The sequence below is a fragment of the Streptopelia decaocto genome (genome assembly GCF_964273445.1).
Source record: "Streptopelia decaocto genome assembly, chromosome: Z".
NCBI lineage: Eukaryota > Metazoa > Chordata > Aves > Columbiformes > Columbidae > Streptopelia > Streptopelia decaocto.
The window spans coordinates 7,063,549-7,329,350 of NC_138657.1; the positions used below are offsets into that span (position 1 = coordinate 7,063,549).

The following is a 265,802-nucleotide window of genomic DNA, read 5'->3' on the forward strand; positions in this document are numbered from 1 at the left end:
CTTGGAAATCACACAGTTCTGCAGCAACGCACTATGCAAACTACAGAAAATCACTCAGCAAGCAGAAAAGGATTTTTTAAAACTTGCATTTGCCAGTAAAGGGAGAGTGCAGTTAAGTCAAAGACTTGTAAGGCCGCAGGTTGGTTTTAGGCTTGGTTTGAAGACAGCTTGTTCACTGACTGGACTTTCTGGCCTACTTTAAACAATTATGTTTTGCAATATTTCCCACTGTCTTTCCTACATGGAGAATTTAGAAATAATAATAATTATTTAAAAGACACACTTTTAATTAGTTTGACACATAGTGATTGGATCCAGGCTAAAACTTTGCTCAGGATTTGTACTCGGACACATTGTATAAATGGAGTGAAGGTCAGACTAGGTATTTATGTCCCCAAGTTTCAGAGGTGTTAGTCAGACTCCTTCTTGGATTTTAATTAAATTGCCCTGAGAAATTTCAGGGAGGGGGGTGGGAGGCACTATTTAAAGAGCCGGTTTAATCTGTGTTTCCAAGGCATTCTCTATCCTAGCCCAGTCTCATGCAGAGATAAAACCACTGAATTGCTAAATCAAATATTTGTGGGCTTTTAAGATTCTTTGCTTTTTTTACCCCAAACCTAACAGGAGAGAAAGCTAAGCAATGAGTTTGCAAGATTTTCTTTTTTTTTCCTTTCTCTTTTTTCACTGTAAAAAATGTAAAGACTCATCTGTAAGCATCTACCCACAAAAAATGTTTCTGAAAACCAGATATGAGTGAGTCATCCAGAAAAATTACTCCTAACACCGAAATTAGGTAGCTGAGTTCCACAACATCCACGTCCCCTAACCCAAATTTATTTCCCTTCAGCCCATTTCCCACCATGTCCCTCCACATTCCCCTGAGCCACCAAAGTTTTCACTGCAGCTGCATGAGAACATCCCCTCCTAAGGGAAACATTAAAGCCTCTAGGAACCATCACAGCAGATCTAATGTCTTCCTCACCCTTTTCCAACATAATAATAAGAAAAGCAATCATTCACAGATCATCATTGCCCATGGTCATCCTTATTCATGATGGTCAGCAAAAAGTCAGATATAAGAGAAAACAGCTCCGGGGGCTTTGACTTCCACCCAAGACTGGGTTTGTCCTTGCCTTGCATAAGGGAAAACGTAAGCATGGTTTAAAGCACCATTCAGCTGGGCTCAAGAGCTGGCTAGTGGCTCTGTTGGGGTTGTGTGGGGGCAGCAAAGAGTCTACACCAGGGAGCCTGCAGGCTCCTCTGCTCCGAAGCTCCTCAGGGGGTAACCAGAGCAAGCGTGAGGAGCAGATCTCACTTCCTACGTGCCAATTAGCAGTGGCCTCTCTGCTGCAAGGAGCACAGCCCTCTCACTGCACAGAAAGGCAATTTCTTGCCAAACATGTTAAATTTATCCATTCTTGTGACATTTTGCTGCTTTTTACAGAAATTGCCTTCCAGACACTAAAATAAAGGCCACGTAAATTCTTCCTCATATCACTTGTTGGCTTTGCTAGCAATGTCAGCTGATTGTACATTAACACTCAAGTCCGGGGCACAGTCAGTTTTCTTGAGATATGTGTCTGCTAACAGGGATTCAGTGTGATCATGTAGCACCATGTGGGGAAAGGGCACATTAGGATGCTGTTGGACCATGTAATTTCTGTACAATCTCAGTGCACAGGGAAAGTTTCACATGTAAATATAATTTCATGATCATTAAATACCTGGAAATCAAGCAGGTTTCTTCAGTGTCATCCTTCAGGTCTGGTTCCTACCTCCGTTTACTCAGAACAGGTCCCTGCTGTTTGTTCAGAGAAGGTTCATAAGTCCATCTTTGACAATGCTACACCCACTTCATAAAATCCTGTTCCCCAAAGCCCCTTTTGGCTTTCTCAACTCACTGACAGCATCTTCCAATGCAGATCCAGCTGCCAACTTAAACTCCATAAAAACAAGCACTGATCTTTTCCTCTCCAGCCTTTCTATTAGCTCAATATCCTCCATCATTGTGGGTGATTCTTCCACCTTTCCATCGAACACTCAAGCCTATAATCTGAGCACAATCGCCAGTCCACATTCTGCAAGTTAAGCCCTTCAGCTGTCACCTTCAGTTTCAGAACATTTGAAGATTTAATCTTTCTTCCTTAGGTCTTATTTAAGACTATATCATCTTGGGGAATGTCTACACAAAGGGGTAGTGTTAGGCAAGTATTGACTATCCAAGGCAGATGGGCACAAGCCAGAAGTAATCTGAAAACCACGCAGTGGAATTAAAGGGATGCTATGCCCAAGATAACATGACCTCCTGAGGGGACTGAGAAACACATTATCCCCTGCCCAAACACAGTTTTTCCTCTGGCCTTAACACTGGTTGCGTCGCTGTAACTCACACGACTCACCTCCACTCAGTGACCCCCTAGAAAGCTGTTAAACTGAAGTTTCTGAGCCTTCTTAGGTTAAGAAGTTCAGTAGACCATCTCAGTAACCAGCACGGAAATGAAAACCAATGGGAATTTTCAGTAGCCCCTTCATTTTCTTTTTGAAGGATTAATGGCAACTGCTGTATTTGCTTATGAAGGGCTCCCACGTCTCTCAAAATGGGTAAGAGTAGAGTTTCTTTTTCTTACCCACATCTCCCTTCCTTTCCTAGCAAGCGCTTGCACACACCGGGCTTAGCAAGGGGCTATCGTTGGATCTGATTTGCAGGATCAAGTTGCAGTGAGTTTGCAGCTTGGCTTCAAGTTCAAGCTGGAACCAGATGACTTGCTTCACTACAGTTTCTCATGACATCTCAATAATTAATGTCCCAGATCTCACTCCATCTCCTCTCTGAGGAGAGCAGCTCTTATTTAATTGCCTCATAACGTACACTCAAAATGAATACTTGCCTAATTGCCCCTAGACAGATGCTTGGATGAAAGCCTGTGAGAAAGCGTATAGGCTGTAATACTAAATTAAGGCCCACAAAGCACATTAAAGCAAAAATTTATAATTCTTTGTTACTCTATAATCCCATCAAAACAATACATCTGTTTTTTAAGATACTCAAGTAATACATTCAAAATAAAAGTTTGCTGTATGCTCTGTTTCCTCATCCCTTCAGCTATATAAAGTTAGATCTTTAGGCAGATTTCCTTAATGCAACAGCTTAAACAGGAAGAGATAAATTTTCAAAGCAATGTGATGCTTGAGCTGCACTACTGCAGTTTGTGGGACAGCATTGTCATTTAGAGGTTTTAACAAGCCAGTTAAAGAGCAAAAGCTCTAGGTGAGGTGAGTTATGAGAGATTTGATATCTGTAGCAACAGTGATATTTTATTAATCATCTGCAGCCATTGTACCACCAGTGTGGCTACAATGTGCAAATAAAGAATACACTTGTATAAATCACACTATAAATGAAAACCTTGTGAATACAGAAGGTTACATTTAATTATTCAGTATTCAGTAGGTTTAAAAATTATTACAAAGTGTGCTTGAAATCACTAGTTCTAAGCATTACCCAGGCTCAAAGATTCAAGACATTTCTCTTCCTCCAATCAAGAGGAGCATCAGGTTTACAAGATTAGTTATTTCTAGCTATCTTAATTTGTTCAAATTGCTCATGTTGCTTCCACTGTTTCTATGCTACAAATGTTCCTTCTAAACTGACTTATTTTTCTGCCTTAAGATAGGAGTTTCTGTCAAATCTACACAAAACATGAACCCAAGTCCATCCTTGCCCCTATTGTGTTATGTCTGCAGTTTTGGGCAGAAATTTGTGTTACAGCTCGTAATTTAGAATGCAAGGTCAGGCTAAAGGCCATGATTAATTGTTGGTTAATGTTTTCAGCCAAGTAAGAAAAAGAATAATTCTTTGAATACTTATTTCCTAATAGAACAACTGAATTAGTAATTTTAAAATAATTCCTTGCTTGCTTACTGTTTGTGGGGGTAGAGGGAGGCACATTAAGTATCAATAAAACTGACGTTTAAGCTAAAACAAAATCTGACTTTCCATTTCATTTGAAATATTCAGATATACCCAGGCCAACTCAGCCCATCCCCAAACAAAAATTGTGTTTGCAGCTTCTCAGTCGAGCTGCAGAAACGAAAGTCAACCATTCTCACAGTCCTTCACAGCAGAACTGAGCCTGAATTGATGTCCCATGTCACAGCCATGTGTCACATTAAGACTGCAGGGCACACAGAACATTAAAAGATTGTCCTAGATGATCGCCTCAAATCATTAGATGGATGATGTAGCTCAGCACAGCAGATGCTGAACCATAGAAATGGCCACGGTTTGGTTTTAGTTCTTGAAGAGAAGTGCACTCAGTAGAAAACCCCAGATTCAGCGCAAAGATTGATTTTGACTCTTTGCTCACTTGTAGGCTCTGCTCAAGTTGAGACCTGGCATGTCAAGGTACAGAACCTTTGGGTGTTGCTATGGTGCAGAAATCAGACTCCTTCAAACTGAATTTGCCCTGATGAGACCACATCTGGAATATTGTGTCCAGTTCTGGCCCCTCAGTTCCAGCAGGACAGGGAACTGCTGCAGAGAGTCCAGCGCAGCCACCAAGATGCTGAAGGGAGTGGAGCATCTCCCGTGTGAGGAAAGGCTGAGGGAGCTGGAGTTCTGGAGCTTGGAGAAGAGGAGCTTGAGGGGTGACCTTCTTAATGTTTACAACTATATAAAGGGTGAGTGTCAGGAGGATGGAGCCAGGCTCTTCTCGGTGACAACCAATGATAGGACAAGGGGTAATGGGTTCAAACTGGAACACAAATGGTTCCACTTCAATTGGAGAAGAAACTTCTTCTCAGTGAGCGTGCCAGAGCCTGGACCAGGCTGCCCAGGGAGGTTGTGGAGTCTCCTACTCTGGAAAAATTCAAAACCCGCCTGGACACCTTCCTGTGTAACCTCATCTGGGTGTTCCTGCTCCAGCAGGGGGATTGGACTGGATGAGTTTTCGAGGTCCCTTCCAATCCCTGACATTCTGTGATTCTGTGATTCTGTGAATTCATTACAAATGTCTCGTAATATTCTATATACTAACAGGTTTGTTATTCTTTTTGTGTTTAAACTGTGTGAAAATCTTATGAATTTCCATATCATACAGTTGAAATAAATCTGCTAAAAGGTGAGGTTTTTTAGCATGTCCTTGGTAACATTTCAAGGCATAAAGTCTGTGCATAATATTTAACAAGAAAACAAAACTACTTGGCCAAGCACTCTTAAAAATGAAGTAAAACTCATAAATTAAAAGATTTGTTGGTAATTCAAATGGCAGAAATATTATCCTGTCTGCAGTCTTTTATGAGATATTACATATGTTGTGTTAGGAGTCAAACAAATTTAAAGAACAGAGCATGTAACTTCATTTACTTCAAAATGCAGTTCATATAGAGTACACATGTAACGCGCACTTACTGTAATGTTAAATGCTAGAAATGAGCTGTTGCTGTAATCTGGAAAGGTGTGAGGGGGTTCTTGTCCCCCAGAAAATGAGGATTTTGGCAGACATTTCTCTTATAGTTGTTTCTGCATATGCTGAGAGCTCACAAGAAAAGTCCAACCATTCTTTCAACATGGAATTCAAAACAATATGTGATTACCTAAACTCTACTTCTTAAATATTAACATCCCGATGTGAACAAAAATATGTTGAGCGACATGGACAGAAGAACACAGTATTTTTATTTCTGAATATGGAAGATATATTTGACTGTGACTCCATAACACTGCTCTGCCTCAATACTACCTTCACTCCAGCATCAGATTATCACCTCATCAAAAAATTGTTATTGAAAGGTTTTTAAAATAAAATGACATGACCTTGGAAGAGGCCCTTCCAGGTCAAGCCAGTCTAGATGTTCTTTCGTCTCTGGAATAGTTTAGTTTTAGAGCTTTCTCTGAAAAGTCAATTCCCTATAGGAATTTCCTATAGGAAAAGTTATCTTGCATTGTAAAGCACTAGAATGATGTGGAGTGAGAAAACTTCAGATGCCTATATTGACAGTTTGTCAATGAAGATATTGCTAGCAATCACCGCACACGCACACACACAAAATTGAAATTGAAAAGAAGTAATGAAACCTTGGCTCTGCTGAAATGCATGGAAAGTTGCACGCGGTGTCCCAGAATGATACCTTAGATCACCACAAAGACACATTAAATTTTTATGTCTCTTTCCTGAACAATAATTATTATTTTAATTTTGATGTAACTAAAATTTAGTATAAGAATTTTAATTACTCAAAGAATAAAATACCTCAAGTCAGCTGTCAACACTTCAAGAAACACAGAAAATGGAATTTTTACTCTCTTATCATGTAGCAACAATTGTAGTGTTGTTTACATTGAAAAAATAATGCTGTATTGTAAATATTGCTACAAGTGTACTAACCTTGTGAGTTACAAAATAAAAGTGTCTTCTAGGATAAAGAAGAGGGATTTTACAAAGATTCTGGCTTTTGGTCTACATCAGAACTGGGCTTCTTGGTCTTCTCTGCTGCTATTCTTATTACAGAGGTGTGGTGGAGGGTTATGTTTTATTTAGTTGCCTGGAAGTGGATAATGTAAAATATCTAAATTCCAGTTTAGACTTCAATTCGACGTAACCATTCTGAAGTTATCTAAAATAACTTAAATTATTACATTAAAGGCTTTTAATTTAAACGACAACTTAATTATGCTGACCTTTCTAACTCTCTCTCTCTCCCTAAGCATGTAGCTTCTGACAGCTTTCTCCTCCACAGCAAGAACTCCTTCTCCCTTTTATTTCATATGTGCTACTGAAATCAGTTAACTGTTAGGGACGCAGTTGAGTTCTGCACTCAGACCATCAAATAAATCAGGAGAAATTCCACCACTGTTATTTGAGATGCAATTCCAGTAGAAAACCAGCAAGACAGTCCGGGAGTTGGGGGACTTCTGTAATACATCACAAGGTAAAATAAATGTGACTGGATCCTGAGGCAGTTTCAGCTCTCTGAAGAGGCTGGAACTGGAGACATTAAAATTGCAGTTGTTCTGGCACCACTTCTCTGTTAAACTAAACTACTTGCAGTACACAGTAGTAAGCTGCAGACATTACAGATCCCTAAAGATCTTTCTTAAAATAAAACTCCATGGCAAACATGAATCATTTGTTTCACAGCACACGCTCCAACACACTTTAATCTGGAACATTCTACAATTTTTCTTTATTTTCCACTTTAAAACACCCAGTTTGGAAATTCTTGCAGTCTTTCCCTGTTTCCTTCCTCATTCAGCTCTGATTTTTACATGTGTTTGAGGAAACCTATCTCTTGCCAGTAATCCATACATTCTGTCAAATGCAAATGCCTTGTGACCCTGACATGCAGAGACTTTGCAACCAGCCTTTCTATGGGCCACTGTGGCCAACCAGGCTTTATAGGAGCCACCAATACACTACTAAACCCACACACCAATCCCTTCCAGACATGATGGGTTTTCATCACTACAGAGCTTTGAATTAAGCCTACCTAAAATAACTCTACCTCTTTTTCACACTACACTGAAAGTTAATGTTTCATTCTTCTGTCTTCGAAAATCATGTTGAATATACCACAGCTTTCTGATGGACACCAATACTGATGGCATAAAATGAACTAATACTTTGAGCAAAATTATTATCCTAAATTTTCTATGCTATATATACTTAATGCTTCAATAAACACTTTTTCACAGGGAATAGTGGACAAGGTCCAGGAATAACTATGAGAGAAGCAGACATTATGCTGCAAATACACTATATTTGGCAGTAAAGAGCTTTTCAAGAACATCTTTGAAGAAGAAACTAAAGAATGGTAGAAAGAGTCAGAAGAAGAGGAAAAAACAATAATAAATAGAGGGAAAACTATTTCAATTTATTGAGATGAGAGAAGAATTTTGGAGGATTTGTAAAAGTTATACATCAACCTGGCAGATGAAAGACATACAAAACAATATGTATTGCAAGAAATAATTTCTTCTACAGCAAGAAAACCATCCACAAAATGTTCTGGTGACACTATGGATAGATCTATGCAAGTATCTTTTTAAATGTCCAGGAATAGATGTCGGTTTTTAAGGATATATAAAGCATATGTGCATAAAGTAATACCAAAGGGATTATGGAGTCACTCAGTAAATCAGTGGCGTACTCGTCTGCAACTCTGGCTACTGTAAAAGACATGCTGCAACAATAGAAGGGTCTCAAAAGAATGGCATAATAACAAGAAAAAGGCTTCCATAAGAAAAGAAACTGGAAATATCTGACAAATTTATTTCACAGAGGATACTCAGAAGAAATGATGAGACATTCCAAGAATACAGTGACTAAGAAAGTCATTGGTTTGCAATTTCTTAAAATAATTATAAAAATGAGACTATTCAATGACCTGATAGCATCTAATTAAAGGCTTAAATACATTATTTTATATGAGATAATTATAAAGCTGTGAAACTCATTATCACAGGCCAAAGCACACCACAGGTCCAAAGTGCATAGGATTTCCTGTAAATAAAACAATAAGCTCAGCTGATAAGCCTTTAAGCCACTGGCTCCACAAAGACCCTACACCATCATAAGCAGCTTGAGTTAACTGAAGAAAAAACACCATTTCTGAAATTTCCTGTGGTTCTTTAGAATCACCTGAGAGTGACCACCATCAACAACAGCAGAGACATATGAGCTGCCACCACCCAGCTGATTTATGCTTGATGACACAGACAAACCCATGATATTAAACCTACAAAGCTGCAAATTGGCTTCTCACAATGTTCTCCCTGTCTTCACTTTTACAAGGAAAACCATCAACTGGTGCCACGTGAGACCATTGAGCGGAGGCTGATCCACAACATCTTTCTCCAGCTCTGCCCAGCCACAGCCCACACCACACTACAGGCACAGGTCAGGACAACTGCTCTTTCCTATCCCTCCTTCCCAATAAGTTGCAAGTTTTAAATTAAAACTTAAATATTTTCACCATCTACATCCTTACTCCTGAAGCTAAAACTCACAAACCACTTTTACAACATTCTTAATTTGGCACATAGCTAATTGTGTATCCCTACATGAACAGTATAAGCACTTAAGGTTAGATGGATGGTCAAGGACACAGATAAACCCAGTTCTTCTTCATTATAAAATTCCAAGAAAAATATAATATTTTTATTACACTTAAGAATGAATATTATAATGAAAATATCTGACTTCTGAGTTGGAATTAAAGACAATAAGTGTTGATGCTCTACATTCACCATAGCCAAGTGAATAATTTATGAGTGCTATTTGTGGAAAGGAATTTGAGTAATAAAATTGTTAGATTAATCAATTTATATTCATTTTGTGTATATGAATTAGAAAGTGCCCAGATCTTTAGATCTACAATTATATAATTAATCATGATTACGCTTTCTTTTTTCTTTTTTTTTTTAATATTGAAATGAAGATTGTTTGCAAGCATTCTATGTGACTTTTTGGAAAATCAGTATCAAAATCTAAGTTAAATTTATTTTACTGGACCTGCATATCGCATGGTATTACATGTGTTTACAATGAAAAATTATGTTAAAAGTATATCGCAGGAATTTGGCCCTAGAAAACTCTTCTTTTATATTAAAATGTTACTTTATATTAATGTTCTTATAAACAGATTTCAGATTCATTGGTTTGGCAAGATTACTTGCCAATGTATTTATTCAGCAGAAAAGTTGTGCAAATGTGTGCAATATATTCTCAATGGAAATTCATTTTCCACTAAAGCAAACACACCGGAGAAAACGCTGCAGTAGTCACCCACATGATATCAAGCTGTCACCAAGATTGTGTAATTGTACTAAGTCTTGCCCAAGTGACCTCCCATTGGGAAATGCATCTTTCCATACTAATGAAGTTCAACACAAAGTGTAACTTAGGCATTTGCATGTTAATGGCGCTTTGTACACGAGACTGTTTATTCAGCATGCGAGAAATACTGAAAAGAAGGTGTTAACAGAAACCTTTAGCCAGAATAAGACTGGGTTAATTAGGACATATGGAATGGGATCTGGGTAACAAGAGACATTAAAATTAACCCTGTTTATCCAGCTGTAGCAGGACAAGGGAGGGGATGGGGTAAATCCCTTCTTTGACTCACACAAAGGCCTTTTCTGCTATAGGATTCAAGGGCAATATTTTCCCACTGGCACATCTCCACCTGTGGCTGGGACATTTGCATGGATAAGGCAATGTACATCCATCAGTCTTTTCATCCCTTGTCTAACTCCTCCCAAAAACTTAGAGAGCGTTGAAATGTCTCTGCTGGGCAGAAACGCTCCTGGCAAGGTGAAACAACTGTATCTATAAAAGTAGCAGCGAGATATTTTTGGCAGAACGGCATGAGGTTCAGGCCAAATCTATCAATATACACCCTGATCTGCACATTTGACGGACATGTTTAATGTTAAAGGCACTTCAGTAGACCTCGTGAAGATTCAGTAGCTGTAGTTAAGAGTCTGCATCCATGCATGGGCCTTCCAGGAGATTAAGGACAAGATAGTTGGAAGTCTTTTATGATTATGACTTAATGCAAAAGTGAGAGGAAATGGCAAGATAAAATGAAGAAGAGTAAGTCTGAGTCAATAACTCTATATGTGCATTTCATTCTTTATGGTATACTTTTGTTTCAGGATAGCATGTAAAAAGATATTTTTCTTTCCTTTTAAATAGATCATGTGTCCTGGTTTTGTTAAAAACAAGTTTCTCTTTTAGTGAATTTGCCTGTCAGCTAAAGCTTCATATTAGCTGCATTTTCCTGGAGAACCAGACACATGTTTTGGTAAACCTAGCAATGGAATGCAAACTTATTGATAAGCATGGATGGACATCTCGCGAGAGGGGCAACAAGAAACCGGTGACCAAGAAACTGACCAACTGTGTATAACATTGCATTCACATGAATACTTCATACAAAAGTGGGATATCACGAGGATCTCGTCCGTTTTGCCTTTTTGCCTTTTCCCTTCCGTTTATGGCCGATATTAGGAGAGGACCTTGCTAGTCGTCCCTGCGAACTGAGGCCTAGTGAGAGACTGAATCCAGTTCCGGTTGGCTGCAGAGTCTAATCTAGGACTTCAGGTGCCGGCTCTGCAGTTGCTGAGACTTTCAAGATTGGTTTTGTATATTTTGTATTATTTTCTCTATTCTTATTAGTAGCATTAGTAAAACATCTTTAATTTTTTCCAACTCTCTTCTCTCTGTCCTTCTTTCCCTCCCGATCACCTGTCCTGAGTGGGAAGGGGGGAGAGGGAGGGGCAAAATGGGGAACTGGGGGGAAGAGGAGGTTCACAATACATCTGCCAGGGTTTTATTGTCACCCCGCAATCTAAACCCTCGACACCATGCTTGGTGACTTTTTTCTTATTTGACTTTTTTTCCTAAGTATTTTAAATATATTACTCCTCACTAATTTCTGTGGACAACAATTTCAGCCCAGCATCACAGAAGGAAAATTTGACCAGTATTTCTGCTAGCTCACTTCTCAGATATTGTTGTCGTCTTTTCTCACAAATAGATAATGAATTACTATAATCAAGACAAGAACAGAGGATTTGGTTTCTCCTTAGTTTGGTATTTCATACTCTCATTTCAGACCTGGAAAAGGTTTTTTTCATGCCCTAAAGCTCATTTCTTTTAATACTCTACAAGCTGGTGTAACAAAGACCATAGCTACTCCCTATAAACTTTTAATTTCTAATCCTAGACCTTCACAACCACAACAACACTATTGTTTCCATATTGCAAAGCAGATTTTTAAAAGGCAGGTTAAGCTCCTGTTTCTAACAGAATGGATGCTTTGCTTATCACTCTGTGCATTTGAAAAGGCTGTGTTTTTCAAAAATTCTGTTTTATTTTCTCTTGCCTTTTTGTTCTCATATGTACCAATAAACATGTAGTTCACTCAGTGTAAGCAGAACTGCATTTGGTCAATTGATACGATGATACTGCTTGCTCAGCAGCAATGTGTCTGTCATCCTGAGCGAAGTAAAAAGACAGAAGTGACAGCCAGCACATAGGACAAGAATATAAAGAGAGCTGCTGTCTTCCTTGAGCATAGTGCCACTGGAACGTAAAAGCAAAAAAATTCAAAAAGTTCAAAAATTAAAAATTCTTCAATGCAGCAGCAAACTCTTGTAAAGAACGAACAAAGCAGTGAACACGTTGCTCCTGACACTGGGTTGCACAAAGAAAGGTGGCAAGACGCTGGACTGTGATACAAGAACTGACTGCACTGCTGTCCATCAGGAAGATTGCTATTACCACTGCACGGAATATTTTCTGGGTTCAGGTTTATTAAAACTTAACTGTGCTGGATCAACTGGAATCACATTTACACTGGAGAAATCTACATGACAATGAGTTACTACCATGTTGTTATTATGACTGTTGTATCAGTGTAGAGAATCAGTGGTTAAACTGTGGAAAAAAGTCTCTCTGTTACTGAAAATTGCCTGTCTTTCATGGTGGGTAGGATGAAAGAGACAGAAATGGGATTGAATATCTAAAAGGAATAGTGTTCAGCAGCCAAACTCCCACGTATGCACCGCCGCTTATGCAAAACAGACCCAAAGCTGCCTTCAGCCCTGCTCTACCTACAATACCAGCCGCTATTTACACTGCAACTACTTCAGAGGAACCAGAAGTCCCACTCTTTTTTAGAAAACCTTCTGTTCTTCTAAGAACGAAAGGCATCTGTCATATGCTTCTCATGATGGTGGGTGCCTCAGCTTATTACCAGAAGGAGAACAAAGGAGGCATTTTGCCCCAAGAATGAAGCAACAATAAACTTGCTCCCATTTCTCCCCCTGTGAGGGGGCATGTTTCTTTTTGATCTAACGAGCATAACACCAACATGAGCGAACGTTGTTCAAAACTTTTGCAACCCTAAGGCGTGTGACTACTTGAACATCAAGAATTATAGCAACATTTGCGGGGAGCTCATAACTTTAGGACTGCGGTGATTTATTGGCAGCACTGACAGTTGCCTGGGTTGCTTGCCATGATACAGGCCAGTTGTGTTCATGATAGATTGAGGTCACTGAGGGGGAGTGGAATAGGTCTTGTCATATATCCTTCATCAAGTTTTCATTTGTCTGTGAGTTAGGGTTGTGGTAGCAGTGGGAAAAGGGTCTCATCTGAATGTTTATTTTTCTAGCCTGAAGGGCTCTGTTCATTAAACGTGCATGTGTTTGATACCTGAAAAGGAGACATCAGCGTGAGGGATTTGTAACTCAACTCACTGACCTGTACTGCCAGTCAAATTTCAAAAGTGAAATTTAGAGCTTGGAAGTTTAAGAAAAAAAAAAGTTACTAGATAGAGCACTACATGTCTTTGAACAGTCACATGGACGAGCCTTTCAAATCTGAGTGCCCACCACATGTGTACATTGCCACACATAGCGTATTTCTCCCAGCCCGCTGTTGAGTCTCTGTATTTTGTTCAGCAGCACAAAAACAGCTCAAAGTCCTACAAAGAACAGATCCAGATTACACCTCCACAGAAAAAGTCAGCAATGTAACTCAGAATTTGCAAAACTGGGTCCTTCACCTCATGGTCCTGGTGAATGGATTAATTTCCTCCTCTTCCTTGCAGTCACACACAAATACATACAAATAGGTACCAAGGTCCTCTAAGTCAAACAAGTTGAATGCAAAATTGTGCTCAAAACTCAGGACTCTTGATTTCTAAAATACCATTCCCTCTATTCCTAACTAAATAAATTTTGTCATCTAAAGAGCGTTTTCTGAAAACAGATAACCTCAAAAGTTGTAACCTTCTAACTCATTCAGCCAATCTGCCATCCCAGAAATGCATAAAGAACATGTGAAAATGGTACTTTTAGGTCTATATTCTCTAAAACAGCATGGAAAAAACAAATAAATTTAGGAATTGCTCAAATGGCGTGCAATCACAACGGGCTCCCGCACTGCAGCCCAGGATTTGGAAACCAGACGTAGATGAGAAAGGTTTCACACCAGTAGGCAGCACGGATTTTGCATTTCACACATGAATTAATGTGTGTGTGCATATACATGTGTGTGATGAAGTTTCAGCAATGAGAGACAGTGGAGAGGTGTTGTTATCTCCTGATGAGCGGCACGCCATTGTTTTTGCTAAGACAAACCCTCAGTCGTCAATAAGTGAGTGAAACCCTTCTGATAGAACATAGAACAGGAGAATAATTGTTAAAATATCAGCACACATCTAACATTTATCTATGTGGCTTTGTTTTTAGTTGGGTTTCTGTCAGGATAACAGGAACTCTTTAAAGTCAGTCCCTATTCCACACATCTCTATTAGCAACCTGGTGTAGAGGGGATGTTGATCTCCCATTAGCACTATCTGATGCAGATGTGAGTTGGTGAAGCTACTCTTTGTAGTATACAAACTTCCCTGTGCTTTCTGCGATGAGATGGCTGTTTTCCTCAAAGGAGGAGATGGCTGTTTTCCTCACAGGCCATTGCTGTTGCTACTATGTTAGTGGCATTCCCCCAAAATCTTACTGAGACATGAGAGCCGACGAGGAGCAGGATGTCTCCTCTGGCCTACATGGAGGCAAAGCTAGAGCATCTCTGCTGAAATCAGTTGAGCTTCAGCTGTGCCAGTGGAGACGTGACCTGTTTACATCCCAGCGCAGGGGTTTCTTTTTGCTGCATTATTAGGCAACCAGGGAAATATGAAAACAAAAGCAGTCAGGTATAAGTAGAAATTCTGTAGGTGTTGAAGGAGCTAATAAGGCCTAAATCTGCTCTCATTTGAATTTTATCAGATAAACAAAATGGGGGAAAAAAAATGACACACAGCTTAAACATATGTTTTCAATTTTCTGAGAAGTAGTAAATGGAAAATACTGCCCTGTCATTAACCATTTTCATATTTATTCTGCAGTATTTAAGGTTAGAGGTGGGTCAAGTTTCTGTGGCAACTATTGTGGAAACAAAAATTAATTGTGCCATAGTCTTATGTTAATTAAATCCACAGGAAAAAAAATAATATTTACATACTTTTTTAGGTATTTACTTCAAATTCAGAATTGTGTCAGTCACCCAAGTCAACTGTAATCTGCAATGCAAGAGAAAGACAAATAAGGAGTCCCTCAAAGCAAGTTAACCTCTCTTAGTTTCCCTATTACATGAGAAATATGAGTTACAAGACTCTCTTGTATTTATAACTTTGCTATTAACCACAGTGGATTTCCAAGGCTTACCGTGCGAGGCTTCAAGTTTATTGCTTGATACATAAAGAAATTTACTTATGACAATGTATTCACAAATATGTTGCCCTTTATTTTAGAAAAATTAGAGTTGCTCTTAAGGAGTCTATTTTCTTTCAGCTTAATGGTTTAGGTTTTTTCTTTCTGTTTTGAAACAAATGAAAATCACATGCTACAATGCAAAATCACTGCACTTTATCCAACATGTCGAACATTTTATGCCTTTCAACTGGTGGCCCAGTTTCCAGATGTCAAACACCCACACTTCTCAGCTCACTCTCCAGCTAATTCTGTTGCCTACTCACCTGCTCTCAAAGTCATACTGTCCACATCTCCACTTTTAAAACTTGCTGGATGACAGATTTAAGCCTGATGTAACTTTATGGACTGCACCATAATGGATGCCAGAAATATCAATGACAACAGAGCTGGGAGAATCTGACAGTAATTAAAGCTTGCATTTAAGGATCTTTCCTGTTTCATTTTTACAAACATATCCATTAAAACAGATGAAATTCTATTGAAAACTTTATTTTTGCATATTTTTGAGAATTTAGTACTCACAACAGATACATGTGAGCCTTGTTGCTCTCTTACACAAATTCCTTACTATTAATTTGCTGTGCTAAAGAATTCTGGAAGGTATTCTAGTTGATAGTTATGGAGGGCTGTATGATTTAATGTCTGTAAGTCACGTTAGTCTAATCCTCATGCAATGATTTCAGCAGTTATTATACTAGCTTTAATAATTTTCATAGAGATGGGTTTAAGAAGCCTCTTCTTGATTTAGTTGTCAGAGCAAGGAGAACTTTGGCTTGAGACTTTCCTGAGGAAAGAGCTACACCCTGCTAGGGAAAAGTTTAATATGTCCTTTGAATTTTCACATAAACCTAAGAAAGACATGAGCTTTTGTGGATAAAACAGCAGCCTAATTTTTAATATCTACCTAATTTTTAGCTCTCAATGCCACTTGATTTTTTCTTTGATCTGCTCTTCTTGGGGATCTTTTCCCTTTCTTTTGAAAATCTCCTTTGAGACAAGGAGATACATTATATATCAGTTACCGAACAGTAAATTCAGTAGTGATGTCACCCAGGAAAAATCCAAACATCAACTGGCAGTTAGGTACCAGGATCTACCCACTTTGCAATGTCAGACAGGGAGATGTCCACGTGTGGTTGCTTTGCATTGGATATTTCTTGTATGTCTTATTTCCTAAAGTAGGTGATCATCAGTTTTCAATGGCTTGTTTTGACCTTATTCAATAGAAAATGAGGTGCTATTTCTGGCATGCTTATGAACCTACTGTTTAGCCCTAAAAGTTTTGCAAGAAAAGGGATAATAAATAGTTATTCACTTCCACTGAATAGCTTTGTAGATTATGTGCTGAGGGCAGCAACAGCTGCTTCTCATTACCAAAAAGGCCTCCTACCATGTGTACTGCTAACACACTGAGTTGAGGTCAAGCTGAGTAGCAGGTTTTTTTCCCCGACATTGTTTAAAAGCTTTTAAATAAAACCATATTAGACATACAGTCACCTCTGGTAACTGATTTTCAAAATCAAAGTTAGAAGAGCTGTACGTTTTTTAAAATTCTTTTTTGTTTCTGATTTGGGAGATTTTTTTCTTTTCTGTGTTAAAACAATTTATGCTGCTAAACTCTGAAGATTTTTCCTTGCAGTTCTCAAAACCTCCTGCTATACCTTTTCACTCTACTCAACATTTTTTTCACAAGAGAATCATAATAATCCAGGCTGATAACTGTTCTGAAGACTTACAGGTTGCTATTTTTTCCTGCAATGCACACAGTCAAGTTTGTCCCTTCTCACCCATGTGAAGCTCACACTGAGCTCCCAGGTCTTCTTAGGCTCAGTGGAGGCTGAGTTTGGAAAGGAGGTGCTGGGCATCCTCAGAAAGCAGAGCTGCCCAAAAGTCAGCACAGGGAGAAACAGGGAGAATGTGTTCGTTCTAGAACCATCTTCATGCCAGCATGTCTTTCTTGATGAATGGTTTGAGGAGGGATTAACACCTACATGAGGTTACATATACGATTGTGCAAACAGTTGGAACTAAGAGCCACACTTCTGACAGAGGGTTCATCCTAAAAGTTACGGCATAAAATCAGCTCTGTCCTGGGAGTGGCCTTTCCTTTATTTCCTTTAATATGGAAAGAATGCATGAAAATAAATGCATGAAAATAAATGCATGAAAATAAAGCAATCCATTGCACTACCTGTGACATAGAGACGCCAAGCTCTTTGTACAGATAGGAAAGAGAAAATCTGAAGCCACAGCTCTCCTGTGGTTTCAAGTTGTGAAGGGTCTTTAAGAAGCTGGTAAAGTGTATGTAAGCAAGTCGAGATTTTTAACAAAGCTGCCTATTGGTACTATCACCTTATAACCCATGATTTACTTCTTCCTAGGTCAAGATGCACTTATTGCAGATATGGTACACAAAGGTGCACAGGTTTTTTTCTCTCTTGTTCCCAGTTGGGTCTTAAATGGGAGTAAGGAATAATATTTTTTTATTGATAAAGCAGCAAACTTTTAGATATAATCACTACGCTATTCCACAATGACGTTGCATTTCTGTGTAAAAAATAACCAGATATCATCATGAAACTTTTTCACTCCTTATTTTTCTTCATTCCAGTTTCCAAACTGACAGGCCTTCCACCCTGCCCCAAATCTACTTAATCAGCAGCACGAAGTGGTAAAACGTAGATGAGTTCTATGAAATGGATGTTGCAATATTTCATTTTATATCATCAGATCTTCTATATTCAGTCAAAGCCGACATAGCGTTTACTCACAGAACTGGCTTCTGTTCGAAGAGATGACTATGGTAAAGAGACACAGATGGATTTGCTTCTGCCTATGGAGGGGTTTGAAAGGAAACCACTTTCACCTCTGGGGAGCTTCTACCACATGTTCTTCACTCAGTTTTACACAACTCAGAACTTTTGGTAAATACATTTTCTGGTTAAAAAAAAAAATACTGTGAGTAACTTTCACACAGTGTAAAGAGATTGAACTGAGTTACCGATCATGCCACAGCAGATGGTACTACCAGCTGCCTGGCATCTGCCACATGCTGAATTGTCATAGCATCCTGACACAATAGAAATAGAAAAACAGAGAAGTTTCCTACTATGTTATGGGGTTCTCAAGTCATTTTCAGCTCAAATAACATCTATACGACTTTCAACAGCTATCACCATGTTTTCTATTTGAATCCAAATTCTTCTAAATACAGCCCCAAATGGTTTAGTTCACACAGCCATGAGCAGACCGGAAAAATTGTCATAAAGGATTGGATACCAAACAGAGGAAAGAAATAGACTAATATATTCTACTAAAACAAATGAAACCTAGAGGAGGAAAAAAAAGAATAAAAATAAAAAGGCAAAAACTTGCCGTGTTAGGGAAGATCACTTAGAAAGTCAAAGTTAGAAACCAAGGTAGAGAACAGAAAATAGGGGTGACTTAGAGCATTCATGCTTTTTTTAACCCTATGAAATAATTTTTAGGCAAGAATTGAACAAAGAAAAGGATATTCCATTCTGATTGACAAATCTTGTTTGTGGTAACCCTCTCTCTAATGAAAAAAATGTGTGCTGTAATGTTTTTAATCGCAAAAGTGAAGACTGACTTTAACGTTCTCTGGTATTGGTTTGTTAGTCATTACTGTAAATCCTTGTCATTCATCTCTGCCACCAACTTCAACATGAAAAAGAACCACAGATGGAAAGATGCACCAAAGTCTCTGACCTTCAAAGTAGACCATAGCAAAGAACAGCCTCTTGTAGGACTCTGAAGTGATGTCTTCATACTCCTTTGCCTCTGCTTAGTTTTTGACACCACTCATCTCTCTGTGTCACTTATCTCCTTCCTCAGCTCCATCAGCAAGTATGGTTCCATGGTGCACATGTCTTCAGAGCAGTCACTTGCATGGCCATCAGCAGCATGTGATAAAGACCAGAAAAATGTAAAAGGTAACTGGAAATTCCTCAAGGACATCACATTAATGAGTGAATGTTTTTCTCAGTGAAAACTACCCTTGTTAATAAAGGAAATGAAAGTAAAATAATTATACCAAACAGGGATGCTAATAGTAATGGCTACAAAGACATAGCCAAGCATAAGAGATGTGTGGTGTGGAAAAATAATTAACGAATAAAAAGCAGATAACCAGGAGGATTAAGTAAGAAATACTTTAAATAGAATCTGACCTAATGACTACATCCAATCCCAAATAAGGATGATGTCTTGTCTATCACAATGCAGGGGGAATAGATTTCACACCGATTGCAGAATTAGATATTGCGGACCATCTAATAGATATTCTGCCACCAACCATGGAGAATTCTAAGGAAAAATTGTTACTTTTAAAACAAAATATTGATAATATCATTGATAGACTGAATTCTTTATGTAATAGAGAAAGTTACTTTTAACAAAGCTCTGAATGGCAATGGTATTTCAAAGGTCTAGGAAAAAATAAAAAAAAAGGAACATTGTGCTAGATATTAATAAGCATACACAACATGCCATGGGAAATCATTGGCCAGTTAGCATGATTTTGATCTAAACAAAATATGTGAAAGGCTGACAGGGAAGGTATTCACTTAGAAAGCAACAGTGTAGTTCATGTCAGTGTCAGTCAGCATGATTCTATGCATCTCCCCAGAGAAAACCTGTCTTTCCTTTTGTAAATGATGACTTTTTTTTTTTTTTTAAATATGACTTACAAAGGTAAATACATTTGCATTATATAAACAGACAACACTACAGCAGTTGACTTGCCACATACTCAGGTCATGAAGATCTGCTATGTACAGGGCTTCATTCTACAGTAGCCACAACTTTTCAGCAGCCACACCAACAGTCTTCAAGTGGTCTTGCTCCTTTTGTCTCAGCAGCTAGATATTCTCCTTCATATCATGATTTAGCATTACACAATTCATCACTTGGTATTTCTGATGGCAAATGCTTGTGATTAATAAAACAGCTCAGAACCTTCTGAATTCCTCCTGTGTAGTTTATACCCACACTAAAACCTACCATGTTACCAAAGTAGTTTAGAGAGTTCTTCAAAGAGAACCAAAAAGTGGTTATGTTTTATTTATTTTAACACTCTTTAGCTGGAAGCTAAGTCTAACTTTTCCTTCTTCTAGCACTACAACCCAAAATTCTCAAATTCTTGAACATAGTGTGCATCTCTTCCCTATCAACTGTTTTTTAACTGGAACATCATTACCTTTGAGAGAGGAAAAACAATAATTTCTGTATTTGAAGAATGCTTCAGTAAAATGATCTGTATTTTAACAGAGGAGGTTTAGAAATCTACAAAGAGAAACACCAAAAAAAATTCTCCTTAAAACATATATATGATATATCTGGTGGAACATTATAATGAGAAGCAACCTTATGCATTTACCTTATGATGCAATGGACTTTCTCACCCCTTACCCTTGTGTCCTATCCCAGAATTAAAGACCCATATATAATTTTCTGGAATCATGAAAAGCCACTAAGAAAGAAAATGATGAAGCATAAAAATGCATGGAAATTTGAGCCACAAACCACAGTAGATCTCTCAGTAAGTAGTAAGCATGTCAAAATCATTTTAAAAGTGGGGGAAAGGTTTGCAACCTTGTTAAGAATTTTCATGGTCTAGATCTTATTTTCTTTTTCCCCTGTGAACCTTCACCAGTAGGAAGGATTTTTCCAAAATTGGTAAGTACAGGCTGGAAAAATTCACTGCACTATGATGAACCGAGATACCACAAATATATCATTAATCTGTGTGGTTTGAAAATGCAATTTAGAAAGGGATTACTAATTAATAATTCATGCATTCCACAAAGAAAAATGCATTTTTTTTTCTAAATATCCCTACAGCGTGCATATTTTCCAGACATGCCACAGCGTTCAGTTCATGCAGCACAGGCTATATGGCTTTATTCCTGTTGTATGAACGCTATTGCACTTACATTTCATGGACTCTTACCTGTCACTGAGTGCCTCTGAACTCCTGTGAATTCATTATAGGGAGATGAAATACTGAGTTTATAAATATTTATTTAAACATTTTGAACTTTACAGAACTATTAGATTTTCAGAGAAATACATTTATCAAGTATAGTTTTTAGATGGAACAGTTCTAGAAACAAAAATCTTGCTGAAAAATACATGGAGTTGCCATAGTATTTGTTAGTTAATTACTGTTACAGTCTTTATTTATGGTCAAGATGAATACAAATTACACATTTTCTTGAATATCTGCTTATTCCTTGTTTGAACCTGGAAATTACTTTCCTTTAATACCATGTGGCTCTATTCAGCACTACGCACCTTCACAAATAATATTCGTGAGAATATGTTCTCTGTTGTTTACTTGGTAATTGAATTTTATTTATTCAATACTTTAATGGACTGTCTTTTGTGGTTGCAAATAGGATTCATAACTCTAGAGATACATGCGATGCTCATGTGTCTTGCCATACTGAATTCCGGTGAGAGTTCTACAGCAGGAAAATTCAGTTGAATCGAGGAGAGTTACCAGGAATTCAACTGAAAAGAACAAGGCAAAACCTTGGGAAATGTCTGTCTCCTTCTCTTCACTTCTGATCTGAACTCATCTTCTGATGACCTAAACAAACCCAAACAGACAAACAAACAAAACAAACAAAACAAAACCAAAAAACTGGTATTCACTAGTAACTTGCAGCACACAAAATAGCACTCCAAGGAGATGCCCGAGGATCCTCGTGTTGGGTCGTTTTGTGTTTTTTTCATGCTACCAGTAGTGCACCAAGTTTGTCTCCCGTGGACAAAGACAACAAATAGTGGCAGAGGTGGGAGATTTTTAGGTTTTTTTGGTTTTATGACCTCACAAAGAGCACAGAAAGCAACTGCTTACCCATGAACTACAAATTTAAAATCCCACTACTGTTTTCCATGGCTCAGAAACACTTGCAGCTCAGCATTTAGTTTTGACAAAAGCTGTGTTGTAGTGGTAGCTCTTCTGGCCTGGCATTCAATACCCCAAATGGACCATTTCAAAGGCAATTAAGCAGTTCTCTTCAAAAGAATAACCACATGGTTGCTGAGTGGAGACAGATAGGACTGTGGGAGGAAAATCAGAAAGCATTGCTTCTCTGAAGTGCATTCCATGGCCAAAAATAAATGTGCTTTGAATTCCAAAAAATAGTACATGGAAGTAATGAGTGGTCCACCGAGCTCAACGCTTGGCAAAATGTGCCCAGATCTGTATGCAAAGCATGCAACCTATACCCTGGAAAGAAAATGTGACCTTTCCCTGTTGCAATTACTTTCCAAATGTGACCTTTCCCTGTTGCAATTACTTTCCAACTGGCATTTTAAACCTAGTTATCATAGGTGTTACCCACCAAACTCTACTGTGCCTATTAAAAAACATCTCAGGAAGTACCTCTCGCTGTATTTGGCAACTGAGAAAGTGATCACCACTTAAAAAATTGAGTGGTCATCACCCAGAAAGTGCTACTATATTAGATATAACCTATTGTACAGAAATGTATTTTCTCAAAGAAATTGGTTTGTCACATTGTTCATCTTGGAGGGTATTTAAATGTGGGTAAGTCAAGTTTTTTTATCAGGTGTGCTATAATGCTTTTAGATACCTACTTTCATAGCTACCTTGCAGTTATCAACTACATGTAGACATCATTGTTTGGTTTAACTGGCTTTCATTCTGGTATAATTCCTACAGAAACCAAATTTATTACAAAAAGTTCAAGTTGCATGCGTCTGAGACCAGAATACAAGTTGAACATGGGATAGCTTTCAGTTCCTAGTGTCTTGATGGCAAAGAAACTTTCTTCTGTATCTTCTAGAAGAACTAATGCCTCCCTGTGTAAACAGCTCCAGAACCTGAAAGTGTAATTAGACCCACACAAAATAAAACCACTCAGCAGGACTGTGGAGGAATGCAACCCCCCTCTTTCCCCTTCCCCCCTTTCTGTTTGGAAGGAGTGGGCGCATCTCCCTCTCTCTCTGCTACTTGAGGCCAACAGCTTCTTTTGTTTGGCCCCAGAGCACCCTGGCCAGGGCCATTAGGAGAAGGGAGTGCCGAGGCGCCACTGAGCCGCTGGGTGCCTGCGGCCAGTGTGGGGGATGTTTTGGAGGCTTCAGGGGCACCCCACAAACAGTGGGTGCAGAGAAGCTTCTAGAATGCCTACAGGTCAGATCTGATCAGCCTATAAAAAACGGGACTCTCGTCGGTGACTCCGCCCATTGTGCGGGTCCCTCGGAGCACGAGCTTGGCCCCTGCCGCCGGGAGCCACGGGCCCCCCCCGGTCCCCGGGGGGGAGACTCCACTTGCCCTGCCGCCACGTGAGTAAGTAAAACTTCTCGCAGGATTGTGAGCATATTTATACTTTCCGTGTACATTTGCACATATATTTTCCGTGCACATTTGCACGGGTACTTTAAATTAATCCTCGCACAACCGCGAGTGTATTTTCCTCCCGTGCACGGGTACTTTAAATCCTCGCACAATCGCGAGTGGCCGCCGAGAGCCCCTCGCACAATTGCGAGTGTATTATAAATTTACCCTAGCGGAATCGCGAGTGTACACTTCCCGTACTCACTATGAGTGCGCGTATCTCTTTTTTAAAAAAATAATCCTGCACCGTGTTTGGCAAGTGTGTGCTCCTCCGGGACCCAGGGCCAGCTCCGGCATTGTTTTGGTGCAGCCACGTGCATGCACACTGTGGACCGCCGGTTGTAACAGTTGCTGCCCCTTCAAATTATTTCCTCAACTGATATCCGAACCTGTATTTAAGTCACTTGTGGAGTGCTAAAACCCTGTTTCTTACTGGTTTAATAAAAGTTGTTGTGGACTCTGTTGTCCCTTAAATTAACCTCGGGGTGCCTCCACGTAATATTTCGTGACAAGGACCATGGGCTCTTTTCCCCATTGGCTGATCAAGGCTACAGCTGTGGCCTTTCAGATTCATTCCTCATAGATGCACACCTTTCTCACAGGAGACATTGGTGTGGGCTACTTTGACCTGCACAGGTCGTCTCCTCACCTCAGCAGGTAGATTCATAGTAGGATATGCACAACTGTCTGCCCTTTGGATGCACTCTTTCCATGTAAGAAATGTAACAAAAGTCTTCTTAAGTCTTGTTTAGGGATGGGGAGGTTGAAGCTGGGCACAGTTCTTGTCCCGTTTATCTGCACGTGAAGAATGCACTTGGGGAACATGAAGGTGATGACTGTGGTGTGTCTTCCCAGGGGAATAAGAGAACGTGGAAGGGAAGACACTGCAGTCTCATGATGTGTGACACTGAGCATCCACCAACACAAGATAAGTACATTCATCCTTAATATTCCCTGCTGAGCATGCCTGCAACAGACACAACACTTCCAGCAGAATATAGAAATATCATTTAACACCAAGTGAGGAACCAACAGATGAGGATAAAAAAAGACCAAATACTTTCAAAATGAATAAGCCACATTCAAACCATATTACCACTGTCTGTTTTTTCTAGCAGCTGTACAGCTAAACCTCCAGCTTCTTGAGCATTTCTGATCATCACTGAATTCCGATGGGTTTAGGATAATCATTAACAGCCAGAATAGATGAATGCTGCAAAGTCCAGAGTTTGCAATCCTCCTAGACAATTGTTTGGGTTTCAGACTAGCATGAGTCTACAAAATTGTGTGTCTTTAATTTTTCTCTCCCAAGAGCAATTCAATTTAAAAACAGAGGCTTTTTCTAACTAAGAAAAAGTCTATATGTGTAAGTGATTTAGATAATCCTGTATTTCTTAAAAATGGCTAGACTATCATTAAAGTGCATGTTACATGTATTTAATTTAAGATCGCAATTGTTTTTCTCTTCTTTTTCTACTACCTTTTTATGGGAAACGAGAGAATCATTCATTTTTCATTTTGCCACTCCACCATCTTTGTAATCCATTTTTTAATTTGCATGTTGGATTGTCCATAAGGTTTTTCTTTCTCTTTTTTTTTTTTTTTTTTACATACTCACATGCAAAACATGACTATAGGCAAACTGAATGCAGTCATTTCTAATTTAAAATTCCTGAGCATATTTAATTAAAAAAAAAAAGAAGCAATTCTCAGTATCTGACAACCCTATGCTAACCACGTGAACATTTACACGAAGAACATGCAACACACGCTCTGACAAGAGTTTGATGAAGTATGATTCAGTGGCTGACTGAAACATAAGACATTTTAAATACAGCTGGCACACCCAAAACTTTAATCAAATATAAAGAATATCTATATTTTGCTTCTTTAAAGTCTTAGATAACAAATTTCTGGATTCATAATGCAGGACTACAGATAGCTTATGTGATACAAAGATAATATTCCCACTATTAGAATAAGCTGTATTAAAATTGTTGAATACAGTGGAAGCTGACTTCTTCTTACACATCATCTGCAGACGTGATGTGCGGTGCCACTGGCAGAACACACAAATTCCGTTTGCATCACAAAAAGCCACAACCACTTTCTAAGCCAACAAATAAACCTCCATAAACTGAAAGAAAATCTGAAGACCCTGAAAGAGCCAATATCTAGGCAGCATTCTGCAGGAACACCACAGAGATTAATTGTTTGTAGCTTGTTGAAAGAGAAGTCATTCCCAGACTTCATCTCCTTGGCTACCTTTTCAACCACATCATCTATTTAATTTCATCAAGGACACATGTGAAGAAACTTTCTTCAGATCTGTTTCATTTAAAAAATATAACATACAGCAATAAGAGTTAGTTATCCTTTTATGAAACACAGAGGAATAATAGGATGTTCTTCATCCATGCAGGAGCTCTGAGCATCTTTCCTCATTGTTCCTCCAGTCAACAAAATAGCATGTATCTATTCAAAGTCCCACCATCCATACTTTTTTCAAACTAACCAAAAGGTTGGTATAGAGGACCACAAAACAATTTTCCTCTTTGAGGGGGTATTTCTTCAGTGAAAGGCAATAATTTTGAAAAGATAAACAAAATACTAGGTTTCAGAGTCATATTTTGCCCTAGCAAACAGCAGTGAGGACACTAGTCAGCGTCTGTAAGGATGAATGTTTATAAGACTGTATTCTGAACAGAAATCGATGACACATTTCTCCAAGCATTTGTGAACCCATTTCTGGTTGCCTTGTTCAGCACAGATACAACATTAATTTGGTCTCATATTTTTATAAAAAGCCACCTGTGAAGGGAAATACCTGTATCTGCACTATGCAACAACATTTCTTCCCAGACTTCTAAATATAAGAATTGAAAGGACCTAGGACAGGTTCATAAATACCTTGTGTGGTCCTTCTTTGAATGGGTGATATCGATGGAACAGCAGAATCCACAAAGGAAGGAGTCACTTTATCATTTTCTTCCAAAAAGCTAATCCTCTAATTAGTTCATATTTCACACAACCAGCTGGAAACAATACAGTTTTGTCTGTTAGTAAATTCCCCTCAGCCTTCAAGAAGTTAAACAGTCTCACTATCTCCTATTCAGATACGTTTTCCCCCATTAATAACTGAACTATGTTTTAAAAGGGAAAAAAAACTTACCATCAATATTTACATCACATACATGTGTCTTTGGCACAATTAACCTAAAATCTACCCCATAATGATATTCTAAGACTGCAGAATGTTCTGTACTCTTGTACAGAAACTCATGAACTGCGTGTGTTTAGAAAATAAGCCTAAATTATTGGCATCTTGGCACAGAGTAACACTCATGTAGTAAATCAAATGTCTAGTAGAGAGTGATCTATTGGAAAGGTAATGGGAGTCCCTGTTTCGAGGTTTTTCTTGACAGCATCATCAGCTGGATCATCTCTTCTGTTGAATTCCCAAAATCTCACCTGCCAGTGGTCCTACGTGACCACTAAGGTATACACATGATCCATCACCACTGGGTTTTCTTAAATTAAATACAAAATAACCCTAAATACCTTAACTACATGCCAATCCTGTGCTGTTGGACCATTTCTGCATCTCCTGGAGCAGTTTCTAGCAATTCTTTACAAGCACCTTATCTACTGACCATTTGCCAAGCCCTGTAGCAGGATCTTCTTGGACAGTGTCCAGAGTTGATTATCCACCTAGGATGCTAATTAACACATTTAGGTACCCAAATAGGTCTGGACACAGCAGGAGCTGCCAAAAGGATCTTCAGGACCATCACACATCCCAACTTGAAAAGCTACTGCATCAAATAGCCACATACTGAATTTGGAAGGTGATCAGGAGCTCAGTCAGGAACCTTGGGTCAGGTCAGTCCATTGTTTCAAACTGCCCATAATCTCATATTTGCAGATGATTAGCTGGGGTCCTGGACCATATGGAGCACTAGTGCCTCAAGTGCATTGAATGTGCCTGCAGGCACCATCCTGATACCCAGCTACACAACTATTAGGAAAAATCTAATTACAAAACTCAGGTTTTGTAGCTCCAGCCACAATACAAGTTTATGGTACCACATGAGATGAAAATCTATTAAAAGATCTAGTTTCACTTGAAAAGAAAAAGCATTTTCCCCTTTAATTTCTCTCAAGGTCGTGGTTGTCTTAAACGTGTCTGTACAGAAGTTTGTAAGGTTTCACCAAAAGATAATTTCAGTCCTGCTTAGGTTTAAATTGTAAATGGTGGATCAGGACATGGTTACAACATGCCTAAACTGCTTTTGACCTTTATCTCACTTCATATGAGAATTTAGTCATATTCTTCTATTTCAGTCTTCTTATAGTTGTTCTTCTGGTTTGTTTTGCATTTTTGCTTATTTACTTTGCCAGGAAATAATTTGAAAAATAGCTAGAATTGGACATGGATAATCTAGAGCACTAAATTCTTTTCCCCTGCCTCTGCCACTGACTCGCTTTGTGTTCTTGGTCATGTCATTAATGAATGGGAATAATGACAGTAACAGAGAGAAGTGGTCAGTTTCTCATGGTTTTGTGCGGTCCTTGTGAGAAAACTTTTTATAGAATATTTAAAGCCTCAGTATTATAGGAAAACATGATGTACCCATTAAACAAATACACTACTCTAAGAAATCTTTGATTTAAAAAGACGCTACGATACATGTAACCACTCCGAGGTTGTTTACTTATAGTTACTATTCCACAAAAGCAATAGCTTTGTACAACAAATGAAAACCTGCATTAGCAATCCTCAGTAAGCAGCAGAGGAAAGCTTACATAAATTAAATTTATAAATTTATTCGACCTAAATAATAATGCACAATGGTCTAAATTATAAGCTTGAACCATTCACACATGGAAATTATTTTTACTGCAGACATCCTACAATTGAATGGGAATGAAGCTTTAACAGCACTTTGCATGATGAGGTCATAGGTCCTGCAAAGATATTGTTGAAATCCTTAGAGTAGGGATTATACCTTCTCTTCCAAGACCATTGGTTGTTTTGTTTCAGTTTGCTCTCAGAAAAGAAGAGGAAAGGTGTAGTTATGGAAAGACCAGGCATTGGCATAAAAAAGAAAAAATAAACCTGTTATTCAGGATGTAGTCTCAGTGCTTCATTTCACATCTGAATGCACCTACAGGTTCATAATAAACAATACGCTTGACTTCAAATTATGGCAGTACACTTGGGAAGACTTAAAAATCAAGAACCAATGAGCTCTGGCAATGAGGGATCACTCTCGTGTATTACAGTCTTATTCTTTACTGGACGACAGAGGGACGAAAAATATAGGATCCCTAAGAGCTGAAGACAAAGTCAGAGTAACTGCAGAGAAGTGGACTCCATCAAGTAGCACTAGTAAATTCTTCTCCAGTTTAAGAAAATGATGAAGTGAGTCTAATAAACTGAGCCTTTCACTTTAATTTATTTTAGAACTATATCACATAACAGGAAAGGAAATCAAAAACATTTGTCTGCCTAACACGAGCACAAAACACATTTAATGGTTTCCGTTCCTCTGAAATGTATTTGATGCAATAATTCTGGAGACAAGAAAATACAGTTAATTTTTTGTGGGTGAATCAAAGCTTGGTGAATCAAGACTCAACAACATGATGGGAAAAGCAGGAAGGGAACAGAAAGCGCAACAGAAAAATTTGTCTTAATGTTACACACCTACTATCAAAGAGGTATGTCAGAAAGGTATGCAATTCTCACTCATGGCTACAACTCTGATGAATCTTACTAGAATAGTGGCAAATAGAATAACATATTTCCCAAATTTGAAGCAATGCCTCTGAAAAAGCATCCATATCAGCTGGAAAACTCACAGAAAATCAGTATACGATGTTTGAAATATTTTTAAATTAAGTGTTGGCAGATGTTACATAAAAATGAGTTCCAAATCCTCACAGCAAAACAATATATTTTTCTCCTGGTGACTACTGTGGCTTGTGAATATAATCTCTAAAAGACCAGGCAGTTTTCAGTCTTGGGGTGGAAGGGGATGAACCATCATCCAAAGTAATCCCAACTGCAAGAACAACAGTAAAAGAATATCTGTGCAAGGCAAGTACAAGATGGAAAGTGGCCAAAAAAGACAGTGGAACCACAGTTATAGAGAATGCATGTGACATGCTACAAATGGAACAGTTTGTGTTATCTTTACACCATGTGTACTTACACTGTGTATGTATGGGTGTGTATAAATAAACATGTATATGTTTATATGTATATCTGCACATTCATATACACTGACACAAATATGAGGGGCAGAGGGAAGGAAATGAAGGTCAGCTCCCTATGAGCTAGAAATAACATCAGAAAAACAGCTAAAAAAGCACATTTATGACACAATATTGGAAATACTTCTTTAGAATATCCACTGACTCACACTCCACCACTCTTTTCACAGCACTTTGCTGCCTGTGTCTGAAGTGGAGGCACAAGGAATTTGTGCTCACTGAGAATTTCAAGGTGGAGAGAAGATGAACTTAATTTTTTCTCTGAGAAAAATATCAAACCAAAAAACTCTCCAAACTGCCATTGAGGACAGTTGATTCAAAAAATTCAGAGTAGGAAAACAAATGTGATTTACAAAACCACCAGTTGAAAATCATTGGTGAAACTGCAAAAAATTGCGTACTAAAAGCTAAATCATTGAACTCTGTTACCTTTCCCTCATTTAAACACACCTATTTTAGTGGGGTTCTTTCAAAATATCAATTATTTTACAAAATCCATACCATACAGTTTTACTAAGGGAGCCATATTAACCTCTAGTGGCCTTTTTTATTATACAACTCTTATATACTACACCAATCCTTTTATTTTCACAAACCCCATTACTATACTGACATTCAGGTCATATCAGCTGGACACCCCAAAATAATAAAACATCTGAACCACCTCACTTGGTCAATAACTAGAGATCACCCTAAAGCCTACAAATTACTACACAAATTTCAGTGCAAAGGTGTTGGCCAACAGAAGAGTACCAGATTAAACAACAGCCACTGGGTAAAGAACAGACTGGAAGGCTTATAAAATACACCTGAGACTTCTTGAATGGGAGGAGGGAGTGTAAAATCATGTTCCTCTTTAAAGCAGCTGACTCCTTTGGGAGTCATTACTTTAAAGAGTTCAATTACGCTTGGGAGTAGGTTTCAGAAACGACTAGCTCTAGCTAACATTCCTTCATGCTGAATGTTACAGGTGGGTCTTGTATAGCAAGCGCAGTCTTTCGTTTTGTTATACATAACAAAACATCTCATTAAGAGCAATGTGTTCATAGGAAATGAAGTGTGATAAATGTATATTTCTTAGCTATTACATTAAACATTCATCATTCTTGTTTTAAGTGCATGAACAAGAGCAGTTGTCAGCACATGTTATTATCGCAGGCCTTAAAATACCTGATGATCATTAGGACCAACTAATTGTACGAACCACTCTGCAATATTGTGCAACAGAGGTAGGTCCATGCCACATCCAGAAGAAGCGAGACCACACCAATCAAGTAGATTTATTCTCCCTTTGGTTTGCCCGCACCCCTAAAGAGTGAAATAACCCATAAGTTACAACAGTTTGGAAATTCTTGCAAAACCATTGGACTTTTCTGCCACCACTTTGGCTTGCATAACTCCTGCCCCGATTATTGGTGAGCAGAGCAGCAGAGACCCACCTCAACCACAGATCTGATCCATCTGCTCTGCTGTGGCTGCACAAACCATCGTCCCCGGGGCCTCCCATCCATCACTGCCAGACGACAAGGCCGAGATAAACTTTCCCTGCAAAAAGCACTACAAGATTTGGAGTTTCCTGTGTTATCCTCCAAAGCTGGATCCCAGCCCTGGCACTTAAATTTAGATTAACTGTCTCACGTTTTATTTATTTACTGTTTCCTGAGTTATTAATATAATAAGCTTTCCCCATTTAAAGTCACCCCCCACACACTGAAAAAGCACAACAAAGACCTCTTAAAATGGCCCATTTCCTGTTTCTGTAACTGCACCTTCTCTGCGCGCTTTCCTCAGTTTGCATAAAATGATTAATTATGTGTGTACGTGTTAAAGAAGGTACACGCACATTGCTTTTCCTCTTTGCTAATTTTTCATTGGTACCCAAGATATAAACTACCATAAAGTAAACACATTAATGTTAAGCACCAGGAACAGGATCTCCCAGGTCCAAGGCACACTTACAGTGACCAACTCCAAAGACTCTCTCAATCTCTGGCTCTTTCTGAGCTGTCAGACTTGGACAGCATTAGCGTGACACTGACTTCACTTTCACTCCTATGGCAACTCTCATCCAAAAACTTTGAAATATTTTGGAAATGTAATGATTTAACTCTTGCCACATCCCTGTGAAGTTGTTATCCCTTGCGCAGCTGGGCAGAGGGAAGGATCGCCTTCCTCCTTTCCAAAGCACTCCGGTTTTAATGGGTTCCTGCAGCCAGAAAACATGACCCCCAGCTGGGCAGAATCACTGCTGTTGGACTGATTATGATATACTTGACATGTTCCTTCTGAAGCACACAAACAGCCTTTATACAAGCATTGCAACTACAAATTATGTTACAGTTTAATTAATGTTCAATAAATGATAAAGTCTAGCAATGGGTTCCTTCTAGCATCCAGAGGAATCCATGGCAATGACCATTACATAAATGTGAACAAGAACAGCTTTTCTAAACTCATTCTGCATTCTTCTTCAACTAATCTCTTTCTCCTGCAGTCCCTCACACCAGCAGTATCTTCACCCCTCAAGCTACTCCTTCTCACTGCTGCAAGAACTAGGCAACTCCTAGCAATCAGAGGCAATTAACATCTCCCTTCTCAATGAAAACACTTGCAATCAGTAGTTAAAGACTGAACTTAACCTCCCATGCTGGAAGACCTGAGCAAGGCTGAGGTGGGGAGGAGCACCGAGTTTAAGTACCACCCTGCAAGGAGGCGCTAAATCTTTGTAGACAAATGGTGCTGTGAGGAACCACGGTCCACAGAGCGCAGCTGGGTTAACCCCTGGAATTTGTGCAAGACTTTGTATGTCCTAGAGAGAAATCTTGAACAAAGCAGAAGCAATGCAGTGAAACAATTTTCCTTTCCAAGGCACCAGGCAAGTTAGCAAAGGTGAGCTCAGTGACTGCAGGAGAAAAGAAATACACATCCACACTGCTGAGAAATAAAGCTCATATACTGAACAAAGTAAACTGTGTATCAGTTAATAAAGAATGGCTTATGTTTCATTTTAAACTTGGTAATTCTTCAGTCCAGGTGTTCTCATTATTATTTCAGTGGCTGAGTTGTGAATAAAACAAGCAGATAGATGGGAATGGCTGTGTGAAGCAAAATATTTGTCATTTCACTCCTCTAGTTCTATCAGAAAAAAATAATTTCCTAATAAATCAAAAGAATACATGCCTGCTAACTTTCTCCATCAGCTGCATAAAGGAAAGTCCTTACAGGAAAGGAAAACTTACTGGCTTTCCCCCAAAAAATATCATGGACTTCTCCTTCTTCTGTAGATAAAATGTATGTGTGTTGTACGTGTATGTACACACATGTAATATGTACATATATAACTATTTTAAATGACTGGAAAAGTACTTTCCTTCCCAAGTAGAACAGGAATGTTTTTCAATTAACTCTTGTAAAGGAAGCTGTCCAGAGGTATTGCTGCAAGGCCAATAGCTCAAATGTCTTAGATCAAGATAACAGACCATACTGTGGCCTTTCAGCTGTACTTATTTGTAGCAAAGAGCGCTAAAAGGTACTGATAATATGCAAATCTTGATTCTTTTCTCATGTGGCCAATTTTATTCCATTGTAATTCAGATAGCATCAATGTAACTGTTTCACATCACCAAAACTGACAAGAAGAAAACAGCTCATGCCAATTTCATAGGACTGCAAAGCAAAGCCCAAATAGTTCTACCAACTATTTGTAGAGTGATTATATGAGATTCATCGCCAAGCCAGTATGACAGTACAGCCTGCTAGAAGCTCTTATTAGAGTGTTATAGCAGTCTTTAAGATCTTTGCCACATTTACATGCCACTAGACAGGAAGCAAGTCTTTCTACCAAAGAACTTGAATTAGAGTCAATTAAAACAATGTTATTGCTAACAACAAAGCAAGGTTTAACCTCTCTGCTAAACCCAACATCATGGTCCCAAGATGATGCAGCCCAGAACCAAATCTTTGCCCTATAGCTCATGAAGCATTACAGGTTCAAAGTCTGCCCTCCAGGTCGTAATAAATATCAGTTTCGGTCTCCCCATAAATTGCAATTTGTTAGTAAAAATTAACTGCAATCATAATCAATGAAACTGCAGTTCACACATTCAAATTAGGACCTGTAAAAAATAAGTTCTCTTTTACCACCTACCTGGGCACTGAATTTTACATGGAATTCCTTTTATCATTCTTGTACAGCTTAAGTTCATTGGTTGCTCTAAGGTGCCCTGTTATTGAAATTTATCAGTCTTTAAAAGCCATTACCTCTTGCTCTGAGACATGCTTCATTTTTATGAGTGTTAAAGTGTCTTTTAAAGTAGGAATCGCAGATGCTCTACACAGGCCTTGCCATTTAATAAATTGATCTCTACCAAGTTTTAATTTATGCTTTGTTAAATAGTGCTCCTGACTTATGAAGTTCGCAGTTTAAATGCCTCTACAGATTTGACTGGTTCCAGGTCAGCAGATCTTTCTCACTCCCTGTAGCACACTTCTGCTTTTCATCCTTACAACAGATACAGCATTATAGAATTGGGATTGCAAGATGTAAAAGGGGTTGCACTGTAAAGCACAGACATATCATTCCTGCTGCTGATGCATAAACTATGTAAACAGATAATTTTGAATTTTTAAACAGGTCAGCCTGACTGAGGAGTATAAACTACTCATTGCCCTTCTGAACTTTCAGAAAGAGAAAACAAATGTGAGTTGCAGATGAGTGAATGGATGGCAAAACTTGCAAAGGTGTTTTATGTATTTTAAGGTAGGTTATAATTTTTTTTCCTGACTTTCATGATCAGCATAGATAATTACGATGAAGAGACAACTTTTCAAAGAAAAAATAATTTTAATATAGTCTTAGTACAAAATTAGTGTAGTAGATTGCAGTCGTATTTTTTAAAAATGATTACCTGGAACAATGTACATAGTGAAAAGCAATTGCAAATAAATGCAGGGCTGCAGAGCCTGCAAGCATCTGGCAGAAAGAGTCCTTGACTTTTATACCTTTTGTGCTGCAGGTGCTAATACTCTCTATAAAGCCTGTCAATCTGCACAAAGCAGCTTCTCACAGGTGAGTTGGACAGCAGCAGTTATTATTATTATTATTACTATTATTATTATTAATAATAATAATAATAGTAATAATAATAATAATAATAATAATAATAATAATAATAATAATAATAATAATAATAATATATATGGTTGTTGGAAATTAGGTGAATTCCTTTTACTCTTAACATCTAAATGCTCATATTCCTTTGTTTTTGCTCAACAGGGCACAGCTGCATGCAAGTAGTCAAGGCAATGAGCCTTCTTCTGGACTACTGGGATATCACCAGGAGCAGGAAAATGTCCAAACGTCTATGCACAAGCACTAGGAGAGGGAGAGCAGCCTTCCCTTCCCTTTTCTCTGCTTGAGAGGCAGCAGCTCAGAAGACCTTGTCTCTGCCCCATCTAAGTCCTTGCCTTACCCTTAACCTTTCCCAAACCATTGCCTGTGGGTCTGTCAGGTCAGTAAGTTTCAGGTAAGGTCCAGGTCAAGCCTGACTTGTCCAGCCTTGTCTTCTACACAGCCAAGCCATTTCTTTGATAACCTCCAGGTCTCTCAGGCCTATCTCAGCAGAAAACTGGCAACAATTCACATTTCATATCTGACACCAAGATCTTTACTTCATTATTTCTTGTTTAGCCCAGTATAAATCAGGAGCAAAGGTCCTGGAACAGAATTACATAATAGTATTAAATCAGTAGAAAAGAGGAAGCAGGGAAGTGTATTAAATAGGAGATTCTCTCAGCTGTTTTTGTTGCAGGAAGGAGGAAAGAAAACTTAACGAACTAATATAACTTGTTTTGCTACAAACAAAATGTTACCAGTTTCCTTTTTCTTCTTTTTTTTTAGAGTATATTTGCAGAGTGATTACTGTAGTACGCATTTTCTATTACCATATTACTTTCTAGCCTCAGGCACTGTATTTTTTTTCCTTCTGAAAAAAAAAAAAAAAAAAAGGCAGAATTGTTTTCTGGAGTTTGTGTCATGGTTGAGACGGACAAACGACAAACGACATGGACCAAGTTCTTCCAGGATGAAAGTAGTAGATGCCATTTATTGCTACAAGTGCATTTTTATACAGTTCTACCAATTCATGTGTCTCTACACTATTGGTTACAAGTTACAGCAGTAATTCTCATTGGCTAATTTTGCTATTTTGCTATCATCCATGTTATTCTTCTACTCCTCTCTCATGGGTACATCCCTTCTCTCTCATGGGTACAACCTAATATCTCTGGATACTCCTTTAATCCCTTCCTTCTCAAGGGTAAACCTTAATATCTTCAAGGCTGATCTCTAATCCCATACTCTCTGTCAAGAATTCCACAGACCCGCTGTAGTTTCCCACAAGTTTGCAGTAAATTACGAAGTTTTGTGGTCTTTTGCTGAGCCTTCAACTAGCTCCCACTTGCACTGTCATGTAACAGGGGTGCCCTTCGTGCTGTCACATACATGGGGCTTTCAAACATGAATAAAAGGAAAAAGGTATTTGCAAGTCTCTAACAACACAACAACAACAAGGGCAACAAAAAACCCTAATCATGTCCAGCCTGCCTCAGGGGAAAGGATGGAGAACACAGCAGAGTCACTGATTGTAGATGCCTCCTGCAAAATGACGACATTGGGTCCCTGGAGAAGCTTATTTAAAAATCCTGTTCATCTGAGCAGAGTAAATTCTGTTCTGCTCAGGTGTTCTTGACCTCCTCCCAGAATATGGCACTCAGAATGTCCTAGATCCCACACACAGTCAATGAAGGTAAAGGTACTAGTACTGCCACATTCAATCCTAAAGGAGATCATGCAGGTTCAGGTGATGCTGAGACCCTTTATTAGAATGTGCCTCCAGATATGATCAAAGTCCATAAACCCACCAGCCTGCCTTCAGCTTTTTGAATGAGCCTAAAAAAGTGATGAAACTTTGACATGTGTGTGGGAAAATAACAAGAAGATTGGCGAGGAGGATTATAAAAACGCTCAAGTGCAGTTGAGCTGTAGAAAAACACACACATCATACTAATTGTTGTTTAGCCTTGTGTGTTGGACCAGTAGATCATCTCTGGATAACATAAGCCTGTGACAGAGGGACCCTATCGAACATACTTGAGATTCCTGTCCTGCTGCGTGATAGACGAAAGCAGTGTGGTAAACTACACCTGCGCCAGTCCCTAAAATACAGGTGAAAACAACAGTGTGGGTCATCCTCTAGCATGGACCAAGCTCCACAGTGCCTGTGTCCCGACTTGTGTGCCCCTGTCTGGGTGCTGCTTTGGGGATGCCCTGGCTGATGAAGTAACAAAAATAAATTTACTCTTTGCATTTCATCTGTAATTTTGTGGTTGTTTCTGTGCCCTGCCTGTCACAATATGACACACCTCACCCAGATCTCTGTGAACAGAGCAGTTAACCTCCCGTGAACATTGATGGCTCTGTCCCAAATGACCAACCCCAACAGTGCCCAGTCAGGTCAGGTTTGTCCACAGAATATTTTCTCCAAAAACAGTCCAACATTTCATTTGCAAAACTAGCAGTGCTGAGACGAGACAGGAAGATATGAAAATGAAAATCATCCAGACTTTCATAATCCTCAGATTTTCAAAAAAGAGTTTGAGCTGTCACCAGTTCCTGGCCTGTGACACACTAACAGCCGGCCAGGTCCTGCAGTCTGCACTTCCATAAGGTCTGTCTCTTTTCATCTCAGTTTCCATTTCTTCTTCCCACATGGGAAGGCCAGTAAAAACTTCAAAGTATCCTGGCCAAGGCTGCCTTCTTTAGAGATAAATATCTCAGCAGTTTCCTAAACTGTAATTTTTACTTTGATAGTGAAAACTGAACCTTGGGATATCCTATCCAACCATCCTTTTCCTGAGACTGACTTGCAAAGTAATTAGAATAATTGATTCCATGTCGGTAAATCTCACTCTATTAAACTAAAACACTCTTTTTTAAAGTCACCTCTGCAGTTCTTTTTCATCTTGGCATAAAAAACACACATTCTTTGTTTTGTTTTGTTTTCTGTATCTCTATTGTTGCTTTTCCCAAGAACCTTAAAGTGCTGTGCAGACAGGAATTAATTAATCCTCACAAATCTCTCTGAAACATAAAGACTATCTTTTTGAAGATAAGGATGGTTTTATTAAAGTAGCGCATCCCATTTTAATTCAAGATCTTCTTTTCCTATCCATAAAATACAAAAGTAAAGAAAAATGTCACTTTTCTACTGGAGAGAGAACATGTGCAGGGAAAAGGATTATCTTTGTTTATGATGTGTTGTTGAATTCTCCACTTTTAGTTGAAAATTTTTCTAAGCACACTGCCAAAACTATATGGTGTTCTTCCTAACACAATGCAGATGGACACTGTAAGATGGAAAAGAAAGTGTAGGGAGTGGCATTCATCACTGCAAAGGTCATATTAGAAGTAAATTAGTCTCACTAAAATGAAACCAAATGAAAATATAAGTTGTCTTGTAATCAAGTTTCTTTCATTGTCTTTTTTTTCATTTCTGAATCCATTTATTCCATTAGGATGGAATTACTCTGTGGTTACCTACCACAGTCACTTTTATTCATAATCTGGCAAGATGGGTTATTTGCTGCATAAAAGTTTTCATCACCAACCATTATTGTGGTGGTTTAAATCAGACATATCAACTAAAAGCTCAGTTGTGACTTCCTGAGTTCATTGGGCTTTGTCATCGTCAGGCTTACTTCAAAAGAAATCAAAGTGCAGACAACTAAAAGCTTCAACTTGCATGTAGAGGTGGACAAATGTTTCAGGGTTTTTTGTGGGGAAGAAAATATTTCATTTTAAGGTCAACTTGATCATAGTAATTTGACTAGATATCAAGTATTTAGATTTCCAAGATGTTCAGCCATTTCTACATTGTCTTTACTTCTGTTTTTAAATATAATGTTGGGCAATAAAGATGTTCATTCTGAAAATAAACAATAAGAGGTTTTCTGTCATTAAAAAAAAAAAAAAGGCAAAAGAAAGCCTCTTGGCATATCTGAAAAAGGTGAAAAGTACTTTGAAAATGTCAGATTAAGTTACTGAAGATTTTCAAAAGTTTTCCCACATTCTTCACCATTTCACTTCCAAGGCAAATTCTACCTTTTCTTTCCTTTCATTAGAAGAGAAAAAGCATTGCCCACCTGGTACCTCAGCAAATGCATTTACTTCTCGATTGATATTGTCATGATTTCAAGTCTACACATTTAATAACTCAAAGAAAATATTAATGTTCATATCAATTAATTTGACTGACTATTCAACAAATTCCAAGCACTATTTATTCTTGTGACTCACTGCAGCTCCCTGGATTTTAACAAAATCACAGCACTGGCTTTCAAAGTATGCGTTGAAGGGCCAAGTAGCCTGTTGATCTTGGACTGCAAGGTGCCAGAGCATTCTGAGAAGTGAAAGGATTTATATTCTGAAATGCAGGTGACAAATATTAGTCACAACTTAATATTTTGGACACTGTACATCCTGTCCAAACAGCCAGCAATTTTGGGGCATCTGAACAGTAACAACCTATGTAAAATTTACAATAAAGAACACAGTGGGGCCTTGTCCAATGTAAGAAAAATAGTGTGGCTCAGATTGATAATAAAAAATACATTTAAACAATGTATTGTGAAATTCATCAAAACAAGATATCCCTGCAATTAAAAATGTTCCAAAGGGGTGGCTGACAAAAATCATCCTCATTTAACTCAGACAGGACATTTTCTGTTTAATAATAAAGTGATATAAAGCCTCAGGCACTAGGCATAGACTGTCCATTTACTGTTTGCAGGGAAGAGGGAATTTTTGTTCTGCATAAGTTATTACAAAATTTCTTGCCAGTTCGTTTGAGGTGGGGCTGCGGGGGGGTGGAGTTGGTTTAATCTTTTTGTAGGGATAGGGAACTGTTAACCTTCCTTTGAAGCATATGCTATCTATCATTTTCTCAGCTTCTTTTTTAAGAAAGTACTTCACAACAACATATGCTCGACTTCAACTGTGGCTTTAAGGGCTTGAGTTTCAGGGTATTAGAATTGCTTATCTAAACTGGGGCCAGAGACAAGAAACTGAGTCACAAGAACCTTTGAACATAAGCTTAGATAGCAAATCTAGTGCTCTTCACTAACCTCCATTTCCAAACGCAATAATTTAGTCTTAAGTAAACACACTTCCTAGCAAAGAAGAAAGAAGCACTAACAGAAAAATGGAAAAGCTTTAGCTTTCATAGAGGGAAACATTTTTTGACACACTACAAAGTGAACCATAAATGCAATGCAGACTTAGCAAATGCACAGTGTTGTGAATGATACAGGTTACCAGGTAATGGAGACCCTGTGAAAGAGCTATTAGACATGCCAGTGCAAGGACAGAAAGCTCATTGCAACAATGGAAAGGTTGTTCAACAGACAATAAGTTTGTGTTTTCCTGTGTTTCTTGTATTTCCATGTATTTTCTAAAGATATCTTTGCATTCTAGTTGACCATTAATAAAAAGATTGCAAAGTGTAAAAGATTAACTATTAAATATATACAATTAAATTCATTGAAATGATCTAAATTTATGTTACGGTGTAGGGAAAAATAAAGTGTAAGTAACTTGCAAAGGCTTGTACTATGCTGTCAGGGAAGGAAGAGATGGTTCTCAGTCAGATATTTGGCATGCTAGTTCATTACAGATATGATATTGTGAACAGAAGTAAGGACAAAAGAAAACCTGTGAGCAATTCAGTCTGAAACTTTTAGAGAAAAAGCGGTTTGTGAGGATAGGTGTTGACCATGTTCCATCAAATTCATGGACTCTTCTCAGTATTACTGAAGAAAGACAGAGCTCAATGCCTATAACCATGTGTCAGATTAATGCAAGTGAGCACAACTTGCTTTTAAATACACAGTTCTATCTCAACTAGGCTTTGTAATGTTATTTGGTATTAAGTACTCCTACAGATGAAAGTATTTATTAGGAGTGATCTCTCCTCAATTCACTTTCCATACAGAGTAAAAATATGGATTAGCACCGGCAAAAATATATAAGAACTTCAACGTGGCAGTATACAGAAGACATAATTAAGAATAATAAAATATAAAACAAAAACATGTTCTCTATTGCTATAGTGAAGTGGAATTACTTCCGTAGCTTACAGCTATCTACAATTCAGCACACAAAACATCAGCCTAGATGTAATTTCTCTTATCACTGTTTCCCCGCGATCTGTGTGCTGATCCACTACTCCACATCCTGTCCACCTCCTGATGGTTCCTCGACTCTTAAATCACAGGATTTTCAGAATAAAAGTTCCTACTTTGTGAATACCTCTCTTTACCCTTTGTCTTTTTATTAGATCACTATTCTTCCCAAGATGATGGAAATTGAATCCAGGTCAAGAAATTTTTACTCTTCTTTGTTCCTGAAATATTCTTTACCTCCAGTTTTTCCTCACATCATGTGCACCTATAGATGTTCTTTTTGTCATCTCCAAGATGTTGTCAGAAATTTCCACATCTTCACTAAAGCCCTTCCCACAGCTGCCCAGATGCCCGGTTTTGCTTACAGTGACTCCAACATGGTCTGCCTAAATTTTAAGCAACAGACTCAATAAAACTGATATTATGGCCTGGGCTGTTTCTTTTGTCTCCAGGAAAATTATTCCTGTTTTCAATGTGCTTCAAACTGACAAGACATTGCTTTTGATGTCTTGTGCCTAATGAAGACTGCACAGCAGCGAACAGCTAATGGGGGCCAAGTCTTCTATTTGACTTGTAAATGCCTCTGGCAGTCTTCCAAACCCAATGCAATTACTACAATTTACAACACTTTAAAGTGAGAGTTACAGTTGGTCTAGTAAATCCAGTAAAACATAAATGCTGAAAAAAATCACAAAATGGTCACCATTTAAGTAAGTTATGCTAACTTCAGGGCTTCTAGCTGCGCTGGGAGAAATGTGGAGCTCTACATATACATCTACTGATTCAGAGGCTTATAGTTAGGTACTTTTAATAACAGGGACTTACCAACGGAAATGTAAGAAAATGTTGTCTCACTCCATACAACAGATGAAGTAAATTTTTGTGCCCTCCGGCTATGGTCTATGTCACATGGAATTTCTTCAACAGGGTCATATCAAGTGTGTTTGCTATGTGACCTCTTTCTGCTTAGGGAGGAAATTCATCAGACTTTTACCTTGACTTCAATAGACTTCAATGGGAACAGTGTGTTCCCACACAAAGCAAAATTTGACCCTCACAATTTGAGCTGTTTCTTTCTGGTTCTTTGGAGACAGCATTGATGCTGTCAATGTAAGAAAAAATGAAAAAAGATAAAGATAAAATGTAAGAACACTGCCAAGCTTTGCTACAAAATTTAGCAGATTATAGTATGCAACAGCTTGGATCGGATACGTGTTAAAACTGTGAACAGGAGTCAGTACCAAATGAAAAGCTGAGAGTGAGTTATTTGGGGAGATGGGAGAAGCAAGACTAATGACTATTTAGCAAGACTAAATATTTTGCAAAACATGTATTGTTACCAAGCTCCACGCCACCCCCGCAGGACTGCTTTTAGTAGTTGAGGTCAACTTTACCATGGAAGCTTTCATACATCAGCATTTCCCTGTGGACCTCGTACCACGTGCAGAGGTAGGACTCCTTCTTCATCCCAGGAGCTTAGGTGTGAAATCTGATGGAAATTCATATCTCCAGGAAGTTCAATGTGTTGGGTTTTTGTAGCAAGGTTTTGGTAACAGAAGGGTTACAGGGATGTGGTCTGTAAGAAGGTGCTAGAAGCTCTCCCCATGTCTGACAGAGACATTGCCAGCAGCTTTAAGATGGACATGAGGCTGGCCAAGGCTGAGCCCATCACTAAATGTGGCAGCACCTCTGGGAGAACATAGTTAAGAAGGGAAAAAAAATGCTGCACAAGATCAATTGCAGCCAGAGAGAGAAGTGAGAATATGTGAGAGAAACAACTGTGCAGACACCAAGGTTAGTGAAGAAGGAAGGCAGGACATCCTCCGGCCACCGGAGCACAGGTTCCCCTCAGCCTGTGGTGCAGACCATGGTGAGGCTGGTTGTGCCCCTGTAGCCCATGGAGTTCCATGGCGGACCAGATATCCACCTGCAGCCCAGGGAGGATCATAGGTTGGCACTGATGACTACCCAAAGAAGTCTGTGAATCCATGGGAAGAACATGCTGGAGCAGGTTTGCTGGCAGGACCTGTGGCCCTGTGGGGGACCCATGCTGGAGCAAGCAATCTGTTTCTGAAGGATGTCACCAATGGAAGGGACCCACACCAAACCAATTAGTGAACTGCAGCCTGTGGGAAGGACTCACGTTGGAGAAGTTCATGGAGGAGCTCCTGTGGGAGGGTCCTCATGCTTGAACAGGGGAAGAATGTGAGGAGGAAGGAGCAGCAGAGACAACATGTGATGAACCAACCACCCCCATTCCTCGTCCCCCTCCACTGGTCAAACAGTCGAAGGTAGAGAAATTGGGAGTGAAGCTGAGCCCGAGAGGAAGGGAGGTGTGGAAGGAAGGTGGTTTAAGATTTTATTTTATTTCTCATTATCCTACACTGAGTTGATTGTTGACAAGTTAAACTAATTTTTCCAAGTTGAGTCTGTTTTGCCCACGACAGTAATTGGTGAGTCATCTCTTCCTGTCCTTACCTCAACCCATGAGCCTTTTGCTACATTTTCTCTCCCCTGTCCGGCTGAGAAGTGACCGTCTTTTGTGGGCATCTGGTGTCCAGCCAGGGTCAACCCACCACAGTCGAATAACCCTTTAGTTCTGCACGTTAAATGTCCTTAAGGGTGTGAAGTGCAGAGACTTAGATTCCCTACCTTTGCAGTAATTACCATTAAAGACGAAGTATTTATTATCCTACTCAAACGAAACAACTCAGCTATAGCAGGTGAGATGTAAAGCTCTATTATGGCTTTCATCTTAATGATTCATTCAGTTCTTGCTCCTTTTCATTGCAGAGATAAATTAGTATGTTCAATGTCGTTTTATTAACTACACACTCTGGGAAAGAGTGAAAAGGTTCTTTGCGGCTGAAGGCTGAAGTCATCATTGGTGCTGTTCTTGCTGGGAAAGAGCAATAAAAAGAAAATACAGTATTTGGTGCTAGTGCTGCCTTTTTTTCAGGCACGCTTCTTGAAAACAACAGGCATAACTCATCCGTCAGCCATTTCAAGAGCTAACAAATTCATTATGGCTGTCGTGCTTCTCAAAGTGCTGTTCTTAGAGGCTTCTGCTGAGGAAATTTCATCAGTGGTACAAATCTGGCTGACTTAGGAAAACTCTTTGCAGCAGGAGGCAAAAGCAGTGAAAGTGAAGAAGACAAGTACAGTTTTGGAAAAAAGAGAACAAGCAAGGGCAGGCCATGAAGTCTACACAGTCATTTCCCACTTGTTTTCCAGGATGAAGCCAGAGATGATGTAGATGTTCTTAGGGACATGGTTTAGAGGCAGACTTGGCAGTGCTAGGTTAATGGTTAGCCTTGATGATCTTAAAGGTCTTTTCCAATCTGAACAGTTCTATGATTCTGTAAAAATGCATTTAGGTATCATTCCTGGGCTGAGGACGATGAAGTCCCAGCAGTATCATACTAGAACACAGAATCCCAAAATGTGATAGAAAGAGCAAAAACAGTTGCAATATTTAATTCTTCCACAGCAAACTAGATTTTGGCTACTGCCACAGTACATATGTCCACCATGTGGACACATATCAGGCCATGCAACTTGTTGTAAGAGCCAGAGAACAGGATTTGGCCAACTTTATTCACTGGTAAAGGCACAGCTGACTTTTTTCATAATAATTAGGAACATGCTGTGGCTGGTTCCATTGTGTCGCATCTCACACTCTTTTTGTATCAAATACAATCTTAACATAATCCTTCAATAAGGTCAAGTTCATAATTTTGTTGAGATTTCATACTTTTTCCTTGTAAATTTTAGATTTGTTTGCAGTAGTCCCAGTTAATGTTTTGTTACCCTTGACAACGGCTCAAAAACTCCTTTTCCAAATTTCCCAGCATTTTCTTTCCCTGCAGCTCAAAGAAGCCCAGGTGATGTTCTGTAAAACAGAGGGACCATTTGGCAAGAGCATTAAAAACAAGAGTTGGCAACTAACTGCCAGCAACAGAATGGACCTTTTCAGTAAACATTTTCAATATATTCATAAATTTCTAGGCCAAAAAGAGGGGGGAAAAGTACAGATTTGTAATTCCCTGGAGAATAACAGTTTGATTGTTATTTATAGGACAAGAAGGATGCGGCTGGAGCTTTTGCCTCTAAAATTTGGTGCTTTTCTCCCTTGGATCTCACTTTTACATGTTGTCATTATTCACATACCAACAATCTGATAGCAAGCGTGTAGTTCTTTCAGGCAACAACTGCTACAACATTTTGTTGATAATCTCTCATAGTAAAGAACTGGCTCATCTAAAAAAAGAATAAATCCACTTGGTTTCAAAGACTGCTATACTGAACTTCGCAGCTTATGTACTCAGTACACGATACAATGTGCCAGATACAGAGTATTGCTACACGCAGATATCAAACCTCAGGCTACATTTTAATCATAACCAAATACTACAACACCACTTGCAGGGGAGGAGAGAAAAATTGCAATTTTCAAGCTAAAATAGCTCATTCTTCTAATTGATGTCTTGCGCTTTGGGCTTATGAACTAACAGTGATGTCAATGCAGTCACTAAATTACCAAGTAAGAGAAAATTTCAAAACTCAGCAAGAGGCCCTTAGGAAAGGGATATAATTGCCAAATTAAAACCTCCACTCCCACTCTATCAGACACAAAGAAAGCAGGATGCTTCAGCTCACTAGTCAAAATGCTTCCAAAGAAGTACTCAAAAAGGAAAAATCAAAACACAGTACCATTACTTTCTGATATCTATTCCCATCTCCACTCAAAAAAGGCATTTACAGTCTTGTTTCCCTATGCAGCAGTCAGAACAATAATTTTAATTAGCCTGTCCTTCAACCACAACTGAATAACATTTTTCTAGCATTTAAAAAACAAACAAAAAACCCATACCACAACTGATCTAAAATTACAGTTTGTCCAGCAAGAAATAATCTGACTTCTGAACTGCAGCAAAAAAAGTTCAGAGTAGGTGTGAAAATCAATACAGAAGAGACAACGCTGCTCCTAAAATACGAGAATGTACAATCTAGAGATTACAGAATCTGTCTTCTGGGGGGAGAAATCATCAACATTGTTCAGTTATGATGCCGTTTTATGCCATTTCTATTTCATGTTTTTCTCCTGAGTAATTTGAGCTGTAAAAACGACTGGCTCTAAGGAGCCACAATACATGTCAGAAGGTTAACTCTTGTGAAAAGAAAAAATCCAACTCCTCTGATAAAAGGAGAGGCCAAATAAATGAAAATTTTGGCAGATATCTGAAGAACAGGCCAAATTCATCTTTGGTGTAACAATAGCCTGCTTCACTAGCATAACCACAGGAAAGAATATGAATCATTGTTTTAAACATAATGAGCAAAATGTGTTTTCATTTCACTGAATTACAATTGATTCCACAGCACTTGAGATATTAGGGGGAAAATAAAAGTCTAGCACTCTTGATTTCATTATAATATACATCACTTTCACTAAAGACAAATGCAATCATGTTTTATGTTTCAAAGATATATTTAGTAATGAACATAGGCATTGGAATGGAAGCCCAAGCGCGTATCCTTGTATTTTCACACCAAGTATTGGAAAACCACTGATCTGGATCCAGACAGACTTCACAGCAGCTAATTTCCCAGGGAGAAGCCAATATTCCATTCCCGCACACCCTTCTCTCTAGCGCAGGCTCAGACGTACTCTGGAGGAAAACAAAAGCCATCGCTGCAAATGCAGGGTAATTGCAAACATAGCAAGAGAGGTTCTTATTCACAGAGGAGCTGGATCTAAAAAGCTTGGGTCCTGTGGTCTGGTCAGAAACAATTATGCTTATACAGGAATGAAGTTCAGTGTATTGTAATACCATTATAAAGGTGTTTTTTTAAAAAATAATAAGTAATTAAAAAATTAAAAATAAAATAAAAAAGGTAAGCTACAAGTATACACCAGAACTTTATGCAATCAGCTGCTAATGCTTTTGCTGCTTGGACAGGGTTAATCAGACATATATAAAACTAGTTCCTGGCACTTTTGGATAGCTTCTCCAGTGATGATTCCAACAGTACGAAAAGTTTTCAATTTTGCAGAGTTTATATTGGCGTAAAGTGTACTGGATTTTATTTTATCACACCCTGTGGGACACATTCACTCAAAGTCTTTTTTAAGACAGCTTAGAGCAAATCTAACTCAGTCTGCCTCTCATCTATGAATATTGAAACAAAGATTAATAAAGAATTAAGCAATGAAGTAGAAAGAAAAGCTTAGAATAAGTATGTTTTGTAAAAACAGCGTAAGTATTTACTTTATTATGCACATGCTTCACAGGGAGTTTTCTGATCAGGATGAGACAGCTAGGAGCATTGCTCATTCCAAGGAACACTATACTAAAGCAATCAAGCTGCCTCAGGAAAACACAACCAGAGCAGCGTTACTGAGGTCCAGTATCAAAATCATGAAGTACAACAGATGAAAGAGAGTGTCGAATGTGAAACTTGTGCCACAGGGAAGATGCAGTGAGTCCACACCAAGGCTGCCCACACCTAGTCCCAGACACTTTCCCAGGCAAGTTTTGCACCAATCTCTGTGTCCCTGGGGTTAAACTGCTTGTAGTGGCTTAACACTGGGTTTGGTGTCCTGTATGACCAGGAGAAGGCGAGCAGATGTCAGTGGCACTGGAGCAACTGAAGCAGGAGGTTTGTTGAACCAGCCTGAGGCTGCTTGCTCGCCCACTGCAGCACCTCATCACGCTGCCTGAACAGCAAAATATCTCTCCTGTCGTCAGAAATAAATGGAACCACAAAAAGGTGCGAAGTTGGGCCAGACCACCACTTCTCATGAGGGTATCACAACCACTGTTAGAATGTAGAGCAACTTTAAAATACTTATAGATCATCACTCAACTTATGGTGGATTTATGTCTCTAAAGCAAAGAGTAAAAAGGAACTAATATTCAAGGTCTCACTTCCACACTAGACCCCAAGGTTGTATGTGTGTTTTGCAAAGCTTAGACACTCCCATAAATTATTTTTTTTATATAAATTACCACTTTTTTACACATGCTTATATTTTTAGATTAAACCCCATGAAATTAAGCAACTATACAGCTGAGAAAAAGCTGAACGGTTATCACAGTTCCAAATTTTCTACATAGAAACGTAAAGCAAACTGTGTAAGAGCCCTGTAGGGATATAGTGAATATATTTTCACCCTATAGGCAACTTTCAAATCTAACTTCTCAGAAACCTGTTTAAAGCATTTCTCCTGCATGCAGTTGAGTCACTGGAGGTTTATTTGCTTTAGTGAAATGCTTAATTAGGCAGTCATCCCAACATGTTAATTAGATTAAATAATTTACAGAGTAAATTTTATTCCTCATCACTTAGCAAGTTGTAAAAAGATTACAGAGTTCTACCCTTGTTTTGCTATTTGAAAAGATTTAGATGCACTGCCTGCACAGCTAACATGATTGAAGCAGGTGAATTATGGAATGACATGTAGATAACGGATAGATCATGGCCAGCAGAGAACACAAACCCTTCCTCACTAAGCAGTAATGGTGGGATGACCAGAGAGCAAGGTGACTTCTTTATTCTTAGTCCTGAGATGGTCCCAATCTCAACCTTAACACCTGGTACTTCACATAGCAAATCTGAAGAAGCATATACTGTGGTGTTTCATGAAATATAGCCCCTGATGGACACTTAGACCTTACAATACTCAGGCTCAGCTACTCACCATGCAAGGTAAGGACTACCAAAGCTTGCACTGAGTGCACAAGAGACTATACACAGAGTTGTAATCCATACGACATCCTTTAAGAACCAGATTCAGTCCTAAGGGGCATGATCTTTGCATAACTTTCTTAAATCTTATTACTCTTTCTGGCAAAAGGTAAACCCTGCTATAGCTAAAGCACTTGCTTTCCATTGAGCAATACAACACCATTGCACTGTCTCATAAATGATTCTTCAGGCCTGCTCTGAGCACTTTATCTCTGAGCAGTTTCCGTCCTTGAACTGCAGAATAAAGGGTGCTGGACCAGATGCCTGCTTGGCCGATCATTCTCTGGAACTGCAGGGATCGTCCTGTCCAGGTGCGATGGGTGATATTCGCTCGTGAAGAGAGATTGCACAGTCAAGTTCAAGAATTTGAATTCAAGGGTCCAAACAAGTTTGAGCTGCTGTTGACAACCAGGTGGAGAAAAATCAATTACAGAAAACCTGCAGCTGTGGAGAAAGTGATCTATAATGGAAGAGATGAAAGCTATCTTCATCCCTCAGCTTTAGCAAACTGCTGGAGTTGCTGATCTTCAATCTGGCATAGACATCCATATGCAACTCCCTAAGTATTATAAAGACATTTTCCCAATAACAAATAATAGGTGAAATGAAAACTTTTGCCTTTCTAAAGCCTCTAGAAATAGTTATAGCAGGAAAAAGAAGTGTCTTTTTAAACTTTAAAAATCATGTCAGAAGCCCAGGCTGGTTGCCAGACCTTCTGAGATGTCAATCGTTCCACAAGGAGAACAAGGGTCTTTCAGGAAGGCATCCCATCTCCAGCTTTGCCCTGCTTCAGCTGCTGCTAAGATATTGTGGGATTTTATTTATTTTTTTATGTTCCTCCAAGTTTGTACTCGTGGGTCTCCTGTGTCCCTGGAACCTGCAGCAGTTATGGAACAGACCGGTCTCCTCAGATTCCTGAGACTAAATGTCTAATAATGGTTGTAAGTGTTTTGTTTTCTTAAGCTCATTTTGGAACCCCACAGCCATCCTTTGGGCTCAAATAACATTTTCTGCACTTGGAATCCGGGATTCTGGCTGCAAGACATGGACTCTGTTACTGAAACAACTTAAAATGCATAAGGCAGTAGATGTAGACTATTTCCCCTTGTTCTCAACAAAGTGACAGTCAGAGGAAATAAGCTCCTCTGGGCTTAGGGAATAAGAATTGCTGCTGTACAGAAAGATGACAAGACAAGTGTAAGTGGTTTAGATAGAACTTGGGTTAAATAGGCATCTTGATATTCAACACGGGACTCCATTTGTTTTCTTTCACTATGAATAAAGTTCTGTGAGAACTCGTATCAGCTTCTACGTATTATTACAATGGTCTTCATGTCTGGTGTTTTTTCAATAAAACATCTCATTTTTACCCTTTTTGAGTTGCTACATGAAAAATATTTGTTCTTTATCTAGCTGTCTCCAATAAAAGAAAAAAAAATCGAAAGGTATTATTCTCAAAGAGAATTTTTTTTACTGAAGTTCTGATACTCCTTTGGAAAACGCTTTTCTTTAATAACTTGTCCTGTGCAAACCTCTCCCTGTGTAAACAAAGAATAGTGTACATCCATTGGATATTGCTAGGTAGCTCACAACCAGTACAAAAATGTTTCTAGTAGACTGGCTTGTGCAGAAGAAATTGTAAGTATAAGTAAAGTGTTCCCAGGAACAGTGATGGTAGAATATTGTGGGTGTTCCTGCTCTTTGTCGTGAAGGAATACAAGTATTTGAGGTGTCCCTTTCTCCAGTTACTGAAGACAAAGATAGACCAGGGGAAAAAAAGTCAGATACGGCCAAGGAGGACTTAAGATGGTAAGTAAGCACAGATAGAAAGCGTAATCCTGATTCTGCTGTGGTGTTTTCCAGAAGGACCCAAGGAGCTTGACTCCACCTTAATTCACAGTTCCTGACCCTGCACTGGGAACTCAGCATATAGATGGCTTTTTTGTTGGTTTTTTTTTTTCTCAACAGGCATGCAGAATGAGAAAATTCAGGAAGGTCCCAGAGCTACGTGTTGTTTCCACAACACTTCAGGTCAACCTCACACCTGCCAAATCACAGGTCTGGGCTCATTTCCCCCATCGACTCTGGGCGTGATGTGTCTCCATTGAGGCGACAACTTACAAGCATTCTCCATGCAAGTCTTCTTGCACCACTGAGAGGAAACTTGAAACTAGATCTAAAAAACATTACAACATTAAGTACATAAAATACTTCTATTTGATTTTTGTCTACCATCAAGGTTAAAACCTAAGGCAAAAACACACCGCAGAACTGAGTCCCATTGTATTTATAACATGAACTGTAGAAGTTCCAGAAATCAGGAGCATCCCTACTGCCATTTCATTAAGAGAGGAGAGATACAATATCAGGATAATATCCTGTCTATTCAAGTCAAGGTTTTGATAACATTACCAAGAGCAATTCTACCATTCACTTCTTGTAGTGAAAGGGAAAGATAATCATATGCTACATTAATTATTTTTATCAGTATTGTCCTCTCTCGGACAGAACATTCTGTTTTGTTATATGCCTGTTTGGGAAAAGCAGGAAGCAATGAAAATAAGTAGAGTTCTAGAAAACATGACATGCAAGGGAAGAATGAAAAAACCTGAAGTTGTTCAATTGGAGGAGACTGGTGGAAGACACTGCAATAGTCTTCAAATATCAAGCAGACAAATGGGAAGAGAAAAATAATTGTTTTTCTCTATTTCCTGACAGACGTGATGAGAAAGAAAGGATCTGAAGTGACGCAAAGAAGTTTCAGCAGGCTAAAGGGGGAGACTGAAAAATCTCCAGAGCTATGCCTACATTAGTAAATAAACCAGGGCTCAGGAGTGTTCTCAGCCACTGGAACCTCAGCATCTATGCTGTCAAACCACCAAACCAGGGTGCCCGGCACACCTCTGTCCCAGCCAACAGTCTCACAAAAGGCTGTGGGAGGCCATGCTCATGAGATGGTTCATCCCAGGAGCAATTCCCACAGAGCCCCAAGAAACAGTTCGCTTGAGGACTTTCCCATTGCATTTACCCTCAGAGCCCAGCAACATTCCTGGGCTTAATCAATGCACTCTTGTACTGACTAAGCAGCAAGGATCACACACGTGTATGCAAGGAGTGATCACACAGGGGATACAGCTAAGGAAGAACAAGGACTAAACTTTTTGACGTATATATTCCATATGACAGTCACCTTCCAGTATCATCCATGTGTGGATTCTGTGCTTCTTTATCTATGTGTGGTAGTGATTGATTTTTTTTTAAAAAGTGTGTCTAGGTGGCTCATGAGTCTATTCAAATGGAGGGCTGTAGAAGTCACTTCTTTACACTATTCAGCTAAACCATTGAGCACATGTACTGTACAGAACTCATCTGAATTCTTTGGTGGACTACAGTCTTGCAAGCTGCAGTTTCATTTCCCCCTAACAATCTTCTTCCCTAGCCACCTAAGAGTCAGTCATTGCTTTTTGCAATATAACAGCCACCAATGACGAAGGACAGCCATGCAATTTCACCACTCCCTCTTGATCCTGGCCCTGTGTTCAGGATGCAGTGCAAAAAGGACAAGCATCCGTAGCTTATCTTCAAGCCAGTTGAAGGACTGCCAGCCAAGAAGAAAGAGAAATCCCTCCCTCCCTTCAAACTGCAGTGCCTTTTGCTTTCTGGAGCACACCTGCATTCTCTCAAACATAAGTTATGTGACCCCTAAACAAAAGCAGACGAAACCAATGAACATAAAGCAGTTATTGCTCACTAGTAGGTGAAGTCACCCACTGCTGTTTATTCTTACTTATTCTTTCTGCTTATTTTGTTTATTGTAATATTTTGCATCTTTATTTCATTAGCAAATGCACACAAATAATAAACGTTTGGAGAAGGCATTGCTGTGAAACACAACTTTAAGCACCATTTCTTGTTCAGGATTTTTGCCAAAGTTGCCCTACTCCACAAGCTGTTTATCAGGGAGCTATAATCCTAAATCACATGGACTTTCGTTATACATTTCTTTAGAAGAAGACAGAATAATGTATAGCTGACCAGACACAGAAAAATAACTTTTTCTCATCTAATAACATTAGCAATTTGGATCGTTTTTATCCTGTTTCTTCAGGGACAAAAGGTAGAATTTCACAGTCCAAAAAAGAGCTGAAAACAGTGTATTTTCAAGGTAAGTAGAAACATATGTATTGTTCACCCCCCTTTTAACTTCAAACATATTTCCCCCTCTATGTTACATTTTTAAACAAAAACATTGACCTAGAAAGCCAGGTTTAATTCTCAAAACAGAATGTCTCATCAATTTTAAATTTTCTCTCCCCGAAAACATTTCATGCATTGGGATTCATCTAAGCTGAACTGCTCCCAACAGAAAATCTCGGTTTCCATATGTCAGTGAATTTTCCTAAATCTACCGCTGCTTTATTGCAGGAGCAGACGACACTCCACCCTACTCATCAGTGCAGACTAATGAATGGGTCAGGCTCTACCCCTTCCTAATCCTGCTCCAGCATTTGTGAACCATCTGTATGGAGAGGAAGCTGGACAAGTGAACGCAGCTGTCAAGAGAATGTTGTATTTCCCTGTCCTTACTCGCACCATATGCATCCCAAATCTTAAAATAGTCTGTTGGATCCACAAGGTGTTTTTTTCCTCATTTTCATTGTCCTATCTGGAGCAGGGATGCTGAGTGAGGAGGTAGGTGTTGCAGAAGGGAAAAAGTGAGAGGTGATCATCGGGATTAGAATGACTGTTGAATAATTAAAAATGCCTAAATGAAGTGAGGAATGTATTTGACACTTATATAGATCTCAATAAAGTGTTAATTTTGTAAATTCTAAGCAACTTGAATGGATAAGGATTATTCATCGTAGTCTAAGGACAGGGGTTGATAGGCAGCATCCAATACACATCCAAAGATTTTATCTCTTCTTATTTTACTAATACCCTCATTGTCAATGATAGACTTTCCATAATTTCCCATAGGAAAAGTCAAAAGCCATAATCTGGAGGGAAACATTACAATTAGAGTTGGACAGAATTTTCCCGACCTATTTTTTTTTCTGTGAGAAAAATGCCGATTCCGTTAGATCAACATGTCACTACGGTACATGTTGATTTCATCAAATCTTCAGAAGGAAAACAGCTGCCTGCTTTCCTGTCAGTTTGCCTCCTTGCCTAGCAGACCACCTGACAGCCAGCCAAGGAGCCAGGACCCGAGAGGCACAAGCCACAGTGATCAGGACTTCTTCACTCTGCTCATGAAGACACTGATACTTGGAGTTTTTCAGCTTGTTCTCCAGCTCACACAACAAAAAGCATCTGTTACTAGATGCCTGGGGCCAGGGCTGAGGATCCTTGTGCTGACTGGAGGTTCAGCATCAGTATTGTTTTGAAAACACATGGAAGGAAATACTTTTTCTTGTTTGTTTTGTTTTAAATTCCCGCAGAGAAGACACTTCAAATGCCATCTGACACTGCAATACATCATGTTACTACCAGATATAGTCATCACTGATTTGGGGTTGAAGGAGATACATACATTAGATTGATAAGAGACAAATGACATCACATTTACAAAAGACTCCAAGTGTTCCATAAAACACGCAAGACTAAGGGGAAATACACAAGGATGTATAAAGTCAAAGTCTAACTGAACAGGATTCCTCATTAGTACACAATGAGTAAGCAAAGAAGATATACCCTGCCAAGGTTAGCAGAAAATAAATTTTTAAAAAATATTTAAAAAAAATATTAAAAAGAGGAAAGATTATTCAGATTTGTTCAATAAATAAACCTTAGGAAGAGCACTATCTTGCTCAAAGAGTAGGAGTAAATTAGTAGCAACATAAAAGTCAGCCAGAAAAAAGTTCCTGGACAAGGTTGTGATTTTTTTGAGCTGTGCATTTGTATCTTCAAAGAGGGATCCCATGACTCCTGAACAAAGGCTCTAATGAAATCTGAGCAAGTGGAAACCTTTTATCAGAGAGTCTAGATTCACCCAGAAGTACCAGGATTCAGAAACACATGTATGGTTCCCCTTTCTTCCAGCTCTAGTAGTTACTGGGCACTAAATGATGGGGTAATTAACAGAGTAAATGGGGTTCATCACTAGAAAGTGGTTGTCACATCACGTAATGCAGGCTTTAAATTATACACATGCTGCTAAATGAGAGCCGGAATCAGGACTACTACATGACCTAAAGAGCAGCCAGCATTGTCCCCATAGCTCAAACACAAGGATGCCTATCATCTTCACTATTATTTTGCTGAGAAAAAATAAAATCTGCAGATTTCCTCTTACCAGATACTTGCAAGGTAACAAAAAGCTTCATAATAGAAAGGACTCATAGCTCATCACCATGTGAAGCCATAAACAAGCAACACTGCAGGGAAATTCAATATGTAACTAATGGACCTTCCCAGACTACAAAATCTTCAGAAAGCTGTCTCATCTGCAAAGATCAACATTATAAATAATGTGGCTAAAGGCTCTTTTGAAAGGCTAAAACCAAAGTAACTGGGTGCAACTCTTAATCAGTAACTATTAAAGTTATAACCAAACATAGTTGTACTGAATAAACCCTTGACAGACTTAGAGAACGAATTGCCTCAAATCTGAGGCCACAAGAAAGGCACAGCTCAGAAATTACTGTGTTGAAAAGAAAACCTGTGAATTAATCATGTAAGCATACTAAAACATTAATAGTTTTGAACACTGAAGGTGAAAGAACATTTGTTCACCAAAGGTCACTCTTCCAGCTCAGGGGGAATTTTAAAGAACACATGTTGGAAAATTTGGCTCAGTATTTGTGTTATTTCACCCCTGGGCATCATTTGCAGTGTAAAGCAATTAGTCTGGTAGCCAATGAGCATCCTGGTGTTGAAACCCTCCAGAAAAAGTCAGCATCACTTAAAGTAACAATATCTCATTGCTGGACCCTGGTTGTCATGAATATGTATTTACCCTTTCTTAAAAAAAAAATAAAAATAGTAATAATAATTTTTTAAAAAAATATATATATAACATATATATATATATTCCATGCTAAGTACTGAACAAGCCAGATGGATATAAAAACTACAGATCCACTGCCAGCAGAAGAAAGGCAACTGCAACTTCAAAGCCATCACCTTTGGAAAGAGGAGAAAACTAATGACAACATTGTTTTAATGGGTGGAGATCAGTGTGAGCGCATGTCTGGAAAAGAAGCCACTGACCAACTTTTCTGAAACAAATGCTTGATGTGAACAGGGCATCCTACACCCAGCTATGATTTTACAAGGATTTCTGTAAAGGAAATATAATCAGAGCAGCTGTAACAAAGGATGTGGTGAAATAATTAGAAAAAAAGCTCTGATTGCCATCCAACCACATTTTACTATTTCCTTAACTGTCAAATTTAAAAGAAAAGTTAATGCAAAATAGGTTTTTTTCTCATTCAATTTTATGTAACAGAGGCAATAGTAATCTCCTTGGAATTTGGTGCCTCTCCAATGTTTATCACACCATTTATCATCCAGATTTCCAGCTTGCAGAAATATATAATATGAAGCACAACTGTTAAATCACATTACTTTGCTGGCAAGAAATAGCATCTATCATATGCAAAAAGGAGTTTGGTGGCTGATTTATTCAAATGGTTACATTAGTTACCTAATCTGATAGAAAAGGCAAAAATTATTAGGCTCGTTCAAAACCTGAAGTTGTTTGTGTGCTTGTTTCCAAAGCACCTTCTACCAAATGAAGAGCTCTAGAGCTAACAGGCTACTTTGTGTGCCTGAGTTTTGGTTGTTCAAGTTGTTCACAAGGTGAAGTGATTTACTGATATCAAAACCTCAGTGATACCCCATCTTTCCTAAGCTGAGGACTACCCAAGTTTGCACTCCCTACCTATGTGACATGGTAGAAGAGCTGAAAACAGTATCAAAATTCTACATAGTAGGTAATGTTGGGTGCCACAGAAATATAAAGTAAGAGAGAGTCCATTTCAAAAATGACAAGAACAGTCAGTCTATGGTAACTGCTAAGTAATAAAACTGTCAAGATGTTGGAAAATAGACCATGCCTGCAATTTCTCTCACTGTACCCATTAGCTACTAAACCTTCCAACATTTCACAGCACAACCACAATTCCCATCCTATTATAACAAAGGGTATAGTAGGGATTTCAAAAATTTAGGAAGCACATGGCACCCTTTACCTAATGGCGCATGCATTTGAACTCCAGATCTATCATTTTCACTATTGTAGTTATCAAATAGTCACCTCTGTAATAAAACACTTCATGTAACTGCAATAGGCAGCTAAGGGGAAAGAATTATACAAGCAGGAAATGGGGAATAATCACTGAGGCAGCAGAGGAACCAGAAGTTAATATGAGATTGTAAACCTGCTTAATAAAAACAGTCCATACACAAATATTTGATCCTATGGCTCTGTAGGCCAGAAGAAGCAGAACAAGAAAACTGCCTTGATTTGAAGCAAAGAAGTGGTGGTTGAAGCATTAATTACATTTTCATTATGGTATAGGTAGGGAAGCAGTGCACGTATAGAGAGATTATGCAACCCTCATTGCTGGGCTTGAGCAGACTGGTGCAGGCTGGGTGTCCTGTGTGGGTAGTTGTGTCTCCGCATCTGAGGGGCATCTTCAGTTCTCTTTGAACCATGCATTTCTCTGATCAAAGAGCACTAAAGACAAAATACTTACATGGCTTGTGCCATGAAACTTGTGCTACTTCAGCTCAGCTGTTGGTATTTGGTGGCTTCCTGTTAAGCTTCTGCAGCTCCTGAAAAATCAGGAGCTAACTCTGCTCTGTTCAGTGGTTCAGAGCTGTTACTGTGATAAAGCTCTGTTGGTTTTCTCCTGCCACTCAGCCAGTCTTCTCTTTACAAGGCACTAAGCCATCAGTCTGGGACACCTTCTGTTAGCTACCACCCTGTCCCTGGAGGCAGGCGTGAGGTCTCTTAGGTCTGCAGCTTCACTCTTTGCTACAAACTGAAGGCTTGAAATAAGCTTTGAGATTTACCAAAACCAGCAGACAACCCTAAGTCCTTAAGTCCTGTTTTTACTGACTTGGGTTTTTCAAGGGAGAGAAAGTGCCATGAGGGTAGGGGTTTAGTTGTTCCCTAAAGTTATTCTCAATGACAAATGTGACACTTGAAGTCATTCTGAATTGCTCTTGCAATGGTCATTTTTATACTTAATGTATACTTAATGTATAAAGAAAAAAAAAAGGGCAGAACAATAGTCCCACACCACCTCTTTTATACCTATTCTTTTATATTTGTACACCTACACCCATTTTCTAAAACAAATCTAAACTAAACCTTTCAGACATATATTTTATTAAAAGTAAAATCAAGGTCTCAAGAGACAATGGGTAAAAAGAAAAGCACTACTGCTGGAAACTGTAAATGATGGTTTAAGAATAGAAAGATGAACAAGAACAATACACTTTCACAAAAGAAAGTGCAAAAACCATGTGAGAGGCAGAGTCTATAAGTCTCCTTCTCTGTCCTACAAGTTGTTAACCTTGGCACTGAGCAACGGACTCGCTGTAAATTGGATTCCAACCAAATAAAATAATAAGCAGGGTTTCAATAAAACCCTACATGCTAATAATGCTGAACAAAATACTGAGAGAGATGTACAAACATAATCTATCATTGTGTAAGCTCCTTTTTTGTTTCTTTCTTTCTTTCTTTTTTTTTTTAAGCTGAATTTAATGCTAACAAATGCTTCCAGATTTATGACCCCAGACTAAAGTTTGCTGGCTTTACCCCATACAGGGGCAAGCAAAGCAGCCACCATTTACCTAATCAGCATGTAAAATCCACCTAGGTGGCTGGAAAACCCAGTACAAAGAGCTGGACCAAAGGCCAAGAAGTCTAAAGCACTGAGTTCATTAAATCATTCTGCTCCTTTTGCATTGCCAGGTCAGGAAAAGTCGAAAAAAGTTGTGGTTCATTACTGGAAAAGAAAGTCTGTAGCTTACAACAACTCAGAGCTGAAACAGATATTGAAGTTGTGAGTATTGTCAAAAAGAAAATTTAAACTCTGTGTTTCTGCATATTAACAAGAAGAACAAAAATTAAAATAAAGCACTGAGATTTTGTCTGCTAATTAATGGCTGGAAGAAAGAAAAGAGTTGAAATCACACATGTTCACAAGATGATCCTTTCTTCAGAATTAACATTACTTGACCTTGTAAAAATTTACTGTGAAGTTCTGGTCCAGCCACAAAATGAGAAAGACCCTTGCTCAATGACATATCATTTAGAATATAGTATACCTTCAACAACTGTTTGTATCAGAAAGAAATCAGATGGAAGTTGTGAAAGAAAAAACAAGTCAGGCCAAAAATTGATGAATAAAACAAAAGCATCGTGAAGAACAATGTTCCTTGACGGCAAAAGAAGTGCACAATCACCACGCTCCTGCAGATGGCATGCTGCTGGGAGCCATGGTCCTTCATCAAAAGAAACTGGACACAGTAGACAGAAATGAAGAAGGGGTGCTAATGTTTTGAGTTGAGAAAAAGAAACAGTGAGTACCAATGCAGACACAAAGAGTGAAGAAAGATAAATGAGCTCCAAAGAATGTATTGGGAAAATATTGAATATAATATGAGAAATAAAATCCATAGAACCACTGCAGCTACAACCCTTTCAATAAAAGCCAAAAGCATTTTCCTAGTACAGGTCTTTATAGATAACATAATGGCAAACTTAATACAGGTACTGAAGGCTAAAGGTTGATATACCCACTTGGAAAGGTCACAAACAAGGAACAGAGGATACCTCGGATATTTTTTTTAAAATGGCACAACTTTTCAAACTATTGAAAGACAGAAGATGATACTTCATGAAATTACAGTGCTTCTGATGAAAATCTGAAGAAGTCAGCTTGTTTGTACAGACATTATAACTACGTGATATATTGAGTGATCTCATTTTTCAGATATTAGATAATTTCTGATATCCAGTCAGTCAGTAAGAAATCATTTACATTTACATCCTGCAAATGACGTGGACTAGAACTATTTGCCTTGTACCAAATGTTGTGCAACTCCTCAGCCAGACATTGATTCTGAACCACAGGTGATGCTGCCAAAAGCAATACAGGTGGTCTCCACAGCCATGGTCCTGTACACCATGGCAAATCCTACCCTCCTGCTACATCTATGCTTTCGTTTGACCCTCTGCTGTAAACAATCAGTGCATGTAACCTCATTATTAACTTAGCTGTAGAGCCTGAAAATTGCAGAAATACATAGTTATTATTATAATTATGAAGAGGATTTTGGAAATTATCTTCCTTTTGATACGAACTCTCCCCCACTGTCCTTCAAAGAACACACAATTGCTGAACCTAGAAGGGTAAGTCATCTTAAGGAAGAAACGACAGCTAGTTCTGAATAAGAAGAGACAGCTAGTTTCAGCACACTGATAATCTTCGAGATTTTGTGTTATGCTTTCATTTAAAGCATCCTACAAAACAGACACCCGAAGAATTATGAAAGAAATTATTCTCTTTGCAGCTTTAGATTTTTTTTAAGGTTGCAGTAATTCAGTAACACATCTCTTCCACAGTATTTCAGAGAAAAGAAGCCAAACCAACCTTATTGTGGACAAAATTATTTAAGTGGGGCACTTAAACCCCTATTTAGGACTCCAAATAAAAGTGTATGATGGTGACCTCCAAACAACCCCTGACTTAAAAGCTAACCTTACTCTCAGCTGCTTTAATAGCTCCATAACTCCAGCACAGCCGAGTTTTTCCTCCTGGAGTTTCATGATGATGTTCATTTATTCTGGGAAAAAAAGCAAGACATCTACAATGACATCATAATTTTCCCAGTGCAGCAGTCTTTGGAGGCTGTCATAGCAGCTCTAGCTAGGTGTAAAAAACCTAAATTAAACTCTGTCATTGTTTGTTAGGGAGAAACAGATCTGGTGATTTCAGTTTATATATTGTTTGTTATATTTCCCGAAGAATAATCTCCAAATGTAAAACCAGCACTAGCGAAGAAAAATTGGAAGAGGGAAAGCACATAGGTTTAGTGCTCCTTAGAGAAGTCAAAAAACTCAGGCTGACAGCGGTGGTACACTGTTGTCCATAAAAAATTAATTTGTCTTGCATCATTTGCTAATAATTTGCTGATTGACAAACCCGATTAGGCCTTTCCAACATCCAGACACCAGATGGACCCACACTCTCCACGTGAAGGTATGAAGAAAACAACACCTCATAAAGCTGCCAATGAAGAGATGCTGGAGGTGGCAGGGTGAGTGGATGAGAAGGCTGAAATCAAATCCCTGCAGTGGCAGCAGGGACACGACTGTGATTGTCATCGGGGAATGAGACACAGGGGATGGGAGCTGCTGTGCAGAAGGGACCTTCTGGCCCAGCCTTCCATACCAGCAGCACCCACAGCAGATGCTTAGTGAAGGAAGAACAGAATCCTCCTGCCATTACTGAATTTTTCTCCTTTCCAGAAACTCATTCTTTGGGGACATCCAAAGGTGGAAACTTCATCCACTGCACTAAACAGCATGTTTTTGCAGGATTTGATTTTTTTTTTAAGGTCAGCTATACTTTTTTCAGACTCTACATCTCCCAGCAGTGACTACCATAGTGCATGGACACAGTGCAACCTCTTCACCTGAAATGTTCACCCAGTGATCCACAGAAAAATGAGGAGACAATCCTCCCACCTCCTGCTCTTCCTCCATGAAATCAATTATTTCATAGGTCTCTCTCATTTCTTACTTCAAGCACCCAGCTAAACTGTCCTCTTCAGACTGTAGCAAGATTATGTTACCACTGCCTGACGATACTGGGCTGCCCCTAGAAATGAGTAAAGAAGCTTAGAAGAAGCTTAGGGTTCACTTTATATGTATTTTAATTGTTACAGTAATTGGATAAGAGCTTTTTTTTAAGAAAGCAAAAACTATTTGACCACTTAATGATAACTGCAAAATTAGTTTTCCACTGCATAGTAGTCCAGAGTAATGTTCAAAGAGGCGTGAGCTTCTGTAGAGGCCCACACCAGAAAATGGAGAGCCCGAGACCAAGGAAAGATCCACCAAAGAGCAAAATAAATGGTTGCATGTAGCCTTGAAGGGGAGACAAAATCCAGAGCTAAAGAACAGAGCTAAAGATTCAGATGTCTGAACAAAGAAATAATGTATTTCTACTTGGCTAGGGAGTTAGGATTTGGAAACAAACAGGATTACCTGGCTGCTGGCTTTCTTGACTGAAGCAACCTGCAAGTTCCCAAATATCATCTTACCATTCAGTCTGAAAGGCACAAAGTTAATTGTGACTTACATCTGAAAAAGTAGGATTTAAGTATTACTCTTCTTCTGGGTGCTGTTGCCTATAAGAAAAGAAGGGCAGATTTGAGTATCATTTACACCCTCAGAAAGAGTGGTTAGAAAGTCAATGTCCTTGCTTAGAAGCCTGGCAAACAAAACTAAACCTATTTCATAAACAGGAGTATAAAGCCAACTTCCTCATTCCCAAGAACTGAATTTAAGAGAACTTTATTAAGTGAAAAATGAAGTCAGAAGGATACATCGCGAAAGCCAACAACAAATACATCAGCAGCGTGTATTAAGCAAGACTCCCATGCACAAAAGCACACTCATAATAGTCCCAGCCCTCATCCTCCTCCTGTCTCTGTGGAGACTAAAACGATAATGCCTTCTAGCACTTGCTCAGTCCTTGGTTCTAAAGTTGCTCTAGACAGCTTTATTCTGTATGTTACCTCCAAGCTGCCAGCACATCACCACATCTTCAGCAGGCAGAACGCCAAAGGGGTCTCTGGCCCATGGAAGGGCACTTCTGGTAGGATCTATCCCCCTCATCTCAACTCACGCACACAAATTTCGTTTGGTCAGGTTGACGACTCACCTTAAAAACGTTGGTGCAATACTCCTGCAACTCAAAACAGTCCTGTGTTTTAGCTTGTTTATTTCAAGGTGTTGCAAAGTTAAAACCAAACTCAAAGCTATCAGAGAAGAGTGCCCTCTCCACTCCATGAGGTTGCTCTTTCTCTTTGTTCCACCAGAAAAAAAAAAATATTGTTTCCTTTCCTCTAGGGCTTCAGGTTGCTTGAGCTACATAAAAGTATAGTGGTGACAACAAACATAATAGGAAGCAGATTTTGGAAATGTTTTTTATTCTGCATTGGGCAGAAACTGAAACTTTTCAAAGCATCCATAAAAAGGAAAAGATATTTGCCCTGGAAGAGGAAACACAAAACCCAGGAGTAGACACTCATGCCACCCTTTTCTTCTCTGTCCGTGCCTAAGGGCTTGTACATGTAGAAACATCTATGGCATTCTGTGTTCATACAGCACGTAGCAGAGGTGAATAACCCTCCTGAGACAAAAAGTGTCATTGGGAATAAATAAATGAATAAATAAATAAATAAATAAATAAATAAATAAATAAGAAGAGGAGACGAGACGAGACGAGACGAGACGAGACGAGACGAGACGAGACGAGAATAGAATAGAATAGAATAGAATAGAATAGAATAGAATAGAATAGAATAGAATAGAATAGAATAGAATAGAATAGAATAGAATAGAATAGAATAGAATAGAATAGAATAGAATAGAATAGAATAATAGAATAAAATAGAATAAAATAATAGGATAAAAAATAAAATAGAATAAAATAGAATAAAATAGAATAAAATAGAATAAAATAGAATAGAATAGAATAGAATAGAATAGAATAGAATAGAATAGAATAGAATAGAATAGAATAAAATATAAAATAAAATAAAATAAAATAAAATAAAATAAAATAAAATAAAATAAAATAAAATAAAATATAATATAATATAATATAATATAATATAATATAATATAATATAATATAATAATAAAATTAATAGTGCAGCACTAAAACACACCTCCCCTCCTCCCACAATAACTTCCTAAATCAGTGCCCGGCTCCTGCTTTGGTGTTTTGAATCCCATCAGTCTGCCCAACAGATTGAGGCTTGACTGCAAAACCTCAGGCTCAACAGCTGAGTGCTAGTGATAGAGCTTTTGTTTCCATGCAGATGTCCGCACAGGGACTCTACCACGGAGGAGATAATGGACTGCAGAGCCACATCCTCTGCTGCACTTCTCCTTGGTGTGTTTGCACCTCCGACCACCTCGCTGTTTTCTTCAACATCCATCTTTGTAACCCACCCTTCAACTCACTGTCTTGTTCTTGAGCAGCTTCTACAATTTCTCCAAAAATTATTCTGCATGAGCTGTAGGCAGCAGTTTCAGTGCTGCTCCAGTGACAAGCTTAAGATGCAGAGACATCACCTTATTTGAACTCTATTCTCTTAATAATGCTTAACCTCATAAAATTTTATTTCCATCCTTGGTCAGACTCAGATGAAATCTCTTGGTGGCACTACAAACCACTGCTTTTCTGCCTAACTTTCTCCACTTTATTTTCTCTGTAGATTTTGAACATACTCCTTAACAGAACAGGTGCTTTGTCTCCTTCTTACACTTTGCTACCAATATACATAAGATTTCTTCCTCAGATATCAAACAGATTCTTTCATTGCTTTTCATAAATATTTCATCTTAACTCCACAAGAGACTGTTAGCTTTAAATAATATGTGCTGAAATTTCCTGAACTCCATCAACCTTTTTACCATTTACCTTTTATATTTGACATTTGCATTTTAGTGTCTCTTTTTTCTCTTTTCTTTACCATTTTTCCTACTATTACATGAAAAGAATCCTTCCTTATTTCATAACTTTCTTTTACACTTAAATGAAAAACATAATTAAGTAGACATTTACAGGGAATAAAGTGAAGTTTCCAGCTACCACCTGAAACAAAATTTTATTTAATGTTACTTGTGGAACTACAAAGATCAGCAGATTAGGCAGGAGTTCAAGGTTCAAATCAGGAGGCTTATAAACTGCGACTCTTGACATCCGAATGAACCTGTTAGTCAACTTTTCTTGTGACAAAACACAATTTTTGTCTTATTTCAGCCAAGGGAAAGAGCAATAGGGCAGAGTAATTTTGTCAACTGTTCTTTCCAAGCAGTATTACAATCAAGTTATCTTCTGTTATTCTTGTGTCTTGTTCTTGGGACATTTGAACCAAAAAGATGCTGACTGCTATCAAGAGAATTAGTAATTAGAAAAAAAAAAAAATGCAATTTGGGCAATTACTTGGCAAGGCACATTTTTACTTAAAAGCAAATTTTCTGCCCATTTATAATCCCCTTTAACAAAAGGAAAAGCAAACAAACACAGGAAATAACAGTTCAAGTGACAGAAAACATCTTCAAATGCTAAGCTGAAATTTACCAAGCAGTCAAAATCAATTAGGTACTCAAAGATCACTTAATTCATTTGTTGAAAATACTAAACCTGGAAGAGGACAATAATCCATGTATTTCATTTGCAAACACTTATTCCTGAAATATTCCTGCCACACCATTTCCTAGGCCAAGTGCCCCCTGTTGCATTTAACATGGAGTTATGGTATTGCTAGAAAGTATAGTTAACAAAGAAGTTTGGGAAGAGAGCTATAAATATGAAGAAGAGACATGAACTTAGGGAACACTGCAGGTTAGGCAGAAGATAAATATGGAAAAAGACAGTAATGCCCACCACTGCATTGCTCCTTCTCTGTGCTTTTACCGGCCATTCAACCACTCATGATAGCCACGGTAGCCAAGGCAAGGTGGTGTTTCAGAAGCAGGGTTTCCTGACCTTGAGTGGAGCCTCATCATCAGTCTATTTGAGTGGCCACCGTAACATAATGATGATCAAAGTATTTTCTGATACTAAAATGTAAAGGGGAAAGCGCTAAAAGTGGAGAAAGGGAGAAAAAAAGAAAAACACAGGTCTATGACAGGTATCACAAGAGAATCAGCAGATTTCTGCAGCCAGTAGGTCTTAGCACATCAGTGTCAAATTCTACCTTATTCAGTTATTGCAAAAGTTCTAAAAGAGCCTCCTACAGTGACAGCCCATTAGTGATACATCCCATTTAGTCATGTGCAGAGGGGCTTTAAGTGTCTGCTTTCTGTTGACTCACCAATGTTCTGCCTATCTTCTCTGTTTATCAATGATTTGGGATTGAGGGTGTTGCACTGCTTAGGATTTTTTTTCACATGTCGCTGTCAAATTGAGGAAGTCAGTATTGTTTGTATTGCTGCTGAGGGGCAGTGCTTGGGAAAGAAGAAAAACTGAACAAGAAAACAAGCAATGGTGTAGAATGCCCACATTTCATGGAATAAAGCACTCACAAATTCAAGTTATAACACTCTGATATCCTTTTAAAAACCTCTTTCTGACTCAGATCACTCATACACTGCAAGGCTATCACTCCATCAAAGAACACCCTCGATTATAAATAACTTCCTACTTCAAAGACTAACAAATTACTTTGATGCACTTTTAAAGTTAGTGTTTTCAATTCTCCAGCATTTTTGCCTGATGGGAAATCATTAAATAGCTAAGAACACCTTGTTTGCATTTACAGCTGTTACCTCTGTGAGGAGGCATGAGCACCTTTGCCCTCTGCGATACCAGTATCAGTAGCATCCACATCAAACAAACCCAAAGTAAACCAGCGGTCCAAACTGCACCCTTGCCTGTGTTTTTCCAGGAAGAGTTCAGATTCAGAATGGTCCTTCCTTTCTTCTCATCTGTTGCACAGTTCACCAAATCAATTAAAACTCATGGCTAGGAGTCCTTTGTAATCAACAGAACAAAAGTGTCAAAAAAGCAAAGTAACCGACTATTAATCACATCTCTTTGATAACCCTGACCCTACTTAAGCATAACATCTGTCTTGTGCTTTTTGTGGCCAAAAGCCAAAGCTGGGATCAGGAAACAACTATTTCACTGGTCAGATGTTAACATAGCACAGCATGTTGACTTTATAACCACCCTATGAGCTCAGAGAATTTAATGGAACTGTCTTTTATTTGGCTTGGTCCCATTTATTAATATTACCGGAGTGAGTAACTCGTATGATCAGACATGCACTTAACAGAGCCATGTCTAGACAGGCCCAGAAGCGCCTACTCTCTTTTCCACTTTTAAGCATCTTGAGATGAGGACTAGTAAAGCTGGAACAGTTGTTTGAATTCACACTAAAAACATTCTCATCAGTTACTGTCAAGGTAGACACATGAAACAACAATTATTAAAAGTAGCAGGCAAGGGCTCTCAACTGTTGACCAGATAGTAAAAATTGGTGGCACTTATGCCAGCTTAATGATTAGACAGAGAGAGAAGTGATTATCAGAGAAGTTATATCACCAGAGGAAGAGGAAAAAATAATAATACGGTACTTGAAGGTGGCATTAGCTAGTAACTAGCAGATCCATCTAGGTTAGCAAGGTTAGCTGCCACTTCTTGGTACCACTGTTTGGTACCACTGTTTGCTGTTTGGTCACCATGGTCTGCATCCTTTATCATGCAGCCAAGATTCTGTTGTCAGGGAGATTCCAACCATAAACAACGCCCAAAGCCTTCTAGAAAATTTTGCCTTGTTGTTATAAAGATACAACCTTAAAATCCCAGTCGTGGCATATGCTTTGAACTACTGATGGTCAGATCTCACCATGGACAACTGCAGCATATTGCCACAGACATAGACTATCCTCTTATCCTCCGGAGTACCAATACTAGCCTTAAACAGCAACACATATGAACACTGCCTCACCCCTCCAGCCCTCGTGCTCCTGAAATCCTCCACAAAAGCTATGCCTAGGAATTGGCATTTTCCCTGTGACTCTCTTTATACTTGCACAAAAATATGTTTGTGATAACACCTTCATTAGTGATTTTTATCCAGGGCAAACATAATGACAGAATGACATGGAATGATGCACCAGCTTCTCTGGCACTCGACTTGGTAATTCTGCGGTCCATAATCTTCTTGTTCTCAGCTTACAGCTCCTCCTTCTCTTACATGGAATTAGTCCTTGTACCACTCTTGTTGTTGTTAAGGGCATTTTGTGTTGCATGAACAAACTATGCTTTGACCAAACAACATGGAACAGTTGGTAGCAGCTGTAATGGACTTAATTTAAATGGTCAACAAAGGCAAGTGAAGACGGGCAGAAAAGAACCTGAGTCAAAGCCAAAACTGATATATATAAACTGCCTCGTTAGTTGATGGCAAAAGGTGGGCTGTTGCCTGAAAAGCAATTCCTATTACCTGTCTTGCGAGGGGTGACTTGCTCCCTGTCTCCATTAGCAATCAAAGAGTCTAGATAAGTAAATGAGGTTCTTGCCTTCCTTTTAAGATGGCTAAACTTCAGACATCAAATATCTGTGCTTAAACAGAAAAAAAAACCTACTCTGTGTGAACTTCAGCTTTACTGCAAGCTTAAATAGATGGAAACAAAGTCTTCATATGTTTAAATGTATACAGGCTCACTCTACCGTGTATTTCAAGAATTTTCATTCATTTCACTTGGGATTTGGTTGTTCATGCCTGAACATAATATGCCTATTAGAGTAAATTGGAGATTTGAGAAAACAAATACATCTTGCAAACACTTGAAACACCACCAGCTCTTTCACCCATGTTGTACGTGCTCTTTGAATTTCCCTGAGTACAATTACCTTTGTTTGTCAGAGGTATCTGTCTGATTTTCTTGTCTTTGTTTTCCACCCAATAAACTTTACTGAATCATTGACGTAATGCAGGTGTAACCCTGAAATATGTATTGTTTTGACCAGAGATGGGGGTACACACCTGGGAAATCTGTATTGTTATAACTTCTCCATATAAACACAGTCACTCACGTACAATTGACAATATACTTCCATATGGTGTTAATTCCCAGGTCAGAATTAGTCTCCTGAATCATAGTTATCTTCTTGTAAATATGCAAAATATTTAACTGTGTGATTAATTCAAAGCATTTGTGGCTAGTGAATGTTAAGCATTCTCCTGGGTCTTTGCTTATTCAAGTGAGGAAAAAAAATACTAGCAGTTCAGCAGCTTATTGTTTTGGGCTCTGATTCTTCAGTCTAACTGGAGGACAAATCCACATGGAGAAGAAAAAGCCAGTCTGGTGGCTTTAAAAAAAAAAAAAAAATCAAAATAAAATTAATTTTTATTTTTATTTTTTTTTAAAAAAAAAGGGTTACATAGAACACTTGGGTCCACATTTCAACACTGAAAGCTCCCAAACTCCAGCAAAGTGAATGGCAGATCAGGCACAAGTTGATATTCCATAGAGACTGCAGCAAAGAAAAAAAGCCACTACCTAAATAATCCTGTCCATCACCTCATGAGGTATTTGAGTACCTCATTTTGTATTACACTATTTATTTCTGTAGAAGCTTACCAGCTGATACCTTTTGATGGCATTTTCCAAACATTTAAGATCCTAAAGGACCTAAGAGACATTAGAAGTCACAAGGTAACTATCATTTTTATCTTAACAGTGTTGAGAGCTTTTTTCCTTCCTACTTGAGCCATATTCAGCTCACTGCAGAGTACCCACAGCGAGGCACCTTAGTGGAGAATGTCATGGAAAGCAAATGCATGTCAGAAGAGTACTTAGATTAAATCTGAAGTATGTAAGACCAGGGTTCATGCAGTCTGTCAGCATCCAGCCTGACAGCGTTCAGACACACCACTCAGGTGTGCACATCACATCACTCAGGTGTGCACCTCACCCACCACCACTCCCACAGCTAACCGACCTGTCAGCAAAAGCTGTCTGGCATGACAGTGAAAATATGAAGGCAGCTGGGCTTTTTTTTTCAATCAAGACAGGGGTATAATTATCCCGATGCACATCACTGGAATTCATCTCAAGATTTTGTTCTCCCTGAGCATGCTGCATTGTCAAAGGAACCTCAGCAGAACCAAAGCTCTGAATTCCCCATAAACCCAGACTGGGGTGGGGGGATCTGGAGTGGCAGAACACACACAAAAAAATCTCTGGCCACACTAAAGCATCCATCTTTGAGATTATCAGCGTGCAGATACCTGAAAGAAAATCAGCTAGGCAAAATCTATTGCTTCAAATAGTCCAGGGTATTTTCTCCAGCATTGACCTGTACAGAAAATCTTCAGTGTGTTTGTCTGACTTACAAGAGAAGAAATCATTGCAACATTGAAGTCTTTTGCGAGGTGGAACAACTGTCCTCTGGGCACCTGTAGCAGGGACAGAGATTTTAGGGCAGTAGGGAAAGTGGCAGAGCTGGAAAGAGCATAAATCCCCGCTTCAGAAAGAACAAAAAAAGGGCAGGAGGACACTTGTGAAATCAGAATGCATAGCCTGTGCAACTAGTCTTTGCATATAACATGTTTTAAAGAGAATGGATCTTTAATCAAAACTATCTTTACAGTCAACCTGAGAATTTTCGTTTTGCTTATTCCCATGGCCTGCCTTTGAATAAGCAGAGGTAAGTGAATATGAACTAGAGCCAGGACTACCATGTTTCTCTTCTGTACTTTAACACCTCCTAAATAACTGAGGATAGAGGAAAGTTAGTTCTACACAAAATCGTGCCAGGCTAATCCACCCCTGAACTGGCTGGGGACACTCCATGCCTTGCTACTGGTGTGTCACACCAAACTGGGACATGGGCAGGAGCAGGCATTGCTCACGGGGGCTGCAGACCTTTCCCATTGCTCTCAGAAATGCTGAGGAACAAGAACACAGGGAGCTTGGGTCCCCCTCCCATGCCATTTTTGACTAGCATGGTTCCTTTAATTTCAGGGGGCACGCTCCTCATTTGTACCTGAAGTGTATTTCTGTGATACACCAAGTCCTTAAAGTACTGCAAGTGAGGAATTTCATTACAAGAAAACCTCATCAGAATCAATCTGCCCGAAAGCAAATGGTTTCTCCTTTTAAAAAGACTGCTTTAGAAATGAACTTGCGGCACTTGAAGTGACTTTCTGCAGCACACAGCTTTGTATGGCTGACGGATCCTTTCAGTACACATTTTTAAATGCTAATGGACAAGCAAAATGAATAGAAAGGCTTCAAACTCTGCAATTCCTAATTCACATCCATTTCCCCAAAGTCAACCCTCCTGACAGCTGCCTCAGCTAGCAACAAAACATATATAAATACAGACACAGTTGAGTTTGGGGTATCTTTGTTAATATTTATATAGCCTGCCATCGGGGGTTTCAGCAGCACAGCTGTTTCCAGCTGATAACTCTCTGCCTCCAATCACAGTTGTACAGTTTTATTTCATGGGGGAATATGTATAATCATAAACGTGATATGACTGTCCTGCCTGGTTTATTAGTCTTGCATATCTCTAAGGGCCATTTTGACATTCCAGATATACTGTGTGTTCAATAAATTCTTCAGGGACTAGTGGATTTCAGAGCTCTCCTATGGTACTTTTGAATAAAATTGCCAGTACCTTTATTGTTGAGTTGCAACAGTCATAATGCCCAACCATTAGGCAGTTATGAGTGAGTGTCAGTCAGATATATATGCAAAAGGCATTTCAATAATATAATTTATAAGTGATCAGAAGCATCTAGCAGCAAATAGACTTAGAAAAGAGATTTATTTTTTTCCTTTCTCCCTCATAGGAGCCAAACCTGTTGAACAACTGTTCACCACCAGTGGAAACAACACCGAGTCCTCCTGTTGTGTCAATGCAACTGCAGAAGTTCAGGAAAACACCATGGATGTGAAGAATTGAGAAGAAAGTCTGGCCCCTCTGCTCCAGAGATTTCTATCCCCCATTATCAGACAGGTAGTTTTACCTGCTGCATCCACCACAAATGATATGGCTTGAAAAGACACTGCTTGAATGTTTCTGGAGGGCAAGCAGGAGAAACCTGATGTTGCACTGCAAGACTAGTCCACAGCACACCATGGCAAACCCTTACTGGTGCATGGTCTGGTTACGTGAACAAATTTTCCAGAAATGTTCCCAGAATCTTTTTGTCTTCTTCTATTTCTGAAAACGGGGGCAGCTGCCCATCTGTGGAGCCCACTGAAATATTGCTTTGATGTGAGGCTCAGCTGAAGACATACCCTGGTGACAATTCATTTATGCAGGAACAGACAGTGAGCCTGGTGTGGTACTTACACATATTATCTTCTCTAGACACTGACATTTCATCTTTTTTACACAATAAATCTTCATTTTCTGAGTCAAGCTGAGGATTTCCTTCTAAATAACAGAATTGAACATGATACGATTCAACACAACCAGATTATAAAACTGTCAGCCTCAGCTCTGTACCCCTGTCAACAGCGGTTGGCTGTGGAAACTTCAGCCTGCAAACCAGTTCACTATTGAGCGGGTTTTTGCAAGTCTGCAAAGGGAAGGGGAAGGAGAGAGAAAGGAGTGAACCTCTGCGTAGCTCCGGTACCAATCCAGTTGTTCTCTTATACAGCCGATTGCCACTGCTAACAACATCACTGCTTCACTGTGGCCAAACTCGAGGCTTGAACCAGGGTTATCAGAGCTTGAAATTATTAACTACCTTCCATGACACAAGTCACGTTTTTGCATGCCTTGGAGTGGTGCACGTTGGGTGAATGCTGATACATCATTAAGCACCACTAGACAGACTTTGACTTAATCACTTATCACCACCCTGTCCAATGGACAATGGGTTTTCCCTGTCAAGGCAATGATACTACTGTTGTACTTCTTTTTTAATTGCAGACAAAGGGAGGAAACCTGCTATATAAGAGAAAAGCATACCTAAAACTAACAGCCAGCCAACCTCTGTGACACAATCAAACCATAGCTACCAACAGTTTATGAAACTCAACCCATTCTTCAATAAGTCAACTACACAACTTAAAACATGAAGTGGGGATGGAGTGGAACAAGGAAGCAGAGACATAAAGCCAAACCGTCATTTGTAGCCATATGTAAGCTCATCCCAGCACGAATCAGTAAATGGGTATGCACAACAGATAGAACTGCAGTATAAACACATCTGCTCAGTGAATATAATCCATGAAACACTTCAAAACAAAGTAGGAGACAATATCCAAGCTGTTGCACTTTAAAATCATTATTAAATAAACTAGAATCCAATTAATCCATTTTTCTGTTGAAATAAAAATCCCCTTGATTTCCCAAAGAGTACAAAGATGCCAGAAGCACACAGTAGTACATAAAGGCCCAGAAATTTTCTTGCTATAAGGGATGTGACAAACACCAAATGCTTAAAAAGAAAGTTCACAATCTGTTACACAAGGCCATTATGGGTGATATGCTGACTAAAAGTCTCTTATTAATTGCAAAACATTAAAGCTTAATTAAAAACCTCAAGAGACTTTATTGTCTTGTCAGAAGCATCCAGCTCCAAATACTCTTTTTACAGAGTGACCTTTGAATTTTTCTGACTTCTAAACTTAGGAGCACCCAGTGGCTGTGAGTCCACAGGCAGGACACACCACTGGAAAAAAATATTTATTGCTTTTGTGTGAAGTTAAAACCTGGCAGCTTCAAAATTTAGTGCCTTTCCTATTCTGTGCTATGAGAATGAGAGAAGGTTGGCTCTCATCTCTTCTGAACATCCTTCTGCAAACTCCTGGTCTTATTATGACCTTTTACCATTTCCCTCTTTATTCATGTCTTTCTAACACCAACTCTCTCAACCTCTTCAGTCTCCCATCAGAGACATTTTTCCAAGTCCCCAAACATTCTTGTCACTTTCTTTTCAACCACTTGAAATCCATAAAATGCAGTCACACTTTTCTCAGAGCTGAGACCAGATACTGAGACACAGGAAAAATGCTGACAGACTTTGTGAATCACTAATCTTCTCTAACTACTGCCCAGGCTCATTTGCATCTCCTCCGGTAAATTTAATTCCACTCTTCAGAAAATTTCAGTTGTCTTCATCAGCATAAGTTTTTCCACTGCAATGAACTGAGAGCCTTAGTAGTTCTCACTGTAAAATCTGGGCATCTGATCCCACAGAAAGAGTTCTAGATGTATTTTTACATCAATCCAATTGCATAATTATTTAATGTTAATATTTTTCTCATGGGGAGGGAAAAAAAAAAGAGGAGATATTCGTCTCCAGCTCACTGTCTCATTGTCCCTGTTCATTGCAAGGGCATTGGACAAGGTGACCTTTGAAGGTCCCTTCCAACCCAAACTATTATATGATTTGATGATCTCAGTTGTTCATGTGGAGTTACAAATATGCCAGAGTATAAAAAATATTTGTCCATTTTAACAGCTTGTTTAGTAGGTGAAGTCCAGCAGGAAAAGAAATATGTACATGTTACATATACATGTAAGAAGAGTTTCTCCTATATCGTCTCTTTCTTTGTTGGATTAAGCTCATGCTCTGGATTTCTCTCTTCAGAGTAGCTGATACCCTTTCTCCTAAGCCCAAAATTCAAGACCAAAAGGCAAAGCACCTCCAGACAGAAGAAAAAGTATTTGATTCACCCCTGCTGCACAACATTGTTTTAAAGGCCCTCCACAGAATCACAGCACTGTTGGCTGGAAGGGACCTCCAGGGTCTCTAATCCAGCCTGCTGCTCCAAGAGGTACTGTTATCACCACTAGACCAGATCAAAAGTGGCTTTGACCACACAATTCTTTATAATCCCCATGGATTCACACCTTCTCTGGGTAACTCAATACAATGCTGTAATACTCTTCTGGAGAAGACAGCCTTCCTGAAGCCCAGCCCAAGCTGCAATGTGTGGTGCTTGTCCACTATTGTCCTCTGCTGGAGCTGTACCTTCAGGGGGACCCTTAGGAAATCACCTTTAAGTCACCACATGGAGTTTTCAGATGCTTGAGGAGCAACTGCCCTCCCTCACAATTACCAGTTCCTCCCCTCACATCAACTTCTGAGGCTGCATCAGCTAGTTACCAGCAAGACAGGGAGTCTTGGGTCACTGCAAAAATACCACTTTCATCTGAGCTCTCCCAGGTGGATCTGGACACCTCTTCCTGGCTGATAGATGAATGATCATCTCTCAACTGGAGCCGACACAAAGCCAGCAACAGGCTGGGGAGTTAAAACTGCTGCCTTGATAACCCTGGTCTTTGCTGTGGCCATTAGGAACAAGAGAAGTTAGGCTCTTAATTGCAGTGTCTCCAAATGTTACATCACTGCAATTTCCAGTACCATTTCTTTCTCCATCAACAAACAGCATAACAGTTTCTAAGCGAAAAGATTCAGAGCAGCTACAAAAACAAAATACTGACAAGTAAAAACACTAAAATAGATGTATAACCACACAGAGGGATTTTCCCATGAAAACTAAAGCAGAAAAATGAATCTGGAAAAGGCTTTGGAAGAAAGCTCATGTGATTCATTTTTTTCTTCTGCCCCTCTCTTTTTTGATGACAGTAAATTTTCCACAGGATTCAACCATGTGAAAAGTCTCTAGGCAAGCTCCTCAAATAGAATAGTCCCCAAAGCCTTAGAAAAAAATGGAAAGAAAAAAAAATTTAAAAGGGCAAGAAAACAAAAAACTCTTAAAACGCAATGGGTAGCCATTATTAGGTTTTGCTTTGTGGCTAAATCAGTTCAAATCAGCTCCTGGCAGAAAAAAAATGCCTTTCATTCCTGCAGCCTAGAAGGAACAGTGTTCATACATCTCTTGCTCCCTGTAGTTAGATTAGCATGACAGATCTCTCTGTTTTGCCAGCTCTCATGTCTTCACAGTAGATGCATAAATTACTAATTTCTGCTCTGCCTTTTGCTGTTTTATGATCCTGTGTGTCCTAAACCCACACCTTTTAATAACCTCCATCTTTCTAAAGGGAAACAAAACCACTGTTTTATCTGCTCGCCTAAGTCAAATGTGTCTAGCCCAACAAGATGCATAACTGTGCTGTGGTACTGATCTCCAGACCCACCACTGACCACCCGACCACATCAGCTTCTGTCTGTGGCTTAGCAAGACCACTGATCTCCCCAGGCATATGATCCCATTTCAAGAGTTTCAGTGATGCCACGGAGCTGTACACAGGGACAAAAGTTTCCCTTGCTTCCTGACAGTTGTGGTATATTGTTCTTGTGTTAATATGATGTAACATCCAGTTTTCAGTGTCCCAAGTGTCATGGATTTCAATACTTCCCTTGCACGTCCGTTCCACCCCTACAATGACCTCCACTTTCTCTTTTTCATCCTATTGCTCCTACTTATGTCCCCATGTGCAATATGGAAAACATTGGAGATTATTTCAACCTCCATTATAGCAGTGGCTGAAGGAAAGACACAGCCAGCCAATATCAGCATGTAGCTGGCAGGCTCAAGCTACTCTTGATGTCAGTTAAGTTTACCTCATCAGCAAAATAACACTCCACTTAAGGATAGATTGCGATCCTCTTCTTTACTTAATTTTTATTATTTTAACATGAAAGTCAAAGTGTTAAAACATGTTATTAAAGAGACTGCCTCCAACTTTCTCTGCTGTTCCTAGCCATGAAAGAAAAGTAAAATGCCTGCTTCTGATTTCACGTATATTTTTCACGTGTGACTCCATTGCAGCGTTGTTTACAATTCAACTTGAAGTGAAGAACCACATACAGGAACACAAAAATGATACCAGAAAACGCTCAAAGGCTTGGAAAAACAATATTTCTAATTGAAGTACTTGTTGTCACAGCCTAACTATTCTTAAAGCACTGCTAAAGAGCAGATGATAAATACCAAGGTCATTCAGAAGAGATTTTCAGCACAGTTATTCCACCACCTTTACCACAGTCTCTTTCAGTCCATGGTCTGGTAGTCCTCACACTGATGTCTCCTGTAGCCATTTAGATTCTGCAAAACAGAAAGTTGCTACTTATTAATCATAAGGATAGGAATTCATTAACATTTGAACAACAAAATTTGAATAGAAATAGAATATGAAAACAGATCTCACTGTCATTTACACTTTTTGAGTTCACTCAGTGAAGCTACAGTCATCTGTTACAGCTTCAGCCCAAGCGGAGCAGAAACTGCCCCAAAATAATGTGCTAAGTATAATTACCACAGTTCAGTGATATCATTTTAGTTCACTTCAAACCTCCAACTTCAATCTAATTATTTCAGACTGTCATAAAACAAAAGAATGGGACAACTTACAGAAATTGTGTCACAAGACAAAACCCATGATCCTCACTTGTTATTTCAGCAGCCATTTCTTTGGAACACATTCTTCTTATTTGTTTTTATTGCTACCCATAAATGGGCTTTTGTTCACAAAAACGGATGATAATCACACTGGTATACAAAATTACATGAAGTGAAGGAATTCATTCATTCATACATCCACCATTTACCATATGTTATCCTTCATTCGCCACCATTATTCTGTTGTTTGAAGCAGGAATCAGTGCTATGTGATCCAGAATCTATCTACACAGGGAAGCTGCAGAGATCTATGTACATCAGCTTGGAAACAATTAGCTAAATGTGGTCAAATAAACAATTTTATGTTGTAATTATTACTTAAATAGAGATAAGAACTCTGTTTTCTTAGGCACTAAAAAAAGCATATAACAGCCTTCCTCCTAAAAGCTATATTACTCCAGTCAAGGATGGCCTATTTATTGACTTAACATTTATTCTGATTTAATGTGTGCCAGAAGACAGCAACTGTAAACCAATTTAAGAGAGTCCACAAAAGGCAATTGAGTTAAGATCAGTACATTCTGACTGAGTTTGTTGAATTAGTTCAGCTCGTGCATCCAGGAGGCCTTAGAGCTTTACTATTCAAGGTGTTACAGCAGCCAGTTCTTTCGCAAGGTAAAATTAACTGCAGACTCAATTAAGATACCCAAGGTCTCCATTTATTTGTAGGGAAAGTTAAGAAAGCTCTGAGGAGTTAATTTCCTATCTTCCTGGATGCATTTTATTATAGAATCACAGAACAGTCCAAGGCAAGAGGGACCTCCAAAGACCATCTAATCCTCCTCTTGTGTGAAAGGGAGACTCAATGAGATTATCCAGCACTCTATTCAATCATATTTTGAAAATCTTTGGTGATGAGGTGACCTCCGTTTGACCCTCTACAGAGATGATCATCTTCTATCTAGAAATAATCTTCATTTTATATACAGCCCATAGTAACAAGATTCAATGAGAAAGTCCTGCAGCCTTTGGCCAGAAAGATGTTCCCTTTCTTCAGGATTATGAAGCCAGAGAACTCTTTTGGAAGTGGTGTTTGGCTATGAGAAGCCCAGAAAATGAAGGCTCAAAGTATCTGGGGTTAGAACAATCCAAGGGGACATGAAAGACGCACATTGAGCTGGTGCTGAAAAGACATATCTTGAATTCATACCCCAGGTGAGTACCCAGCTATCGCTTCAGGTTGGTTTGACTGTTTGTTTTCTCCGTCTGTTGGAACTGTTCAACTCTGCATAGAAAAAAACAATGTGTTGGGTTACAGCCGTAAGCTTACATGCCTAGTCATGGGATTTAATTTCTATTTTTTTTTATGCAGAGCAGACTGTCTCTGCCAGAAGACAATGAGAGAAACCCACTTTGAATAACCAATAGTCCAGCCATTAAAGCATTAGCTGGGAATGGGGGAACACATTCAAATACCCCCTGAAAATGAAGAAAAGAAGGAACGAGGACCTGTCCGCTCATATTGATGTCGAAGCACTGGGATTTTCCAGGAGCAGACATAGAGTCCCACATTGGTGGTTACAGATGGACAGTTACACCTTATTTGTGAAAGAGTGAGGAAAACCTACTTAGAGCATCTTGTTTCAAAGTGACTGTTGCTTCACTTTGAGTAAACACATAGTAGATATGAGGGTGTTTATGGGATTAAGTAGCATTCCACTAAAAGATGCCTGAGGTTTAATTTGGGTAGATTTGGATGACTGAAAATGCAGAAAGGTGACATACAGGATGAGAGTTTCCTTGTACTTTTAAAGGAAGACAACACACAGGTTAGATGAGGATGGAGAAAGGAGCTCAGCTCCAACCCAGGATAGGGTTGGAAGCCTCCTGCCCTCTGCACAGACCCAGCAGAGCTCTGGAGATGCAGCATGAAGCCAGGTAGACACTTTCTGAGGCAGGACTCACATCTGCCCTGTAGAGAATATTCCCCACACTGAGCTGGGACCAGTTGGAATAGAAGTTCATGGGGACCAGCTTCACGCTCTGCCATCTCCCAGAGACACATGTGGGATGAGTCTGTGCAGCAGCACCTGCAGAAACCTGCTGCAGACCATGCAAAATCGTGACCTAGTGATCCTCGACTCTGTGAACCCAACCACACACACACTGAACCTTTTCAGCAAATATTTCCGATAACTCACGCACAGGCAGAAACAGGATCAGCTCTGAGCTGTTCACAAACCAAAAGAAGAGATGCATTCATCTGAGAATTTCGTTACAAAGGATAAATCTATCAACCGATACTTCAAGTCACCTCTTTTTTCAGTGACTTAAAATCACATGGCAAGATTCCCAGCAGAGATACAGACGCCTGCGGGAGTTTTTGGGCAACTACTGCCATTGTTGAAAGTCCCTGGAATTCACAAAGCTGCCATTTAACTCCAAGCCCTTAACTGTCTAACTTCTCTAAAGGTTTGCTTCCTAGGCATGTCCCAGAGCCTCAGCTTTCACAACACTCAATTGTTTACACCTGTCTCCTGTACGGTTCACAAAAGAGGTATTTCCATGCCTTCAGGGCCATGGCTTTGCTCTCAGAGCTACAGAAAACACAGTGGTCACCTCGCTCCGCTGAGACCTGTCCTAAGCCAGGGTGAGGAACACCTCTTCCACCGCCCAGGAAAGGGACCTGCTTCTTGGGGTGGGAGCTGACTGCTCCTCTGCTGCCACAGTGGCAAGGTCATGGGGTTTTAGGTGATGGCATCACATTGAAAAGTCCTTCTCGCTCCGATTCAGTGGGAGCTTTAATGCTGAAATCAGCCTCCTGAATCCCATCCAGAACTACTCTCTGAGATAATGAGGTCTGGAAAGAGTTTTATTTTTTTATGTATATATCAGCTTACTTCCTTGCAAAAAGCACTCAGGCTGATCTCTCACTACCCTGGCTATTTTGAGCATGACCAAGCCATTAAACTCACACCCTGAATAAATACCTACTGGTCATTTGGAGGTTTTCCCACCCTCATATTGAAAGTCCTTTCCAGCCAAGGAGATAAAGCTGTTTATGGACCAATGGGTTTAGTTGAGATTTTAAAAATTATTCTTGCAACATACTCAATTAACTTTGAAACAGTCATGTTACATTTTTGTAACAATGACAAACTGCTTCCTGAGCAAAACAATAAGATGTCAGCATATTCACAATATTTCAACATTATGTGCTAATCCATTTGTATCCACAATGTACTTTCTGGAAAAAAAATAGTAGACCAGCATAATGCAAAGGGTGCTTTGATTTTTTTCCATTTTCCTTCCTCCCTTCCTTCCTTCCTTCCTTCCTTCCTTCCTTCCTTCCTTCCTTCCTTCCTTCCTCCCTTCCTCCCTTCCTCCCTTCCTCCCTCCCTTCCTTCCTCCCTTCCTTCCTCCCTTCCTTCCTTCCTTCCTTCCTTCCTTCCTTCCTTCCTTCCTTCCTTCCTTCCTTTCTTCCTTCCTTCCTTTATTAAAAATCTACCAGGGTACACTCTGTATCAGTCTTGATAATTCAGAGCTTAAATGAATTTTCTTCTCAAGATGGGAGGTCAGAAAAAACAATGAGAATATGCATAGGTCAGAAACAAGGCACTATCCTTCTTCTGGCAGGACAGCAGCTTCAGCAGAACTATGGATGTGAGCCTTGTTCAGGTTACCTTTTCCTACTATATTCCAGACTGTTGCTCTAAAGCTTAAGATTTGTTTCACCCAAAGTTTAGGAGGTATCCATATGCTCCAATTTTCTTCCAGCTGACTGGTTACATTAAAACATGAAAGGGCATCATGAAAATATGCCCCCGAGTGGACTTGCTGTGGGCCTTCTTGGCAGAGGGACCCACAAGTAAATGAGCTGTCAATGAAGATTTCTTTCCCAGCTGTGGTCTGCTGCACACTCAAGTGTTGTTCCCCTGTGCTCCCAGAGAAAGACGAAACTTCAGTCTCCTGAACCTCAACATGCACCACACTTTAGATGTGCTGCAATAAAATACCCGCAACCTCCTGAATTCCTCTGCTAGACCCCATGGTCAAGAGCACATGGATCATGTAGGCCTTGATTTTCCTTTTTATTCTGTTTTTATTATCATAGCCAAAACCTGTCCTCTTCTACTCAGCACCTTAACTTACACTGAAGGAACAAATCCAACTAAACAACCCACTATAAAAACACACCCATGAGCTAGCAAGAATTATCTATGAGAAGTCTATTTTTAAGAGCTTCATTTGGGAAAAGTTTTTAAAAGAGTCTTCAAAAATAACATCTTTGGGAGAAGATAATGGCAAAAGGAAGGAAGAAGCTCAGCTGCAATAATAGGAGACGAAGAATTCCTCCGAAAGTTATTACTGATCATTGCTTCCAGGAAAAAATATCCCTCTGGATAAACTCGGTTTCTGGAAAAGTGTTTAAACTTAGCACATCTTTGCTTTCCAGCATAGATAAAAGGTAACGACTGACATGAACTGCATGAAAACTTCTCTCTTATCCACACCTCTGGAAAATATGCTGGGCTCTACTTCCTTCCTGGCTTCGGTAAGGCCCACATTTTCACCCTGACATAATCTTTCCCATGTGTTCAAAAAACTGAAGGTCTCTTTGTATCTGGAGAGTAATCAAGTACGCATATGCCCTGAAGATGTAAAGTCAATTTGTGTCTACGGAAGACACTGGAATTTAGGAGCAACTCTTGGCATGCTTTGTCAGCCGTTGATTGTACATCTGCCTTTATTCCTTCCTGACGAAACACCCCAGAAGTCGTGCTCGTTGTCTGCGTGCCAGTGCCCCAGCCCTCACACACGTGGAGCACCTCGGACCCTCTTCCCACAGCTGTAGCCTGGGGCTGAGTCAAGCAGACGAAGAACAGGTGCGGGTTGTGCCACCCCAAAACTTGTGAGAGCAGCTCGCTCAAGTGGAGACGGTGCTGGTGGTCAGCCGACGGCTTGGAAGAGAGCTGTTTCTGCTAGTCTGGTGGAAGCCTTGGTGCAAGGTATTGGTAAAAAGTATGAAGTTAAGCTCTCCTTGGCATAATGGTCCTTTTGGGAATGAAACGGTAGAGCCTGGACTGAAAGGCTTGTGCGGCATGATCCCCACCTGTCACAGCCAGCCTCCGTACGAGCCCCATGAAGGGGATGTTACTGGAGCTGTGGTTCTCCGTGTGCCAACAGGCATGAGAAAGCAAGGCAGCAGATGTACGAGCGAACAAGATTAACTGAGCTTCTCACACCACGCTGCCTTCATTCTCCTTCCTGGGCACCCACAGTTCTTGAGAAACCAGCCCTCAGCCTTGGTGGAAATGAAGCTGGTGACAAAGGAGATCCTGAGACAGGAAATGTAAGGGCAATGCATGTGCTCTGCACGCTCCTTTGAACTGTGAGGATATTTAGTTAGCATTTCAGGCATCATTTATTTTACTTGCATCCATGACTTTGTCCTCATTGGCTTTTCGTCACTGAGCATCCCCCTTGCAGTTAAACTACCGGTTTCTGGGAGATTTGTAACCAGAGGAAATAAAAACACTAAAAACAAAAAACAAAAACAGACAAACAAAAAAAAAAAAAACCAAACAAAAAACAAACAAACAAACAAAACTATCTTTTCACACTGGTGTCAATATTGTCACAATCCCTCTTTCTGTGCTCACTGTAAAGCAGGAAAAATAAAGGCAAAGAAGCAACTGCCTCCCATCTGTAAGAGCAGGGTAAACCTATTGCAACAAAGGGCCAAGGTCATCACTTTCAATAAGAATTTTGTTGCTTTTCACATGCAAGCTGATGCTCTTCATCTCTGTAGTGATGACAAAACCTGCCCTCGGGCTGCAGGAGGGCTGGGGTTCACACTGGGGGAACACAGGATTCTGAAACGGTCAGGCTTTATCCCAATTTAGAGGATATGAAATGCAAGAAAAAGCATTCAGAGCACAAGAATGAACCAGCCACCTTTGTTTCTGTTTTCCCCAAATTCCCTACTCAGAGCTAGATATGTGGGGTGGACTTTAAATATCTCGGCCTGCAGCCATTTTAGAGCCCTCCATTTCTGACAAAATCCTTTAAAAGAAACAGCAAAGGCCCCAGCATGAGGGAACGTTGGCACCATCCAGTGTTGCTCCATCCACTAGTTCAAGCAGCTTCCCAAAAATCTGAATTCAATTGCCAGGATGCCGAATCATTGCTCGACTGGTGACAATATACCAGCAGCTTCATAAGTTTTTTATTTTCCGTTAAGAAACCAATTGCCTTGGATTTTGGATGAGAATTAAAACAACCCAGCTCCCTCTCACTGTTTGTTCATTGTTCGTAAGCTGTTCTACATTTGTCCTGTTCAGTGAGCTATTGTTCCATAGGGGCACTGCAAACCTCTGCAAGCACAAACTCAAACCACATTGTAAATACCACATGGCTTTGTTTAATCCAGAGCAAACCCCTCGGCTTCAGCTGGAGAAGCAGTGACAGCAAAGTGACCTACCTAGTTTATCACCGCCACTAGATATTGCCCGCTGTATTCCGGTGCCAGGCCATTGTTTGCCATATTTATATTTTACTTTTGAAAATACAGCAACATAAAATGCTTTGCCACACTGACTTGTCACAGTTACAAGGATGCTTTAAGAGTTTCCATCCACTAGTTAAAACAGCATTGTCCTATTAAGCTCTGCTAGCAAATGCTCCATCGTTGCAGCCTTGAAACGCAGGCTGCTGATGCCCTCTGCTGTTGCATTGCTGTCAGATTGAGGGCTTTTTCTTGTTTTCTGCAGAAAGATTAAGCTACTAGGTATCATTTTCACTCCTATTAAACATGTGTGTCTTGTCAACAAGCTATTGCAAATACTTTCCAACTCAGAAATCTATTACCGGGCAACAGAACAAGCTGTTCATCACAGTGCTCTCCCCTCCAGTTTAAATTGCAAGTTTCTATTTTATTTTTTTTTTTTTTAAGATAGCATGCTGCATCAATATTTCGGCAATTCATACAGTATCACAGAAAAGGACAGGAGGGCATTATAACAAAAATAGCAGTCACCAAGTCCCCTAATTCCACTACAGTGTACAGAAGCCAGTCTGGGTTGTCTTGCTGCCCTGAATATACATTGAATATACATCTGAATAAAGGCATTATTTGAAAACTGGCTGTGATAGACAAATACACCATTATAGTTCTTACTGATGCTGTGCTGTGCATTGTCAGTAACCCTTTTCTCACCTATACCTACACTGGGAGGGAGTCAATGTTTGCATGCCTGTATATACCACGGGTACATAAGTGCACAGCACCCAGCACCAGGGTCCCTGCACACAGGCAGGGAAGATAAATATGGTCTTGTACAGGGCAGCACAGAGCCAGGTCATCGCTCTGATGGTGGGAAGGAAACCACAGCAGCTAGTGGTCCCTCACTCAGAGAAGTCAGCTTGTCAGATCCCCAAAAAAGGACAGAAATGCAGAAAAGAGTTTAAAAATTTTATTTCTTCTCTGTGGACAAGGAAGCCTTGCCAACACAGAACACAGAGTTAGTATCTCTGCAGCAATGGGGGAAGTTAGCTCTGTGGGATGATACTGTAGCATTGTCACCCATTTCTATTTGAGCAGTTAGCCAGATTTTGGGGACAGACATACTGTTTCCATTAGGAGAAGTAATTGATGAAGAAATCAGATATTTCTCTGATGCACTCCTATTTTTCTGCAGAGAATGTACAAAGCCCTATTTCCCTTCCCCCATTGTGTTCGACCAGCAGGAGACAAGACTTCTTCGTTCAAAACTCCAAGACGTTTTCCAGCCAGGACTTTTCCTGAAAACTGTTTTTTACTCATTTCCTTATGGATGCGTTGAAAACGTGTCTGCAGCCTTTCTCACTGGCTCTTCCCCCCACATATCTGCATAGCTCTGAGTGCTTCTTGCTGGGCACAGAGGATGTACTCGCTGTTCCCCCAGCAATGGTCCATTCCCAAGGGCTCAGCACAGCTCAGAATGTGCCATCAGAGCTGCTCGCATCCGCCTCCCTCACTTCATGCTGGCAATGGTGGTTCAACCACTTCAAAAAATAAGTCTTTTATACCTCCTTGTGTCCTTGTTTCCATCAGCTGCAGTGGAAAGGAGCTCCCTTAAGGGCTTTTTTTCTCTTTCCTCTGAACAAAGGATGGCTCTCCACCTCCTTGGTGTGAAATCTCACTCCAACCCTGGCACCACATTTTAGTAGCACTTCAAATAGGATGCCTGAAGAAGTGTTTTCTGTCCCTTAATACAAATTTCCTCTTGTTAGCAGGTGCTAAATTAAAAAGCGATAACCAGGTGGAGAAAGCAACCTAGAGAGATGATTCCTCCCTCTGGGCACAAAGAAATCTGCCCCCACAGAGGAAAACAAGATCTTAAAACAAAGCAGAAAAAATAAACCTTCCCTCACTTTTGTGCACTACACACAGCTGTAAATTCAGTGCTTTCTGGAGAAGGTCATGGAGTCCATCTGCTAATGGGTTTCCTGCCTGAGGGTATTTACAGGGAGAGTACGTTTGATGGACAAAGGCCATCACGGGTGAAACAATTTGACAGCACAGAAGATGAAAGCAGAGAGTGACCAGAGCAGCTCGGAGCAACATCCTTTGAGGATATGTCATGGTAACAGCTCGGACACTGCGCACTTCTGGCAACCGTGGCTGAACAAAGGAAGATGCTTGAAGAGCTGCAGCTGACAAGGGCTGACACGAAAACTGCACACAGCTCAGAGCAGAAGCCGGGGAGGGAAGAAGGGGAGGAGGGAGGAGCGGACACACATGGTGCTGTGTTATAAGCCTGTTATAAGCCTGCGGTTTCAGGTAAATAAAGAGCAGATTCATAAGGAAACCAGCAAAATCTTCTAAGATTATGGAAAACAATGAAGAGCTGATCAAACCTCTTCCTTTTGCTCCTTTTTGACCGCTCTCATCAGACAATGGATGTGTTGAGAGCTGGTGAAAGAGGCCACATAGAAAAAGTGCACAAGGGAGGTTATTTTGTCCATCAGAACATAGGAATTGCATACTCTGACAGTCACACACTGGCTCTTAATCTTCACATTATCCACCTATTAATCTGTCCACCATCTGAAATTGATTTGATCATCCTCTCTTATTCTGTGTCCCTGGACTCCCCCTCCTGTGTCCTGAGCCGCTCCATCAGCAGGACTACAAGCTGGAGCAAGCGCTGGTACTCCACCTGTAACTGACAAATCCTGTTTCCCTGTTCCTTTTTTTCTGGAGGCAGAGGCAATGGTTTCTTCTAAGAAGAGGTTTCCAAATCTAGCTGGTGAAGCCTGCTTGGCTTGGCTGTACCAGCACGCACACTGAGCCACACATCCATGTACAGCACGTGCGGTGACGACTACAGGAGTTGCTCTCCTGCAATGTGGATGACTTATCCAATAAAATTCTGCAGTGATTTTTTAAACCCCATTAAGCTGGCAGTCAAGCCACTGCCAGGTGTGAAGCTCGCATTCTTGAGCCCAAAGCTCTAGCTGGACAAACAAGCTTGTTGCTTTGCTCATTGTGGCTCCTGCACAGTGGGAAGCAGTGAAAACAATATCGCCCAAGGAGATCTTACTGTCGCTCTCCATTTGGCAAATACTTTCAGACTGTTTCTGACACTGTTTGCAAAATGGTTGGGTTTTTTTTTTTTGCTTGCTTGCAATAAGCTCAGGCAGCTGGCAAGTTACTTGCCGTTCTCATATTTCCCCCCATAGTACAAGCATTGTTTTGCCCTTCCTCACAGGCCATTCTGTTTCTCATTAGTCTGTGTTTGTCTCTCATTTTATACATGGCAACTGAGCTCCGTTACTGTTATGCTTTCAGTTTTCATCATCACCTCTTTTCTGCTTTGCTGCGGCAAAAGCCACCATTAGGACAGTGCGGTGTGTCTTCACCTCCAGCTCCATAGCACATGTTTTAGACGCATCCCCCCTCAGTCTGAAATAGCAAAGAGAATCAGATGCTTGCACAGAGGTACATAAATTTCTTCATGAATTTGGGCCGTAGATGAGGGCACAGGTTTCCTTCCCACAGGAAGAGAGCCGGGGTGGAGGCAGCGCATGGAGCAGCCAGGAGGGATGCTCAGCCGCGGGAGCGTGCAGGCGCTCTTCGGTCTCCAAGTTCAGACAGAGCGACAGTGTCATGTATTCCAACGTGCAAAATAAAAGTTCCCAAAATTCGGAGACATGCTAAGAGAATAAGTGGCAATTTGTCATGCTGAAACCATGGCTGTGGAGAAAAATTAACTGAGACAACACGAGTGAAAGTGCAGGACAACGTAAATGCCCAACAGAAGATTTATAAAACTGTAGAGGAAGTTCGTTTCCTCTGTTCCTTTTCATGCCACCCTGAAACTGGAGTAGCCAACAGCTGCTTTCCAAGGGCTGGCTACAGCCATGATCCTGATGCACTATGTGACTCCCTGTGCTCACAGAGCTGTTTTCCAGATTAAGTCTGACAGGCATTTCAGTCAAGCACCCTCTTCTCATCACTGAGAATAACTCTGAAGAATGAGGCTTCAAGCAGGTGTTGACACTTGCTCTGTCATACAAGTTTCTCAGATTAAACAATATTGACAGAAAGATTTTTGAGTGTTTTCCATTAGCATGAGCCACTACTGACATTTTTCATATGTAGGTGTTAACAGCTTTTATGCAATTTATCAACATAATGCATTTATTTATATGGGATAAAAAAAAAATACAGGTAAGAATTGTTCATTTCCATCATGTTAGAAGCAGTCAGTTAAGTTAATTTTCATATTATTCTGAGATTTAGGTTTTGATTTTCAAAATTACACTTGCAAAATGGGCACCAAAGCTACTCTTTTAACATATCTGGATACTGGAAATACCTGGATGCTAAAGCTCATTAATTTCAAAAGAGTATATGATGTCTTAAAATGTTTCTGTAGAATTAGGGTGTCTTCTATGGTATTCTTTTTTCATTTCTTAAAGATCCAACATGCAAACAGACAAGCAACTCAAAGACTGCCATCAGAAAACATCTTTAGGAAGCCAGAACTGTCATCTGCCCACTTCCTTGCCTGGGCACTGCTGGGTGCCTATTCCAGGCAGTTCAGTTACCCCACGAGAGGTCACAGCCTAGTATTGGGAGGAAGGACATCACACATTGCCTCCTACATTGGGAGATGTGAACATGGTCCTTTGTCTGCCTTTGTGCCACTTTTGGAGGAGCAGTGACAGCACGAAGCTGGCTGTGACCTCCCATTAGCTGAACTTGAGCCATTCTAACCCTAGACACAAATTAGACTTTGCTCCCTCACACAAAGTGCAGTGGCTCTGCATATATTTTCCAGGGAGAATCTCATTCGGATAATGAACAATTAAATGGTCATTTTGGATTTCTTGTCTTCCCTCCAAAAGAAAGCAACTGCTTCCATGCCTGCTTGGTTAGAAAATATAAATCCCTGAAATTTGCTGATGTTTTTGAGACACAGGAAAATTTGGGCAATGAATTAAGTAAAAAACCACACTTGTCAAATGGCTGTTCTCTCTGGGGTTTGTTTTATTTTTTTGTTGTTGTTGTTGTTTTCTTTATAACTATATATTTCCACATTCACCTGGCTATAGGAGAATGATCCCTTGGGAGTGCTGTAACCCTGGTCCCATGGGACATCAGTACGTGTACCAAGGACTCACAGCCAACAAATCCAAAGGAGCACAATGAACTTCAGTTGAAGTCTCTTTTTAAACAGTATCTAAGTGACAGCATAACCCTTTCCATGGACTTCTTAAGTCCAAGATGAAATAACACAGTCTTCCAGAACAAACTGGGCCAAAAACCCTGGCTTCAGAAAGTGTTGGATGAATTTCAGCCTAGGTACCTAAGCTCTTTGGTAGACCTGTATCTCAGGGCCAACCAGAAACTTATTTTGGGGGCAAAGGAAAGAGGAGTTGCCTGTAACACAGCCATAAACAAACCTTCAGTGTGGTGGCCAAAATCTGCGCTTGGCCACCCCCAAGGGTGGCTGGGGGCACCATGGGCAGTCAGCGTTCACCCAAAGTAGAGCTGGGCTCAAGAGGTGGGAGAAAAAACTTCATATGGCAAGTGTGAAATTACTGTACTTATTTCTGTTTGAAGGCAGAGATTTAATTAAACACTCAATAAAGAAACATCCACATTTACCGTGTTGCCCCCTGTACAGCTTGGTCTTGGGAAGCATTTACAGCTTGAACTCTAAAAATAGAGTTTCACATCAATGATTCCTTAGTAACTTGTGAAATTAATAACTGCAAGTTAATAAAGGCAACTCAATTCTGCATTGAACAAGAAGGTCGGGTCTGGTTTTAATCATTAGTTAGACCAAGAACATTGTCTAGTTGCAATCCAGATGCAGACAACTCTGGGCTCACAGTTGGAGCAGAGTGAAGGTAAACTTGGTATTACAATTTCCACACCTCTCCTCCAGTTTTTGAGCATTCTGAGATGGAATTATGAGTTCTTGAGCTATCATATGCCAAAATTAAGCTTTTTGATAAAAACCTTTTTCATTTGCCTTTACAACCAGACAGGGATTACACAAGTGTGTTACTTACATTCGCAATGTACTTGATTGTGAGCCAATGATTTGGACTTGTTTTCTCTGAATTTCACATCAAACACTTAAAGTGATTTTTAAGCAGGTAAAAATTACTCAGAGTGGACAGAAGGCTGGTATTACCCCAATGGGTCTACATAATCAGTTTATAATTATTATTTACCTTCACTGTGTGTAAGCTCCAGTCCAATACAACACTTAAAGCACACACTTAGCTTAGCTATGTGTAAATTTAAACCCCCAAAATCATCATCTTATTTTTTTTTACCCCATCATTTGTACTTCTTCTAATTTTCCACAGAAGGGAGAGTCTGCACCTGCCCACGAGGTCCTGGACCAGGCCCTTTACCATACAATAAATAATTTGCTGACCTTTTGTTTTTTTCATCTAAGCCAAACATTCAGATTTGAGGCCTATAATTACATATGCCAAAAAAGTGTGCATTTGCTGACACTACGGACAAGTTAAAGGTACTGTTAGTTCTTTTTTTTTTTCGCAAGGTAAGTGTCATCATCACACATTCCTAATCAAAAAATCAAGCATTGAGCTTTAAACAGAGCTAGCATTAAATTAAAAGTATGTCTCAGAAGAACTCCGAAGAGATAATGCATAGTGCTTGACCTGGTTCACTTGTCCAACCTTATCCCTCATCAAAATTGATTTTCATAAAGAGAGTCTGCAGGCTTTGCCTAGAATGTATTTGTTTGTTTGTTGTGGGGTTTTTTAATAAATATCGTCCAGAGTTCTTAGTTTGAGAAAAATACTAATTTTAATAAAATCAGATTGCTATTTCACTATTTCAAAGTTAGGCAATGGGCATTAAAAAATAACAAGTATGTCAAAATGTAGCTGAAATTAACACTCTATATCACCCTGGTATGTGGCTAATGGCACTGCATGTGCTCAGCAGTGTGATTGCAATCCCCAGGGCTCTAAAAGCAGTAAATTGTATGCCTTCATCCAAAGATTTCAGCCTCTCAAATTCAGAGACATTCACCACTAGGAGGGTACGAAGTTGTTTTGTTGGATGGATGGTTGTTGACTTCAGACCAGCATTTGTAAAATACTTTCATATTAAAAATACGACTGGTCACTATCCATTCTGTTGTGCAGAACAACTCCTGTGTCTGTTATATTGCAGATACAGACAGAATATGACAAAGAAAAAAAGTACAGACAAAATTCTACACCTTGGCACTTCCAGTTTCATGAAAAGCCCCAAGGCAGAACCTGGATGGTTTAATCAGTTTTATGTTTGTTTCAGTAGCTGTCACCCCAAACGAAGACTTAAATACAGCCATCTTGTGTTTTTGTCATCACAAAATCTGCCCAGTTCCAGGACATAAATCACCCACGATCATCCTTGTTTTTCTAGTGCAACCTCATAGCTCACAAAAAAAAAAACAATCTTTAAAAAAAAAAATAGTGTACATACAGCACAGAGCTGACCTATGTATTTCAGCTTTTGTTAGGCAATTCTGTCATTTACAGATAAACCTTTACATTTTTTTTCTCACTCAAAAGTATCACAATAACCTTCTTCTTCCCTAACAGAATTTACAAGAAAGCCAATACTTGTGTCAACATGGTAGCACTGGAACCTGGGACTGAGAAATATTTATATGTTTTTGTCAGTGCAATATCAGCATTGAAAGAAAATTATGAATCTGCTCAGTTTTTCCCTTTTCAGTTGCACAAATAATGCAGACAAGAGCAAACAAGCAAACCACACCTATGACTGAAAGCAACTAAAGTATTCAGGAGTAAACTGAAAAATCTGATACTGAGTTTACATGTCGAACTATGCATATTTCTGCTAAATACTTGCCTAACATAGAACCCTTAGGCTTTGAAATTGCTGGCCCAATTAGTTGGTGCAATCATGCAACCAGCTTTTGAAATTGGTGGTGATTTAGAAAGACTAAAGTTCTGTCCTCATGTTTGTATGAAAAGGCTTCAACCAATTTGAACTGTCTGACTTTGGGCATGTAAATGAGTTACCACTGAGAAAATTAGGATGTGAATTTACACCATTTGCTATTCAATGTCAAGTGACATTCATGCCCATTGCCTTATATTGGAAAATAATATTTTACACTGTGAAACAATCTCTTTCATTTTCAATTGCAAGGTATATAATTGATATAGACGGTATATCTATATCAGTATGGAAGTCCTGGCCTGGGTCTCTTTTGCCACTTTGTCAGGGTTTTTTGGTAACTGTGGACCAGCTGCCTGGAACAAATCTGCCCTATTGACAATTATCACTTCTACTTCTGTCTCTCCATAGGTCCACTTCCCCCTATACCCTCGGCCCCACTGCCAGACACCCCAACGCAACTACCCCACACACAAGCAACATCATCTCCTGGGACAACCTCAGGTACTGCTGGTTTTGTAGAGGCTTATTCTGAGATATGACACTCTGTCACTCTTGCTATGGGCCTCCCTGGTCACGCTGCTGGCGTCTTTGGGATCGGTGGACCAGCTGCCTGCAACAAAACTCCAGTGTTGATGCAGATCTCCTCTAACTATATCTTGTGCTAGGTCCATCAACCATGGAACCTGGGACCTCCTTGCCAGACACCACAACACCACCTCTGATTACACCAAGACCCACACCGAGTTCAGGTACTACTGCTCTATTTCCATCCCCATCTTCTACTGCAGGTGCAAGGGTTCTGTTAGCTTTCGTTCATTCCTGTCTCCTTCTCTGCAGACATTCAAAACCCGCCTGGGCACCTTCCTGTGTAGCTTCATCTAAGTGTTCCTGATCCAGCAGGGGGATTGGACTAGATGATCTTTTGAGGTCCTTTCCAGTCCCTAACATTCTGTGATACTGTGATTCTCATGGGCTAGGGATGCTGTGTCTGTAGCCACAGGCTGCACGTCTCTGCTGAGACATCACTGTGTGATCCCTGCACTGGGTCTGTCTGGTGATGGTGTTGGGTATTTGGGACATGTGGCCAGCTGCCTGCAACAAAAGTCTCATGTTGGTGTGGATTTCCTCTCACCCTCTCTTGTGCTAGATCCATCAACATCGAAACCTACAATCTCCTTGCCAGGCACTACAACACAGCCTCCACGCAAGCCATCACCACCAGGACCCACACCGAGCTCAGGTACTGTTGTTTCCCATCCCCATCTCTTAGTGCCTGTCATAACTTCTCAGTTTTCTTAATTCTGGTCCTACAGTCACAAGAGGCAGCTCCACAGGAGCAGGATCACTAAAGTATTTCTGAAGTCCGTGGGTGTAATCTGGTTAAAAGACTCAATGATTCTTTGGAAATTCACTTTATGTTGCTTAAATAACTACTTTTTGATGGCTGACACAGTGAAGTTGCTCTTTTCTAAGCCATCAAAACAAAGAAGGAATAGGAATACTATTCCCAGGTTTATGGGTGGGGTTGGACATGGAGCAGCCCCTGCCCATTGACATTACCATTCAAGCATCCCCAACCACCAGTCTGAAGCGAGGGGAGATGTAGGAAGCTGCAGAGGACTCAACCTCTAACCAAGTAGTTGGTTGAGGACCTAGAACAATGAGGTTCATTGATCTGATGAAGGCAAACCAAAGCCACCTGGCCCCATTTGTCTTGCTAAAGGTCTATGAGTAGAAGAGTCCAAGGCACGTCTCCACATAGTAGCATAGTGCCATGCAGAGGTCTACTCAGGCAGAGCCATCTGACCAATATTTAACTGCCGTGAGTGAGGAGGTATGTTTGTACCCAGGATTTTCGTGGGATTTTTCTTTCCACTGTACCACAAGCCCTCCAGGTACATCCTCAGGCTACCAACCTGCTGACTTTGCTCACCTTATAATATCAATAGCACGGTAAATAGCCTTCCATCAGTAGTCTATGGATGGAAAAATGGGGTCAAACAAGCAGGAATCTGGTGCAAACCACAAAGTACTTTCATATTCTGAGATATTACTGGGAGGATGTAGAACTGCCAAATCCTGTGACCATCATGAATTTTTGATGACGAAAATTATGACTAAAGAAAAGGAGGGGGAAAGCATGTTCTACAACAATGCAGTGATGAGATTTCTTTAGTCTAAATTACAATGAGTAAAACAGGAAACAATGTTTTGAAAGTGTCTAAGGCTTGTTCTGCAGCATGAAATTTTGTATTACCAACCTCATTCATAATTCTGACTGACCACAGTGACTGTCTCACAAAGCCAGAGATCAATGCTGCAAATATAATTATGGTAGCAGAGTAATTAGTGTCTATCCCACAGATTATGGAGTGAATAAATGCAGAAGCAACCTCTTTTACTATGGTACTTCCCTTCATGTTCAGCAAAGGACTATTACCTGTATTAAAATTAAGTTATACCCACCCTCATGTTTATTCACAAGTGGAACTTTCCAAGCTGCTCAGCAATGACCAGATTTTGCTGCCTTTGAAATCCATGGGAATTTCAGCACAGACATGGATGGAGTACAGCTGCAATAGCTACAAGACCTTCTGAAAATCCTCTTTATATTGTGCTGAATGATGCAGGCATGATTTTTTCTCTCAACACAGGAAAGAAAATTTAAGATTTGTATTTTGTTCATTAAGGGCAAAAAGAAAAAAAACTCATTTAGAGAAAAATAAGATTAGACCAACAGTCTTCACAGTGTTAATACGAATCTCTCTTGGTTTTCAGATTTCAACACAAACTGCATGTCATCTAAACACAGCAATCTCTACTCTCACCCTTATCTGCCTTTGCCAGTGTGCTGTGCTTTATCATATTGCTCATGCTCTGAGATAAAATCGTTTCATCTGGGGCCGCATCTGGTCAATCCTTCAACTTGTCACACAGAATTCTACCCTTAGACCAGTCCTATTCATTTTCTTCTCTGTTTTGGTTTCTACAGTTAAAATGCTATTGCCTTATTACTGCTGAATCTAACACCATTCTGCTTCAATCAATACTGGCACGATGTCTTCATTTTGACTTCAAATTACTGCTGACTGCTTTCAACTCCTTATTAATCTCTGCTTCCTGCTTATTTCATTTTGAAGGGATAATTCAAGCAAACCTAAACTCCTTCCTTGCAAACATTTACCCTTGTTACCTCTGTACTGGATTTTCTCCATTCAAGTTCCCCACCTCATTAGACTACTCCCTACAAGCTCCCTGTGCTTGAAATTGCAAACCCTACTTAAACACATGATTTTGTCAGGAGGAACGTCGCAGCCAGTCCCAGGCGTATGAAAAATGTCTCCACCTCCCATAGGACCTGCACTACACCCCCAGACAATTATTTGAGCAACCCTCATCTGCATTCGCTGGCCTCTACAGCTATCAGCTCTTCATGTGGTCTGCTTCTCCTGGTTAGATACAAGTGTTCCTCCTCTACCATGGCACTTTCATCTCATAGGTCTCTTTAGTGGCTATTTATCATCCTGGATGCCAACAGTTAGGCTGATGGCATGGCTTCCACCACACTCCTGCCCTCAGCAACCAGCAGAGGGAAAATGTCCCCACACATAACGTCCTACATATAGGAAAGACCAAATAGCTCCATCCTAGAATATCAGAGAATCACAGAATCACAGAATGTTTGGGGTTGGAAGGGACCTCTGGAGATCATCCAGTCCAACCCACCTGCTAAAGCAGGTTCACCAGAGCAGATCACACAGGAAGGTGTCCAGGGGGGTTTGAATGTCTGCAGAGAAGGAGATTCCACAATCTCTCTGGGCAGCCTGTTCCAGGGCTCTGGCACCTCAAAGTAAATAAGTTTCTCCCCATATTCAGATGGAACCTCCTGTGCTTCAATCTGTGCCCATTGCCCTTCATCCTATCTTTGGGCACCATGGAAACTGCAGATTCCACACCAAGGATTTTAAAATCATAAAATCTGGGTGATGATGGTGGCTGGAACAAAGAAAACACAGGGTCAGAGTCACTTGCTCAAGTGTGTATGGCTGTTGCATTGATTCGTACATCAGACCCACTTTATCAACAAAGCCATGAAAACGACAAATGCAGCCTTCAGGCACACCAGACAAGATATCGAGGAGACAGGAAATCCATTAATGCTATTTCATTAAACAGGTATGAAACCTCTTCTGGAACGTTCTATACACTTGAGCCATCTGTGTTCAAAGACGAGCTGAAACTGGGACAGGGAGAGGGCTGGGTTTCTAGGATGATCAGGGGAGGGGGCAGAGCATATTCAAAAAGCTTGCTTAGCATATCAAAGTCAGCATCAAGAGGGAGCCTGAATCACCTCTGAAAATGCACCAGTGGGTAAACCTCAGGGAGGAAGGATGGCTATCAATCTGGATGACAGTATTAGCCCTGTAACAAAAATGCATAAGCGATCTACAAATACTGTTAGACTTCAAATCTGATGGTTTCTGCACATCAGAGCAGCAAGATTCACTCCAGCAGAGGCAATGAAGAGCAGAAATTAGGAAGTTTTAAATCATCATATGACAAATTAATCATAATATCGCAGACAAGACCATGGTTAATTGTCCCAGACAAGGCAGTCTGTCATACCCTGCATCTTTCTTACCTCACTATTGGCTCCTGTTGACCATATTTTGTTGTTTTGTTATATTTCATTTATTCAGGTATCTTTCAGCTAAAGTTCTGACAATTTTGCTAGCCAGTTAATTTGGGACAACACTGCACCATAGCTATCTAAGTTCCTGCAGTATCAGCCACCAGTGTTACACCCCAAATAAAACTGTGAGGGCTGATAAACAAATTCTGCTATGCAAAAATGCAGGAGACAGGATTCCTTTCACCAAAGTAAAAAATAACAGTGATTTTTTATCATATCTCATTTAATACAGCAAGTTCCTTTATGATTTAAGAAGTTCTCAAACTCTTTTAAATTACATTTTGGTATCAAAGTGTTGCTTTAACAGTAATTTAAAATGTTCCAGTGTAAGAAAATACTTTTGCTTTTTAAAATTAAGTTAAACCAAAACTCTTTTATAAATTAATCATAAATTCACAAAGTCTTTAGGCCAGCAGAAAATGTTAATTTTCAAATTCTTATACAAAATAATTCAGTCAGTCCAATAATGTAACTGATGTAATGAGTTTTACAAGACATTTCACTTGCTATCACACAACACTCAGAAAAAAAAACACTCTAGAATGAAAATAACCTACACATGGCATACATTAAATAGAAGATTTCTAAGGATAATTGTAAACAGATGACTATAAAGAAGTAGATGTGTTTTTTCTGCAATTACAGAAATGAGTTATTGACTCTATACTGTATAACATGCTGTGAATGATCCAGGGATAATACACAAAATTGTTAAGTGTTGAACTTGGCAGGTGACAGCAAGATTGGGAGAAGAGTAGAGAATGAAGAGAGAACAAGACACTGACTGAGAACAACCCAGATTAGCCTTGGCATATACCATGGCATGTTACTCTAAGCAGACAGATACAAAACTGTACATGTAAGATAAAAAATATACCATATACATAAGGGATAAAGTATTTATTTTGTGGAAACCAATAATTTTAGAGGAATCCAGGATGGATAATCTCTGCATCATTATCTGCTAATCTAAATAGAACCAGAACACTAATGTGAATTCAGGGTGTGTACACACAGAATATTGAATAGAGACAAGGGATGCTGAATGCTTCTGGGGCAACTACTACAACAATATTGTCTGTTTCTAGTATCAGCAGGTAAATAAGGATATTGACTGTGTAAACAAGATTGGCACAACTGTAAAGAACCTTAATGCTGGCTGAGGAATAAGAAAATTATGATTAAGGGAGAGAGAAAGGCTTGGGAAGATTCGTCTCTTTAGCCTATTCATCTCCAAAGAGAACAGACATGTACCACAGTGTTTTTCAGCTGAACAAGCATAGCTGCAACAAGCAACCAGGAGCTAGAAGTGGAACCAAAACAGTTCCAAGTAGAAAAACATTGAAACTATTTTCCATATACTATGACACATTTTCTATCACTGGTGATTTGTAAATCAAGAAACAGAGGCTGTTAAAATCTTGCTGTATTTCAGGACATCCTTAATTGAGGGAAGTCCTAGCAATCATGTCAAAAGTCCCATGAGCTGATCCCAGTGGCCTCTTGTTGCACACAATAAACCAGAGAGAAACAGAGGCTGAAGGAAGGGGAGAGTATGGCTCCATAAAGTTGTTCTCTGTATTTTACTGTCCCTTTCGTTAGCACAAGTCCTGGTAGGACTCAGTTGCACAGTGCTGGAACAACCTTCCTGGTTTGGAAACCACGCTGTGATGCTTCTACCCTGTCATCACTGGAGGCCACCACAACCCCCATACAGCAGGAGGTCAGCTTATCCCTTATCCCTCTCAAGATCAGTCCTCTTATTTTGGGTTACATTCACAGACTTCAAAGGGAACTTCAGATCTTCTTGACAGTAGGCAAGTGTGTGGTGGCACCTTCGGCACTTCCTCGCAGGAAGATCTGATGTCTGCTGTCCTCAGGCTTTTCACTGGCACTGGTCTGCTACCAATCTGACACATCTACTGTAAGACAGAATATATTAGACCTGAGGAGATAAGCTTGTCATAATCATGTTCTAAAAGATATTTACTTTTGGGGATTGTGTAATCTACTCAGTCTATTCACTTTCCAGCTTACCTGAGATTTTCCTTGATCTGGCAAATACACTGTTTCATCCCTCACTCGCTGGTATATTTCCTAGATATAGACTTGTTTCTTAAGAATATGGTTTCGGTCTACTATCCCTTCTTTATCCAGGTCATGCATATCACCACCACCACCGGAGGCCCATGTTCCACTGCTGGAGGGTCCCCACTCTCCCAGACATCTGTGTGGCAATTTCCAGTGTAGGGAGCCAAACATTCCTCCCTAGGCAGCCACACTGACCCCCATTTCAGCAGCCCCTGAGGTCTTACATTCTGGCACAGGAAAAGGAGACATTATAAAGTTATGGCTATTTTGCTGCCTCCTACCAAGCTGTCAGTCTGTTTCTGAAGGTAGTTGTTTATTTGCCTGTTTTCAGAGCTGGACGTAATGTCAAAAATATCTTCATGACAGTCCTCAAAAAACTTTGATTTATAGTTATGGTACAGAATTCATAAAAGTAAACTTTGTTTCATGAGTTTCTTATTTACACTCTTCCAAACAAGCAATGTCATCTACAGACTAGTGCCTTGCATCCCCATCCTTTGTCTTCCCTTGCATAAGTGTCCCTTTCCTGACAACCCCTTTTCCCACAGTACCTCAGGCATACAGCAATAATCTGAATGCAGAGGTGCCATCACACTGAAAGACTACCCTTCACAATCAGAAAACCAAAATTATTTTTCCCCACCATTTACATATTTTTGTAGATCAGAACATAAGAGGTAACATTGGTTCCTTCTCTCCACCAACAGCTACTTCCACCCTTCAAAGTGCTCTGCAATGAAGAACAAGCCTCTGAGTGAGAGGGGGAAGATAGTACCAGGTGAGATCTCTATGGATCTCCAATAGGTGATTCAAAGCCCAACACTAAACAACTGGCCATAGTACAGAGACTACCGATCTGACTTCTCAGCTTGAGTCATCTGAAAAAATCCACATACTGCAAAGGAAGCCTGTTTTGAAAAGGAGAAAGTAACATTTATATCCTGGGAGGGGCTCCTACTGTTTGGCTTTTTTTGTAGAAACATGGGGGTGTAAGTAGGAGATGATAATCTTGGTTCTTGTGTCAAGGACATCACACATCCTGCTGGCACTCTAGTAATTATTGCATTTGCAAAAGTGGAAGCAAAGGACAATCTTACAATCATAGGGGTTTAATCATGCAACAGCTGGAACATATTTTAAACAATCTCCTTGGTTTACTGAAGTCACATGTCCTATAGTTTCTAATTAAAAATCCCCTGAATCCAGGTGCTACACATGTCTGCAGTAGAGCTTGAGCAGTCGGCGTTGTGTGGGATACAAGGGAAGTCCTGTCATCCAGAAAGGAGCATCTGTTTCCCATCTATCAATATGCTATGCCAATAAACTTGCACCCCTCATTATTTCTAACTGATAAATGCCTTCTGTATTTAGTTTTTGAGGAAAAAAAAATTTAAAAAATTAAATAAGAGAACAGCAATGTGCATTATCTGAGTATTTGTAGTTTAAGATGACTTGGTTGTGCAGCTGTTGGGATTTTTCTCTAATCTAGGAACATTCAGCTTCTCCCAACTTGGAACTGGTTTAAAAAAAAGTTTATACCATCATTCTGTTTGACCTGGTCCACATACAGAAGCTGAATCTACCTGAATCTAATTGGCCATTGTGCTTCCAGAGGAAAAAAATGAAAGCCCCTGCAGCTTGTGGCATGGGGAAAGTTAGATTCACTGGAAATGGCCTTGAGCACAAGGCTTAAACTCACATCACTAGATCTGCAGCTGAGTTTATTCACCTCCCTGCTGTCATATTTGAACAACATCTGTTGCTCCACAGCCCCTGCAGATTATTATTTAAACCAGATTTATTTAGATCAAGGTTAAGTTCGCTAGGTAAAAATTCAAATAATTGAAAACTAAGCATGTTCTTGAAGCAAAACAGCTTTAATTCAGAGGACTGGAGAAATGTATTTACTTTGGGTTTACCAAGCCCATGCAAACAAGTGCATACTGGAGACATAACACTGGTTAATTTAGATTCAGGAAGAGTACATGCAGTACCCAGAAAAGCTACTAGGTCAGTTTTCTGATCTCTAAGTTTACCCTGAGATTAGCAAGTGCTAAAGTGTAGTGGCTACAATTATGCTGTAAGTGTTAAACAGAAAAACATACCCAGCCTGGACTTACTGTACCTCTATTCCAGTTGTTCTTCTGTTTTACAAAAACACTGGTGAGCAGTGACTTACTCCAGATGATGTTGTCTGAGCTGTGGGGAGGATAGGCTATTGCAATTGGGAATCAACTTATTAAACACTTCCTCTTTTCTCAAATATGACACTGGAGTCATAATCTCAAAAGGAGACAGTCACATCCCTGATCTGCAGCATTCAGCAATGCACACCAGACCTGATTTCAGCAAAGGTGAATGAAACGTTTTCAGAGCTTCCATTAAATTAAGGCTGGTGGGTAACACAGCTCATGGAAAAGGTTGTATAGCAATCACATGATGAGATTTTACATTGCACAAACAAGTCTAACTAAAATAAATAATCTGTAGAGGGAGCAAGACAGTGCTGAGTGATGTGTAGGAAAGAGCTGAAGTACCAGAACATCAGGAAAAAAGAATCACTTTGTAGCATCACAGAATCGTAGAATAATTTAGGCTGGCAGGGACTTCTGGAGATCATCTAGCCTGACTTCTTGCTGAAAATGGCCTGCTTCAAAGTGGGTTCAAGTTCCTCAGGACCTTGTCCAGCTGAGTTTCAAGTATCTTCAGAGATGAAGAGTCCACAGGATTTCTGGGCAACCTGTTTCAAAGCTTAATGACTCCCACTATGAAAAACTCTTTTTATAGCCTGCTGGAATTTCACTTGTTGCAAATTGTGTCCATCACTCATCTTACACTATGTACCTCAGAAGAGTCCCTGTGAGATCAAGTAAGTAGTTGAAGACAGCAAGTAGATTTCCTCCCCTCCCTTAGCCCTCACTTCTGCAGGCTGAACAAAATCCATCCCTCTGCCTTCCTGTTGGACACCCTAATCATTTATGTGGCCCTGGGCTTTGACATAATCACTGTCTTTCACATAGTGGAGTCACCAAAACAGGACATAGATGAAGCCACACGAATTCCAGTTAGAGAGGAATAACTGTTTCCCTTTACCCACTGACCCCACACTTGATAATGCAGGCCAGCAAATGGTTGGTCTTTAAGGCCAGAAGGGTGTACTGCTGAACCATGTTCAGCTTGCTGTCCACCATGACCCTAGATCCGTTTTTGTGAAGGTGCCTCCACTGACCACTGCACTTTGCACCCAGTCACTTTGCCAGGTTTCACCGACTTTGTGTTCCACTCACCCAACCCATATCTCCAAAATCTGTCAGAAGGATTCTACAGAAGATGAAGGCATGTTACACCAACTGCCCTCCCCTCAGGCAGGACCATTCATCATGGATGACAACTAGGTTGACCAGGCAGGACTTTTTCCTTGAGGAACACCTGCTGGCTTTTCCCAAGCATATTAATTTCCTTCTTGCTCCTGGATATTGCTTCCAGTAGGATTTGCTCCACAATTTTACAAAGGACTGAGGGATGATCAACCACCTTACTGTTTTCTACATTATTCTTGTTGCCCTTTTTGAAGATGGGTGTGACCATTTCCTTTCTCCAGCCATCAGAAGCCTCCCCTTATCACAAAGATCTTTCAAAAATTACATAGCCACTCGGTGGTGCCCACTGATGACCTCAGCACCCTCCGCTGCACACAGTCCCATATCTTGTGTATTTATTCTGCTTAAGATTTGCTTAATTCAGCCTTCCTTTGCTTCTTGCCCAGTAAAGACCCACTGTATTTTTTTAGCCCTAATTTCTCTAATTTTTAAAGCATTAATATATCCAGACACCACCCAACACCATTTTGGAATACTTTAAAGAAGAGGTCTCTTTGGTGCAGAACTTTCGGCTGTCTTTGGAGTAAGTCAGACTACACCAAAAATCAAGGCCTATAGTTCTCAGCAAAATACTCAGAAGACTGCAGCAGACAGATTTCACAGACAATTCATGTCAAACCGCACTATCAGACCACTCTGAACCTCATCTATATCCTGCCCAAAACCTTATTCAGTAGCAAAAAGCCCAAGCCTGACAGTGTTCAAGGGACTGGACAATGCCCTCAGACACATGGTGTGAACTGTGGGATTGTCATATGCAAGGGACAGGAGTTGGACTTGATGATCCTTGTGGGTCCCTTCCAACTCAGGACATTCTATGATTGTATGATTTCCAGGGGCTGACTTCACTACATGAGGCATTTTGATTAGGCAGATGAAAAAGTGAATTTCCTAATCTTTTGTAATCTTGGTACCATTCAAGCAGAGCAGGATTTTGTTGGGAACCCCGTGTTAAACTCCTAGAGATGCACTCTCTTTTTTCTCCATAGAGTCTTAATTCTAAGCCCATCTAAGTCAGCGAAAAGAGTTTATTGTTTTTCAGTGTTTCTGTTCTTCTAGAACTGCAGCTGCAAAGTTTTAATTATAAGTATGTTGTTTCTAATAGGAACTACCACTTTTCAAAACTATATACAAAATTTTAAGTTTAGTTGCTTTGATCTAGAAATGGCATGCAACTTCTCAGCTGTTTAAAGAGTTCAAAATAAAAATACTTTATTCATTTATGTTTTACCACCTTTTGTTCCAGTTTCTTATTGGGCCAAATGACAGGTAAAAAGATATTTGGCAAGTGCCAGCACTTTGCCAAAGTTCATAGCTTCCTGACATTGTGGAAAAAGTTAACACAAAAGGTTCGTACACCTATTTTCTCAAAATAGGTTCTGCTGTTCTCTGCAGTGTTTCGCATGGTGTCTTGCTGAGATGCTGGAGTCACAACATCTGATGAGTATTGATCTTTACTGAAGCCTTAGAGTTGATGCAGCACTGCCCAGCTCCCCTGGTTTACCAGCTGCTTCCTTGGCTCACATCTACTTGTCTTCATTCCACTGTGGATATGAAGACTTCACAAACATGAGGGTGCACCAACAGCAACAGCACCAGGAGTCCTCACTGGCCCTGTGATACAGATATTCTTTCAGCTAAATCAGTGCTCTTGTAATTCCCTAAACAGGAGATTTGATCATTAGGAGACACCAGCCGCTGGTGCCACACGATTGGAGATGCATGGATTTGGACATGCCTTCATCATTAGAGTTCTTGCCAATCCACAAAGCATGTGAGATTGAGCACAGACTCTAAGAGGCATGTGGTTTGGTGAATTCATTCTAACAGGAACATAGTAATCATCCCCAAATAAAAAAAAAAAAAAAAGTCACAAAGGATGCTGTGATTACTGCTACAAAGGCTACATGCGGCTGTGAAGATTCCCTGGGGGAGATATCTGCTAAATTCAGGGATCAGCTTCACCCTGCAAAGCTGGAAGAAAAGTGGTGGCGCAGAAGGGTGAGGCAGTCGGTCAGGGAAACCTTCAGCAACTCTTTCCTCCTCAATCACCCATGGAGACCTGGCAAAAGTAACAGAGGAATATACTAAAGTCATATGTGAGGGAAATTTATGCAAGGTATGGTGGATCACCCTGATGCAGTGCATCTTAATTTTCATCTCCCTGTGACATAAAAGGAAGCCTGATCCACAGCGATAAAAGAAAATTATACTAATGAGACAAGGGCTAATCCATCTCCTGCAAAACATACTGCGTGTCTCCCACTGACTTCAGCAGGAGTGAAATCAGACCCACAATTCATGAATATATCCAGAAAACATCACATAGTGCAAAACAATGGATGGTGTTAGATACAATCATGAAGGAGGGGAGCCATCTTCAAAGTGCTCTACAATGGAAAATGCAGCAACATCTACTGGGATCTTTCTAACCACACTTTGGAAATACTTGGATTTACGCTTCTCAGGCTCTGTCCTCCTACAGCCTCACCTGCTTTCCATAACCATATAAGACAGACGGTCTATGCCTTCTGCCACGTGGCTTCATGTAATTGAAACAATATAATCCAGACCAGCTCTGCATTTCAGAACTAAGGAATTCTGAACTATTTAGCAGCTCTGGAACTTAGATGAGTGTCATAATCTGCAAGTCATTTTCTGGGTTTACAGATGCTTCCTCTGATATGTTATAAAACTGCTGGTAATTGAATCCCACAAGGGATTGTTTTCAGAGCAGTTTGTGAATCAAACTCTGTCAACAAATAATGAGTTTCTCATATTTCCCTCTGTAGGAAATGCAATTCTGCAGATCCTAAGGTTTCTCACGTCTCACCAAAGCGGCAGATGTCAGGGGATGTGGCCCTTCAGATGGGCTGAGTCATCAGGTAGTACATGTTTCCAAGTGGATGCACAATGGTTAACAAAAGGAAAAATGTCTAGGACTGCAGGTTTGCAAGCACAACTCACAGCCTGTAAGAACACTGCTCAAGATGTTTCTTTTTCCTGTCAAGTCTCATAGACCAGGCAGGAAAGAAGGAATCAGCCCCATATGATTACCGGGTATGCACTGCCTTTGCCTTCTCACCAGCAAATTTCTCTGCTGTTACTCTCACCTTTGCAGCCTGGCCTGGTTGGTCTGTTCTGCCAACCCACACCTCATATCTCAGCTGTGCTCCAAAAGAGAAGCTAGAGTGGGGAGAATGCCCTGATGTGGGAATGGGACTTTATGCTCTTCCCAGTGGCCCTGGCAAACCCTCCTCGCACTGAACCCTTAGACCCCAACCATGGACTGCACCAAACCTTCCTGACTCTGGTCTTTCCTTCCTGGGTCCCTCCCAGGTTCTCTGAAAGCCTCCCCAGGCTGCTGTAGCCCATGGAGACAGGTGCTTGCCCACCCCTTGACCAACCCTTTTCCACAGGACAAGCACAGGACACAACTCAATATATCCAAAGACTTAGACATAGAAGGAGCAGCACTGACTTTCTCTGGCATGGTCAACATTTTACAGTCTAGCCCCAAAGCCAGATGCAATTCAGAGAAGGGGCACCAAACCCTGGCATCTGTTTTTTGCCAATGGAGACATAAAGCCATGAAAAACACAACCCACACATCTGCTATAGACCCTTTGAGTTTGATTTGAGCACTTCTGTTTTCCAGGGTGTGAGTAGAAGAAGTCAATGGGACCAGAGCTACCTGAAGAAATTTTTAACATGCAAAGAAAGCAAACAGAAGCTTTGTAACTGTGATTGGTTTTGACAGTCCATGACTGAAGACGACATTTTGGACAAGCTTAAAAATCTTTGTGGCTCATTATTTCCCAGATGTCTGCGTGGATGGATCACAATTTGGGTAGCTTTTCATCTGAAAGAGAGAGCTGCCACCATGATGATCCTTGGTATTGCGGGACTGGAAACCCTTTCAGGTTCTGACATGGGACCTAATTCAGATTTTTGTGGTTGTGGGGGAAAAAAAAGGAAAAAAGTGGTAAGCAGCAGCGACAGATGGAAGGAAATCAAATCCTGTGTCATCAACCTTGTCCCTCTTCCATAACACTTCCCTACACAAAGAGTTCTGATGAGCTCACACACGTGAGTGACCAAGTGATGTGAGCAGCTTTCACTGCAGGGCACATGCAATGGCTCATTACAGTGGAGAAAGCTACCGAAATATATAATGGAAACTAACTTCTTGCAACTGTAGTCACACTGTTAATATTAAGAATGAAGTAAGGTCTGCACCAGATACTGGCTTGGGAAAGATCTCCAGTTCTTACCATTAAGCAAACTGTATCTGTCTTCAGGTCTTTTTAATCACGTCTCTTCAAAGAAGGGGATAGGATAGGATAGGATAGGATAGGATAGGATAGGATAATAGAAATAAAAATAAAAATAGAAATAGAAATAGAAATAGAAATAGAAATAGAAATAGAAATAGAATAGAATAGAATAGAATAGAATAGAATAGAATAGAATAGAATAGAATAGAATAGAATAGAATAGAATAGAATAGAATAGAATAGAATAGAATAGAATAGAATAGAATAATAGAATTCAGTTGGAAGGGACCAACAATGACCATCTAGTCCAACTTCCTGACCAATTCAGGGCTGACCAAAAGACAAAGCATGTTGTTGAGGACATTGTCCAAATGCCTCTTGAACACCAACAGGCTTGGGACATCAGCACCTCTCTAGGAAGCCTATTCCAGTGTTTGACCATTCTTCGGTAGAGAAATGCTTTCTAATGTCCAGCCTAAGCCTGCCCTGGTGCAGTTTTGAGACATTCCTACGAGTCTTATCATTGGGTAAGAGGGAGAAGAGCTTAGCACGTCCCTCTCCACTTGCCTCCTCAGGAAGCTGCAGAGAGCAATGGGGTCACCCTTCAGCCTTCTTTTCTCCAAACTAGACAAACCCAAAGTCTTCAGCTGCTCCTTATAGGACATTACTTCCAGCCCTGTCACCAGCTTTGTTGCCCTCCTCTGGACACATTTGAGCACCTTCACATCCTTCTTAAGTGTTGGAGCCCAGAACTGCACAGAGTATTACAGGTGAGGCCGCACAACACTGAATACAGTGGGACAATCTCCTCTTTTGACTGGCTGGTTATGCTATGTTTGATGCCCCCCAGGGTGGGGTTTGCCCTCTTGGCTGCCAGGAGATGCACTGCTGACTTGTACCAAGCTGCTGTAAGCCAGCACAGATCCTGCTCTGCAGGGCTGCTCTCCAGCCGCTTGTCTCCCAGTTTATACCTGTGCCTGGCATTACTCCATCCCAGGTACAAAATCAGGCATTTCAACTTGTTAAATTTCATCCCATCAATCACAGCCCAATGCTTCAGTCTATCTAGATACTTCTGCAAGACCTCCTGTCCCTCAAGGGAGTCAAGAGCACCTCTCAGTTTGGTATCATCAGTAAACTTGCAAATGGTGCAGTCAACTCCTGCGTCCAGATCATTGATAGATACATTGACCAAAACTGGTCCTAGGCTTGAGCCCTAAGAACACTGCTGGTGACTGGTCCCCAACCAGATTCACTACAACCCTTTAAGCTCTGCCCTTCAGGTAGTTCTTCACCCACCACACTGTGAACCCATTCATCTCACAGCTGGACAACTTATCCAGAAGAATAAGAAGGATGTTGTGAGAGCCAGTATCAAAACACTTACTAAAATCCACAAACACTACATCCGTCACCTTTCTTTCATCCATGAAGCCGTGACCTTGTCATCTAAGGGTATCAAATCAATTGAATAGCACTTTCCTTTTGTGAACCCATGCTGACTGTGCCTGATGAAAGCATTGCACTATTCTTTAAATGCCTTTCGATAGTACCCAGTATAATCTTCTCCATAAACAGCATCTGCTTTCCACAGAACAATACCCTGCACCTATATATAGCCTTAGAAAACCATGCAGCTTCTTCAAGCCACTACGTTTCTCTGTTTGACACTGATGCTTTTAAACTCAACAGCAGCCTCCAAGCCTCCAATTCAAGGGAGCTCCCACACCTCCCAACACAAAGGAAATCATAAAACATTCTGCTGTGTATAAAAGAATTAAAAGAGGCTAAATACTCATCTATACACACACACAAGCATACACACATACATATGATGCTATGGAGTATCAACAGGGAGGACTGTTGTCCTTTCTCCTTCAACCTACAACACGGGGATGATGTGCTCTACCTCCCCAAGCACGTACTCCTCCAGAATTGAGATGGGGACACTGCATGACAGAGGAGGAGATGCAGGTATGGGCAGGGGAGCAACAGGGCTCTTCCAGACCACACACTTCCACCTACAGGGCAGCAGAGCCCTTCTCCTGCTCCATCATCCCATGTGCGAGACATAGCCAGCTTACATCTGGGCAAAGGGAGAACTGCAGCTCCGTGCTGCACATGTGCCAGCACAGATCCACCCGTGAGGATGTGCAAAACCAGAGCCAGCTACACAAATCTCACTTTCTGCACTCAAGGCCTGGCAGCACAATCACACTCATTTGCAGCTCTGAATTTCCTTGTGTCATTGTGAACCACATATATGCGTGACGCAAACAAATTCAAATTACTTATCTAAAAGATGTTACCCTCATATGCTTTAAAGTGACCCCATGTCCTTACACCAAGGCGTTCATCTGAGAAAATATCCCTTGTTTGGCTGTCTTTATATCCTCCAATAAAATATGTTGTATTTTCTCCTCCTGTTCACCTTTCCATACTAAACAGTTCTGGTCTTTTTAAAGTTTTCCTCATGCGGTTTGTCCTCCCCAGGCACTGGGTAATTTTCATTTCTGTACTCTGGACCTTTTCGCTCATACAATAGCCTCCTTTAATCTCTTCTCCAGTGATACGCAGTCATCTGCCACAAGGTTTGCAGGATGTGAGGAGGAAAAAGATTTCCTGCATCTTTAATTGTGGCAAGTTGGGATTGTAGAAGAGCTGCCTTCTCCCCAAGCATCTGCCTCTGCTTATTAAATGGATCACCTTCCTCAGACTGGCAGTGCTCACCACAGCCAGCCTTGACCTGACCCTCTTCTGAAGGAGGAAGAATGCCTGAGGCTTGTGATTGCTCCTCTGCTTTGCATCATCTCTGTAAAGGACCAAGGGAAATCACATCTGACAACCACAAGGAATGAAGAGGGGAAGTGCAGACCCCAAGGAATGAATCTACAGGAGGGCAGATAGCGGCTCGGGCTTGTTAAGTATAAAAGCTCTCGGAGTTCAAAATAGGTTGGGAGGAAAAGAAGGAGGGGGAAGGGAGCAGGAGGCAGACGGGAGAAAATTCCTCGTTGTCTTGTAAAGCGGTCTGCCAAAGGATGGGCTTTGGGTTACTCGAGTGTCACTGGTGACCAGCTATGGAAAAGGTCAGGTAGGAACCGTATGGTAAGGGAACACACAAAAATCAACAGAAGGAAGCCTCTCACCAGCCGTCTGTGTAGCAGGAGAGAAAAAAAGGGGGAAAGACCACAAGTAGGATGCTCCTGGGGCTAATTAAGGCAACCATTCTGCACAAGATAGGTGCCAATCTTCTTGACTGACAGCCAGGAGGGGAAGATCATATTGCAAGAAACTAAGCTGAAAAAGTAAAGAGATGGAGTGAGACAGGCAGAGAGAAAAAAACAAAGCTCTCCAGCAAACGCAGAGCCAGAGGCTCCTGTTCCTGCCCGAGGGCACAGGCTGTATCTCCACGGGAGGTAGGGTAGGATTCCCCCAATGTACCGCACTGAGTGGGTACCCCAGGTCTCATTTAATCCTGGACTCTCCTTGTCATCCACCACTGATGAGGGGAGTGGGAAACAGACCCCTGGTCTGACCCACCGGGGCCAGCTCCAAAGCCCATTAAATCCCTGGAGAGATCCCCACTTGCTTTTCTGATATTTCAGTTAGATTCCTATACCTGAAATGAGTATGTGGCCAGAAGAGGTCAGAATAAATTAGGCAAAGTAGCACACACATCATCTAAAATAGATTACAAACTAGGTGAGAGTCTGGCTCAGCAAGCAGAAATGTTGCACAAAGTCAAGTAAAGCCTCTTCATAAGGCAGTAGATGTAGATTTGGGTGGGGGTTCCTAAAAGCAGATGCAACTAGGGCCGTCAAATATTTGCTGTGGCAGAGGAAAAGTCTAGGACTAATGAGACAAGACAGGAATGGGGTGGCAGCGGGGTCTGTGGGGAATTAAAGGATCTTCAACTCACAGTCATTTTTTCTTCTCTCCAAAGTTTATTTCTCCCCTGTCTCCTGGCTGGTGACTCAAGGGATGTAGAAAATGGTACTAGGATGACAGGTGGAGTCTCATCCTATTTGTGTAGAGCAGGAACTTGCCATCTTTGCACACATATCCTCAAATCAAAGTGATGTTTTATTGCCTCAATGTACATTGTCCAGCTGCCCACCAGATGAAAGGTGCATAAACCCAGGTTCCTATGCAGTTTTTTCAGAATAAAACTGACATTCCTACCTAGAGTACCTTTGGGCAGGTTGATAGCAACCATGGTATTTGATAAGCATGGACACTTCTCAGATAGGGACAGGCAAGGCTGACATGAGAAAACACACTTTTCTAAATAAAATCCTGTTGGTTATAAGAAGCCGCAATAAGGGTATATGGATACTGAAGCTAGGAGACAGGCTCAAAACATCTTACTGCTCAGTTTTCTTTGTTTTTTTTTTTTCAGTGTGCTGGACTGAAGAACTTAGACTAGAAATAACCCCATCTACTGTTGAAATACTTAAAAGCCACCTACTTTTTTTTCCAAGGTATTGTTTTAGTATGTAAGCAGATGCTGACAGGGATGTTCTCATGTGGCTTGTTTTCTATTTTACAACAGGCGGATGGAAATCTTCTGTGTTCACAAAGGGATGTATTTCAGACCCTGGGGCTAGGGCACATGTTCATCCCTTACTTGGTGGCTCTACTTGGGGAGGGCAGCTCTCAGATCAGCTTCTGGATGTTAACCATAAGACATCCTGAAGCTCTGTAGCTCCCGGTTGCCTTGTCCACTTCTTGTCCTTCATCTGTCCCACAAGCCACACCAGCTGGTTCCCATCCTGCCCCAAAGGGTGGTGGGTAGCAGGAAATTTTAGCACTCTGGTACATTTCCTTCTCTGGAACATGGGACAAAGGAAGACAATTAGTAAATCTTGCCTGTAGACTGTTATTTGGACACAGAGGGGGACAAATTAGTGAATGTAAACACTTCAGAATGGGACAAAAGCCTCATGGACTATAGAAATTAACTGACCTTCTAATAAATGTGTACTATGTTTTACTTGATGGTGCTGCAAACCTACAGCACAGTGGGGACCTGATTCTGCTTGGTACCTCTGGACTCCACGAGAATGCAAATAGATAAATATCCACAATCAGTCTCACTTCTCACACAGATTAGAGCCACAGTTCCCACCCCATCTCTGATTTGATTAGTTGGAGAATTTTTTTCATTTCTGTGGCAGAGTCCTCCTTTGTCTTGTTAAAAGTTGCTTAATTCAGAGTTAAGAAAAATAAAGTGAAAATGCCCTCAAAATAATAAATAAATGACAATCTTCAGAGAAAATGAGGGTGTGTCTGCATTTCCAATTCTATTATCACTAGCAGTTTCATTAGCTTATAAAAAATTATACAGCAGTGTTACTGAGCAAATGCAACAGTGGGCAGAGAATGTAATATTTTACTAGATGCATCTTCAACTCAAGGAGTGGATATTTCCTGGAAACCTCAAGGAACACCCTTGCAAATCCACTCTTGTGCACTAATGGGTAGCAAGTACTGGTTTTCTTGAGCTCAAATTACCGTTAAGGCTTTGCTGATTGTTTACATGGATGTGGAATCATTGCATCACATGCTTGCTTTCCTATGTGTTGTGCTGCCCCCATAAAAGACAATAGCAGCAGGGCTGAGTCCACAGCTAATGATGATGAAGTATTTTCCTCATCAATGACTCTTGATGAAGTATTGAATCCGAAGACACAAAGACAATATGTCCACCTTAAAGTCCACAGTGATAAGGATAAAAGTGATAAGGAGAAGTAAAGACACTATGATCATAATAAGGCCCTTGGGGATAAGAGAGTTTAGCAGATTTGTTGACTTTTTTATAAAAATATTTTGTAAGTTTTCAACCTTTTCCCTGCACGTCCTTATGGGGCAGTTTTCTCTGAGGAGAAGACAGTACCTCACTACATATCTTCAATGTAGACAGCAGAAAACCTGAATTTTGGGACATCCCGATGACTTCTGCTGAAACATGAATCCTGTATGCATTTTTGTGTGGCAGCAAAACAACCCAGGGGCCTGGAATAAACAACATAAAAACAGTTGTTAACCAAAATACATATAGACCATTTTACCATTATTTGTTTCCTTCGCCTAAAGAGGAAAACAGGCTTTGCAGGGAAATTACCTGATTTTAAATTAATCATTAGAACATTTTTGCCACAATTTGGTTCTAGGATCCTTTGAGGGCAGTTCATACTAAAAAAACCTACTGCATATATCTGAGTGCCTTCATACTCACAGGCTTGACCAGACTTGTTATCCTGGGATAAAAGGAGAACAGATGAGCTGGTTTTTACAAGAGTGAAGACTCAACAAAAAGCAACCTGACAAGGGATCCCAGTCCCCCTGTAACTGCTAAAAAGATGAAACGAGGTTAAAATTTATAAATCTCGTGGAATAACATATTCAGCCAGGTCTTGCTCTTCATTTGTTTCACTTAAAAGATGGTCAGCATCTCAATGAGCATGTGAAAACTACCGATATTATCTTTTTTCTTGATGTCTTTGGATTCCTAGTGTCAGGTTGCAAAAGTCACTTCAGGCAGAGATTGTGGAAGAAGTATTGAAATGAGGTACCTCCAGAGACAACAGGTTGACCAGTCAAAGTGCCACGATATACAAAGTCTCACATTTTCAGCCTGGACCCAGGCAGGCCAATGGAGATAATTATTGCATTTAAAACCATTTCTGAGGAGTTATCAGAGGTACATCTGTACTACACAGAAAGGTGGCTGTCTACCTACAGATTTGTAATCAGAAAGGTTTTAAAATTCTCAATCCTGGAGTGGGAAGGGAAGGGAAGGGAAGGGAAGGGAAGGGAAGGGAAGGGAAGGGAAGGGAAGGGAAGGGAAGGGAAGGGAAGGGAAGGGAAGGGAAGGGAAGGGAAGGGAAGGGAAGGGAAGGGAAGGGAAGGGAAGGGAAGGGAAGGGAAGGGAAGGGAAGGGAAGGGAAGGGAAGGGAAGGGAAGGGAAGGGAAGGGAAGGGAAGGGAAGGGAAGGGAAGGGAAGGGAAGGGAAGGGAAGGGAAGGGAAGGGAAGGGAAGGGAAGGGAAGGGAAGACCACATTCTCTTTTCTTTTCTGAGGAGCCAGTTCCACTCTCTGACCAACATCATGGTAAAGAAACTTTCCTAATGCTAAGTCTGAACATCCCCTGATGCAGCTTTGAGCCGTTCCAACACATCCTGTGGCTGGATTGCAGGGAGAAGAGCTCACCACCTCCCTCTCCATGTCCCCTCCTCAGGAAGGTGCAGAAAGCAATGAGGTCACCCCTGAGACTCCTTGTCTCCAAATTACACCAAGCCAGAGCCCTCAACCGCTCCACACAGGACAAGCCTTCCAGCCCTTCCACCAGCTTTGTTGCCCTCCTCTGGACACATTCCAGAACCTTCACATCCTGCTTCAATGGTGGGTGCAGAACTGCTTCAAGAGGAACACACAATACTCCTTCAGCCTTGCTGGAGTTTTGGGAGCTGCCAGTTTTGTCTGGGAAACCTTAAGCCTTCCAGCTGTGAACGGGAACTAATGATACTGCTGAGCCATCTCTGTAAAATTCCTCAGACCTACGGCGCTTGCTCAGGGGAGAGCTGCCCTCGCAGAGCGCAGCTCCAGCATCGGCAGAGTCCAAGCAGGGCAACAAGTGTGTGCAGGAGCAGAGGAAGGAGCTCCAAGCTGCTCTGCTAAGGGGAATGAGAGCAAAGGGTGAGCACAGGCCCCAGAAAAGGGGGAGGAAGCAGTGTGGCTGGGGATAGCAACCCCACCTGCACTGGTACTAACACCGAGACTTGCTCTGTGGTTGTCAGGTCTTTATTTTGTTTTACTGACTGATAATGACTCCCAGAGGGCTGGGAGCCCTAGAGGGCCAGCTCATGCCCCAGCTGCTGGCCCAGCCCTGGTTTCGGCAGCTCCTGGGCCGTTCTTCTAGTGCTGCCGGCTGGGGGGCCTCTTCGGGGCTGGAGAAGAGTCCTCGGGGCTGCCAGCCTTCCTCTTCAGGGCTTGCCGTGGCCCGGCAGAGCTGCCTTCTCTACCCCGGCTGGGAGAAGATGGACGTGGTCCAGCCTCATCAGGCTCCTCCTGGGGCTCTGCCTGCAGCCCAGGGGCAGGAATCGGGGCAGAGGGAGGGCTGCCGGGCCCGTGCTGAAGGGCAGCTGCTGAGGTGCTGGGGAGGAGGTCCACGTTGGCCCCTTCAGAGCTGCTGGAGGAAGCTGGGCCAGGCGTGGGAGATCGTCCTGGGGAGACAACGGGGCCAGGGGCAGCCGCGGGGCTGCCTTCCCGCTCCCCGGCAGCATGGCCGTCCTCCAGGCCCAGCCGACGCTCAGCCTCCCTGCTGCCGAGCTGCGCAGCGACGTCAATCAGCCGGTGCACAAACGTCGCCGCTCGGTTTTGGAGAGTGGCCTCCAGCAGCTGCACCAGCTGGTCTTCATCCAGCCCAAAGAGGAGCAGCATGGGGGTGAGGAGCGCCTCCACTGTGCCTGCCCGGGAAGAGCGTGTCCCAAAGAGCCGGCGCAGCTCCTGACGCACCCAGCTCAGGACGGGCTGCAGGAGAGCTGGGTGCTCCTGGAAAAAAGAGGCCCGCACCCTGGGCCGGAGCCCACGCACAGCAGCCGCGGTCACCATCCCCACAGGCCATGCTGCTCTTGCTGCAGCTCTGCGGGCAGCTGCATTTGCAGCAGCTCGTCCTGCCTGCCGGCCAGCAACTGCTCCTGCCCCAGGGGCTGGGATGACGTGCTCCTGGAAGTCGTCATCCCCCCGCACGGAGTGCAAGATGGACGTCACCCTCCTCTTGCACAGGGGGCACTCGGGCTTGCTCTCAGCCCACCGCACGATGCATGGGTAGCAGAATTGGTGCAGGCACGGCACCACGTAGCTGGCCTCCTCCCAGCTCTCCAGGCAGATGGCACAGCGCCTGTCCAGCTCCGAGGCCATGGTCTCCACGTCCTTCGGTGGGTTGGCGGGAGCTGTGGGTGTCGAGCTGCTCCCTCTCACCGGTGCTGCAGCAGCCGCTGTCACACTAGAAAACCAAGAGAGGCCACAGTTGTTGGCTGGCGCAGGGAGAGCTGGAAGAAAAGCCCAGGTGCCTCCAGAAGGAAAGCCTCCCAGCTCCCCAGGGTGCGCTGTCCCTGCCCAGCTCACCTCTGCTGCCGCCAGCGAGCCGCCTCCTGCCGGCCCCGCTTGCCTGATCCTGCAGGGCCCAGCAAAATCCTCCGATGGCTCTGGGGTTGCCCACTGAGAGTTGCAGGAACAACTCCCCAAACACAACGCCAGCACCGACAACTGTCTCTCTCGACACTCCAAACCGCGCCAACTCACTCGGCTGGAGTGCAGTCACAAGACAGCTGGGTGACGCTCGGCGCCCGGCTATAAGCTGAGAGGGACGCCTGGTCACAATGGACTGCTCGGCAACGTCATAGTCCATCGCGACATGACATCAGAGCTTGCGTCAGGAGAAATCTTAGAGGAAGACCAGCATCTCTGTCCTGCCTCTGGCTTCTATTTATCTGTGTATCTATCCATGCCTTTAAACCTCTTTTCATCTGTAAGACCAAACGATCCATTTCCTATTTCATATGTGACATTAAAAGAAAATTAAAAAATAAAAAAATAGGTGGAACCCCCAGCACCCCACTAGAAAGCTTTCTTTTCCTCTCAAATCTGAAGAACTCAAAAGACCAGTAACCACTTAACTCCTCCTGATTTTCAGGAAGAATGATATGATATCTAATATCGCCCTTGTTTTTCTGTCTTTTCCTTTCCGTGTTTCTTCGTACATGTTAGTAAGTCAGTAAAATTAGGAAATGCCTAAGATCACAGAATGTCAGGGATTGGAAGGGACCTCAAAAGCTCATCCAGTGCAATGCCCCCGCTGGAGCAGGAACACCCAGATGAGGTTACACAGGAAGGTGTCCAGGAGGGTTGGAATGTCTGCAGAGAAGGAGACTCCACAACCTCCCTGGGCAGCCTGGGCCAGGCTCTGCCACCCTCACTGAGAAGAAGTTTCTTCTCCAATTGAAGTGGAACCTCTTCTGTTCCACTTTGAACCCATTACCCCTTGTCTTACCATTGGCTGTCACCGAGAAGAGCCTGGCTCCATCCTCCTGACACTCACCCTTTATATAGTTGTAAACATTAAGAAGGTCACCCCTCAGGCTCCTCTTCTCCAGCTCCAGAGCCCCAGCTCCCTCAGCCTTTCCTCACACGGGAGATGCTCCACTCCCTTCAGCATCTTGGTGGCTGTGCTGGACTCTCTCCAGCAGTTCCCTGTCCTTCTGGAACTGAGGGACCCAGAACTGGACACAATATTCCAGATGTGGTCTCACCAGGGCAGAGTAGAGGGGCAGGAGAACCTCTCTGAGCTACTGACCACCCCCCTTCTAATCCACCCCAGGTACCATTGGCCTTCCTGGCCACAAGGGCCCAGTGCTGGCTCATGGCCATCCTGCTGTCCCTCGGGACCCCCAGGTCCCTTTCCCCTACACTGCTCTACAACAGGTCGTTCCCCAACCTATACTGGAACCTGGGGTTGTTCCTGTCCAGATGCTGCTCTCCCTGCAGCCCAGGGGTAGGAATCGAGGCAGAGGGAGGGCTGCCAGGCCCGTGCTGAAGGGCAGCTACTGAGGTGCTGGGGAGGAGGTCCACGTTACCAGTGCTATTCGGCCAGGGGCCGATGAGATTGGAACCATTGGTGTGGAGCTAAAGGTCCAGCCCTTCCTATGGAGAGGCCCTTGGGTAGACACTGGTCTCCGTGGTCTACCAGTGCCTCTGTCCTTCAGCGCTGTAGGTGCTCTGCTGCACCAGGCACACTCATCCGGCACATCTTCAGCAGCAGCACATGGGGATTTTACTTGTCCATAACTCATCTCAGAAATATTACCTACATTTCCTTTGAAATTCACAGCTGCTCTTCATGCTGTGTCCTGGAAGCAATGAGATTTTAGTAATTCAGAACAGTTTGGACATTTGCGTTCCCAGTGGGCCATGAAACATTCATTAATAATTGCAACCGTGATCTCACTGTTAAGTTTGGAAGTAGAGAATAAAAAAGAGTGAGATCCCAGCTCCCAGCCCAGATCCTGCGCACCTGGCACGTCAAGTGAGGGTTCTTGGTGATATCGGGTGCCACTGAGGCTGACAGTGCAGCACTAGCCTCTGACTTGATGTCATCTGTTTGCATAAGTTATTTGCGGGGTTCTGGACCTGCAACCTTCTGATTCCAGTGGGGCTTATACAGAACTACAGCTTGCAAGACTGGCTGGTGTCAGCAGCAAATTCCTGTAAGTGCCTTTATGTCTTTCTAAAATGCTTGTTGAAACACAGTTCATGTGTCTGGATGGATGTCAGCACTATCTGGAAAACTGAGCCCCTTAGTGACAGGTCACATATTTTTCTGCAATACAAGAAATAAAATGACCAATAGCTTCTGATGAGGTGACTGTGGCCATATAGCGTAGCCTGGTTATCCAGGATCAAAAACACAAAGGAATGATCCTATTTAGATTTCTCTACCTGCACCAAAACCCTCCACGTGGGGAGCAGCATCTGGGAAGAGCTAACCAGGGATCTGTCCTGCTCCGAATCAACATCGAACGTGGCTGCACAGGTGGCACGGCCCCACTCCCAGCACACCACATTACTCCTTTGTAGGACAAACAACAAGAAAGTGCATCATAAAACTGCCGAAAAACGTCTTTCTAATGGTTGGCCAAAGAAACACAGCCAAACATGTTCAGACACTACTTGAGCAAAGTGCTCCAGCTACTTACACACAAATTCCTACAAGTGTTTTATGTAATTAGTTCAGAAAACAGATATTCCAGTCGTGGTGTTAAGATGAACAAAGCCCTGTCATACGTAAGTGGAGAGGATTATAGAGCAGGTAAATTACTAAAGAACTGTACGCACAGATCAGTGTGAGTTTCCATCCTAAATCAGTATTTCTTTATGCTCCCAAGCAGCAGTAGTTACCTACAAACATGCTAATAACTTATTCGCAATAAACAATTCAAAACTTTAGGTAGCTAGTGTAGGGCATGCTAATGTACCAAAATTTTAAAACTTATCCAGAAAATCATTCAGAATTAGGCAGATGAAAAATGTTCAGGAACACTGTTCCAAAATTGGCAGGAACTGAACCTCTTTTTTAGGCATCAAAAAATAACAAGTCACTAGTAAATTTATACCACTCACTCAGAAGAAACAATTTGCATTTGCTGATAAATTATAAGATATTAGCCTGAAGAAATAAAAGTGTGAAAATGTATACAGAAGGTTTAGCACTTTCTTCACGTTCTTATCTCACAAATGGCTTGATGTTAACAGACTGTTTCTGTGAGGCTAAGCACATATCTAAAACTCTGCCACAGGAATATTATTTCTTAGCTTTCACTGTCAGTTCCCATGGAGGCCAAGAACCAATTGTCATGAAAAATATAGGTTCCAGCAAAGCCTGAACCCATGTTGACAGTCATCTTTCCGGAAAAGTTGATTACTGCCATAGCTGTGCTCCTGTCTCTCTACTGCTGCCTTCCTGTTCAGAAGCAGCTGCAAATACATCAGTATTACCTCTGTAAATGTTACACACACAGAAAATTGCATTTATTGGAAGTTTTTGCAGCATATACTGTTACTGTAACGCACAAGATGATACCTTAGGCGTGTTACTTTGTTCACTCTCCTTAGGAGATGCAAATTCTTCCTTAATGTTTTGTGTTAATTTGAGAACCACTCCACGATGAGGCTTTACTTGCACAGATGAACAGAGAGCAGCGCTGGTCCAGGGCAGGAACAGAGGTTTCGGACTTGATGACGAATCCAAGACAGGCTCTTTAGTGCGTGCTCACTTCTTTTGACACTTGACGCTTCTCTTGACTTATTGGCAAGCAAACCAAGCTCAGAAGACCACACAACATGGCATCCCAAACCGTGTGGCTACATGCGAGTCAAAGCTCTTGATGTGCTCCTTCAGCTGGGGAAAATTTTGAATTTTAATGAAATGTTTCCTACAACTAATATTATTCATATTAAATGACTGGCTGTTATTAGTGTTTGCACAGATCTGAAGTTAGTTTTGGGTCTCTGTTCTGTAACATCGAATATGGCCTGTAGTGTTAGAGCAAACAAATCAAGGTGTGAGCCAGGAACCACTGAATCAGATTTAAGATCTATTAGACATCAATTAAACACCACGTTACACAGTTTACTGGAAAGGGAGAAAACCTTAAAAGGTATTAAAGTAATCGTGAAGAACAGACCAGTCCTGAAAAACACGAACATCAGAGGGTTAGCCGAGCTGTGGAAGTCATGGTGGGAACTGAGAACTGATTTGGGGAATGACCTATTAGAGAGCAGTGTAGGGGAAATGGACCTGGGGGTCCCAAGGGACAGCAGGATGACCATGAGCCAGCACTGGGCCCTTGTGGCCAGGAAGGCCAACGGTACCTGGGGTGGATTAGAAGGGGGGTGGTCAGTAGCTCAGAGAGGTTCTCCTGCCCCTCTACTCTGCCCTGGTGAGACCACATCTGGAATATTGTGTCCAGTTGTGGCCCCTCAGTTCCAGCAGGACAGGGAACTGCTGCAGAGAGTCCAGCGCAGCCACCAAGATGCTGAAGGGAGTGGAGCATCTCCCGTGTGAGGAAAGGCTGAGGGAGCTGGGGCTCTGGAGCCTGGAGGAGACTGAGGGGTGACCTCATTAATGTTTACAGATATATAAAGGGTGAGTGTCAGGAGGATGGAGCCAGGCTCTTCTCGGTGACAAACAAGGGACAAGGGGTAATGGGTTCAAAGTGGAACAGAAGAGGTTCCACTTCAATTTGAGAAGAAACTTCTTCTCAGTGAGGGTGCCAGAGCCTGGCCCAGGCTGCCCAGGGAGGTTGTGGAGTCTCCTTCTCTGCAGACGTTCAAACCCTCCTGGACACCTTCCTGTGTAACCTCATCTGGGTGTTCCTGCTCCAGCGGGGGCATTGCACTGGATGAGCTTTCCAGGTCCCTTCCAGTCCCTGACATTCTGGGATTCTGTGATTTTCTACTTCCTGTGTTACTAAGAGGAGATAAAATGCAGACAACCTGTAACGGCAACCAGAGCGCTGGCCCAAAGCGCTGGTGATGGCTGTTAGATGATGATGTGTCAAGATTCTCTCATGTGAGACAATCCTCACAGAGCTCATCTTCATATTTTTGCCAGCCTGTCAGATGTAGCAGCTCCAGCTCGGGAGTTGTTCTCTTACCACCCTCGTTTCTGTGCATGTACATAAGCAGCAGCAGCGAGAGGTGAGGTTCGTTATTGCTCATGTTTGGATACAGCTGTCAGGATTGAAGTCAGGATTCTTCCCTTTGTACTAGACCACTGTTTTCCCTAACAGGCCTTCTTTCTGTGCTAGGGATAGTTTCTGAAACTGAAGGTTGCATCCAGCTTTTTGAAAGTCTCCAATTCAAAAAAAAAATTTTTTTAAATTATCATAATAATTTTTAAAAATTTGCCAGAAATACCAGTGATGCTACAACAAGAATCCATATTCAAAGGAGGGGAGGGAAACACTACAATTTTAAAAACTAGAAGGAAACAAATAAATCTATTTCTTCTGGCTTGCTGGAATTCAGTGTTACTTGCCAGCTACTGGACTCTTGTTTTTATTTCTTGTCTTCACGGTGATCTTGGCTTTGATTACTCCTTGTGCATTTATAACTAATGCTATACAAACAGTCCAACACTTTAGTTTGGACAACAGCACTAAACGCACTGCTTGAAATCTTAGTTCTCTGCAGATGTGAAGTTGCCTAATAGCAGGTTAAGGGGCAATTACATCAGATTTTATCCTGAGCAGCTGTAAAGTATAAGAAAGAAATTTATTTATTTGTTCAGTTCAGTGTTATCATTGCACAGAGAGAGCTGCATAGTCTATGAAATTTATCCTGTTTCCATTAAAGCAAATAAGACTCTTCCCTTTGACTTTGAGTGAGAGTGGACAGGGTCCTGATTTTGAAACAGCAAATCAGTTTTGAAAAGATGATATAAGGCTTTTGATTGAATGAACATATCTATGTTGAAAAGGCTGCTGTGTTCTCATGTGGCAATGAAATTATGCAGAATGTGGACCACGTAAAAAAGCTTATATTTTATTAATGAGTCTGTTAGTGCCAATGTAGTTTATTTTTGTAGCAAGCAAGTCATTTTAACTCAAATTTTCTTGTTCCAGGACCAGACCAATCAAATGCCTCTGTTGTTCCAAAATGTGCATTTGATAAGGATTGTTTGACACACAGAAAACATAGCTTACCAGGAATGCAAAAATCCACATGTTGTCTTTTTCAGCTATGGGTGCTTGCTTTTATACATGGCACCAAAACCAGAAACTGCAATGACAATGATTTTTTCTTCTGATGCTGTTTTTCCACTAAAGCATCATTAACTCTTTACAAATATATGGCTCATAATTCCCCCCATAATTAGTGTATCTATCCTTTCTAACTCTTGCTGGCACCTGAGTAGAAATGTGGTGATACTGAGCACATCTGGCAGAGCAGAATCGTCAGGACAGCAACATGAAAAGTGCCAGCAGATAAAACATAACTCCTAACTGTGCTCCTCCATTCACGAGATCCTGGGTGTAATACCTGTTTTGTGCTGGTTTAGAAAACACTGAGAAAAGAACTTTCTTGACTATTTGTTATCTGTGTTTTATTTTTCTTGCGAAGTTTGCTTTGTAAACAGCAGCTGTAAATTCATCTCTCTCGTTCAAGTGCATCCCTGCTGACAGGGCCCCTCTCATCTTTTAATTCTGCTCCAGAAATTCTGCACTGACACACGCTGGGGATTTGCAGTGCTGAGGCTCATGAAGCCAGGGGATATCGTCTCTACCGTCAAAACTGGAACATATGTGGGGCAGAAAATAGCTAGGGAAGGAGGTTTTAGAAAGACACAAGGAGTGAGGGACATGATTAGAGGGAAGCTCCCTTATTCCTGATTCATCAGTCTCATAAATTTATCAGTCTCATTAAAAGTCTCATAAAAAAACCCTTACAACAATGGTGCTAATATTGCTTATTTAAAACATGCAAGAAAATGATATGTCAGAATTACACTGACAGCACCATCAGATGCCAACCAGAAGGTTCGACGAGCTTTGTGGGGTGAGCTGGTACCCCAGAGAACGTGAGGTTTAGAGAGCGCTGCCATGTCTGAAGTCACCATGTGCAGCTCTGCGGGGCGGGTAATGACATCAGTGAATTACGGTAATTTTGACAGTCAGGCCACCACTGACGAGTGTCAGGTTTTCATTGCCTGACAGGCAAGCAAGCCCCAGGCACAACAGGGCTGCTCCCCAGACTCTGAGGAACATCACCTCCTCACCACTGGCATCCTGAACTCCTGACACTGTCATCAGCCCACATCTGTCATCGCTGTGTGTAAGCAGGGGGGACTAGGCCAGCAAGTGGTTTGCTACTCCACGTAGAATCCTGTATTTTTTCTCTTCACCTTCTCATTTTACCCTTATCCAGGTTCCCACACATTCACATTCTTGTTTGCTTCCTTTACAAAACTGATCAGGCTTGGCAGTAACTGGCTGCAGGCAGCCTTGCCAAGTCCCCAGAAGCTTGTCTCTTGTGTCTGGTCATGGTTCAAAGATGCCTTATCTTATTTTTAAATCTGAAGTGCCTCCCAAAAATCAACTGCCTGCTTTGGACTCCACATCTAGTCTGTGTGTCATCTGTGTTAATAAACAGGAGACCCTGGACACCTCTCAAGGTGTTTAAAGAGCACTGCAGTACAGTTTACAAAGACCACAAACAACTAATTACATCTATTATCTAGAATTTTTTTAAAAAAGGAATTTGTTTGCTAAGTCTGGTTTTGCAGAAGTATTTCTAACATGCTGGGGCTTGTATTATTAGTGAGTTAGTACTTTACTCTGTTCTTCCTTGCTAGAAGTCAGGGCCAAATTACAGGCTAATTTGGAGTTCCCAAACTTCGATTCTAAGAGAAGACAGGATGAGTGAGAATGCTCAGAGGAAGACTGAGAATTATATCACAATATCCTTTTTAACTGCTGGGGAGCTTCCACTGCTTTGTTAATAGATATTTTCAATTACAGCACTGGCTGTATCCATTCAGGTAACATTCGCAAGAGACTGATGGGATTTGATAGAAATTAACCTAGAATTACAGGGTATAATGCTCATAATCCGTCTTTTGGAGTGGAGTTGAGCCGGGAAGTTAAGGGTAAGCCTTTGACCAGATGTCTGCTGTTCTCCCACAAGATCCTTACAGTAAGCCTCCAGCTTAGACAGAGAAAAGTATCAAGATGCTGCTGTACCAGAGCCATTACTATTTCATCAGTGTAGCAGATAACACACAGCTTATATGGCTCCAAAGGATGAAAAGGAGTTTATGAGGACACAGAGGAGACAATGTAATTTGGAAAATAAAAGAAAAACATACACTGAGAAAGGAATGGATGCTATTTTGTCACGACACAGAGTAGGGGAGATGAAACAAATACAAAACCAGGGAAAAATCTTGCCTTGTGAAAGAATAAGCAAAGAGGTTTGGTTTTTGTTTATTTGTTCGGTTGGCTTTTTGTTGTTCTTTTTCTAAAATTTATTTTGCAATCTTTTGTATCTTTATTAATTTCAAAGTCTCCATTACTGGTTCTTTCTTCAGGACTCGGTAAGCTGGCTGAAAAGATATGCATTTTGGTTTTGTACTACAGGAATAAACTCCCATCTCATGAAATCTCCTACTCACTATGGAACTCTTCTCTCTCTTTGTTTCCCAAAGCATCTTCAAGATGCTTATCAATAAATAACAGTCACTGGCTAAACAGTCTCTTACCTACTCTTCCTTTCATCAGTTGGCGAAAAATCTGCACAAACTACATACGACAGTGCCAGCAAAAGAAAATACCACCTGTTTCACCGAGACAGATGCATATTACTAAATATAGATTTTACAGAACTGTTGGTTTCTAAGTTCATAGGACTCATTCCCACTGCTTCTCAGTGGCTCTTTCTCATCCCCCATGTCATTGTCTTTCATCTGTGCAAAATAGGCAGGAGAAGCTTTGCATTCATAGTGCCGGTCAAGAGATTTCAGGTGGATCAACATATGAAGAGCATAGGCAAGAACGAGCAGCAGAATCAGCGACATAACCAACCCCATAAGTATTGCTGGAGAGAAAAGGGATGCACAGTCTTTTGCATAGGCAAACTGTCCTTCTTGAATGTTAAAACCTTGAATCTACAAAGAGAACAAAAGGGTTTTTATTAAATAAAGTATTTGCTGTCTTGGTTACAAACAACTTCCTGAATTTGCTCCTTATGACAATAAAAATTTTTAATTTAATATCTGTTTATTGCAAAATTGTATCAATCAGTGCCAGCTGGAGTTCATGCTCAGGGTTTATCCAGGTCAGTCTTTTGGAAAATGCCAGTTAATCTAATCTCCTTCAGTCTGCTGCCCAAAGGATTTGCAGTTGTGTTTTAAACAGAATCTTCTATGATCACCCTTGATAGCCCAGTCATATTTAATTCTAAGTGTGGCACCCCTCATGTTAACAGTGCATTTCCATTATCATTTGTTGAGAATCTCCAGAGTCTCTGTTTTAAGCTGCGTAAACTTCAACACAACAAACATGGAAATATTCTCAATTGCCTACCCTAACATTATAATTTTCTCAGCAGATCTAAGTGTGTGGCATACTGCAGCAAATTAGCTAAACTACATGAAGTTGCACTCAACCACAGCCAATACCAGTAAGTCTTACGTGTGGCTTCAGTTCTAACACAAAGTTTACCACATGGTTATTCAGAGAATTTACCGTCTGCTCCACTAAATTGGTCCACAGGCATTCATCACACAGTGAGAAAAGGGGATCAGCTTTCGCCCCTCAATCCCCTTTTTCAGCCATCCATGCCCTATAACTTGGGTGCTTAAAAGCAAGGCATTCTAGCGCAGATTTCTTAGTCTCCCTTATTGCCAGAGAAAAACAGGCACTTTCAGAAGATGATTAATCTCATCCTAAAATAAGGATTTAAGATGCGTCAGAGGAATTATCCACTGGCTTTAGAGGCAGGCTGGGGTGACTATAATCAGGGCACAAGGTTAAAATTACCAGGCATCAAAAGTTAAAGGAGATGAATCCCAGACTTGGTGACCAATGCTGCTATTGGTGTTGGGTTCAAGAGCCCAACTCAGAGAGGTGTAACACTGAAAGTTTAATTTACTCCCAAGACTAAAGGGAAACCCAAGCAAGATACTACAGAAAATCTATATAGCCTCTTGTTTCCTTCAACAGGAAGGTACTTATAATAATAAAAGTTTTCATTTCTATTTCAAGTTCCATGGAAATCCTGTAAACTGTCCAAGGAAGGTCATTATATTTTCCCATCAGTCTACCTACAGGATCCATTTTGCTTAATTCCATGACATTACCTGGAAATCAGTAAAAGTGACTTCCCAAAGCTTTGAAAGATCATTTGCAGAGCTGGGTATGAGGAGCGCATCATATCTCTGCAAGCTGCTCACGTGTTCACAGTGGTAGGAGTAACTTGCTGGCGCATATATTCTGGTCGCATTAAAAGTAGCTTGTATGGAGTGGTTGTAAAGAAGTTGCAGCCTGTGTAAACTGAACCAGTTCTGAACAGACATCTGGTAATAGCTTGCTGTTAGTAAGAATCTGAAAACATTACACGGGAAAAGAGATTAATAATAAAGGAAGTCTAAGAGCTGGAACTATTTAATTTACATGTTGAACAATATTAGAAATCCATGTGTATCAGTGTGAGCTTTAGCTCCTTCTCTTGAGTCTGGAAAATGATTTGCTTCTTGACTGTTGCACCTGAAGGAATTTGCTGCTCTCCCACACAGTGAGGGAGGTAAGGGATTTTTCCTGAACGACTGTGAAAAATCTATATGCAACACTGGTATCTTACTTTCACCCAAGATATAAAGTCATTTATCACTAAATGCTGTTTCCTTTGATGACAAAGAAGCAAACATGAAGTAGGTCACAGTCTGATGTCTGAGCAGCCCATGTTAACAGTTCTTGCAGCAAAATTCCTAGACAAAAATGTAGCTAATTAGCAATGTTTAGAAAAATCTCAGACATGGGGAGATTCTATGTGAAAGAGACAACCTGAACTTTTCTCGGCAATAGAAAAGTCAACACAGAAGAAGAAATTATTTAATAATACAAGGCAGGTAAATGACAGTCTTATTAAATGGAGGTGTCTTGATTATACAATCAACAATTCCATCTCATTGTTTTTGCTCACACAAATTCTCCCAAAACAAACTTCCAAAGCAACTGCAAAACAATTTATTTTAACATGTGATTATCTAATATTTTCATATAAACTTACCTAATAACAAGTCCCTTGAGATTGCCAATGTCACCAAACTTCAGAGAAAGCCTAGGTCAAAAAGCAAGTAACATCAGGCTTGACAAAAACTTAGCAATCTTAACAGAAAAAAGCAGCACAGAAAGTTAAGCATAGTTATACATGGAGGCTTTTGCTCAGTATACCTCTTAATCAGCGAGAAAAATAAATAAAAGGATTAAATCTTCCTCCAGTGAAATCCAGTAGTTCAGCTCTAGTTTGAAGGAGGCCTGGACTACCCAGAAAGAAGAGAACATGCTCAACTTTCAACACAATTCAGTTCCACTGCTTCCAACATCAGATGACAATCAGGTTCATTTGATCTGTGTTCTCCTCCTCAAGCCATGTTTTCTTAGTCATGAATCACCTCAGCATTCATTAGACAGTGTAAATAGCCACACTCTTCTCATCCTTTTAGATACTAGAGCATAACAAATGCAGATGTCATTTGAGTTCAAATTTCACATGTCTGCACCACTGGAGCAATATAAATGTGTCGACTGTGAGGCAGCTCCACAAAGCAGGACACTGAATCTATCCCTTGCTTGATTACTAAGGGAAATCATAGACAGTTGAGGATCAGACACAGAGGAATACAGCACTAAATTCAGTGACCTGATCCAGAAGTTAGTGCACTAAAAAAAACACCACAGATTGGACTATTATATTCATATAGCAAATACATCTGTGTTCAGTGCCAAATATTTTTTCCTGATTCCATCTACTTCGCATTGATCAGACAGTATAAACCATCTTGAAAGCTGACCTAAAGCCACAACACAGTATTGTCTCAACAAAGAAGGCTGGAGAAGGGAGAAATTTAAAGACTTTTCAAGGGTGAGAAAGACTGGGCAACGCATCCAGTGCGCACTCAGCCTTCCACTGGCATAATTTAGGTCTGAGATTAGCTGAGAAGCCCGAGATTACAGAGCAACATTCAAGGCAGTTTTTCCCTTTCTCCTCTGCTACAGTCAAATGCAGCTTGACTGAAAATCTAACCCAAGACTTGTATTTGGCAATTACACTGACTTGAATCCTGACTCATGAGCCCACGTTATCCATTTTCCTATCTGTAAAGCATGATTTCTACCTACAGGGACCTTGATCAGTACTTAAATTCTGTCAGTGGCAATGGATGAATGGATAATTGAAACATACAGTTTCTAATAACGTGATACACGTGATCTAGCAGAGATGCCACAGATCTGGTCACGATGTTTGACAAATCTCTCCTAGCAAGAACTCAGAATAAGATGGGCTTTCTTGGTTATGATTCTAGAGCACATTCAAAGGACAAGAGTCAGTGGGACTTGTGTTTCTCGGTGTATCCCAAATAAACAGAACATGCAAGAAAGCAAAACCATTGGGAAGGGATAGGATTTTCCTCTCTCTCTGCACAGAAAAAAGGAGAAAAAGCTCAGTAGTCACAGTAGGTTTTGTGACCCCAGCAAAAAATGCCAGCCTCAGCTTCAAACTAAACATCAATGTCCTGCCTGCCTTTAGCAGCTGTGTCCCTAGTTCAGGGCTACTCAGAAAGCTACAGGAGAAATAAAGAGAAAGATCAGAAGACATGGCAGATCAGATGGCTCTGGATCCACACATTTCCAGATCAAACCTCAGACACGGTGAAACACTGATAAAAGGCATGTCAAGGGTATGCTGTAAAGTTCTTCTGCTTCCTGACTCTTCCTGCAGCTTTTTTAATGAATAATGCATTCTATGAATCCCCAAATATCTTCTAACTCAATGCATCAAGCAGAACATACAGCCCTGTGGTGGCTGAGCCCATCCAGCAGCTAAGACCCACACGGCCGTTCACTCATGTCCCCACCACCACCCCACAGCAGGGCAGGGGAGAGAACTGGAGAAGTAAAACAGAGAGAGAAATCTTGGGTCAAGATAGAATTTAATAAGTGAAGGAAAGAGGGGGAAAAAAATCACTGGAGTTTCACAAGGGCAATCACTGACCATGTCCCACAAGCAGACCGATGCCCAGCAAATCTCTGAGCAATGGCCACCCTGAAGACACAACTCCTGCCCACTTCTGTGTCCTCCACCCCACTTCTTGCCACTGAGCACGACGTTATAGAATCATAGATTCATTTTGGTTAAAACAGACTCTCAAGATCGAGTCCAGCTGTTGGTCTAACACTGGCCCTAAACCATGTCCCTAAGAACCTCATCTGTGGCATGGAATATAACTTTGGCCAGCTGGGGTCAGCTGTCCAAGCCCTGTCCACTCCCAGCCTCTTGCCAGCCCCAGCCTATCCACCAGGGGTAGAGCAACAAACAGAGAAAACCTGGACGCTGTGCAGCACTGCTCAGTGAGAGACAAAACACCGGCGTGTTATCAGCACTGCTTTAGCCACAAACACAAGAGAATTATCTCTCTCCCAGACAGAGCCAGGACAAGTCCTAACCTCTTAGAACCCAGTATTTACAGAATGAACCATCCACTACTGTAACCAGTAAAATCAGGTTATTTGCTTATTATTAATTTTACTAAAAGGTTCTTTACCCCTTCATGTTTTTGATTTTGTCTTTTCCTTGACCTTTTCTTTCTTACATCCCCAAACATTTTTTTTTTCCAAAACTTTATTTTTTTCTCTTTTGCTGTCTAAAGCAGACACTAGGGGAGAACTATTAAATAAATTAAGTGTAATTTCTGTAAATGTGGACTACCTGAAACAGTGTAAAACAAATTATCAGAGCCAGCAATGTGCAGAAGGAGTACAACCCAGATCAAGCGGGAACTTGCCACAACTTTAATAGAAAACCAGTGTACAATGTTGCAGTTAATAGTTATTTTCGAGTGCGTAGGATCACGAGATGACGATGGCTTTTTGTGCTCTAAAATTCAAATTGACAGAAAGCCTACAAAAAGTTTTCTTCATTTCAGAAATGTTTTTAGAAGAGGGTAACGTCTCTAAGACAGTATTGCGCCTTTCCAAAAATGTTTGGTGGCCATGTGTAGAGAAAGCTGCTAAAGTACTGTCAGCAACAGCTAATCTGTTTGACCACGCTAGAAATTCAGCCCTTGGTCAGGGCCAGAGTGCAGCTTTTCTGACCACAGTGCACGCATAGAACAACTCTTGTTGGACACAAGACTCTTAAGATCATTGAGTCCAACCCTGGCTTGCAGCTGAGGGCACCTGTATTCCTCACTTCTCTCACACAGCGTAAGGATGGAATGAGTTATAAATCCTATTTGGCAACTGGACCACAGATGCAGAGAATCTAGTGAAGGCAATAATAAAAATCCTTATAATGTAAGGTTCATGCCCCTTGTAACTCATTCCTGAAATCCTGATGAGGCTTTTGGAGCCTTTATGTGTTACAAGCTCCCATTCATACAATATCAGACAAATGTCACGAACCAAATATAAAAATGTCAAACGCAATTACTAGTTTGTAACCTGTGAGAGATAGGCAGACAGAGCAGCCCACTCAAATCTAACCACCTCCAGACAGCAGCTCCAGCAGAGTTTGCAGTCCACCACTGCACTGTCTTCCTGATTTTTCAAGCCTTATAAACAACCATAAAACTATACTTTGTGTTTTAAAACCCTCACTTCTGCATGAGTATATTTTCTATTAGCTTACAATCATTACTAATAAGACCAAGACTATCTACGAAATGCAGACCAGAAGAAGGAATGTTTGTTATTTTTTATTTTAAAAATAATATTATTCCATTCTCTACCTCTGCCTCCCAAAACCTAGCACTGGATTAGTTCACATGCTGATGAAAGATAACTCAGACTGCCTTGTATTTAACAACTATGGCACCATGAGCAGAAAACCTGGCTTCTTTTTCAACTATGCTTTTATTTTTCTTGCAACCTCACTAAAATTCCTGTACACCTTGGGTTACCCTTCATGGATGTATAATCAGAAAGGGCTAACACTTTCTGTGGAAACATTTTTAGATGCACAGGTGAAATGTTTTATAGGAGCTAAATAAAACTTCTGGTTTTGGTCATGTTATTTTTATGATTGTGTGTCATTACAGATTTCAACTCCGTTTACGGGGTAGACTCAATGCTCGTGCCCTGTTACGTATCCACCTCCTAATTCTCACACTGTTGCCTACCAGAGTGGAATCAACAACCCAGTGTTAGACATGAAGCCAGACAGCATGCATGGAGGAAGTGGTCAGGTACACAACAAAGGAAATACAAAACTATACGCCATGAGACCAGAGGATTTCGGATCCAGACAGATTAATATATAGCTTTCACTCAGGTTTAGCAGGAATAAAGCATCGTGCTGTTCATGCTGAAGAAATTGATGGTAGACTGGGTGTTCAGAGACTCTTTGGGTCACATGCAAACCTGTAGTGAAATCACTCTTCCGCTTCAGAAACTCACGGATCATATCCTGGGACTTTGGGCTGCATAACTGCTTCTAAATACACATCTGCATCTTGTACCAACGGCTTACATTAGTGCTGACAGATGTCCTACGAAGGGATAAGTAGTCATGCATGGCCACCCCCTAAGCCCCCATATTCAGCATAGGATCCACTATGCAGTCTCCCAAGCAGCTGTGTAAAACATCTGGAGACTAAAGAGATCAACACCTTCAGCCTCACAGGCACTAGCAGCAAATCTGTCTGGCCACAAGGATTGACCACACTACTGCAAGAGATGCAGACAGCTGTAAGTACATTTATGTGTCCCATGGAAGACTAGTCTGAAGGTACATAAACCACGCTGCCCTTCTGCCTGCAACGTCAGATCATTATAGGAAAGAGCGTGCCCCTGTGGCTCTATACCACGTAACACAAGGTTTGTTTTCCTTCATTATATTTTTACTATACTTGTTATCTGGTACTAGGTAGAATGCCACCTTACATTGCATTATCATCACTGCAGTTTGAATCTCCAACATCCACTGTTGCATGGACACCAAATGTCTTCTCTGTCAAATCCAGCTGCGTGTGGTTTTCAAACTTAATCATGATCCTCTTGGCCCAGAAGAGAATGCAGGGGATGCCATTTACTGTGACGTTGAGAGGGCTGGAGTGGCTGTGGGTAAATGGCCTCCAGGACGCTCTTTCCCACTGTTCTTTCCTGCTCACGTTGTAGCTGACAACCTGATTGACCACATAAAATATCGGTATCAGAAGACGCATATTTCAGGAGTTACTCTCCATCCTACCAGAATAAATGACGCCAGCACTTGGAGAGCATCTGTGGAGCCAGCGCTCAGCCACAGCAGTACTGAACACAGAAAGCAAAGAATTCTCCCACCACGGGAATGGCATCATACAGACCTCTAGCTCCAGCACAACTGGCCAGAGAGCAAATATAAGTGATATTTATTCTACCGGGGAAGTACCACTGGTGAAAAGCACATTCTTAGCATGCTCCCATCTCACTGTAGAGCTGCCCAACATAAAAAATTGAAGTAACGCTAGAATTACAAGGTGCTCACCCCAGCAGAAGACTCTGTAGGACACCAGTAAGAATTACTTCAACACAGTACAGAGGACTCAGTTGGGTCCAGAGACACAGCTTACCATGCTGAATGTACACTAGGCAGCTGTCCAGGTGAAAGAAATGTCCAAGTCTACATCTACCTAGAGGCAGTTTGGCTCCTGATGGCTTTAAAATCAGGAAAATGCCTGCTGCAGAACAGGATGGCTCAAGTACGGATCCCTGCCTTTTCAAAATCAGTCATTTGCAAGGTTAAAATCTGGGGACTGCAGCTTCCGAGCCACCTATAGACATTAGAAAAAAGCTGTCTCTTCTAAGCTAAACTTCATCATAGCAAAAGAAGGACAATTTGGCATCAGGCAACATAATTTGAGACAGTGAGTCAGCGCTCAGAAAGGACTTCAAAATTTTACTGTCATTTTCCTATTTCAAGCTAAAATTTCCAGACGCCAACTCTTTTCCATCTCCACACATGTCCTATCTGGCTATGACAACTCATACAATGTCTGCCTGGCTGTTTTGCATGTCATATGATTAAGCAAGTTCAAATCATGTACAAACAACAGACACATTCTGAGTCCAAGTCATAAACAGCATCTTATCAGGCTCCAGAAGGGACGCGGTTAAGCTCCAGAGCTTTGTCTTGGCTTAAAGAGATATTTTTTTTCTGTTCAGATTAGCAAATCGTGTCTCCCAGCTCAGACCCTGAAAGACCCCTTTTGATACTTGACCTTACATATGGCACAAGACTGCTTTAGGATTAAAATTACTAAGTACCCACAGCAACAAGCCAAAAGGAAAGTATGATCATGGTCAGAAAACGTGATGCAACAGCCAGCAAGAAATATTGATTATAATAACTGTATAAATTATAAACTGTATAAACTGTCTTCTCAGAAGTACAGATGAGAGAGATTAAATCAACAGATTATTTACATTAGATTGAATCATTTGCAGGGTTTTCGATAAGGAAGCCTTTTATGCTCAGTTTTTGAGAAGACCTACATGCTGGACTCAGGAAAAACTCCAACTAAATTTAAATAATCAGCAGTTTTGCTTCAGCTATTCTTTTAGTACCAAGTGATATAAGGAAAATACCGGCTGCAGCAGTTAAATGGCACTGTACAGAATGCAGATGATAGGATTTGGTGCACAAACCCACTGCCAGTCAGCACCAGCAATGGCAACTGAAGTCTCATCTCACTTCTCAGAGAAGCAGAAGGTATCTTATACAGCAGGTAATGAATCAGTAACACATCACAATGATTTAGATGGTTTTGTTGGCTGTTTCTTGTAAGCATGCTGCTTACATTTAATCCAAGAATGCAAACTAAAATATCTCAATGTGCCATGAAAAAGCTACACAGATAACAGTTCCTTCAAAGATTACCTGTGTAATCGCTACTTGATTTACATTAAATTTTGGCTTCACACCACCATCATAACGTCGATCTGCAGAAGAAAGTGTCTTATTAGCCTACAAAGAAACATCCAGTCATTCATAAAAGCATACTCTTGCATGTTCTTATGCAAACAATAATTATTTCTGCATGAAACTCAGAATACCTGAGTTTGTTTTGGAAAATATTTGTCTTGTTGCAAATACTGCTTTCAATACCTCCATTCTCTAGTTAACTTACTTGTACAACAAGGTTCCTCTTCTTTCTATCGAACATCTTAGTACCCTTACTGGAAAAAACTGCAGTCCCCCAAAATGACAGGATTCAGCCTATACTTGTATTTATTCATCCCAAACACACTTAACAAAAGCTTCTTCTTTCTTCAAACAGCAGACTCTATTTTCAAAGGTGGTTTGTCGAATTGCACGGCAAAAACATGTAACTGTGGGTGGGAATTTCTTTCCCTGCACTGGCCAGAGATGGGAAGCTGTGACAAATAACCTGACAGTCTGGCTGCTTGCCAGGAGAGTGAAGTTTCACAGATAACAGATCATTTCATGGACACTCTCACAGCTCCATCCTTCAAACATTCAAGTCTGTTTTCACTTGGTTAAAAAAAAAAAAGAGTGAATACTTCTTTCTTCCACATTCTTGCTATATCTCAAGAATCAGTAAATTATTATTTTAACCTGGCAAATCCTTTAAAGGGTCTTTTTTTAACGAGGGATAAGCTTGAACAATACACTTGCAAGAAGAGTCATGAGTGCCAACAGAAGCAACACCTGGTGGGAATGAAGATCTTTTACAGCCATTCTAACAGAGCCAGAATCCAGCCATTCAACCCATTCAACTACCCAGCCTTACCATTTCTTTGCAGAGAATCTTGATCTGGGAACACACTTGAACTAGAAGAGAGGAGAAAAATATTTACTGTACAGCATCTGGATTCAAAGTCTCCAGCAAGATCACTGGGGAGAGCTCCTGTTCCTTCTTCATCCAATAAAGCTTCAAAATACAGGGCGTTTCAAAAAGATGGATGCAATTTAAAAGCAGTCGTGATTTCAGACTGGGTCCACCTTTTTGAAACACCCTGTAGAACCCAGATCCTTGGCTGGTTAACATCACAGGAACAGGGCAAATTAACCCCAAAGCCACTGCACCCAGGCTAAAATGCCTCATTCTCAGAGATCCCTTAGGTGCATCAGACTCAACAGGCATTCCCACGTCCTTACCAAGGCTTCATTACCCATCTTGTCCCTTTCCCTGGGACACCAGCTCTGGGTTGGAGGCTGAGCCAGTTCCAGCCCACAAGCAGGAGAACGCAAGGACAGTGCTGCACCATCCTCAGCCCCAGTGAGGATCAGAAGCAGTACGTGGAATATCTCCAGGACGGAGCAAATGCTCTGGACTAGTATGCCTTAAACCCAGATGTACAGCCACCTAAAGACAGCTCCTGAATGGTTCCAGGCAATCCCAAACCCCATGGAAGCTGGCTGCAAGGTAGGGAGCAAGTGAAGTACATCTCGAGTAACAACTACCAGGCTTGTGAAATTTCCAGCCTTTGATTTTCTTCCTTGGTGTAATTTAGCAGTAAGTCTTCAGCTGGTGTCAGTGTGATCTATATTCCTGAACTAGAGAATGAAGCCCAGTAAATTCACATACACCACCAAAAGACCAACAAGAACAAGCGCTCCTGCACCCACAGCTGAGCATCGTCCCACAGAGACCCCACACATGCTGCCATCCACCTTCTTCTCTTGCCTTGTTTTTAGTGACTTCCCAACCCACCACGAAAGCGGAATACTTGAAAAGATACACCCAAACACCAGCACACGAGGACTAAGAATAAAAGCAGGTTTCAGTATTTATGTGTAAATTGTACTACAAGGTATTTGAATTGCAGGGGCAGGCCTTGGCCTTGCTGAGGAGCCCAGAAACAGCTGCAAGAACCCACTCCCCGATGGACTCCCTGGGTAGGGGGATCTGTGTTACCCACTACCATGTACTGCAGGAGTGATCCCAACCTAATTTCTGTCACAGCATCCTTAATGGCAGATAAATATGAGTCTGAACAATGTAAGAGCAACAAAGGAGAAAGGTGGGATGGCTTAGAGCCTGCATGTGGCTCTGGCAGCCAGGGTGCTTGACCACACTGACCTGGATCACATGAAACCCATGACAATGTGACCAGCTTCAGCAAAGCCCAGATTACACATGCAATGGTTTGTTTGCACTCGTGCTTCAGGAGAGCAGCAGGCTTTTTCATCTGATCAGCATCCCTCCAGCAAGAATCATAGATCACAGAATGTTTGGGGTTGGAAGGGACCTCTGTAGATCATCCAGTCCAACCCACCTGCTAAAGCAGGTTCACTACAGGAAGGTGTCCAGGTAGGTTTGAATGTCTGCAGAGAAGGAGACTCCACAATCTCTCTGGGCAGCCTGTTCCAGTGCTCTGTCACCCTCAAAGTAACGAAGTTTCTCCTCATATTCAGATGGAACCTCCTGTGCTTCAGTCTGTGCCCATTGCCCCTCATCCTATTATTGCCAACACTGGGCAACACTGTCTGGTCCCATCCTCTTGACACCCACCCTTGAGATATTTATAAGCATTGATAAGAAAGCTCATGGCCCATCTGGAAATCACTGTGTTCTAGCATGCAGACTAAAACACTAGGACGAGAGGAGACTGGCATAAAATTGCATAATTTACTTTATTCCCTTACTTCACCTGAAATGTTTTATGTTGTTATGGGAAGAAGAAAGGTTATTTTTGTTTTCTTGGTAGTCAATTAAAAAAAAAAATCATTACTTATTTTCTCACCTGGGGTAAGGCTAATACCTTGGCCATTGAGGAATGCATAGGCAACATCAAGCCTATCAAGCACTTACAATGAATATATGAGGCATGCCCACTGTGAATGTGCCTGTGGGGCTACAACACAAGCAGAACAGATATAACCAACCTCCACACAGCCCAAAGGGACAGGTTGGGAGTTTGTGACAAAGCAGTTTGACTCCACCACATCAGATGTAAACACAGGGCAACATGTAGCCTTGCTGCTCCAGAAGAAATGTCAACGTTCTGCTCTCAGCATGAAGATACTCAAATATAGATGAATGCACGGAGCTAATGAAATATTCATGCTTTGATGAGGAACACAGCAGAGAGAGTGACGTGGGAGCCACCACTAAGTACCACAGTATGACAAACACTATCAGCCCCATGGCAGGCACACGTGGGAGGCAGGCAAGTTGAATCGTAGAATAGTCTGGATTGGAAGGGACCTTCAAAGCCCATCCAGTGCCACCCCTGCCATGAGCAGGGACATCTTCACCAGCTCAGGTTGCTCAGAGCCCCGTCCAGCCTGGCCTGGGATGTCTCCAGGGATGGTTCATCCACCACCTCTCTGGCCAACCTGGGCCAGGGTTTCTCCACTCAAACTGTAAAAAATTTCTTCCTCATATCCGGTCCGAATCTCCCTTCTTTAGTTTAAAACCATCACTGCTTGTCCTATCACAACAGGCCCTGCTGAAAAGTCTGTCCCCGTCTTTGTTATCAGCCCCATTTTAGTATGGAAAAGCCACAATAAGGTCTCCCTGGAGCCTTCTCTTCTCCAGGCTGAACAACCTCAGGTCTCTCAGCCTGTCCTCATAGGAAGTAACTATATATGGTAACTATATATAGCATATATAAGTGAAGCAGCTCCACCAAAGTACTCCTGTTCCTCACTCTGTTTATTAGCGATGCTGGCTGCCTCTCACCTCTTGCACAACACGTGCAGCCCCGTTAGAGGAAGGAGAAGAACAACCACCATAGCAAGGCTGGCAATCACCGCTTTGTCCCACCACAGCCCAACCGCTGTGGCACCGACAGTCTATCAGCGGCATAAGGGAAGGATCCCCTCCCGGTTTTGGGGCAAGCACGAGTTGACGTTGATGTTATCGGGTCTGTCAGCTGCCTTTGACACTCATAACCCCGAGGTGTCACAGACGTGTGTGATCTGTGACAGAAATGGTTGGCTGTCCGTAGCCATCCAGCTGTCAACTAGGCAGCCTCTCCAGTCAAAAGGCAAGCTGGAGAATTCACAGGCAATCTCTGGCCGTGAGGAACTTTTGTCATCAGCTGGAGCATGTTTAATAGAACAAAAAAACTGAAAGAAAAAATGGGAAAATAACAACACATTAAAAATATGTATTCCTTTTAGTATATAAAAATTTTAAATACATGTATAAGAGACATGAAACTAAACAGTGCTGGAACTGCCTTCTTCACAGCCTGCAAAACTACCAGCAAATGGTGGCTATGCCTGCAAGTCAGTGACAGAAAATTATTTTGAGCATGCTGAATTAGACTATAATTTTACCATTTTTTTCAATCACTCTACCCTAAAACTCCAAATTCAGTTGCACACATGGTATATGTTTAGATGACTAATATTTTTCCTTACCAGATATTTAATAACTAGACCAGATACATGCAGACATGCATGTTGTATGTTGAATTTACCACACCAAGTATGTCAGGAGCCCACACGAAATTGGATTAGCCCTAATACAAAGCAGTGGGATGACTAATCGCTATGTAAAACCCAATTAAATAAGATTATAAGTATAAAGAAGTGTAAATTCCCTCTTATCAAATTACATTATCCATCTACATAAGATAACCAAGTCTGGGTTGTTTGTCTGGAAAAGTTCACATAGGCTCCAGCCCTGGACTTTCAGGTGGGTGCTCTTTTGTCCACTCAGAATAACAAATAACTCACACCATCTTTTACTCTTCATACGGCTCCTCTAAGAAACTGCATCAGATGGCGAAATGTGCTCTACTGCAGTATTTAAATTCCTTCAGAATTATCAGACTAATACAACGTCTAGCTGCTGGAATAGTTTCAATTAATTCATGAAGCATTTAATTGGGAAATGACATGTGAACCTTCAAACGCACTAAAAACAAAGTCATGTCGAAAGGTGAATGTTTGCTGAGCAGCTGGTAGCAATGAACAGGCTGTAGTCCTAGAGACACTGCTCATAAATAATTTCAATGAAGTTGATAAAATTATAAATGTGTGAGCATAGGGAGCCCAGATTCAGGGCAAAAGGGAGTTCCTTCTCAAAAACATCTTAACAATAATGTTATTAAATTTTAAATGTAGCTATTTAAGTTCTATCATTAAGAAATACCTACAAAGCCCATGACTCTTAGAGTTTAAATTTTAAGGATTGTGTCATATTTTGATAGCCTCATGTGATTTGACACAGGGAGACAGATTTACATAATTATTTTACAATGTACTGAGTACTGGGGTTTGATCTGCACTTTAATGGATGCCCAATAAAAACTGGATCAGAACAAGAAGATACTCAAGCTTTCGATTTTAGTATTAAAAAAACTCCAAAAACCTGAGCTCATAGAAGTTATAGCAAATTAGTGGTGTACAGGCACAATCCCACTGCCACTGAATACAAAGGCAAAATCTCCATCCAATTCACTGACACCAGGATGGCAAGTTCATTTAGTGATATTTATTGTAATAAAATTCATGTAATGATACACTGCTTGCTCTTTGTCAGATTTTCATCTGATTGCAAAAAAGCGCAATTATACTAAGAAGACACTAACAAATCTAAAAACTGGCAGAGGAGAACAGCAAGTAAGCTATTTAAATGAAAACATATTGTAGTATTTATCGGTAACTGACTACCAGATCTCTTAATACAAGCTTAAGCAAATCGCCACATGTCATGTCCTTCTTGCTTTAAACGCACAGATTTCACTGCCAGCTGTGATTTTTATCAGCATATATGATCTGTGTGTTATTAGTAACTTTGGGGCACAATTCAACTAACACCGTTTTCATTTTGTAATGCTTGGCTCTATGAAGTCCCCTCTTTCCCCTGCTGTGATTTAGGCTTCATATTTGTATTTCATGAGAGAATGAAATAGCACTATAAACAATGATAAGTCCAAATCTCCAGTAATTTCATAAGTTAAATACTTCTTCGCAATATTGAATTCGTGCTTCAAAAATTAATTCTACACAAGTACAATATTTTAGCACCTATGTTGCTTGGAGTGTTTTTTCACACTCTTGCTGTTATTCTATTTATAACTTCATTTTTAGATAGACCAGGGAAAGTCAGTGTGACAGTCATTAAAATGTAATGAAATATAAGACAGATGCCCAGAAAACACTCATTTTAAAACCATTTCTAGTGTTGTTTATAAAATTGTTTTAAAGTTACATTTCTAAGGCAATGTAGGCTTCAAAATAATTCATTTCTGCATTAGCCCCAGGTGTTTTCAAACCTGAAGAGAAAAATAAAATCACCTCTTGATATTCTAAACTGCGGTCGAATCTGCTTCCACACAGCACAAAAAAAACAAATTACATTTAAAATACGAACTCAATTCCATCGACAGTTTCTGGACACACACTCAGTTACCGACCTGCCATCCGCTGTCGCAATCATTTGCTCCACAGGCACCGTGAATCCCACGTACAGAACGAGCAGGAGGAACCCGAGGGCAGCGTTTCTTTCCATGGAGAAGAGCACCGGTGCCTCCACACCCAGCACATCTGCTCCTCTGGTCCAGCATCAGCCCACGCTCCGCCTGGCAGCCTGACAGGCAGCAGATCCAGCCAGTCGGGGACGGGATTCACCACCACATCACCGCACCGGTACCCACAGGAGAAACCCTTCATGTGCTCGGATTTACTCTGACGGTGGACGCCGACTGCTGGGACATGCCAGCTTCCTGGTGAATTACAGATTACACATCCTGGGGAAACTGTACCAGGACGTGGGCTGCTTGTTAAGGAAAAAAAGAAATAAAATCGGATGGTCTTGCCCAGCTCTAAAATCACACTGAAGAGCACTTCTTACCTGCACTGAACCCTAAGCTTAAAGAAAGGTGAAGGTGCTGTTTCCAAACAGCTCTGAAATTTCTCCTTCCATATCATAACCAGGGAAAGAATTACATGTATTTTGAAGCCTTATAATACCTTCAGAGCAATAGTATTATTCCCATTTTACAGTAGTGAAAGCAGATGCAGCAAGCTTAGAAATTAAGTATTTGCAAGCGGTTTCCTTCCTTCAGCACTTCAGTTTGTGTGTGTCCAGCTTCCTGGCTCAACTGTTTTTATACTTACAGAGAACTCTAGGCGAGAGCACAGCTGTTAAATGCCCACAGAATTACGCTGTCTCCGTTTCTGGACTGTCAGACTAAGCCAGCAGGGAGCACACACATCACTGTGACAATGGCAAGCTGGTTCTGGGATGGGTCAGCTCTCAAAAGATACACGGGTCACGGGCGCCGGTACCTCCTCTGCAGACCCTCCCTCCTCACTGGCCTTCTCAAAAGAGACGTCAGTTGTGCTCACGATGGCAAAGAGGGCTAGGTACACAAGCTGGCTCCTCAGACTCTATGACCCACATGCGCTCTCCCAGCATTGCTCACTAATTACACCTTTGTTGAGGTTTTGATTGCGGGGTGACAACAAACCATGGCAGATGTATTGTTAACCCCCACTTCCCCCTTCCTCCCCTCCCTCTCCCAACTCCCCACTAAGGACAGGTGATTGGGAGGGAAAGAAGGACAGAGAGAAGAGAGTTGGAAAAATCATTTTACTAATGCTACCAATAAAAATAGAGAAAATAATACAAAATATACAAAACCAATCTTGAAAGTCCCAGCAACTGCAGGGCCGGCACCCGAAGTCCTGGACTGGACTCTGCAGCCAACTGGAGCTGGATTCAGTCTGCCACAAGCCCTCAGTTCGCAGGGATGACTAGCAAGGTCCTCTCCTAATGTCGGCCATGAGGAAAAGGGACAAGATCCTCGTGATCTCCCACTTTTATATGAAGTACGACGTGAATGGGATGGAGTACTTCAGTTGGTCAGTTTTTTGGTCACCTGTTTCTCATTGCCCCTCTTGCGAGTTGTACATCCATCCTTATCAGTCCAGCAACCTTGCACACCATTGCTATGTCTACCAAAACATGTAGCTGGCTTTTCAGAAAAATGCAGCTAATATGAAGGCTTTAGCTGACATGCAAATTCACTAAAAGAAACTTGTTTTTAACAAAACCAGGACAACGTTATATTCCAAGTCACTACACAGGACCAGGAAAGCTGGAATCAGGACACTTACTGGTGGAGCAAGCACAACAACAGCGTCCTGCAGCGAGCTCGTGCACAGTCTGGCCACCTTCATGAACACAGCCACGGATCTGGACCAGCCTGGAGGGAGCTCTGGGGCCCAGGCAGAGATGGGGTCTTGGTGATCACCTTCCACGTGTGTTCTCACCACTTCAAATAATGAATCCTGTCTGAAATTGCTAACCTAAAGATATGTAAATCCTTTCATTTTTAGGTTGGCCTGCTCATTTAACAAAGAGTGACTTACAAAACACCTAATCACAAACTACAGAGACTACTGACCAACCAATTGTAACCAATTGGCTCTTTGGGACTGCCCTGAGTGGTGATAAGATTTTGTATATAACACCTTTTACTTTTCTGGTGGGCGTGCTGGCTTTTATTCCAGCATCCAGACTTGTGCAACTCTGTAATAAAATGTCTTGTCTCTGTGTGCTAAATCTGTCTCATTTGTACGCACACTGGGTAAAGAACTCTGTTTTGGGACAACATGTGGGTATCTCAAAAGGAAGCTCGGACCAGTGCTTAGCTGACATTTCATCACTCTGCACCCTTCTCCACTTAAATATCAGGCAGAACACAGTCACAACCAGCTCCTGCTAATAGCTATGTGTATTAATGTATATATATATATATATATGTATATATACACCTGTCTATCTACACACTGCTTTCTTGCTCGGCAGCTAACATCAGCCGCCCGCTGATGTGATCACACAGTAAGCCCTGCTTCATCAATTAAGAGCTTCCATCTGTTGCATTCCAGATATAAGATAAAGATAGGGGCTTTGGCATCCTAACTACTAAAAAGGATTTACCATCTTAATTCATTTCTCCTTCAGTGACACAGAATATTCACTAATCTTAAAAATCGCTCAACAGCTTGTCCTCAGTAGTACTGCTTCTATCCAATTTAAGGAGGAATCAGATACTTATGTGGGAATCACAGCTGGAAAAATGAGATAAGGGAGCGTAGGGATAAACAAATACCATTTGAAAATAATCCCTAAATTTTCCGTGAAGCACCAGAAATGTACAATGTTTAACTTAGAAGCAACAGTACAGAGACATGGCTCAGCTGAAAATTTTAAGCAGCCCTGGGAAGAGGTAGGAATGTCACACACACTTCTAAAAACTGTGAAGCCACTAATGTCACTGGTTTATCAAACATTTCAGTCCTCCTGACCCCTAGTGCCTCCTAAATAAGTGCAGAGGAAAAGGCACAGAGAGGCTTTCTGATGGTGCCTTGACATTTCATTCATGTGCTGCTGTTTTCTAGGTGTTCTTCATCAGCATGGCAGCAAAAGCTAAAGAAAAATGCTGAAATACAAACCAGTATGGCACAAATGAAAAAATAATGCGTCCTTTAAGGGCAGCGAAAGTGACAGAAAGTAGTATAAACAAGACGTGGGAGGCCGCACCTGAAGTCAATACTGGTTGAATCCAAGATAGTGTCCTGTAGCCCATCTCGTGACAACAGAATATATCTTTAATTGTACTTCCAGCCTGTGTGCTTCCACGGTGCTATCAATTTCTAGAGGCAATGTGCCTTCTCAGGCCACCATTTCATATAGTCAAAGAGGAGAAAAGTACATGTCTATCTGCTCAGAAACAAAGGAGCTTTTGCAGACAACCAAGAAAACATGTAGCACCAAACTGCTACGGTTAAGCTAGTGTAAATCAATGAAAATATGCTGACTTCCTCACTACATATGGATATTGTGGATGCTGATAATAACTCATTAATTGACAGTCATCATTTGAAATAATGGTAGAAGCAAAGAGCATCAATAAAAGTCTTTCCTTACCTCTTGACACTTGCTTATAACAACAATAATATTAAACATTTGAAACAGTTCTTAAAAATGTGGCTTTCTCATGAGGTTCAAGCATAAGCAGACTCACATGGTATCTAAAAAGAAAACAGATCCACTGAAAGCAAAAAGTCATCTAAAGCACTTCATTTTGGTGAAGAATGATGATAAAACCACCATCTCTGCATTATTGAGTTTAAAAGAACACTTGAATGGAGCCTCACATGCAGTGGTCCTGACTGGGGCATGATTAGATGAGCTCTTGTGATTCTATTGATGAATTGCCGTTGTACATTTGCCTGTTTTACGCTGAAACCAAGCAAACAAAGCTTGCTTGGCCACATGCCTTGAATACATACATGCACAGTGGACAAAGGGTCAACAGAGGATCATGAGCAAAGCCCACACACTGTTTTATGGAACACACGAAGTGACATTCAACTTCACAAAGGCATCCAATGAACATCCTGCATGCTAAAGTCAAGAGGAAGTCAACATTTTTGTTTACATCCTTTAAGACGGGCTGTGGTGGGCTAAAAGTGGCCAATATTCCAAATCAGAGGATTAAACTGCTGTTTATCGTCTTTTCTTTCCTCGCTCTGGCAAACAGTTTTTGCTCATGATTACTCTTCACGAAAAACTCATCCTTTAATAATAAAGTACCTACTACTTAGTTGGTTTTCACTTTGTATCACAGCAGCTCAGACTTTTACACCACCCTGGGGAGAGGCGCAGCAGGAGATCTTACTGTACTTTCAATGCTTCTCTATTTTTGGATCTCCATCACACACAGGGTAGTTAAGAAAGCAGCTGGCAACTGTATTCAGTGTAAGGGCTCACAGTTTTGTGAGGTTTGTGAAGCAAAATATCAGAGACTGATAGGCTAGCCAGTTGGTATTGCTGGCACTCCACACATAGCCAAATGTGTCACCACAGTCCAGCAAACCCCCTGTCAAACAGGATGACCACACAAACATTGATGGAGACCCTGAGATGACAGCTGTTCCGCCTGATGCTGCAATGATTATACACACACTGGGTTTGCATGCAACGAATGAGACTGCAGACATAATTTTAGACATGGATAACTTATCTCTTTGGCTAGCATCTCCTCAGGCAGACAACAGCACAATCTATTTTCAACACAGTTTATAGTTACCTTCAGGTGACATGTCGGGTCACAATGAACTGAGCAGCTTTCTAAACTAATATGTCTCAACCTAAGTATAAGGTATCAGCCACTGTACAAGGTACTAGCACGTGAGATACCATTACTATTTTTTTTACTTTGAGACACACATTGTTCTTGTGATTTAGATATATCCACAATGCAACAGAAGCATGGACAGAAAATTGGCCTGAATAAAAAGAAAAATCTTGTCACAGTTCCAATGAAATCCTCTCTCTGGGCAACTAATTTGCCTGCAGGGCTTTTAGTCTTCATCTCCACCACACAGGCAGGGATGATGCAAAAATGAATCCTGTTACAGCTCTTTTTCCTGCTCCCTTCCTAACAACACCAAAGGATGACAATGTCTTGCAAGACATCTCCGTACAGACTCCAGGCCCTACTGCCAGCTGGTCTGGATGGAGACTAGATCAAGAATGAAGCTTGATTCTCAGCCGGCCTTTGGGGAAAGCGAGGGGCAGTGACGGGAACCACACACACATTAAAAAAAAAAAAAAAAAAAAAAAAAAAACCACAAAAACAAACAAAAAAAAACCACACCACAAAACACAACAAAGCTCAGTGTAATAAGGTAGATCTAGAATCACAGAGTCACAGAACGGTTTGGGTTGGAACAGACCTTCAAAGCTCATCTGCTCCAGCCCTCCTGCCATGAGCAGGGTCATCTTCACCAGCTCAGGTTGCTCAGAGCCCCGTCCAGCCTGGCCTGGGATGTCTCCAGGGATGGTTCATCCACCACCTCTCTGGCCAACCTGGGACAGGCTCTCACCACCCTCAGTGTCAAAAATTTCTTCTTCAGGTCTTGCCTCAATCTCCCTTCTTTAGTTTAAAACCATCACCCCTTGTCCTATCACAACAGGCCCTGCTAAGAAGTCTGTCCCCATCTTTCTTATTGGCCCCTTTTAAGCACTGAAAGGCCACAATAAGTTCTCCCCAGAGCCTTCTCTTTTCCAGCTGAACACCCCAACTCTCTCAGCCTGTCCTCCCAGCAGAGCTGTTCCAGCCTCTGATTATTTCTGTGTCTCCTCTGGCCCCTCTCCAACAGGTCCATGTGTGTCCTGTGCTGAGGAACCCAGAGCTGGACACAGGACTCCAGGTGGGGTCTCACCAGAGCGAAGCAGAGGGGCAGAATCACCTCCCTCCACCTGCTGGACACACTTAGATGTAGTCCAGGATACGGCCAGCTTTCTAGGCTGTGAGCTCTCATTGTTGTCTCATGTCCAATCTCTCATCCCTCAGCACCTCCAAGTCCTTCTCCTCAGGGCTGCTCTCAATCCCTTCATCTCCAGCCCAGATTGATACCAGGAGTTGCCCCTACCCAGTGCAGGACCTTGTGCTCCTGTGTGGAAGGAGGCCCCAACACCTGTGTATCTCCCTTCCCCAGGAGAACATAATTGTGGCAGCCAGAGGGTCTGTTTTGATCACCCACCAGTGTTTTGTAAAATACTTGCTATTCAAGAAAGCCACGGGCTCTGAGGTACCAAACAAGGTACTCACAGCCCTAATTCTCCCTCCATTTTCAATTCAATCTCCTTTTTGTTTTTCTCCCTGCTAAGAGGCACATGAGGAAACCCCAAAAGCATCTCACACATCTGCAGACGGGGCTGTGCTCAGGAGACTACAGAGGGACAGTGATGTCAGTGGTGGGGAGCAAGGGACCGGCTGCAGTGAGGTCACTCCTGAGCCCCCCCGGGTTGAGGCTACAGCTCCACGGGACATCAGAAATCAGATCTCACAAGGAACGCTGGAGATCAGCTTATAGCAGGAGTTTTAAGCTAAATTGTGGGATTTTGGGTGGATTTATCTGCTTGGCCAACTGAAACATTTAATTTTAGAAGCACTTATGTAGCACTGCTGGCGTTCTCCAAAGAAAACAACCCTTTTCCACCAACAGTCCTCTCAGGCGGCTGTTCCCAGCAGCCTTTCTAATTTTGTGGTTTTCACTGCAAAAACACCTTGTTGGGGACAGACAGGATCCCAGGAGAGCAGGGTCTTGTGGCCACCTTGGCAAGCATGGCTCTGCAGAGGCCCCTGTGGCCGGAGAACTGGGGACACGGCCACACTCGTGGCCAGCACGTCAAGTCCTGGCACTACTGCTGAAGTCTAGGGAAGTCCAGGAAAACAACAAAGTTCTGGTTGCTGGTTTTTTGTTGGAAGGATCACCTGGTTGGCGACATTTCATGGAGTTCAAGTCAAAGTAACCACCATTTCTCTGTTGGCCTTGTACAAGGGCAAGGAGAGACCAAGAACATAAGTTCCTTTTCTGCAAGCTACAGTACCAAAACACATTTAAATGTTATTATTTTTGTATGCCTTTCGGTGCCATAATAAGTGGTTTGTATATACAAACATTTCCTCTGCATTTTATTAAACACAGGGTGACATGTCTGAATGAACTTTTTTGCAACGGATGACACTAACTAAACCTGAGCACTTCTCTTTGGTTCGGCATCAAACAAACAATACGAATTTTGAAGAACAGGGTGAAATGAAGTAAGAATGTTGTAACTGAAGTGTCCCAAAGTCCTACTAAAGTTTAAAAAGAAACAGCAAAACCTACAGTACCATTATCTTTCCTAGATCTTAGTGAATATTTGTGCACCAGATGCCAAAGTTTGTTGCAGAATATTCATTTTATTTATTCATCAATCTCCTTCCTAGTTAAATTTTAAGTAATAAGGATTCCTAATACTCTTAAGATTGTAAAGTAAAGCTGCAGCATTTTCACATTAACTTCCCTGTTCTTAAAATTACCAAATAGCGATTGCATTCTCCACATTGGAATCACATCTTCTAACGAGCTGCTTTTTGTAACAGTAATGTTTGCTCCTGAAACTGTTGCTGGGTTTTGTTGGTTTTTTTTAATCATTTAATGTTTTTTGATTGTTTATTCTACCCGGATTGAACATAAAAACAGCCCTGCATAAACAACATATTTTCCATTTAAGCTGTAAACACAGGTTGTGTTAATAAAGATACATTAATGCCCCTTCACAGCAAACCCAAAAAGGGAAGTAAATGTTCATGACTTTTTGTTTTAGGAAGCGGGTTGTTTGAATGAGGCAGCTGTGCCTGTTTGGTTGGCATCTGCAGACTGCTAGTTTGGCAGTATGGACTGACAGTAGCTTTCAAACTTAATAAATGCTTGTTGATTTTACAGAGTTTCACTGTGGTGTAGATGCACTGGAAGACCTGGGGGCAATTTAAGTGAAATGTTGGAAGTAAATCCTGGCTCAGCTACCATTGCAGCTCCTCAGTATCTTCCTTGCTCACCCTAAATATAGTATATGTGAGATTTCTGCTTTTTCTCACCCTGTGAGCAGCCTGGCAAGCACCTGCTGCACACACCTGATGAGGATACAGCGGAACCAAGGGCTTGGTGAGCCTGAAGAACACTGTGGCAGAAGAAAGGGGCCCCCCAAGCTGCAGCTGAGGCCACTCCACACAAAACAGGGATGATACCAGCATGGCCTCCTCACTTTGAGACGGCTCCTTGCGTGTTCCAAGTGCGAGTCTCATCCTCCACAGACAGCTCTGCAAGTGGGGAAGGGCCGCACAAGCACCATTTGGTGAGGACAACATGCACCTCAGCGCCTTTCACATGCTGCTGTTCCATGTTTCCTCAGAAAGCTGAATCATCCTTCCATAGAATCATTTTGGTTGGAAGAGACTCTCTAGATCAACAAGTTCAACCTTTAACCCAACTCTGGCACTAAACCATGTCCCTAAGAACCTCACCTAAACGCTTTTTAAACCCCTCCAGGGGTGGTGACTCTACCACTTCCCTGGGCAGCCTGTTCCAATGCCCGACAACTGTTTCCAGGAAGAAATTTTTCCTAATATCCAATCTAAACCTCCCCTGGCACAACTTGAGGCCTTTTCCTCTTGTCCTGTCACTTGCTACTTGGGAGAAGAGACCAACCCCCTCCATGCTACAACCTCCTTTCAGGCAGTTGCAGACAGTGATAAGGTCTCCGCTCAGCTCCTGTTCTCCAGGCTGAACAGCCCCAGCTCCCTCAGCCGCTCCTCATCAGGCCTGTGCTCCAGGCCCCTCACCAGCTTGGTTCTCTGAACTCTCTCCAGCACCTTTCACTGCCTCACCTCAAGGAAGCGGCCGACACGCTGCATCCCGTGCCTGCCCCGCTCCCTGCGAGCCCTGTAAGTCGCAGGAAAAATAAAAGAAAAAAAAAGAAAAAGAAACACGATTAAACACGTTAAAAACGAAACCACCTCCTCCCGCCGCCACGACCCGCTGAGGGACCCGCACTCCCGCGCTCCGCTGCGCCAGGCCGGGCTGCCCCCGGCGCTGCCGGGCGGGACTTTCAGTCAGGCGCGGCGCGGGCAGCCCGCGGGGGCCTGGCGGGCGCAGCTAGGCGGCGCGCAGCGGGCGGAGCTCGCTCTTTCTCGCACGGCCGGCGCGCAGGAAGGATGGGTGAGCGCTGCGCGGCGGCGGGGCCGCGGGGGACGGGCCGGGCCGGGCTGGGGCGGCGGGGTCACCGCGCAGTGGGGTGCGGGGGGTCGGTAGCGCTCTCCTTCCCCTGCCCCGCCAGCGTGCGGCCGGCGCTGGGCCCTCCGGGCACGGCCGGCGTGGGCGGTAGCGGCGCGGCCGCCATTACCCAGCGCAGCGCGGCCGGGCCTGGCCCACACACGGGGCCGCGTCATTGCGAGCGGGGCCCTCACCCCTCCGCGTCCTTGCTCCGCAGGGAAGTGCCGAGGCCTCCGCACCGCCCGGAAGCTCCGCAGCCACCGCCGCGACCAGAAGTGGCACGACAAGCAGTACAAGAAGGCGCATCTGGGCACGGCGCTGAAGGCCAACCCCTTCGGAGGGGCGTCCCACGCCAAGGGGATCGTCCTGGAGAAAGTGTGGGTACAGCAGCACCCCGAGTGCCGGCTGGGCCATCGGGCTGCCCGGGGAGGCCTCGGGAACGTGAGGCCTTTGGGAGCGACCCGTTTTCCGAAAATGCGTGAGGTTTTTCTGTCTATAGCAAGCCACGTTTCTGTTAGTTCCCATGTGCTCGGCGTGGTTCATTTGTCCAAGCGGCTGTGCTGAACGGTATTTTTTATCCTACATGTGTCACTTCAAAAATTCTGCTCATTTAGAAGCAAAAGAACACAAATATTCTACTCATTTAGGATTTGCGGCATATACTCCATTTCATCAACCCAAGCACTTTGTGAATTCTCAACCTTGAAAGTCTGAAATTTTGATAGATTTCTCCAATGGTATTGGTTTAGATTTGATGTTCACATAAACTTTTGGTGTTACTGTACTAAAAACACGCAAAATATACTAGAGAAGTCTGTAATGTTTTATTCATGTAAATAATTGTCCAGAGATGGACTGATCTCTGATGGGGCAGAGGAGATGAACTCCATGTGTGTGACTTGTGTCAAAGATGCCATCTACTTGTCTCTGGCCTTTTTTTTTTCATAACTTAAATCTTCACTGGGACACTGTCAGTGTTCCAAGGTGTGACTCCTTTTTTTTTTTTCCCTCCACATTATTTTTCTAAATTAATATGTGTTTGTAAGTGATTGATTTTCAATTTTTATTCACCTTAGAAACTGAGCTTTTATATAGAGAGAAGCTCTAAATAGATCACTAATAGTTTTGGTTTTGAAACACAGATGCAACGTGCATTTAGTGCAAAGTAATTCACTAATTTGTGGGGGTGTAATGAGTATCTGTTACTTCATCAAACAGATTTTTGCTAATTTATTTTCATGTGTTTACATTTTAGTGGAGTAGAAGCTAAACAGCCCAACTCTGCCATCAGGAAATGTGTTAGAGTCCAGCTGATCAAGAACGGTAAAAAAATAACAGCTTTTGTTCCCAACGATGGCTGCCTGAACTTCATTGAGGTAATTTTGAAGAAGTGATTTATAGAAAGTTGTATGTTACGGTAAAGAAACGCAGATTCGGGGCATGGTTAAACCAAGGGTTCATGGCATTCTGCACCATGTGTATCTTAAAGCAGTTACTGCAGACACAGATATAAAATTATTAGAGGTGATTTTGTACTTTCCACTCTTTAGCAAAGTTCTCAGCCACGCTACTGCAAAGCTAAGTGACATCTCTGCTTATCACATAAGGGGATAATAGTCATTATTCATGTATCTCTATCAATAGCCTTCAGTATTTCCACCCTTGCCTTAGAAAGTCTAGACTGTGGCTGTAATTTAATGTTTCCTGTTTCGGAAGTGTGCACGGGTTTAATGTTCGCAGCTTTGTAACCACACGGTCTTTCATTGCAGGAAAACGATGAGGTTCTGGTTGCTGGTTTTGGTCGGAAGGGTCATGCTGTTGGTGACATTCCTGGAGTTCGCTTCAAGGTTGTCAAAGTAGCCAATGTTTCTCTGCTGGCCTTGTACAAGGGCAAGAAGGAAAGACCAAGATCATAAATTTAGATTAATTTGCCAAGAATGTCAATAAAATTTTTGATTGGAAAAACTTTTGTGCTTGTTATTTAAAACTCAAGACTTTGTAATGTGTGTCTGCAAGTGAGATACCACAGGGGCGGTAGGTGTGCTTTGTTGGCAGCTCACTTTTCATTCTGCAAGAAATGCTTTGCTGTTGAATGACAGAAGAGCCAGAGCATCGTTAGAACCAGCAGGTGAGCTTGAGAAGCAGTAGTGTTTCTAAATGTGTGTTGTGTAGAACAAATTGGCCATCCGCTGGGAACATCAGATGTTTATTTCATAGAATTAAAGGGTGTTTCAGTGCTCTCTGGACCATCCCTGATTCCCAGTGCCTTCACAAAGGCTGCTTCAGGTTCGTAACTAGAGCAGCAACCAGCCTGCCATCAGGATGGGTTGGAGAACCTTCTGAGGGCTTTGTGCCCTCATAAACCATTTTTCCCAGAAGCTGTCATGAAAAGGGCCTCATGAAACAATTTCTGGACTGCTACGCTGCCAGTTTCACAGAACTGTAAAGATTTTGAAGCTTGGGCACAGGTATGACGCTAGACCTGAGTTAATTTGGGCTCTGACTTATGGAAGAGCCCTGTGTCACCATGGCACCTGTGGTCCAGCACAGCTCACACGTGTGCACTGAGTAAAGTGGGACAACCATTGCTCTGGTGTCAGCCTGGCTGACACTAGGGATGGCTTTTTAGAGGAAGGGGTTGTGGAAGCGCCAAGTCCACGGCCACATCTCACAGTGAAGTTGGTTTCCCTGTTTTGCTCTGTCAGTGAAGGTCTGCAGTGGATGTTTCTTACTAGATGTTAGTACAGCGCTTACAGAGGGAAAATAACTGTTGGGATGAAAAGATTTGTCAGGCAGCAGGATTGGATCTCTGTTAGATCGACTGTGACCTTTTGCCAGTTGTTAGTATTTCATTTTTTAAAGAGAGGCAATTCCAGTTCTATAAAATACCATGGTACTGTACAAAGAAAGATCAAATGCTTTTCAGGAGCACAGGATGACTGTACTTTTTGTTCAGCCAGTAGTCAAACTATCACATAACTATGTAAAGGTGGTTGGTTTGCTGGATGTTTTCTTAAAGCCTGAAGTATTCTATATTACTCCCATGTTTTTGCTTATCTGTCTATTCAGTGGCTGAGCACAGGTGCTTCTGAGAGATGTTTGTATTAATTGTAATAAATACTGGACAACTGAGAACCTAACTACAGACTCAAGCTTTTTCAGAAGAAACAGGCTGTTGTCTAGTGTAGCTGGAATTTTATCATCTTCAGTCATCATGTCAGTCATAAAACTTCCCATAGGAACTAAAATTTCTTACTGCTAGCTCTGGCTAAAAAAAAACACCCTAATGTTTCTCTGGGACTATTAAATTAATCAGAAATCAAAACATCCCCTCAAACAAGTTGGGAGGACAAACTGCATGAGTTTTAATGTGTATTTTGGAAAACAGCCTTCCTCAAATAGAAAATGGTCACTGTAAATGTAGAAAATAGTATTTACTCATGGTCTTCAAATGATGGCAGCAGTGGTAGTTCCTGGTGTGAAGACAGGCAATGGCATCTGACATGCAATTCATCAGGTTTAGGTCCTGAAAGCAATTATTAAACCATTTATCGAATCTAACCTCTGTCCTGCTCAACCTGTAGAACTTCAACCAGCGGCTTTCATGTTGAGCGCAAATTAACTAGTTGGACTTGGGTAAGTCTGCCGGATCTGAAGACACGTGTTTCTTTTATTGCATCCCAGCTGTTTTCATTTAACTGCTGTATTACTGACTTGAAAGTGCCTTTGCATAGGGCTTTTTGGCTTTCTTCAGTAGATTAAAAAAAAAAACCCTTCCAGTTCGATTTTTTAACTTTTCAAAGATGTCTGCACCACAATCAGGCTATTTGAAAAACTAAAGTATTTCATCAGTTCATATCTATCTTCAAATCATTTTTCTCTCTGTATTGTCCAGTTTTCCAACATCACTTTAAAATACAGATGCCAGCACTAATACAGAATTACAGAAAAGAACATCAACCAAGAAGCCAGCATGTCCCTGTGTATCAGCCTTTAAACCACTGCGAGTTCTTTTGGACTCTAGATACTCAGAGTCATATATTTTATCTTCAATTTGGCTTCTCAAAACACATTTTGCATAAAGCTTAGAGCAGAGCACTGGGTTCTTTGTTCATGATAGAGCTACTTTGTGCAATATAACCTTCAAAGTATTTATTTGGCTGAAGTTAGAATGTAAACAATTCCCTCACTGTAATCACAATATGTGCGTTCACCCAAAAGCTCTGCTTCAACTAGTCTTCATTAATTTATAGGAAAATAGAGTAAAATTTAGAGAACAGGCTGAGAATCTCTACTACTGTGTATGCTACAGCTTAGTCATTTGGGAATCTGTGAGATTTGGATTCAAATCCTCGTTGGGGCGCAGAAGCAATGACAAATTTGGCTTTCCCTTGTCCTTGTAAATGCAGTTGCCCCATCATAAATAAACCAGCTTTTGCTGCAGCCCCTTCCCACTTTATCAGGGAACTCCAGAAAAGCTGCTCTCTGGGATTTTAAAATTAGGATTGGCTTAATTACCTTTTAACATTTTCAGAGCGAAGCTTCAACTCCTTGACCAGCCTTGGACACAGTAAATGGCCAGGACCTGCACTGCCCTTGTCAACGAGCAGGTGGGAGCACAAGATCCTGGGTGGACCATGACACGAGCTGTCCCCACAATTCCCCAGCATACCCCATACAGACATTTTTACACTTCCTGGTCTCACAACCCTCCTGTTTTCTTGCATAGCGGAGAGTTTTAACTTGTGATTTTTTTTCTCTTTTGTGCAACCATATGTGTATTCTGGATGTGTTCTCCTTTCACCCAAAACGTTACACAGATGTACTCTGAGGATCTTCTACATCTGCCCAGTATTTCTTATAGTTTCACTGAATTTAAGACCCTATTTATGCACAGGAACTTGAACCACGCTATCGTATGCCTAGAAATCTCAGATAGGTCCTTATCACATCTGCCGTGGCTGTCCAATGCTTCTGTGAAACTTGGAATATGTGCATAGTTATTGGAGGTACACGCTAGAGATGCATATATGTTCTGCTACAGTCTCCAAAATCCAGCTTTCATCTAGGAGCAGAACAGCATGAGCAGACAGCCAGGTTTCCAAGCACTGGTTGACATCAGGACAGCTGTATTTACTGATAATATGCATTAAACCAACTGCTTGTAGACGTGTGAGAGGAATCAGCTCCACAATTACATACACAACAGCTAGAACATCACCTTTTTTTTTCAGGTGATCCTTGATTACAGTGGAAGCCCCTGGAGGAGCAAAACTGGACACTGAATCGTGACTCACAGCTTGCAGACCTGATGGTCATTCCTGGTGGAAGAGACAGATCCCAGTCAGCTCATTTAATCTAGAAATCATGGTCTTACATATGCCAATGTTATCCTACACAGCTGCTGGTGTTAGAATTCCAGCGCAATTTCTACAGGAGATACAGCAACAAAGAAAATCAGCAGCTTTGTTCTTCTTATTACAGCAAACTGTCAGTCGAGATTTATCCAGAGGTAGATGGAGCTCGGCCAGTTTCCAGAAGTAGGGCGTTGTCATGAGGTAATATTGCCACTAGATGTTGCTATCAGCACAACGAGAGGAAAAGCCAAAAGATGTAAGCCAAAAAGTGGTTTTCATGGACTTGAACAAAGGAAATCTTAAAAATCAGAAATTTAAATTTTAACTGATTTGGTGAGTTCTTGTTAGAAAAATGGGACACTGCCTTGTTGCCTTTGTGTACCTACATGGTGGATAGATGCTACATAGAAGCATAAGAGTTTATGGAGCAAATTCACCTGAAACCTTGTTAGATCAAAACATGGAACAGAAGAACACGGGATGCTTATTACTCCATCAAGCACATGTACATTTTACAGTCTGGGTTGAATCAGGGCCTTGTTTTGTTTATTTGTTTGTTTTAAACTTCTTGCAATATAGCAGAAGTGAGACTGCTACTAAGGCGAAGGGATAATAATAGTTACCAGGAGTAGGAAAACGCACAGAACTGGAAGCAGAACAAAAAAAGCACAACGTTATTACAGCTAGTTGCACATTTTGAGTTGCATTTTATTATTTGTTTTACAAGCACGTTTAGCATGTAACATCGAGTAAACACTTGGGCACTGTGATTATTCCAGCAAATGTGCCTGTGGATTCTGTCAGTGCCCAGGAATAACTCGTGTGGTGGTAGAAAGAAGTCAAAGGCAGATAAGCCAACCAAACCTCACCACCGGAGGGTGATGAGGGGTTTTAAGCCTAATAAAGAAGCATTGAAGCTTTGTGTTATACAAGCCAAACCTTCCATAATGGACGGGAACCCACAGAGATCAGAGAAGAGGTGAATGTCGTGCAATAGATACAGAAGTCCATGTTTCTAATTCATTAGCAAAGTGTAAATGCTAAAAGACTTGGCTAATCATATGAAGCTAACAATTCCTGACTGCTGGATGCAGGAGAATGAACTTCACAAACCTGCAGAAGCAATCAATGCTTGGCAGAGCAAGGCCTGGCTGGAATCCACCAAAATTCCGCTCAGGATTTTAATTTGGATCAGGTGCAAAGGAAAGAAGGATTAGTTCATTTCCACAGTTTGCCAAATCCTTTTCCACCTATGCTCAGCCCATGTTCTCCCCTGCTGCAGGCTCTATCTGCCCTGGAAGTGGAGTGGTGTCACTGTGGTGCTCGCTCAGCAGAAACAAAAATCATTCAGACCCACTTCACAGAATCCCAGAATGTCAGGGATTGGAAGGGCCCTGGAAAGACCATCCAGTGCAATCCCCCCATGGAGCAGGAACACCCAGATGAGGTTACACAGGAAGGTGTCCAGGCGGGTTGGAATGTCTGCACAGAAGGAGACTCCACAACCCCCCTGGGCAGCCTGGGCCAGGCTCTGCCACCCTCACTGGGAAGAAGTTTCTTCTCATATTTAAGTGGAACCTGCTGTGCTTCAGTTTGAACCCATTGCCCCTTGTTGTATCATTGTTTGTCACCGAGAAGAGCCTGGCTCCATCCTCCTGACACTCACCCTTTATATATCTGTAAACATTAATGAGGTCACCCCTCAGTCTCCTCTTGTCCAGCTCCAGAGCCCCAGCTCCCTCAGCCTTTCCTCACATGGGAGATGCTCCACTCCCTTCAGCATCTTGGTGGCTGCGCTGGACTCTCTCCAGCAGTTCCCTGTCCTGCTGGAACTGAGGGGCCACAACTGGACACAATATTCCAGATGTTGTCTCCCCAGGGCAGAGCAGAGGGGCAGGAGAACCTCTCTGACCTACTGACCACCCCTCTTCTAATCCACCCCAGGTACCATTGGCCTTCCTGGCCACAATGGCGCAGTGCTGGCTCATGACCATCCTGCTGTCCCTCGGGACCCCCAGGTCCCTTTCCCCTACACTGCTCTACAACAGGTCGTGCCCCAACCTATACTGGAACCTGGGGTTGTTCTTCCCCAGGTGTGCTTCTGTATTTTCAGGTGATGTATTCCAGAAGAAGACACATTGGGGTTTGTTTCTGGTGATGCAGACGACTGATGGTCAAAATAACCTTACTGGAATTCTTCTCTATCTATAGCCTAATCCTGGGCAGCAAAAATGGTTGGGAAAGGAAGCACCTGAACAGCATCCGACTCCACCTGTCCTGCTGCCAGACCCAGCAGAGCACGGGGACACGGCCCCATCTCCTCGGGCAGCAGCACCCCTGCCAGCGCGCTGTGTTAGCAACGCTACCGAGAAGTGATACTACAGGAAAACGTGTTGTTTTCTTGAGGAAAAAGCTGTTCAGGGCAAGGCTCTGTAAAACCATTCTCTGCTCGAACACAGCAGTAAACCCCTCTCTTGCCTTAAGTCGAAATCCATCTTCAGCGGGTGACAGCTACAACAAGCTCTCAAGTGGCGAAGTGAAAGCTTCCTTGTGGCGCAGGTTTTTCAAGACTTCCACGAAATCCAGGACACAACAAGTGTGACACCTTCCTAACTCTTCCCGAGCACTCAGTTCACGGTTAATCTCTTTGGGGCTACCCTCCCAGCACTCGTCAGTATCAGCCTGGCTTTTTACATTTAGGAACTAAAGCTATTCGACATGGCAGTTTGGCAGCTATGAACTTCAGATATGCGTTTTGTTGTTTTTTTTTTTTATTCTAGAATATATTGCTAAGAAATTATCTAAAATGTCTGAACCACTTCTAAAAGTATTAATAAAAATATGCACAGATTCATACATACACTGTTCTCTAGAAGAGGCTATTTTTGAGCAAACAGTTGTAACTTCACAGTTCAGAGGAAAGAGCAATTGTTTGTCCTTTGCACTGGAAATGAAACACTAAGCAATATAAATATAGATGTCCGAACAAACTCATTAAGTTGTAATCATAGCAAATAGGGGGGAAAAAAAAGTTATTGAAAAAGTTTTGCTGCAATTCATGCAGTTGCAACAAGAATCGATATTGATTGTTTTGCTATATTCAGTTCTAATTAACTACCTCAATATTTACTGTTGTGAAAACAAACATGCAATTTGACCGAAGGAAATGTTTCTTTCAATAACAAAAGCAACCAACTACAAACCTTCTGGCAGACCAGATGGGGGTGAAATTCTAACCTGATCATGCTGACACAAATGTGGGATTATGTAGGTAGCAATTGCATTCCAAAGAAAAGCATATTTTTGGCTTAGTTGAACACAAAAAATTCGTTCTTCTTGCTGATTCTTGTAACCAAGGGCAGGTATGAGTCAGTTCTCCTTTTTAAAAAGAAGTCCCCAGAAGCAATGGTCCTCAATATGTCTTCCCAGATTAACAAGGATGAACAATTGAGAAAAATCACAAAACTGTTTGGAACGGGAAAATTTTTTTTTGGTAGGCTACAAGATTTCAGATAGTGTATGTAGCCAAAACTCGAGTTCTGACATAAGAATCTTCAATACATTCACTAAATAAAATGACAAAATAGTGCTGGTATTAACTTAATTTTTTAAAGTAAAATAGGATGATTGTACATAATCAGTCAGTATAAAACATCCTGTAAGTCACTAAGGCACAGATGTAAACAGGAAATCAGACACCTATATCTCCCACTTAAGCCATTAGAAAGTAGATATCTAAACAGGATTATATCTCCCCTTGATCCCAAATATTTATGTTATCCTGTATTTGTTCCTCAATCTAAGCTTAGAGTATTTGTACGAACTGAGTTGAATTTTTGTCTAGAGCCCTTCTGGACAAATTTCAGGGGAACATCGACACCAAAGGAACTGGGGCTGTTTAGCCTGTAGAAAAGGAGCTGAGGGGAGACCTTATTGCTGTCTGCAACTGCCTGAGAGGCATGGAGGGGTTGGTCTCTTCTCCCAAGTAGCAAGTGATAGGACAAGAGGAAATGGCCTCAAGTTGCACCAGGGGAGGTTCAGATTGGATATTAGGAAAAAATTCTTCCTGGAAGGGGTTCTCAGGCATTGGAACAGGCTGCCCAGGGCAGTGGTGGAGTCACCATCCCTGGAGGGGTTTAAAAGGTTCTTAGGGACATGGGTTAGTGCCAGAGTTTGGTTATGGTTGGACTCGACGATCCTGAGGACCTCTTCCAACCAAACATTCTACGACTCTATGATGCTGACACTGCTGTTAGTTTGTTCTTTATGGTGTTGAACAGTTCAGGACTGTACCCAGGCACGGCAACTGCCGGTCTGCTTATCCACCTCACACTCCTCGCTATTATCGTTGTGTCTAAGTGACCACAGGAACAGGGTCAAGGCACTGAAGAGGAATGGAGAGGGGAGTTATCAGCAGGAAGGAAGCAAGACAGAGACAGCTTCAGAACCTGGGAACAACTGGAGTGTCCAGCCATGTGAATGTGCTGATACAAGATATCCAGGAGGCAGAGCGATGGCTGGGAGAGGACATGGAGGAGCTAAGAGTGTGACAGAGCAGCATCCGCCGTCTGAGCCATCCATTTCACAAGTGCCTGGGGTTGTCTCTGGCAGAAGAAATCTTCAGTTCAGTATGACGTGCAATGGCCTGTCCAAATAATACCCGAGTTTGTTTATAAATGATAAATTAAGGTAGAAAGACATGGGTGGTGAGAATTCTTCCACGTAAAAGAAAAATATTTATTTCGTGTTTACATACAAATTCTACTTTTCTTGTACATCTTAGTTAAAAAAAGAAAAATAAAAAGAGAAGATTAAAGTGCAGTGGAAGGTTGATGGAGCGGAGAAAGTGAGTGGAGTATATTGTTCCAGACTTATTTCATATTTGTTTTCTTTCGTCTGTAATCACAAGCTGTAAGTTACAGGGCCTGATGTACAGTGTCACATGGATGAGACGCTGACATTCTGAGTAAAGCAATGACATTTTCACACACTTCCAACAAGAAGTCTTGCCTGTAGTAGAGAAGCCCAACCAGCCAAATTCTATTATACGAACACTGTTGCACCGCAGTTTTGCTTCCAAGACAGAAACACGAAGAGCTGGTCTCCAATAAATGCCTATAAAACCATGCTTATAAATTTTGCAAAGTAGCATCTTAGCAGCTGAAACTTCTCAAGGTCTAACAACCTTGAAAAATACTCAGAAGTTGTTCCAGGCTCTTTTCTTCTCCTTTATCAAGGAACAGCTCTTGTTCAGTATATGAGAAGACTCAACCCAGCGTTTCACCTGTAAGGTATTCCGAAGGCATTCTGTGTTCAGCATTGCATTTTATTACTTCTGTTGCTTAAAAGTGGAATTTCTTCTGTGTATTTAACCCTCAGTGCAGTACCAGGTAAGATCTGTGATGCTTTGGGACAACGAGCATAGCTGATCTCAGATGGACCAACGCAGCCATCAGCACTGATGGTTTACAGGGAACAACTCCATCAATCCTTTGCACCTCCCCGATCCCAAGTTCAGCAGAAGCTAATTCAGACCTTGGTTTAAACAAAGCTGCCCAAGGCCAGTTCTAAGTTAGACTGGGAGTAAAGGTCCCAAGGGCCAGCCAGCACAGTGTGAGCCAAAATGATGCACAGATGCAGGAGAAGCTGATAGAGCAGCTCAGGAACTCTCTGTTCCAGGGTATAAATAATGAAAATCAGAGTAGGGATGAACATTTACCAACTCTTAAACATGCTGTTATCTTTTTGTTTGGTTGGCTTTCCTCCTGTGTAAGTCTCCCTTGAATTGAACTATGGATAAAATTATCAAGCATACGTTACCAAAAGTGTTAAAAAAGACAATGTAGCTACTGTCGATGTACATGAACAGGAAGCCATGTTTTATAAATTTTACATAGAAAAATGGCTTTTCAGGTTGTTATGGGATAAATTATGTGCTTTCATTAATTCAAAATGTCTGGCAAAAGAATTCTGCACCAATGGAATTTTAAAGATTGCACTGTATTTAAATCCACCCATAACATACGTATGATCTAAGTTAAAAATATGTAACCAATCAAAATATCTGAAACCCAATGCATTTCACATTTCCACGTCTGATGTGGCACAGGTTGGGCTCAGGATGCAAGTGACATACTGCTGAACACATGAAGTAAAACCTGTAATTCCATCTCAGCTGCTCAAGACTTGTGGTCTGGTTACACTACAAATAAAACGTGACTAGGAAAGAATCCAAGCTGACTTGTATGGAAGTTACTCCTCATCTGTTTTTCACTGATGACTGCACCACTACGCAATTCCTACTTGCCCAAAATTCAACAGCTGTCAGGGGAGGTTTGCGTAAAGACTGCGGGATAGGGACCAAACCTGTGAACAACTACCAGTACAACACGAAATACTAATTGACTACAACAGTAACTCCCGCAGGGTATGGCAAAGCTTCCTCTGGAGGCAGTGAAGCACAGAAAAGCCAGATGTTCTCATACGATAGATGAGGCACCTTGAACTCCAGAACTGTACATGCTTAGATTTAGACTCACAGAATCACAGAATGTCAGGGATTGGAAGGGACCTGGAAAGCTCATCCAGTGCAATCCCCCCATGGAGCAGGAACACCCAGATGAGGTTACACAGGAAGGTGTCCAGGCGGGTTGGAATGTCTGCAGAGAAGGAGACTCCACAACCTCCCTGGGCAGCCTGGGCCAGGCTCTGCCACCCTCACTGAGAAGAAGTTTCTTCTCAAATTTAAGTGGAACCTCTTGTGTTCCAGTTTGCACCCATTACTCCTTGTCCTATCATTGGCTGTCACCGAGAAGAGCCTGGCTCCATCCTCCTTAATCAAGTACTGCAAGTACTCTGCCTACAATCCTGATCTTGTCTGTACCCTGGAGCATGACATACACAAAATACTCTCAGCAAAGTATTATTCAGCCCTCAGATCAGGATATCCTGTGTTTGGTGGGGAACACGAGGATGGTCCATGCACCAGGCTATGGTGGAGAAGGTGGCCCCTAGGCGAAGCAGTCTCAGCCCGCACACTGATGGCCACAAGCTTAAACCACATCCTGCAAGCGTTTTGCTGTACATATCTTCACAGATGGATTTTCTAGAGACATGATTTTTAACAGATAAATTCGGTAGATCCAAACTCAGCATCTCGACTCATGGAACCACGGGCTTGTGCATCCATGTGCTGTGTTACTAAGGCCATAACCGCAGTAAAACAGAGGTAGGAGTGAAGTGACTGCGGGGTGTTGGTGCAATCGCAAGGGAATTCAGGTCTCGGTGGTGCCTGAGAGTTGTTGTCACAACTGCAGTTGGCTCTTAGTTCTTCCACTGTAACCAGGCAAGTTCTTGCCAGAGAAAGAGCTGTGAGCAGTCACTGTTCCACGGGGCATTGCTTACCAGTCAGGGAGGACTCCTTTGTTTGATTTCGTCCCTAGGAAAGTGTGCAGTAGCTTTACTACAGCTAACTATCATCCATCCTTCAGCTCAGAAGTCTGGAGACATCAAGCAGAAAAAAAAAAAAAAGAGAGAAAATATGAAATTAAAATCATTGCAGCAGAGTTATGCTAGATCACATTGCCAACCACATGCTGGAGGGACCACCATAAAATGCTTTTACGCACTTGAGAAAGACCCCAGGACATCAGGGAACCTTCTGACAGTCGTGTAGGTGTCAGCAACGTGTCAAGCACATCCCTCTCAGTGTGAATGTTCATTGCAAATCAGGTAAGACAATAAGGCAGCCATGTAAGCAAAATATTGAAAATTGAGTCCTAAACGACTGAAGCAAGAGCTCCAAAGGAGAAGATGTTTTTGTCAGTTATCTATTTGATCTTTTTAATTTCATAGGAGGATGGGAAAGAAAAATGTGAGTTCATTTTCTCTTACCTTCCAACAGAGTCAGCATTTGTATTCTGCTCAGGTGCTAGTTTTGCATAACTCAGGGGCAGATTTAGACCCACAACTGGGCCTACAGTACTGAGCCACAATATAATGTAATTCGTGTGTCTAGGGGGAACAAAAAAAAGGCACCATAAATGTATTATCCCAACCTTTTCTGAATCACAAACAAACTTGTCAGTCAGAAAATAACTTCGCATGGGGCTATTCTTTCACTTTATCTATTTCAAATGTATTTTAACTTTCAGCCCTTAGGTGACAACCCAGAATCTTACTCTGTTTGGACCAAGGAAGCTGTTTTGACCATTCCCACTCCCTGGTTGATGCACTTCATCTGCACTGCATGAAGCCTGGCAAGGCACAGCGCTGCTTCTCACCTGTTCTGTTTCCGTGTCCCGGTCAGTACAGAAGACATGAATTCATTAGTCCGGCAAGGGTGCAGAACGAAGAATGGCTGCCCAAGCAAGGGATGCTCCTAAGAGGGAGTATCAGTTGTTACATCATGCAAGAAGAAAACAAAAAAGACACCATTCGCATTTGGAAAAGACAAAGCAGGGGACATCAATCCTTGATGCAACTTTCCTCATTTCAGAATCTGACCCACATTGCTCTTCTACCAACAGTCATTGACAAATTAATATCTGAGACCATATTCTCCTATCTTAAAAGGGAAACAGGATCACCAACCAGGCTATGCCACCCTTTTAGTTAATAAAATGTAATGTTTTTCAAAAGTAACTCAAGTTACTGTGTCAGCATTACCCGAATGCAAGTAGGCAAAGCTACTGTGTAAACAAGTATTTGATCAAATGTAATACATAAAACAAATCTGCTCCACGGTAAAGCTCTTTAAGATCCTTGCATGTTCTCAGCCTGGTGCTGGGAAGTCAACACAGTTTAATTTGGAGGGAAGTAAGAAAGAAAAGCATCCAAGGCAGCTTTAACTTCCACTAGGTGGCATATCCTCATTTTAGGCTATTCTAGAGAAAAATGTCCTAAAAGGGTTGTTCAAGAAGCCCAGTCAAAACTCTCCTGAGGAGGAAATAAAAGGAAACCATTTAGTGACAGTTAAGTTTGCAGTCAGACACACTCCCTACGATGTGACAGGACTCTGTCTGATCCTCCACACCTTCACGCTGCCGTCAAAAACTCGACCCAGCACTCCACAGAGCTTTCACTCTCCAGCCAGTACTGAAACAGAGTATGTGCTCTGGCTTAACCAAGCTTGCACTCAATGCAAAGGCATAACAGTGATCTCACCAGCTCCTACACAGGTGATACCACGAGAGCAGCGTCACCAACTGTCTCACACACCATGCCCGAGAGAAGTGATTTTCCTCTGGTGCTGCTGAGGTCACTGCTACCACTTCTGCACCAAAATAAGCCCCTTTACCCTTACCTGTTTTCCCCCACCCTTTGTGTCTCTCAGATATGAACCTCTGCTCAAGTCTGGGGCTGAGTTTGGGTCCAGCCGCACCTGGACTCCTCCTCCAGAAGGAGTTTAGAAAGCAAGGTGGTCCATTCTGAACCTCGTGACTCAACGGGATGGCCTCCTCTAACCTTTCCCATCTCCTGCCCCACAGAAATCACTCTGAAACAACTCCTACCCAATTCCCCTTGGCATATTTCCTCCATGCAGTAAGTAATAGAGCGAACCTCGCCATAGAACTCTGTTAAGTCGCACTTTTCTTTAAGCCTGCCCCACTGCGTTGTGCTTCTCACCAGAACCACGGCAGAAACTGACTATGAGGATTAACGCAACGGGTGTCCTATCCTGAGTAAGGACCCTTTTCCTTAGATGTGCTTCTTGTGGTAGCTCTGTTTCTTATGGTAAAGAGGAAAGAATATTAAATTTATGCTCCAACACAGATTTCCCTTGTCCTAGCTGATACAGTTGTAGCCAGACTCCCCTAATTCTTGATGGCATCTTATCTTAGCACATACCGAACTGCATGCACTGAAGAGAAGATGCTCACAAAGTCTTCCAGCTACACAGTAAAAACTCCTTCTCCAACACCCTGCCTAGAAACAAAACCACAAATCCGGGCCTGTCACATTCAGCAAATACGACTTGTTCTATACTATTAAATATTAAACACGGTCTCTTACAGCTGAAGCACACCTTGGTTCTTATGCTGAAGATGCACCCAATGATCAATCATTTTCTGCCTAAGACAACTTTTCCAGAATCTTCAGAACATTAAAAAAACAATGTTCAGAAAGCTTTGTTTTACATTGCAGTGTAAACAGATGACTTGCGCAAGAATGCTATAATACCATCTGCTGCTGGTGAAAGTGAACTGATGATGCTGTTTTCCATTGAGAAAAAGTGGTAGTTTGAATTAAAAATCCATTCTAATGATCTGCTAGTTTAAATCAGCTAAGGCTTCTAAATAATTCTAGAAACTACATAGACTGTGCCAATTGCTCAAAGATAGCAAAAAAAAGGATAGTTAACAATATTTACAAAACTATTAAGAAAATTTTAAAAAAGTAGCTACACTCCCAAAAAGAACAGAGACGATAACCTGGGCTGGGCTTTAAGTGACTTAGCACTCGGAATAAGGCATAAAGACAATTCCCAAAGCTTGAAGTCATTCCCAACCATCCTGTTACATGTGATTCCGTCCTGCACCTCCTGCTTCAGCAAACCACCAGTGAGTGACACATGGAGGACAGACTTTATTTTTTTTTTAAATAGCTTATACGTTTATATATACATCTTCCTTCTTTTAGTCCCTTCTCCTCTTATGGTATGATAGGGTGACACTGAAAAAATTCACAAACTCTAACAATTAGATGTCCGTATGAAAAAGCAAAGTGCATTGCTGCTCACTTTTTCCAAGGGGTAACATCCTTGGTCCCACCATCTTTGGCATCAATCAGTGACTTACGAGCACGTGAAAGAGGTGAAATCTGTTCACACTCCAAACTCCATGCAATCTCTCCTCCATTCTTCTTGAAGAGGTGGAAAGGCTCTTCCTTCCGCTCTGGATCCAGCAGATGTAAAGGGAGAAGTTCTTGCTACACAGCCCAGCCATCACCTTCTGGGTTGATATGAAGGCTCTGAGGACACTTGGTCTTTGTTAATTAAACCCTCTTCCTAGCTTGTCTCCCCGTTCTTCGCATTATCAAGGTTGCTTCATACACTTCCTTAAGTAACAGCTGTGCCAGGGTGCTGTAAATCTCACTGTAATCCACAGAGTTTCGAATGGCAGCAATGAAATGATGCAGGGGTCTAGTTAAAACTCATGCTGCTCCTTGGCAAGGCTCTGAGAATGGCACATCCACTGAAACTGTGTATCTGCACATTCAGGAAGAGTTGCTTTGGTTTCTATTTAGCAGGGTATTTCTGAAAACTGAGCACTGTCTCTCGCCTGTTTACCTCTAATCCAGGAAACTGAATTTCATTATTACATGGATCCTTCAGCACTGAAAGCCCACGACGTCGTGCAAAAGAGCTGGGTCCAAAGTCAGAATCTTTCCATCAGCTTGCTGTGTGTGTCTTTCTTACCCTAAACAAAAGGCATGAAACTGCAAGAAGAATGCCATCCTGTTTACACAAAGCCTAAAAGACAGGAATATGTCATACAGACAGCAAAAACACAAAGGCACAAGAGATTAGAAAAAATCCCGAGCCAAGACCCATTAAGCAGGAGCCTCTAAAAAGGAAAAGGGCTGAGGCAGGGAAGGGGAGCTGTTGAGCATCAGGGAAAACACTCAGAGAGCATCAGATCTGATTCAGTCAAAGCCTAAATTCCAAATCCTGTACATAATGGCATCCCCACAAGGCTTTAATGTACACTCAAGGTTGAATCACTGACACAGCAGCTCTCGGGAGGAAGTGCCAGACAGCTGCCAATAAAAATGCAAGAGTTATCAAAGCCCGGAATGATTTCCGAATTGGTAATGGGCTACAGAGCTTCTTCATTGCCAGGTCACCAGCTCAGACTTGGCCCAGGCTGGAGGCAGCCAGAACTCATTGCTGTACAAGGGCTGTGTGTGCAGTTGTCAGGTTTCGCACAGACAAAGCGCTGTTAATTAGTACCCTTGCTGGTGACAGTCACTACAGACGAGTCCAGAATGGAAGATGGTGGTTTATCTTGTCACCATAGGAGGGTGGTCCAGCTCTGAAGTCAGGAAAAGCAGGAAACTTACATTTCTGCTGCTCAGGACATGCCCTGAGACAGGGCTGTGCATCTGCAGTATGATGAATCACAGAATCCCAGAATGTCAGGGGTTGGAAAGAACCTGGAAAGCTCATCCAGTGCAATCCCCCATGGAGCAGGAACACCCAGATGAGGTTACACAGGAAGGTGTCCAGGCGGGTTGGAATGTCTGCACAGAAGGAGACTCCACAACCCCCCTGGGCAGCCTGGGCCAGGCTCTGCCACCCTCACTGAGAAGAAGTTTCTTCTCAAATTTAAGTGGAACCTCTTCTGTTCCAGTTTGAACCCATTACCCCTTGTTCTATCATTGGTTGTCACTGAGAAGAGCCTGGCTCCATCCTCCTGACACTCACCCTTTATATATCTGTAAACATTAATAAGGTCACCCCTCAGTCTCCTCTTGTCCAGCTCCAGAGCCCCAGCTCCCTCAGCCTTTCCTCACACGGGAGATGCTCCACTCCCTTCAGCATCTTGGTTGCCCAGCCCTTCTCAAACACTAACAGAAGTGTGACAATGAATGAAAGTTTGTGCTGCATCAGCTTTATGAACTTATTCACTATGTGCTGCAGTCATCTGGTGGAAAGGATGATACTCCACGTGCAGTGACATGCAACCTGAGCAAAATACTATTATGGCAGCAATACTACCCTGCAGATAGCTATGAGCCAGTTACATGAAAAATATAAAATCCTACTGGGACTTCAATGAAAAACAACAAAAAATACCAAACAGACGACAACTACTTTTAATAGCATAAAAGGGTCTTCCCACTTTGAGTTTACAATTAATCTTTTTCCAATCAGTCTTGTAGTAATGCATGTTATAGAGTAATATGTGAGAGTTTCAAGTCAGTTCTCACAGTTGCTCAGTGGCATTGTACAGCAAGAACCCCTTTGCAGGTTGCTCGCAGCTCTTCTGGGCAGTAATACAGTGATGCACAGTTTACTTGAAATCAGCAGTGTCATGTTCTTGTATCTATGAACTGGTATCTATCCATCTGTGAGGCTGATTCATGACATGGTCTGCTCAGCACCATACACTGGAGTCCATCATACCTTTGCTTATCCCCCGGAGTCTATCCAACGTTCATGGGAAATGTAATTTTTACAGGCTGTAACTAGCTCCAGTGAATTTCAAAGCTCAGAACATTGCTTCACTTATTTTCTGTAGAAAGACCACTTTTCTAGGTGACTTCAAGAAAGATCTGTAAGGATGTTCCGTACCCGTTTCTATAGCTGTTGGCTCAGTTCCTCTCATACAAAACCATGCAAGAGATGGATGAAAGACATGAAATGTTCCGTTGGGTAGCTTGAAAATGAATGTAGTTTTGTTTAGGAATGCTACACAAGATGGGATGTGACTGAGCACGGCAGATTACCATTTGTTAGCTGAGCAACCACAGCCATCCGTGTGCAGGTGCTGAGCTGCTGGGGCTGTGAGGTTAAACTGATGAAGCTTAAATGCCTTTCTTTGAGGTTTATGTTGGATAAACATAAACCTTGGCAACAACACATGAAAGAGAGAGGCTCCCAGAGGACAGAAAAATGTTCCAGTGGAGCTGCAGCTTTTTCTGCACGATGTAAGACAGCCTGTTCCATACGGTCCATCAGGGATGCGAAGGGCTGGTCAACCATCCTTCTCCTGTCATCATTTACTAATGAAACTGGGCTGTCCTTCACAGGGTCAAGAGTTATGAGGTAAAGAACTAACTTCACCCCCACCCCTGCGCAAAGCACACAGCACAGTGAGATGTTAAAACATGAATCCGAACACTGGCAAAGACTGGGTAGCTCCTAAGTACAAGTACTCTTAAAACTTCCATCAGATCGGATTATGTCATTTTATCAGGCAGTGTGTATAGGAAATACTATCGATGTCAGATTCAAATTAAAAATAAACATTACTTAAGGTAATGGGCAATTGCCCGTAGGTATCTGTACTGTGCTCTGCTCTTCTCTTCCCCAGCCAGCAGGTATTTTGTTGTCAGTACATCTCTTGTAACAGCACCATTTATTTTCTCTGTGATAACTGGCGCTCTTCCAGTAGTAATGGTTTCTGTTTTCTCCAGTGCTGCATTAAACTGCCTTCGAGCATCCATCAAAACATTTATGGGCTCTCCATTTACAATACTGCAAGGGATCTGCGCCTGAAACTGCCTCTTCCCTGATGCAGTTTGCATGACGATGCTTTGCAAAAATAAATTCATGGGGGGGTGTCAGAACTTCCACGCAGGATACAACCACTGCACACCACAGACAGGACCAACACTTTTCAGACATTCTCCCAGCAGTGTTCACAATCCCAGACGTCATGTCAAAAAAAGAAGCCCCCCTGTAATCTCTTCCATTGAGGGAGATGGAAATCATGATGCAATGAATAAACAAGTTGCATGCTCTTCCCTTTTCACCAATTTTTAACCACACACTGAAAGAAATGCCCGTTTTTAAGTAAAAATCCTTCACACGAGATTATGATACTATAAGTATTTTATGTTCTTGAATTCGCAGTCTATCTTCTTTTTCATTCCTTATTTTTATACACATCAACAAGAACTTACTTGTCAATAAAATCTAAGTCTACTCATTCAGAAACAAAGTAAGAAAATCTTGCTCTTCGGATTTACTGTGTGTCCCACAACCAGAACAGTAACTCCTTACACAGGAACTTAAACCATGTTGAACTTGAGGTTAAAGGAATTACTATATGCTTAAATTAGACATGTGCTCAGGTCGAGGTGTAAAAGCAAGCAACATTTTAACGAATGAGGACTAGGGAGACTTTAAACCTGAGCACTGGAGCCAGGTGAGCATTTTCAGGCTGTGTTTACAAGGACAAGAAAAATGTTCCAAACTTCTCTCTCACCTTCTCCTCACAGAAGGTTTTCCTCTAATAATGGAATTACAGCTACAGAAACTCTATTACTATGTTGCAGACGCAACATTAAGAAACTGTAATTACACAGGGAACCTTTATCAGCCTGAGAGAAGGTATAGATCATAGTAATAAAGTTGCTGTTAGGATACTAATTGTATAGGGCTTCTCCATCCTATGGACATAGATTGCAACATTTCTATTAATGTAGCCATTTCATAAAAATAATGTTTTAGTAATAGGATTGGTATTGCTACAGAGAAATTATAATTAAAAAATCTTTTCAGACAAAGCAAAATGGCTGTTGAAAGAATTCTACTTGCCGTAACAGCCATGAAGTAAAAAAAAAAGCCTAAAAAGTCATCAACTACAGAAGTCACTTATCCTAGTGGAAATGGGATACAGTTTATTACCTGAGACAGGTGACATATTTATAGTTGCCTTGATTTCAATTTAGAAGCAGAAGCCAAGCCGTCCTACTGATGTAACTGGGAAAAGTTTCTATAACTTTGCCAGGAAACCCAGAGGCGCATTCACACTGCTGAGCCCGCAGAAGATGAAACAACCTACTCCTGTCTGTGATGGGCACTGAAGAATGACTGTGGAAGTGCAATCACCGCTGTTCTCCTGCATTTTCCTAGATAATCAAAATAAATCTGCAATGGTACTGGGCAAAGAGAAACTTGAAGGGACTCAGATGAGACAAAGAAGTGCAAACTAGGCCAAAAAACCAAATTTCTGTCATTACTGAAGCTCTTTTTGGAGGAGAACGCTGCAGAGGGATTTTGATTTATGCTCAGGTTCTTCTTTGCAGACAAGCAGTTGAAATTGCCCTTACGATTAATGTATCTGCACCCCATGTATTTCAAAAGACATACATACTTTAGCGAAAAGTTTTCATTAATACTTTTACCACAACTAACCCCAGACAGCCAACTAAGCTGGGTTCTATCTTTCTTTCAGCAAATATGAAGTCCAAGCTGAAGAAGCCATTAATCAAATGGTTATGTTTTTTTCTGAGGAAAATGGCGATGTTTTGGCAGATCATAAAATCATAGAATCATTCTGGTTGGAAAAGACCTTTAGGATCACCAAGGCAAACTATTAACCTAATGCTGCCAGGTTCAGCTCTAAACCATGTCTCTAAGAACCTCATCTATGCATCTTTTAGACACATCCAGGGATGGTGATTTGATAAAAACCACAATACAAACATAGGAGGACACTTGATGCAGCCAAAATTTCTGTATGATGAACCACACCTACAACTTCTAGGTGTGATATTGCATCTGGGCAGGAACAACCCCAGGTTCCAGTATAAGTTGGGGAATGATCCATTAGAGAGCAGTGTAGGGGAAAAGGACCTGGGGGTCCTGGTGGACAGCAGGATGGCCATGAGCCAGCACTGTGCCCTTGTGGCCAGGAAGGCCAATGGTACCTGGGGTGGATTAGAAGGGGGTGGTCAGTAGGTCAGAGAGGTTCTCCTGCCCCTCTGCTCTGCCCTGGGGAGACCACACCTGGAATATTGTGTCCAGTTCTGGCCGCTCAGTTCCAGCAGGACAGGAAACTGCTGGAGAGAGTCCAGCACAGGGCAACAAAGATGCTGAAGGGAGTGGAGCATCTCCCGTGTGAGGAAAGGCTGAGGGAGCTGGGGCTCTGGAGCTGGAGGAGACTGAGGGCTGACCTCATTAATGTTTACAACTATATAAAGGGTGAGTGTCAGGAGGATGGAGCCAGGCTCTTCTCGGTGACAGCCAATGGTAAGACAAGGGGTAATGGGTTCAAACTGGAACACAAGAGGTTCCACTTAAACTTGAGAAGAAACTTCTTCTCAGTGAGGGTGGCAGAGCCTGGCCCAGGCTGCCCAGGGGAGTTGTGGAGTCTCCTTCTCTGCAGACATTCCAACCCGCCTGGACACCTTCCTGTGTAACCTCATCTGGGTGTTCCTGCTCCATGGGGGGATTGCACTGGATGAGCTTTCCAGGTCCCTTCCAATCCCTGACATTCTGGGATTCTGTAATTTTGTGCCTGCTGTTCCAGTTCCATCACAGCCATGAACGTGGAAATGCAGGTTCTGAAGAAACAAACACATGGCACAAACTGCTCTTTTCTTAAAGGACATCTTAAAACCTTGCTGATGTCATTAAGCCTGGCTGGTAACAGCCTGAAAGCCACCTCTTGAGTACAGGCTGTAATAAATCCATCTTCTCCTTTGGACAGAGTCCTGACCACCACGCTCCATGCTCACGTCAGTTCTCTATTGCTAACTCACCGCTAGTTGCACTGACAGCTGCGGCTTCTGCTGGATGTGACACCTGGACATGTCTACAGGTCGGTGCCACGGAGACATCAATCTTGCTTTTCCATTTTTAAAGCTATCAGAACTACCAGTGTGCATCCAAAACAGGAACAGTATCTCCATCCATGATCTCCAAGGTCAGCTTTACTTCTCTTGTACAACACGCAGTGCAAGTTAGAAAGTCACAGACAAAGCCAGTTTACCAGAAGTAAAGTGTTTTCAAGGGTGGCAGATGGAAATGTGTTTAAATCAGAAGTTTTACTTTAGTTTACATGTTTAGGCTCTTCCTATTTTAGGTGTATTCAGAAGATAAGCACATTCTCCATACAGTGATTTCTGTAACTAGGACAATGATAACAACAGAAAAGACTGCCATAAGATCTGTTGTGCATATGCACACCCAACTTATTACTGTAATGCTTGATACTACAGAATAAAACATAATAACTAGATGACCAAGAGCTATTTGATATTTCATCCCTAAAAGCAGTTTATCTCCCTGATTCTAGAATGTTTACAGTTTTGAGGGGGTAATGATCCTTTTTTACAATTCATAATTTTGTGGGGTTTGTTTTTAAGTTATTGAATAGCTAACACAATATCCTTGAAAGGCATACCTAAGAGGTAATGCAAGACCAGCACAAAATTAATCAATAGCCAAGACTGCTGATATTTACAGAGTTACATAATTATATAGTGATGTATATTTGGAATAAGGCTTGAATTATATTAATTTTAAGAACAAGAGGAATCAGAGCACTAGATGACACTCAGACAAAACCATGTTTTTAAAGCTTAAACTGCTCACAGGCATGTAACTTGCATTTGTGATTCTTTAAGAAAAGTTTATAGTTAAAATTGGCAGGACCATAGTTACATTGTCAAGAAATGGCATCTCAGCCATTTTCCTAAGAAAATAAACAGATGATTCTTCCTCCATGCTTGCCAAAATAAGATTAATTCAGTTGTCACCATTTTAGTTATGTAGCATATAGTCTTAATTAATTACTATTTAAAATCTGTTCTTAAATGAAGAGATTCATCTAAGGTGCAAAACTGAAAGATACAACAAGCTGTGGAACTATGGAAAAAACATTGGAGACAGATTTCCTACCCTTATTAAAAAATGGTAAGTTAAGGAAAAAAATCCATAGTGGCATTTGACAAATGTGCCCTGAAAGGGTTCATTTTATAATCCCAAGACTTCCTGGACAAAAAGATATTGGGAAGAGCGATTTCATAAGAATTTTAAGTCTGAAATATTGTAACTAGCAAATGGGGGATGGCATATATTCCAACTTCCTCTTCACAGTCTATCAAGAGGCAGTGTGACTGATAACTATAACAGAAGACAGACTATTACCACAAGGTAATGAACAGAAAGCAAATTTCTGCTGCAGCAGAGCAGCAGAACACTAATTTAACTGTATCAAATATGAGGAGGCAATGACGTGTCCACAGAAGCGTGACTCAACCCTCATTTTGGGTTCAGGCCAAGGGAAGACTTTCTTTGTTCCTCATCTCTCCCTGTAGCAGCAGATGTCTGTGCTCCCCTCCTCCAGCCAAAGCATCTTCTAGTACCTATCATCTGAAATAACATTAGTTGGACCAAGTACTCTGAATCACTGTTACAGAACCACAGACTGGTTGGGGTTGGAAAGGACCTCTGGAGATCATCCAGTCCAACCCACCTGCTAGAGCAGGTTCACCACAGCAGATCACCCAGGAATGTGTCCAGGCAGGTTTGAATGTCTCCAGAGAAGGAGACTCCACAATCTCTCTGGGCAGCCTGTTCCAGTGCTCTGGCACCTCAAAGTAAAGAAATTTCTCCTCATATTCAGACGGAACCTCCTGTGCTTCAGTCTGTGCCCATTTCCCATCATCCTATCATTGGGCACCACTGAAAGGAATCTGGTCCATCCTCTTGACATCCAACCTTGAGATATTTATAAACATTGATGAGATCCCCTCTCAGCTTCTCTTCTCCAGGATGAACAGCCCCAGCTCTCTCAGTATCTCCTCATGAGAAAGGTGCTCTAGGCCAATAATCATCTTTGTAGCCACCGCTGGACTCCCTCCAGTAATTCCTTGTCCTTCTTAAACTGGGGAGCCCAGAACTGGACTCAGAACTCCAGATGTGGCCTCATCAGGGCAGAGTAGAGGCGGAGGAACAACCTCCCTCCACCTGCTGGTCACACTCTTCCTAATGCATCCCAGGATAGCACTGGTCTTCTTGGCCACAAGGCCACATTGTTGACTCATGGTCAACCTGTTGTCAACTTGAACTCCCAAGTCCTTCTCCACAGCGCTGCTTTCCAGCAGGTCAACCCCAACCTGTACTGGTGCCTGGGGTTATTCCTCCCCAGGTGTAGGACCCTGCATTTGCCCTTGTTGCCCTTCATCAGGTTCTTCCCTGCCCAGTCCTCCAACCTGTCCAGGTCTCACTGTTGAAAATGCATATCCAGTGTTCTTGCACAGACATGGAAGGACTGTCACTATTCACTGACAGTCAATAGTTACTGACAGCAGTAATTCTCCTAATGACAGACTCAACATAATGCTACAAACTTCATACCACACAAAAGTCAGCTCTGCCACAAGTGTGCCCAAGGTGCTTATGGATATCTCTACACAGGATGGTGGAGTCAGAGGTTTGGACAAAGATTAGCAACGACTAGAACAATGAATGCTGGAACAACAAAAGCGGGCAACAGAAAATGTCAAAAGGAACTGAAACTGTGTCCCGCGAGGCTGAAGCACCCATCTCAGGGCTGCAGCTGCTTTAGTGAAATCAGTATTCAGAGTTTAGAGAAGACTTTGTTCATATCAGTGTCTTGGTCAACACAGTACTGAAATGCCAAGCTCTCCTCTGGGACCACAGGAGACCTACAGCTTATGGAAGCTTGAACACACCATTTCTATAGGAGCCATAGCTCCCACTCTGCAAGGGGATTTTGCGTGGTCTCCTTACTCTTGAATCAAGCTGCTATGAAATACAATATATAAAAAGAGCAGCCAAAAAGGGACTTGGGTTGACTTTCGACATCAAGGGCTCTCAGCTGCTTTTGTGACTCTTGCAGATTGTATAGAGCTTCATACACAAGTCTTACTATATGGAGTAAACTGACCTCCTTGGATGAATTCACTTTCTTTTTTGAACCTCTGGCTGCCTTAAAAATGTAAGAACTGCCTGGTTGGACTGCAGCATCTAGCAATGCACCCCGTCCCAGCAGCAGCAGCGGGAATGGCTGTTTTGGGAGAACACGAGACTCCTGTGGTTCCCTCCCCTTCTTCTGCCCCAGCGTGTCTGCTGCATTACGGATGATGGAGGACACATTCCTGCCTGGTAGCTGTGCATCCATTTATGGACAAGTGGTCTCATGAAACTCCTCTAAATGCTTTTGTATGGCTGATACCGTCTGCTTCCACAACTTGAGAGCACAGGTGCTTAGGCATAAATTGCTTTCTGTCAACATGGATACCTAACTTCCATTTAAATGGCACTCGGAATGCTTTATCTGACAAAGGGCTTGACCAAAAGCCCTTGCCACAGAAAACAAAAAGGGAAATTGTTATAAAGTTTTCAACACCTTGTGACCATTACCAGTTGCCTCTCAAATGGAGCTGAATGTGTCATATGTGATATCCACTTCTTTCACATTGTGCAGTCAATGTTGTTGTGTATTTTAGAATTTTCCACAAAAACATTCAATAAGGGGGAATGTTCAGCAACCAACTTCAGTCTAGTAGTGGATTGTCAAAGGTCATGGCAGGGGGAAAACAGAAGAGCAGCCACCTCAGCCTACAAGGAGAAATGCCCAAGCAAGAAGGGAACACACTATTACGATTTCTTACACAAAATCCTACACAAAATCTCTGCTTGGGAAGTTCTGTGGGAGCAAAGCCACTGCTAGATAAATTATCTGTAAATGCAATGTGTAGCACTGAAAGAGTTTTTCTACAGAAGCAGAAAAGAATCAAGAGAATCAATACTATTATGTTGCAATTCGTTCAATTAATTACATATCCGTGTGAAAAAATATTATTCAATCTTCATTTCAGAATAACTGATCAACTCAAGTAACAATAGTACCAAGATTTGAAAGTCTATCTTAAATTCTGCCCCAGAAACTGGCAAGGATTCTCATACTGCTTTTCATTCCTACATATAAACTATCTTTTTAACCTCTGTATTCATTCTACATCACTTAGTATTAGTCCATTATTCGGTCTTTTCCTCCTGTGAAATTAGTCAGACTAGGTTTATGCCCGTAAAACCTTACTGGGAAAAGCATGATTAAACTGCAGGGCAGCTACACATTATTAATTAATGCTCAGTTTTAAAATAAAACCTACTTGCTAGCTTGTACAACACTACCACTTGGTCTAAACCGCAGAAATTCAATACATCACAGAAAATTTTAGTTGGAAATAAATATCGACCCAGATTTCCCATTCTTGGATTTTTCCCTGTGGAACAGCCCTCCAGTCTATACTGGTGAGACTCCCTTTCCTCAGGAAGATGTACTAATAATTTTCCAAAAATATAAGCAGGGGATCCATAGCAACTGTTGATACGACTCAAAATTATTTAAGAGCGATCTTAGCAACCTTCTGTTAAGATATACTGTATACAGCCTCCCCCACTTAGCAAAATCCCACAATATGGCAAGAAAGATTTGTATGTCTAAGAATAGCTACCTACACACGCTTTTCAAGATGACTGAGCCGTAATGATTTAAAACCTCCCTACCACAGTTTCAGCAAGATGTGCCTCTACAACACTACATCAGTGTGCTCTGTTCGGAGTTTTGAATCTTTCTCCTTTTTAAATCACACCATTAACAGCCCTGACATTTTAGAAATAATGTTTATTGATTTTTCTGTTAACACTGCTATAAATTACGTGATGTAATGGACAGGATTATTGAAGTACTATAAAGAATACGTCTTCCAGATTCTTAACTACATATTGAAAAAGAGCGGACTCTGAATTAATATAGAAATAGTGCAGTTCTGTACTGTTATTTGGGTAGTTAGGTTTGGTTGACTACTTTCTATATGACAGAATGGACACATAACAGAGAAGATATTACAACCACCTGTTAAGTATCAAATGACAGAATAAGAATACCTCATTCAGATGAAACTTAGAAATAAATGTTGATAAAAAAACAGACACAGGAGAATTATCACTTCCTTATCACTTCCTATTCAGAACTTTGTGGGACAGCTTTGCTAACTCACCCATTTTTGTAGCAGAAGTACGATTAGTAGATGGAAACAGCTTTATTCATTGTGGATGAGGACTTAAAGGTTGAATGGTGTGCATCTGAGGAGGCATGAACGACACAGAAGGAAACCAGCAGAACCACATTCAGACATCACTTGATGGGTATCAGTATTGTTAATTGTCCACACCTTTCTATTTTAAAGTGAGCCTTCAAGCTAAAACTTGAAGCACTGTGGAGGGTCTTTTAATAGACCGCCACATAGACAACAACGGCCACCCATATTTAAGAAATTATTCAGCAGGAATGCACCAAAGGAGAAAAAACTTGGTTTATTTTTGGAGATCACTATTCATTAGACCATTAGGTTTATCTTTTCCACAGTGCGATGAAGGCGTGGTTCACGAAAAAGAAGTTTTATGAGAAGACAGAGTGGCAGAATAACACAGTCAACGGGACCACAGGAAACTTCTAATTCTTAAGAATCCAGAAGACTTTCACACCATTCTGCAAGCAGAATTCCAGACTGGTAGAAGATCTGAGTTAATATAATCCCAATGTTTTTAGATCCGCACCGTCCTCAAAAACTGTTGCATTCACTGTCAGTAGCAGAATGCTCTGAGTGTCTTTTTCTGGAGTGACGGCAAAGCACTAAACAAGCAAAATGCTGATTTATTGCTGGTAAATCCAAACCCAAGGTATCACACACGAAACGTGTCCACTTCCACGGCTCGGGGGAGTGCCCTGCACACAAACCATTAAGTCACATTTTGGTAATAGAAGTAACCGCGTCTGAACAGTTTTGGTTACAGGGGCAGGAGGGGAGGCACGTGTGGACACATGTGCTCTGGAAATTCCATAATCCTTCGGACTCCTGACTCTGATTAGTTTTTTGGACTATTTCTGCAGGACCTTCAAGTCACCAAGCTTTCATTCTTCTTTTATTGGGCAGTTTGTCAACTGTTGAGTCTCCTGTAATAATGCAATTCGATTTCTACCCTTGGGTGTTTGATTTTACATTCCATCATCACTAAGCATTGATTAAGCCTTAGCACATATACTCGATTGTGTTTATGACTTTGTTTTCTCAGGGGAAGGTCAGGCTTTATGACAACATCACACTGTTAAAAACAACATTTTTGCTGATACTGTGATCAGGTTCACTCATCAGCTTTTAAAATCCTCTTGCTAGTTTGCTTCCACATGGAGAAAAAAAATAACTAAGACGTGGACTCGCAAAGGTGACAAGAATAAAAAATGGACTTTGCAACATACGTTCAAGGGCTTGTGTCTAAAACTCACAAAATTATTACTCAGCTTCATCATAGGCTCAGAAATGCATGATTCTCAGAATGCTGCCTCTTCCCACAAAGAAGAACACACACCAAACACATTTCTGTCACTGGGCAGGTGCACAAACAACTGCATCTCAAAAAGGGGATCAGTTCACAGCGGTAGGCATTCACTCAGCGTTCCTACCAAAGCAGGTCTTGCACAAACATATCAGAAAGAAAGGCAGTTACACCTCCCCTCTCCTCTACAAGCGAGCAGAGAACTCACCTGAGACATGAGAGACATAGATTCAAATTTATTTTCTGTTTGATTTAACCTTTTTTACCTCCCAGAAGAGCAGTTCACCACTGGCCAACGCAGTATTCTGAGGTGGGAATGCTTCACCTCCGCCTGCTGAAGCCCTTCTGCTTTGGATATATACACTTTCGTAAATACCCATCAGGGCAAAGAAAGGGTGGAAAATTACTAGTGCAAGTACCCATTGTTTTCAACTCAATAAATATTCTACTAATTAAAAAAACGAAGTCTCTGTTTACCTTCTGAGAAGTGAGTGTACACATCACCCATCCAGTACTATTTCACACTCTCTGCAGAGAACAATGACTCAGGGGGATGTGGACACCACACAACTGTCTTGGTCCTTGCTGCAGGTACCTCCAAACAGGTGTGGAGCACCCAGACACACCAGGATGAAAATTCATGAACTGTTAACGCCTATCCCATACCCATTCCTACAAAAATGGGCTTCACTCTTAAAGACCATTATCTCAGCAACTTTTCACAGACAACCAGTTCTCTTATAGCTGGAAAAATGTAAACATGGATCACTAAGACAGCTGAGCATCTCTGTTCATTTTTATTTAATTTATATTTTTAAATAGTTCAATTATTATTTGAAATTTTGACCATTGGACATAAATGAAAATTTTCAAGGCAGCTTTACTTCTGTACACAGTAATGTGTATAGTTTATATGAAAGTGTGTATATAGTATCTGGTGAAGCTGTTATGCTCTTCAATCTTCATGATTACCAGGCCATAATTTTGAAAATCGGGTTTCTAAGAATTAGAGGACAAAATCTGATATTCTCAGGTACTCTGTATTTCCAGTTTCCAAAGCAAGGACCTAATACCACACAGTCTGAAGACAGAAGTTTTGGCTATAAGCATAGAGTCACCTTCTGCTGTTTCACACTCCCATTCATCTTGGGAGAGATTTCCGAAATGATAAAAGGTAAAATGTAGCATTTACAGATTAACTAAACTTTGGTTATCCTTGTTTTTTAAATTCCTGGTAAACCTGGTAAATTCGTGGTAAACCATGCACTACCATCTGGTAAAATACATTCACCTCTAAAACCAGGAAGACTTTTCTCCCTTTCTTTTCATTTCTATTCTCTCTGTTCTTTGGTTTTGAACCTTTTTGCAATTCTTGTGGGTTTTTTCCTTTCAAACTGTCTCATCCTTTGGCATGTGACCATGGCACATTTGGACGGCTGACAACTCAGCTATGCCTCTGGTACATCATACTTGGACATTAATGTGCTGGACTGCTGTTCAGCCACACAAAGAAGGACCATTATGTTTGAGCCATTTTACACAATGCCACGGTGTATTTACCCAAAACTGTGCTGGACTTCTCTGCTTAATACCAGAGTACATGTGAGAGCATTATGTGTCTCTCCTGCCACCATCCATTGCCACTATGGTTTACTTCATCATTCTTTTGTCTAGACTTTTTTTCCCATTCACTCTAACTTTCTTTTGGCTGGATACATTTGCCTGAGTTTTTGGAGAATGTGTCTTGTTTCCATTTTCCATTACTAACTGAAACCTCTCCAGGAGCAGCAGTTTCATTTTTACATTCATCCTATTTGCAACTTCTCTTAGTCTGACTTATCTGTCTTTTTCTCCCCCTGCCCTTTTCCAAACATCTAGGTCTCTTATTTGCTGTCCCAGCTGATATATAACCAGCTTAATAAGTACTTTTAAAATTAAAGCAGTCGGGAAAAACACCAGGGCTGGCAGCCTGGGGCTCCTGGAAGGGATGCAGGGCTGGGATTCCATCCTCGGTCAAGCTGAAAGGGAAAATCCAACTGAGGTACAGCTGAGGAAAGCTCTGTGTGCAGCTCAGAAAAGGCTACAGAGACATGGAAGGGAGCTTCTTGTGAAGAGTACATTCCTAGCATCCATTAATTCAAAAATATGAAGAGACCTTCTTTTTGTGTGGAATGTGTAGAGAGAAATAACTAATACAGAATATCCTCAAAAGCACCCACCGGGTCACACGTAAACTATTCAGGAGACATGCACGCAATGTCTGCGATTCCATTTCTGACTGTGTAAAAAGAAGCTAAAATCACAGTTGGCAGCGGTTCTGAAACGCAACAGTAATCCATAAATACTCCTTAATTTTCCTGTCATTGCAGAATTAAGCTACTTCCAGCTCACACAGATCTTACCAGGTGTGCTAAATTGATGTCATTATAAGCCATCAGGAAATACCCACAGAGACCTCTAGCAACATTTAGAAGTTTTGTTAAACAGCTGTGTGTTATAATTGATTTGTATTATTTAAAACAGCTAAAGCAAGTTATCGTCGGATGTAAAAAAGGGATGACTGAAGACTCCAGGGAGATTTAACTCAGAAGAAAGCCAATCACAGGAACTTCATTTGAGCATTTTAAGATTATTACTAAAGGAAGTGCAATTAAATCATTACCAATTATCATTACAAAATACTGTGCAACCTTATCATGTTAATTTATTTATGAGAAGGTAACTAGTTGACTTCTGCTTTTTGCAATGAAAACAATCTAGTCAGTAAAAATACCTGAAGACACATTCTCTGAAAATGAGCATGACTTTCCACAATAATCAAAAGTAACTAAAAATGTTCACATTTTACCTAAAATGTGTTTTTCTTTGGAGCTCAGGCAATGTCTCAGATCCTGATTGCAGGTATATTTTACCAGGAAGAGTGTAAGCCAAAATACAGTTGCATCACAAACATGCACAGGCATGGTACCTACATCTCATAAAATGCAGGGAATATTGCAAATGATTAATGTAAGATCCTGGATCTGGGAGGGAGGAAAGGCAGTATGACTTTCTTTTCCTAATCTGCCACCTTCTGAATCAAAGTGCAGAATCAGCCCCCATTAGAAGTTAAGTAATATTACGCAGAGACAGTGATAAGGTCAATTTTTCTTCCCACGGGTGGCTTGTAGAATTTAAAATTTTTATCTGTTTTGGAGCAAAATCCTAAACCTTTTCTCTCTGCTGTTCATGTGTACTGAGAGTTCAAGCCTGATTTGGTGAGCTTGCCCAATGACTTGCATTACAGGATCTGTGTCCCTGCAGGCAAAGCCTAACCCACATAACAAAATGGGTCAGCAGAAAAGCAGAAAGGGAAGAAAAAAAAGCTGTTTTTCTGTTCAGAACCCTGATTCAGTCGAGGGGGAAAAACACTCTTCTTCTTGTAGACCTAACTCTTGCTTTGATCTGAGGCTTGCAGGTTAGCGCTTACAGTATGTTTTTATTATCTTTCATAATCCCGTTGAGGATACTCTGATGTTTACTGCTGTTTTATATTTGGACTGGCATATGCATCTCTCAGTTTACAAGGGGAAGTGTTTGTTGCACCAGTGGTTGCTGGCACTGAAAATATGACAGCGTTGACACTGCTAATTGTACTGGTGCTTTCCCCTGCTCTGATTCCGCTCCAGAGATGTACACCGCCACAAAACATGCATTCCTTTGTCTTCTTATCACTTGACTGAATGACCATAAGCAAATGCACCCTCACCGTCTGGTGCCTTTCTGCTTTCATCTAAAATTAAAGCTGTAGAGCTCTGAAAGCTGGTTTCCCGGAGGCCCTCTCCCGCGGCCCTGGGGGAAGGTGCATTTCCAATCCAGGAATGCAGCTCGGGCCTTTGGACCAAGTTCAATGCTGAAGTCAGAGGGATTCAACGGCCTTGAGCCACAGGTACACGGCCTTCAGGGAGAAGGCACAGATACAAACTAAAATAATCTCAATTTATGTAGTGGGATTGCTGGAGGATCTTAACTTCTTCTACCCGCCAACAGTTCCAGTATTGTGCCATCTGTCTGTATTACTCCAGAATAAACTGTTTAACTTAGTTTATAATCTCCTTATTTTACGGAAAGTCACCTCGATGTTATGTTCAATAGTATTTTGCTGCTATAACTTTGCTAATTTATCCAAAATGTTTTTCCTTACATTTTAGTTTGTGTTTGTCACTGGACTCACACTGGCTGAACCACCTCTGGAGACGATTCACAGAGACAACGGGTTCAGCACTCCGCACATTTTACCACCCATAAAACCCGTTTCTGCAAGCCTTTGTCTGTATGTATCTCACACACGTGTCTAGTTATCAGATGCAGGACAGCTTTACTTTACTGTTCCTTAAGAGGCAGAAATAATCCCTGGGTGGGATTGACCCGGTTTTACTTTTTGGCTTCCACCACTCTGATTTTACACATTCCAAACCTATTGTTTAGGCTTTATTCGCAGCAGTAATGCATTATGATTTATTACCTATACAGAGCAGTGCTTTGCAGGCGAACGGAAAGAGACTGAGCTTTCTCCAGAGGAGCCTGAACGTGGCTGCAGGCCACAGTGTAACGCAAGCGTAGAAAAGGCTCGCCACCTCCACAGTGCACAAAGCAGACTCTCCTCTACGTTTCTACAGGTGGGAATATAAACTATCCACAAGCCAGAAGAGCTCTGCTGGGAAACACCAGAGATGTCAGCCCTAAAGGATACCCAGCATCCGACCGCAGGGCGACTGGGCTCTGTCTGCCAGGAATGCAAGAAGGTGGATGCAGGGAAGGTAAAGCTGACTGAATACTCCGCCTCCCTATGCAGAAACAGTCATGATTTAGCTACAGATCTGAAACTTCAGATCATAAAACTTTACTGAACTGCAGTACTTGTGCAGAAAATCAGTAATCTGCTACCACAATATATTATTTTATTAAAACCTGATTTTCTCATCTTTATTCTGCAGTAGACAAGTAATTTATACTTTATATAAAAGCATGTATTATGAGAATCTGCAAACACACACCTGGAATTCAGACATGCACAGTAAACATCAGAAAACCAATGCCTGTTAGGTTCTCAGGGAGCTATTATAATATAAATAATAGTCCGTGGCTGCAAAAACATGAATACTCCCTGTGTTCCCATGACTGAGTACCATCTACAAAAAAGCATCCTGCAATTATATTGTATTAGTTGAATTAAGGAAACACCTGTAGAACTCAGTTGAGGTTACATCCCTGTTGTGCCAGCTGCTGTGGTAAGAGACTCGTGTACTTGGAAACAGCTAAAATCAAAAGGTGAAGGAAGGAAAGGGGAGGAAGAAAGGACACATTAGTATCTTTGTCTGATGATAAAAAATCCACACCTGGACAGTTTCCATTCTTCATCCAAACTTGCACTGGAGGCCTGGAGACAAGGGAAGAAACCAGAGCAACCAACTCAGCTCTGAACTGTATCTCGCTCTTCCTTGAACAAGTGTCACTGTTTTCAAGTCTGGGAATGCTTGCTGAAATCATCTGGTGACTTTACAACTACTTTAAATAAAAGTGATTTTAATAGCTCTAAAGAAGGCAGTGATAGCAGTGATATCACAGCTTACTAATCTGCTTCCTCTTGTAAAATGCGGCATTCATTAACTACTGATTCTGAAGGACATTTGTCAGCAATAACATTATTTGATCGAGAGACCAATTTTCTCTCCTTCAATCCTAGGGATTGCAAGTCTATTTAAAATTGAAAATTACACAGTCTTTTTCGGTAATTTGATTAATAGACAATCTGTGAAAAGTTACACTGATGTGTTTTACTTACATAAATAAGTCTACTTTTGTATTTATCCTAATCTGTGATTACTCAGAAATTGCCCCGAGTTTTCAGGATTGGCTTTGGAAAAGGATTTTAAAAAAGAGACATTGTCACGTTAGGTCTTACAGGGTGAACATTTACATATCCTTCAAAATCGATGAAAACTATTGTTGGTAACTGGTTCAGCACAACCTCAGATAGATTTCTATACGCTTCACATGTGTCCAAGAGGGGAACAGAGCCACTGAGGACTTGGGCATATATTGCATTCACCAATTTTGTAAAGGGCCAGCAGTTTCTCACCTGCTGTGTAATAGTGTCCCAGGGCCCCTCCAGCAGACGAGCCTGGTAGCACGTGTGAACACTTCTCCATATTTCATCCAGAGTTAAAGGTCTTCCATCTGCGAGGAGGGGGAAACAACCACTCACAGTTAAAGCTCTTAAGCACGCTGTATCTAGTACAGAATTGCAAACGTAAATCTGAAAATACCGATTACAAGGAAGCAGAAGGAAAAAATAACAGCAAAATGCGACCGAGCCACTTCTGGACCCGTAAGTCTGAAACAGCATGGCTCAAATCCTGACTGAAGGTGCATATAAAACCGGCCTAAATTCCCTGTTCAGCTTTCTTCTCTGTCACCTGAGAGTAACAACTTACTGTTCTGTTTGTAAGGTGTGAAGTTAAACTAATTTTGTAAAACAATGCTTCGGTAAGATTAATTTAATACCACAAAATAATATCATGAACAGTTCTCTCACGTAACTACATTAGATTCACAGTGAGAGGGGAAAAAATTTAAGGAATATAATTCTGCACATGAAGTTTACTGGTTTTTAGCAACCCACATGCTCATATTTATTTTTTGAGCTGAATTTGTATAGCATTGTTGCATTAAGTTTTTAGTCATGACGTTAAAATTATGCCAAGATATTGGTGTCAACCACTTAGAAAATAAGCATGTCAGTTTTTCCCAAGTATTTGGTTTTGGCAAACAGCAATAGAATATTTTGAAATACTTTCAATAAGCAGCTTCATCTTGGCATTTATTAGGTGTCAGAAACTATTATCCTGTGATAAATAGCTTTATTCTACTGACATTTTCATGTCTGTAAAATGAACAAGATTTATTCACTCGATTAACATTTGAATGCCATGTTTAGATATAAGTGAAAACCAGCTGCCTATAGCCTGTTTTATCTTATTTTCTGCACATATTTATAAAAAAGCACTGAACTTATAAGTGCCATATAGCAGAAGCATGTGGCAAATGAAGTACCTGGGAGGGTAACAGCATACGAGCTAGCTATACTGTGCCACCTCATGAACATGAGACTTGTTAGATACCAGAGATGGTCTAAATTTTCCTAAAGAATTTGTTACAAGAGTGTAAGTTAACTTAAGAAGGACATATCTACGCTGAGATCATGTGTGCAGGTCATATGAGATGCCATGCAAACTTGTAAACTATAGGACAATGCATGTTCTAACGCAAAATTTGATTTGCCGCTCTAGATTTTGTCCTGTACACTCTAATTTTTATAGTAGCACTTCAGCAAATTCAGATCATACACACGGAATGGATTACTCTGGCTCTTAACCATTAATCTCATTTACAGAAACGATCAAGTATTATTGAAGCATTAATCATATTATAGTTAAAATCAAGTTTCATCTTTACCTCGTGGATTTTATTACTTCATGTATGAAAAGCAGTATATCGTCCATAATATTTCAGTATAGGTTTCATTTCAGAGGAAAGTACAAATACATCCAAACTGAAAGGTTCACTTCACACGGGGTGAGATCACACACAATAAAACACTTAAATAGTTAATACAGAGTAATTGCAATCCTTCATAGGAAAAAAAATTATCTGGGCATTCTGATCATGCAGTTATATCTTGAAATATGCTTGGATTTAAATTTCGCTAAATTTTTAATTTTCTGCACTATTCTAATATATTTCACTAAGTTTTACATGAGTTTGTGTTCAGTGTGTTTTTTTAAGGTGAGTAAGTTTTCATACACACTCCCAAGTACCGTGTTCCTGTAAATTCTTATTTAATTGACTAGCTCAGAAGATGGGAGGCCAGATGCAGCAGGAAAGAGTAAGTTACCAACACTTAAAATAGATGTGAGGGTTCAGCCACACAGATGGGAACTGCAAGACACTTGCAAATGGAGACAGGGCGGACGGGCAGTTTTCCCATCCTCTTTTGTGGGATTAAGGACTGAGAGTCTGTTGAAAGAGCTTCTCCCCCAATGAAATAAAACAAAATTAAACAACTACACTACGATCTTAAAAGAAGGACACATTTAATGTAATCTGGCTAGAGGTGTGTTTCGTATTTTAAAGCTCCTCAGTTTGTGTGGTCACACACTTAGGATGATATAACCGGGTCCATTTTATTCGCGAGCTCCCAGATTCACACAAAACACACATCTGTAATCTTTGGGCCCCTTTTGACCCCTTTTTCCAGGGCTGCCAGGTTTCACATGTTTAGCAGCCCTGTTACACGTTCTCGCAACCCACTGATACCTCAAACACCCAGCTGGGCTGACAGAGCATCTGTAATTGTTGCTGCTGGCAACAAGGGGCCACTGAGACACCTGCTGAGCCAAACAGCCTCTCTGCTTCTCCTCTTGTTCTTCCCCATGACGGAGCCGACCTCAAAAAGTTAAGGCAGAATAATAAAGCAGCAGCAGCACCAAGCTGAGAGAAGTGGCAAGAGAGGGAGGTGGAGGCTTCAGACTCACCCATTTATTCATCATCCATTTATTCATCAACCATTTACTCACCATCCACCCATGATGGCAACAGCTGCTGAGGTGCTTGCAGCTTGTCCCAAGTCTTATCCCAAGTCTAGGTGGGAGCGGGCGTGCAGGCAGAAGTGAAAGTTTGCGGCCATATGTACATTTTGTATGATTCAGCTCATTAAATAATTACAGACAGCGAAAGGAAATTGCTGCTTGTGGGTCATGCCAGATCTCCTGTGCCTTTTCTGAAGCTCCATGCCTGCAATGCCACCAGTCTGGGACATGACGAGTCACCAGATCACCAGTACTAACGCAGGCTCTGCTAAACACAGATTCTTACACAACCGACCTCACATCTACCCAGCAAGAAAGGCCAAAGCAGCCTGGGAAGTAACCAACTAAGATTTTTGCTAAAAGAAAGGAGGTTAAGGGTGGGAGTCAGGAGCTTCTAAGTGTGGCTTCTCTCTCTGCCATTAATTAACTAGTGACTCCAATCAACCACCTCAGCTGCCTTAATTGCCAGGCAAGAACAGCTACAGCCTTTCTATCACAAACTCACATTTTTATTATTTGAACTGTGTAGACTGTAACACACTTTTCTGAGAAAACTTATTGATGGTCCACATGGGGTTAACTAATTTATGCCACCACTAACAAGAAATATTTGAAAAGCAGACGGCTGAGTGCCCCCTCGCAGCAGCAAGGTGTGGCATTAGGATTACACATGATTTGCAGCTCCCAGCTGACTTGGCATCTTAATTTCTGCAAAGAGCAGAAATTCTTTAGGCATACAAATACCACATACATTTTCAGGGAAAATTTTCAGGCTTCCCATGTTGCCGTATTCTGTTTCCTTGATGTTTACTGAGGGCTTTTGACAATTTCTTAGATTTCTAAGGTTATTGGATACTTTTGGTGAAATAGTGTACAGTTTTTTTGAGGCTTCATTCTCACATATTTTCCAAATAAGTATTAGGTGTTAGTACCCTTAAGAAACCATTGCCACAGTGGAAAAAATACCCTTACGTCTTAGGAGAATATCTGATTATACAAATTCTTGAATTTTATTTATGTCAAAAGCCATGATAAAACCAGTGTGTATGGGACATGGTCTTAAAAGAAGCTATTTTTCTGAGAAAGGACATAGTAGTTACATGCTTTTGAGTTCAAAGAGTAAGTTTATATTCTGGAAAGTGCATCAGTCAGGCCCAGTAGGGTTATGAATACAGAAAGTGATGCCTTCAGGGTTGGAGGAAGTTACATCATCTTACAAGCTCTCTCTGTCTTACCACTGATTAGCGTGCATTTTTTTGGTAGGGACCTATCTATACGTCAGAGAGCTAGATGTATTTTGAGCAGGTCAACATGACAATCCCATTCCTTCACTCTTGTATAGAGGAGTTAGTCTGCAGTCCGTACCAATCCCTGTTAGTCCTGCTCTTTCTTTTCAGTGCTTACCCAGCATTCCTGATTCTTCCTCTACCTTTGTAGGGAAAATACAAGAGAGACAAGCCATTATTTTCTTGACATGCAGGGTCATTTCTGAACGATGCCTGTATCCATCCACCTGTGACTGTGTTGCTGCTCCCTCACTGTTGGTGCAATGGTTTTTGAACGTACAGCTTCAGACAATGACAGTTGAGGAAAAGACCAAAGTTCCTTGACTTCTTAAAGACTAAGGAAAGCGGAAAATACCCTGCTGATTAAAGAAAGCTTACTGGACCTAGCCCAGCCCATCTGGCTGATGCCAGCACTGAAGTGGAAGGCTAATTGCCTATACCATCTGTCTCTAAGAGGGCTAATTGCTGACATCAGATATCAGCAGGGGTTCATGCATTTCTCCAGCTACCTATTTGGTTATCTCAGAAACCACAGAAAGAAAGAAAGAAGGGCTCTGAATTCTGAAAGGTATAGCGTACATGAGTCTGATTTTGGAGGAACTACACCTACTTCTCTGAGGTATTGAGGACCACAGCCTTCAGCTCCTGACAGAGAGGGACTTCAGTAGGTCTGAATTCAGGAATATATGACCTATAGGAAGTACCATGAGGTAGTGCAAAATCTTTCTTACATATATATATATCTCCTATAATGTTCCCAAACATCTTTCCAACCAGAGTCATCACACTTAATCATAATTTTAAGGTGAAGTATTTGTCCTTGCACAGAACAAGATCTTCCCTGTAAATCTATCTCCAGAGACTACCAAAAGGTTCAGATGTCTCTCAAAATGTTTTAGTTCTTTTGCAATTAAAATTTCAAACCCTTACCTTGTACTACCTTACATATAAAAATTCTCACTAAAAAAAAAAAAAAAAAAGAGGTCTAAAGATGCATTCCAGAAAATAAATGATTTAATTCAATTTAGGCAGCAGCAAGGGTAAGCATAGAATACAACTTTTGTCCTTCTGCAGGAAGAGCTGATCTAGAATGTCTGAGCACAATTGCTAGCAGACAGAAGTGAAAACTGGATGTCCTTGCAACACAAGCTCCTGAAGATGCTAACCATGCTGAATATGACAGGGGAATCTTCACAGCAGCTCTTTTGGAAGCCTTTTTCTTAGGACTGCAAGAGACAAAGCGGTCAATGAAAACTGTACTCACACACAATGTGAGAAAGGTAAGATTCAGTCGTTCTAGAGACATTTTTAAAGAGTCTATTTGGAAGAGCGCAGATTTGGACATGCTGGCACCAGTCGCTATTATAACGTACAAAGTGAGGAAGTGAATATTGCAAAACAAGCAAAACTACTTAGTCAGGTCAAACAGAAGAATTATTATTTCCTAGGCAGGCCTTGAGGTGTAATGGCCACTTAACACACTGCCAGAAAGGAAGCAGCGTTTTGAATCCAAGCTCCCAGCTGTGCTGCTGGGGGAGGCAAGGCAGCGCAGGGCTGTGGAAACCCGGGTCACCTTCACCTCCCGCAAGGAGCTCTCCTTAACGTGATGATCAGCACCGACAGGATTCAAGGGAGACCACTAACAGACCACAGGAGAATTGTGAACAACCGATTCTGTTACTTAATCTACAAACAATGGGAGGAATTTAGACTGGGAAATGGATGTAGATCTCAGGAGGAGATTCCTCCCTGATTACTTCAGATGAGGAATGCAGTGAATGTTACTAGTTGTCTGAGAAACAAGGTAAGGAGCCTATCACATGAAGACTGTTATCTCCAAGGATAAAAATCTCAGGACATTACCTAGAGTTTTCCTCATACCAGGTTCAGGACAAGACAAAAGATACTTTGCTCAGATATCTCAAGTGATTGTGAGTGACTGCTGCCATCTGCACCCTAGGGTGGGACCTTCTGGCAGCATGGCACAGGCGGACAAATAACTTGCAGGAAGACAGAATTTTTAATTTTCAATAGTAAAATATCCATAAATAAAATCAGAGAATACCAGCTGAAAATGTTGCTGGAAAAGTACTTCTTACCAGCATCTTGTATCTTCTCTCTTCAAGAGTCAGAGCATGTTAAATGTTAAAAGAGAATGTTAAATGCTGAAGAGAACCCAGGTGACTTTAGGAATTACCTTAAAAAAGTCCTTGTTTTCCATTGTGAAAGATTCCCAAGAAGTGTTTTAAAACATAATTGTACTTGTAGGAACAACTACAGTTTTGTACTGCAAGGGGAGCTGTTGGCACATAATACTACGATAGTGCATTAGATCATCCACCAGCTTCTGCAAAATCCACTTCCAGCTATAAGGAGTCATGTTTCAACACCTCCGATTCCCTGATGCTGACAAGCTAAACAACTTGTTTTGTCTCTGGGAGCTCTTCTCTGGTGATTAACTGCTTATGGTGAATACTAATTATATGAAAGTACAGTACGGTAGAAATAGTGTCCTATTTCCTCGACCTGCAGCATCTTCATCCTCTTCTATACAGACAGTGCACTATTAGTTCAGCTAAAAACCAAGATGACATTTTTCAGGACCACAAATAGGTTAATATGTCTCTGACAGCAAAACTTTCTTTATCTTCTTGTCTGCACAATAAGTTTAAAGGCAAAACGCTGCATGTTTGTAAATGCCTGTAATAATTCTAGAAATAAATTTGCAGCAGGATGTGTGCAAATGAGTTCTGTTGGTGGTAAAGCAGAGCAACGTCCCCAATTCCCCACATCCCAGTTTGAAAATTTACCCCAAATTATCAATTCCTGAAACTGCACCTCAGACTAAAATCTTTCCACCAGGGAGTCTATGAGAACTTGTTCTTCAATTTTAAATCTGAAGTGCCTTTTAAAATGCTAACACTGCAAAATTAGAAACCATTAAACAATATAAGGCAGAGAGTGATTAAATCTACCAAACATATTCAAAGCAGCCTAAGCCACTTTTTAATTAAAATGGAAAAGATATCACTGGCAACATCCAGACACCTTTATCTAGATAAAGTTAGGAGATTATTCAAAACACAAAAGATGCTGATGCTACGAGGCAGGAGACTGAACAGAATGATTTGAAGATTTCAGTCCCTCCGCCCTAAGTACAGAGTCTCCGGGCAGAGAAGAACAGAGCACAGCCAGTGCTGCAGTGTGATCGCTCTGTGTTTGCTGATTAAATAAGTGACACTAACAGCGGCCTTGGAGGGAGGCTCTGTGTTCCTCCTTCCTTCCTGGCAGGATGAGGACTGAAATCACAGTGGCTGTAGCAATTGAGTAATGGGTAACACGGTGTACGGATCAGAAAGGAAAGAAGATCAGTTTGTGTTTCAAGAGCCAGTTTTCATAGACAGGAAAAGGCAGTGCCTTGTTGGTATATGTATTTTTTTAAAGCAGCAAATTTAAATAGAAAACAATGTACACTTTTAAAGGTGCATTTAGACCCCAGCCTTGTGGCTCAAATTTAGGCTTCAAAGAAACGGATGCAGTTCTGCTGAAGCACTGTCATTATGTATTCTTATTTTGTAGCAGAATTCAAACCTGCAGCTTTAAGATTTTGTATTCATTTAAAGAAAAGAACAAGAAAAATGACCAGTGGTTTTAGTCAACCACAGGCAAGATGCCAGGAGCCAAAGATCAGCCTCCTTCAGGGTGAGATGATATCATCTACTCCAAGGTCCTGAAGTTCTGTGTCGGGAGTATTACAAAATTTACTGGTGAACAGCCTCATCTCCTACTCTTTTATTACATATGATCATTACTCTGTTCCTCAATTCAATACAAAATCTGTGGTTTTAACATCTATTGCATCCGACATATTTTTTTGCTTCCCTTTGTCTAACAGAAGATTGGTCTTACCTAAAAAGCATGCCCTGAAGTAAAGCACGGGTACTTGGTAGCTGCTGGAGTACAAGATGTGATATTCATAGCGAACCACCTCCTCTGTTGCACAAACTCCAGCTACTTGAGAATCATCCAAAGACTCCTAAAACAACAAACACAAACAAAGTAATACATCAATTTTCCTATTTGTATCGAGGGAAGAGTAATTACTGCCGTTGCAGTAGTAATTCAATAAATATACAGAGTATTACAAAGTAGTAATTCAATAAATATACAGAACACAAATAATGGCAGTCACCCGTTTCGCAGCACTATTCATTTGAATTCCTGAAGGAATTCTTCAATACTAGTACAGAAATCACAGAAGTCCCAAACCTACAGACACATCTTAGGGACTTACTTCCACAAATGGTGAACCACGTGTAAACCTTTGCAGAACTGAGGTCTTTCTAAGTGCTGGCTGATTTTGTAGGCAAAAGACAAAAGCTCTTTAAAATCTTTATAACTGGTACAATAAGGTGACTACAGCTGCATCTCTCCTCATTACCTTTAGTATAGGCCATTTTAGAAGTGTATCCTTAAATAATCTGGTTTTGCTTGCCAAAAGACAAATCAAATGTATCCACCAAAACCTCTGTGTTCCCGTTTCTTTAAAGTCTTTTTGCCAGAAGTTGTTTTTGCTAATAATACTTCTAAAATAGAGTCGATTTTTTGCTGTTATTGTATATTTCAGGTGTAAAGTTAGTAAAGTTTATTGTCTATTTGAAATATATCAGAAGAGATGGATATTATTACATTGAGGTATACCCAAGTTGTAGCATAAACCTCCTCCCATGCTTTGCAATTTATTAATTTCAAATCAATACTGAAACAGTGCTAAACACCCAGTTGTTTGGACTTTTCTAAAAACTGCCGAAACTCAACATCTCTGAACATTGAACCATTAAATTAATAATGTCATTAAGATTAAATGTTAGAAGAAACTTTCCAAGAAGACACTATGGGCGTGGACTTGTTCTGTTTTCAAACCTCCAAATTTACATGCATGAACTAAGCAACCATAATGCCCCACAGGTTGGGTGTGCATTTCACAACTTGGCTATTGCCCAGCCACTGTGAGCGCTGGATTACTGTCTCTGTCCAAGCAAAACAGAAAAGACTGAACAGAAAAGAAGAACCAGCATCCTTTGAACACCACGCTGGTTTAACAAACAGGAAATTTAAAGCTATTTTGCATTTTTATGTCATATTCTTAACTAAGCCATGAATCAATCTATGAAGAGATATAAGAACTGATAAGCTGTAACAGTAATGACACATGAAAGACTTTAGATGTTTTTTGATAGCCCACATAAAAATGATTTCACCCAAATTTAGTGTTCTAGACAACCAGATGCTGCTGAGGTACACGGACAGAAGATAAGACATGGAAAGCCCAGACTTTGAGAAGCTATAGTCTAAGGTACTATAAATACACTTTTGGACATTAAATTAGAAAATCATAGATGCTCACAGAACAGGTTTCTGGGAAATTCTGGACAGCTGCAGGAATTGTTGATTTTAGCTTATCAGGAAACATATCTAAAGCACTGAAAGGGAACATTAAGTAAAGTACTCTCTGTCTTAACCTAGTTTTAAATAGTGTATGTGAAGGGATAATGAAGACAACATGCCAGAAGGGACAATGATGATGACTGGCCAGGTGAAGTCAGGTATGCTGGGCCCAGTTCTCCTGTAAATGTGTAAGGGACTAGAAGGCAAGTTCTCCTCCTCCTCACACAGGTCATACCCTCTGATCAGTTGTGAAATACACATTTAAAAAAAAATCCCTCAAGGAAAACAGAAATGTCTTCTCTACAGTAAGCTGAACTTTCTTTAAAATGGATCCATTTTCAATGCTTTGGTGAGAATAGTAAAAGAAAGAACAGCAGCATGAGGTAAAAGAAAAAACAACTGCAGACAGGCTTTCAAGTTTCTAGGGGTGGGAGAGAGTCCATATTCAGAACTGAACCTACACCAAAATTCACAAAAGCCTTTAGGACCAGCCTCCTGCAATCAAAATCATACTGCTTTGCAGACATTAATGTTTCATCAGATATCATGGTCTTGCCTTTTGCTTAGTCACTAGCTAACCTTACCCTAAAATAATACTACTTCTGGAAATGGAAAGACTACCTGTTCATATATTAAATACTGTTGTTCTAGAAAAAAGCCATATGTATACATACACTTGTCTCTTCTGCTTTCTGTATATAAGGGTAAAATGACTGTATACCCTCACATAAATACTGATATCTGATTTGAGATTACTTTAGATTGAACGATATAGATGCCATATTCTTTACTACCTCCTAGTACTTAGGAAAAGAAGCAAGTTAACACTCACTCAGAAATTCAGTACTCAAACCTGTACACCCCTGGGGAAAACATGGTTTATAAAAACCATACTTACTATCTCAAAAAGTCATAAATTAAGCTAGGAACAGCTTCATCATCAAGAATTCAACTTACTGGGTTAGCACAGATTTCAGCTGGTAAGCAACTTCTATCTTCGTTTTCTGGCTTGGGAAAAGGAAATTAAAGGAGATAATTTCTCGTTTCACTGTTCTTGAGATGTCCACTGAGAAATCTTAAGAATTTCTGCCACTACCAGGCTGACACTAGACAGTGAGGTACTTCCCAAAACAACCTATTGCTTCCAGAGAGAGGCGATTTTATCCAGCAGTGGCCTTTCCAGAAGATGTACACAGTGTGATGGCAGGAGAGGCACCGGAGAAGGGAGGAAGGCAGCTTTAATGCTTTACTCTTTTGGAGAGAAGAGTATTTTTGGCCACATTTATTTTGCATTATCCTGGATGTTTATCTCTTTTTTGACTGATCATTTAGGCAGTTTCTGAAATCAAGCATTCCGCTGAATGTAAAGCTCAAAGAAGCTCTGAAACTGACATTCTTCTGCTCTGTAACTCCGATGTACTACTAAGTTTCTACACTTACTCAAAAAAAGTTTCTGATACTCAGATTTTTTATGTCGTTTCTAGTGACAAGTGGGCACAACGTACTTGTGATCTGCATACAAAGGCAGATAGCTGAATCCTTCTCATGGCTACATCTAATCCCCTTTCCTTTCGGTAAACAGCAGTTTCAAGACCTCTTACATAAAAAAAACAGAGCACTGATGTGTAATCCTGTTCTTCACAGTCTCTGTGAGTACCATGCACAGTATTTATGCAGGAAAAGTGCATTTTGGAGCCTGAAAGTTTTGATGGTATCTCTCTAGCTGATGAGATGAACTCTGCTGATGAGATGAACAAAATGAGTACAGTCTTGTAGGTGATCTTTGGAACACTGAAAAACCTACGCCTGGCTGAACAAAGACCTGGAGCCTCAAAGAGTTTTATATCAGCCCAAAAGAATAGACTTATTTTTCACTCATTAACCAACTACTGATGAAGCCATAAAAATAAAACACAGGTGTAATTTACTAAAGAAAAAAAGAAAACACACAAAACTTTATTTTTTATGTTATATGATAGCCTGTTAAATTTTTTTCTTCAAGTAATTGTTTGACTTTCCTTTTTTTATGTATACTGTTGTTCTCTTTTACAGCTAATGCTGAATTTTAGTTACCGTAACAGACAATATTAAATTCAACTTTAACTTCAGAAGATTTCCTAACTGCTGCAAAACATTCACACATGTACACACATGACAAAGCAAATGCATAATTTTCCTTAGATCTTGGAAAAACAAAACAAACATACCTGCACTAAGAAAAAAAAAAAAAAAAAGTTAGCAAAAAAGGTGTTTTGACCAAATTGCAATCATTAAAAACCCTAAGGAGTAATTTGATTTCTCTGTTTTTTGTTGCTGCCTTGAAAATTTGCTGGCACACTTGCCATGCCTCAAGTTAAAACTGTGAATCCAGGACTCACTGACTGTTTCCTAAACAAATTGGGAAGTTGTCATCAGGAAGCATCTGCTCCTCTATTGCTCACACGTAAAATCATTCTCGTGATATCATAGCGGACTATTGAGCAGATGCTTAAGAGCAATGTATGTATTAGAAAAAAGATAAGCAGCAACTACCTAATTAATTATATTAGTTCCATCATAAATGAATTATCACTAGGTTTATTTGATGTAAAATTGTTCCCAACATTTAAGTATCCCCTAAACAAATTAAGTTGATTCCTTCCTTTAAAAATGCTAAATTATTTAAGTCAACAGACAAGAAATACCATTCTAAAGGCAAAATAGCGTACTTGCACTATATTTATTCCTCCTGATGAAGAAGACAAGTTAAAAAACGCTAGTGACGAGTTAATTTGCCAGCAGGAGAGAGTTAATAGCGTGTTTTGCTCATCTTCAGCAGTAAGTGTGCTCTGCAGACCCGAGCGCAGGAAGGTGTGGGTTCAGGCAGGTCACCTCTGGCTCCAAAGGAAAGGGAAGAGCAAGGGAAGTGACAGACTGGGTAAACTGGGAAGGCGACAGAATTACCTGATCAGAAAACAGGGATTTTTCTCTGCTGACACCAAACATTTCCCTCTCTCCACCTCACCCACAGAAGCGGACTGAGCCAGCCTCCCTTGCTCAGCCCAAAGTCCTTTTGAAATGCAGAAGCAGGCCCTGAAATGCCCTTTTTGGGGGGAAAAGCTAAGAGAAGTGGGTTTAAAGAACAGAAGACATGTTTCTCCTGGGACCTCAGGTCACTATTGCCGTTCTCCCAATTCCCATGTTTCCCCATCTTTTTCCTCGCTGTCTTGATCTCTCTTTCCTGCTGTGGACCAGCCTCCTGGGAAATGGTCCCGAGGAGCAGGGAAGGGACCAAGAGGTGGCACAGACATGGATACTGGTGCTGCTCGTTTCATTGTGAGGTGAGGGAAAAAGGAGATGCAATCCACATCAGTAAGCAAACCTGATTTCACTGCTTGGAATGCATTAACAGTTAATTTCAGCCTCTTAAAGTTGAAAACAAATGTTTTTTCTTTCTCCAGAGACGACTGTGAGCTACCGTGTGAAACACAAGAGCTTTCAGGGAGAAGATCCCCTCCCTGTTCAACACTTTCCCTTTGGCAAACAGGGAGATCTGAGCATGAAAACTGAATGGTAGAACAGTGTTCATCAGATAGAACTAAAACACAGCTTAATGTGGAGGGTGCGGCAGCGTGGTGAGATTGTATCTGCGCTCTTTATTCTTCCTCCTGGGTGTTCTCCACATTTATTTGGACCATGTCTCACTTTTTTGCCTGCAGCCCCCACAGGTCTAGTCTCTGCAGGTCATTTTGCTGCTGGTTTTTGTCCCTCCCATGCAGAGTCTCAAGTCCTCCCCCACCCTGATGGAGACCTCGAATCTCCAGATCCCATCCTCCCTTTTCCTTCACAGAATCACAGAATGTCAGGGATTGGAAGGGACTTCAAAAGCTCATCCAGTGCAATCCCCCCATGGAGCAGGAACACCCAGATGAGGTTACACAGGAAGGTGTCCAGGCGGGTTGGAATGTCTGCAGAGAAGGAGACTCCACAACCCCCTGGGCAGCCTGGGCCAGTGTTCTGGCACCCTCACTGAGAAGAAGTTTCTTCTCATATCTAAGTGGAACCTCCTGTGTTCCAGTTTGTACCCATTGCCCCTTGTCTTATCATTGGTTGTCACCGAGAAGAGCCTGGCTCCATCCTCCTGACACTCACCCTTTACATACTCATAAACGTTAATGAGGTTAAATGCTGCTGAACAAGCAGTATGGAATCACAGAATCATAGAAAGTGCTGAGTCGGAAGAGACCCACCAGGATCATTGAGTCCAGCTCCTGTCCCTACACAGGACACCCCACAGTTCACACCATGTGTCTGAGGACGTTGTCCAGTCTCTTCTTGAACACTGTCAGGCTTGGGGCTGTGACACCTCCCTGGGGAGCCTGTTCCAGTGTCCAGCACCTCTGGGTGAGGAACCTTTTCTGAATGTCCAATCTGAACATCCCCCGGCACATCTTCCTGGGTATGGCGGTGGTCAGAGAGGTAACCCCCGTGGAAGAGGAGGGGATCAGACCCACCTCACACCCCCACCACCAGCTCAGGTATCCCTGTAAGCTGGAGGACAGCAGGAGATGAGCATTTGGGCTGACCCAGTGAAGGCTGAACTGCCTGATTCAACTCTCAAAACAAAATATTACTTGAAAATTGCAAGGAGGCCTTGAAAATGAAAAAAAATCTCCTTGCAAAACTAAACATGCTGAGGAAAAAACAAACAAACAACACTTACAAGAACCTCAAAACCATCCTGGCACTTTTTTTTAATTACTTTAATACAGTAGGAGAACTTTGGTTTGCATTAAGTGATCATCAGTTTTTTTTGTTCACTATTAAGTATTTGCACTATGCTAAAATTTATAGGCTCTAATCAAACTTAGACCACTGTATCATGACCTGCAAAACCTCACAAAAATGTGGACATCTTCCTGAATAATTTAAGTGTAAGATAAATAGTGTACAAATGCTTTTGCTATCAGCTGCAGCATTTTTATATTGCAGCATTAACAAATTGATCTTTTATGTGAAGTATACATGGGGAAACCAGCAACCTTCACGTGTTTTCCAGCACATCCATCATTAGTGACCCATGAGACAATATGATGATAACAAAAGAGCTCTGAAGAGTAACGAAGTTACCTTATTGGACTTATTTTCGGGATGCAGCCACAAAATCCTCCCCACTATCTTAGTCTTCTTCAAATTCAGTTCACCATGTGAAGAACCTGGTTCAGTACTGCCCCCCAATAACAGAGAGAGAAAGTGGCCCTTAAATAAGGTCAGTGATGTTACTAAATGCTGCATCCAAAGAGCCTTTGTTTGGAAGACACAGACGTCTTGAAAAGCCATGAGGCCACCAATGGAAAAACTCAAGAGCTGAGTTAACATGAACAGGCAATGGATTCCTACAGGCACACAGATCCCCAAAATACTTAATATCCCAAAGGAAAATCTTCTGACTGGAAGTCAGCACCCTGACCATAACACTGTTAATGTAGTTATTATGACTATTTTCCCCCAAAAAAGACAGGCTACTAAGAAAAAAACTCCGAAGCCTTTTTTTATTCAAGGTATACCAAAAGACCAAAACCAAGATTTCTTGCCCCAAAAGATGCAGCACATAGTCCCTCATGCATTATCAATCGCTTCTAATGGTTGGAAATTAGATTTGTCTTTTGATTGCTTTAAAACCACTATCACAAGTGAAAGCAAAATCCACTCAAGCAAAAGAAGCAATGGACCACAAAAACAGAACAGTTGTGAACCTTTTCTTCACAAAAAGGTGAGGAATTCTTTCAAAATCACTCTTCATTCTTCCCAGGTTGTCACATATAACATACAGAATTTGGTGGCTTCTCTCCTCCCCAAAATAAACATTTCCTCCTTTTTTAATGTAGGAAGTAGAAGGTGCCATTCTGAAGAGGGATGAAGCACTTAGGAAACCTGTTCTGGTGGAAACTCCAGTTAACAGCCAGCAAGGCGATCAAAGGAGCAGGAGGGACACAGCCCACCTGCTGCGGGACGATGGACCAACCCAGACTAACCAAAATCCTTAAAAGGGTGAACTCAAAGCTATGGACACATAGCCGGCAGAGGAACAGAGGACCTCATCTGTAAGCTGTAGGGATTAATTTGCTTTCACTGCCTCCAACCAATATTCTTCGTCACCATTTCTCCTTGGAATTAGGCATTTACAGCAGTCCTTCTGCCCAATGAAGTATGGTGAGATAAGAAGTAATTAGAGATGGTGGTACTTGTACCTCCTCTTTTTGGCCACCAGCCTTTCTGTGAGAGAACTCATGCAGGACTGATAAGGTATGGAGACTGCTCTGCAGGGATAGAAACTCCAGCCCCTTCCTCTGAGTACAGTAAACATCAGCCCAAAGTCCTTTCCCCCGTCTCAACTAACACACACTTAATTCTTCTGTATGAAGCAGAACAGCTTCCACAATACCTTAACACCCAGTGACTCAGGCGATTCCAAAGCAGCTTCTGGCCCCTTTGCCAAAGGAGAGAACCAAAATCAGGGTCACCTGTGACCTCCTTCAGGCTACATGGCAACACAGGACAACCAGCATCTCCTCTGGTCACCTTCTGCAGGGCACATTTTGGCACTTGTGTTCTCAGAAGCCTTCCTAGATCTGGTCTGGAGGGCGAGACAGGATGTGGATGTTCATGGCATGACCCACCTGGGACTGGACTCCCAGGGCCCCCAAGCACACCCCAGGTTAAGGGGCAGGTGGGAAAGTTTCCTTCCAGACCAAATTTTGGCCAGAGCTGCCAAGTGTATCCACAGCCTTTGATGGGTATAACCTGTAGTGATTTAGATCTGTGAATTTTTCCTACTCTAGGATTACAACAAGAAAACTCTGTTTAATAGGAAGTTTGGGAATTTCATCCACAAGCCTTCATAAAAAATACTTGGAAAACACGCCAGTCCGCAATAGCATGACAACAAGCTACACTTGTACAATGGGGTGCACAGAGTTTTCAAGGATCATGACAAACAGATCAAGTGGATATAAATACATATTGTTGTAGTCAGTTTGCAGTAATTATTATAGTAAAAAAACTAAAATTCACACATAAGCATAAGTTTTATATAATTGAATTTTATCCAAACATAAACCAAATTGTGGGATTTTCTCGTAAGTTTTGTCATTATCTTGCATTTGTACAAGTTGGGAAAAGTTACTACTTCAAGGCTAAGTAATACTTCACAAGGTTATTGCTTTTTTGAACTGAAGTGCTTCCAGGATTGGGGGCTATGCTTCATAGTAATATGGCTTATAATAGGCAAAAAGAAAAAACATTGCTACAGTAGAAGACAAAGGCTCAGCTGTATTTTAGGTCAGTTTTATTTTTTTAGAACAAGGACTCTTATTTCTGCTTTGAGAATCTCAGCAGCAACCCAGTTTTGGCCACGGTTAATTCAAGGGGGAGACTGACAGCAAATGCCTACAAACCTTTACTTTATAGAAGACAAACTCAAATCCTCATTAATTTCTCAGATGGGAAACTGTACGGAAATGGTGCCAAGACTGACAGACAGTGTTTAGCAGTAATCCAAGTGAAAAAAGTTACAGACAGGAACGCTCAAATTGTCACAAAATCTGGCATTAGGAAATGAAGAAATCTGAATTTAAAGGTTACAATTCAAAGCTCAGGGCTCGGCTGCTGCCGTGGGGGCAGGCGAGGGTTTGGCTGCACTGATGTCCACCCAGGACACCACGAGATGAAGCGTCTGCCACCCGATTCCAAAATTTTAACTATCACTCAAAATAATTATTAATTTACTTGTAAACTCTCAAAAGAAAAAATCTGAATTTGTTCCTACATGTATATAAAAACTGGTAGCATTTTAGGATTCAGTGATTATTTCTTTTTGGAAATGCCTAAATATAATACTTTTTTAATGCAGCAGTGCCAAAACCTACCAAGTTAAATAAGTTCAGCTTTCACTGGCTCTGAAAAACTGTTTATTTTATTAACATATGATGTCATACAAATGTACCTACTTTCTACTCTCTGATCACTGTTACGTAGGAAATGCAAAGCTCTGAATTCAGATTTGGGCAGGTCCAAAACCCTTCAGTTCATTTTCAAGCAAAACACTCTGTAGGAATATTCTAAGTATTAATAAATATGTTATCAAATATCATTGATCACAACCAGCTCAAATGTATATTGGAGACGTTCACAGTGGCTGGAAAGTACGTACTGAATGACTTCTTTTATTGATGTAATCTCAAATGAAAACTGCCATGCCGTATTACATGATACTATTAATTTCCAGGAATGTGGTACATAATAGATCTCAATGCGAATTTAACCGCTAGCAAGATTGACAAAGAAGTAATTGTAGTTTCACAAAATGCAGCTAAAATTCACAAAATGCAAATGAGAAGACACAATGCAATACATTTTAGTAATTAAAAATTGCCTGTTAAGGCATTATCTAAGAATAAGGATAGCTATACCATATTTCTATGGCTGAATAATACAGTTAAGAGACTTCTGTGGAAAAATAAGAAGGATCTCAGTTACAGTAACACACAACTGAGAGTTTTGTACAACTCAATGCAACCACACCTTGAAGCCTGTTGGGCTCCAAAACTAAGAATTTTGAATTTGCTTTACAATTCTTCAAAGCCAAGCAGAAAATTTGTATGAATTAACTACAATGTTTCTGTCTGGAATGAGTCTTGTAATAGTCTCCCATCTTCATGAAAACTCTGTCTTATTTGACAAGAAAGGCTAGGACAGAACTAGAAGTACGCACACACTTCCACCTCTGTATGCAGTGGAAAACACCTCTAATGATTATTACATAAATTACTACATAAATACAATGACCAGACAACACCGCTGTAGCAGATTTACAAAAATCAAGAAATGGTGCACACTGTACATAGTTACACTTGGCCAACCTCAGGAACAGTGCTACCATAGAAATTTTACACAGCTGCAAAGTCCACGTAATGGGTGAGGTATTAAATACGTGGACTTATATAATTTTAGGAAATTCTTCTTGTAGTTGAAATGCTCAGTATTGTTCTGTATGTAACTGTTCAACTAGCATACCTAAATTTTCCTTCAAACTTTATAAATAAGCTATATAAAATACTTTATGCAGAGAAAGAGCTAAAACATGGCTTTGACTGTTTGCTACTTTTTATCTGCTTTAACTTCCCTCCAAAGATACTCTATGGCTACTGGATCTCAGGGACTATTTCATGTATTTGTCCCTATTTACAACTAACTGAAATCATAGCTAAGACGATGAAGTATTTAATTGGTTAAACTGCGCTTGCTTTCCAAAACTGAAATATTCCAAGTGTCCCGAAGGCATTTAATTCCAAAACAGGAAGCCAAAGAGGAGAGCACTCAGTAATTCTAATCATGTGCAGATCTCTTGGAAAGTATTTTCCTAAACGTTTAGTTGAAAGAACCTTTCATTGTACTGCGTGCTGCTGCACGTACCCCAAAAAGGGTCCCACAGAAACAGCAAGATATTTACTATTTAAATTATTTCAGGTTATGTAAAGCCATCAATCTAGAATCAACTAAGAGCACGCTTTCCTAAACATTAAAATTTAGCCATGTGCAAAACAAAGGACATAGGCCAAAAAACAGCAACTAAAAATAGATTAAATATATTTTTAACATCCTATATGATAACTTCATTCATAACGCAGAGGCTATGAATGGTGGTGCTGCATCAAAATCAAAGACACAATTTAATTTATATTTTCTTAACTTCTGTTTGCAGGTTTCTGCAACTCAACTGCAATCCCTGAAGGAATACTTGTAGAAGAAAGGCCTGGTGTCCATATCATATTTCAAACAGTACCGCTGAGGTCCCTATTCCGTTACGTATCAGGTAAATTAGACCTCTGCATTTTTGACTGCGCTGAGTCTGGAAGCAATATGTGAGCAGACCAAGAATTTACGGCTTTAGGAATTGGTTCCTGAGTACCAGGATATTTCACATTAAATTCTACAGAACTGTATGCAGTTCATAGAAAAAAAAGGCAGTTGTTGGCTTTTTATACTGATGCATATGTTTTCACAAATGTTTGCATACCTATGCAAAGTGTGAGTGTAGGTACCCAGATTTCAGATCTTTGTTTTTTTTATAGCAGACGGTAATTTTCTCCCAAAGGACTCTTCACTTTGTTCAGCACACGGGACAGAGAGCCAGCAGCACCACCACATTCTTCAGCCTTGTCTCTCAATAAGCAACTTCCAAGTCCCGGATAGAGACAAAGTGTGGGAAACTGCACTGTGTGTCCCTCATACTGAGACAAACCATAAACCCGCATTTCTGACTCACAGACAGCTACACCAGGCAGAGGAAAATGCTCAAAGAAACAAAGGCCTCATGGCACTTTCGGTGGAAATTTTGTGATTCTTGAGGATTTGCCTTTTCTAGAGAAGGAAGGTGGAGGCGTAACAACATGGTGATGGTCAGCAGACAAGTTACTGGTTGGCTTTGGAAGGTCTGGGGATGTTTCATCGTTGGTAGGCATTCACATAAAACTGACTTATCTCGACAAAAAGGCATCATTTGACCACGGGTCACTCATGTTTACAGCCACGTCCAGTACTGCTAATAGGTGTTTTAAAACAGGTTCTCCCTTGTCAGGAAAATGCTTTCAGTGTCTATATTCCAGCTGTGAACGCTGCAGAGAAGCACAAGTAATGCAGATGAAGATACCTCAGCTACGGGTCAAAAATCATCTGGGGGAAGAATTATAAAAACAGAGTCTGTAAGAGTACAAAGAAGACAAATAGGATTTTATTTGGATAGAGATCTCTCAAATACTGTTAGAGAGATTAGCACTGCCAGGAACGGCAGGAGATGATGTTTCTAATACTGGCAAGACTCACTCTTTCTTAGACGAGATGCTTGAATTATTTCTTGAACCAAAAGTCACTGAATTAAGAAAAAAATATTTGTATGTAGATTAACAAAGTTTCAAGATGATTAGAGGACAGCTACTTATGTAAAATAAATCTGACTTAAAGATTTAAATTATAAATAAGTACAAGCAAATACAGAAAGACAGGTGCATATATAATACTAAGCTTATTTGACTGCTATGTCTTGCTCAAACCCTCAAAAACAGCTAATTGCAAGGCTGCAAATCAGGTGGGAATCTCTCCACCATCAGACTGGCAGAGATCATTGAAATTTTAATGCCTTGGACAGAAGCTCAGAGCAAGCTCTGCTTTCTAGGATCAGCTAGGAATTTTACAAATTAAAGTGGCTGTTGGTACCTTACAACAGGTCTTCACTTTGTGTGATGAACTGAGGAATGGCTTTTGACCTGCAATATGCGGATGATCACAAATAGGTGTTTTTTGAATCCTCCTGTACTGAGTATCTGTTGAGAGAAAGCGTCCATGATAAGCCTTTCTGAATCTATGTTACGATTTTTAAAACATTTGACAAATTAAAGGAGATGAGTAAAAGCAGCTACATTAAAGAGCAGAAAGACTGAAATTTGGAAAAGACTTAAATTTATTTAAATTGGAGATTTAAAAACTGCCTAATATTTACACACTGAACCACTGAAAAAACCTCACTGCAGGATAAAGCTGCAGACTTAACTGAGTGAATAATCAGCTCAGAAAGGATACCAAGAGTGTGCAGCAAAAAAAAATCTACAGAGAACAGAAGAGAGGAATGGCAAGCAAAAAAAGCTACATCTTCAAGCCTAAGTTAGAAGGAGACAGTGAGAAGTGCCAAAATTCAAGCTGGATTTACACGAAGTGGTGCAAAAATGCAGTATGACTGGGGTTCAAATTAAAAATAGCGAAGAACAGCTCCAAGACTAACTCCAGATTTTATCTCAGTGCCCAGTATGTGCATTCAGAGCACTAACGGAGAAGACAGGAGCACAATATAATGGTTAATGTGGACATATCTTGGTCACTGGTAGGAAAGCCAAGGAGGGGGACCAGAACAAGCTCCAGTCTAACAGTTTAAGAGAATGGACAGCGAAGGTACAGATCCAGCAGCGAGGGGTTTTTGTAACTGACTCGAGCCGGTGTGATAATACCTGAATGAAAAATAACAAATTAAGTATCTGCATTTAAGAAAGGGGGGAAAAAAGCTACTTGGGTACCTGTTGTCTGACCTCAGTGTATCCATGGGGTTACTACCATTTTTGAAGGAAAGAATAACTAAACATACAGAGCTATATAGAAACTGGCATAAAACATAATATTGGATTACCAGAGAAAGAGCATGCCAAACTAACTTGCTGTCTTCCTCTGATAAGATAACTAAATTAGCGGACAGGGAAATGGAGGAGATTCAACCTGTCTAAATTCAGTAAAACATTTGATATTGCACTAAATAGGAAAGTATTATTTAAACTGCAGAACATAGGGATTATGTTAAAAATGTAATACAAAAGAAACTGCAAGAAGGTAAGATAATAATGGGATATCCCAAGAGAACTATTGACCAGGAGACAGTTGACTAAGTAAGCACCTCTAAAACTGGTCTGTAAAGTAATCTGAGTTAAAATATTCCTTAATAACCTGAGCACAAAAGAGATTGTTGGCAAATTTTGCTGATGATGCAAGGCTGGGAATCGCAGTCAATACAACAGAAGAAACAGTTACAGGAAACAGAGGTTGCAGAGGTTGTAACACAAGTGTTGCCACATCGAGATTACCCACAAGATGATCTCAGCTCTGCTCTCCCTCTTTGTCTCAAAAGTACTGACAGTATCAACAAATCAAAACACAAATGCCCCTCATTCTTCTCTTGCAACTACAGCTTCCCCTCACACGTCGTAGATCTCATTTGCTCAACCATGTTTTACACATAGAAAAACAGAACTCGAAATGCTGAGAACTAACCAAATACTGCAATTTCCATTCCACAGGCAATTCCAGTGTTTTAACATTTGTCTTTTTCTTTAATCAACATAAAAGTTAAATATGAACATTCTTCACATGACAAAAACCTTCTGGTTAGAGACGGTAAATACTAAGAAAGAAAATGTCAGTATTTCCAAATTAAGGTGTAGTATAAATCTGCTGAACCAATTCGCTTAGAATCAGCTGGACATTTGGTCAGATAATCTTAGCAGAGTGCACAACCCTATGCACATCTGATTCTCACCCATAAAACAGGGTTTATACCCAGCCTATCTCTACCTTGAGGCATTCGAAGACACCTCACTACTCTAACAGCCATAAAGTCAAAGGAAATACTATACCACCAAAAGTATAATGCCGCTTCCCCCAACAGAGCGTTGGTGGGGAAAGGTCTAAAAAATACAGCTCTGCAGGGTAATGCAGCAGATTGTTGAGCTGTTGCTAAAAAAGCTTTTAGAAAAGTTTAATACACTGTCACACTTCCTGTAGGATTAAACTGATCCTAGGTAAACTACTTTGTTTTCATTTGTCTAATCAGAAAAATAAATTTGTGAAGAAAATGTGTGTAGAAAATGAATTTTTCATTAGGAAATTCTCTAACACCTTCACCTCTGCCCTAGTATCCATGCAGCAGTAAGCAAAACAGAACTGCAGGTTTTTAAACCTGACTGCAATTGTAACTCTGAAAAAAGAAAAAGAAAGGCACTTTCTAGTCACAGAAAATCCATTTATTTCATATCAATATCAGGGACACTCCAAATCCTTTCATAAGGCTTTTACTACGTGCACATATAAGCACACTGAAAAAGTACTTCAAGAGCCAAAGTATGCATTTACATGACAGAACGTGAAACCAAAATCAATATACTGCAGCTCACCACATAGAAGGCTAAGGTTACATTCAGTTTTGTCCTTTGCCTCTGAAAACAACTAATGATACACAAATCTGAATTAAAATGAAATCAGAGGTCTAACTTCCAAAACAGTACCCAAAGTCTATAGTTAAAGCATCTACCACCTCTACAGATCATCTGAAACATGACAGGACAAGGGGTGATGGTTTTAAACTATAGGAGGGAGATTCAGGCTGGACATGAGGAAGAAATTTTTTATGATGAGGGTGGTGAGAGCCTGTCCCAGGTTGGCCAGAGAGGTGGTGGATGAACCATCCCTGGAGACATCCCAGGCCAGGCTGGACGGGGCTCTGAGCAACCTGAGCTGGTGAAGATGTCCCTGCTCATGGCAGGGGGGGCACTGGATGAGCTTGGAAGGTCCCTGCAAACCCAAACTGTTCTATGATTCTAAACTACTCAATAATACAAAGACAACAGCAAGATGTGCACATGGACAAACCTGTGGTTTTATCAATCCACGTGTGCCTTGTTTGGGGCCAGGGATGGTTCCACCCACTGTCACAGCAAAAATGGTTCTTGAACTACACTGACATCAGCAGCACTTTGCTGGTAGGACCTGCTGGCAGAGCACGCTTAGTGCACACTTGCCGTATTACAGAGAAATTTCCACATAGCTTCTTACACTTTTCTAAAAGAGCTTTTAAAACTGTCTGTATTTCAATGGAATTAGAAACAATGTTCCTGTTCTTCCCTGGGGTATAGACGTTCAGACAAACCCATTTAATCCTTCCCAGCAATTAGAACACATCCAGTAAGAAAAAAAATTGCATTTTCCTCCCACTCCCGTGACAGATGCAGACCTCCGACAGGAAGTTGTATTTCAAACTAAATTTGAGGGTGGAGGGGGTTAAGCAAGCCCTCTAATCCCCATCTAACGCTGCTTCTTTTTCTTCATTTTCAAATTGTCCTCCAGACGCTCGGAGATATGGGTCACCAGAGAAATGCGTAACTACTTGCAATACAGTATGTTAGTACTCAAACAGAAAGCACGGTTGCTACTGAAGCCGAATAAACAACCTGCAGCAGGGGAATCCATAATGATAAACATGCTCTCATTACTACAGAACATGCAGTAGGAATTCCTCACATCATACTCTGCGCTTCATTTAGGCAACGCGATGTTTCCCCCTCTCCTCTGCTCAGGGAAAACAGTAAAATTAAAACTGGATGACAATGAAAACAATAAAAATGGGGTCAAATTTATCCCTTGCTTAATTCTACACGTTTTAATGTGTCACATGGAAGAAGAATGTAGGCCACTGCACTAACATTTGTTATACACAGTTTTATTGTGAAATACAGTTTGTTCTAACTTTAAAGTATAAGTCAAACATCTGTAACATAAATACTAAACAGCTCAGTCCTGAGATTTTTATCCTCACAGTCTTCACTCATATGATTTCTTTTTTAAGCTGTACCATGTTTGCTTACTCTACAGTTCCAGCTTAGGAATCAGGCAAAATTTTCAGTAATATAAGCTCATGAAAACCAAGGTATAACAGAGAAAGGGAAGGTCCTAAATACATATATTCCTTCTTTAAGACAGGAGTAGTTGAAAGGAAAGTAAACATCACAAGGCAATGATGGATTAATTAAAGTTCCTGCCTCAGTAGTTTTTTTGAGTATTATAAGGAGGTTTTTCAATATCAGGTGGCGTTACAAAATTCACTGCATATTCTGCATCAAGATTAGTCTTCTACAAAGTTATTCTGTTTTGTTGACTTCTACCGCCTACAGACAAGCTACTCTGTGAAAACTGAGACAGAAAACTGAAGTGCTTTGATCGAACTTTCATGGTAAATTCACAACAGAACTCAAGAGTATAATTTAATTATTCTGATTCCTAGTGTCAAAATGCCATGTATTTCTAAACACTCAAAACAATAATTAGCTACCTTACAACTCACTATTTTAGTAAAATAACTTCAAAACCAGTTCTGAAGCTTCAGTACATAAACCATTTATGAACATTAGCAACCTTTAAAACAACGGATGGCAGCAAAATACACAAGACATGTTAAACATGTTTTTGTCTTCAAACCCAAACATTCCAAAACGAAGATCAATTATTATCAAGCTGTAGTCATTCAGTGGTAAAATATTAAAATGTTTAGAACATCCTTTCATCATTTTTTAGTTTTAGAAGTGAAATCAGTACACACCGTGCCTAACGGTTTATCAGAGGCCAGTGCTACAGGACAACATTGACATAACGATGTCTCAGACAACCTCACAGTACATCCTGGGACCTTCACAGCTTTTGCCACTGTCAAAATCGTGCTCTGAAACAATCTAAAAAATAACTTGAAGAAGAACTCTCTGTACTAAATACCGAAGTTTAAGAAAAAAATACTACCAAATTGTTCTGTGAACTACTAGAGATGTGCCTTCAAAAGCTGGATGTCCCTACAGCAAGGGAAACATTTAATTTTCAGGAACCCTGAAGAACAAATACTTGAACCTTGTAACACCAAGATTTGTGAATTTCTTCAGCTGGTGTAAGACTATTACTACATATAACCAAGGAGAACCTGTGCCTGTAAAACTAATATTATCATGCTAATAAGTAAAGTAACTTCCAGTGTAAACCCAGGCACAGAACCTGATGTCAGAGAAGCAACAGCAGATGCAAGATGTGTTTGTATGTTTAATTTAAAAGTATAATCTGAACACTGAGATGATTAACTCTTTGACAAATACACCTTCGTTCCAAATAAGTATTAATCACAGAAGTAGGAGCTGAAAGTATACTTAATACATGGTTTAACATGTTCTGATTAAAAAGTCTCTGCCCACATTTTCCTCTGTTAGCATTTCAGTTAGTTATTCAGTCATACAGGTTTTCCTCATGGTAAAGAATCTTAATTCTATTTACACGAAACAGTAGTGGAAAATTTCAATTCTTAACGTGATCTTTGGGGGAAATATGAAAATGGAAAAAAAATAATTTTATATCGACATATAAATATACATATATTTCCTTAAAATAATGAAGGATGATGTGTGTGTAAAACAGGGCTGCGATCAGCTTTCCAAAAATGACTGAACAGCTACAGTGTATTTGCTTTAGGGTTTTTTTGCCACAGTTCACGGTGGTTGTACATGAGCAGCCTTCTTGATACAGGACAGTTTTACTAAACTCTCTTTGATTTGGAATAAAAAGGAATAAACACACAAATAAATGCAGAATACCTGAATCATGTTAGCCTGGCAGATCACGTCAGGCTTTAATGAGGTCCAGTTTTTCCAAAATGTGTAAATGTGAGATAAAACTCGGGCCCACGCATTAACTGAAATACTTGAAATGTGAGCTAGATGATCCCTAGCAAGCAACAGGATGCAAGGTCAAGCACTGCTTTTGCACAGCAATCTTATATCCCCTATTCTCCCAGAGACGCTCGCACTATCTCGAACCCACTAATTCTCCTTGCCCAGCCCCTCCTGACGGTCTCAAAACAACCTGATTTCCAACAAGGTTTCTGCAGCTTTCATCTCTTTGGTATCAGATGCTCTTAAACAACTTTTTCTGACTTAGCTCATAATCACACTGCCACTGGAGAAATTGTTGATATTGTAGATATTAAATAAAATACATTAAACCGAGACAAAAGATACATGTAATTTGGAACACACACCCCCAAAAGTTAGATAGAAATACATAACTTTACTAACTAAAAATAGCAGTAATACAACAATATAGTAATACTTAATTCTTCATTATGGATATAAGACTCCAGAAAACAGGAAAAATCATATGTCACGTTGGGAAGTTACAACAAGAGATTTTATTTTGGTTTTAAGGCTTACTGTTACAGCAGTATTGAGAAACAGCAGTTACATAACTTATATTACTTGCATGAACTCTAAAATCCTTGTTTCTCTTCCTAAAAGAGCATGTTTGTATGTACCTAACACTGTCCTACAAGGTGTTTCAAAAAGATGGACCCAATTTCAAAGCACTTTGCATAAAGTTTGGATCCACCTTTCTGAAACACCTCATGCTTTCATGCTAACAAGCCTCTCTGACATGCCATGTAGAAGCTTCACTCTGTTTCAAATTTCTAAAGGGTATTTATAAAATACTTGTCATTAAATACTGCTGCAAATGTTTAGCATGACTTTTAAAATGTGCGTTCTGTTTTATATTTACACTTTCCTATTCTTATGTAAGTCTTTGTCTCTGGTACTTTACATATTAATTTCTTCAGCCCCCATGAACTCATTCTTCAGAGAAAAGCAGAGCAATCATGTCTCTATCTGTGCAGAAAACCAAACAATTATACCGTCTGCGCTGAGGCTTGTCATTCTGATGAAGAAACATGACTTAGTGCTCACATTATTGCTATTGATTGCCAATCACAATTGGGAACTGTCTGAGTCACTCAGACAAAAATTAACCTAAAAAGGAGCACATTAATATCAGATTTTCTCATATAAAATCATAATTCTATAACCAAGGTTAGTGTATTTTTTTTTGGCAGTACAAACCTCTCCTGAGATGCTGACTACAGAGACAGCCTGTCCTCTTCCCCGGTCGTGGCTGCATGGATGAGCTTTAACAGGCACACTTGATCGAAGGAGGGACTTACTCAAGCCTGTATGCAACATATACAAACCTTATATATGCCACAGTTTTGCCTCCTGGGCTCCAAGTCACGTTAGGGGAACAACACCCATATGGGCCAAGAGATCAGTGCCTACACAAACCTAGAACTACTGTTCTTAGCCCTAATAAGGAGATAAAGCCTGCTGAGCAGTTGAGTATTTAGAAGATAATATTTCTGAAGAAAAAAGCACAGTCTTCCTCTGGTTTAGGAAAAAGGAAATTAAAATTCAAGACATTTGTAGATGAGCTCTGCACAGCTCTCATTTTATCATCACCCAAAAAGTGTTCACCTCAAACTCTTTAGTACATATTGGCTCATTTTTCTAACACGAAAGTAAAATAATAAGCTTCAACCAAGTTCTTGAAGATGCTTGGGGTTAAGAACAAGGCCAAGGGAAGTTAAGAACAATGCTAATCTTCAAAATTCACCTATTCCACTAGGGCAAGCTTTCAGCACAGATATGTAAAACGGCACTTTGAAAAGCATTTGTTCTTCTTCCAAACGACTGCACTTTCAGCCACTAGAAAGTAAGTAATATGGACCATTTAATAGCACATATGCTTCAACTCATAGCATGGTTCCTGAATACCAGTCATTCGCAAAGATCGGGTAAAAAGTGCTTTTCTGAAGCTGTAAAGGTACAGAAGTGTGCGACGACCTGAGGGATTGCCCAGGGCTCAGCCTTACTGCACCTGCGTCTTGACCGTCAGGACATTTCGCTACCAGCCAGCAGCTGATACCAGGTGCATATGGACCCCTCCAGTTGGCAGGACTCATGCACAGCTCCAGGAAACCCCAGGTTGCAGATCCCTGCTGCCTGGCAGTTTTACATGCTGCTTTCCTAGGATAGATCTTCTCTGGAGAAGCATTTGTGTCGGTTCTGTTCATTTTTAACACCAGATGACGTACAAATGAAAATGAATTTCACCCAGGAAAGGCAAAAGTCATGTTTTTGGTAACAAAGCTGGAAACAAGATTACCAAGAAGAAGTATCTAAAGTTATGGATAATCTAAGGTCACGTTTCATTAAAAATAGCATTTTTAACCACCAGGGTTTTTCTCTGCTTCAAGGCAAAGCTCAGCTACAAAGGTGAAATAAATGACTAACCTCGCAGCGTTCTCCCTCTTTAACCCATCAGAGCTCAGCTTTAATGATAAGTTGCAAGAGCAGTGACCAAGTTTTTGTTCTCTGAGGCTAATAGCTTCCTGGTTCTTTTTATCACATAAGAATGCAGTTTTTAGACTGATTTACTGTAAATTGCTATGACAACTCACACGTCCAATCCCAAGGGGAAAAAAAAGCCAACCAAGGCGATTTAACCATTTGTTGTCTCATCTCATCACAATTCCTAAATGTCTAAATGCTTGTTACACAGTGGACACAAGCTACCTGAGGGCCATGGCCACTGCTTAGCATTACTACTAATACTACTACTACTTTGGAGCAGCAGTATCAGGTCTGAACTACAGCAGCACAAAAGTTCTTCAGTCTGTCTCTGGGGAAAAAGAAAAATGCAATATGTACCATCATTAAGCAAGTTTCAGCATGGAACAATCTTAGTTTATACCCACGACTGTCAGCTTATCCCTGACTTTCTCCACCTGTTCCTCTTCACAGTCCAACCACAGCAAACACTCCTGCCCTCTTCCTCACACGTCTCACCTCAAATGCGCAGCCCATTTCCTCTAACTGAAACAAATTATTTCCTCATTTTCTTTTAAAAGCTCACCCTAATACAGGCATTCCCCGTTGTACACTGGAGTCTCAGTGATGAAGCAGTAGTCTAAATATTAATAAGGGGAAATGCTATCTAATACTGTGAATTGTTAGTATAATTCCTTACAAACTTCCTGTGTTTTCTGCCCTCTGTTTCCTCTGCTATGAGGGTAACGTATCTCTCTGATTTCTTTGGGGAAGGACCTAAAAGAAGGATAAATTCCTAGCTAAACTTCACATGAAAACAGAACCTGGGACACAGATTTTAAAAGAACAAAATCTGAGGGATTTTGGGGATTGCATTTTCTCAAAATCTAATTCCAGGCTTTTATGACTCTCTACCTATGACAAAAGTGAAAATCTGTCTCACACATAATGTAAAGATGACAGTCCTGCCTTACAAGGGAAAAATATGCATTCTTGTACAACCTCTGTTCTAATTTCCTGACCCTCCAAGCAGCCTTGCAAAATCTGATAGATGTATATGTGTATCTCACCAAAGGCATGAAGCCTAAATACCCATCCATCTTTCACTACAATCATGGATAACATAAAATGAGTAATAATGATGTATTAAATAGGAGGGCAAGGGAACTTCGGGGTCATTAAGTTCAGTATCTCATTATCACAAGTATCAAATATTATATTATGCCTCTTACTGAATTCATATATTTTTATCTGAAAACTAACTGGCTTCAGGATACTATTGCTTCTTTTGGAAAGTAATTTCAGCATTTCACTTCTGCTCTGGTTCTAGTGCAAGTTTATCCAAGTTCAGTTTATAACTTTTAATGCCAGTGCCAACATCTTAGTTTAGTTTAAATAGCTCTTCCATTCCTTGGCATTTCAAACCTTTTTTCTCCAATGCATTAACAGAGATAAATCATTTGTCTTTCCAGGCTTTGTGTTTTTTCCAGGCTAAAAAGATGAATTCTTCTGGTCTTTTCTCATAAAATGGGCTTTGCCCAATCACCACCACAATTCACTATTTTTTTTTAATTCCTCTTTTTCTTTTTAAGTGGGAGTAACTGAATTTAAAAACACAGCACAACAGACAAGCACTCAACATCCTTGTTGTATAATACCAATTTCAGCTGAGAACAACGCCCAGAGAGAACCAAAAACTGCCTGTATTTCATTCATGCCCATTAGCAGCTCTGAGTTATCCTCCTATCAACTAAAACATCCATTTCTTTCTCCTCCTCAGTCATTTCCAACTAATGAGCCACAAGCTTCTGAAACAGCATTATCTTATCCTTACTCCCCAAGTACATGACCTTATACTTGCACCACTAAATTTTGTCCAGTTTCTGCTATGCCAGTCCTCAGGGTTTTCTGGTTCTCTCTGTAGGAATTTCTTATCTTCTGCTGTATTGACAATGCCTCCAGATATTTTGCCATCAGCAAATTTGATTAACCCTCTTCTACTTCCTGTACTACAGTCACTAGTTAAAATACAAGATTTGTCCAAGGACAAGTTTTTGTGGTATTATCACACAGCTTTGTTTTCCGGTGTGCCACTAATATGTTTTACAAAACTCTGAAGGGATTAGAAGCACTGAATTTTCTTTTTCCAACAAATCGGTTATTTTGCCAAATAACAGTAATGCTTTAATATTCCCACTATCTTCTGTAAAACCATCTAGCATTCTATCCTGTTTCCATTTTCAGCCTTTACTTATTTCTTCTATAAGAATTAATTCAAAAACCTTGAACACCACTGATGTTAGGCTAACAATCCTATAGCTTTTTGCCTTTTTTTTTAAAAAAAAAAAAAAGGTATTTCTTCTTTTGCATTGCAGCACTATCACCCAACAAAGCAGATACCTGACAGGAATTCTAAGGTGGAAGTTACCGCTTACCTTCTCTACTTTACGATCTCCTCTCAAATTCTGCTTCCCCTTCTACTGAAGTAATTTGTGTCTACAAACACCCCCATACTCATTAGCCATCCTGCCTTTTCTGAAATCTTTACTGAAAATGAGAATTCATTTCCACTTACCTGGTGGAGAGAGTAAAATATAATTTTGTCCGCAATCTTTTCCCTGGGCTTGCTTCTCTTCCTTTAATCTTCCTATATGTAGGGTTAAAGAACCTTTTGACATTTGTCTTAGCATTTTTCAGACCTATTTTCAAGATACAATGCAGGTTACCTTTTGGGGACTTCTATTTTATATCTAAAATGTCTAAGCTCCACCTTTGCTGCATTCCTTAAGGCTGCTTTGTTTTCCTAATGACCTTGCAGCAATGGTTAGGTCTCAGACTATTCTGCACTTCTGACTGAAAGGAAGTCAAAGCACGCTTCAGACGAAATCATTAAATATCTTTAAGAAATTACAATTCATCCTTTTTGAAATTAAGAAACTCAAATACTTCAGTTGCCCATCTATGTATTTTAAACAGGATCAATTCATGATACATCCATTCAAGCTTGTATTCTAAGGCCAGCTATTCCATAATTCTTACTACGTGCTATAACCAAAACTGAGAGTTTCAGGTTTTGCTCAGTAAGAAACCCAACTGCAGAAAAAATCCATCAGCTGTTACATACAGAAGACATTGACCATTTTTACAAATAAAAACAGAATAATAATTAAATTAAATAATGCCACAGTTATCAACAAACAACTTGCAAAAGACTGGTGGGGAAAAATAATTCTACAAGCTTGTCTTCAAATGCTATTACTGAAATGGTAAAAACTTTGTTTCTTTTAACCTAAAAAGTTGTAAATTCTCCAGAACTGATTTCCAATTCCATTACAAATATTTTTCTAACCTATTTTTGGAGAGTCGTGTTGAGGAAGCCTTCTGTATTCTTCCAAATACTAGGGATATGATCACTATTTATCTACCATTACTAAAAATAGTCAAGAAAAACATAAAGTGAAGCAAAAGGAAAGATGAAAATAAAATATTTCTGATTATTTTACTGTAAGATCGAGGGAATAACACACTACTGAGCACAAATACAGAAGGTATGGACAGATGGAAACTATCCAGTGTACGCAGTCGTTTTATTACAGTGTCTGGTTTCTGGACATTATCAGACTGAATCACCTGTTTCTGCAAAGGCACGTTCACAACTTCTAGAGAGAAGGCTCAGGTACCAGAAAGAACGTGGTATATTAGTACAATACTCTGCTTGGGTTAACATACTATCCTACTTCTCCACGAGGTTAATTGTGTCTAACAAAGCAATGCATGAATAATAGCTACTCTGCCTCCAGAAGTAACCACTTACAACTCCTTCAAAAAGAAAATAAATAGAAGCTCCCTGAAAAACAGCTTACAACCCGAGTTATTTCCTTGTTACAACCATGCTTGAAACAGATGAAAAATGTTTTCTCTGTGTATCTGTTCTCTGCTATTTGCAACAATACACAACTGCAAAGTGTGTGAGTGTAGTGGAAGAATCCATTTGCAAGAGTTGTCCACATCTCCTACTGCCTAATTCAACACATTCCATAAAATGTAATCAATGGTTTGAATTCCTAGCATTTTACTACATTATTATTTAAGGACAAACATTTTATTTCAGAATCAGCTGAATACAACTGCATTTAGAGTCAGAGACAAATTTTTAAATCCCTTTTCTTAGATACAGGTTGGGGGAAATTTAAGACACAGATCAAAAGATGAAAAAAAAAATTAAAAAAAAAAAAAAGACAATTAAAAAAGGAAAACCTTCCATTCTGTTCTGCTGATCCTGAAAATGAAACTATTTGTAATCCAAGCTCCAGCATTCTGAAACAGCTCTAAAATAGTCTCTAACTGACTAGAATAGGGTCATCCCATTCCTTAACAAAGTATTGCATCAGCTCAACTCCCTCCTACTCTTAACACTCGTTTCTATTCATCCATTCACTCCTTGTATTTCTACATATTATTAGTAAGTTCAGTTCAAAGTGTTAAGTATTCAGTTCTTAATAATTATTATTTAAAATTTTTCAGGGCACTCGATTTTGATTTGCTTAAGCACTTTGTTGTATTACTCATGTGTGGTTATTATATGTTCTTTAATCACTAAAGAAAACTGATTATGCCTTTTACATACTATTTACATCTTCGAAGAGTGCAGCCCTTTATCAAGGACTTCACACATACAAGGGAAGAACCCTTCACAGCAAGATTTCTAGACCTGACTAAGACACCATATACCGAACACCAACCACATCAACAGCTGTCAGTACATCAGACTCTTCTAATAATGGATGTTTACACATGGCTAGGAGATCTACGATGAAGGGCTGCCTTTGAAAAACACCAGGTAGAAGTTACTTCTCAGATATGGTTTAAAATAATACCAGCGGACAAAATCTGAAAGTACTAGCCAAATAAAATACCACAAGGACACCTTCCAGAACAACAAGTGTATCACAATACAACAGGGATTTCAACTGAAGATAATTAAGCGCATTAACTGAAAGACACCAATAATACCACCACTCATTATTTTTCTATTTCTTCCTTTTTACCAATATCTCCATCACAGTAGTGTCTTGGCAGTTTTCAGAAATAATACTTAAAAAAAAAAAAACCACATTAAAGTCTAGCTATTTTTAGAGGTATTTCTAGAGACAGTTTTGAAATAAAATTCTGTAGCGAGACTCTACTGTGCCAGTAGAATGCTCTTTTCATGCAGAGACAAAGAAAATGAGTAATGTTAGTAGAAGAGGTGAAAAACCTGCAGAACTACATAGAGCAGTAAATAAAGTCTAATACAACAAATCTGATTAGCAGTGGCAAAAAAATACATTGTCTACATTACTGTTGGCCAGATTTTTCCAGGTGCCCATGAAGCTCTATATAAATGAAGTTTAGACTAGCTCCAGTGTTTGGAAACACAGTTTAGAAACACCTTTACTTCATCAGTAAGGTATGATTCACTTTGATTCAAAAACTTGGATATTAAAGAGCTTTGCATTTCTGACTACTGTTACCTGTAAAGCAGAATCAGATACAGTTCACAGTACAGTGAGTCCTTACATTACCTTCAGTGAAAGCTGGATAGAAATTTAATGTATCTTTGCTCTGGTAGAGCAACCCACACCCAGCCAACACTATAGTTATAGAATCATTACATCAATCAGAAAAACAAAACAGGCAAAAAGAGAAATAAGCATTCCTTATACCGAATTAAAAAAGAGTATTTCAATTACACGTGTCTTTCAAAGATAGCCATCTACCATAACCATGGGAGATGCCTTCGCAGTAAGTCCAATGGTTTCTCTGGAAGTGTTAAGAATTTTTGCATATATGAAGAACTGGGTAATAAAGCTTGGTGGAATCACAGGACTTGCTGTATAGATTATGGATTCACTTTAGTACCACACACACAGAGTAGCTTTGGATGGGATCGTGTATGTCCAGAAATCTAGGACAGACTTAGCAAGTCCTGAATATTTATAAGCATAGAATCATAGAATGTTCTGAGTTGGGAGGGACCCACCAGGATAATAGAGCCCAGCTCCTGTCCCTGCACAGGACAACCCCAAAACTGACACCATGTGTCTGAGGGTGTTGTTCAATCGCTTCTTGAACACTGTCAGGCTTGGGGCCGTGACTACAATGTAGGATCAAAAATGCTACCAGAAAGGTTCAGCACAGTTTTACTATTCAAATCTCCCCTTCTTTTAAATCTTCCATTCACACGGCCAGACATTGTATCAACTAAAGGTATGCTGGGCTTCACCAAAGAATGAAATATTTTAATATCCACATACTCAGCATATTCTGACAGGGCTACAAGGCTGCCCATCAGGAGATTTTACACGTGGCTACTCAAATGCACTCGCTGTCTTCCCAAAGCGTAGGTTCTTGAAGAAAGAGAGAAAAAAAATCAATAGCAGAAAAAAACTATTTTATTTATGTAGACATAGTTCTTTAATCAACCCATGTTTGTTTTTTCATATTGCATCAAATCCACATGACAAAACATTTTGAAATTGCTCATCAATTTGCTTGTTAAATATAGTACACTCAGAATTAGCTTGTTTTGAATTGTTTCGTCTGATTGATTTTTCTTTCCTTCAGATTTGAATCTTGTGGTCAGCTGAGTTTCAGGTCCAAGGAAAGGTGGGGGCTTTTCCTTCAGCTGGGAGGTCTGTAACGTCTTTCCCATGTAGATTCCCTGGCACACAATAAGTTATCAGCACAGGCTGCAAATTTTCCCTCAGGCAGAGAATTTTTATGGTCTCTGTCCTCTACTCAGCCATTTAATTCCCTAAAACTTACAGGAGCTAATTATCTTTAAAAACCTCTACATTGCTCAAGTGTGGTTAATATCATTCCACTGATGGAAGAATTTCTGAGTAGAGGCATGGGTAGAGGCAGAAACACACATCACAGAAAATCAGATCAAAACAGTTTTCTAGTGCAATCCAAAGCAGAGTATTATACCTTGCTAACTCTTGGTATACCAGACCTTCTGCATTTTCATCTTTCCAGTATTTAACACTTTTCTTAGAATTCAAATCAGTGCAGCTATGGCTTACACAAAAACTATGTCTTTGATGTTAAATGGCAAGTATGTTTCTACCCTTTCAAAACCTGAGAAGAAAAACTGTGGAACGTGAAAACAAGCATCTATCAACAGGCAGGAAATTAAAATATTTTGAAAATTAGAAACTCATGAGAATTTCTACCATTTACATTTGTATTTAAATGGCTGCAGTTGTAATGTTTATTTTTTAAAGCTAAATAATTCTAGGTAATGCCATACCACGGGATCAAAATTTTGATTGCGTTCTCTCTTCAAAAGTTCTTTAACCGCACTTCTACATCTTAATCACTGGACTAGTTAAACATACATCAAACATACATTAAAACATATGCTGTAACGCTGTTGAAGCACAAGGACTCTACAAAGGAGACAGTTAAATGTATTCCTACATAGTTAAATGTATTCCATGCATCCTACATGGGACTTAGGATTTAGGATTTCATATAGCAAGCTTTTTCTTGCTCTCATGTTCATTCTTGCAAACCCACATAACTACTCAAGACAATTAACCTTGCTTTAGCTTCTAAATCTTGGACAAAACCCTCAAAATCAGAAACTTCCATTTAGATTAGCAGGTTTCTATTTATGTGCCTATGTGGCCTGATTTTCCACAGCATTATGTATTCAGAAGCTTCCACTAAAGATAGCCAAAGGACTCACCACTGCTAAGTATCAGGTCAGTTCAGAAAGCCACACTCAGCTCCTCGAGATTGCTGGAAATCGTACAGCCTAGGTACCAAAAATGGTATGACCTGTAGCCACGTTTAACTAACCCTTCTGACACACCTCACTTCTAACATGATTAGTACTATCTGCCAACATCCAAAAAGTGTGGATTTGACTGAGCAGTGCATAAAGAAAGGAAAACAAAAATTTCACAACCTGAAGAACTAACAAAGCTGTAAAATGGAATTCAGTTTGCTTAAGAGAGACACTTAATTCAGATTCATTAATTCAGATTCCGGGTTTAAGTTTCAACTTAGTTGGTGAAGAAAGGTCTCCAAAAGCAGACCATGTCTGCTGCCTAAATTCAAGCAGCCAAGATCTTTATTTAGAGATACTCAGAAACACATACTGCTCTCCACTGACTAGACAGGAACTTAGCTCCTTGTTTTCAGACTTTTCTAGGCACAAGTGCTGGTACACTCAGGTACTTAGAGCTACACCTGCATCCCCAAGAAATACAGAACAACAGCAACAGATCAAGGGCATCAATAGCTGGTGCGGTGACCGCAAAACCTACAGTGTACGCAGCTCCAAGATTATACTGCGACTGGATTCAGTTCGATTCTTTGAACGGAAAGACCAACTACCTGTGGTTCAAAGCTGTACATGAAAATCAGTCATTGGTTTGTGCTCTTACACCTCCATTAGGAGTTGGTGACCATGCAGTGCGTACCTGGAACAGACCTCCTAATTGAGTTTCCTCCAAAACTATGGTATTGCTCTAAACCACAGTACTAATGTAAGCATAGGCTAAACAAATCTCAGGCTCTTACTATGGCTTCCATCCCTGCCTCTCCTCCCCTTCATCCCTGTGTGGAAATCAGGCATTTGAGTTATTACCAGCATCTTTCTTCTCCATTACATTGACTGGTATTGCAAAGCTTGTTAGGATCTCAGCATCTTCAGAATATGAATAGCCTCTGTCAGATGAGACTGATCTTGGCAAACAGCTTGAAGAGTACATTGTAGTGGAGTGACAGAGAAGCAGTACGACCTCTTCAGATCATTTCCAAAGGAAATCAATCAAAGAACAGTTACTCACGACCACTGGCTTTCCAATATTACTGCCTAGATGTCCTTGATACTGAAAGCCTCAAGAGAAGTAGTTAGCATAAATGTACTTTGTAGACAAAGTTTCACATTTATTTATTTTGAAGTCTTGAAACACAATAACTGATTCTTTGAAATAGAAATGTGCCTGGTAACCTATTGTAACAACAAACTGTAAAAAGGAGTCAGGATGTGAACACTGTAAAACAGAGCAGGGAGAACTTTAAAGAAACTTTTACAAGCACATGTACTGCACTGATTGTGATATATGTCTGCACATCATATGCACCTTACCAATTTGTTTTCTGCAGTACTGCCATCCTACCCACTACAGCTTATTTCTTCAAACTTCTCTCATTACCTAGAAGACCAAATCGTTTTCAATTAATTGAGCCTTTTCATTTCTGTGAAATATTGATTATTTTTTCCCCCACAAGTAACGTATCAATAGTAGATGGATAGCAGTGATGTTCTAGCTGCTATGAACTGCTCCTTGTTCACAAGAGTCCTCCGGCTCAGTAACCAGCAGTTTGTATTTCTGTCACTACAACTGTAGCATACAGGCATACAATACACAGGGAAAAAATCCATAAACAACCACCACAGTTAGATCAATACAGAGAACACCAAATCCTTCAAGAAAAAGGCAAGGAAGAGCAAGTTACATGGCAAAGCACCTAAAAGCTTCCATATGCCAATGTGAACACTTCCCAGGTAGTCTAAATTAACCCCATTGTTGCTCACACTTTCTAAAAGCAAGACAAAATTTACATAAATGCATATCACTATATGTCATTTAACTAAAATGGGCACAATGCTAGGAAATCCTATAATATTCCTTTCAGGGAAACTATTAATAAGTTCATTTACCTGCTCACTATTACAGGACTGAAGATATCCAGACATATATCCTGGGAAAACAGAACGTAAAATATGCGATAGCTAATGTGGCAAGCTTGTCTTGCCACGAACATACCATCAAAGACTCTTGCCTTACAAACATGGTTATTTCAGATATTCAGGGAGGATCAACAGTTGGACATTTTTAACTGGTTTGTGCTCAGAAACTACATATCAATTCTTCTGGTCTGGCAAGAAATAAGTGTCCTTTCTCTGTCGTCATTCCAAATATTCCTCATGAGGACCTCAGACGGTCCTTGTTCTGCAGTAAAGTGACAAAACTGGCAATAGTCCTGATATTGCCCCAACAGGCAAGGAAGTACATTCCAAAATAAAGTCATCCTCTTTCACTACTGGGAGAGAAAAGTGCCAGCTCAAGCTCTTCCCCATCCTTCAGTACCGACTATCCTTCCCTCTTAGAGTGACGCCTTCAGTCAGCAGCAATCTCACAGTCCTGAAAATTAACCAGTCCAGATGTAACAAAGAAAATAACTACAGAAATTCTAAGAAAAGAGGAATTTTATGGCTGGGATGCTGGGCAACGTAAGCCAGGAAATGTAAAACGGAAATCAAAATTTCAGTCTAAGATAGACATTTTGGCACAGATATTGAATGATTTTCCTTTGAGTATTGTCAGTCAAGATCCTCACTCCTGGGACTACACCTTCACAGTACATTCCAAATATACACAACACGCGGAGATGCTTTGAAATCTGATGATATTTGCATTTGGACTGACATCTTCTTGTAATATGTTTGACACTGAGCACTTTTGTAACAAAGAACTGAGCCGATTTCAACTCAAGTCTTTTCCAAAGAATAACGGGCAGCTACACATGAATGAATAAGTGAACAGTTTGCTACAGCAATGAATGCCTCTGAAAACAGCAAGTTTGCAGGCACCAGATGGAAGAAGAACATTACTGCAATTCCTGCATCCCATTGTGTAACAGCCAACAGAGCCGTTAACGCTTTCTGGTGATTTCTAAGCTTTTTAATGTGTTTTCCTTTGAAGGTGTTTTTTTGTGCCCTGTCACTCCGCAAGTTAGGTTCAGCTGTCTGGGAAAGAAATTTTATTGGCAAGCTATCAAATGGGGAAGAAATACAAAATGTAGATGGAAATAAATACTGATGATTGTATTACAAAAAACACTAGACAGACACAAAGCTTACGTTATAAAGTATGACGTGTTACCTACAGCACAAGTCTTCCACCTCTCACAAGCCGCAGCTTTTTCTCTTCTATAATAGCCCTGTCTGCCTTTCTGCATCTTAATTTATCACTTGCCCCAGAGAAGTCTATCTCATGACCCCAAGAAGTTTTTACACTTTATTTCTTTTTTTTTTTCAGAAAGCAAATCTCATTTAGCATATTACATTATGTCTTCCTTCAGAATTCAGAACAAACTGGTAGAAGATATTTGAGTCAACTGACATTACTTATTTTCATTGCTACCACCACAGATCATCATGAGAAAGCTACCCATTGAACAATATACTTTCAGTTACAGACATTCCATTTATGCTAAGCAGTATATTTTCCTGTCCCCAAACATATATGAACACTTAAACAATGTTCTCTATGCTCAGAATGCGCTTTCTGTAGCTTGTATACAGGAGAGGTGAGAGTGTCTCATTCAAATTGTGAATAAGCATGTCTAAGCAATGTCTGAACTAGTCCCTGGCAAACAGGGGCAGAAAGATTACACAATATTAACAAGCAGAATTCAAGCAAAAAATACGTGCTATGTATTAAAGATACATTCCCTGGCTCATTCAGGAGAACACTTGTATATCACGAGTTCACAGAACCAAATTAATTTCTGCTGTAAACTAGAATAATTTTGAAATTGGGGCATTCATAATCACGCTAGTATCAAATTTTAACACTCTGCATTGGTAGTACCATGTTGAGTACCAGTCCAGTATGAAAGAAGTCTTGTTTTCATAGCTACATTTTTAAAGGATATATACTAAGAATCAACTCTTAAAAGGTAACAGAGCAGTGTCTCCTCACTCTGTGTATGTCTGCATGAGGAAAGGTAAGTTATTGTTATTACTGACAACAAAATATTTTGTAACTATAGAACATGTTTTCCTGCAGCAGAAGTTCCTACATCTGAATCAATTTCAGTGCTATTTAGTTTTATCTAGGAAGGACTAGATCTCAAAATCACACACCGATCACACAGTATAACTCTTCAATGTCCTTGTGGAACACCACGTTCTGACCTTAAGAAGAAAGCTAAATTGCTATCTTTACAATATTGACAGAAAGCCAACAGTGGCTGTTTTTTAATTAGTAAGGCTAACAAATAAGATTGGCAGTATAGAAAGATTTAGCATTCAAAAAAAAAAAAAAAAAAAAAAAAGAAAAAGTATGGAACTGCATCTTTTTCCAGAGCAGGAAATAATAACTGCTCTTTGTAACAAAGAATTGTCTCATGCATTTGAGAGTGACTCATGCAAGAAGTTCACAGACAATGGTGAGATGGTCTTGGAGAGGAAACAAAACTCACAGTTAGACCTCACAGCTAAAAGGACAATAGCAATGATCAGGGAATCTTAAGGTGGGTGAACAAACTAGAAGCTGTGACCACAACTGTATGGTCTAACTTTGACGTAACACCAATGACAAGCGCATTTAAAGACAGCGTATTCTTCTTCACTGTCAAGATCATTTACTGCTTGCATTTCTGATATTTTAAAGTTTCAGTGGTGTAACTGAAGGTGGTCCAACCTCAACAGCCCCAGGGGATGGAGTCAGGTCTGGCACTCCCCTGCTCCTCATGTCCCACCGCATAGTCCCCTCGATGGTCTGCTGGATTGCAGTCGACACTATACAATTTAACACAGCAAAAGAGGCTGTTACTTTGGAACCTTCGTCAGAAAAGTTAAAAAACAAATATCAGAAACAAATAAAGCAAGCAACCTATAAGCATTTTAATGTTGGAATTTTCTAAGCAACAGCAATATGTGGAAGTCTGGCCATTTTGCCTGGTTCTCAGGAAACCAGTGCTCACTCTAAGGCCCTAAATCTGCAATATTCACTCCAAGCCAACATGACCTGTGTGTTGCAGGCGAATAATCCAAACATACCGGAAGATGAATCATATAATGCTGCTACAAAATGCAGGCACTTGGCCAAAATCAGGAGTAATGCTCCAGTACGAATGAGAATTGTCCCTAGAAATTAAAGCATAATACTGTACCAGTACAATTTAATGTAAAAGAAAAAGCAAGGCATATATGCAAGACTGGCAATATCAAGTATTTAGAGGTTCATCATAAAAAGTAAAATGCTAACGATTGACTAGATAGTGATTTTGTTCCCTTTGTCCAACAGTATTGACAAATGCTATAGTGTTATGTTTCTTTTTTCTGAGCTGATGTCATAAACATTTGAAAAACACAGTCTGGACAAAAAGACAATGCTCTGCCTGGAGTTAGGGCAGCACATCATCACTGTCCCTGGAGCTGCCACATGCTGAAATGATGGTTTGGGTGTCGCAATCTCCCTCAGGACTCCCTGGCTGCTCTGGGAGGGAACAAACTCATCTACACCTGGCACAGCACGTACCGCCCCACACGCTGGTGCAGCAGTTTCACCCGCGTGCTGGAAGCAAGGCTCTCTCTGCTTCACTTCGTCCACCCCTCCTTCCACCATCACTAACTCACAAGGTATGTATGGGCATAGAACAGAAGCACACTTTAAAACCCAGGTTTTCAAAATGCTCATGACTTGGGCAGCTCTCTTACAGCTCCATACCCGACACTGGCCAAGCCAAAACATAATTCTGGATCAATTAATTTCAGAAGTATTTCTACTGCTCCAAAATCCCTTCCCTTTACATTCTTAAGGTTTTAGATTATTCCAACCACACTTGAAGAATTGTTTTCAGGGATGCAAGAATTTTAACATTAGAAATATATTTAACATCAGTGCTAGTTTTAATGTCCATGCTTGGAGCATACTCCTTTTGCATTGTGCACTGCAGTGATTAATTGATTCTGAACAACTATCACCAATACATACCATGTGTTCTACTGAATCCTAAAATGTATAGTCTTAATATGAAAACAGATGCGATTTAGAGATAAAGCAAACTGTGAGAGCATATTTCAGAGTAACATGTGTGTCTTTTACGCATTTTAGTGAGCTTGCCTGCCCCAATATATGAGTCGTATAGAGTAAAAACACCGCAGTGTTCAGCCTCTCTCAATTCCTGAATGATCTATAACAATCTAATAGTTTGGGAGGTTTAACTGGGGAAGCATTTGGTATCTACCTGCTCATACGTGATAAAGAATTGTTGTATCCTACTGATATGCTCCCCGCAAATTCTTCATTGCCACTACCCACAAGTACAGTACTGCTTAGTAAATGGCACAGTGATACTGTGTTACAACGCATGTTAGTTTTAATATATTAAATAATATAATAGGATGCCAGTGTGGCCATACATGCCACTGTTGATAGGTGCCTGACTTCATTATCTTCTTCCACTCACAGTCTCTCAATTTGAACTTTTTTTGGAGGGGGATAAAAAAAAAAAACAAAACAGGGGAACAATACATTGTAACAACAAACCACTGTATCATAAATATATATTTTTAATAGTAACACAACAAATAGGAAATGTCTCTTTTTATAACAGTTTTTCTTCTTAAGACTGTTACAGTAATATTTTTAAATTTAAATTAGAAAAATAGATTTTAATTTCTCACAAGCCCTTCCACTGACAAAATTGTAGAAACCGAAATCTCTAGAGGTTTTGCTCTGGTACCAAGGCATGTCAAGCATGCAGTTATCAAAAAGTCACCAAGCCTTGTGAAGAAAAGGACACTATCCTGGCAAATCGAGAGGGAAACATACAACCCAGGTAGGTAACTAACTGAATGAGTGGCCTATATATCTCTGACACTTCTGCTGTATAAGCAGTTACACACAGTTTAAGGTAAATTAGTCAGCATAATTTACAGGGCAAAGACAACTGCTGCTGAAGTCCCATCTGGCACCATTTTTAAAAATTATTTTTTTACAATCTCATAATAATGACTTTCTGTATTAAAAAGGCCCACAAAAACAAAGAAGAGGCTGTAGATTTATGAATTAAATCACACAAAAATTATTTAGTTAAATTTTAACTTGAGTAATTAAAATTTTAGAGACTTCTCTCTGCGTTTTTTTTTACTCTAGATGGGCTAAAACCACTCATACACATTTTTCAGAACAACCTTCTAGATGTCATGAAAAAATGTACTAAATTGAAACAACACAACAATACTTGTTTTTAACATCCGAAATGCAGGATGACCAGACCAAATGAGGGAGCTTACAAGTAATTTTGTGAGTAGTATTACTAGTCTGTCGAAGATTCCGGGAAAACCATCTTTACTTACCACAGTCTCAATGTCTGCTCCATAGGAAACAGCTTTATTTATTGCAGCAGGAAAACATACTGCTGGGATTATGCCATGCCTTCAGCCACGGTAACTCTAACTAAACTGTCACATTCAGTTACCCAATCTGAATTAGAGAATCTTTTTCCATGTTTGTTGTAGCATTTATTTGCTGATATTAAGCGACAACTCTGAACACTAAGAGAGCCGATAAAAAGTTGAAGTCACTCTACACCAACATCTAAAGTAAAAAGAAATCACTTTTGGAGGTCAAGCAATGTGCTGCTTCAGTTCTCCCAAAAGCTTCATAATTAGTTTACGTATGTGCTTTGATATAATTTCTAAGCTTTGAGACAAATTATCCTACTTGGTAAAACAGAACAGCAATCAAAGAATGTATAAGACAAAGAATTAAGATCAGAGTCCCACCACCCACGATGACAGTCAAGCCAACAGCATGTCATCAAAGCTGCTGAAAACTAAATGTAACTACTGTTAAGAAGATTTGCCAGGATACCAAAGCGACACACAGAAACTGATCTACAAAGGTCTGCACGCAGGAGACAAAAAACTTCCCATGTCTCCAGAACTTCACCGGAGAAGAAGCATTTGGCCTCTTCCATGAAGACAGACACCTCATCAATGGAGTCCAGAAGCAGGACATATCTGGGATTCAAATGACTTCTGTCACCACAGCATCATCCCTTTATTGAGGTTTCTCCAGCTCATGAAGGGGTGTAATGTCTACACCAAAGTTTCTTCCAGCCTTGATATTTCTAAACAATGTCATTCTTTTGCCAAGCCTTTTCATGTAGAACACAGCTAATAAAATCCACACCAGAATATTTTCTTGTGGTTTAATAAAGGCTAATTCAATTTTCAGATTAATACATTTTTAAGCAAAATCACAAGCATCTTCACTGCATTTTGCAACACACTTTAGCTCTCCTCAGAATAAGTGGTTTCTCGATTCATTTTTTACAGGTTTCCATCAACAATCTGGGTTTCCTTTCTGTGACCTGGCATTTGAAAAGGTTTCTGGTACATATGCTAGACAATAAAGCATTAAGGCAATTTGGAAGATGGGGCCAAACACTGGCCTGGTTAACACATAATTAAGGGGCACAAACATGTACTGTGGCCCACTTAAGGCTGACCAGCAACATTTTGGGCAGCCGCACCAAAGAAAGAGCTCATTCCCCAGAGACCTAATGGAATTGGGATAGGAAGCCAAGCCTGATGAAAAGGCTCTGAGCAGATGCGAGACAAACTGAAATTAGAATACTTCCTTCCTACCAAAGCTTTCCATGTCAGTTTTTCAAGGGAACATATTTTGGGTTGAATGCAGATGCAGCTTGACTGACTTCCCTTCTCAAAGCTACAGGGAAACTATCAAAAAGACTAGGGATAACCTCACCTGTTTCTAAGCAACTGCGCTGCTCTTAAACTCGGATCATTCATTACAAACTAAGTATGTGATACTTGATTTTCCCCCTCTTTACTAAGGTCTTTTCATTATTTTCTGCAGTGAGTGCTGAATTCCATTAAATGTATTTACATTTTTCTCCTTAAGTACTGTTTGCCGGGTTTTCACTTCACATGTTTTAACCATCCAACAAATACTGTGGTTATGCAAATGTTTACACTGAATTCATCTCGTTTACTTTTGCACAAAAAAGGAGTTGTTCTTAATTTTAAAAATACTGGATTTGTTTAGAGAAAAAAAAGATTAATAATTATTAAGAACTATAATTTTGTAGTTGTTGTAAACTGAACAGCCCAGCTGAACAGCAAATCACATGATATTATGAAGTTTAAGAAAGATGTAAGACTCATTCCCACATACTGCAACCGGCAGATCTTCACTAACACTAGTGAACATCTGTCAGCAAAGGTGGAGCCCACATAAAAGTAAATAAGTAACTTAATCAACAAGTTTGTGAAGCTCAGTGCTCATTTTCCAAAGGCAACATCAGGTACTAACAGACCTTCAACATTCCCAACCTGCCCACTCCTTCATAAAGTAGCAATGGCTCTCGCTTCAGAAATGGTTCCACGCTGACTCACTTCTTCTGCAATACCCAGAAGAGCTGAGACAAACCACACACAGAGAATTATTACTCCAAGTTATTGCTTCCCTTGAGCTATTTGAATAATAAACAAAAAGAATGCATAAAGTGAATCCAGATTTTCCTATTTTACTCTTTCAGAATATAAGCTCTTTGAGGCAGAAGGACTACCTTCATTTTGAATTTTGTACAGCATTTTTCACCTTATCAACAATTCACATAATAATACACGTAATTGTCCTGTCCTTGCTTAAAATGTGTCTATATAGCACCTAACAAAAGCTGGAGTTGGATACAGCTGACAGTAAACACTAAAGTCTAGAATGAAAGACATGGTTTCAGTGCAGTTAGCTACCTGGGCTCATAATAAAGTGAAATATGACTTGGTAGCATTTGAATAGTTACAATCACAAGGAGGGAAAACCATTCTGTTCGCTATGATTTACTTAGACTGGAAAAAATCAGGATGCCTGAAGAAAGAATAAAAAAACCCACAAAAATAGAAGGGTAAGATTCCAGTTTTGGTGGAAGTAAAAGCTACTGCCTCACACAGACAACATACCAGTGCTACAGTATCTCTCACAACCCAGCCCAGGTTAAGTTCATCAAACTTAGGACCTCCCACAGCTGGTCATCATTGCATCTAGTCTTGGTGAAGAGCTTCTGATGAACAACTTATATAAACTTCGTTCATAAATTTGAGTAATAGAAGGTTGTCAGTACAGAAATACTTTAAATGTGTTTCCACATACAAAAGAAGTCATACAAAAGAAGACACAATTCCACGTTCATTTATACAGACCGTGACAGATCTCTTGGCAGGACAGATTTGATTTGAATCAAGAAAAAATATACACTGAAGATTGTCACTGAATTTGCCAGAACACAAGTATGCTGGTTACAGAAGATTTATGTTGTCTACAGAAAAGTATAGATGACACTCATCTGGCAAAAAGTCAGGAGAGCACAGAAAGACAACAACTGATTTGATAAAAATTTAACCAGAACAAAATCACAATTTAAAAATTTTTAAATGGCACTGTGTGTTTGTATCAGTTCCTTGCTTTGCATCTCATGCTATTTTTATTCTATTGGAAGATACTCTAAAAGATTTATGATCTCTTCAGCTCATATCCTAGGGAATGAATCTGATCTCACTGTTTAGAAGGGTGTCCTCCACAAATCGGGTCAAAAGTTTTCTTATGGTTAATCACAATGTCATTAGTAGTTTCTGTTTACCAATCTAGATGTTAAAACAAACATCTTGATTAAACTAAATTCACAGAAATCAGAGAATGGCATTCCAGAGGAACATTCTCAATGCTCTTCCAGCAAGATGGCGAATAGAAAGACAGGGACTGCACAGAACAGGATCCCCAGGCATCAGGTTAGATAAATGACTTGAGAACTCAGTTACTGCCAAGTACAAAGAGAGAAACTTTCTTAAACTGCTGTAAGTAAAAATTAGCATTTAAGCATACCTGTCTCCATATGCTTTGCCATTATAGTGTCACTGCACCCATGTGGGCATAAATCCCCCTTTTACATTTACCTTCATCTTAAGCTTGTGTTAAGGGTCATTTCAATATAAAGTATAAAATGTAAGTCATGTAGCTTATACTGAACCCACTTAAAGCTGCAAGCCTTCCCACAGTTCCCAATATCCTACACAGTCCTCATGTAAGTTCATAAGGTAAATTCCTCTACTGCCTAGCACAGCTCAGGAATCAGCAAGAGTGTGTCTGCAAACGAGCAGATACCAAAGGCTCACTGACATCCGAAAGGATAAGTAGAAGACAGTCTGAATTCTGCAGGCTTGCCAACGAGATGAAAAAAACATCAATTAACTACTATGTACATGGCAGAAGCCTTCAAGTTGCAGAAAATGGAAAACCTGCTTCATACTAGATCACATGCCAACATGCTGCAGTGCAGCACAGTGGTTCTCAGCCCTGGTCTTGGCTTCTGCTGTGCTCCTGCTGCCTCTCGGGCTGCCTCTCACTGCAGCAACTTACTGCTCAGTATCTCACAACACCTGCAATACAGGAACCTCCGTGACAGCAAGGAGTTCCAACGAGAGCTGGAATACAGCACCATGCACCACCAGCCCCCAAAAGAGAGTGGTACTCTGGCATACAAGCATGTGCAGATCGGCTGCCTGTACTGAGTTCTGAGTCCCAGTATCACAAAGGCCGCTGCACAAACACACCAGTCTCCATGCACAGATTTCAAAGTTTAATGCAATGTCAGTTGCTCCAAGTTTATCCTTAATTTTTTTTTTTTTTTTTAATGGAGCTGCGACTTCACCAAATACAGTCCTCACTATAAATTTTACCATCAAAGCAGAATCTCAGCCCCAGTGAACTCTACCAGCAAAAACCACTACTGCTTTTAATGAGCCCAGATCCATACTTTATTGTATGAGACTCCCATGACAAAACGACATCCAGATCCAAGTCAACCATCTAGCTTCCCTTGATCATCAGTGAAGAAAAACTGACACTTTTAGACTCATCGTCTCCTAGAGAAGACACCTAAAATAGGTTGACTGGTTTATATCCAAGAATGCTTTTTTGCCTCTTCAGGCTGAAACAAAGATTTAAGTGACAAGCTCTATATTGCAGATATCTAAAATAAGCAGAAAGAAACCCACACAAAATTTTATTCTTGGTTTTCAAATGAGAACACAACTTGTGTGAAGGGAACTAAGCACATGACATAATACAGGCTGCTCTGTAGAAAAGACCACAATACATAGTTATTCATCGCTCCTTCACCAGGAAGGCTCCAAATATTTAGACACCAGACAATGAGATGGAAAGTTAGAAATGTGAACTGTCCATATGACCAATGAGCTGAAATAAACTTTTCAAATAATTTGATCAGGTTCCATGGAGATCTCATAAGATTAGCACATTTTTGACACTGTGATAACTGATAATTCATTTTCCATTTGAATAAAGTTACTTCAGCTATTTGAAGCATTTTCTGCACTGTAGCATTATACATCAGTATCTCTTCACAGATTAATGACAAACAGAAGAGTAATAATTTTGCTTCTCTGCAGTTTCAACATCCTAATTGTACTCTTTGATACAATAAGACGTACTCACTGATTTATTCAACATCATCCCTTCCCTGATGTGTCTTTGGTACAATTACCTAAATAGGAGTTATATCCTCAGTATGGAAAACTTTCCTGTATTTCCCTTCAGCTTCAAAAATTTGTTTTCTAATTTTCCTCCTATTTTTCACCTTGCCTGCAAAAACTAGCGTTCTATCTGTAATCTCTGAACTGGATCCCCAGGAACAGGAGAGGAAAATCTTCTGGCCTCTTGTGCCACGTCATATATACCACAGTACATGTTTTCCCCGTGTTTCTGTCAATACTGGTTGTTTCTAACAATAGGTACTGATTACTTGGACCTTAATTTCCTATTTTTTCCCTTCTTGCTGTTCCTGGTTAATTATCTTACATAAAACTATGTGTTGTGTCTCCTACCATACCTTGAAGAAGATCAGACTACTGACAGATGGAAGTATCTCAGTAAGACACAAATAGGAGAGAGACAACATAGAAAAATCTAGATCACAACAGTAATTCCGAAGCTGAAAATTGTGACATATGCAACTATCACACAATGGCCACAATTCTTCCCAAAAGAAATTAAAATTATTATCTAGCATTCCTTTAGAATTGAAACATATAAACATAAAATTTATGAATTTTCTAAGAAAAAATACGAAATATCAAGACCATACAATCAGTGGAAACTTTTTCAAGTTCTACCAAGATCTCAACTTCTCCTGAACTCTATTAATCAGAATGGATCTCAGTAACTTATTGAAAGAGGTTGTAGTAAGTCCGTAACACCATTTGACTTAGGGGTGCAACATCTGTTTTTACAGAAACAAAACCTACTTAAATAACAGACTATTAGAACAGTGCAAAAGGACTCTGACATTCAACACCTGTGCAAAAGAACATGCATCTTACACATGCACTGCTGTGCTTGAGCAAATTTATCCCATCTAGAGTCACTCTTTCCATCTTTCCTTAGTGTTAAGTATATAGCTTTACTTCATGTATCCATAGCAAATTTCATTTTCCAACTTATTGGTGTGCTTCTACCATTTTCTAGATTAAATAACTTTAACAGCCTGATTACTCTTCAGTTCAATGAAGAATATATAAATTTGACATAATCTCTGTCAAGCAGTGAACATTTTGGAGAGGAAACTTTTTTTTTTTCTTATGCATAACCTCCTGTCTTACTACCTACATGATTTTCTAAGACCTTTCTCTTGCTTCACTTTTCATCTTTACTGCCACTACACAACATGAACAAAGGTTTCTTCTCAAAGAAGACCAGCTACTGTTCAAGATCCCTTTCAGCGCAGACATTTCTGAGATTCAAAACACAGAAATCTTGCACAATATTTCAAGAGGCTTTTATTAATATTTGTATCTTGATAAACCAGAGTTTGGCCTACAATCATATTTCAGTATATTAAAAGCTCTGTTTCAGTATATTACAGGCTCTGAAGCCTTTTTTGTGTTGTGACACTTTTTCTACAGATACCTCTTTCCAGAAGGACTTTTAAAATACATTCTGTAAGGAAGACTTGATTTATTATAAAAAAGAAAGTCACAATCATAAAAAGCAATTTTAAATATAAACAGTAATCTATTCTTAGAAGCCAGGACTGAAGTATAAACATTGCCATAATAACAATTAAGTAATGACCACTGAAGCATTGGTATTAGCCTTCATTTTAAGAAATACCAGAATTCAAATTAAAGGAAAAATAAAAACGCTACAGCTACCCTTCAGATGACTTACATACTATGCTTCTAATTGGTACTTATCAAACAAATGCTAAGTAATGTGACTCTAAAGATTATGTGGATTCCAATTTGTATCAAAGCTGGTGTATCAGCAATGGAGTTGTAAAATTTTCACCACAGACTGGAAAACAGCATGATTGTTTTAAGTGCCATTTCCTTCAGAAACTAGGCCAAAAGAACACCCATTTCAGACCCTGTACCAGAGTCTCTGTAAAAAAAAATAAAAATCAGTGTGCTGATGAAAACACAAAAGGAGCTGTTGTAGAAAATGGTCACTGGGAAATATACCATGTCCATCTATTCAACAGTTGGTAATATATAGAACACATGGTTTTCAGTCAATTATAATCCAAGATTTCTTTTCATACTTATGGTAATAACATAAGGAAGTGAATTTCTACTGTTTATGTCTTGATTAGTCAATAATCTGGAGGTCTACTGCAGAAGCAAACAAAGAAATAAACAAGCAAATAATTATTCAGATCAGTTCACTCTGAGTTTAATGAACAGTTTTAATTTTCTGGAAGAAAGAAATTTATACTCCTTCAAGAACACCAAATCTACTGTAATTTCTCAGCACCAGTTTAAAAAAAAAAATGACCAGTATTTTATCTATACACAACCTAAATATTCAGTAAATATCACTTACATTAATATTAACCTCAAAGTTTTATTTTTAATTAATATTTACCTCTAAGATAACTAAATCTTGATGCTTCATCTTTTTCCACAAAAATAAAAATGTTTCTTTAACGTTAGTGAATCAACATGCAAAGAAACATTATCCTTCCATGAGGAAGATACATACACAAAAGATGCTAGAGCCTTTCCATTTCCTCACAATTTTTATCAGCTATATAATCATACACCTGAATGAGAATAACTGTAGGAAGAATAATTAAAAGCCACTGGTAACTTAAGATCTGAAAACTTTCTGGAGGGACTTAATTAAAAAACACAGTATTTTAAAAAATCCTGTTCATGATTTATTTTATAAACACAAACTTTTAAAATCTGTACTTACTTCAACATGTAAAAATGACGTTTGTTCCATGTTATCATTGTTTTCCTCCTTGAGATCTGCTGGGATGTTCCTATTTCTTACTTGGAAGTGTGTTTTACTAAGATAACAATCACCAAGGTCCTGTGTTCAGAAAACAAGAAAGAAAAAAATATTCTGTAACCAAAATGCTAAATTCTGTCACTGCTCTAAAAAATAAACAGAGCATGGTATTTAGGCATAAGATCCCAGTCTTTTTATAGGCATCAATGACTGCAGTGCTCTTTGGTTTCTCACAGGTAGCTTACACTAGTTCTTGTTATTACAGGAAGTCAAAGACCTGAACAATAAAAAATAAAATTTAATACAGCTATTAATTAAGACAACTGCTATCTATGGATCAGAAGGAGTGCCAAAGAACTGGAAAACAATGCACTAAGGTCACGAGGAGATGAGCAGCTATTAATTATTTTGACCTATCTATTTCAAGGAATGCATTCACACCAGTATAAACTTCCCAGTTATTGGCAGATTGGTTTATTTTTGCTCTGCTCCCCCTCTAACTTGCCTAAAGTCCTGAAAACAAACAAACAAACAAACCACTTCAGAATTGAACTGTGCAAAGTTACAATTTGTTCCCTTCTCTTGATCACCTCTGAGGGTCAAATGTACAAGGAAACAGAAAAAGATGTACCTTCTCTCAGTTCCCTTTTTATCATTCTGCTTCCAGGCACCAAGGCCCTTGTGCAATTTCAGAGTGACAGGAGGTTTTAGGAGCTTTCAGCCCTCGCTGCCCTGACTATCTGCATACATACATCAACATTTATTTTTTTAATTAAAAGTAGGACGAGAGAAGTTTAATAACAGATCACTGGAAAAATGTACACTCTGAAAGGGACGAAGAGTATGCAGAACACAAAGAACAGTAGTTGCATGCTAAGAACTTATTTCTCAATAGAAACAAATAAATTGAGGTTTTATTAGCTGTTTCATTACCTTTTATTTTAGACAAACACAGAAAGCATATGTGCAACATCTGATGAAAAAGGATTCTATTCAAAACAGTGTCTCTACAAAATTCATTAATGTAGCATTGAATTGCTTGACAAGGCCGCAAATGTAACAATATTTTAACTCTTCAGTTAATCTGTCGTTGCTGACACAGTTTATTTCATGTATTCTGACCTTTAAATCAACCCATTTTATTCTGACACATAAGTTCCCTCTTTTCAAGAACACTGTAGAATACATGTACCTCTGAAATCTGCTATGAGCTATTTGTTTGTTTTTATCAAGTTTCACGCCTAATAAAAAATGATAGTGCTCTCTACATGTATTTTTGCCCATGAATTTTTAAGTACAAATCACACCATCAGCAATTACCTTGCTCATAACTTCTCCTACTGCATGCCTCATTTTCTCACTAAATCTCACGAAGAGCATGAATCCGGCAAACTTTGCTGGATGTCCCAGCTGTAGAACCAACTGCATCCTGTGCAACGAAGAATCAACCATGCAGGGGAAAACAGTGACAGAAACATTAAGCCTGAAGCGGTGATACAAAAGTCACTTCTCTCACTCTCAACATCGAAGTCTGTCCTTGTGGAGCTTTTTGTGAGCGCCTGCAGGAATAAAGCTACCTGCATTGGTATTTATCCCCCTAAAAGCAGCAAAGAAAGTACTAGAGCCACCCACAGAGGTAAAAGGCCCCAAGGCACAATGAGCTTTGCCAGAGAAGGGCTGGATTTAGCATTCACCTCCCTGAACCAGTTCTTCCTGTCAGCAGAAAGGAGCCAAGCTCCACAGGTTTGCATTCTGTAGTGCATTCTGAGTGCCATGAAAAACTATCTGTGGATAGCTGGAGAAGTGGAGTTAACAGTCTCTGTATTTGACAGCTGTGAGGGGCTGGAGGAGAGGCAGCAGGAAAGAGGAACATCCCTCCTGTTGCAGGATATTTTGTACACTTCTGCCCCTATACATAAATCAATACTTTAGGCAGGACTTTGATCCCATTTAAGTGGAAAACAGCCCATTTCTACTCCAGCTGTCTTGTGAGTATTATAAGCAAAAGTAAACGGATATAGCCTTGATATGATTACCTAGATTAACCTAACTAAAAAGGAAACAAACCTAAAGCAGAAAGCAAACAAGGGACAGCCTTCACAGCCAGTATTTAACTATCCATCCCCAATAACAGCATCCACATTTAGCTCCATCAGGTCCTACAGCAGAGATGCTCTTGGATTTTTTACAGCTTTATTCCAGGGGAAAAAAAAAAAACAGATCATAAAAATAACATAGTTTAGAACATTTCACTTACAGCTATAAATACAGGGTTCTGCTTGGGCCTTGTGAGCTTATGGCACAAGAGCCAGCTCCACAAAAACAATGAGTATTTCATCACCTAAATGTAATCTCTGCAGAAAACACAGGAACACAAGAACACAGTTCCACAAGCCTGGATTACTTGTGTGGTCTTATTGCTATCAATGGGCCTATTCACGTGAGTATGGAATGAGGAATGGGATCCAAGTGCATTACATCAGCAAAATGAGAGCGCCCCAAACTACCCACAACACATACATTGGTAAAAAAAGCAAAAAGACAATGAGACATCTGGTTAATGAAAAGCTTCCTTCCCAGACTACATAAGACTACATACTATAAGTGGATGGTCTCAATGGCCAGGTTTTTAATCACACACTGAAATCACAGTGTCGCCAACTTGACCCATTAAAGAAAGAACTCTTACTTTTTTTTTATATGTGAGAACAAAAAATCTATCTCATTCTGCTATTTCCAGCAAAGCTTCTTATTTCACAGCAAGTTCAAACTTTGACCCATGTATTAAATTCCCGATAGAAGCTCAGAGCATCTTTCTTTGTTGAATAAATCCTCACAAATATAGCCTTTGACTGAAATCTAAAGTTTCAAATGGTTGCCTGTAAGAAAGGGTACATTGTAACTCTTGGCTAATATTTGCACTCTCTTAAAAACTTCTAAACAGAATTCATCTAAGGCCAAGACCCGGGTTCTTACTGAAATTCTGTTTTATCCGTGATGAAAGGGTTACAAATACTAATGTACAGTTATTTATGTAGATGCATACATTTACTCCAGGACTTCTTGCAATTTAAAATGGTACAAGCATGACTCTTCTCCCCAAAATTCATGACAGCATGGGAAACCATTAAAGCCATCAAAGGAAGGGAAAAAAAAATAGCTAGAGAAGTAAATTTTCTACAGCAGAAAGAAGAAACGCACAGATAATGAGAAATACAAGCCCTCCATTATTGAAAACCAGTCAGAGAAGCAAGAGAATATATGAAATCCTACACTGCCCTCCCATCAAAAAAAGTGTAGCTATAGGAAATCATAGAACAGTGTGGATTTATTATTAGATGGAAAATAACAGAAGTATTCAAAGTAGAAAAAGCAAGTATTCAAACTATTTCTGTTGTTATTATAGAACAAATACAAATTATGTAGCCATAAACCATAACTATTACAAAAATTTCATTTCAACAGTGGTTAAGCAGGACACTAGCATTAAGTGGCTTTCATTAGATATTTTTAAATTAGTATGTAAGAACTGCTGATTTTCTTTAAGTCTTCAAGGACAGTGGAAGTTTCAGAGAACTTTGGAGAAAGCCAGCATGTATCCATACATCTTTATATATGGGCTAATTTGTGCAACTGTACACATATTAGCTTGACATCGTCCCAAGCAAAACAACAGAAGTTGTCACAAAGAACTCAGTCACTAAAGAAATATATGCAGTAAATGTAGTTATTTTTTAAGAAAAATTGATTTTTTTCAGGGTAACTTAAAAAGACATGTTTTGTTGATAAACGTGAAAGTCATAACAATATATGCTCAGATTTCCATAAGGTAACTGTTGATTCCATGAACAGAAATTAAAAAATTAAAATAATTCCACACTAATCTGACACACAGTAAAAGACGAAAATATTGTTAACTCACGGATCTCAAATGTAACTTAAAAAATGGGGAATCATCATAAAAGGAGTGATTCTAATGGGGTCCTGTGGGACTTGTCTTGGCCCTGTGCTATTTAAAATTTTGATTAATGACCTAGAAACAATATATAATTATTATTGGTGAGGTTTGAAAATTATGGGGAAGCCTCACATGAGGATGGATCATTCACACATTGTTCTGGTTGCTGTATGCAGCTAATGTATTTTTAAAAACTATGTTATATTTCAACTTAAACAGTTAAAGTGATCCTTGGATATAGAACCACAAGCACTCACCAAGAATAGGAAAGTTTGAATTTCACAGTGATGCAACGTTCATTGTCTAATTCTGCCCACAGATGAAAAAGGATTTTTATATACTGGAAAGGATGCAGAGATCAACAAGAATTATTAAAATATAGGAAAACATGTCAAATAGTCAGGGAGCTCAACGTGTTTTGCTTTTACAATGACAAGGTTAGGGATGAATTGATCTGAATCTAAAGTACCAAAACACAGGGAGTCCTGATAAAAGAAGAGTTCTCAGCTTAGTAGACAAGGAACAGCTACCAATGGCTGAAAGATGAAGCCAGGCAGTTAAGAGTAAAAGTAACAGCTTGCTTGTTTGTTTGTTTGTTTCAAATTCTATTTTAAGCATAGCCAACCATTTGAATAGCTTGTTGAGCACCGTGACTGTTTCCCTACCATTGGGCATTCTGAAAATGAAGACTCTGTAATGTCTTAAAAAAAGACATTTCTGATCAAAACACAAATCATCTCAGGTAATTCTATCCCTTAGTCACACACCCAGTGGCACTAGACCATCCCAGCAGTTGTTTCTGAATTCATGAACCATATTCAGTACATGTACATACATTCAATACTATACACTCTCATAACCACCCATGCACTATTTTGTTCTTGGACCAGCTGTGTAAAATGCCATTTATTTCACGTTTTGTAAACTCTCCTTAAAGGATGTTCCAGCTTATAGTGGTTGTCAACAGCTCAAAAAGGCCAGCAAGGGTATCTAAAAATTAACACTATGATTATTTTACCTTGCTAGTTCTCCACTCCCAACCATCTCCTATCTGCTGTGAATGTTTAATAAATTCTTCACAGTACTCCTTGAATCTTCTTTCTTCCAGAAAGAAGTCCTCTTCACCTGCCATGCTACAGGACACCTGCGGAGCAAACCAGATGTTAGTACTGACAGATAAAACGAACACTTAAAACTTCCACTGAATTATAGCAATTGAGTAGTAAAATAACAAAGGACTGGGGCAAAATAACCCTGTTTCTTTAAAAAAGACATGTTTCTTCAAGTATGCTAGAGAATCACAGATACAAGGAATGGCTGAGGCTGGAAGGGATCTCTGGAGACTGTCTAGTCCAACCCCCTGCTCACAGTAGGGTCAAGTAGAGCAGGTTGCTCAGGATCATTTCCAGTTGGGCTTTGATGGAGATGACACAACTTCTCTAGGGAACCTGTTCCAGTGTTCAATTACCATAGTAATAAATAATTTTTCTTCTGTTTCAATTAAAAAAAATATGCACCAGTTTGTGCTCACTGCCTCTTGTGCTTTTTTAGTTTGGCTCCACCCAATTTATTCCCGCACACCAGGTATTTATACACAGTATAAGAACCCGATGACCATTCTCTTCTCCATGCTGAAGAGTCCCAGCTCTCTCAGCTTTGTCTCCTATGTCAAACACCCTTAATCATCTTTGTCAGCCTTCACTGGACTTCCTCTAGTATGCCTTTGTCTTTCTTGTATTGGGGAGCCCATAGCTGGACAGGGTACTGACGTTTTGATGCACTTGCTTAGCAGTATCGCCCAACCAGCAACCAGAAACATGAACTCACTTGTGGGATACGTCTGTGGGCCTACCACCTTTTCCTTGGAGAACTGAGTAACTCCACAGACGGTTAACAACTGTAGTGTTCGTGGACACAGAGCCCACAGGATGGCAACCAGAGTTCAGCTGAAGAAACTGTTCCTGTGCATGCCAGCACTACAGCTGTCAATGGCCCAACGACATGGCTTTGAGGGATTATAGCTTCAAATAAGCATTTTACCTATCCCATGAATGCTTCCTTCCCAGGGTCTTAGAGATAACAGAACTCTCTCAGAGAACATAGCCAGATTGATTTTCCCCCCCTTTCAAAGAGGATGTACCACAAAGGTGGCTATTTAGGTGTGTTTATAGACACCAGGCATCACTGCATATGAATATTCAGCAACTATTAGAACTAGATCATTTTTTAACAAGAAATACAAAGGAAACGGTGCCCCATTAAATGTTCATTTTTTTCAGAATCTGGCCCTAAATCACATTACCCAGTCTGCCCATGACATAGATTATTTATCTAGCACTTTAAAATATATTCTTCTCAATGGCACCTAAATGAAGTCCCCGTTAATCTGTTCATGCTACCTGGATGTCAAGAGGGAACATGGAAAACAAGACACTGCAACCACAGAATGTCAGAGATTGGAAGGGACCTGGAAAGCTCATCCAGTGCAATCCCCCCATGGAGCAGGAACACCCAGATGAGGTTACACAGGAAGGTGTCCAGGCGGGTTGGAATGTCTGCAGAGAAGGAGACTCCACAACCCCCCTGGGCAGCCTGGGCCAGGCTCTGCCACCCTCACTGAGAAGAAGTTTCTTCTCATATTTAAGTGGAACCTCCTGTGTTCCAGTTTGTACTCATTGCCCCTTGTCCTATCACTGGTTGTCATCGAGAAGAGCCTGGCTCTGTCCTCATGACACTCACCCTTTACATATTTATAAACATTAATGAGGTCACCCCTCAGTCTCCTCTTCTCCAGCTCCAGAGCCCCAGCTCCCTCAGCCTTTCCTCACACGGGAGATGCTCCACTCCCTGCAGCATCTTTGTTGCCCTGTGCTGGGGCAGTTCTCTCCAGCAGTTCCCTGTCCTTCTGGAACTGAGGGGCCACAACTGTACACAGTATTCTCATGGCTGCATCAAGCAGAGCAGTAATCTCTGGAAAATCAGCCCCTGCAAAGAGATCCCACGCTGCTGGCACCTGTGCGGGACGCGTCCCCTCCTCCGGCTCCCCGGACAAGGGGTACGAGCAGACCCGGACCCACCCGCCCACGGGCCCCAGCAAGGCCGGGCGACTCCCGGGCCGGGCCGGCTCCCTCTCCCCGCCACCCGCCCCGCTGGGCCGGCTCCCCCGCCGCGGCCCTCGCCCCCTCCGACCCCTGCGGCGGGGGCTGCCGACCCGGACAGCCAGGCGCCGTGTGCGGGGCGAGCGCGGCGGCGGGCCCGGGCTGAGGCGCGGGACGCCTGAGGTGAGGTGAGGGGAGGGGAGGTGAGGCGAGGCCCGGCGGAGGCCTCGCACGGAGGAAAGGGGGTCGCGCCCCAGAGAGGGGCGCAGGACGGGAAAAGCGAGAGGGAGAGCGGGCGGAAACGGCCCCGCCGCACGGCGTCCCACGTACCGTGCCCGCCTCCGCCCGCCGTGCCGCGCACCGCCCCGGCCGGCGCGCATGCGCGGCCTCCGCGCACAGCGGCTGGAGGGGGCGCGGGATACGCATGCGCGGAGGGAGGGGGGGGTCCCCAGCCGCGGGGCAGGGTCTGCTGGGGGGCGGGGTCTGCCCGGGCAGGAGGCGGGGTCTGATGGGGCGGGGTCTGCCCGGGCGGGGGGCGGGGCCTGCCCGGAGCTGCGGGCGGGAAGCGGCGCTGGCGGGAGCGGCGGGGCCGTGTGAGGGATGGGGATGGCGGTGTCGCCCGCTCTTCATCCACGGTGTTTGAGGCGATTTATGGGGCCATGAGACGTGAGCGCCCCCAGGAAGGGCCCCCCTCTGCCCCCCTGTCTTGTCAACCCCATCCTCCCGCCCCCAAAAGCGTTAGTCCCAGATCTTTTGAGGCAAGGCTGGACTCCCTCCAGAAGCTCGGCAATGCCAGTGTTGTCTGAACGTTTTGCAGGCTTAATCACCCTTCTCTCCCAACAATATAAATTTATAATGTTATTACTTTTCCCTAATGAACATGAGGAGAAGGGAATGTGAAATTAAAATGTCACCTGAGCGCTGTCTTGTAAGGTAACGTGAGGGGTAAGTAACTCAAACTAGCCTGCACGAAAATAAGAATAAATGCAGGGTCTCACCAAAACCGTAAGCCTGAGCTATTTCTAGGAGATGCCCAATGTGTATGCCAGTGTTTATTTTGTTCCCCAGCTGTGCTCTCTCTTAGAAACTGCTTTTAGATCTGAGAACCCGGTAGGTGCACAGCAGCTATTTTGCTACAAGAATGTTAGGAGAACTAATTTTTAAATTTACGAGTCTATTAAACCATACATTTTTCAGTGGTAAGGTCTCGTCTGGCGTGACTCAGCTATCCAAACTGTAGCATGTGCAGAATGCACTATATTTGGATAGACTTAAGTGACATGTAACACGTTGGCTTTACCCATTTATCTGCAAACTGCCGTTTTAAAGAGTTTTGGCCTGTTGCAGTAAGAGTAAACAAGAGCTGTCCCATCGGCTTTGGAAACCGTGCTGCCCAGGGGGAGCTTCCACATGCAAATGGTGCTTTGCTGTAGCTGGTTGTAATGTGACATTCTCCAACTTGTGCAATTCCTAATTTGCCTGTAATTTGCTGGGTGTGGAGAGCTCACAAGGGCCAAAGATTTTTGCTGGAATATTCTTGAGGTAAACCAATTTTTCTTTGTTCTCGAAATTCTGTTTTCTAGATTTTGGCTGTTGGCAGCCTAGTTCTTCCAACATCTGCCATGACTCATATTTAAAGATAATTTTCACTGCTCTTTATTAACAATTAAATGTTCCATCTAAGTCTGTAGTTCTCAACACTAGATATATATAAGAAAAGTTTTGTTTCATTAAGGTATTCTGGAGAAAGATTAATTGTGTGATGTGCTTTGAACAGATTTTGATACCACCATAGATTACTATTTTGACTGCCTATCTTTATTTTTGAAAGCAGTTGCATAGCTTGGGTGACGCCATTATAACTACAAGTTGTGATGCTATAGTCATTATTTAATCATCAGAATTAATTATTTATATTGTTATTCACTGTTTCTTTAAATGTTGGGGGTTTGAAATTTGGTAAGTAAACACCATGTTGTCATCCAGCCCTGAGTTTTGAAATAAGGCTTTTACATTGTGGAATATATTCAGTAAGCCATTTTTGCTAGCAGAAAATGCCTGTGGTATTGAAAAAATGTCACGTAATGTGCACTGCCTTGGAAGCTACAGCTCCTGATTTCTAATTTTAGCTTTGTTACTGTCTCTCTGGATTTTCTTAGGGAAGAATCATGGGGTTTAAGACATAGCTCATTTTAAAAGTGGCTGATAGGGCCCTGATTTTACATTGAAGTTAGCAAAAGGAGTTGCTATGACTGGTAGTTTCCAGAAAACTAAGCCATAGTTTCCATATACTCAGGTTCATTTACTTTATTTAAAATTGTGAGTACACAGGCCCTGTAAAAATCAAGGACATCCAGTAATTAGGATCTCAACACCAGTGGTCATTTTTAAAGATTATATAGGCTGCAGTATTGCAAACAGGCAATATTATCTATGGACCTTAAACTCAACAGGTACAACGTTAAGTAATTATGTATTGTTAAAAATAATAAACTGATTACCTGAATATCCCCTTTCAGGACTTTATGGCCTCCACATGACGAGCATAAGTAACTCTTTGTGTTACAGAACTTAAGGTCTAAAACACTGAACTTTGAAAAACTGTTAGTATCCATATGTTGATGCAACCAGAAATACACTATATCTCTGTGTAGACAGGATACTGTACCTATTAGAGGTGGACTCTAGAATAATCCTATTGACAAATTTGGGCTAATAGTTTCAGTTTTCCCTGTCCATTTCAGTTTTTGCCTGTTTTCAGAGCAGATCAGACTCATGGTAAATTCTTACACCATCTCGTATCAGCTTGGTCACCTCCAGGATTTTTGCCAGGGCATTTCAGTACATGTCAGTGATTGACTCTTTATCCAGGCAAATACATTTGCTGTAGTTCTAAAATTGCATGAGAAGGGGTCCAAACAGGGGCATTTCTAACCTTTCTCTTCCTTCTCTTGCCTGTACTCTGAATGAATGCCTTGGGTTTCCACCTCGTCTCTGCAATACAAAGGCATTAGTAGTCCTGTTACTATGTCACTTCTTAGATGTTTATATAGTTAAAACAAATAGACATAATAGCTCATCAGACCAGTTTGGCTTATTCTAGATATATTAATATATACATATGTATATCTGTTTGCATTAATATATATTTATATTAATATATATCTCAATATATAACATTAATATATATTATCACATATTGATAATTTTTAAGGGTAAAATAACAGTTGTTGTAGGAACTTTGTTGGCTGGAACTTTTAGAGCTGAACTGAACAAAGATCATGGAGAATAATCCTTCACCAGCCCAGTGGTGAACTGAGTGATCTCTAAAAGGTCTGTTTCATCACTTCATCCTCTTTTTTTGGTCCCGAGAAACATTCATTCAAAACCCATTTATCAGCTGAGCAGTTCAGGCAGCACTGTACTCTCAAAAAAAAAAAAAAGTAACATTACAGCTCTCAGACAATAGAATTAATATGATGTACATTCAATTTCACAAATCCTCCTTAGTATGGTTCACATCCAGAGTAATTCGCAGTAATTCTAATGCTACTTCTTCCACTTTTTTTTTTTTTTTTTTTGATTACTCTTAATTTCCAATGCTGAGCAATGTTGCTAAACAAAAGGAGATAATAATCCATTATTGCCAGTGCCTGGCAGTAACTGGGTTGCAAAGTTTTATAATAAATGCATATTGCCAGGTATGCCAAACAAGAAATAACAGTACAAAGCAAAATACTTGTGAAAATGTATTGTGAGGCTACCGGACAGACTGCTGAAACCCAACATATCATTTGTACAATAACAAGCAGTTTCTTAATTTGCTGTGCTGATACAGTCACAGGAGCAAATGTACTCTATCTGCCATTTAAGAAGGATTGCATATACAGGCAATATCTGCAAAAAAAGAGAAATGCTAGACTTCATTCCAGTTAAAATTGATATTAGCAAACATTCACCATGGCTGACTGCTTAATATAAATCTCTTCATTGTCTGTCATTAAATTAATAGTGCTTATGGAGATTCTGCACCAATAATACATAAGAACTAAAAGCAAGATATTCTGCATTCTTCTGCTTCATTTGTTTAGAAGACTTAATAGTTGAAATTCCCCTGATAGACCTTGGTAGGTAGAGAGTTACTATTTCAAAATTGTTAACAAACCTTATTTTCCAGTAATCACTGTAATATTACAGTGCTCTTATCAAGTAGACAAGTAACATTATTTTCCTTTTGCTGGCAGAAAAAGCGGAAATAAGTAACTTGTTGGAGTCTGTGGTGACAGCGTTAGGCTCACAAATGAGCTGAATTTTGTAGATGCCTTGTCTGTGCCTTCAACATCCTTGCTCTTGGTCCCTTTTTGGAGGGAAAGTTCAAAAGAAAACAAACTGAGAGGCATACAAACAGCATATGTTTTTCATGAGTATTTTTATTCCACTCCAGCAGCGTCCAAGCAGCCCTGAACACAGTACTAGCATAATGCAGCAATTGTTGCCACCTTTGTTTTTTGGCAATTTTTCCTACTTCTGTCTCAGTATTTTATTTTATCTTATTGAAAAGTTTAATAATTCTTCAGGGTTCAGATTTTTTTTATTTGTTTTGTATTCTCTTTCTGCTACTGTTATTAATGTTCCATTCTTGTTTTATTTGTTTCTATTTCCTATTAGACCAATACCTATTGAAATCAACTTGAAACAGGCTGCATGTGAAATAGTCAGGTCATTAATATAAAAGATAATAGCAGTCGAAGACCACAAAAATGTTGCTCCTAAGCAGTGAACTTGGATTTAGGAGATGTTGAGAATAATGAAGAGGTCTAATTGATATAGAAAGATGATACATTTTTAAATCGGCTTACAAGTTCATGGTCAAAGTGGCATTAAAATATCTGCGGGTGGTGGAGAAACAGTCATTATAACACAGGATCATATGGAAGTACAATAAAAGTATACTATTAGAACCTATAGTAAATATATATTGTTGTAATAAATAAGCAAGGTACTGTCTGTCTCTCTTGTATTAAACCAGCAAGCCTATGCTACCACTGTCTGGTTTGCTAAAATCAGCAAATCAGAAACCAGTTCAAAGTACAATATGTGAAATACTTTCGTTCAGGATGCTAGCCAGATCAGAACTAGGATGCATTTTACACATATAAGGTAAATCAAGCCTAGTGCTAAGCTCCAGAGTAAATGATCCTAATTATTCAACTGGTACAGGTCTGCAGGCCGACATATAAAATTAGCAGCTCATAATTAACACTGAAGTGAGTAAAGACAGACAGGATTGATGCTAGGAAAACAGGGTTTTATTCTGATTCCTCCAAAATATTAGGAACCCAAAATGATAAAATGTAACATGCACGGTTGTGTTCTGAGAGTGTTTTCCTCAGATGATAAAGGTCAAGAGTGTAGCTGGCTGGACCGGAAATGACAGGCAAGAGCAGACCAATTATCATTTACCTTGTGTAGGGCTTAACTTGAAGGTTTATTGTAACAGTTAAGAGCTCTGTTATTTAAGGAGACTAAGTGAATTGACGAATGGAAGGAAATGTCTTCATGAATGAAGAATGACAGATGGTACATTTTTTTGTACAGCAATTCAATAACTATCCCAAACTGAATAAAATAAAGTAAAATAAGGTAAAATAAGGTAAAATAAGGTAAAATAAGGTAAAATAAGGTAAAATAAAGTAAAATAAAATAAAATAAAACAAAACAAAACAAAACAAAACAAAACAAAACAAAATAAAATAAAATAAAATAAAATAAAATAAAATAAAATAAAATAAAATAAAATAAAATAAAATAAAATAAAACAAAATAGCTTTCACCCTCCACTACCACCTTTGAAGAGAAAAAGATATGGAGAAATTGTCCACGTAGAAGCCAAGCAAAAAGTACTACAAGTAGTGGTGGACATCACTTAATATTACTGATCATTGGTCAAAAATGGCAGATTAATTCCTATCATTACAAGACAGATGCTTTTCAACAAATGAATAGTGACAAAAAAGTTCAAATTCCACCAAAATGCATAAAACATCACATTAATGCTGGGTTTTAATTAATATGGTAGAAGTCATAACACGAGTCTAATACCTGGTCATATTTACTCAGAGACTCTGAGCTCCTCTTTCTGACCAATCTGACTGATGTGCAGCTACTAAGGAATTGTTGAGTGGGAAAGGACATCAAGAGGTCACCAGGTCACCAGGCATTCCTGACCAGGGGTGTTCGTCCTCATCCGGGGAGGTTTATCGCTGTGACTCTTTTGTGCTTCTTTCTCAACCAGTTTTGCTGAGGTGCAAGAACATACTCAGAATGCTCATTTCAGGCTGTCTGGGAGACAAACTTTCCCTTACGGTCACTCTAATTTTTGCTGGCTGAAATACTCCCTTCAAGGCTGTTTTCCAATCCATACCAAACCCTTTTCCTGCCTCACAACCCCTGCTGAGCGTTTAGCGTACAGCCAACATCATCGTGAGAGGTATGCCTGTTAAAATGTATTTATGTTCAGTTCAGTGCACATTGTATCCCAGCAAGTGTGACTTAATGTATGTTATTCATGTCACAGCGTTCTATGCACACAACATCCTACACAAGGGATGTCTATGACCTATATGTTTGATTTCAGGATATCTGGGGATCATCATAGGTGCCCTTCCAGGAATTAGATTGTTCCTTGGGCTTCATTTTACCTGATTTTCCCCTTATAGGGCCAAAGAAGGAAATAAATGGCTTTCAGAGACAAATGCTTTTGTAGCTGAGCAAGGTCCTGGATCACTCTGGAGATCCTAAGGGACTGCAGATGTCTCCAGTTTGTTCTTAAAGAGTTAGGCCAGCCAAAAGAGCAATGTGCTCCAGCTCAGTAAAGGCCTGATGGACGATCAGGAAAGTGTTTTGGACAGCAATGCAGAACTATGGCAAGGCCAGTGACACTAAAGTAATGAACCCTCACACTTAAGCTCACAGGCAAAATGAGGTCTTTCCCAGAAATGTTGTCACCCATGGAGTATTACTGCTCCCTGTTATTTTATTAACAAATAATTTCTCTTATTAGAGATCATGAAATCCTTCTGTAACTGCATATGTCCCAAGAGGAAAATCAGCTACGTACCTAGCAATGGAACAGCAGAAGTGGAGCGTGCATTTGGCTGACTGAAGACACGCTGCTGCTGTGAAAATACATTCTGATGTCAGCTAGGTAAGAGCTGTGGACATGACTCTGGACTTCAGTATCCTAAAAAACATTTGTTAGGTTATGAATGTGAACCTAAAATATTGATTTGTGCTGTCAGAAAGTATCCCTGTTAACACCAGTGCAAGTTTCTGAACGGTGGATTGGAGATACTTCTGTAAGAAATTTGCAAGTTTACTAGGAAAACATGTTATTAAATACCTCACAAGTGCAGGACAACAGCCTGGTGATGATCTTTCTGTCGCCAGTTCAAAGCCACTTTTAAAAATTTAAGCTATATAGGTGCAGAAACAAAGTAACCTAAACCACTGAACTTTAAGTTAATATGCAACAGTGAAAGCAATAAATAAAACTGCAACCAGACTGAATGAGAATTGTGTCTGCTGCCCAGTGTGCCCCTTGCCTGTCCTTCCCAACACCTCATCTCACGGGTGTTGCCCTGGTCCAAGCGGGAGGTCGAGTGTCCTGGCCTCTGTCCATGCCAAGGCGGAAGGTGCCGGGTTCACAGGATTTCCAGACCCTGCACAGTTGTGTACAGCGAGGAATGGGAGGGGTTTGCGCTTGCACAGCCCTTGCACAAACCACCCTAGCTCTGGTTCTCGGGGCTATACAGTTCTCCTTCAGGCCTCTCCTCCCTGATGTTAAGGCTTTTTAATGTTTTATTACCCTCAACAGTTGTGGCTGCCAAGTTCTGAAACAGCCTCTCCGGCTGCTGTTTCCAGAGCGGACGAGTCGGCTACATGGGCCCATGGTCACACCAACCAGGCTGCCTCCTTGGTTTTTACCTTCTATTGCGAATTCCCTTTCATAGCTGTCGAATCCACCTCCCATATTCCTCACTCAGTATCACGTCTAAAACACTGTCTGCAGTTCATTCTTATTTTTTTGAACAGCTGGACTGTTCACTTGTTCAGCCCTCTGGATGGCATAGCTACCTATGCTTATTTGGAAGTGCCTGCCCAAGAAATGGAAAAAAAAAAAAGAGTATTTATATGTATTTATACATAAAGCACTGGAGAAAAGCTCCAAACTATAGTACCTTCATCAACATAAGATTGTGGCCTCTATCTTAACATTTTTAGTTTACCTCTTTCTCCCATTTGTGAGAAATCTAGAAAGCAAATAGCGTCAGTTTTAGAAGAACATTATAATCCTTTCTAAAATTACTCTTATCATAAAATATGTGTTACAGGTTGAAAATAAGGTTGATTCTTAAAACATCATGTTTCATAGTCATGATTCCTCTTTTCCAGACTTACTACCAAAATTATAAATTTACTGAGTGGTTCAGAATGCAAGACAAAAATTTCGTTTCAGCCCGTGATGGGGTTTTCATTGGGATACACAAATGAGATTTTTAGAAGCCCAGTGGAATAACATCATATCAATCAACAGGGAGTGTAGAAATCAGTCTGCCAACTTTGTTTCTTCATCAGTTTGGATTCAAAAAATTCTTGTTGTCCGAAAAATATTGATAAGTGTCATCTGCCAAGACTGGAAAAAATCAGAAGCCATCCTGATAAAATGATGAAGTCAGCAGTGAGCAATTGACCATTCAACCGACTTAGTGAGCTATTAATGAAAGGATTTTTCTTTACACTGCAGAAAGGACCTGCTGTTTAAAATGGGCAGATAAGCAAGTGCTAAAAGATCATCCATGTACTAGACTTCACAAAATTCTCTCAACTAACATTAGTTAATACATGACACTCGTGCTTTTGTTTATCCTTATCTGAACAAGGCTAAGGGCTTTTTTTTAATTCCCTTGAATTATTATACTCCAGAAGTTCACCAGACCTTCAAAATTCAAGTCAGCTGTTAACTTACTGAGATATTATCAAATCCAGTTCGTATTTTTTCCCTCAGAAAAAAAAAAAATTAAAAAAAATTTGTACAGACAAAGTTTAACTTTCATTGCATATATCAACTAAGACGATCTTTTGAACAATGCTGGAATACTTTCCTGGCCCTGAAACTGCTGATGATTACCATCAAAGTAGTAAGCACAAAAAAAGGATTTGTAGGGGTCCAGTCCTCCAAACTGCTGTCAGTAGGATTTCAAAATCAGTTATCCTGCAGTCTCCGTACTATTTTTTGCCCCTAGCATTCACCTGGTTATTTCTTACTTCTTGTGTACAATTCCCAAGTGCACTGAGCCAGATGACCAAATCTACCCTGGTGTAAGAGGCTGTAACTCCGCTTTGTTCACTGAGGTTGTATTTACCTATAATACGGGGACACTGCGCTGGAATATTTCCTGCAGGGAAGGTGTAGAGGTTATCCAAACTGCTTTCAGTCCTGAGCTTCAGCCATTGTATTTTAGCCACGTGCAGCATTTTCACAAGGTAAATAATACAATAAGAGTCAAGGAAAGTCAGGAAGACAAGGGGATGAAGAGCACACTGTTACTGAAATTGGCATGATTTATTTAATGAAAGTATGAAATGGCACACTTTAGCTTCACCAGCTTATCAGTGTCAGCTCCTCTAATCTGTACATGGCACTGACAGCTTCTTAACATAACAACGAAATCCACGGGCCAAACTAACAAACTCTGTGTAACTCCACAGAGTCAATGAAGGTATGTCAGAGTTAATTTAGCCCAGCAATTACACTCCATTATCTGGAGTAATGGTGGGGCTGTACCACTTGATGAAGGACAAACCTGGATAACACAGGTACTGTGGCACACAGCTGACAGCATCAATGTCGCCATGCTTGGAAATCACTGAGATCCGGCGTGGCCAGTGCAGGCCCAGAACTGGAGGTGAAATGACTTCTGCTGAACTTCTGGGTGTCTCTGTACGTTGCTGCCAGCCAAGCACACGTTGCAGACTGAGCATATCCTCCCCAGGCACAGAGAAGCACAGGGCAAAGGTGGAGGAATTGTATTGCTTCTGGATGGATTTACTAGCTCCATCTCAGCATCAGCCAGTTAGGTAATGGAATAGAATCACAGAATAGTTTGGGTTGGAAAGGACCTTCCAAGCTCATCCAGTGCCACCCCTGCCATGAGCAGGGACATCTTCACCAGCTCAGGTTGCTCAGAGCCCCGTCCAGCCTGGCCTGGGATGTCTCCAGGGATGGTTCATCCACCACCTCTCTGGGCAACCTGGGACAGGCTCTCACCACCCTCAATGTCAAAAATTTCTTCCTCATGTCCAGCCTGAATCTCCCTCCTTTAGTTTAAAAACCATCACCCCTTGTCCTATCACAACAGCCCCTGCTGAAAAGTCTGTCCCCATCTTTCTTCTTGGCCCCTTTTAAGTACTGAAAGGCCACAATAAGATGTCCCTGGAGCCTCCTCTTCTTCAGCTGAACACCCCAACTCTCTCAGCCTGTCCTCCCAGCAGAGCTGTTCCAGCCTCTGATCATTCCTGTGGCTCCTCTGGCCCCTCTCCAACAGGTCCATGTGTGTCCTGTGCTGAGGACCGAGAGCTGGACACAGGACTCCAGGTGGGGTCTCACCAGAGCGAAGCAGAGGGGCAGAATCACCTCCCTCCACCTGCTGGTCACGCTCCTTTTGATGCAGCCCAAGATACGATTGGCCTTCTGGGCTGCAAGTGCACATTGTCACCTCATGTCCAATCTCTCATCCACCAGTTCCCCCAAGTCCGTCTTGGCAGGGCTGCTCTCAATCCCCAGCCTGTATTGATACTGGGGGTTGCCCCGATCCAGGAGCAGAACCTTGCACTTGGCCTGGTTGAACGTCATGAGGTTCATATGGATCCACTTCTCAAGGTCCACACAGAATCAAAAAATCAACTGCACCCCTGTGGTCCTCGTAGTTGGAGGACAATGCCAAGACACGATGGCTGGATCTGCACAGAGCCAACATGGATTATAGGGTTTAGGTGATATACAGCTGAAGTGTAGCTTATAAGCTTGCTCTAAAGCTAAATGGGCCACATCTGGTACATATTGTCCACAGATAATTGAGAGTTAACTGGATATGATTCAAACTAAATCATGTTTAAGAGACAGATTTTCTTTTCTAGGAATTTTCATGAAAACAGCCAAATTCAAGATGCAAAGCCAAAATAAGATGTAAATTTAAATTGTGGATCCCCCATGTACAAAGTACACATATTGTATGTGACTATAATTTAGAAGCCAGAGAGGCAGTAATTCCAAATGTGACAATAGTGGAATGTACCCCCAAGCACCAGTCCAAATGAGACCCACCCTGCAGAAGTGAACTGGAGTGCAGTGTTTTCCCAGTCCCATTTCTTTTGTCTGCCATCCTGCAGGCTGACACAAATCCAGGTCATTTCATCCCCTTTATCATCACACTTTGTAATTTTTCTTTTTCTCTTACCTGCTCACAGTGAAATTTGGGGTTATGGATGGATTGTTCCTCCCCTGTGAGGGCAGGCTGAGAGAGCTGGGGTCGTTCAGCCTAGAGACGGCTCTGGGGTGACATTATCGCAGCATTTCTATACTCAAAATAGAGGGCAGACTTTTTAGCAGGGCCTGTTACGACAGGACAAGGGGTGATGGTTTTAAACTAAAGGAGGCAGATTCAGGCTGGACATGAGGAAGAAATTTTTGACACTGGGGGTGGTGAGAGCCTGTCCCAGGTTGGCCAGAGAGGTGGTGGATGAACCATCCCTGAGACATCCCAGGCCAGGCTGGACGGGGCTCTGAGCAACCTGAGCTGGTGAAGATGTCCCTGCTCATGGCAGGGGTGGCACTGGATGACCTTTGAAGGTCCCTTCCCACACAAACTGTTCTGTGATTCTATGATTCTATGATTTTGTTTTTGTAAAAAACATTTTGATATATGTTTTCAACAGCACTTATGAATGTTGTCTGACTGGTAAACGTCTTCTTGCCTGTTTTAGGAAAATGTTTAGACACAGAAGCAGCTCGAAGTGATGATTAGCACCCTGGGAGATGACAGGTATCCATAAACTGAGAAGCAGCTGCTGTAACCTGTTTTATCACCTGGAGCATTACTGGGGGCAAGTGATGAGGGTGGTGTCATCCATTTTCAGCTCACATCTGCTTCCATCTCTGCCACTACCTCCCTCTATCACCTTTGGCAGGTTACTTGCTTCTTGCTGTTATTTTCATCTAACTGCAGAATGAGGACAAGGATGATAATGTAATAGGTGTTTTGAAGATTATCTCAATAGTCTTTAAGGCCTTTTCAGACACTCAAGTGAAAACATGGGTGTATAGAAAATCAAAGTATAATTATTATGAAAATGTACATTATTGTTTAGAGTAAAAGGGAATCGAAGGCAGGATGATGAAATAATCAGACCACTGGAACTGAAGGATTTTGAGACATGATATTAAATAAGTGAAAAGCAGAACACTTAACTGAGCGCAGGGAAGGATTTCCTAGCAAGTAATGCTCATCTCCTTCATCTTTTTTTTTCTTTTCATATTGGTATCTGAAACAAGATGTTGCAGTATGATTGGAAATCAGAAGCTGTAAAATAGTATTTTAAGGATCCAATCCTGTAACCATATTCACAGTCCCAGCAAATACAACATTAACAAGGTAAATCCAGATTTAGGTCCTTACTGTTTTATTATTATTGGTTATATCACCAGATAAAGGTCTACTGGAAACAATATGAAATTATTATAATTGCAAGACTTTTTAATAATTATGTAATCAAAAAGTACCTGAAGATTTACCATATTAGGATTTATTAGAGGTGAAAGGTCCAAACTAACCCACATTGCCCTCAAATACCCTGGCTGCTCCTAAAAGCACCAATGTTTCTTCTGCAACTAATGTTCTTTTTCAGAGAACATTTAGTACTTCATGAAATGGAGTACATACAGCTCAATCCAGAAAAGGCTAAAAGGATGACATTTATAAAGCGCAGGTTGCCACAAATCAGATTTAACTATAACTGTACTGTGCATGATATAAAGTCAGACATAAATGAGATATAATGCTAAGAGAGTGGAAGTTATATTACCCTACATTTCATTTATTGAACTTTCTTTAATTTATCTGCTTGTTTGGATTACACAGTATCATAAACATTCCAGTAGCAACCCTCTAGTTGGGATTGCTATTTATAGCGTACTCTCTCTTCATTGGATGCCCCTTTGCATTAGTTTCAATAAGGCATTAATTAGGCCCTTAAAGCAGAATTAAGATATCTTTAATAATTTAATTTAGATACAAATTTTACCCAGTATTCTTTCAAAAGACAAACATTTTTTATAATTCTTTGGGACTGTGAAAGAGGGTACATTTCTAAATGTCCCTCTCTTACATTTTCTCCTGGTTTTCTTTTATGTATTTTGGGGCTAAACAGCCACCATCTCCACCAATTCAGGATTTCACACATGCACATATTTAGCCATAAGGCAATTCTGAACTTACGAAATTAAGCACACAGCTATTCCCTGTAGAACAGAAGATTTCTTTTGCATTCTAAATTATTTCTGTCATGATAGCCAGGGGAACTACATAGCTCTATGTGATGCTTAACTAGAGTCAGACTTTGCCACTAAATTGGAAAGAGGTAGTTTTGGTGGATGAACTGTTAGATGGTGAAGGACTTGGCTGGATGGCTGCATCCGAGTAGTTACAGTCAATGGCTCAGCATTCAAGTTGAAACCAGTAACCACTGGTGTCCCTCAGCGGTCTGTACTGGGACCAGTACTCTTCAGTGTCTTCATCAATGGTGCAGACAGTGAGATCAAGTGCACCTTCAGTAAGTTTGCAGATGACCCCAAGCTGAGTGGTGCAGTTGACACACCTGAGGGACAGGATGCCATCCGGAGAGACCTGGACAAGCTCCAGAAGTGGGTCCATGTGAACCTCATGAGGTTCCACAAGGCCAAGTGCAAGGTCCTGCACCTCGGTCAGGGCAACCCCTGGTATCAATCCAGGCTGGAGATGAAGAGATTGAGAGCAGCAGGGCTTAGGGGTACTGGGGGATGAGAGATCGGACATGAGCCGGCAATGTGCACTTGCAGCCAAGAAGGCAAATCGTATCCTGGGCTGCACTAAAAGGAGCTCAGTGAGCAGGTTGAGGGAGGTGATTCTGCTCCTCTGCTCTGCTCTGGAGACCTCAGCACAGGACAGACATGGACCTGTTAAAGAGGGACCAGAGGAGGAAACACAGAAATCATCAGAGGGGTGGAACAGCTCTGCTGTGAGGAAAGGCTCCTGGAGAAGTGAAGGCTCCAGTGAGATCTTGCTGTGGGTTTCAGTACTTAAAGGCAGCTTATAAGGAAGAGAGAGAGGAACTTTTTACAAAGGCCTGTAGTGACAGGACAAGATGAAATGGTTTTCAACTGAAAGAGGGTAGGTTTAAACTGGACGTAAGGAATACTTTTCATACAATGAGGGTGGTGAGGCACTGGAACAGGCTGCCCAGAGATGTTGTTGATGCTCCCTCATTGCAGGTGTTCAAGGTCAGGTTCGATGGGGCTTTGAGCAACCTGATCTAGTGAAAGATGTCTCTGCCCATGGACTAGATGATCTTTAAGGTCCCCTCCAACCCCAAACATTCTATGACTGTACAATTTTAAAGGGGAAAAAAAACAAAACCAAAACCAAAACAAAACCAAAAACAAAACAACAAATATTCAGCAATCTTAATCCTGAGAACACTTGCCAGCGCAGCCCTTAGTGCAGCTCTCAGTGTTGTAGCTGAAGCCATTACAAGTATCAAGAGTGGCATTACAGATAAACATTTCTTCATCACCATCCCTTGCCTGACATTAAATCCAACACCAGTTAACAAAACCATGCGCAGCAGTTTTCACCATATAATTTATGTGATCTACCCTAACTGTGCTTATCACCAAACCCTAACTGAACGTGCTGTGGTGTGCCTGCTCAAGGCAGGGGGGTCAGTATGTCAGCTGAGGATGGTGAGGACAACATGGCAGAAATTTAGAAAGGAAACCTGTGAGCACATAGGGGGCTGAATGACATAGCTGCATATTCCCTCTGAGTGTCTGGGTTGCTTTTTCAGTGTGGAAACTTCACTCCAAAATTACCTTTTTAGTGTGTGGGAATCAGACAGATAGCAATTTTGAGAATGTCTTGAGGGAGCAAGGTGATTTGAGTGATGAGACTCATAAGCCTTGTAATTACAGTAATTACGAGACCATACCTCTACAGGTAAGAACTCATAAGTAAAAACATTAGCATGACCATTTAAGCAGCTCAATAATTCATTCCAGGGCATGTGGTTACAGTGCAATGCTTAACATAAACTTCATGATGCTACTGGCACTTGGTCTTACTTCTGAAGCATGTATCCATCTCGTAAGTATAGATCCCTTTGTGCTGTACTATTTGCATTTAGTCTTTTTAAGGCTACAGCATCTATAGCATCTGGCTATAGGTAGTCAAATCTTACTGCATGTTTTAGACATTATTTGCCCTGCAGCTTTATAAAGAAATAGCCTGAAACACTGGAATGTTCTGACTCAGATTTTACTCAGAGAAATGCATGTTGGAAAAGGTATATACTCCACAAAGGGAACTTTTCTGTCCTACATGTGCTAAATGTGCTTTGCTCTAGCCCTGACCTGCTGCCTAATGGGATGGACAAGTAAGGAAAGTTTGGTATTATGGGAGAATGCCTCCTTCTTAGTCATTCTGTGCTCTTTTCTTGGTTTATTTACTCAACACTTCAATGCCAGGTATGTCTTCTGTCACTGTGAACTAATAGTGTTACAAACCTTTTGAATGGTACTGGGAGAAGCCTCTTAGAAAGAAGAAAGCCTCTCACCGAGTAGACATGCCGAGACAGAGAACAGAAGAAACACAGGGTCATTAGATGGGATATTGTTAATATTCTTCAAAGTTTGTATCCATGAGCTATAACAGTAAATGCCAGTCATAAAGTGATAGTATCATATGGAAACTGCAGATGATCCTTTTGATCGCAACAGTATATAATATTTCTTGAAGGTATGTGCAGGACAAGTTTGTACAAATCTCAGCTTGTTTAGTTTTTCATTTAGATTCATTTTGCTGGGTTTTACTCCCACTGGGGAATACCTGCGTAGTTCATCATTTACATTTATGATGCTAACAAACATATTTTATCATCCAGTGATTTTTCTATTTTAGTGTTACAATTCTGTTTGGAATTTGAAATGTTCTAATCATACAAATTTACTGCTTCATACTAAAATCACTTTTAATGTCAATCAGTTTCAGCCACAGCTGAAATTACGTATTTATTTAAAATCTTATCAATGAGGAGTCAGGTATAACATTTTCAATCCAATTAAAACACACTTTTTAAAAATACAGTGAGCACAGGCTGAAACAGGATAAGTTCTGGTTTGGATACCAGAAGAAAACTTTGTATCGTGAGGACAATCAAGGTTGTCTGGAGAGCTTTTCTGGTCCCCAGCCCTGGAGGTGTTCAAGACCCAAGCAAGAGAAGCCCCGAGCAACTTGGTCTGGTCTCATAACTCACCCTGCTTTGGGCAGAAGGTAGGACTAGAGACCTCCTGAGGTCTCTCCCAGCACAGATCATCCTACAAGACTACGAGATGTTCTGGTGACCTGAATTAGGGTGTTGGCAGTGTGTATATCAGCACTCGAGCAGTAAGGATTACACTCCTGAACAACATCTAGTATATTCAAACATCTTAAGACTTTTGCCACAGAGCTCAGTTTTATTGTACAGTTGTTTAATATGCAATTAAAACATAATTCGTCATAAAAGGTGCAGTTTTCAATCAAATAAAAAATCACTGCATCTCTCTTTCCAAAACCTGCCATGTGAAGCAAAACCAGCCTTATAACCTTTGCATTATCTCTACCTTCCTATTTGTGCTGATCTTGCATTAAAAGGTTGCAATAGCTACTTTCCAGATAAGGTGAGAATTTGCTTTTTGATATAAACATGTTTTAAAGCATTTTCACCCGTCTGGCCTTTTCTTCTTCTGTGTAATAAAACAACTCCCCCTAAAATACTGCATGCTTTCTCACTTCCAGATATGTTTCTAAAGGAGATTTTGGTAAAATACATAAAATAAAATCGTGTTTTGAAAACAAGCTGACAGTTCTTTTTGGCTTTGTTTGGCTGAACTTTTCACTTGAATTTTGGTTGTGTTTGCCTCATTCAGGAGGAGTGCCCTTTAATATTTTAGGAAGACTAGTAAGGGATTAAAATATGTATACAGGCTAATTTCTCTGGGTACTTTTGTGTTTATTAATTTCTTTGGTTTTATAAAATTGGGATTTATCCAGGACTTTAAGTGACCCCCCACTAGTAAAGTGGCCCTCTGAAGACGAACATTTCTATTAGCAATGCTACCAGCATTTATACATATTGCACACAAAATAATATGTTAAAATAATATTATTACATTTGCAAAGTCAAGTACTCTAACAAAATACAGAATTAAGCTTCATTTTGTCCGCCTTACACATCAGCATTCTGGCTTAGTAATTAGTGACTGAATTGTACAGGACTTGCCCACCTTTTGGGGGCACAGAATAGATTATGTTATTTTAATGAGCAACTATACATTTTTTATGCTTTTCCTCACTCTCTAATATGTTGTTCCAGGTCTTATTTACTGTACTGGATTTAAACCCTGTTTGCAAGACTGAATTATTAACTGTTTTTTGGGGCATCTCGTAAAGAAAGCATTCCACTTCACTGGAGGACTCTTCAAAGCTCCTGTGTGAGATGAGGCAGTACTCCCTATCACCATACGGGGTTGTATGGGAGGGAACTGCAGTGTACAGAAGAAAACCAAAAATATCTGTTAATTTGGTATGCCTAGGACCTCATTTTTTTTCAGAGAACTTCCGTGTGCCAAGGACAGTCCTGATGATTTTGCTTAGAATCATGAGCACCCACAACTCCCACAAATTAGGTCCTGGACCCTCCAGTCAGGAAGCCAGAAAAAGAGGAGGGCGCAGATAATGACCCCTTGTGAGAAATTTGGTTAAATGACTTGCTTCATGTCACATATGAATCCCATGACAGGAACAGAGCTCTGTCTTGGGATTTGCCAAAGTAGCATTCAATGGTTTAAATCATTAAATCACCCTTTCTGTGTTAGCAATATCCTGACTGATCACCCAGATACCTTCTACCGTCCAGACCAAATGAGTTAGTAGTCCTACAGAAAACATCCTCCTTTCTTACAAGCCATGGCCCACCTACAGGCAGGTCTCCCTGTGTGCTGACAAAAGGAAAGTGCCTGTGAAAAACACTACAGGATCCCATGATCATGTAGCTCAAATATATAAACACATTGATGTGTCTTAAGTTGGATGTGTGCAACTGGCCTGGAAATCTTCAGCCAGAAGACTGGTGAAGTTATGACCAACTGAACAAACTTGTGTCGGCAGGAGATGTGTGTGTCAGTAAAAGGAAGTTACTATCCATACCATACTACTTACAATAAAGTTTTAGTAACGTAAATATTGTTGAAATAAATTATCGAATACTCAGGATTACCAGAACACATGAACTGAGTGTATTAGGCCCGGCTTAGAGGAAAATACAGAAGTGACAGAGTAGGTGAGGACACAAAGCTCAGAAAGCAGAGGCTCAAAGAGATGCGTACAGGCAAGGACCAGGGATGGGAGACAGCAGGCAGTTCTCACAGATGAGGGGTTTTCTAGTCACAGGAAGGGGCTGGCTTGAAACCTTCACCACAGAAACAAAGATGTTGGGTAAATTGGAGAACCAACCTGAGACTGAAATGCAGCAGCTCCTTTGCAGTTCAAGCACCAGAGCTTTGCAATGAGACCAGCAGAAAAGCGGTGGTACAACCTAAGCTGGTGGGTAACCGGAGTCCCAGAGATGGAGCGGACAATGCTGTTGTCACTTTGGGAGCTGTTTTGTCATCTCCAGTCTCTCTGAATGAGTATCTCCTCATGGCTTTCTGATAAATATTCCTGTAACCCACAAATGCATGAAGACTCCAGCAGAGGTGTCTAAAACGGGGAAAAGCTCTTCTGGTACTATCATCACTCCTGCACAAAGCCACAAGAAAGCCCAGGGCTAGTGTGGTGGAGGGGGAATCCTGGACCCCTCAGGAATCCCTCTCTTACTGCTGTCCTCCTCGATGTGCAAGAAAAAACTTACTAACATATCAAGAGGACTTTCCCTTCTAGGAAAAGGAGCAGAAGTTCTAACTCTTCCATTTAAAAACAAAACAAAACAAACAAACAAAAAAAAAACACCTTAAAGGAACTAATTTGTCTTTTGGGGTTTTTTTTTAAGGAAAAAAAAAAAAAAAACCCAAACATTCTCTTTCTCCAAATTCCTCACACACCCTGTTTTAAAAAAACTCAAGCACTAGCACTGCTTTAGTTTCACTTCTTCCTCAACTCCCCCAAACAAGTCTGTGATTATTGGACCCTGCTCAGCTAATTTTTTTAGAGGGAATACAGCTTACACTGTACAACTGAGTAATCTGCTTCTTTAACACTGGCTGCAGTTTTCTGTGCTCATATTATTCCTTCCCAATTTACAATGTGTACATTTTTAGAATACTCACATAGATCTATGCAAGTCTGATGATGTCACAGCCATTTATTCTCCCCAGCCAAAAATACTAGTATCTAGGCTTAACAGCGTAACAATAACAGTAACCATTCTCCTCCACCACCACCACCAAAATACCCAGAAAACATGAAGGACACACAAAACAGTCCACATAAATTACAGTGGTAACAAAGAATAGTTAAAAATACAAGCATGCTAGTCTGCAATAGCTACATAATAATATAATCAACACATTTCCTAGTACCAAGCAGATCAGTTTAATTCTGTTCATTAAAAAAAATTCTTTTACTACACTAGCTAATGTCAGCAGGTGTGCACCTAAGCTGATGTGCATTAATATACTTTGGAGAAGTATTTCCTTTTACATCATTGCTACATGTAACTACTGGTATACAAAACTAACAGGATACAACTTTTTACTACCACAGAAAGTTAAGGTTGAAGAGGGTGGCAGCCAAAGACTAATGCTTGCAAGGCTACAGGGAACAGGTTGGCTCTCATGGGACATTCGTAAACTGTCTCGGGGTACCGTGAACTGTTGGTACATTTCTGTAACAACCTAATAACTAAATTTGCTTGTTAGCTGAGATCCCTATCCTTGTACTATCAAACTCAGCTCTTAGATGACAGACTTAGTCTTCCTCATCATCAGTGAAAAAACAATTTTAATTTTGGGACATGATATGCAATCTGAGAGCATCACAGCACCCCTTCAAAAAATGGAGAGGCAAAAAAATTGCGAGTGCTTTTCAAGTGGCACACCATTTACCTTGGCGTACTACGGTGCAGCTCCAGCTGAAGTTTGTGGGAGCTGCATTAGCACACACAGCTATAAAGAAATAGTCATTTTTTTACTACTCTAAAACAACCTTTTCCAAGCAGCTCCAGGTGAGCCATGTTCACATCAGGCCTCCAACTGACATGTTCCCCTTCTCTAGGTCAGCTACATACAGACCATCACCCTTTTTTTCAGTGGGGAAGAAACTCTTTCAAGACTGGACTGAGATTCCTCAGCCACGCCGTGTGTCTGAGCAACAGACGTACATCACGGCTCTGAAATCACTCAACACTTGGATCAAGATTTGGCCCCTAATTACTGATCAGAGGAAACCAAGTACTCCCAAAGCATCACCCTAATTCACCAGTAGTCAAGCCAGGATTCAGAAAGAAATTTTTGGACATATGTTACACACTGACATGTTTTAAATAGTCAGAAAACTTACCTGACAGCAGCTGCATCTTCATAGTTCCAGTATTTATCTCCTCTCTGTCTTCTGTTGGATTTATTGTTAAAAAAAAATATTAATACAACTGCTAACTTCCGAGCTAAAATAAACACAAGCAGATAATGTGCATGAAGAAAGAACAGGAGAAGCTGGATATCTATTAGTTTTATGCATCATCATGAATACAGTAGTTAAGACTCTGCCCAGAAAATAATAATTAACGAGGCAGCAAGCAAAAAGTTTTACCTTACATACAGGTTTCCGGATAAAGGATTGTGCCATCACTATTTGCGTCCTTTACTCTGTAGTTCAGACCTGTATCATTAGCGGGATATAAACACAGATTTGAGTTTTCTACTGGGCTCATTTGCTGACGGTATTCACATTTCAGAGCACCACTGAAATGTTAAATCCACACTTCAGGCATTTATGTTTTCTTATTGTATCCATTAATGAATCAAGCCGCATGCTAAATGGGCATGTAGTGCACTATTTAAGTAATTTCCTAATGCACAGTAAGCAAAAACATTTTGTAAGCTCTGCCATAAGAAAGAAATATTTAAGATTTTGTCCACAGGGATACTTTAAATACTCTGCCATGATTCATGATGAGAATATCGGTAGCCACCATACCAATAAATAAACTGCCATCCAAAAAATAAGGTAATTCAAGAGATAATAACTATAAGTTACCAAATTATTTTTTTCAGCATGTGTTCCTTCTAGGGTAAGAATTTCTCTAACAGTTGGACAACACAATGCAATTTTTTTCAGAATAATAGTATTTTTTTAGAATTTACTCCATTAGCAACAGTTTATCCAGGCCTCATGAATCTGTTTTTTACCACCTTGATTTTCAAATCTAAGCATTATACATGTTTTAGCTAAACATAAAATTCGCACACCCTCTACGTATCATACCTTCATTAGCACTGCTGCTAAACATGTGAAAACATGATACACATTATAAAACAGCCGCATATTCCAACTTCAGGCAAGGTATTCTTGGGTTAAAACTGGCAACAACGCTAACAGAAAATTACTCTTGCACAAAACATCATGGAGATGGTTATCAACTGCAGTGAAGAACAAAATGTTAGCATGAAAACTTCAGAAAAACATTAATTTAATCTGCATGGGACATGGAACAACTTGTTTTTCCAATTGTTTGCTCCTCTCCCCTTTTACTATTATTATTATTTCTGTTTATTTTTATTACCATAATATTTTTAGAAAAGTGATCCTGTACCCATGAGATCTCTGGGAATTTTGTCACTGACTTCAGTGGAAGCAGTTGTAGGGTCCTGCAAATACGCCTCATTTTAAGAACTTTGATTATCACCATTCTGCCCAGATATCGCACTACCATCTTCATGAATGGTAAATATTGCTTTTGGATTAAAAAGATACACACGATGCACTCGCAGTTACAAGGCATTTAAAGTAAAAGTAATTTTTGTGTAAAATATGGAACAGGTTATAGCTCAGATTAGACTGAGAATAACCCCTTAGCTAATTTCAGAAGTTTTGGACACTACCCAGTTACCATCGGGTAATGTACAAGGAAAATAAGTTGCCTCTGCTGTTTTGAGGACTCTTTTAAAATATTAGTCAGTTATTTACAACACAGTCAATTCTGATGTTTTTCCTTAGCTGCAATTGAGTTAGGATTTTAGGATTTAGCCTTCACTGAATACACAGTGGTTGCACTCTAAAGAGATTATACTATCTTGTTCAGTTAGTTACTTTCATTTCATCTGCATATTAAACCATTACACCAGCTAACTGTGGACACCAGTGCACAAACTCTTTTTATCTTGGCTGTACCTACTGCCTCACTGGATTTTTCTTGTGCAGAA

General features: G+C 40.7%; 3 protein-coding genes across 4 annotated transcripts; 1 reads left to right on the plus strand and 2 right to left on the minus strand.

Annotated features, from left to right (window-relative positions):
* Positions 1-123,819: 123,819 nt before the first annotated feature.
* LOC309451471 (V-type proton ATPase subunit S1-like protein) lies at positions 123,820-148,443 on the minus strand (the record flags this gene model as incomplete). The annotated part of the gene is made up of 7 exons (XM_082075151.1): positions 123,820-124,122; positions 125,317-125,560; positions 126,246-126,296; positions 131,120-131,361; positions 133,095-133,156; positions 133,969-134,009; positions 148,373-148,443. Coding segments are annotated over 7 exons (1,014 nt in total), but the record flags the coding sequence as incomplete, so codon positions are not given.
* Positions 148,444-148,617: 174 nt separating this feature from the next.
* On the plus strand, positions 148,618-150,722 carry RPS23 (ribosomal protein S23). The gene is made up of 4 exons (XM_082075174.1): positions 148,618-148,703; positions 148,975-149,134; positions 150,013-150,133; positions 150,527-150,722. The coding sequence occupies exons 1-4, from the start codon at positions 148,700-148,702 to the stop codon at positions 150,671-150,673; spliced, it is 432 nt and encodes a 143-aa protein (XP_081931300.1). The 5' UTR covers positions 148,618-148,699; the 3' UTR covers positions 150,674-150,722.
* A 6,875-nt stretch (positions 150,723-157,597) lies between these two features.
* Positions 157,598-243,457, minus strand: ATG10 (autophagy related 10). Of its 2 annotated transcripts, XM_082074511.1 has the most exons (9): positions 243,362-243,457; positions 240,952-241,077; positions 237,296-237,404; positions 235,937-236,056; positions 191,767-191,893; positions 184,063-184,160; positions 162,397-162,494; positions 162,008-162,127; positions 157,598-161,613 (listed from the first exon to the last, which is right to left on the minus strand). In XM_082074511.1, the coding sequence occupies exons 2-9, from the start codon at positions 240,975-240,977 to the stop codon at positions 161,601-161,603; spliced, it is 711 nt and encodes a 236-aa protein (XP_081930637.1). In that variant the 5' UTR covers positions 240,978-241,077; positions 243,362-243,457; the 3' UTR covers positions 157,598-161,600. The 2 variants fall into 2 exon arrangements, with proteins under 2 accessions (XP_081930637.1, XP_081930638.1); XM_082074512.1 differs by lacking the exon at positions 237,296-237,404 and having other exon boundaries at positions 243,362-243,451.
* Between the last annotated feature and the right edge of the window lie 22,345 nt (positions 243,458-265,802).

Excerpts from the sequence above, each read along its gene's own strand:
- RPS23 (XM_082075174.1), top strand. Across the intron at positions 149,135-150,012 it reads GGGATCGTCCTGGAGAAAGT|TGGAGTAGAAGCTAAACAGC; the intron begins GTGGGTACAGCA and ends TTTACATTTTAG. Across the intron at positions 150,134-150,526 it reads GCTGCCTGAACTTCATTGAG|GAAAACGATGAGGTTCTGGT; the intron begins GTAATTTTGAAG and ends CTTTCATTGCAG.
- ATG10 (XM_082074511.1), bottom strand. The coding sequence starts at position 240,977 with ATGGTTGGGAGTGGAGAACTAGCAAG. Across the intron at positions 191,894-235,936 it reads CGTCATTTTTACATGTTGAA|GAGTCTTTGGATGATTCTCA; the intron begins GTAAGTACAGAT and ends TTGTTGTTTTAG. Across the intron at positions 162,495-184,062 it reads GGGACACTATTACACAGCAG|GAGCATCCCTTGCTTGGGCA; the intron begins GTGAGAAACTGC and ends ACTCCCTCTTAG.